At 38.1% G+C, this 249,264-nt stretch overlaps 1 protein-coding gene across 11 annotated transcripts; it reads right to left on the minus strand.

Moving 5' to 3' along the window:
- Positions 1 to 6,828: 6,828 nt before the first annotated feature.
- GRIA4 (glutamate ionotropic receptor AMPA type subunit 4) lies at positions 6,829 to 227,895 on the minus strand. Of its 11 annotated transcripts, XM_027748375.2 has the most exons (17): positions 227,640 to 227,806; positions 226,347 to 226,505; positions 154,288 to 154,527; positions 98,761 to 98,945; positions 81,495 to 81,548; positions 79,316 to 79,474; positions 77,381 to 77,548; positions 75,638 to 75,742; positions 70,304 to 70,414; positions 62,951 to 63,157; positions 56,359 to 56,729; positions 54,803 to 55,001; positions 49,474 to 49,721; positions 16,987 to 17,101; positions 14,620 to 14,754; positions 13,094 to 13,276; positions 7,875 to 7,959 (listed from the first exon to the last, which is right to left on the minus strand). In XM_027748375.2, the coding sequence occupies exons 1-16, from the start codon at positions 227,725 to 227,727 to the stop codon at positions 13,142 to 13,144; spliced, it is 2,679 nt and encodes an 892-aa protein (XP_027604176.1). In that variant the 5' UTR covers positions 227,728 to 227,806; the 3' UTR covers positions 7,875 to 7,959; positions 13,094 to 13,141. The 11 variants fall into 11 exon arrangements, with proteins under 11 accessions (XP_027604174.1, XP_027604175.1, XP_027604180.1 ...); XM_027748373.2 differs by lacking the exon at positions 13,094 to 13,276 and having other exon boundaries at positions 6,829 to 7,959; positions 227,640 to 227,895; XM_027748374.2 differs by lacking the exons at positions 13,094 to 13,276; positions 16,987 to 17,101 and adding an exon at positions 24,038 to 24,152 and having other exon boundaries at positions 6,829 to 7,959; positions 227,640 to 227,733.
- Positions 227,896 to 249,264: the final 21,369 nt, after the last annotated feature.

Here is a 249,264-nt window from a genome sequence, read left to right on the forward strand (position 1 = left end):
TATCAGTGTAACTCAACCTATCTGACAACCTCCTTCCTCAGGGTTGTTACAGCTTCCTTGTACTCAGAAACATCTCTGGAGAAACAGCAAGCATTTCTTTCTAATATTATTCATAATTGCTTGTTTTAAAAGGAAGCACTTTTGTACATTTTCTGTGAGAATGACGCAATTCAGTGTTTCATACAGTGACTTTGTTTTGTTTTGTATTAGAGTGAGTTTTAATATTCCCTAAATTAAGAAGTAAAGTGAACTCATATCTAGTCTTCATATAAATGATGTCGTTTTCATGTATTTTCAATTCATTTGTTACCATCTTAGGCCTGATCCATGGAATAGTTCCAGTGATGAGAATGGAAACCATTCTGCCTCTGGCTGGTCTTTCTTCTGTAGACATTCCACTTGGTGTGAATAATTAAGCATTAATAGACTAATATGAATATGGCAAATTCTATATTACCAATAATTAGTTAACTCACTTGAGCTGTAGGAGATGCAGGTTCAAGTTCAAGCTGTGGTGCAAATGTGCCTAGTTAAATGCACAGTTTCCTAGTACATAGTACCTGCAGAGGTCCTCAGGCTGCACTGACCTGTCTTCAGCCCTCTTGATCCAAAGTGCCATGCCTGAGGTTTGCTGAAGATACATTTATCAACAGGGAAATATGTTCCCACCTTTTCTCACCTCTCCTTTGAGAATTCGGATTTCAGAGCATCCAGCTACTATTGTAACCAGGGTTCCCACCAGCTCACCAGTGGCTTATATTGATTAAATGGTAATTTTAATAAAACATGTGCCCACCAACATAATATTTTGGAGCTGAGGAAATGCAGTCATCTCTAGGGGCTGGTGTTATCTAAATAGCAGCTATGAGAGCAGTAGGGAGTCCATAGTTGTGTGTTTACACATAGAGTGGCAAACAACCAACCTCTAGGCATCAGGTACTCTGTAGCTGAAGGTCATAAACATACAGTTTGGAAGAGATGGTAGCAACTTCTTTCTTGTCTCCCTGTCTCACTGATGCTGTGATCATGCTAGTCTCACTCCATTTCACTATGTGATGGCTGGACTTAGGTCATCATGAGTAGGAGTCATCTGGCCAAATGTAGGCATCTGCAAATGTCAGCATTTCAGTGAGTCATTCTAGGTTGTCTTCTCCAACAAAACTCAGAAAAGATTGTTAGGGCATGACTATCCCACCCACAAATAGTTATCTAAAATCAGTTATACATACTGCACCCTCCAAGTTCCTAGATAGTTAAATTAGAAATGTTTAAAGTCAAGGAGTGTCACCCCAAATATCATCAGATGTTCTCAGAATGCTATCGCATTTACTATAAGCTTTCCAGCAGTTATTTCTTAATCTTTGTGATGGAGCTTTTAATAGATGAATTTTTTGTGGAATATTGATTCTGTCCTTTGGCCAAAAAAGCATTTTTTTCTTATAGTTGTTTTAGAAACGTCAGGGAAATTACAGTAATTCACAGTATTGTAGGTAGCCAGAAAATAAGTGTTCCTTTTACAATACAGGCAAAACATTAAATTTTTCAGTCTTGCAGTCTGCTCACCAAAGAATAGAAAGTATCTCATATATCTTGGCACTGCAGAAGAAGGGAAGACACCATCTCTGTTATATTTTTATGGACTCGATGACTACTGTAATGTGTAGAAAGACTCATTTAATAGAATTACTGGATTTAAACTGCTGAAGCCTTGTGCCTTCCAAATTCTCCACAATTTCTACACAGTTAGACCAAAATGGGTTTAAAAATCTCACAAGATAGATCTTCCCATCCACACTAGTGGTTGTATTTTTACATCCATTATGCATGGATTTAAACAATTAGTGTCAGGCATAAGGCTAGGTAGAATTGGGGCCTTAGCACTGGAATCCTTACAGGAATAGCTAAAACATACAATAACTTGAAAAGTAATATGATTATTTTTCAAGGACTTAACAAAATGTATAACTTATCTTAAAGCACTTTAAAGTCCACTTCAACAGTTTAGCCTTCTTGAAGGTCTTTAGACCTATCAGAGATATATCACTTAAAAAAGACATTCAGGGTATGGCCTTTAAAACTTTTTAATGTTTGGTGCTAATGGAAGGTGATGGAGCTAGGGGCATGAATCCTTGTTTTAGCCATAAGGAAAAGCTGACATCAGTGCACGCTCCTCTGAAGTGTGATGATAGCGTGCCTTAGTCTCCTAACTGACCGGTCGAGTTACACCGAGCTCAGCTACACAAATTTCATTTAAGTAAGCAGCTTGGGATACATGTTACTACTTTTGAATATACTCTCAGTGCAGAACAGCCACAAAAACTTTAGGAAAATTTTGCCTTCAGGAAGAAATTGAGGGTGGTCAGAACTTTTGAAGAGGTTGCCCAGGGAGGTTATGCAATCTCAACACTGGAGATGCCAAAATTTTGATAGACTAACACTGAGAAACCTCTCAAACATTGAAATTGCATTCGACTTCAAAGTTCAATCTACTTTAAATAGAGGTTTGAAGAAGATGACCTCCAGAAATCCCTTCCAATCTAAATTATTCCATGTTTCCTATTTACTAGTTTCAGCTTGCCTGACCTTACATTCAATGCAATTGTTAGGAAATCAATAAGTTATTTGGGATCTGTGACACTCCTCTCATTTAGAAAAGGAAGTGGCCCTAAATTTCTATTTATAATTCCACTGGTGACTTCTTACCCTTAGACGTTGTAGTTGAAGTTAAACTTGCTGTTGCATGCCAATTACACATTTTGTTGTAACAGTGTTAATTAATCCATGCCTACCACAAATCTCTGCAGCTTCTTGCAGTCTGCCCTTCTTTTCTTGCTTTTGGTGTTGGTGTGGTAGGTAAATTCTGCAGGTTGAGAGCTTTAGGAGTTCCCTTCTGATGTAATTTTCTAGTCATGGATGAAGGTCTACTTATACTTTGAATATTAAAGAATATTTGTTCTTCATTTGAACATCCTCTCAGAGCAGAAGGCAGTACAGAATAACTAAGGAACAGAAGTGAACAGGTACCACTCTCCTCCTTCACCACAATGATTACAACCAGTTGTATAAAGTTGTACTCCTTTCCCCAGGCTCTGTTCTCAATTGCACCGAGGCAAATTCAATTCAGAACATGTACATTCAGCTCCTGGGATAGTCTCTAGGTGAAATTCAGCAATAACAATTGGTGGTATAAAACTAATTTTGCATGAGAGGTCCTCAAACAACCCAGCAAGTCCGTACTGATTTTAACTTTAATAGGTGTTTAATAGAATACACGAGTGTGGGAGGGCTGAATGTGTAGAACAAAAAAACTACTAATATAACAGTGAATGTCAAAACAGGTTGGTCTTACAGTGTGATTCACACCAGCTCAGATGACACTTATTTTGCAGATGAGTCTAATATTGTTGTGAGTTTCAATGTTAATAGTTGCTTTTGATTATGATGCCTCAGAGCTTTTTTTTTTTTAATTTTTAGTTTTTATAGATTTTAGAAGTAGATGTGTAGCGCATGTAGATTTTAATGCAGCTGTATTATATCCCTTACCCTGTAGCATAATGTTAACACATACCCAACCCTACTACCCCATTTCATATCAATCCCTCTAAAATTCCATTAGTGTGTTTAGTCTTCTTTTCAAGGTAGAATTGTAGAAAAACATCCTAAGGCCTCGACCAGAAGATATCACACAGACACCGCAACCTTCAAGCCCAGAACTTTGGAGGAACTCCAAGAACTGTACGTGCTGCGAAGAAGATGAAGATGAGGAAGAAGGGGTCCCAAACGCCCCCAGACCCAATTCCCGAAGGGGCGTGTTGGGGGGCAGAACGGGGCAGAACCAGGGGTGGACAAACTGGGATTGGATGGACCTTATTATAAAATCATAGAACCATTATCTGAGGGCAAGTACGTGGTATGTATTCCTCTAGGCCTACAGACTCATTAAAGGACCTGCTCTCTTTATCTTATCTCATACACTAAATTGGCCTGGAGTCTTTTTCTCCATGGTCTTTTAGGCAAAAATTACATTGACACTGAAATTATTTTAGAACATACAAATACAGGTGTTATCCAGTTTATCATTAAGATAGATAAATGAAGAGATCTATAGGAAAATGATGTGACTAAGGTCTTTTCATACTCCATGGAGATCTAGTCAATGGAGGCTTGAAAACAACTCAGCTGAACAGACTAGGGGACACAATTCAGTTACTCTCTCACAGGCACTTGAGACATCTGCCCAGGGCTTTTAGATCTAACCCAGGATTCTTTCCCTTCACCAGGCTGAACAACCCCGACTCTCTCAGCCTGTCTTCACACGAGAGGTGTTCCAGCCCTGGGATCAATTTAGTGGATCTCCTCTGGACTTGCTCTAACAAGTCCACACCTTTCCCATGCTGAGAACTCCAGAGCTAGATGTGGCACTTCAGGTGGGCTCTCACAAGAGTGGACCAGAGAGGCAGAATCACATCCCTTGACCTGCTGGCCATGGTACTTTTGATGCAGCCCAGGATGCAGCTGGCTTTTTGGGATGCAAGCGCATATGACTGAGACATGTTAAGCTTCTCATCCACCAACATCCCCAAGTCCTTCTCCCCAGGGCTGCTCTCTATGGTCACAGCAGTCATGCAACATCTACCCTCTTGGAATAAGACAATAGAGTAAGTTACTGTGGAGACAGCAAACCAATACCCTGAGATTCCTTTTTCAACCATCTGAACTGTAAACTGTAGTCAGCTCCCTCTGCTATAGCATTTTCCCATCTAGTTTCCTTTTTTCTTTTTTTGTCTTTTTTTTTTTTTTAATATATCTAATTATGACAGGCATCAGCAAAGTTGAACTCTCCTCTTCACCTCATCTGACCAAGTTTTCTTTGAGTAAAGCATTCCCTTGGCAAGGAAAAGGCTTGGAAGTTCCATGCTGTGGCTACCGACCCCATGCCCTTGGTGGGTCACACCACTCCATGGACATGATGTTCAGTGGCTGCATTGCTCTCGCTGCTCAATTCTGAATCCTTCTTGGTGGGGATCTTCAGTTGTTACTGGCAATGGACAAGACATCTCAAAGGACTTGGGTGCCTCATTGCCAAGTGGAAACCTGACTTAGGAAATTAATAATGAGCTCTATGGAGTGATATTCCTAACAGCAGTAATGGTCTGTTTACTGAAGGGGAAAAATAAATATAATGTGTTAAAGAGACAGGGGAGCATATAGGAGGAGTAACATTGGAAGACAGTAAAATATCGCAGGACAGCCCTGCTAAAGTCCTGGATAGGGAAAGGATAAAGACAAGCTCCTGGAAAAACAGACAGACACAGTAAAACAAAATAGACAGTATTCTTCATATTCAGTCTCTCAATCTATTCAGCCTCTAATATGTTACTTTGTGAAAAATTGAGGCAAACACTTTCTTTTTCTTAAAAAAAAACAACCACCAAACCCCAAAAAACTCAAACCCAAAATCAACTCACCCAGAAGCTGTTTTTTAAATTTGGCTGTAAAATGGAGTCTAAGAGAGGGCTTCCAGGTTTACTCAAACAAGAGATCATCCAGACAACTCATCTATCAGTCAAAGAAACAGAAAACAGTTCATGGTAACTCATGAATGTGCTAAACATGCTAGTAAAATACAGATATGAAGTAATTTTAGTGACAGTGATTCATTGTAGTGTTACGTGTCTTTTTCTCTAAGACCCCCAGCACACGTTCTAGTCATTGTGCCTTAGGGGTAAGTGTCATCTTATTTTCACATTTGCCTGCACTGTCAAGCTGTGTATAAGAACTGGTCGCCCACAGCCTAGACTAAGGTTAGCTCTTGCTGCTGTGATTAACAGTCTGATGTTCTAAGGTCTATTTTAAGGTGAAGTCATTCACTCTCATCGGTTATTTCCCCCCAGTGACTATAAAGGGTCTCTAGTATTTTAAGCAAGAAGTTTGTATTTATATAGTTGATATCTCAACTGAAACTAATGCCTGCTTTTCTACTTTGTAGCTGTCTGTATCACACAGAAGGAGTATCACCTCAGTAGTGCCTTTGGTCATCCTTTGTGGCAGTTGTTGAGAGTTGGTCACTGCTGGGCAACGTTAGGCTCCATCCAGCGCCCACATTCTGCTTCGTGAGAGCCCTGGGGGCCGAGATAAGCACCAGGACAAGGTTTTGGTGAAATGTAAGCCACTGAAACATGACCCCTCGTGAGCCTGGCAAAATCATGAGAGCACTAGAAGCTATGATTAATCCAAGTTTTCTCTGATTTGCAGACTGGGGTCTGGCATGAAGTTGTTACCTGGTGGCAATATGCTGGATTTGGACACTACTGCCAGGTCTAGTATGATCAAGGAGAATGACCCTCACAGAACAAACCTACTGCAACTTTGCACCTACAGACATGCCTACTCCTGTCGACATTTGGCTTGTATTCAAATGGTGGCTGCTAGTCTTTTCCTGGTGTGCCACTGATAGGCTGGATGATGAAAACTGAGGTTGCTGGGTACCAAGTGGGCCGTATCTATCACATCACTCTGAAGGACTTTCATTTGTACTTTCCTGCTCCCTGGCATTCTGTCCCTTGACCTACCCAGAAGACGCTAAATGGTCCCTAACATCTCAGGTAGGGTTTTAGTGACTAGAACTAAAATATTTAGTGAATAATCATGACAATACTTTGGCTGCTTTGAGTTCCTCCTCCCTATGGACTTTAAGCACTTAAAAAATCTGCAGGGACTTAGACTTTCTCTGATAAGATACTGCATCCTGTTGTAAGTAATAAACCACCTTTTCTTTTTTTCCAAGTGAGATCCCTAATGATCAGAAAACAACTCAAGCTCTGTCAATATTATAAGAACATTTGTTGTTTTATTCTTTTTGGTGGGTACAAAAACCACAGTTTCTTACACAGAACAAGATTATAAATAATATCTGTAACATGAGTGACCCGTAGTCTCTTTTGATTCTACACTGCAGACTGATGAAGTACTCTAAACATTTTATCATTTTGTTTCTTGTATTAGACAGATGCAAATCTTTTGAACACAGAATGATGGAACAGAATGAAGGTAACAGCAAACAAGAGGATGACCAACAACTTTTATAAAAAAAAAATTCTCTGAATTTTATTACAGTGATGGCATTTTATATCAATTATTGCAATGATTTTTCCCTAAGATGGTTAGAAAAAAGAATTGTGTTGTCCTCTACTGAATTTACATCAGTTAAAAAGCAAGCATGTTTCAATATTCCTCTTTTTCCAAAGAAAATGTAAATAATTTCTTTATTTTTTTCACAGGATTTACATATTTATTTTTTTTATCACAGTTTAGTGATTCATTTCTACAGCTGAACAGCTGAGTATTCTTCCATTGTATATATTGATGTTCTGGAGACACAGGTTAGCATGTTCATTGACTTCTATAGCTATTTTTCTCTCTCTCTTAAGACAAAGACCAAAATGGTGTCCCTTCTGAGCATGTTCTTCACAGTTTAATGCGCTAAATTGGCAAGTCTTATTAGTTTTAAGTCCACTCAAGTGAAATTTGTTGCTGTTAATACACCCTTCCCAGCCCCCTCCCCCCAACAAAACTAAATTATGAATTTTCCTGATACAAAATCTGAGTTTGGGTTTCCGAGCTGAGCTCATGCACACATTGTTGCTGATGATGTCTGGCGCATTTGGACGTACTTCCCTTTCTCAGCCAAATTATTGGTTCATCAATGACACTCCCATGTCGTTACAGTCTGTGCTGTGTTCCCATCAGTCACCAACACAGTTTAATTAAGGCACTCAATTATTTTTTTGGTTTTTATGGTAGGTCCGATGCAATTACAGCCAATCCTGAACTTTGTCTAATTGCAGTTCCAGTATGCACGGCCTTCGGGCAGTCGGGAGTCAATACACGTCCGTTTTCTCCCACACTCCCTGTGATGGATAATCTGGCTTTGTTTCTTATGGCTTCAGAAAAGGTAAGCTGGGTTTGAAGAAAAAGCAGAAAAGAGGAAAGTGTTATAATGTTTCCATCCTTCAACTAACCAGAACACAGCAAACACCAAAATATTAAATTTTAGACATCTGCATTTTTTATGTTAACATTAAATATAAAAATAGTAATAATCATAAATAATAATAATAAATAGCATTTAAGTCTACTGAGGAAAAAAGACTAGCAATTCTGAGGGTAAATTTCATTACAATAAATCATTACTAATTTAAATATAAAATCTCAATTTGATAATGAAATTAACTCACGAGGCAATACCTTCATCTAAACTTCTTCAAACTATATTTACATACAGTGAGAAAAGGTCTTTATGAACCTGACAGCATTTGCATCTGAGAATAAAGTCATGCACAGGTGTTTATAGGCTTAGACCTTCAACTAGGAATGTCAACATAAAATCTAACTACCGAAAATAGTTTATAAATTGCAATAGCTGCATCATCTATCTTTGTGGCAATTCCGTGGTTCACATCAAAAGAAATTATTACTTCTTTTCACAATGCACATATTTAGTATCAGGAAATCTGAGAACTGTTCTCAAATCTCTTTCAGATATATATATTTCCCTGCAACTAGAGAGGGTGGGAACTTTCAAAGAAAACATAATGTATTGAAAGAAAATACAGTTTTCTACATTGTCTATATTTTCCACAAGAAAGTTTAAATTTTTTTATTTTAAAATATTTACTTTTAGATAAATCGGAATAAAATATCTTGTTTCGTGACCAAGTTACTCAAGCAAAAAATTTGGATTTGTTTAAAGATTTGTAGTTATGCTATCTAAGTCATCCAAAAATTAGTAACCTAATCTAATAGAGCATTCTGATGCGTTAATAGAAAAAGCCAAGATGTCTAGTTTAGAGTAAATGATTTCCAGATGACTAAAATTATGGAAGGTGTCTCAGCTGAAACAATGCAGCAAGGACACCTGGAACAACAGGCACCCAAATTACGCTACATTGAAAGAGATTTCAGAGATAACTATGTTAAGATATTAGTGGGGAAATCTGACTTCTAGTCAGCAGAAGCTATAGCCTAAGAAACTAACCCATGTACATGGTGTGCAGGGATGCAGTCTGAAATACCAATTGGAAAAAAAACAGAGACAGGAGGGTGCATTCACATAGGAGCAAAGGGATGACAAACATCATAATATCATTTTATTTGCCTTATTACTGATCTCTGCATTTCAAACTTTATCCCTCTGAGCCCAGTTTCTCCTTCTCAGGTAGCAGTGAAATTCTGAGCTGATGTTTGATATGTGAAGTTCATTTTATATATGAGTGCATGTGTATAGGGATAGGGAGAGTCCTTAAAGCTCCCAAACATTTCCACTGCTTCTGGTGCACTTCTATGGAAATGCACCAGTCTAATGTTGTATTGCTCTCAGAAGCTCCTTCAAAAGGAGTTATCAAAAATATAGTGACTGTTGTGGCACATCTGGGGTTTGGATATAAAAGTAATTTTCCAAATCAATTACCCTAAAAGCTTCAGCCCTCACAAGTAATCTGAATTCAGGAAAAGGCCTCAGTTTACAGAGGGTATTATGGCATTCCCCTTATGTAGAAAAACCTTGGCTTTGGTAATTGTCAATTGCAATGCCCAAAGTCACCCTTTGAAAAGATTCCCTGCTGCCACTGTACTTTGTGACAGGAACTGTTAACAAACATATCTTGACCTCAAACAACACCCAGATACAAAAAGGGCAGCAGAGGTAATGAGGGAGTGGGAACCTGGGCCTTTATAGTACCAAAAACTTCAACTACATCCCAGTAGCAAATAAAAATCTCTGCATTTGCTAAGCACAGACACAATGAAGTGTGGTGTAGAACCACACGGTGCGTGTCCAGAGTTGCAAATGGATGTTGAGGACTAATAACTGTCTGTAGAAGTGCACAGAACATGTTTTGGTCAGTGGCAAGAAAAAAACAAAGGGGCTTTAGTTTGGGGGAAGGGTGAGAGTCCAAACCAGATTAGAAAGCAAACTTGGGTGGAAAAGAGACAGCTTACTCTAGATGTGCTAAATTTCCCAGAAAGTCATCATTATGTACCAGAGTCTCTCCACTATGTTGATCAGCTATCTGTTCATGGCCATTCAGAGTTTGCCACTGGGAAATCTAAGTGGGAGCACAGATTTATAGGGGATATATGAGTTGTGTGTAACTGTGGTTTAGTAGCTCAGTCTATATAGCTTTCTGGCCATTGACAACACACTCGGGACAGAAAGACAATAAAAAGGACCCCACAAAAAAAAAAAAAAAAAATTAAACGAGAATAACAGTTTCTCAGCAGCTTTCCACAGAAGAGCAGAAAAACTGCCAGAAAATAACTCTTCTCCTCTCATGGCAGAGATAACAACAGCTCAGCAACACACCACAGAAACAACTCAGACAATTACAAAGCCAGGAAGAGCAGGTCAAACTTGTACTTGGGACAGTGCCATAAAGCCAAGTAACCAGGTAAGATTCTGCTTTGTATTTTAAACTACGCTATAGGTAACAAGCCAGGCTAATACTCTGCTTAATTGTTCTGCTACAATTTCAGATTTATAGTCTGGCTGCAGAAACAGTTTCCAGAGCAGCTGGGATTAGAGGGAAAAGTCCTGGTATGTACTGTGAATATTACCCAAACTGTGAAAGTCTCTTAGCAGTAACTGTATGCAGTTAATAGTGATAATGTATTTTCAAATTTGTCATTAGTTTTGATTAAATTAGTTGTGGAATTAATCATGTGAAAACACTTACTGCCTTGTTCCTAATGGGAGATGGGAATTTAGGAAACTAATATCCTCAGTCTATGCAATACAAATATCCTAGCCTGTGTGGGTTCTTTTGTTGTTTACACTCCTCTACTACTTGGGTCACATGAAGGTGTCTTTGGTACAAATATCTAAGATGAACTTTTAATGGATTTTTCTATCTCGACTATGAAATTAAAAGTATACAAGTCAAAATAAGTGCACTACACATTTACTGAGCCATCCTGTAGCACTTCATCTTTTTTGTAGTTAATTGTAATAATAATGTTTTTCATTGATTTTTGTAGTTTTGTAATTAATTTCAGTCATTAGTTATAAACAATAGCATGGGATAGGAGAGCAAGAGAAGACAGCTGAGCTGGAAGCTGGTTCCTGAGCTTCATGGCCCACTGATGCAGCCACAGAGAGGAGGTGGTGGTGGCTGGCTGGATAATGGGATAATCCCTTCAAAAGTCTGTGGGTTTGGGGTGAGGAACTCAGTATAGGGCTTTGCCCTAGAGCAGCTGGAGAGAGGGATGTTAGGGTCTGCACTGTTCTCGGCATCAGCTCCACTTGTATACTAAGGGCTTACTATGGATACACAAAAACGGAAAACTGCTGACCCAGGGAATAAGAAGGGGTTGTTCCCTCCTTAAGCAAACTTCCTTCTCCGCCTTCAGCAGATGCAACTGCCTATCATCCCTTTTGAATGTCTCTATGCCACACATAGAGATTAGTCCTTTATCATATAGACCAGTCCATACATACAGACTAGCCCTTCATTTTCTGCTGCCTCGCAGGCAGGTGAATTCCCCTGGAGTAACTCATGTTTGACTGGCTGAAACTAAAATAAAAAAAAAACACATGGTAATGAATATTAATAGAGGATTATTTAAGCTATTTTAAATTAGTTTAAAACATATACCATTAAAGCTATTTGATGTTAGCTTAAAAAGTCAGCATGTTGGTTACTCATGCAGGTTAGAACCACCAAGCACCTTTCCATATTAGCAAGTTTTAGTTCTAATACGATCTCTTTACTCCTTGGATAAATAAACATATCGAAAGTTTCAAAATGCAGAAGACAGACATATTTCTGCAGAAATATGTGCAACCAGTTTTGTGGGCTCTGTACTGCTGCCAGCTAAACAGGGGTTTATGACTAGCACATATATGAACAACAGATGGCACAGTCATCCTGTGCAGAGTGCAGCACACAGGTACCCCTCCCTGCCTCCATGGTAAGGGGAGGATGGCTGGACCTTGGCAGTCTTCCACATATGAGCATAAGCATTTTTATAAGAAGTCCACCTGAAATTTTTCAGGTAAATATTACATCAAATAAGCAGAATGAAGAATTTCAGAAGTCTGTAAATATTTGCTCAAAATCCTAGTGATTTGTTTGTGAATTTTAAAAGTCTGCACACTAAAATGTTTTCAAGTGACTATTAGAAGTTTTGACTGACCCAAACATGAATTTTCAATTTAAAAATATGCAACATTCTTGTATCTTTTTCCATTCTTTTAAATGTATTTTTCCTATAAGAATTAATCTCTATGTTGCAAGAAGTCCCATGGAAATCCAAGCTTTAAAGAAAGCTGATCTTTCCTTAAAAATGATCTTTTCTTAAAAAATAAAACTCAGTTAGCTCTATTTTTTTATTATAAGAAAAATTAAGGCTAAAAAAAATTCTACAAATATAATCATAGTGTCGCACTTAAATCACAGATCTGTGTGGGAACTGTGAGGATTGTCAAGTCATGCCATGTTTAATGTGCACAGACAGTTTGGGTCAGGTCGGTATTTGAATGAAAGCTTAATTCTTTTGTTTGCTTTCTTTAAGACTATGTTTTGAATGTATTGCATTCTGTAAACTTGATAAGGAATATATTTTCTATGACTCTTACTTTCATACCAGCCTCGGGACACTCTCAGTTGTGAGCACATCACTAAACAACGTAAAGGAAAAAGCACTCTTCATTTGCATTTTGCACAGTTACTTGCACAGGATTACTTCTTTTTAAGACCGCTATTACTGACAGTAGGGAGTGAACTTGGGAGATTAATATTAGCATCTGGAAGTCTTGATTACCAATTCATAGTAATGAGCACTGGCCTATACCCTTGGAGTCCTTTTGATACCTACTCTGGCTCACATTTTCTCTAGTGAACAAAGTGCACACCTAACACTATTTTTTTTTTTTTTACATGGGAAATTTGGCAGCTCTGTTAGGATTAAAATATACCCAGGGTCATGACTTCTTCTACAACAAGGAACAAAATAAAACTACACAGCAACAGTATGTTTGGGACAACTTCCCGGCCAGCGTACACCAAGCCCCCTCCCTCCCCCCCCGAGAACCCACCTATTCCTCGCAGCGCTCCAGCTATCATGCTCAAACACCATTCTCTGCTCACTCTGTGTTTGCTCTGTACTGTATGGTTCGGTATTGTACCGGCTGTGCCTTTAGGCTGTAAGCTCCTCGGGACAGGGACCTGTTATGTGTTTGGCACACTTCACCTATTGTACAGCGCCGTGTACTCCAGCGCTATATAAATAATAAATAAAAAATGATAATTTTATCTCCAGTTGTTTCCTACAATTTTTTTTTCTAGGTGGCAACATAAGTATTATATTCGTCATCTCGTTTCCCTAAATCTTGTTTCTTACTTCCACTATAAGGATGGCTCAGTGATTTCAGGAAAATGTAGCTCAAGTTTTTTGTTAACAGAGGAGACATGTGGCTTGCTATTCGCAAGGACAAGGGAGTTCTAGGTAGCATAACAGGGTAGGGTCCTAGCTGCACATTCATGTATAAAGCAGCCCATATAGCTTGGGAGCTATGTAAAAGTTATATTTAGAAGCTCAATTTGCTGCTACGTGCCATTTCCAAAGGTCAGAGTGTTGATTTGTCTAATCATTAGTTGGCAAGATACTCACTGTACAGATGAAAGCAAGTACATTAGTAAACCACCCCTGCATGCCTACTCAGGAGAGCTATGCAGGGTGCAGCTTGGTAGCATCAATTGTTCAGCCTCTAAAATGACCGTGTGAATATCTAAAATGCACTAGTCTTGACCTAAGTAAGGGGTATGTTACTGAAAGCTGAGGACAATAATCAAGGTCTATCCACTGGTTAGTGACTTTATGTGACTCTTAAGAATGGGCAAAGGTTGACCTGAAGCAGGATATTGTGAAAAAAAAAGTGCCACACAATTAGCATAAAACACGTATCAAAGGGAGGTTGAAGGGACATGGAGGGGAGGAAGGAGAGAAGGTAAAATAACATTTAGACTTCTTGTAACAGTGCCTTTTCTTCCATTACGTTAACTATGGTTCAGTGACGTTGCCTATCCTAAATCTTGATTATAATGAAGTTCCAGTTAGGGCCAACATCAAATAATACAGGCTTGCAACAATTTGGCACTAGTAGAGTGCAAACCTTCAGCAAAACAGACTACCCAATCAAGCACTTAAACACTGGCCCTCCGGATATATACTTTCTAATTTCAAATAGTTGTCATCTTCCAACTGATTCGACAACTTTGAGCTGTTCAAAATATATTTTTCATGTTAAAAATTCCTTGCAATGCAGATGTCTATTAGCAACATAGAATAATATACTGTACATCTGCAGCCAAAAGAACTGAACCACTTTGCACTGAAGTTTTCCAAAATATAAAGCTCTGTTCAGAAGCAAGCACCACTAGACAGACATGTCACAACACTGCGTTACAAGATGCATCACCCACTCGCTGTAGTAGGCCCTAAATCCTACCCCTAAATTTTAATACTTTCGGTTCCATATACGTTGTAACCTTCTCTATAAGTTGCTAAATTCTGGGTATTCTGCGAGGAAGTTGGGTTAAAAGTCTGTGCACTCTTTGCCACCTTCATTCGTTTCGCCTCTGCCCTGGACTTGTAACAGAACTCTATCAAAGCCACCAGCATTGCCAAGCCCAAGCCTCCAACCAGAATGTAGAAGACTCCAGCAACGTTGCTGAGACTCAAGGCACTCGTCTTGTCCTGGGAAAACAGAAGTGACACAGTTAACCCTGGAAAACAGATACCCAGAAGCACAAGCCACACATTAAAACATTGGAAATGGAAATAAATAACATTGTTTAGCTGAAATTTAACAACAGTTGTCTACACACTTTCCCAAAATTTGACCTATCTGGATCTATAAAATGTATTTTAAGCAACTAGTTTTCCTGGTCGGCATAAAAATATTATAAGTTTATTGCCAACGTATCAGGATGTCATTGCTTGCTTACTGCAAAGCATTGCTTCCATTAAGTGGAGAATTAGGCAATGACATGTCTAGCTCTCTTTAGGGGACATTTCAGCATTGATATGAAACTGCATTTATGTAAAGCTCTTCAGAAGCCTTGGAATCCAGAAATCCATTTATATCAGACAAGACTCTGCTTGATCTTTACAAAAAACAGTAATTGTACTTGTGGCAGGCATTGCTGTTAATTTAAAAGATCCAGACTGAGCTTCTGATACTTAAATGACAGGTGAAAATAACATGTGAGGCTTAATTTCTTTCTTTGAACAAACACTTCCTCTGACAGTGCACACTGTACCATACACATTGTGATATATTTGCCTCTTACCTATTATTGTATTTTGGTTCTGTTTACTATAGATACAGTTCTGGAACATGCCCATGGACTACTAAGGCTCAATAAGAGTATACTTCTAAATAGCAATTTATAAAATTTTACACATTATTGATAATTTAGATAACAGTGAGAGCCTTCTTTAACAAATTATTAAATATATAGAATTTTACAAACAATTGCCTTCTTGGATGTATTTACTACTCTACATTTCTCTATACTTCACTGCTGAGTTATGAATCACATTTTTTTGACTTGAAATCCCTGTGCATTTTTAGCATAGTTCTCAAGGAACTCTCTCAGGATTGACTCCATATGCTACATTGTGTGCCTTAAGATACTTATAAAGCTTTATTCTTATGCCGACTATATAATCTTTAGCTAAAGCATGGAGAGTACTTAAATTCTGATTGTAATCTCTATGAAATTTTAACTTATGAAGAATACAAAAAATTTGGATATTTAATTTAAGGAGGCACTATTTATTGTATAATCAGTAGATTAGCACAGTAACATTTTCCACGGACGTACAGAGGTGATTGGGGCTTATATCTGTGTTCTGCTTTGTCTGTCTTTTTAGCTGGCTAAGAGGAGTCCGAATATCTTGGAGATGGCTGTTCCTCCTCTGGTGGCAATTGCTAACACTGTGCTTGCAAACAAAGAGGAAACAGGACTGAGAAAGATTTGCCCTAATGTAGGTGGTGGGTTGAGGCTTTCTCAGCTGTCATTTATGGATACTCTGTTATCCTCTTAACTGGTTTTCACTCCTTTCTTCAAAGCATTTGGCAGAAAAAGCAAAATGTGTTGAAAGCTTGCTTCCCACGCTACTTTTATCTGAGTAACTCTCAGGATGTGCAGGCAGCAAGCAGCAGGCCCTGTCACTCCTTCATTTTAGCTGTGGCTGCACAGGCTGACACTGAGTCAGTCACTGTGAAAAAATGCCAGATTTTCCAAATTGAGGGCTAGAACTGACTGTGGTGCTTCCCAGCCACCAGAAAATACCTGCTTCTGGGTCTGTTCCCAAACAGAGAGAAATAGAAGAGGCTCCACTCCCTGGAGCTGTCAGTATTACTGTTTGGGAATGGATTAGGATGAACACTGGAAGCTGTAAAAAGTGATTAATTATTGAAGTCTTTCACTACAAAGCTCAAGTCCTCCTTGGCTCCTCAAGCAGCCAGGGCCATTCCCAAAGGCAGCCAGACACCATCTTCCTGGGCAGCAGTGAAAGGCAATGCTTTCTGCTAGCATTTCTCCTTTTCAGAAAAATGCTGAGGTAGGCCACCTCCAAAAGAAGATGTGAAGGGACATTTCCTAAATAGTCAATGGGAAAAGTCCATCCCCTCCAGGTAGGAAGGAAACAACTAATCCAGCCTGCCTCTCCCAAATGCAAAAAACCTGCCTTGTATTTCTCCCAGGAGATGCTCTGAACATGTAGGATGATGTTTATATATCACTGAAGACTTTAAAATGCAATAGTGCTTCCTTAAATTAAAGTGAGACCCCCATCAAGATGGGCCAAAGCTGATTTTTTCTGTCTACAGCTGCTTATTTTATTACTAAGTCATTTTGTTTATTACTTCCTCTACCGCTTTGTGAACACGATAGTAGGTCCCGAACTGTAGCGACTGACCTTACTTCCAGAGTCCTTGGGTCCACATTCACCTTTATCGTACCACCATTTGTTTTTCAGCTTGTCTAAGACGCCTGCCTCACTGAGTTTCAAAACGGCAAGGTTTACAGGAGTTCTTCACGTGGAAAATAACATAAATAACATTATATATGTTATTTTATGTTATTCAAGTAAAACTACATAGAATCGCATTGCAAAGTGACAGAGCAGAGGCCACAGTGGGTGCTATGTCATGTACTGTTGGCCCAGGTTTAGAGACAGACATATGACCGGGACCTGCTCCATCGCTTTAGGTAACAGGCACATACTGCTGGGGAAAATTTGTAAATAAATAGTATGCAATTACTGTGAACCCAAAACTATTGGCTTAGACATATTAACAACATACCCTTCAGAGATATATGTAATACAAGTGGATATACGACTTAAGAAACATTAATTTGTGTTCCTTGCTTTCAATCTATTCTTAGTTTGTATGCATACAAACTAATAATATGATTTGACTATAGGTATTTCATTTACTGCCCTCAAAATTATCCTGGCAAGAAAAGAAGATGCTTCATGCAATTTGCTGCCCATAGACACTTGGCACAGCCTTGTAATAGGTCTGTGTGCAAAGAACTCAGAGGGAGAGCTACAATGATACCCTTATCTTCAGCTAAGAACACGACAGTGAGGCTTTCATTTTCATTTCCTGTTTCAACACTATTTTAAAATTCAAAGTTTTCCCTTAAATCTCACTTATTCACATCAGTGTTCAAAGGGTCCTTGGAATAGCTTCTTTTACTGGTGATATTTGCTGTGGCTGATGTAATAGACTTAAACAATGAAATTAAACATAATTTGATGCCTCAAAGTTATGAACTGCCTGGGATTTACACTGAAGTTACTTAAACTCAGTGAATAATCTCTGAGTATTATGGTAATGCCCCACTTCATGCAGTTCTACCAGTTTATTTTTTAAAAATCTATGAAATTTATTAACAGACTTACTTGATGTACTTTCCACTTTGAATCATTGTCCAATTTTTAATGTGGTAGCCTATGGATATCTATTTATGTGCAGGTGTGCATGCAAATACAATATATATCAGAAAAGCAGGTAGATAAACAGAAATGGCATGTGATAGATAGCCTTCTTGTGATGGTATTTGACATGGGACCTGATCCTGTGTGTGCCAGCAGATTCCTATGGGAAAATTAAGCTCTCATAATATGACATAATCTATTACTAAAATGTTAACTCATGAATTCAAGACTTAATAAATAAATAAACAGTGCAAACATTAATTAGTATAGTGTAACTGAACCTTCTAAGATAGTTACCATTGAAAAGAAAGGGGCTTGTTACACTCTATAACTGCTTTAACTGGAAATCCCCAAGTGTTTATGTATTAATATATTTGTGCACGTTTGTATATATATTTAAAACATAAATAACCGCTTCTGAACCCTGTAACCTATTCTTAGCTTTGGGGATCCTGTCTCTTCATACATTCTGGTTATTCCTTGTGTATGTACCTAAAGGGGGGATTCACCTCCCATGAGTTTTTTCACCTCTAAATTATGCCCCAAGCTTTGTCTGTCTGTACCGGCCTCCCCGTAGTTAAGGGGAAAAGGTAGGTACCTCCAAATGGTGGTCTTAGATTAGTTTTAACAAAGGATGATGTTGAGATGCCTGTCTCCTCATTTACTCTTGAGGAATTTTACTTTTGACAGACACAGTTGTGTGAGAAGATTTCTCAGGTACTCTCAAGTGATCCCTCTAAGCAAAGTAATAGCTTCATCCACTTTCCAAATCCCACACATTTAATTCATATGGAATACTCTGCTTCTAGAACTGAAAATGCCCATTTCTCGCTCTTTTCCAGTATTCAAACTTATATTTTGCCTTCAGGCTTCTTGGCAGCAGGCTGTGCAGGTTGATAGTGGAATATGAGAGTCCCACAGCTGTGAAATGAGTGGGTAGCAGCTTGGGGTGCTGGCAAGTTGCCTGTCAACATGATCCTCTGTTTGCTTCTAGTACAAGTGCAAAATAATATATATTATTTGGCTAGCTATCATCTGTAACATGTCATACACTGGCACTGAGCCACATTTTAGTGCTCCTAAATCCCATCAGCATAAAAGGGCTGGTTATGACAAATACAAGGAGCATACAGGTACTGTTCTCACTTGGAAAATCAGAAGCCTGTAGGGTTGTTGCAGATTAAATGGATTGGAATGATAACTAGGACTAGATATAAACTATCAAGACCGGCAGCAAGGCGGGAACATGTCAGAAAACAGATGCTTGTCCTTTGCTTCTTTTTGTTTCAGCATTAACAGTTTAGGCATATAAAGCCTGAATCAGGCAGGGACTTTTTTCTTCTTTGCAACTGCCGTTCCTTCTGCATTGTTTCTCCAAGGAAGTTCTCAGATTTTCCTTTATGAAAAACAATCAATTTCACACTTAAAATTCCCATGCTATCCTCACTATATAACAGAACTCAATGGCAATGGCCAGCACGGATGAGGCAATTCCCACTTTTCACTGGAATGCAGCCAGTGATGTGACTGAGGCCAGGCCCTTGTTTCTCCTCTCCATGAATTTTGTTGCAAAACTTTCTGAATGAAGGCACTGTAGAAGCTTAGGGAAGCCTGTCCTCTGCCCCTCACTTTCTCACCTCCGCTAGCAAGGCTGTGTGGTGTGTCCTTTGCATCTGCCCTCAGACAGTCCCAGCTGTGATGAGGGAGAAGCACTCCAAGCAAAATTTAAAATTGTGCATTCAAAATATTTTAAAATATTTTACACTTTCAAAACAGGATTTTGTCCTAATTTAAATCAGTCAGCTGTGATGGGAAATGTTGTCCAATATGAGAAGCCTAGACTAAGGGGCTGCAGAGTGGAAAAGGAAGATTTTTGCTTATGCTTTTCAGAATAGCAACATAAATATCTCTTTGCAATCACAGTAAGTGATTGCAGGTGTAGTGAATTTTAATGTACTTCAGGCTTTGTTTCGTTTGTTTTTTTCATTTTAGTAGATTTTCAACAGCTCTCATGGGAGATGCATGCCCAGATCACCTTGGTTCTCAGGGCAAATTGCTTACAGCTTACATTGATTACACAATCAGTTGGTGAATAGTCCCACTGATACTAAAGGGGCCAGAAACTAAAAATCAGTAAGGCTTGCTGTATGTGAACAAGAATAATGTACTGACTGAAGTTATATCCAGCAGATAAATCCAGCATTTTAATTAAATTTCCCATCAAGTTCAGTATTGTATACTTAATATAGCAATAGGAAATTACTATATATTTGGGTTTTGTTCAAGTTATTTAGTGATTCCTGAATTACTAACATTGGGCTAAACTTTCAACTAGAGCTTAACTAGCACAGTTTGTGAAAATCAGTGTAGTTTTTCCAATGTACAGCTGTTGAATTTCTGCTGTTATATATAAAGAGGATCCATCTGCCTGAAATTCATGTAAGGATAATATATGAGAAATAATATCTAAAACTACCCTTTATCTATGGAGAAGAATTTTCCCCCTGTAGCCATAGTGCAAAACTGCTGTGTGACAGCTCAGGAGACCCTGTTCTTCACCCATGTGCTGAACTCGCTGTTGGCACAGCCCAACCTGGGCACAGAGACACTGATTTTCTACCTTTTCATCATGTTCCTAGCCTGTCTACCTCCTCTCTTGGCTTCTTACTCATTTCCTCCTCTCCTATCATCAATCACTTGCTGTTGGAAGGGCTGTTTTTTAAGAGCCTCAGGCTGGATCTTGAGCCAGCAACATCAGCAAAATCACAGAGCTTTAAAACGGCATTAATGAAGTTGTGAGCTAGCTGCATTCAGGACAACAAATGGGTAATTAGAGCATTTAAATCACAATACTGAGTGATTGTGAAACCAATATAGAATTCTAGTAGACAGGGAATTTAAAATGCAATCATGACTATGCTTTAGGAGCATTTTCATTACCCACTCACGGCTGAGCCATTAAGTGTAAGGTCAGTCTCATCCGCTGAAGGAAAAAAAAAATGGCTCCCATGTTCTCCTGAGGGCTGCCAGCAGAGTCTGAAGAAGATCTTCATAGCATAGCTTCCTTCCACTCACACTTATATAAAAAAAATGGAGCAGAGTGGTGAAAACTGTGTTTCAGTACCTTTCCCATGCACTACATGAAATGATGATGGCATACAGTTAGGATCTGAGTAATACTTTCAAAAGCACTCAAATGACTTGGAGACCTCAGTTTTATCTTCAACCGTGAACTGATTAATGAGGTCACTAGACCACAGGTGGTTCACACCCCGCAGTTATCTGAACAGTCTTTCTGAATTTTGGAAGATTGTCCCTTAAAGGGAACAATAAACGAGGAGGCTAGAGATGACCTTTTAAGAGCACAGAATGGAGGTAGGAGCAATCTTGTTTTACAGAGTAATACAAACCTTTGGAGAACTGCTGACCTCTCAATAAACTCCCTCATTTCTGTAGTCCTCTGGTTATTCTGGGTCTAGACTCATATTCTGACTAGTGAATCACAAATACTAACAACATAGTTATCAGTCACGCCTCCAGTGCTGTATTTCAAGAGAAAAGGATGTTCTTATTCTCATTCATGATAGAAGGAAGCCCTGCAATTTGGATTGGAGCTGCTACCAAAGCTCAGGATTTGTTCTTTTTAAATTCATACAGTGAAAAGAAGTATTAGCTACAGATGCTTAAGAACTTAGTTTAGGACTTGTTGGTAGCTGTCAGGTTTACAAAAACAGTGCATAGTGTCCTGATTATTCCACTAATGATCATTTGCTAGCAGAAAAAAATAAAATACTTAGAGCTCCATTAATTCAGTAGAAAGGGTCTTATTGAATTCTATTGACCAAAACTGTTCCTGAACAAGGAAATTGATTTTACAGATGATAAATGGCTAACTAATACTTTGGGGAATCAGACTGGCTATAGTTTATAGCCTAAGAGCAGATGCTGCTGCAATGCAGAATTTGAGAAGCGTGGTAACACCTGCTCATCTGCACGATGTGCCTGGTTCTACCGAACATGGGTGGTGCAGGTGCACGACAAACCTGAATCTTCCCAGGAGCACTAGTACTGCCTACTCACGCAGCTATGCCTTGGAAAACGCGTGGCAAGAAATGTGCCTGAGGTCAGATGAATGCTCACGGCAGGCTGTATACAGCCCTAGAACTACAGGTTGAGCTCCATCGTGTTCTCCATCCTTTGCTAATGCTGTCTTGCCCACTACATTTTCTATTGTATCCTGAACTGCCTGTGTCACATAGCGTTTATTTCCACTGGCAATGTGTTCCTTCCTCCCTCCTGCATTCATGGGTGCCCCCTGTTTCTCCATGGACTGCACTCCTTGCCTTTCCTTTCTACTCTTCCCCCCCACTCCTTTTCCTGTCACTTGCCATCACACCAAACCTGCTCCTTCAGCACTTCTAGACATTTCCCCCGGTGAAGCCCTGTCTGTCCCTCTACCATGAGCTACTCCCCTTTTCCTGCTTCATGACTCAAAGCACCTGTTGCAGGGAAAGTAAGTTAAAAACATCCTTATTTTCCTACTTAGCTTTTATCTCACCTTGGAACCACAGCAGGTTTGTGCGAATCATATTCTAAGAAAATGGAGATATTTTAATGATTTGATTCCCTGCCTCTGACATTTTAGAAAAATTAAATAAATACCCCTCCCCAATAATACAAATAATACAAAAGTTCAGGCTTAGGTAGAGAATTTGATAGTAACAATGTGGTAGATCTATGGTTCACTTATCAACTTTCTTAGTAGAAGTTGGTGTCTGATCCACTTGCAGGTAAGTGCTATCAGATCTAATATATCTAAGAGCTTTGGAAGAGAAAATAGAGACCATTTTTGAAACTGTGACTGCTGGCGAGCAGAGCGGTGTGGGGAAAAATAGGTAGAGTAGCGGGATTAAAGGCCAAGTGAAGAGGATTAGGAGACCAGTTCTGGGTGAGTGCAGAACAGCCCAAGGGATGGTCCCTGAGGCCAGGACACAGCATGAAAGAGCAGGAGGACTAGAGAAGGAGAGAAATAGTAAGAAAAAAATATATGTAGGCAACTGTAAAGAAAGCTACATAAACTGTGTATGAAAAATCAGTCAAATGTAGTCATCTATATCTGACTAGCTCTGTGCCTGCACAGTTTTCTGTGCAGCATTCTCTCATGTATTGTTCACACACAAGCACATAAATAAATATTATTACATACTGCCTGGCATGGAAGGGGTAATTTTAATATCTTCATTCTTCTCCACTTCACCATCTCCCACATTTTTGCTTCTTTTCAGCACCAGACAGTTTCTCAAACAAGGCTGTGAGGAGGAAAGGAAGTACTGGTACTGGCCATATGGAAGATATGGGAATACAGAAAGAATAAGAAGCTGTCAACACCTCAGCCTAAAATTCCTGTCTGATAAATTCTGATAAATTATGCCTAGGGAACCACCATGGATTTCAGTTTGCTGGAAAGATATCAGGAAATCTCAGCATGGAGATATTTTATCTGAAATCTGTCTTCCTATTTTGGGTACTCATGAAAATTGTAATTTGTACCAGTATTATTTGAGTCAATAAAGGATCCCTGAGCCTGCACTGTACATCAAATTATTCCTCGGATGTATTCACACTGATTTTTGCCTTTTTCCTCTACTGTCACTGAAAAATATTTTGGGTAGTACCATATAGTAAGAAAAAAGTCTGAGCTGGTGAGCAGGCTCCTGAAGGTATCACATTGCTTGTTCACAAGTGCAAGCTTGGAAAAGGGTCACCACGATTTCAGAAGATGCAGGTTTCCAAAAACTGGTGATAGATCTCACCCCAGAGACAGTTAATGAGTTCCCCTTGGGGTGCTTAAACAAATGCAAATATTTTTGCTTTGACAGTAATTGCATACACATCGATTTCAGCTGCAGGTACCAGCAGTGCTGTGCTACTGGTGAAGCTGTTTTGTTGCAGGTAAAACCCCAGCAGATGCACCAATTACTTTACATACTGTTTACCCGCTTTTGGTGACATTGAGGCTAACCTTGGAGTCACCTCCCCCGCTGCCACATTCTCCTTTGTCGTACCACCATTTGTTTTTCAATTTGTCCAAGAGGCCTTGTTCATTCAGTTTTAAAACTGCGAGGTTAACAGCATTTCTTGAAACGATAAAACATATTTTGTAAGAAACTGCACAGCTGTTAAGATGTTAGAAGGAATGAGGACTTAAGCTGTTTATAAGCTTGATCCACACACTAAATAAACCTCTCATTTCCATATTTCAAAGCCCTTGGCAGCACAAATAATTGTGGCTACTTTCAAATGTGAAAAATGTGTTTCCAGTGTAGAAATGATTTTCAGAACAGCTTGGATTTTAACATGAAAATTCTATCAACCAACCCAAACTATTTTTGCAAAATGATGATAAAATTCTGCCTGCAATTATAACCGATTTACACAGATTTATTTGAATCTATATTTAAAGTATGTTCAGTGTGGGCCTAGGCTGCTTTTTCAAGCAGATGGGAAAATGTATGCCCATGTACTAAAGAGGCAAGATCCAGACTGCCTATGCTAGACGCTGCCAGTCACTGTGCCACATACAGTTTTGACATGTAGCACTTCAGACTGATCCCACACAAGCTACGGGACAGGGCTCCAGAAACAGGCAGTATGAGGAAGAGCTGAAGAGCAGCGCTAACAGCTCACATGCTGACTAAGATGCTGTCTAGAGCCAGTCAACAGAAAGCACTGGACAAAGGTGCCAAGAGTCCTGTCTATCTGAAGCTCTATCCCCCTGCTGTAGGCACATCTGTACATTTGGGATCCAGGCTCTAGAGTCCTGCTCCCTTTGCACAGTAGAGGCTTGGCTGAAATGCAAGACTTGGGGTCTAGCTTAGTGTTGTGACTCTGCCCTGTTATTCTGGGAGAGCACACTGTCTCACAGCCCAAAGGGCACCTGCAGTATAGAAGAGCAAGATGGCAGTGGAGGGCATCCTCCTCAGGAAATCTGTGAACACTGCAGCCAAACAGAAGCTCAAGCTCTAGGAAGAACAAAGACAGCCAATTAGCTGGATGCTGAGATACAAGAAGGTTGTTGGACATCCTGAGGACTTTTCCACGGAGAGTTTATACATGTTATGCTACCACTGCATGACAGACAAATTCTGCTTTGCTAGCAACATAGTGGCATGGGCACAACAGACTGGAAGGGCTTCCGTGAGCCTGGTGTCCTTTGTATCATGTTTAAATGCTCTTTTTTCAGATGAGAGAAATAGCTGAGCAGAGAGGTGTTGCCAACATGAATGCTAAAGAGCAGAATCACTGCTTCTCTGTGAAATCAAGGCTGCTAGGAGTGGTCTGAAACTCAACTAAGAAATAGGAGACAGCTGGTCCTAGGATGCAGTTGGTTCTCTGCATGCTCAGAGGTTTTCCTTTAGGTGTCTAGAGAGCATTATGACTGGATGGCAGAGGGTAGACAGTATAGATCACCATACAAACTCAAATGTAAGGCATCTGGATTTATGATAGGAACTGTAGTCACTATGTAACGTTTTAAAATCAGTTGACAACTAATCTGCCAAGGTATTTATGCAGCCTTCATTACCTCTAGATGAAACTTTGTCCTTGTTTAAGTGTACAACTTCCTATCTGTATTATTAAGACCCTCAACAGTCACGTATTCTAATGGTACACAACTACATCAATATTTATTCATAATTCATAATAATAAACTTTTATCTTCCTATTTTTTATGTACAGAGGTCCCTAGTGCATCCAAGCCTATCAGACGTGTACACTCTTTCTGATGGGTGTCTGCCAGGCTCGCTTGTGGATCTGCAGAGGCACATAAAGCAGTAGCACTATGCATCTCCAAAGTATCTGTGAGGTGTCAGCATCTTAACTACTGCTCTTTGGGGATGATATGTGGTTGAGAAAGATGAAGTTTCTCTCTCTAAATTTGTTTAATGCTGTCAAGATCTGTCTATCAGTACTGAGTGGGATTTGACAAGAACTATGTCAATGGCATCGTCACCTCAACAATAATGAGAGGATGCAACACCTTCAAAGCACTTGGAAAAGGGCTGGGAAGAGAGATCATCTGGTGACAGGGCTTCATCAGATCATATGGCACCAGAAGACACTGGGGCTCGTGATTCACCCTCTCTAGAGATAGCTGGACTCTGGTCCCTGGGTGTCCCTCCTGGACTTAGAATGAAAATTTTCCTCTCACTTATTAGGTGAGATGTCTTCCTGGAAGACAGGTACTTCACAGCTTATGGAGTGTTCCTTACTACATTGGCTCATCTGTGGGACAAATGTCAGCTTCAGGACTGTCTTCTGGTAACAGTTTTTCATATAGCTCCTGCTGGAAGCAAGATAGATCTTTGCTGGCTGGTCATGAAGTTTGGAAACTGCTTGTGTGTAGATCTGACTTCACCTAGCTTCAGTGTAGTTAGATTTATATGAGATTTCCAGTATAGACAAAGTAATTGCTTGTCTGTCCCTGAAAGTGAAAATGAGAACTGTAGGCTATAGTGGGAGTGATAACAGACTGCTCTTTGTGGATAAATCTTTAAGGGGAATTTAGCAGCCAGGCTGACAAATATGATTTTGTATAAATGCTCTAATTATGGTTCACACTCCAGAGAGAGAGAAGCAATTGCAAAACTGGAATGAAATTGTTCATTTGTCCCTTTTGTTCTTGGAAGCAATTGCTTTTGAACCAGTCATATTTACTACAGATTTTTCATAGTCAGCTTTTAATTACAAAGCCTGTGCTTTTGGTCTGTTTGCCCTATTCAGAAAGGTAACTGTGTGGTCAGCCTTGCCACTTAAGAGACAGAATTCCAATAAGCTAAACATAAATTTTACCTTTGTAAGGACATTGGGACTGAGCCAAAGATGAAAGATGATCCTAGAAACGCTATTTCTTTGATGCTGAGCAACATTAATTATTCTGAAAATGGCTTAGATATGTATCTGGAGCCTGCTGTCTACAAAGTCAATGTCAAAACTCCTCCCTTCAACAGGATCCAAACCAAGGTCTAATTTAGTGATGCTATGTCAAATTGTCACACTGGGTGGCAATAACATAAACAGCTGCTTTGACAGTGCCACAGATGCAGGTAGGAGTGATCACTCCCATGAAAAATGAAATGTATCTCAAGGAATAGCACTAACTCTCAATTCAACAAACCACTTGATCTCAGTCAGATTTTAAAGTAGATGGGAAGCCCTATCAATCTGCCTATCTGTAAAAGTATCCTCATACTATTTCCTCTAACCTGTAGTCTCTCAAGTGTGAACATTAAAGCTCACCAAACTAGACAAAGTCCTTACGCTAAAATTCTTAGAAAGTTCTTTCTTTTCAATCTTTATCTTATCTTGGGTGAAGATGGTACCTGAGAGTTTACAACTTTTTTTTCAAGCTTTCCAAGTTAATGTCTATTTAGACCTTTCATCTGGATATTCTAAGATGAATTAAACCCAACTAGGTGGGTTTTTTTGACAACTAATATAAGTTTTCTTCTTTAATTTTAATGTTGAAGGGAAAGAGCTTTCTCACTTGCCAAATGTTCAATTTTATCTTTCAAAGTGTTAAAGATTATCAAGGAAAATTTTCCCACAGTCATTTAGAGAAGCTGCAGCTGGTTGATAGTAATCCTAGAGTAATAAATAAGTAAATGAAACCCATTCATGAGAGGGTTATTTAGCTGGGTTATTAGCCATATCCATAGACAGTTTCACAGCACAATAGAGAAATGGAAATAAAAAGGATGAAGAAGTAAATGTGGATTTAAGCTGCAATCATTGCTCTGAAATTAAACTGTATTGTTTATAAATATAACACATTATTGTCCTCATCATGTCTAGTAGGCCATGTAAAACCAGGTTAGTTTCACACTGCTTTGTCTGTCGATTTGTTATCCAGGTTCACCTCCACATGTGGAAATAAATAATTTCCTTCTGGTCAGCAAAACACAGAGAACCTTTGCTCAACACTGCTGTATCTCCCACAGATATGTATAACTTGTAACAAATGTGGATAGAGCCTTTCCCAAATCTTCGTTCGCAAAGCCTAGCCATGAAAAATGTTATAACTGAGAGCCTAAAACATGCAGTGATGACTGCATTGAAAATTATATACCAAGACCTCAGAGCCATGCTAGATCACCCTTACTCATCCTAGAAAGTGCATCATTCTGCCACAGAGAAGGCATTTTGAAACTTGAGTATCCATGGCAGAAACTTTTTTTCATTTTAAAAATTAGAATGTATCCTCAATACCACACTTAGTCAAAGCTCCTACTGAAGAACATGTTCCTCAATAAAGAAACTGAAGTCTTGCAAGAGTAGAGGTTTAATAGTAAAAAACAGCCAAGTGCTTTAATATTTGACTCTTTAACCCTTGGTGTCACTGCACAGTCCTGCCTTTTCCATCACTCAGAAGAAAACGTAGTCCTCGGATGTAAGTCAAGCCAGTTCAGACAAAACCGCAGCCCTTCTGTTACATGATACCTCACTTCACAAGTACTTGGGTGCATGGACAGTGATTTTAATGTATGGATCACAGTTATTTTTAGGTTGCTTTAGAATTACAGTATGAAAAAAATGATGATAATGAAATCATTTCTATTTAAAATTACTGTCCATCTCCCCATAAATAAATAGTAGTAAGCAGTTTAAAACATTAAGTAGTATCATTTCCTTTTTTTTTTCTTTAAAGAGCCTACCTGTGCCAATTGCAGATACGTCTTTCACAGTTATCAAAAGATAAAACTGCACAGAGAGATGACAGTCCAGTAGATGACTGTCATAGTCCTGATAGATGACTATCTAGTTCATTGCAAAGTAACATCAATGATTCCAAACAGGGATACCTCACTTGTTACCCAAAAGAATTGCAGCAGGGTGCTTGCCCAAAGCCCAGGGAAGCTGGCAGAGAGGTCTGCTTTGATTTCCAGTGAGTTTAGGTCATAGCAATGGTTAACAGTTAACCCATCTGCTGGACTTCAGTCCATAAGAAGCACAGAGGCAGGCATGCAAAAAACGATCTGAATTCTATGGCACACAACACTGTGATACTCAGCTCATGTACATGCTCAACCACAGGGGGGCATTTCCAAGGCTGACAGAGACACACAAAGGTCCCTGCACCATGAGGGAATGAGACAGAAATCCAGACCAGGGACCACTGCAGCCAACATCACGAGCACTGTTGGAAATCTGAGACACCATAGTGGAACACCATGAAAAGGGGATCACATTTTGCCTAATGCAAGACTTTCAACACCTATTTCAGCACAGCAACTCCGCATTCCTTAGAAACCAGAAATTAAAACATGAAATGCATTCTGCACAGTAAGTTAAGCCTGTTTTCAACAGCCTAATGCCCAGAGCTTGAATACACACAACAGACATAAAAGGCACTCTCCAGCCTGATTAGACTTGAATACATATCCAGTGTCTAGCCACAGCTGCTTTTTGTTTAAGTTATTCAGTTCCCAAAATCTCTGGATGCACAGTGGTTCACAGGATAGTTGAAAAGCATCTCCCATCTGCACTGTTCAGCACCATCTCCAAATGCAATTCCAAGGACTCAGACTTGGCCTGAGCACACATAGTGAAAGAGACCTCCTCTATGAAGTAAGGTCTCAGAATATCTGCTTTTGAATCCTAAATGGCATAAAGACACAGACAGGTCCCTAAGTACTCATTACAACAAAGGCAGAATCTCTGCTGTAAGCATTTATTAACAATATTTTAGGTAGCTGGTAGAGTTTTGTCAGGAAAACTTAAATGTCTTAGCTATTTAAACAGCTTTTACATTTTCCTGAATCCCTTTCCTGAATTAGTCTCATAAATTCTGAGTAACTGGCAATGTCAGATAGCAAAAATACTTTCCTGTATCCTGGGCAGACTCTTAGCACAATTCTGCTGTTACCTTTACAGATGGCGGCACTGTTGTTTCACTGCTTAGTGTTGGGAATCTTGTTCACTTGCAATAATGAATGAGCAAGATGTGCAAAAATAACATGACTCATTAATGAGACTCTACATACACAGAGACAGCTTTGTTTAAGCTGCAGCCATATTGCACAGCTCATCATCCTAGAACCACTGGTGCCACCGCTGCAGCTGTTGAGGCAGAAGCAGAGAAGAAACCCCAATCCTCTATAAGGCTTTTCACGAATTCCCTTCCACAAGGGATTTCAAAGCCTCAGAAATTGCTCAGTCACTTAAAAGTCACATGGTGTGGAGGGATACCATCTCTGCTTAACCTCAGGTTCTCTGAATGTGCAACAAACTTCAGACAAAGGCTACCTGAACGTTAAATGTCAAAGGTCCTTAGGTGGTCCATACATATGTGAGATATGGACCAACTGGCAAAATACAGATATTTCCCTTCTTTTATGATAAAATACATGACTAAATTGTCATATAAGTTTATTGTACATATACTTCTATATAATTAGTGCCTGGAAAGAAGCGGAGATCAATAAACTACAGCACAATGGCAAGTAAAGCCACAGATGTGGTGGTGCATTGGCAGGAGAAGTTCACTGAAGAAACAAGCTTTCCCAAGACCATAATACGACAGCCAACGATGGCAGCTAGTGTTGGCAATTGATGATGAGTGTCAAGCAACTCAAAGCTAATTTTCTTCCTTGCACTTTGCATGTCTCTCCCTGTAGCTACCTGTTGATGCTGTCCATCATGCAGACCAGCCCCTGGGCATTCCTGGTGCAGGCCGGAGGGCATCCTCCCTCAGAACAAGGCAGAGAGAGCTCAGTGAAGCCAAGTTCAGTTATTTCAGTGATGTGAATTGCAGTTATTCTCTTATGATCTAATCTGTATGCAGCCCAGGTGGCTTGGGAAGAGGAGGCCACAGCTGCCAGGGGCCTCCCCTCGACCCCCAACCAGAGCTTCCTGGATGCAGCCGAGGACCTGTCTCAAATGCACTTAGTGAAACACAAGCGAGTGTATTTTTACAGCTTGTATATATCATCCATTCAAATGATTTTTAATGGTAAAAATTAAAATGCAACCTTACCAAGCAAAAAATTAAATGCTGCCCAATTTTTGAGCTGTTTATTTTATCCTTGTTTTGAAAAGCGCTGATGGCAGATTGTAACACGATACAAATGTAGTGCAGTTTAAGGGTGTTTGACAATTCATCAAGAGAAATTAAGTGTAAAGCTGCATGGCACTGGCTGAATATGTTTAATAAATCAGGACTGAAACAAGCACTCTGTTAAAAAGGAGATTTAGCCAAAGCTTACATCACTGTATACTCAGAAGGCTTGAAGGATCGATAATCTAAATATTTAAAAAGACAGCTAAAGCAAGAGCATTTTCACATGAAAAATAACTTAAACTTTCATGACAATGGGCCAACTTTGAAATCATGTTTTTTTTAAACACATTCCAGAACTTACAGGGATAATATTTGTACTGGGATCTATAAAGGTTTGCATGCTTTAAAGTTGCTTGTATGAAAATACTGTATTTAAATAATGAAGCACAGCACATATCCAAAAATTTTCACATGTAGCTGATAGAGTCCTCGGAACTAGCTTTCACAGCTTGTCCAGCATTTATAAACAAATAAAGAAAGAACTACTAGTATTCAAGCTGTGAGTCTTCACAATACTAGCTCTTTAGCAATGAGTCTCTCAGACCTTCCTGCTAAGGCTTATCAAAGATCAGCCATCTCAGCAGAATGTTCAGGCCCAGTTGAGGACTACCAGGATGTTGGATGCCTCTTGAATTTCATCTTGCAAAATTCACATACCCCTGAGGAACTGACTAGCCTGTAGAAAGCCAAAGTACTGCAAAAAAGCTCTGGGTAGGTTGTGTGCTACATTAGAAGCTGATACCATTTAAAAACATTTTTTAAAGATCCCCTGGACAACTGCATTTAAAACGTCTCTTACAGAGCAACATATCAAAATATTCTGCAAACAATAAGAATAAAGTATTTTTACAAGAATTTTTATGTATTATTATTTATTTAGAAATGGGAAATTTAAGGCAATGCTCAAATATTCTTTATATTTGATTTTTTAATTGTGGGATTTTTTAATTGTGGCTTATTAAAGTAAGTAGAGTACTCTTCATTTAGCCATCCTAATAAGATGCTTAATTTCCAGGGGCAGTGAGTATTTACAGCTTCCATGTATATCCTAAGTATACAGTTTAGTTATTCAAGCTGAGCTTTGTAAACAAATATGAGCCAAACTGACACCTTGAGGATCAGCAGGAGTTCCAATTAATGGGAGACCCACTGCTGCTAAAAATTGCCATAGCTACTTTGAATTCAAAGAGGTTCTGACAATTTACACCAGCTAGAGGTCTGATGACTGTAGTTTAAAATATTTATATATATTGAAAGCTGTTTTGCAGCAAGATATTCCAATTACAGTACGCAAACGCTTCTTGGTGCAAGCAATTAAATATGTATTCTGTTTGTGCAAAAACAACAGCAGCTGACCTGGGAATGCAAGTCAGCTTGTTTCTCTGTTTTATACATAGTTTTGCTGTAAATAAAAAACACATAAAATTGTCCCTAGAGTAACTGTTCATATTGGTTCAGTAGATGGTCTTTAGCAGCAGCAGAAATGCTAGTTTCTCCCAACTCTGAGCTATTTTAATTTTTGCTAACAGCTACCTAATCTTGTTCTCATCAAGCAGTACAATATTTTTTTATCAAAGCAAAATTTTTCTTGCTAGTTCCAGCATAAGCAGGATTATGTGAATAGGCTGCTGCAGTCCAACACCTGCAACTCAGAATACAAGTTTTAAAGGCTTAAAATCATAGAATCATAGAATTGTTTGGGTTGGAAGGGACCTTAAAGATCATCTGGTTTTGACCCCCATGCCTTGGGCAGGGAAACCTTCCACTAGACCACTTTGATCAAAGCCCCATCCAGCCTGGACCTGAACACTTCCAGGGATGGGGCATCTACAACGATGCTGGGCAACCTGTGGGAGTGCCTCTCTCCATCCTCAGCAAATTCCTCGTTTGAGTGGGATTTTTCAAAAGCGTCTGAGCACTAGTGTAATGTTGTCTCCACACTGCAGGAATTGCTTTCAAGATAAGCTTGGCCCACTGCCAATTGCCTCAAAACTCTCTCTCACCTCTCAGAATCATTAGGAACACTGAGACCTTTGTGGCTTTTATACATTTGATATTGTGGAAAACACAGTAATATTTTAAAATTTGGAATGTGTAAAATGATAATGTTTAAATATATAAATATAATTCTATATTTTTACAATATAATATATATTTTATAATATATATATTATAATTACTTAATGCTTTCAGATGGGGTAACATTCACCTCTGGCATGGCTGGCATAAAGCCTTTTGCTTTTTACACCTTAGGTGAAGCAGACCTTGACTCACAGTTTCGTTGCAGCAGTGTTTGGATGCTGTTTCACCTGCTTCTCCATTAACTCCTAAGTTTAGGGGCCCCCAGCTGAAAGAAAATGGCAATATTGGCACAGACATGTAGGAGTTTCATGGCAAAGCACAGCATGTGGTTCAGTGCCAGGCAGAGGTTCCATCCATGTTGGATGAGGGAGTAGCAGCTTGAGGTGAGGGCCACTGCAGTGAAGATCTATCAGGTCTCATGCTGTCCCTCTCTTCTCCTACCTAGACTGCATTAGTGCAAGCCTCTTGAAATGACATTATGCTATGTTAGCCAGGCACATGCTGTTCAAACTCCTTATGTCACTCCATCCACAAGAAAGAGCCAAATGCTGCACAAATGATCTAATTGTTTTTCAAATCGGCGGCTTAACAGGACTGAAAACATTATTCACCATTACTGATCTTGGTCAGTAGATTTAAATTTTCCTTTACATAATATCTTAACCATATTTGTAAGGCATTTTAAATTTATGATTCTGAGTGCCACAAAGTGACTATATCCATCCAAAATGAGGCTAAGAAAACTAATCTTTTTCAAATGCAATTCAGTGCTTATTGAATAGAAATATGGTGTGTTTCCTTGTAACTTAAAAAGTTACTCCTTCTTTATATTTATCTCAATCCATTTGACATCTCTGATGGATTACTAGACAGCCTATTGAGATCACAGACTCTGGCCACCCTACGCAGAGGAAGATTTTACTACATCAAAATCTTCCAGCACAAAGCAGGTGGCAGCTGTTTCAGCAGCTTCTAATTTTTCACCCCATTCAACATGTCCCAGCAGTGGCAGAAATATTGTACATTTGACTGAGCGTTTCACAGCTTTCATCCATATGAAGACCCAGCCCTAGGCTGAATCACCTATCCCAGAAGAAATGTTACTGTGACCTCCAAAAGCAGCGAGAACTCATTGCTGAATCTCACTACAAATCATGTAAAGTAAAATATCCTGTTGGACTAACAGCAAAAATTAGGTTTTCTGGTTCCTAAGCAGCCATATATCTCAATGTGCTATATAAATGTGTGCTCTATTCAGTGGGTAGCAGGGCATAATAATAAACCCAAGATTTTAATGCAGTATTGAACATATCCGGTATTTTTGGAGCCTCGTTCAAATTTGGCAATATTTGAAGAGATTTCACAATCAGACTTGTCAAATTTTTCATTTATGCCAGGCTGAATCTCACCTTTATGAACACACAATGATAACACAGGTAAGTGGAGTTATATTTGATGTGATCTTCTCCTATTTTCTATTACTTATGACTTGTTGCTGTATTTTCCTTCTTGCAAGCATCAGGATCTCACAACAGCAACTGATTAGTGCAAGATGTCAGTTTAAGATTCAGAAATGGCAGAAAAACATCAGGAGTCACAATGACTTCTACAAGTAAAGGCACTCAACTGAGCATCTCTGAAAGCCTTTTACATAAACTACCTCAACTGTCAGCTTATGATGCTCCATAAAAGGTGATGGAAGTCCTCTATCTTAGCTAATATTTCTGAAATGTCCTCAGAGAAGGAGAAATTGCACTTTCAGGGTGAATGAGACATAGGTATCTATGGCAAGCATGGTGAGAGAAAAAACAAACTTCTGCCATCTTCCCAGCAGCTGCATTTGGAAAACAAAATTAATACCATTGCTGTTCCCAGGAATTCATGGAATAGCCAAATTCAGTTGAATTCATAAAAAAAAGCATGGCCAGCAGGTCAAAGAAGGTGATTCTGCCCCTCTACTCTGCTCCTGTGAGTACTGCATCCAGTTGTGGGGTCTTCAGCACCAGAGAGACCTGCTGGAGTGGGTCCAGAGGGGGACCAAAAAAATGTTCAGAGGGATGGAGCTGCTCTCCCATGAGGACTGGCTGAGAGAGTTGGATGGAGTTGTTCAGCTTGGAGAAGACTAGGCTCCAGGGAGACCTTACTGAGGCCTTTCAATACTTAAAGGAGGCTAATAAGAAACATGGTGACAAAGGTTTTTAGTATGGCCTGTTGCAACCAGACAAGGAGTAGTGGCTTTTGATTAAAGGAGGGCAGATTTAGACTAGAAGAAGGTAGACTTAGACTAAGCATAAGGAATAAATTTCTTATAATGAGGATGGTGGAACATTGAACAGGTTGTCCAGAGAAGTCCCTCATCCCTGGGAACATTCCAGGTCAGGTTGGACTGAGCTCTGAGCAACCTGCTCAGTCCCTGCACATTGCAGGAGAGTTGGACTAGCTGATTCTTAAAGGTCCCTTTTCCCCAAGCTATTCTATGATTCTACAGTTCTATTAATGTCTATGTTTTTATTTTAGAGACAAGTCCACTATCTTAGGTTCTGTTTCTAATGAGCACCAACCTTTTGCCTGTCTGGTTAGACTTTTCAGCCACCAAATCCTAGTCTCACCTTAGTGAGAACGAAGCATGGAATGACTGCAAAGCAAAATACCATCAGCGTTCTGTACAGTGCTGAAATGGCTGTAATACAAGCAGTCTGCTCGTGCATTAATTTTTTCCTTGTTAGGAAAGGAACTCCACATGAGAAAACTGTAGGGAAACACTGTTGTTTGCTTCTGAGGTTATTCATCCACTGACATCGATGTCCACAAAGTTATTAACGAAACATGGCCACTATGTCAAAAGCTATTGGCAACTAGAAATCAGGATGAATGCTTGATTTTTATGGTTGCCAGAAACAAACTACTAATTCACAAGATCTCCACGGCTGACATACTATTATGAGATCTGAACTTAGACTGAGAAGAGGCATGAGAGATTTCTGTAACATTATATACATGCTTCTTTTTGACTCCATACAGATGTTTTTCATAAAGAAGAACTATAAGGAAGGCAATAAATGGAAAGATTCCAGCTAGCTAAGAGATGGTTTCTTAAGCTTTGGTCTAATTATGATGCAAGCATTTTGAAGTTCATTACTTTAATTAGAACCAGAGATGGAAAGAAAAAAACAGGGGAGCCATTTCTCAGGTGGGAACTGAAGCTCCAACTGCAATGCAATAATAAAGAGCACTGCATAACTTGTGGCTTAGTGAAATGCTGGCTCGTGTTTTGCCTAATGGCAGATCAATACTATACAAATGAAGCAATTACAGTTGTGCCATATAAAGCCTTATTTGGTCAGCAGCCAAAAAGGGGATTAGCTGGAAAAGTTCCTAGGACTTTCTGTCTGAGTATTATTGCAGAAGTTAATGAGGAATATCTGATATGCTTAGACAAACATAAACAGTGCCAGCAACCAGATGAGATGGTCAGTCCAATAGTCAGTGTTCTGATAATTAAAATGCCCCGAAGCCAGCTGAACATCAGCCCAAGATCAGGTGAAATGATCACAAGGGCAATCTAATCCCTCTGGCAACCAGCTACATAATGTTACCACCATTGGTACAGCCATGTACACAGCAGCAAACTCTCCACCTTCCCACAACATGGAAGCATGTTCCCTTCTGTACAGCTCTGTGTCCCTACACTGCAGCTCACGGTGGGGGAGTAAAGGCCACAGTCTGATACAATGGTTCCACCAGAACTTTACTATGCGCTACTCATTCTCATCCATAGACCACCTGGTCTAGTAAAAGGTGTCCCTGCCTATGGCAGGGCAGTTGGAACTAGATAATCTTTAGTATTCCTTTCAACACAAACCGTTCTGTAAAATGCAAATATAGCAGCTCTCAGACCAGTCAGACCAAGCACAGCCATGGCAATATAGTAATACTCATGTTTCAAATACAAGCAACCAGGCTACAAAGAAAACAAGGTAGTGAAAGTACTAATAGATCTCCACAGTGGATATGGAGATCCAAATAACGTAATTGCTGTTATCCTGGACACATGCCCACATGCCACTTTTAATAAAAAAGACCAGATGGAGTAGGGTCCACTGGTGATGGAGATTTCTGCCACTGCTTTCTAAAGGGAACACGAAACAACATGTGGTCATAGACCACAGACTGTTTAAGAAGCCGTTAGTCGAAGTTACAATTTCTGTATCGCTTTCTCTCCAAAACAGTTTCTTTGACCAAAGACACTGAGAAATCTACCATGGTGTTTGTCCTGAGGTACACACCTCCATGGATTTGAAAAATTCATACAAACATCTGAAATAGAAATGGACTTCAGATATTCACAGCACAAATCCACTATGCTATTAATCTTCACTATTCCTCTGAAGCTGACAGGCAATGGTCACTACCTTCGATTTGCAAAGGTGAACCTTGAAGTGAGAAGGTGAACTGATCTCCTCCAAGACTCCCAGAAAATCTGGGCAGGGTCATAATTATGCTCACAAGTATGACATGGCTTCAGCCAACCATACTTCATTGTTTCTCAGAAATCTTGAGGTCTTTTCAGACAACTGTTCATAAAGAATTTATTTTTCTGGTCTTCCAGTCGCAAGCACTTCCTAGAGATGAGCAAAGCTTACATTTCTGTGCATATTTCCTCAACTCAGTCTTTAACCACAAGATACTTCTAATTTTTCCTGCCGAAAGTGGGAGACAGCCAACCTGAGTGCCTTAACTCCCATTACAAACAAATTCTTCCATATTTTGACCCCACTCAGGAGTTCCACAAAGGTCCATGCTCAGAAGCTGTATAAAGCTGCTTAGGAAATTAGGTGCTCCCTTTGCCCTGGCAAAGAAGAGATATGAAGCAATATCACTTAATTCATGTCATGGTTTGAGTTCAGATATTTCACCTTCTTTTGCTTTTCCAGCATGAGAACTTTATTCAGATGAGAACAATCTGCTTGACTTTTAGTTCACAGAAATCACAACTAAAGCTAGGAAAGCCAGGTCAGAAGCAGTTTTTGTACTAGTTGGGGAGATGACCTTCTACCATGCAGAAAACATGAACATCACTCTTCATAAGACACTACAACTTTCCAAATAGTTCTGTAGCTCCAGAAGATTGAATATGATGGCTGAAGATATCCTTTTCATATCCATAATTGTCAAAAAAGCATCATAGCACAGTGAGGTCTGGAAAGCACCTCAGGAGGTGTCTGGTCCAACATCCTGCTCACACAAAGGTCAGTCTTGAGGTCAGATCAAGCTGCTCAGGGTTTCAGCCAGTCATGGTTTGTAAACTTCCAAGAATGAAGCCTGCACAACCTGTCTGGCCAGATAGTGTCACTGTCAGACTGTCCTCAGGCAGTCAGGGGAAACAGTTCCTCCTTACATCCAGTGTGAACTTCTCCCACTTCAGTTTATGTCCATTGTCACTTACCTTCCTTCCCTACACTGCTGTGAAGGGTATGGCTCCATCTGTGTGAAAACCTCCCCCATAGAACCTGTGGGCTGTTGTTAGGACCCCAAAGCCATCTCTCCAGGCTGAACAAGCCCAGATCCCCCAGCCTCTTCTCACCAGAGCAGCTCCAGCTCCACATCCAGCTCCATCTTGATCATCTTCCATGACATTGGTTCAATTTATTGATGTTTTTCTTAAATGAGGAGGCCAAAAAAAAAAAAAAAAAGGATGCAGTGCTCTAGATGTAGTCAGAATGTGTGCAATTACTTTATCTGATGCCACAATATCTTGTGGCCTACAAATTGAATGAACTAAAAGTACTCTAATTGAAAACTGACTTGGATAATTACCCACTATCTAAAAGAGATGCCAAAAATAGCAGCTTGCTTATTTAACTGGATTAGGAAAAATTCCTAAATCCTCAAGAAACCTCTGTGATGCCTCTCTGTTCACTTTCAACTACACTTTCATAGCCTGAATTCGCATTATTTAAACTCTGCAAAATCACAACTAATTGTCAAGTGTTCATGTGGTTTTAAAGGAAAAAATATCATTAGCAGGTATAGAATATAATTAAAATAGTATCATATACTGACTAAAACATGAGGAGATGGATCTTAGTAAGTACAGAGCATTGGAATGTGGGTTGGTCCCCCAGCTTTGCACACAGCTTTTTTATTTAAACCAATAAAGAAATGAGTATTATACTAAAACCTGGCTCTTTATGTTTTCTGTTGCAAGCATAAAGAGGCTTTTGTGAAAACCTTAAAATTCAAAATTTTGGTTGAAAATGTAAAAATCTCAAAAATTGCCTATAATGTTTGCATTTAGGCACATGAAATATAGATGATTTGGGTTACCTAGAAAAGGTTGAGATATTCTGTAGGAAACAATTAGATCCCATGAATTTTTCTGTAGGCTCAAGAAGATCCCAAATAGATCTGAATCACACAAATGACACAGCATAAAATGCTGCTGTGTTCAAAATCAGATGCCTGCATCCGTACCAAGGAAGCCAAACATCTAATTCTAAATGTAAAAGCCTCTCTAAAGACACAGTTACAAATTTGGGCTGCACTAAATGGAACCATATAAGCAACAGATTGGAAAGAGCCTGATGTGTAATTATATACAGAGAAAACCTATTCTGGAGGTAACAGATGGGCTGCCAGATGTTAGGTCTGCTCTCACCTGCAGGCCTCATTCAGCGCTGCTGCTAGTAATGGAAGATGCAAGGGATCTGGATCTTCCTGTGCACATATTATTTTTGCCCATGTGTGGGGGAAAAAGTAATAAAAAAGCTCTATTGTCTTTGAGTGCTGGAGGCAGATTATTATTTTTATGTGTTCTTTTAGAGCAGAAAGAAATAACTGAAGTATAACAATAAAATAGGTCTCTGTATCAGGTCAGCTTGGATAACTTTTATAAAGTTGACTTTTGGCTATAAAAAACTGCAGGGAAAATCGTAGCCAAATCTTGACAGAAAACTGCCAATCCTGCCAAAAACTGTTAAAAGAGAGTCTTACTCAACAAAAGAGCACACAGCATTGTTCAGCATAGAACAATGGTAAAAGATATAGTTAAATAGGAGCTAAATCCTTTTTCATGTTTAAGTTTTCGCTCAGCGACTTAGTTGGAATGAGAAGCAGAGGAAGGCAGGAAGAAAATGGAGTAAAACATTGAATTATAAAAATGCAGAGATTTGAGCTAAGGATAGTTGAGAATAAGAGCATTAGTTTTGACTCTACCTCCTACCACACACAAAGTAGACCAGTTAAGAAGAATAATTACTGATCGACCACAAGTCATCATTTTATCAAACAATACTTTAAACTTGTACTGTTCAGTGAGACGCACATATGGCCATTTTTATCTGGAACCTGAGCACCTTGAGAACATTTTGATGATGGGAAACAGCTGCATTTTACAGTTATTTTGCCAAGACACACAGAAGCTTAAATTATATATTAAAACTTCCGAATCTTGTTTTATGCTGTCAACGTCTTTTCATCTTTCATTCTGGGATGTTCAGTCCATAATGCCTATTCTGTCACACAGTGTGCCAGTCTGAGATACTGTTCTTAGCTCAAAGAAAGTGTGAGAAAGAAAACAAAAACTTTTCTCCCTACTTCTGGATTTCTCACAAGAATCAAGGCTGCCTAAAGACTAAATGGCCATTTTACATCTCTTGGAGTCCATCTAGTACTTACTGTCAGTTGGAAGTGGGCAGTTTGCAGCTACCACACAGATTTACTACAAACTGTTTTTCAGGTGCTATTTGTTCCCCAAATGTCATTTCCACAGGAGGTATTGTTATGAGTTGCTGAGATGCCTTTCAGTGGCCTGCTCCCTTGCTTTAGTCTACCTACAATTTACCTGAACAATTATTATCTTAGTGGGATAGGCCTTTTACTTGTCAGGAACTGCACCATCAACTTCAAAGGGCAGTTTCCTGGGAATTGACACGTAAACAGCCAGAGAGTTGTAATGAAAAGAAAACAGAGAAATAATAACAAGCTCCATTGTTATAATATAAAGGGCTGCATCTCGCCCTCTGCTGAGATGCTTTACAAGGGATTGGGGAAATGGCAGGGAAAAGGGCAGGAGAAAATTATTTGTGAAGTGCCAAGAAGCGGCGTTTGTTTCTCAGAGATTCTATAGATTGGAAACAACCACAACCTTTTTGTATCCCACTGGTATATGCTGGGGATTAATGCTTATCAAATGTTGGCAAATGTCCAGAAAATCAGTAAGACATATGCACAACAATGGTATCAGTACTTTTGAGACATTCTGGCTTTCGCTGATAGTTTGAGGGAAGTTCATTGGTTATACTTAAACATATGACTCTTTTTACTTGTCAGAGAAACAGCCTGACAAATTTCATTTGGATAGTTTTGATATTGTGAAGCTCCTATCCTGTTTGCATTCAAATATTTCTGAAACAGAAAAACAAGAAAAGAACTGTAATTTTTTTTTTTTATGCCTTCATTTCTTTCTGATTGTAGAAAACAAGCCTGTTATTCAACTTTTCCTGGTGCTGACTTCCACAGAGTGGCCCATAGTAAAGCTGAAAAAACAGAATGGTAATTTCACCTTTTATACTGATTATACTGTTAATTTAAAAATACCCATTGCCATTGAAATATTTAGATAAAAAACTGTTGTTCTATGCAATAGTTTAATGCTGTTTTCCCCTGCTCAGAAGCACCTCATTTCAAAACTGTTCTAAAATCCCAGGACCTTCCCTGGAATAAGGAGCAGGATGATACTACCAGAAAGGCACCAGAATGTGACTGAGTGACCAAAATGGGAGCTGATCTTCTTGGAAGAGCTTTGCCTTCCATCAGTTGCTTCTAGTGTCATTTGTAGTGTAGGAAAACAGAAGAAGCAGCAGAACAAATTCCTGTGACTTCTGCTTTCTCCAATCCACAGAGAGCTTTCTTCAATTATGAATCATCCCTGAAGTCTGAGGGTGAAAACTTCCTGCTAGTGGCAATGAAGAAATAGGCTCTGTGAGGCAAGGCAGGTCAGAGATGGCTCTTTGACGTACTTAAAAGACATAGTGATTTATTTCCCCTCAGGCCACAGAAAATTCATCGAGTGCAGCATCATGGACACTAATGGGTTGTTTTCTTCCAAAGATACAAATATCAGAAATTATCTCAACAGCAGTGCTCTTCACTGAAACTTGGTGACTTAAAAATCCTGCAATTTACCTCCTCTATATGTAAAAATTTCAAGGAAGGGTGAAACTTTTTCAAGTAGAAGATTTTACCTGAATACATTTGCTTGCACATCTTGCAATGGATCTCATTAGCCATCAGCAAATTTTCTTCTTTTTCTAAGGCATTTTTTTTCCACGGGAAAGACCCTTATCTTGATTGAAAATTATTAAATTAATCCAATAGATATTACTGGGGAAAAGAGCAAGTTTGGATTCTAATCTCTGTTCTCAAGGTTTTATTTTTACTTTTAAAATAGATACTCCGTTTTCAGATAGAAATAATCCACGTAACCGAAACTAAGTATGCCTCCCAGCCTCAGCTAAAAGAACAACTTGCTAACATTCATTATCAGGCTCTCTCTTCACTGATCTTCTTTTGACTCCTGACTTTTATATTCCTTGGTAAGCAGCGACCCTGTCTCTGCCTTTTTAGCTAGTAAATGTTATTTTTAGCTGATAGAAAACACAACAAGTTCTGAAGGATCTGACCTGCTTGAGAAAAATCTCAGCTATAAGCTCTGACATTGAATGGTAATGAGGTGGTAATTCAAGCCTTGTTATGCCTACAGTGAAGGGAAAAATATTATGCAAAATCATAAAGTATGATCTACACCATCAGTCAAACAGGATAATGTTTACATATGTATAAAATGTTACAGATCCCATTCTAGTTTTCAAATAATTTTGTATCACAGAAAGAAATGACCTTGTAAAATCTTGGTAAGCTGACTCAAATCCTGTTCTTTTAAAGATCAACAGACCACCTCATAACTATGCAGGGATTTTTTTTCTCCTCCAGTGGCCCTTGCTTCAAAAGAGTAAAAGTCAAACTCAGTAATTTTATATCACTCATTTCAATTGTCAAACCTCAATTATTCACCAGTTATCTCTATATCTTCTCTACATCATATATAAATAAGTAGCTTCTAGGTGCTTTGCTGAAATGATTGCCTCTGTGGATAACACACTGATTAAGGGCAAGACCAGCTATTCTGGCAGGAGAAGTGAAACATGAAAAAATCAAACCTGCTTCCTCTGCATCTCTCCTCACTGTGAAGGTTGCTTGTCTTCAGAATGATCTGGGGAGGTCTTTGGACACCAGTGTTGCCAACCAGAGGACAGCTAACCAGCAGAGGAAATACCCATTCTTCTCTGAATTGCCAGAACAATGCTCAAAAGCACATAGGCCACAGACCTCATCATGAAAACCTAAGGATACATTACCTTTGCCCGTTTCTGTACCTTTCTAGAAACAGGAGCACACAACTGAGTGAAGAATGCAGCCCAGATACATAGAAACACAACAAACTAGGATAGATACATCAACAATATTAGCTAAAAATTAAAAAATCTATGAAGACCTTTGAAAACTGAACAACACAGGGTACACCAAAGGGTGGTCCAGGGAAATTCTTCCTTTATGATACAAGGTAACTTGTACAAGGAAGCTTCACTCATGGGAAAAGTCTATTTCTGTGAAGATTCATGGATTTCTGCAGTACAAAACCATTGAAAAACAACAGTGGAAAAAGTCCTCTGTAGTAAATAAATGTTGACTCTAAAAAAATTGGGTGGTCAGCTCAAACATTTTTTCCTAGTTTTTGTTTTACTTAGAGGCAATCTGTGAATATCATAACCATTCTTTTGTACACACAAATCCAGTTTTATAAAAAGCATAAGAGACCAGAGCATGCAAGAAGTTTTGGGGGAAACATTTTTATCTATCCTTATAGATGACTACTGTGTCATGATTCTGTTTTCCTGCAGAGCTTGGTGTGAATTACCAGCTCACTGATCTAAAAATTCAGGGCAAAATGAGAACTGGGGTATATCTGAGAATAATATATTAAATTCACAATAAACAGATTTGTCAGTGAATGATGATCTGGGAATTCCTTCCACAATAAACTCCTTATATTCTGGTCTCCAAAAACATCAAGGACAACACTTGATAAAAAGTTTCACTGTCCCATTGGAAGAAACTATACTATCAGATTTATTGTTATTTCCCCAAGCTTGTTTCAGATCAGAGAAAAAAAGAATAGGGAATATAACTTCCAAACAAACAAACAAAAAAAGGAATATCCCATCCTAGGTAAGATCTGCCAAAATTTTGTATGAATGAGCATGCATTACTGAAATAAGTTTTCTTTTGACTCTACACTTCTAAGGAACCATACTGGATATATCTGTGAAAAGCAAAAGTAACATTGCCAGCTGTAGTACCACATTAAAATGAAGCAATGAAAGAACGGAAATTTTCCTGAGATTTACCTCAGGAAAAAAAGGACTAGATGAAGCCACTGAGATAGAGATGCTAGGTTATAGAGGTTATATGATCAGAAAGTTATATCTGCGACACCTGCTTCACTGATGCACTGCCCACATTGCTCACCTTATGTTAAACACAGTAAAGAATGTATAAAGAACAAGCACCTCAGGCAGCGTAGAGTCAGTTCATGTCACCAGTTGTCACACTGCAAAAACTCAGCCGATATGACCATGTGGACCTTTTTGCTTCCCTTTTCAAAACATAAAAAATTCCTCCTAAAGTCAAACTGGAGTTATCCCTTTACTACATAGAAGGAATAGAGACTTGAATGGAATATAGAACCCCAGATTCATATATATAAAAACATTAAGTGTAGTTCCAATAGAAGGAATTTAATAGAGCTCTGGATTTCATGAGGTTGGTGAACAAACATCACCAATTTCTAAAATACGTTGACGCATCTATTCACAACAGGTTTTTTATTATTTGTCTAGATCTAGTCCTGCCACTCTCATCTGTCTGGGCTCAAAGTGTCTCACTAGACACTTATGACCTGTGCAGGTTTCACTCATCCATGCTGCATACTGTTGGCTGCAGGACAGAGCAGCCAAATGTAAAAACAGTAACAGAATAAAAGACAACTCCTCAGTTTTTAGCCCAACCTGTCATTCACCTTTACATCAAACAGCTTCAAGGTACAAAAAGTTGAAAAAGTTTTTAGTGTACCTTTAAGACAACATTGCCATTAATTCCTTTCTCATTACCTCTTAGAGTGGAGAACTCTTTCGTGTTCTTCACTATTCAAACTTGTTTATGATGCCTACATATCTAACACAGAAAAGCAGAGGCATGCAAGGCACAGGATTTGTGTAGTACAAGATCTCCAGGTGTCGCTCTCTAGAAACACAGATTACTGCAACTGTCAAGGTAGATGACCCAGGGTTGATCCACAATGGCCAGAAGTCTGGCCACAAGAACATCTTCTAATAAACAACACATTTAAAAAAGCAGGTCTTGCTAAGCAGACAAGTAGCACTCTCTTAACCACCTTTGAAAACACCACCTTTGATGAAAAAACTCATTAATTCACACCGAATGCTACACAGTAGCTTTGGAAGGATACCTACCGTTTCAAGAGGAGGAAACAGTAAGAACAGTTGGGTACTGCCATGAAAGAAACTCAGTCTTTTTTGTGATGAGAGCCTTTGCCCTCAATCACAAATTCCTTCTCAAACACATCAGTCTTTTACAAGATATAGAAATGAATATCACTGAAAAGGAAGGAAAGAAGGAGACACACATGATGTGTGAGGTGGTACTGCCCGGTGGGCACAAAAGAAACGCACATCAGGCATTTCCCATTCTCCTCCATCCAGTGATATGCATGAATCCTAATACTGCACCAGCACTGAGAATAAATCATTTCAATTAGCCAATAGGTACTGGTTGAACACTGCAGGAGTGTAGCATGGAAGCCAATAAGGAAGAGTTTCAAATTAAAATCCACGACCCTGCTCATGTGTACAGTCATGAGCAACAGAGAGACCAGTCCCTGGATCGCTCTGACAGGTGGATTTCATCTGTATGAGCGAAGTAATGGGTATGTGTTTCGTAATGAACATGAAATCGGTGATGTGATGGCAGGAACCATCGCTAATCCTATGCTACAGAAAGAATCATCCCACTTTCTGTCAGTTAGATCTGTGAAAATACATGGTCTGGTTCTCAACTCACATGAGTTTTATTCAGCTGTTACTACATTTTCAGGGAAAAAACTCCTAATTTATTATCTTTGTAAGTAGGAGGCGGACTAAGACTAAAATACTTCTAATGAAATAGGTGTTCAAACAGTTTAATGAATAATTCAATATGAACAATTCATTTGGAAAAACTGTTACTTTTCCCTAGTCCTGAACAGACCAAGAATAGACTATGAATGTTTAGCATTTATATGCTACTTGCAATTATTTGTGAACTACATCAAGCAATTTGTGGTCTACATATAACTCAAACAGGAAATTATGATTATTAAATAAAATGTAGAATTTACAACTCCCATAGCAAATTATGTCTTTTGATTAATTTATGTAATGAGCTTAGCTAGCCTGCCCTTCATGGATTTAAAACTGCATGTTCAATATTTGCAATTATCTGCACAGACAGCAGTTACATAAGTCATATGATCAGTGACAGAAACAGTACCATGTGCGACGCAGTCAAAACAGCAAAAGCACCATATTCTAAAATTTAAACATTTCAGAAAATACTGAAACATGCAGTTAAAATTTACAGGTCTTTTCTGTTCAAAAGCACAGGGGGAGGAAGCTTTTCCCCTCTTCAGCAAGTGCTAGTCTATATACACATACATGGAAGAGGCGGTATAAGTGTGAGGTATTGCTTGTTCGCTATGTTTATCCAGAACATTAAGTGTGTTGCTTAATGTTTTTAGTAGGTAAGCATCACTGCTTGTTTGTCACTGGGGCTGGAGAGGGAATGGGGTGCAGCAGGAGAACAAGCAGCTTAGCATATGTGAAAGAAAGGCTCAGGAAAGGCATGGGCATGGACATGGACAGCCAGTCGAGACAGCTTGAAAGAAGATTTGGTCCAATTTTCAATTGGGTAGGATTTTGAATTTTCATAGGATTTCCCCTATTCTCCTTTTTGAACCACATTTGAAGCCAGGATGTAGAAAAATTACATGCTTTTGATCACATCACTCTCATGATAGTTGCTGACTCCGAGTTAGACTGAACTGTGGCCTCACTGAAACATTTGGGAGCTTGGTCTTTAGATGGGATGGAACCAGAATTTCACACTGGATCCTTAAAATCACGGTTGTGCTCTTCCTCTCTGTTCTTATTAAACAGTCCTACTAGGTCCTCTTACTTCTAACTGCTTTATGCCCCATCTCCATTACTCCTAGATATTTTTATCTAGCCAACTGAACAAACCTGAAACAAGCCCAAATCTGACATAAATCAACTTCTGCTGGCTACTAGTGCTCATTATAACAGGCTGTCTCTTGTCATTGGTATTGAACACTGCAGAAAAAGGGATAGGGACTAAAGAACACCATAAGGCATGCTTAAAGCAAACAGCCCACTGCTAAGACATATATGACAGCAGCCACAGTGACTCCTAAAAAAGTCTGCCCTAGCTTTGGCACAGTAAAGCATGACTGTCAGCAATGGGCATTTCCTTACTACGGGAAAGTAGCTCCACTAAACTGCAGTGCTGCCTACCACTCTTATGTTGTCCGAAACACTGAGAAGGAGATAGCAATCTATCAGAACTATAAAATAAAAAACACAAGTGCTTTGAAAATATACCCAGATAATAGGTCAGCCTCTCGTATTATTGCTGCCTTCTACCTTCAACAACTCCATGAGTTCTGGACATGCTTTTCTATATAATTAATATTTTACTGTTGTCATCTTCCCTCTCTCACCTTCTTATGTTCTCTTACTACTTCATTCAGCAGTGAAGACGGCAGTTTTGAAATCTAAGGTGTACTGAATGTTAAGGACCAAAAATTCATATTCAATCACTGAAATAACTGGCCTGATTTTCCCTGCACATACAAATCTTCTTTTGTTGTGGATGTAAATGATTCTGATGATACTCCTATTACCAATCCTGTAATACAGTTACAGCTATTGAGGTTTGTGGTGTTGTGTGCAAGTCAAACTGATGAGTTACGAGTGAGTTATCTGCATAGTGGTGATGATGTCTCCTCTGCAGTCACAGATGTAGACAGATACCTCCTTAGTTATTTCCTCCAGAACTAGGGCTCCATCTGTATTTGCAACTCCTCCCTTAAACCTAATTCCTCCCCTTTGTGAATCTATTTCACATTGTAATCCCTTATCATGAGCACAAATGTGAGAAGTCGGGTGCTGACTGCTTCAGCAGGCCATTCCCTTTCCCCCACCCACATGCACTGTCAGACTCCACAGGCCACACTCCCTTGATTTGCTAGTCATTCTTTTGATCTGAAGAAAATGGGCAAATCTACTAGAGGAAAAAGGCAAGTTTAGTTTGCCTTAAAGACATCAGAGTGGTAAACACTGCCAATTTTAACACAGAGCTAGTACCTTGACTTGTGTCTCCCAACGATCTGAATGAAAAGCAAATGATATTCTATCTCTGAATCAAAACCTCTCCTACTCGACTGAATGCATCTGATACCATGATAAAGAAAATACTGGTGAGTTTGAAGGCAGTACTGAAATGCATAATGCTAGAAACACAAACTTTGTTTTTCTAAATAAGAAGGTGCTTTAACAAAAAGTGCTTTAATGAAGTTACTTTAATGAAGGACTAATTGCCTCCAAGTGAGGACATTTGAAAAAAAAGATGTTACAAGCAGCTTCTTACTCAGAAATTAGCAGCCCAGATCAATAAACAAAACACAAAATGTAGGCATATTATTGATGCAGATACTGATGCAGATAATGTAGGCATAATACTGCTATAAAGGGTTGAATTTGGTGAAAAAAGCGGATGAAATAGAATAACTGATGTTAATTTTATCGAGGCTGACTTCAAGTAGCTAGTGTTCAACCAGTTTGGTTTTTATATGGCCTTGAAAGATATGCCAACTAGAGCTGCTAAATCCATATTGCAATTAGAAATGGTTACCTTTGTTGATCAAAAAAAAAAATGAAATGGAAGAAAAGAAAAATAACATACCATGTTCACACACAAAACAAAAAGAGCTATATCAGGGACATCAGGGAAGGTGGAATACTATAACAACACATTTTATATTGTTATACTATTCCACCCACCTTAATGGAGAACCCTTCGGTGTGGCTACGCCATAGCCTTTCGAATCCAGATTTCCTCCCACTTTCATGGTGTCACACGGCTTTCGTTGCTCAATGTATTCATTCATGGTGGACTCCAGCAGGAAGGCAAACTTGCCCTTGGATTTGCGGACACGAGCTACTCCCTCGGCAGTAGTCCTAGTGAACACTGATGGCTCAGCTGATTTCATGTAGGTCCACATCTTTTCATACACTGCTATTTTTGATCTCTGGAGAAAATCAAAAAGAAGTTAGAACAAAAGAATGTTGTAACATGTCAGAACGGCACTGCTCAAATAAAATCAATCATACTTAATTTTTCAGACAACAAAGGTTGGGGAAATCTTGGACAAGGATTTTATTTTAATTCCATTCTTATTTTAAAAGAAACAAGAAATAACAGTATCAATACTATAATGTGAGATATTATTTTTAAGTTCAGCTAGCCTCTAGCAGTCAAAAAAACCTGCAAAGATGAATTTACTGTTAGATAAAGGCAGTTCACACAGTCAAAGTATTGTAAACTGTGTTTTAGGGCATTACATATGAAATAGATATCCACAATAAGCCTGTATGGTAAAGAGAAACAGTAAAATAATATCCCCATAAATACTGAGCTGAATCTTCAAGCATTTCTTTCACCATCAAATCTGAAATAGTTTAAGTAGGATTTCTGCTTTCGTAATTCAGAGTTCAGAATTCATTCAATTTACATTCAGAAAGGCTACACAATATTTGAAGACATAGTTCACAATAAAAGATGGAAACAGCAAATTGGACCAAATATGCTATTAAAGGCAGTGGAATGCCCTAAGCATTTATCTTAAATAATTTGGTATGATTTTAGAAATGCAGTATCAGTGGATTTATTTTAAACACTCTGATGTAGCCAGTAACTGAGTAAAAAATGCACTTGCTCAAAGAATGAGCAAGAATTCGTGGCTTAGAGTGCATTAGTTGGAAATTTTCCTGTCTGGCAATGCATGGTGTAACTACAGGTGAATACTCAGGAAAAAAAAGTTATTAATAAAAAATAAAAACAAATAAAAATTTACATGGAAAGAAATGAAGGAAATGCTGTCAGAAAAAACTGAGAAGTTTCCCATGCTCATTAGATTCACCCAACAACTCCTTTGCTTCCTCCAGCAATAGGAATATATACATGCAAACCAGAAGTGTGTCAGCTAAACACTACACAGTGTTTTTATAATAACAGATGGCACTTGTCTTCTCTTATGCACGCTGCAAGAAGTACTTTTTAACCTAGTGCTCAAATCAGCTTTTATTTGAGTCAACGGGAGTTTCTAGCTAAGCAAGATTCGGTCTATGAGCTTGTTCCCACACTGCGTGAGCACTCCACGAAAATATCCATTATTATAAAGCCTCAAAACAAAGGGCCCTAGAATACTTAAACAAATCCCAAATCCTGTAATCTAGATATTATTTGAATTGACAATGGCTTTAAAAAGCCTGGAACTGAGCCTTTGTATAGGTGAGAATAATTTCTCTGAAGCATTTCTTTTTACCAATTAGTGAATGATTGCACTGTTGCTTAGAAAATAATTCGCTAAGAACATAAGTTTGTCTTGAAAAGGAGTGGCATTTAACCAGAAATGTTCAATAAGAATACCATATAGCAGAACATCATAAATTTTCCTTGCTTTTTTTAGTTTGTCTATATGCATAATTTTATCTTTCTGTCAAATATAATAAAATTTAAATCAACAACAGCTGTGCATGTCCATAATCATATCCTGCTTTGTCACCATTTCTTTCCACTTTAGTCACAGCTACTTTTCATTTACATAATAGTGGCTGGAAGGAAAGCATAAACTAAGCCACCAATGTATTCTTTTTTTACACTGATGTAATTTCATTGATTTAAACTTACAGAAAGAAAAAATGGAAGAGAGCAGTAATGAATCAGTCATAATTTTAAGAATATTTTCTTGCCTTTGTCTGCCTTCACTTCCAAACATTTCTTGCATCTTAACATCCCTTACATTGAATTCTTTATAAAGTAAACATATAATAGTCACTTTCATTTAAAACTAAAGTCATGCAGCACATAAAACAGGGTATGATTAGTAAGAGGAAACAATATCCTAAATAATTTGAAAAAGGTTGCATTGAAATATTTGAATTTTTTTTTTTAGGATCTAATTTCCTTTACCTATCAAAAGAGAAAAAATATGGAAAGTGTAACAAAGTATCTTTTCTAAGGAAGAAACTTATCTAAGCAAGAACATTTTCCTTTCCCAAAATTTCATTTGTTAACATTCAATTTCTACATGTCAACTCAGAGTGAAAATTGAAGAGTGAACCAACAAATATTTCTTATTATCTTATGAGGAAATATGGCAGCTTTCCCCTGCAGTCAGCCAAGCTGGTACAATTTTCATTTTGGGCTTTGCTAAGTAAGATTGCTAAAACTGACTACTTTCCCTCTTGAGCAAGCTGCTTGAAAAATACAACTCTCATTGCATCTAAACCAGAAAATAAGAGTAAATAGCTAACAGTGTCAAAGTTGTCTTTTTCTTTATGTTGGCTTTAAAATGATTTTCCTTTTTCTGTTTTCAGTCTAGATCAAAGCAGACTGAATAGGTGTTCAGAGTTCTGACATTTTGATCAGAAATCACCAAATGATGAGAAAACATTCTGAAGGTTCATCTTCAGCCAGATAATCACCACTGACACATGATTCTAATACCAAAAAATGAAGATGATTGCTTCCAAAACCATAAAATTTTAGACTTGGCACATAAGTCTTCTTGTGCTATTGTTTCAGGCTAGGTCTTAATTTATGTATTGTGTGAACAATGTTTATGCAAATATTGTCTGTTGATATTTTATCTTTGCCCCTGTTTTGTGAGAAGTATTTTTAAAAATACCACATACAATATCATTAAGAATTGCTATACTGTGATAGAAATTAAAAATCATTTGATAAGAGGGCCTCAACTGCACCATTTAAAAAAAAAAAAGATCAACACAGTTCAAATCTTGATAAAGCTGCAAATTTTGCATATGCAATAATATTTAGTATTTGCAGTTACTTTTAATGTTTCCCTCTGTATTTTGAAAGAAAGGAAAAAATTAAGAGGAGCATTGATTTTCTTTTTTTTTCCCTTAACCTTTTAAGATTGAAGAGAAAAGGCTGTCCTTACAGACATTGTTACTTCATTACCGTGTCTTCTCCTTAAGAAGGGAACTTGCATATTGATTCAAAACAAAAAAGTTTCTGTGTTTACAGGATGATTTAAAAGAATAATGAAATTTTTGTGACCAATATTGTTTCTGCATCAAAATACCTGACCTCACTACTTCAAAACAATGGTTTGTGCAACTGTTCTGAAACTCTTAAGAAAACAACTCCATTCCTTCATTCTTCACTATTTCTTTGGGAATTAATTTTTGCATCATCACCTAAAACAAATTGCAAGCACCGGATACTCTTGAAAATGCAACAAGTTAATAAATCCAGTTACATAAATCTGCCTGGTCATCAGCATCATGTTTTTAAGTATTACCACAGCTTCACTCTAGTTGAAAGTGTTATTTGTACTCATATACTGTGGTTACCACCTCAATTTACGATGGACTGAAACTGGAATGTCCAGAATTAAATAAATTTCCACAAAAAGAACTAAAGAAGAATCTATGGGTTAAACATAGGTGAATATAAATAATGAGTATGAGGGACTATACTATTTTCAAGAAAATAGGAAATCTGGCCATCTCAGTACGAACATATTTCAATTCTCAGAAAAAAATCTCCTATATCTAATATAATACCACCATTTTTGTAGACATGTGGTATGAAATTAGGGCTTCTAGGGACCATGAGCTGAATTTCTACCACTTGCGATATAAAATAAAGCTCCCAGAGAGCATCTGTAGAGTCATATTGTGTATACCAACACCCTGGATATAGAAGAAGGCAGATGTAGTTAGAAACTTGTCAGTGAACTGTACTCATTAAAAATGAGGTACCAAGCACTCTAGCCATTTGAGTGGGATACCTTTAGAGACCACACGAGGCAGATACATTAATGTGTGATTTATTTCACCATAATGCACGTCCCATACAGAATGCATAGGGCTGCTTTTCTTTCTCCAGTGTCTACAGAAGAAAGTCAGAAAACTAGGTTAAACTGAACTCCTTGATCAGTTCCATGATGTGAAGGTCAAACATGTTTGTTAAGTATATCTTGTAAGTCATCTTTTTACAGCTAATAGAACAGATTGGCAAGCTCTTCTATGGGTATATCTATCACAATAAAAAGGTTATTTCACTACAAAGCTTTTGGGGTTCGCTCAGAAGCTGCCCTTGAATTGATATTGTCTGTAGTTCACAAATCCCCCACAAAATTTTGTTAATGGTTCACTGAGTTCAGTTTGGCCAAATTAAAAACAGTTAAGGTGCGTGGGAGTACCTAACACAGAACAGTCTCCTTTCAATTAGGCAATAAGAAATTATCACTCCATCTTCCTGACTTCTAATAATGCCTTAATCTCCACATTTCAGATAAATAAAGACCTTAAACGGTGTAGTTTTCAAGGAAGGATTACTGTCTCACAGCATATATTCAGGGATGTGTTCAAACACTAAACTCACTTCAGTCAGATGACCTTAACTTTCATCTGCTAGACACATGAAATAAAGCAGGAGGGACTGCTTATCATGTACTCCTTGTGATGCCCAGGCTCCCTGTTTTCCAGCTGGCGAATGATGAGTATTACATACAGTAACGCAGGAAAGCAAATGAAAATGAAGTAATCAATAGAGACAGCACAGACAAATGAATGGCTATTTAGGCTATTTCCTAATGGTCCAACCACATCCCCTCGAGTTAAATTTTCTCTTTATTATCCATCTGAAAGTCAGCATATTAAAAAATGCATTTCCTGCCCACCCCCCATAGACCCTAAAGCAAAACTCACACAGGCAAATCCATAAGCAGAAGCAAAACCTGCAAGACTCCATATTACCATCACAGGCTTTCAATGCTGCACATCAGTACTGTAGCTTGAGATGAATCAATAGTACAATGCTGCTTTAATTATCACTGGCTTCAGTATCCCCCCAGGCACCTCTTTTGCCTATGTGACAGGATCAATAAGCTTTCCACAAATTAAAACAACTGAAAACTCCAACAAATGGTCTTGTGGGGATAAAAATACAGCTAAAGTATTGCAGGAATTACAAACTATATTACATATAGTTGCAAAGCAACATTATTTCACACTTCCAAGCATCTTATAAGAGTAATTGGTAGGGAGAGGTGCTCTAATTGATATGCCAACTTACTCTGAAGAACTCTTTGGTTGACCCTGAGTCCAGTGTCCCATAAGCAATCTCAGTTTGTTTGGCAAGGTCTTCTGCACTTTCTATGGGTGAGACCATTCGCTCAACAGTCAAGAAAGCAGCGAGGTTAGCAGTGTAGGATGAAATAATGATGAGCGTGAAGAACCACCAGACACCTCCAACAATGCGACCTGAGAGGGATCTAAACATGAATAAGATAATGCACTTTTTCCTGTCTCTTAAGCCACAAAGAGAGAGAGAGAAAGAGAGAGAGAGAGCAAAGGCACCATTATTGCTGACCATGTGTCAATAAGTAACAGTCAATGGGAGAAAGATCATCTGCATTTGAGATATTAATAAATGCTTTTACTCTCAAATCTTAAGGTCTACAGTACAAAGTTCACTGTACTATTGTGTATCACACATATACAGAAGCTTGAATTCTCTTGAACAGTAATCTCAGTGGGTTCATTATTTCAGGACATGACTAAAATAGGAAAGACAATTGTCAAAAATACTGCATAGGCAATCTCTTCTTGGAGACAAAAATACAGCATGGTATCTGCAAATCAGTAGCATTCTCTGTTTCCTCTTAAAAGAAACCTGCAAAAATCTTTGTACATGGATTATGTTGGCTGTAGAATTAAAATGTTTGTGTCACCTAAACTTTTGAAACATTCTACAAGCTACTGCAATCATTTGAACACTCAGATTTTTCTTATTTAAGAAGCAAGAATCTTGTGGTAACAGAGACATTTCTGTTAAGTAAAAACTTACATTTTCCTTTCCAATACCTGTAATTTGATGAGAAGGCTGTTGAGGAGTAATGTCCATCCACTCTTAATCAGTACCAGTTTTATTGCTAACTTCAATAATAGACGGGTTAGGCCAATGCTGAACACTCAAAATTTCACTGCAAATGGCTAAAATGAAGCATTTAAGTTTGAAAGATTGGATCATAATGTTAAATTAAGAAGCTATAGTTACCGCCTACTAAAGTTCAGAATATCTTAAAAGGTTGAGAAATTCAGGACTTGAATCATGTATTAGATCTGAGGCACGTGCTCTGTAAGGCACAGCTTAGCAAAACAGAGTGGTTTCTCAGATCCAGACAGTCAAATATTGTCTCTCATAGACAGTGATATTTGCAAAGCAGCACTGTAGAACTTGACAAGGACAGAAATGGGAGATTCCTTGATGGAGGGCAAATATTCAGCATGATTTTTTTTTGCATTTCATAGATGTAATACAATGGAATTAAACTAGCAACAACACAGTTACTCTGAATTCAACTCAGTGGAATTTTCCTTGTGTGTACCTGTTGTTCCTGAGAGCTGTTTGTGGTTTATGCACATTGACATTGGTAAAATAATAGTAATGACTGAAATTCAAAGCAGATTATCTGTTGCCCTTATCATGGTTATTAAAAAAAAGAAAACAAAAAAAAAAAAAAGAAAAAAGGCTTCCTGAAGAAAACACTGCCAGGAAAATTAACGAAGGAAGATTTTATGCTTCAGTGTTGAAGATAAAATGCAAATGTAAAAAGATTTGACACAAACCTTGGGGAAATATCACATCCTTGTTGCATAAAGGCACCCAGGGAAAACCAGAGGCTGTTGAATATGCCAAACTCATTGGGAGGCTGGTCACTGGGTCCTTCTTTCCCATCCTCTGGTTCTTCTGTGTGCCACTCATACGGACTAAACCTGCTAACTAGGAACAGGACCACACTGACACCAATGTAGGCAAAGACTATGCACATCCAGATCTCATACGCCAAAGGGTCCAAGAAGGAAAACACTCCTGGTTTAGATTTCTGGGGCTTTTTGATCATAATGGATATCCCCAAACTCATAAAAGGCTTAGAAAAATCAATGACCTCTTCTCGTACCAAAGTGATGGTCAGAGGCGCAACAGCAATCTCTGCTTTCTATAAAGAAAAAAGAAATATAGATGTATAGATTAATTGAAGTTGGTTTATACACTCAGTTAAGCAGCTAATTCCGAAGGTATGTTATTAACATTAGGACACTGTGGCTTAAATGCTCTATAACATTGTTCTGTTTCTTTCTATCACACTCTGTATTTACTCCATATGCGTTTAGTAAAACATATATACTGCAGGTTTTTAGTTTAAAGAACTATACAAATACTTAATGTTTCTGCTAAGCAGAAGACTCTTAAATCTTACAGAGGTGAGCAACAGTGTAGGAAGATCATTTTAGGCATTAATTTAGATTTAAAGTAAAGGAATTCAAGGAAGAATGAAAAATGAGAATGACCCTATAATCACTGAATGTATAGAGATTTTTTTTTTGAGGATCCCAGAAACAGTAATTTATTGTCATATTTTCATAAGACATAATAATTTTTCAAGGGAAACCAGCTCATAGACTCAAGGAAGCTCCAAATAGCATGAAGCCGCAAAGGTGATTAACTATTGCTGTGATTCCACCAAACTGCACATGGTTGTCTTGACAGAAAGATAATTCAATAGGAATGATCACATTTTAAACAGCGAAAAATGCTAAGTATACAGAAAATAAGTGTGCGAAATCACGTGATAAAAGGATAAAAAGTGTGCTGAATCCATTCCCACTCATGTCAGGAATATTTTTAAATGTGTTTCTAACATGTTTTTAGAATTAAAATGCCAATCTTGAATGAATCATTATTGATTATGATTGCTAACAATGATGTCTGCATAAACTATAAGATATTGTAGGTAAGCTAATGGATCATTTTTGTCATTAGGCATGCAACTTAACGTTAAGATTTGCTCCTTGCCTTGTCTTTTATGCTAAAACTGTCATTTTAGCAGCATTTCAGATGGGAACTGCAAGGGGAACTGGGCCAAAAGGTGCACCCGTGGGAGGGGAACAGATGCAAAAGCTGCTGAAACCTTTCTCCTATTCATCACCATGGTGTTGTGTCTAGGTACAGTCACAGAGCCTGTGGACTTTTATACAGCTTATGGGCTAAGAGGGGTAATTGGGCATATTTTGTGAACACTTTGTTTTTCAATGAGATTAAAATGGTGAAAAATAAAGATGGGCTCGAATAGTTTAATCCAAGTGGTATGTAAATAGCTTGGGTGACAAAGGAAAAAAGAAATTGAAATGTAGGCTTTTTTTCTCATCTTAAAACTTTGAAGCAGGTAAATGCATTTAAAATAATATATGTTTTCTATTTTATATACCATTATACTGAGTTATATAAATTTTATGGATTCTAATTTTAAACTAATTTTGTGTAGTCAAAATTTAAACCTATTTTGGCAGTTTTATAATTGTGAATAATTCAAAAGAACTGACTCATTCCAGTGCAATGGTCCAAAAATGCAAATTTGTATTAAAATTGCTATATATTAATCATCAGATTGTATCTGTCATTCTGAAATATTTGCAATGCAAGCACTTATAATGTTATGTAAAGTTATTACAGTTTAAGTAACACATCTAAAATCATAATTTTGCAAAGGTATCAGAAATTATCTCTGGTGCTAATATCTTGGGTAAACATTATGACAACACTGCTAATTCTCTGAATTTTATCTTAAGTTTTATAATATAAGGCATTTTTAAAAATTTAGCTTCTTGATGCCTTGTGATTACATAAGTCTTACTGAAATAGATATTTTATGAAAATAAGTATTATATGAAGAAAGATACTATGTCTAAAATACATTTTTCGGTAGCCTGAAAATTGTAAAGTAAACTTTGTTTCTGTAGTCTAAGGACTGTAGGATGGTTTGGGCTACTGGCTTTCCTGTATATTTTTGTATTTTATCTCACTCAAAACTTCCTTTTTTTCTAGAAGAATGGTTTCCTTCTTTAGAGCCAATGTCTTTTATACTTCTAAATTTTGGTTTCTGAGAATACCTGTTGTGGGGTCCTTGTAATTAATTAAGTGAAAGACTCATGGCAACTGTGATCTATTGCTGCCAACCTTCTCTGTCTTTGTCACGTAGTTGTATCTTCAATAATGCAGGGTAAACGACAGACCTGGTCATTGGTCTTCAAAGGTCTTGGCTAACAGGGTTTTTTGTGTGTCTACAGATTGCCACTGGGATTAAAACAGAGATCCTTGAGGGTTGTTAGTTTTCACAGTGTGAGTTGGAGAAGTGACATTTTAGTGTCAATTGAAGGGATTTTAAAGACCTACTTAGCACATTGCATATCGTATATGAAACACTGGATAAGATTTATCTTACCAAATTTAAATGCTCAAAGAGGATATGCAGAACTTGAACTACAACAGAACTAGCTGCCAACAGTATTTGAAGAAGTTTAAGAGGAGAAATAGGAACTTATCCAATTTCTTTACAATAGAGATCTAGTATCAGATGATTCATAACGTAGATAAATCCATTTCATGCCAATAAATGTAAAAGGACAGTATATAGCGAGGTCACAATTAAATGCCAAAAAACCCTGAAAAAAGTGCAGCTGCCCAAACCTGATAATATTATTTATTGTTTTTATGAGGTTACTGTGTGCCATTGTGAAAGTTAAATGATGACAATAACTGTGCATGATAATTACCAGCAACTGTGCTTTGCCCAGTTAATGTACACCATATAATTATGGATTTAAATGATTAACAATATAAGTATGGTGCAAACAAATAATGATTTTGTTGCCAGTGAAATCTGTTTTGACAAAGACTAATGATACTTCACAGTTGAATCAACTGCATCTGTAACAGCATTTCAATCGAGGCTGTGCCACTACCAAATACAGATGAATTTGGGATCCTTTCATTTGACTCTGATGGTGGGAGACACTTTCTTTGGAATATTTCATTATTGTGAATAAAATCTATGTTTGGTACAAGTTGTGTGAAGTTAGTAAATCTATCTGAGAAAAATGCAGAAGGTGATTTCAATCTCAGAAGCTAATGGCTTCTCAGGTTTTGAACAGAAATGAATTGTGACCTTTTGTGTTAAGCAGTAAAAGGACAATGTTCTGTGTCAGGAGAATGAATATTTAATTGGAACTGACTGTTAGTGCATTTGGAAACACCTGTTGCACATGCTTAATGGTCTTTCATCCCCAGCCAGCATTTTTTCTGTGAGCTAGATATCAAGGCAAGTAGAATTCACATGGACTACTGCATGCATTTGGATATATCAGGGACAAATGACCCAGATTTCCTGGTAGTTTTTAACAGAGTGCTGAAAACAAAACCATCTCCAGCATGACATTCCATACAGTCTTAGCAAAACTTTACAGCGTGGAACTTCATATGCTGTTTCCTCTGGGACCTGATAGAAAAATCAACTACAGAGTTCAGGAAACAACTAAACTGCTCTGTGCAGCACCTGAGTGTCCAGGTACCAGAACAAGCAGTGCTGCATACAGGTCTCAAGGGAACACGGCGTAAAGTTGTCACATGTCTATCCTCAGTAACACGGATAGGGCTAAGGGGCATTTCTGCAAGGGCATTTCTGCAAGCAGAGGAGTCTTTTATGCATAGAAAGGGTCCCATCTCACTGGCCAGCAAAAACTGTCTGTTAATCCTTTAATGTGGTTGGGAATTAAAAGCTGTAAATGTTTCCCAAACAGATCATCTTGTTAACTTGTTAATTAGGTTGGAAATTCTGTCCCAATACTGGCTACACATAAAAAGCCTTGCTTGAAGCATAGCCAACTACTCAGAGTACTTGTATTTGTGATTAGGAGATCTATCAGAGAAAATGAACATACTCTTCTAGCAGAGCTTTGCAGCAAAGTCTCTGGCTAGCTGATTTTTCTGCTTTCTCTATGTTGAATAGGCCTGGGAACCTGATGCTCTGTAAATCTTCTGGCAAGGATTCAAGGAATTTGCAGGGAGGATGCTCTTGAGGGATTCCCTGCAGAAATCTTTAACAGCAAACTTTATAAGTTAACAGAAAGAACAATTTCCTTTCAAGCCGTTCCTGTAAAAGTACATTTAACACACTTGGTGTAGCTCTTGGTGTAGCCCAACCCGCACCTGACAGCCTGTGTCGCTACCATAAAAGTCACCTGACCTCTAAAACAGCATGACTGCATTCAAGCTGCTTATAGGGAATGGTCTCTCCCCCATTCTAGTGTCCAGTTGGGCTCAGGAATTCTTTTGGACAGTAACTATGGGCCAAAAGTATACCAGGGAGCATTGCAATTTAGCAGATTAGTCAGGCAAGTTCCAAAGCACAGGGACACTTGCTGGTGCCACTGCTGCCACTGATACAACTAGGATAGATACAGCGTCAAGGAGCCTTTGGACAGTAGAGCAGTAGGCAACAGCCAAAATTCTTTTAGTTCTTCAATAAAAAAAGCAATTCCAAGAGCCTTGCTGCAGCTTAGTCCCTGAATCACAATGAGACTGAAGCCTTCCTAAACAGAGAATTGGAAAGAGCCTTCACCTCAGTCTCTTCCGTTACAAAAAATGAGGTGTTAGCCATGTATTCTGGGTTATCCTCTTCATGCAGGTAATTTGCAACAGGATCCTCATGCCTGTGAGCTTTATTGCTTTCAGCTATGTTAACAGCCACAGGTGTTGATACATCCGTGTGAGCTTCCTAACAGCACTCTGTATGCCAGTGTAGTACTAGGGCAGTTTGGGTTTGATGAGGTAAATTTTTTAAGATAAAAGGAGGAAAAAAAAAACCCAAACAAACAGAAAATGAAAGTGTAATATCAAGTTTCCTCTATAATTTTCAACTAGATGATAGCTCACTGAAAATTTGCATTTGGGCAAGGGAATTTTCTCATAAAGGGTAAAATTTCTTGGAATATTGAGAAAAACTTCTGTTGTAAAACAGTGCTTGGGCATTGATGTCCATGAGTTTGCTATTGCAGTTAAAAGCCAGACAAGGGGTAACCTCCATACTTGATAAAGTAAGTCTGAAAATCTTTGGTTTTTAATATCCTATGAGTTGAGCTGCTTCCAAGCCACTAAAGTAGATATACGTGCTTGGTGACAGTCAGTTGTTCTACTCTTCAAAGACATACTTGAGGCTGGTTCCTTCATCAAGTTCCAAGAACATAGAGTTTTCTGAAGATGTAACCTTCCCATTCCCATGGCTGGGTGAAATCACCAAGATTCTGGGGCACCATTTCCCACACTCCTACAGCCCACAGAATGTTTCATTCTGCCGAGTCCCTTGAACTGATGCTAATGGAGAAGATGTTGACAAAATTCTATCAGCTATACTTAGCTGACAGAAGGGAATTGAAATGGTGCTGCTAGGAAAGCCACAAGGCCTTTGCCACATATGGCCCAAACCATCACTGGAAATGTGAAAACTGCAACTGTGGATGGATCAACCATTATGCAGGAGTTTTTTATATGGAGGTTGAGGCATATTATGAGTTCATTGGTGGAAATATTCTCACCTGAATAGTCTGAGGATTTTTTTTTATTCCACAACTGAAATGAAAAGTTTCTTTAAGAATACTGATCTGTTCTCAGGGTAGATACTAGCAACCGCAATTATCAGCAAGCTCAGCTCTGAGTTTTGCTACTTTTGGTAACCTCAGATACTGCAAATATTTATTTGGGCTTGCTGGAACTATTTTGATTAAGTATTAGAACTTTATGTGTCAATAGAATTGTTAACTGTTATGCTGTTCTGAAGAATCCTTCTCCAGATCACTGTATAACATAATGCTCTCAGTTGTTAACTTACTAAGTTTGCTCTTAAATTTTATTATTGTTGTTCATCTTAAAAGACTGTCTTCATTCTGAATTGCCTAATTGTGTACTTGCCTGTAGTGGTTTGTTACATATGTTTGATATATAATGGTGGATTCTCCAGTTGTCAAACTAGAGCAAGTTTTTTAAAAGTTCTGTCCACCATTCCATGAAAATGAATTAATGAGTGATATTCTTCCCAACTAAGTTTTACAATGTATCAGGAATAGATGGTCTCTAACATTAATGAATTTTTAAGGGATATGCACACTATGGATGTTCTAACATTACAAGGTACTAGTCGAATAAACAGTAGAACTTGGATGAAACTATTTGCTTTTCTCTTGAAAATAGGTGAAAACATAGAGATCTGAAACAAGATTCTGTTTCTTTTTTTGTGACCCCAAGGTTAAATAAAATGCATATGTACTTCCTATTTTATGAGTTATACTATGATAAATTAAATCCTGCTTCAAAAATTGGTATGCTTACCCCATAAACAAGTTCTCCCACCATCCCATTCCAGATTTTTGTCTCTGGATCCCTTGCTCCATATTTTCCATCAGGAACAATGGCAATTTTGTACTTGATACCAATATGTTTTGCAATTTCTGATGCCAGATCTACACAGTATCCTTCAAACTTGTCATTCCCTTCAAACGTATCATGGTTTTTCTTGAACATAACATATGGGGCTTCCTATAATGAAAGAAGCAGAACTGTAAAGGAGAAGTGCACCGAATATACTCTGAAAAAAACCCCATGTCATGTACTGACTGAACAACACGCACTTTATCAAAAGTTCATGGGTAGTATTAGCACATTTAAATTAAAATGTATGAACAGAAATCCCTCTGGAAAGGTATACTATTTACACTGTAATTTGGCTTATACATTTCACAAGATTTATCAACCTTACTTTGTTTTAAACGAAAGACCTTAGTGCAGTATATGCTAAATTTAAAGCATAGAGTAGGGGTTAAACCTATACAATGCAAAGGACCGTGAGATAATGAAGGTACAATGTACATTTCTGACTTCAGTAAGTAAGCATATCCTCTAACGTAGTGTGGTTACTGTCTGTGTAATTTCAGATGCAGAGCCTGAATGACTTGCTTTCTTGAGGTTTAGAATGCATAACTATTAAGAGGCTACATACATTTTAGTGAGAACATAGACATATATTCCCAAGGAAACATGTATCTTCTGCTTCAAATAAACACTGCAGATTCTGCAAGGTCTTTTAGGATGAACCTAAGCGATATGCATGGACAAGAATGGTATTAAGTTGACAGTGACTCTACATGTGGCATGAAAAAGAAGTACTAAAATATTTTCGAGTGGCGAGTGTCACTGGAAACAAGTAAAACCTGTCTTGAAAAGTGGATCTTGCATTCCCTGTGTAAACCATACCATCACAACAGCGAACATTACATTACTGGGATATCAAGGCTACATTTTTCTTTTTAGCTCTGTGGATTCAGACTTTAGTAATCATTAAGAAAAACTGTACTTTCCAGTGGTATTTTAAATCACTTCACATAAATTCATATTTATATTCATATTAATACATTCATATCCATTCATATAATTCATATTTTTTTAATATAAATGGTGACTAAAGTCACCTTTTGTTCGAATTTACATCTCAAAATACTGGCAACTTAAGTTTTCACTGTGCTGGCCCGGGCTAATTTTGGGTCTTTTGACACTAACATTGGTAGTACTCTGCCCTATTCACTTCTTTTCTACAGATAAAATTAGTACAAAAATAAAAATAAATATAAACGTAGTATGACAATGTCTGCTTCATTGAAACTACAGGAACATCAGTTGCAAGCAACAGCAATTTTGTAACCTCTATTAAGTATTTAACAAGGGAAGATACGTGTCATTATATGAGTGTCTTTTCCCATAGAGGGAGAAAAACAGAGAGAATGCATTCTGCCCTTTCTTTGCAGTAGATGTTGATTTTGGGAACTATTTTGGCCACATGTATCAATTGTTCCTCCCTCATGTAGGCTTTTTGTTCCCATGAGAGGAAAACCCAAAATCAGTGTCTTTCTACATGTGATTGAACAAAAGTGGTTTAAAATAAACAGAGGCAAAAATCCTATGCTTCCCGTCTGTGATTTAGCCAACTGCTAGCTAGAACTACAGTCAAGTCTGTCCAGTGTCCAGAATTTCTGAACTCTCCTTGTAAGCTTCAGCTACATTTGCTTGCTGCACCGCAAAAGCAATTTTATTTTCCAAAGACCGGAGCTGGTGACTGCTAGTTCTTCTGATTCAGCCATAAATCTCAAGCAAAAGGCATACAATTAGAGTCACACCAGGAAATAATAACTCTGGAGATGAACACAAAGAAGACAGACACAGAGGACGCCAGGTCAGCCTTCTCCTTCTTCCAAAACTCAGACACCGTGCATCTGCCTGCACCTCACCACTGACAGGGCTTCTACAGAAAAAGCACTTCAATTGTTTCTGCACAGCAAAGTGACAGATGCGTCATTTTTCCTGTTAAAGGTTAAATGATCTTCAGCCCTCCTCCCCAGGAGTTCTGTGAGGGACCAGTGAGAAGGGAAGTTGGAGGCCCCAATTCTGTCCTTGGTAGGTAAGAGCAGAGGCGATTCCATCCAGTGGAAAGACAACTAAGTGAGGACTCGGAAGGCCTGAGTTCTGACAGGGATCTGACTTGGGTGACTTGGAGGAATTGCATTGGTTCTCTCTCCCCATCCACTTTCTTTTCTTCGCACTGATCATACTGATTTAGAGCAAAATACAGCCAAGAACATTTTTTATAATGCAATTATCTTATAGCGTAAGGTAATACCTCTTGCTGTGACTGCTTTAAAAGAAGCAGCAATTGAGCGTGATCTGTCAGTGTGAAATTATACAAATAAAGATAACAGGAACACCTACTATGGTTTGCTTACTATGTTCTTTCCCTCCTACCTATTTTATACAGAGTAAATAATAGTTTCTTTAATTGTTGTGCCTACGTTACCTGCCAAATAATGAGATATCTATTTTCAAGGCAGAATTTGATGGGGGGATGTGGATGGGACTGAATGTGAGTTTCTGATAAAGACTGTCTTTAAAAAATAAATCAAATAGCAGCACTACTTTTAGGTTCTGTAATTTCAGACTTTGAGGGTGTTTCAAACTGAGGTGTGCAGATGTTATAATAATAAAAGGATACTGAAAGGCAAGCTTTACTGGTTTACTAGCAAGTAACTTACACAGATTACTTTCAAGGTCAAGCTGCAAAGTCATGAAATATCTGAATTGATCAATAGCATGTTCTCAGCCATATCTTGATGCTCTTTTCTAGCTGTGGCATTAAAAAAGACCTTTTTTTCTGTATAATCTATTGCAATAGCATTTTCTAAATTAGTAGTAATGTTAGTGTAGCCATGCTAGTCTAAAGGTAAAAGATATGCAAGACACTTATGGAGAGATGTCTTCTATTAGGTCAGCTGAAATAGCTGAAAACAGTAGGCATACTTTTTCACTGTTTCCAGTTATAGCATCTTGTCTAATATAAAGATTATCTCTCCCAACCATCTTTGTATTTACCACATTTTTGAACTATAAGCTCTTAACCTACTGATGTAAAACACACATCTGACTTACTGCTAAATGAGGTTTAACACGGCAATATTTGCAAGATTTTAGCTGCTTAAGAGTATTCTATAGGGTAGTGAATCAAGGAGAAGTCCACATTGAAATGATCAATGACTAGCACGGAACAGGTATTAGAGATGGTGCAAGCTTTACTTAAATAATTCACAATTTCATAACAATACTTAACATTTGTAAATACAAGTTGATGTCTGCAACAATTACCTTTATAGATGTAAACAAATTATTCCATCACATTGCCACAAATTCATATGTACAGTAAAATGCTCAAAGCTGATGGATGATTCATACTATAAGGGAAGCTGGAGAAAGTAACTAATCCAAATACCAAACATCTATGCTTGGCTTTCCTATTCTAAAGTTGATTTCAAATGTTGCAAAAATAATTTGTAAAAGTGACAAATATTTGTGCAAGGAAATTTCTGCTTTTTACAACAGGACTGGTACACATTATCACACTTTATTCTGAAAGAAATTTTTTTAAATGTCAATGGAAGGTTTTTATAGTGACCTTTTTTTTTTCTGAATAAAGTGTCCAGGATTCGGTTTGACGTCTTTTATTATTGTCATGCAACAAACCTCTTTTTTTACTCTCCAGTGTACTGAAGAATTTAATTAATAAAATTTCTAATGAAAAAATATTTTTCTATTATGAGAAAAAGTTTATAATTAGAATTTTTGAGGTAAGTCTCTATCAAGAATATATCAGTCAAAAAAATTAGGGTGGTTCTCAGTCCTCTAATGAAAGGTACCTGTCATCTGAGATACCCTAATGTATTTGACCCCAAAGTGCCATTCTGCAGGTTCTTTTGTGCTGCCCCTTTACAGATAGGTAAATGGGGGACAGGCTGTGCATCCTACAGCATCTTAAATGTCACTGAATGCAACTGAATCAATATACTTTGTAAAGTCATCTACATTTGGGTGACTCAGTTGAGAACTGGATCCTGCCCTTGAAACTTAATCTGCCAACACCAAGGATATCTCATTAAAATATTGAACTGGAAGCCACAATGCAGATGCAGCTCATATCCATCAAGCTTTGGTTCTAAAGGATTTTTGTGATTTTTAAATTTTGCAGTCTCAGAGTAAGTACAGAGTTGGCTCTATCATGAAATGTATCTGAGAGTTCAGATTAGTCTTCCCAGCCTACTTCCCTATATTCTACCTTAACAACTTGTCACTAATACTTCTCAACTTGCTAAATTAGAGATGATCATTCTTCCTAACTAGACAAGTCACTCACTTTATCTCAGTGTTAGAGCAAGGCTGCAAATGGCATCCCTTCTCTGGTCATACAGGGAGCCTACTGTGCATTTGGAGGTCACACCTCGCATCCTGAAGGGAATGCTTCTGCACACAGGTAGAAAATCCGTCCTTTCCAGATGTGCAGGAGGCTGTGCATCATATAATAATGTGCAGAACAGGAATTATAAAGAGCATGGCAGCTGGTAAAGAACACCAGCTGCCCTTGCTGCCTTCCCTCTCTGGGCTGCTACTTCACCACATGACTAATTGGGGGATAGGCTGAGTGTCTAAACAGAATATGTAAAATAAATTCTACACGCTCTCACTATGTTACAAATGAAGAAAACATTTTGCCAAGTAGAAAATACTGTACTAAGTTCTTTGAGTGCAGAGCTAATTCATTATAATGCACTTTCTATGCAACAGTTTTACAGTCACACTACAGCAAAGTAAGCATAGATTTGTGAAAAGTGAAGAAACTGAGGAAAATCAGTTTCTGCTATTTGGCTTCAGGCAAAAATTAAAGCGAGCCATGCTGAAAACTTGTAAACTTTTCCTATGCTGCCATGCCACCTGTCTTCAAAGACTGAAAAGCCTGACAGCACTGTTTGCAGAAGCTTTTCAGTTTAATGTTGGAAAATATGCATGCAACCAAAATTAAATGTATCATCTACAATGGTTCAACTTCCCTTCAATGTGAAGAGGGCAATGAAGAGGTGAAAAAGTCTCTCTGGCATTTGCAACATGAAAGTTATTCTAGTTAAATATATCTTTTCTTCGAGTGTGTGATCATATGCTTGTGGATGCTAAATACATGGCCGTAGCAGACCAATAGTAAGAATCATGGTTCTATTCTGCCTTTAGCATCATGTGTGCAGCTCCCAGTGGAGTGGATGGGAGACAGGCATGATAAGGCAGAAATCACCATATATTCTTATTCAAACCAAATTCTGATATATTTCTCTTGCACTGTGATTTTGAAACATGGAAAGGGGACACTTTTGGTCAAGAAGCAATGCTGCTTTCAATTATTTGCATTTATCCGAAAATGACATGCTGCATAAACATAGGGCATGCTTTGGAATATTAATTCAGCTTTTTGGTTTTGCAAATGATCCCACCAGTCCTTTCAATACAGGGGCTGGAAAAGTTCTTTTGAAGATAACATTTATTATGCACATCAAAATGCTTCAATGCAAACAGGACAGGCAAGATAACACATTTTAAAAGGTTTCTTGTTTTCCTTGTTTTCCTTTCTGGCAAACAGGAACATTTTATATTACTTTTCATTATTATATTATGCTTCTCCTAAGCTTGGAGCTATTTATAGAAATTACAGTATTCATGTATGATAGCTTCAGTCAAAGATATTAGGATTGGTATGAGAGGAAAATTTCGACTGAAAGCTTGTTATTCACATCGTTCTCTTCTCAGCTTGGCAAAGTTGAAGGTTAACGTCATCTGTTCTACACATTTCAGATTAGTCACAGAACTTTTCTTGGTGGTTCAGTGCCTGGTCATCCAGTCAGAGGAACAGTAATCCATATGGAAAAATAAGCTCAATGCTACTAGACTGGTGGTTAATACTTGAGCCTTAGTTAGGAATGTTCGCAGCATCTTGGGACTCTTTTCTTCCTTGATCAATTTCTTAAAATAGGATTCTTCATCAGAGGCTGAAAAGAGGAGGACTGTACTGAAGTATACTTTTTTCCATCACCAAGTCTTTTTTTTTTTTTTTTTTTAGGAAAAAGATACATATATTTAAAATGTCCCATGCAAAAATAAAATTAAAAGTTACACAATTTGATTAGGAGTTGCATTCTGAATTCCTGTATAGTAGTTTGGTTGGCTTGTGTCCTGGAATGATAACCCTCAACAGATTTGTTAAGACATACTTAATGTATAAATGCTGATACACACTGCTGAAAATGTGGTAATTAACTGCATTTTTACTAAGTAAACGTCTTGATGCTTTCCTTTGGATTATTTTAAACTCCATATTAGCTTAGAAAAATTATTTCTTGACAACACATTCAGAATGTTCCTTCCCATTTGAGACACAGTTTATTGGGTTAACATGTCTAAGTGAAGCAGGTGAAAAGGGCAGTGAACTGAGACGTAAAATCTTAAAAGCGGTCATGTAAAGGTCACCCTTTGCCAGTTAGCTTTGACAAACATCAGCTTTAAAGGGCATGTCTGACTTCAGAGGAAAAATTGTTAAACATTTTGTTTAAAACAGATATTTGTAAGAAACAATTGTTTTGAAAAACTGTGTATTAAAAATGTAAATGAATGAAGCAACTGCATTCTTCTTTGCAAACACTCTTTAAAAACACCATTATCCTGGAAAATCAAACCACAAATCTATTTAATTTTATTAAAATGGAAATTCTATTGTAATGCTGAAGAAACATATTAAGAAATATGTCCAAATGCATAAACAAAATTCATGTTTTCATTCACAATTAAAAGTAGATAATCTAATTCTGATTGGTTGACCGAACTTAGAATTTTAGCTCTTGATAATGTCAGTTATTGAGTTTATAATTTATCGACAAAAAGGGACACTGGTATAGTCATCTCGTTTTATACCCTCTATTCTATTCTGTCATTTGAATGTTTTCGGTTTTTCTTTTCTTCTAGTTTCTTTTGAGTTAAGATTTGTCAATTAGAGGTTATAAGAACTTGTATTTCTGAGACTTACTTCAGTAAAAAATGGAAAAGACTGAATAAAAGAAAAAAATTATCACAACTCAATTTTAAAAGCCTGATTTCAAGTGAATCATTATATTGCATACCAAAAAAACCTCTGTGCAGACATGACAGTCAGTATAATTAAAATACATGGCTCTCACCCTCCCACTAACCTAGGAACCGGCAGACTAAATTAGATCATAACCAGAAATGAGATTGTGTCACACACTAGTATAAGTATTAAAAAAAGAAATACCTTACCAAAATTGTAGTGACAACTACTGTCCTATTCTCAATGGCTGCAGTGTCATTTCCAAGTGTAGGTTCATGCTGAATCAAAACTAATTTATCCATGTCATTCCAATAACCAACCTGAAAAATAAAATTTATATAATTTACAGTAAAACCTGCATTCTGCATAATTACAAACATAAATAACTATAAGAACAGCAGAGTGATCCAAAGATGATTTTGTGCCAAAGAAAGTGCTGTCACATTGGATACAGGGGTACATATCTAACACTTTGAGTGTACCACTTAGCACCACTTCTGCACAGAGAGAGATGTGATGTCACCGCCACTGAGCAGACCCTGAAAGATCTGAGCTACTTACTTCAGAGGCACAAGTTAAATCCCATTTTCACTCATTTGAAGCCTTGCTGGGGCATAAACAAGATATATGAAATTTTGCTCTCCACAAGAATATTTTCATTCACTAATCCTCCAGATCTTCCAGTGTTAGACGGAGGAGTGAAAGACATCTAGATGACAGTTTTGCAACCCCATGGCTAATCTCAATTCCTTGCTCCACCACGGGCCTCTCAGGAGACTCCAACCCAGAGACTTGCACCAGGTTTTTTCCACCCAACTGCTGGCACTGACCTTTTAGTACCTACATTAGAATCCCTGTTATTCAAGCTTTCTTTACACTCATGGGACAGACAGCACCAACAGACAGTGACTCAGCTCATTCAAAATAAGCACCTCTCCTAAAAAACTGCTTGTTTTTCCACTGACTAAAGCATGATGAGAGTGAATTCTCTCTAAATATATCTCTAGGAAGTGCCTACAGGGAGGTGGAACACCACATCCACCTTTTTTTCTCCTTGGCTTCAGCTAGGCTGCCACAACCCTTCCCAGAGCAGTCTTTAGGTGAAACAGCTGCTTTTGTTCATTGCTGGAGATGAACTACTCTAGAATCAGATTTGAATCAGTCATTCTTCTATTCCCATGGAGGAAAACAACTACTCTCTCTTTTCTCCTTCTTGCCCATTTCTCTTTTTTGCAACTAGATCATGGTTGTCTGTGCATCCACTGACAAGGTTGCCACGGAATGGCTCAGTGGCTGTTCCTCTGACCCAGGACTGACAGCACTCAACTTCATGTCAAATGGACAACATGTACACAAATGCATCAGTAGAACAGAGTTCTAATCCTACCTAAAGGGGCTTCCCAGGTTTCTGGGAACCTAACGAACTGAGAGACTTATCCTTCTTCCTAGCATGACATAACAGACACATGATTTAAAAGGTTCCTATCAAAGAGATGCAATTCAACCCGAGACAGCTCAGTTTCCAGAAGCACCTGGGGACCAGTCAGAAGCAACTGCCCCTACCCCACTCCCTTGATTAATTAGGAATTCATGAGACCAAGAGTTGGGAGAGAAGAATGTCTTGTCCATCTTACTAGAAAAGGGAATTTTAGTGGAAAGTGGGCTCCAGGCAGAGCTCCAGTGTAACTGCCAAAGGACATTCTGTGCCTTGGCTGAAAAGATTTCAGTATGATGGAAATTGGCTAAACAATCAAATCAATTATGCAGTCAATATTATTTCTAACATTATTGTAGAGTCCTGACTAAAATTCACCATCACATAGGATTTTGCCTCCATTATGAGGAGAAACGTCTTATTCAGTTCAAGGCAGTGATGTGATATGAGAGTCTAAAAGTGCAGGGGAGAGCTTTTGGTTCCTAGTCTCATATGCATTATATATATCCTCTGTACTCTTAAAAGAGTCAACCTTCCTCTTGATTTTTACATTTACTATTTCACTAATTATGGAGAGACAATTTGGTTTAGCAGTCCCTAGAGCCATATGGTTGAACATGAGCGATTTTTTTTTTTTTCTACAGGAAACATCAGCATTGCTGATATAGTGGAGCGGGAGGTTTTCTTCCTAGTAGGATGCCCTGCTAAGAAATATTCTTTTTTATCCAGAAAAACCATACAGTCACAGATACAATTGATTACTGAAAATTTCAAGCTCTTGTCAAAAACTGTGATCAACTAATGGCAGAATAGGTGCACCAAACCCTGGCAGTCTGGGGAATTCACTACAATAGTGAATAATTGTTTTTCATTGTGCAATTCCTCATGGCTATAAAGTTCAGAAGGAAAGCAGAAAATGAATGATGTACTGCATTATAAAAGTAAGTATCATATGAAAATTCAGACAGAGATAAAGGCATTTTTTGAGAAATTGCAGGCATTTTTTAAAGGAACTTTAGTTTGTGTGCATTGGTGTGAACACATATGTGTTCTGTTCAAACCTGTGCTAAACTAACTTTGGAACTAGATTACTGAATAAATATGAAAGATATGTCATGACACTTGTATATCGATTCACAGTCACTGTGAGCGCACTAAATAACAGTATGCTTTCCTATAAATACTTCAAATCCACAAGGAAAAAACTGTTCAAAGGATAGGATTGAATTCAGCTATTAAAGTACCTCTAATTCTATTTGTATTGCAATTGAATTTCATAGGAGTTGCATCCACTAACATGGAGGCTGAATTTGTCTTATAGGAAACAATATTGCAAAAATATCTGCCTCAAAGTAAATTTGTCATAACAGTTTGGCATTTTATTGAATAGCGTAATTTCTGAAGGCCTGTGCACCTTGTAGCAGCCACTGAAGTGCTCCTGCTGAAGCTCACAAGTCAACTAAGGGCAAGAGAATACTCAAAAATTTTGATAATCAATTTTCATGTTGCCCAAATTGGAATTTAGAAGTCAAATCTTAGACTGGCTTGTGCATGTACATGTAATGCATAATGCTTTGTTTAATTTTTCCTTTCCTTTTTTGTTTTTTTTTTCATTTTGGTGACATGATGCATGGTGAATGACACAATCAAAGAATGATTGAGCTGGGAAGGGACATCTGGAAGTCATTTGGTCAAACCCCACTGTTCAACCTAAAGCCAGTTGCCCAGGACTGTGTCTGGATAGCTTTTGAATATCTCCAAGATGAAGACTTCACAACCTCCCTGCACAACCTGTGCCAGTGCTTGGTCACTCTCAGAGTCAAAAAAGCATTTCCTAATGTTCAGGAGGAACCTCCTGTGTTTCAGTTTGTGCTCATTGCCTCTAGTCCTGTCCCTGAGCATCAATGAAAAGTCTGTATTGCTTTATTGCAACACTCCAGTCACAGGAGCCAGTCCATTCCATCTCTGTGATCCTTGCCCTCACACCCTTCCCCTCACCAGCAGATTTTGATATAGTTCTACAGAGAAGAAGTAAGTAAGAAATGCTGCATAAAAGAAACTAACATAAGCATTGGCTATTTTTTTCCATTTTACTAAACTATATGGAAGTCTGTCTAGCTGTGCCATTTTCTAATGATCTGTTCACATATTTAAAGCTGTGGGCAACAAAAATCACTTCTAAAGATTAGAGCCATGCACTACTCTCTCTGGAAAGGCTAGTTTTGAAAAGATATTGCTGAGTGACTCATAAGTCATGTTATGTAGGACATGAGAAGAAAACATTAAAAGTGAAGGCCTCTTAGTTCAATTAAGTATAGTCATTTCTCACGTATTATATAGGATTTGTCAGGCTGGACCACAGAGTTGGTCCAGTGATCACATATAAAGCACTACCTAATACATGAGAAATAGATTCTTGTGAGTAGCCAGATCTGTCAAAGCTGTTATGACTTGTTATATCAAAGAGAGGTAATGGCTTAAGAGTGGCAGAGAGGCATGGCTGAAAGGTAAGAAAAGCACCTTGGGCCTTCTAGCACAACACAGACATATTTGCAGCCACCTTCCCCTTCAACTGCAGGCAAGAAGAGAGGATGTGGACATCCCTGTAGTGGTGCCAGCCACACGCATCTCCCAAAATAGGTTATAAAGACTGAAACATCAAACCTTTTCAAAAGTTTGCTGACACGCAAATTCCCTAATTAGTTACAGAAGCTGTGACCTAATTAACCACATCCTTTGCACCTTGCCTTTCCTCCTGTACAACTGAGAACAGAGGATGCAAATGGCATATTTCACCATTTGCCTTTGATGTATCCCAGCCACCCATATATCCTCCTAGGTGCCAACAGTGTGGCACAGAACCAGGAAGGAAGCAGGACTGGTAGCAAGGTCAGACATGTTGCCTGGCAGGAGACAGTGGACTTCCCAAGAGAGAGGGAAGACAAACTCCCCTTTCCCAATCTATTTTTCAGCCATCTGTCATACTTTCAAAAGACAAATGCACCAATATGCTTTATACACAGGCACATGCTTTTCTTTGGTATATATTACTCTGTATTGTGAAATATTGGCAATTTTTTCATCTGAGTGTATAATTCTGCTCTGGGTCTGTGGTTTAACACTCTGCCTCCTCAGCACTGTGGCAGGTAACTGTCTCTGGGGACACACAGTTTACCTGTGGCACTATTTACTGCACTTGTCACCTCTGGCCCAACAGCAGAGAGCTGTTTAATTCAATTTTGATTGCTTTGGCCGTACTCAAGCAGCCATGAATCCCCTATTCACTATCACCTCCTCCCTTTTCTTGTTCTGATGACCTCACAAACAAAACATGCCACGGTAACTCCAAAGGAAATAAAATCCATGAGCCTGTGTACATTTTCTGCATTTATTTGTTTAATACTATGACAAGTGGACAAATTTTCAGCACAGATGAGAAAGGGTCAACAAAGTACCCAGACTTATCTTTTTAAAGTGATTGGGCTGAGTGATAATGAGCATTCAGACATGGAGGATCTGCTAAGACATATATTACTGTGCATTTGCCTAAATTGCTTACAAGCAATGAATCAAGCATGCAGGATTAGATACTGAAATTAATTTCAGAAAATGTAAGTATTCAGGGCACTCTCTTTTCCTCCTCTTCTCTCCTTTCACCCTTAAAAACTCTATGTTAGTAACAGCCTGTGATTCATGTTTACACAGAATGTACAAATTAACCTGCTTAAAAATGCCATAACTTTAAAGACAGAAATCTCTGGATAAGATACAAAGAATATCTACTGTTCAGAGTTCTGATCATTTTCCACCACCTAGCTGCCTAGCAACATGCCATCCAGCTGGTTTTCATTAGTATGCTTGACTGACTGACATCCCACCACTCCAAGATGCACACTTGTTTTTGTGTTTCCCAATTTGTTGCATTGAATAATAGCATCTAGCAGAAAATGCAGTTTAAAAATACTTCCACCAGAAATATTCTCCATGTATTCACTGTATTATATCTTTTTAAACCACAGAGTCCACTTTAATAGAAGTCTGCATAACCATTTCATCATACGTAACTCATTTATACAATATGAGGATAGTAAACATTGTCAACATGTACCTTTCGAGGCCCTGTGTTTTTCAGCTCAAAGACATCCATGGTGTAGTTGACTCTACGACCATAGTGGTCAAACTGAACATTTCCTGTCAATCCTTGTATTCGAACCTAAACATGGAGAAAAAAGCATCATGAAGATCCAGTCTTATATTCTTTATTTCAAACGTCACAGAGCAGTGCAAGTTATCCTGGCTACGTCCTTAGAATACCATAACAACACTACTGTAGAACAGTCAGGCATTATAAAGCAATACATTTGGCTACTTTTATTTATATTCCTTTTTCTTGTCAGACCATGCTCAAAACAGGCTTAGGTATGTCAGTATCTAACTGCTAACAAAGACACACAATGGACCTCGTCCTTTTTCATGATGTGCAGCTCACCATCTTCCAACTGCAGGTTCTAAAGAGAAGTACATTTTTTACCATTCTCATCACTCCTACAGAGTATCTAGGGTCATATGAAAAAACCTAAGGGATGTTTTCGCCTGAGCTCATGTATCCTTTAAGCTCCCACTCTGGTGGATTAAATGTACAAATTGAACATACACTGCTCATTAATGTAAACTTGACAACAACCTTAGCCCCAGTAAAGCAACTTACTATCACAGAAGATGGGTGACATGCAAAGGGCTTGAAAAGACTGTTTTAAAAGCATCAGAGTGAAAGATAGATGTAAAACCATAAGATTGGGAATTTTCCACCATGTGTCTCAGCTGAAACCAGAACTCTGTTTTTTCTTTCGGTATTTTACTTAGCCACCAAAGGATGACACTACACTACTACACCAAACTGTTCTCCTCATCCCAAAGAAGTCATGGCCATATTGGTGCTGGCTTTGATTGTATCTGGCCATGCAAACCACTTTGGCTGAATTTGAAGGTTCATGCTGTCTGCCCAAACACAGAAGTCTGACTTAATGCTTCTCTCAATTGTTACAGATGTGTTCATCTGCAAAGAGTATGTGAAGCATACAAAATGCTTTATTTCTCTCCTTAAGAGTCAGGATGCAGACTTAAATCACTTACTCTTTCCCTCTGTCCATTTCTATCTCTACTGATTCTTCTGCAGGGCTGAAACCTTGGCTTCTAGGCACAGAGCTGCCAGCTCTGTCAGCAGTCACTTCTCCTCAGCAGTTTCTCCTGAGTGCAGCCTGCTCATTTGCAATGATTTAAATTCTACTGCAGGATTTTTATTTTCTTACTGTCCCATTCAAAGGAAAGGCTAAATCATCTTGACAGAGATCTGGAACTTTCTAGGCATCCATATTCATCAGGAATTCAAAATCCTGACATCAGAGAACAATGGCTCTGGGTTATTTCTTCTTTAAAGGAAAAAAAAATTACTACCTATGTGATTTCCCTGTGAGAAGTCTACTTTTATTGAAGATGACAGAAACATATTTTAAAGACTATATTATGTAGCTATATCTTTTTCCTTAAATGACAATATTTGTAAAGCCAGGTTATTTGCAATAGTAACAGATGAGTTCACCAGTTCAGTGGAGGAAGTCCCAACTATCTTAAAAGAATTAACAGTAGTTTCAAGTAGTAGTAGTTCCCCTCTGCCTTCATTCCAAGTTACAAACCAGAACAGCCTGAACAGCCTAAGCTGTTTCCAAATGCCAACTAAAAAATAATTTCTCCTTCTCCATTACTACCCTTGTGCATACTATCTTTCAAGTCATACAGCGTGCAACTAGCATCCAATATTCAAAAAGATCACTAGAATAAAGCCTCCCTTTACCTGTTTTAATGTCCTCTCCATATCAATTCCTTGACCCCATGGGGCTGCAGGGTTGGCAAGACAATCACCGGCATTTCCTCTCCTTGAAATATCAATTTTCTGTCTTCTAAGATTACGGAAAGTTTCAGCCATCACAAGTACTCCATCATATGTCAGTGCAGATGTATACTAAATAGATGAACAAACACACTGCATCAGAATTGGCATGTCTTTAAAAAAATCACCTGTCTCAAGTATTTCTATTTTGATTCATTATGCAGCAGTTTCTACACCTTCATTTAGTAAAAAGCTCTCCTCAAAATTAAAAGCAAGTTTGTCTAAGAGACAAATGCAGGACATTTCAGTAGCTCCAGTTTAAAAACTGTATTTCTTAAGGGTAGAAAAATCTGCATCTTAATTAATAAAAGAAAGAAATTGAACTGGAGATACTAAAATCTTTTTTTTCCCATTTGTCTTATATATTAAGGAATAACCCCATCCACTCAACTTACTCAAAACAAAAAGAAAGAAACAGCAACTCATTGCGAAAATATAACTGAAAAAATGCATGGTTAATGAGCAGACATCCAGGCTACTGGAATTGTTAAGAATGATCAAAAGTAGGTTCTTCCTATTGGAAAACCTGTGTTGGCTCTCTACCTGACACATACACTGAATGGTCTGTGTTTCTGCACTAACTACAGTACCTGCTTTAGGGTGATAACATGCCAAATGAAACGTGTACAGCAAGTCTTCGGCAGATGTTAGCCTGGAGCCACATAAACAAAGGGGTGTTTTCTCAGTATAGTTCTCTATAAACATACTGTATCAGAAGTTGTTCACATGCCCAGGGCTGCTACTGATATGCCCTGCAATATACAAAATTTAAATTCCCTTATTCAAGTCTAATTTCCTTCCTTTCCTTTGCCTTGCATATAATAAGCTCTTTGAGACATGGTTTATCCTTATAATCTCAAATTTTGGTTATCTCTGGGTGAATTAGATGTGATTCAAATTAATCATGCTGACTTCTCTGAAGAAGACAGCATCATCCTGTTGATGTGGCAAGAAGTCCTATAAGTTGAATCGTTCCTGTCTTCAGCAATTGGGGATGTCTGCACTCCATGGCCCACAGCATCCTTGTTTTTTGTTTTTGTTTTTTTCTTCAGAACATAAATTTCTGGAATGTTCACTGAATTATGTAGCTATGTTTTGTAATAACCATGTTGATGCCTTCTCCAGACTTTGTCAACCTACCCATTTCCCAGCCAAGGGAGGACTAATTGCTTATCTTTGCATAGTGCCCAGCACAAAGGGGGCCAGTGTCAACTAGGTCTGATATGCCTTTGTGCATATAATAACAGAACTCTTTTGATGAAGTCATATTTAGAGCTATACTGTGATTTGCCTGCCAGGAAAACTATATGTGAGAGAAATATTTTGTTATCAACCTGTGAGGGATTAGGATAGAGGAACACTGGGATGAGATTTCACTTTAAAATCATGCCTGAAGGTGATTACTACACCAGGTTTTGAGGTGGAAAATTTCCAGAGGAAATTCCATAAGAAAAAGTAAAGGTAGTAAATTTATGAGTATTATCTCATACACAGAAGAATTCAGCTGTTGGGAAAGCTCTGTAATCTAGATAATTAGATTAATTAATGTAAATTTTATTGAAATTAAGTTGTCAGTTAAGCATTTGACCCTTAATTGCTGTCGGTAAAGGGGTGAAGTTGGAGAATAAGTGACAAAGGACACTCAAGTACATCAGCAAAATGTGCTGCAGTTTGTGTTTCCATCATACAAATGTAAGGATAGGCATGATTAGTTGCCAATAATAGTAAGATCAATTGCCTTCTCCTCTGCCTAAATATTCATTCATGTATTCAACAATGTTAATTAGAAATTAGAACACCTGAGTGATATCTTTGGTAGTGCTTCAGATCAGCCAGTACCTTTGGTGGGGTCTCAGATCCTGGGTATTCTCTCTGGTCCAGCTTCTTCCAACGCTGCATCAGCTTAGTTACCATCGGGGTACTGAAATCTACTAGCTGAAATCCAGTCACATTGGCTCCTCCATGCATAAATCTCTCCAGAGAAATATCTTTGAATCCCTAGAAAATCAATTTAAGATTTTGTTTGCCCTCCTACACCACTGTGGGTCCAATCTGTTCTAGGTCAGCGCAGTAGCATAAAGAAAGCACAACAGCAGGATTCCATTAGAAGGCAAAATTTAAAACCAGAGTAATGTTGAACCTTCATTGATAATTTCCTTTCGTGTAATAAAGAAACAAAACCAAGAAATAAATTTCCCACATTATTGCTAGGGTGGTCTTGACAGCTAAGCAACACATTGCTGGGAATGGCAGGCACTTTTTGAAGAAATGCCTTTGGCAAATCAACTGAAAACTGCCTGTAGAATATTAAAACCTTAATCCAATTTCCATCAAAGTTGGCAGATTTGAATGAGCACTGTACTAGTGCTTTAAACAATGCATTCCTCTTTCTTTGTATGTTTGAAAAATGAACACTATTCTGTAAATACATATATTCCAGGATCCCAAATCTTTGTTCGTGAAGCCTAGCCATGATATTCCAGGATTCATTGTTTAGGCTGAAAATGTCTGAGATAATGAGATAATGCAGTAGACATTAGAAGGCAAAGACAGCACACGAGGATCTCACTATTAGTGCAAGGAAAACATAACACAGAATCACACTTCTGTGAAATAGGAGTGTAGTAGCTGTCAGATCTGCTATATATTGAAAACCCAGACTGACTCTCAACATTAAAAGAGAAAATAAAGTACATATACCTCCTGACTTATCAGTTTCTCTGGCTAATCTGTTCAGCACATATAAAGACAAATTCTTTACTAAAATATGCTTTTAGGGACAGAACTGAACTTCAAGAAACTGCATAATGCAAACTGCTAAAGTACTTAGAAGCAAGAATAAATCTTTCTGCTCCTTTCCTAGCTGCTATGTTTAAGACTAGCTCAGAGTTATCTTATTTTTATTTTCTTAAATTCCTCTGATTGGTATTTATCAGTGAAAACAGAAGTGTACACTTAACTTAGAAAGATTTAGGAAAAAAATTTGTGGGGTATTGACCCAATATCCCAAGGGAAAAAACCCTGTAAAGATGGAGATTTGATTTATGTCCTAAGGGATACTGACAGTAAATATAAAAGGTGACACATCAGGTCATATTACCCACATTATTGAACAGACAGTCGATAACAAAGTGTGCCCCTGCTGAAGCAGAGGAGTAGATGTGCCTGTCTCCCCTGAATATCCCACTAGCAGTTCACTGCAACATCCAGTTCCTTGTTTACAGCAACTATTTTGCATGAGTAAAATTACCTGAGGAACAACAAAATTGTAATGTTGAAAAATTTAATTTGTAAGACCTAAGAGAATAGACATGTCTCATTTAAAACTTCTGATGCCCTAAAAATAATCTGAAGTGATCTTAAGTTAAGGTACAAGTACAGCAAAGCACAACAAAACACTTCATGTCAACTAAAATTTCTTGAGGGAGAGTGGAAAGAAAACAGTTCAAAGCATACATTAGACTCTGTCCTACATTCACTGTGCTTTGCCAGGTATGTTTTTGGCTTAAAGAAGGAGTTATTTGAATAATAAAATATTGAATTTACTCTTTCTTTGCCCTCTTCTGAACATTATCTGTGTGAATGTCCAGTTTAGACTTAGAGTGGAAATACCAAACCAGTAATTTGACTAGAAATAGCTGAGCTTACATGAAAATGAATGTTCCCTGGAGAATGTATAAAAGTTACCTCTAGAAGTGTTACATTACTAATAATAAAAAGATGAGTCAAAAATCAGTGTAGTTCTGCAAATTCTAATTCAGCCACAAGATACAGTCCTAGCAGTCCTCTATACTACACTGATGATTTTTTTTTAAATTTAGGAGGGTAACATTGTGCCCTTCATATCTAGATGGCTGTAACAACAAATCCAAGTTCTTTTATGCATCATAAAGGATATATTCTGTACAACCACATATTAGAGACAAATGGGAAATGTTGTGTGAAGTGCTATAATTTTTAAGTAAAACTGAGTGTTTCACTTACCGAGCAGGGGTATAATTCTAGAAAAGTATCTTACCAGGTTGGCAACAATATAGTGGTATCCTTTAACATGCTTTCCCACGCTAACAATCTGTGAGGGAAAAAAAAACCAAACACCAAAACAATGTCATATTGTTTTCTCTATCATAAGTTATATAAAGTTGAGAGTCTAATAATGTAACTATAACTTTCCAGGGAAAGTTATATCATGGAAAAAAGTTATATCATGGAAAAAAGTTAACACTGAAGTGAGTAAAGTAATGAACTGGTAATCTCAGTGTCTTCTGTATTGAAAATGTTACTGTGATATACTATTTTATCAAATAAAGCAATTATCTATGGGATACAAATTCAGAAGGAGGACATCACACATTAGCTACAAAGTCTATCCACTGATGTACTTTCTGATTTGAAATAAGTGCAGAATTTATGAATCACACTGAGTTTTCATCTCTTGGGATCAAAGCTGTTCGCCCTTGAGGTGGTCAAGTACTTATGAGTGTTACTCAGCTCTTAGTAAAACAGTAAAGACTTCGGGAATGAGCATGAGCAAGGACAGAGCAATATAGTGAGGCTGTCTTTGAGTGTTTAACCAAAATATAGCAGGAAGTGATGCGAGAAGGCAAAAACCATGATGTGCAGCCGCTACAGTCCTGATAGGACAAGATCAGCCACAGAGTTTAGATAAAAGCTATATCAACCTGCCCCTTGTATCAGTATTATTGCAATTTCTATGATGTAATGACTCTTCTTCAATGTGCTGACAACAAAAAAATGAGATAATATTTTGTCAGTAGAAAATGTTGATAATAGATTCATTGCAGACTAAAGCTGCTTTTACTAAAGAAACTAAGAGCACTACCTGTAAAATGCAGTTTGCATTCAATACCAGTACAGTCCCTTGAACTCTTATTTTTGATAGTCTACCACTCATTTAGAAAAAGCCTGCTTGCAGCCCAAATATTTGGGGTTTTTTTCCTCCTCGTGTACTCATCTCCACAAAGCATTTTAGCTTCCCTCCAAATGAACAAATAAGACACAAGTAAAATTTTTCCATGAAGTGCAGGTTCACTGCAAAGTGGAAGGGAAAATCCAAGGGATGTGGCATAAATATGTTGTCAGAACTGTTTTTAATTTCATTGTTTTAAAGTAATAAAGTAAATAAGCAATTTTTCTTTTATCCTTTAACTAATTTCCCAAACTTTACTTCATAATTATAGTCTGTAGCTAAAGTGTTTGTATTCAAAAAGAAAAACAAACTTAAAAAGCCCCAAAAGACACCACGCCCCCCCAAGCCATGATTGTTACCCTTCATATAAATGAATTTTAGACTCAATAAAACTCCCATTGATGGTTGCTACCATTTTATTAGGGGTGACAGAGAGAGAGAAGATACAATTTTTCCTGTTACTAACTCAACACATGTGAGGATGCTGCTGTTAAGTAATTTTTTTGCATATAATGAAAAAGTTCTAATCCCAACTGGTTTAACAGCTTCAAAAAGGAATGTGATTCCTCACACCAATAACGCTTTTACATCTCTACTCATTCAGCAGTACATGGCAATGAAAGTATTTGCCTCTGCATTACATGGAAACTGATACAGATAAAAAAATTTGCATTTTTAAATAAACAAAGCATCACAGTTTGAAAGTTATTAAGTGGACTGATATGACTTAAGATCATGGAATCATGACAGGGTTTGAATTGGAAGATATCATAAAGATCATCTAGTTCCAACCCCCCTGCCATGGGTAAAGATACCTTCCACTAGATCAGGCTGCTCAAAGCCCCATCCTGCCTGGTCTTGAACACCTTCAAGGATGGGGCATCCACAACTTCTCTGGGCAACCTGTTCCAGTGCCTCACCACCCTCCCAGTGAAGAATTTCTTCCTTGGATCTAAGCTAAATCACTCCACGTCCTAGTAAAAAGTCTTATCTTCAGCTCTCTTGTAGTCTCCCTTCAGGTAAAGGAAGGCTGCAATGAGGTCTTCCCAGAGCCTTCTCTTCTCCAGGCTAAACAACCCCACCTCTCTCAGCCTGTCTTCACAGGAGAAGAAGAGCTCCAGCACTCTGATAATTTTCATAATCCTTTTCTGGACTTGCTCAAACAGGTCCACATCTTCCCGCGCTGAGGTCCCCAGAGCTGGATGCAGCACTCCAGGTGGGGTTTCACCAGAGCAGAGGTACAGAATCACCTGCCCCAGCCCGTTGGCCACACTGCTTCTGATGCGGCCAGATGTGGCCAGCTCTTTGGGCTGCAAGCGCGCATTGCTGGGACACAATGAGCTTCTCATCAACCAACACCTCCAAGTCTTTCTCCTCAGATGTGTTTTTAATCTATCCACCACCCAGCCTGTACTTGTATTTGTACAAACACCTGTCCCTGGTGTAGGAGCTTGCACTTGGTCTTGCTTGAACTTCATGTGGTGCGCACAGGTGATGTATGTGACATGGTAACTGTGTATCAGATCCTCAGCTTAGGCAAATCAGTGCAGCTCCCTTCGAGCTCTGGGAAGTTGACCTAGTTTTAGCAATTAATACCCTTAGTGATCTGTTCCCTGGTTTGGTTTCATAACACAAATTTTGATCATCACTGCTATATATCAGTCAAATAAAACAAGGACACAATTAACCTGTAGGCATTGAGGTACAACAGATAGATGTCCATTGTTACAGTCAAAATGAGTAAGTAATGTAAATGATCAACCAGATTTACTTCTGTCCTTGTTCCTAGGAAATGCATGTAGGTATCACTGCAGAATTCCTGGATTTGATGTGAATAGTACATAACATTTTTGAAAAAAGAAATTTGAAATTTTCATCATATTCTCTCAAAACTTGTTTCTTAGGGTAAGTGATAAAGTACACATTTATGTATCATCTAGTTGTCTTAACTTCCTTTATGGTCTGTGGAAAAAGCAGGCACTTTGAGAAAATGATTCATCTTATTTTAAAGCACATGCGTAAAATTAATTAGACGACCTGTGCCCTGAAAGTACCTGTTTTTCTGCACTCACTAAAAAAAGATTTGATGGTGATTAGCTCTGATGTAGACACCTACATTTTATATCCCTAATGTTAACTGAGATGAATTTCACTCTAAAAATGTTGATTATGCAGACAGAAAAGAGAATAATTGTTTGTATTTTCAACTAAGACTGGATACAATTCTGATTTGGAATTTGAAAATTCTTATAGTTATTGATCACACACAGTTTGAAAACCAGGAATTGGTTATGATTTAGAAAAAAAGTGCCTCTTTAGTGAAACAGCTGTGAATATCTCATAGTTTTGAATATCCAAAATACACATAGTCATTTTTTTTTCTCAGTACTCAAAGCTGCAGATTATGATCTACAAAACAGGATATGAATTCTTGCTACCTGAAGAACCACCTTTCTCTACACTGCACTTCTACCCTGAGATAAATTGAGCCAATGAACTTAAGTCCTTTGTAACAAGGGAAGGAGTTTGACAGCTACTCAGTCTGGAATGCAAACTCTTACAGTTTCCTTATCTATTCTTTAACTGGTTAGCAGTTTCTGGAACTTTGAGAGATGAGACCTCAACCATTCCATATATGTAAGAGTAGATATTACCCAGAACCAAACACAGGCCTGAGATTTTTACAGATGAGATAGTGTTCCAGAAAGCCTTTGCTATAGAAGTTTATTAAGTCTGGAGGTACCTAAAACCCTGGTACTTCCTCGTGCACCCCTAAATTCAGACCAAAAGGCCAAGCTCAGTCACAGGCCAGAGACAGGGTAGAGTAGCATTGTCTAACATCTACATTAGCGAGTAGGGCAGCTGGTACGATAAGATCCATACAGCAAAAGCTGTAGTGTTAAGGAGTTGGCATCCACAAGACACGTTTCAGGAACTTACTGTGGACTCTCTAACCTTGTCACTAGACTGAGCTCACGTTACACTTCTGGGCACATCTTGTTTGGCATCATCCAAACGAAACCTATTTCATGTATTTTGAGTCCAATCTTGATGTGAAACTCAGTAATCTGGAGATTCACTGTAAAAAAAGCACATTCATGACACCAATTAAGATACTCTTGTGTGCCTGTGGGCCGCACTTTCTTAGACAGGCTCTGAGCACCTGTGGGGTAGGTGGCATACTCATGGAGCACAAGGTTGAGCAGTGAGAACTGCCTTAATTTCAAACCATAGGTCCTTGAAGAGAGAGCAGCACTGTCACAGGGACCTTTGGTGGCTCTGTCACGGAGCAGCCTGACGCAGCACTCACTGGGGTTGGCTGCAAAACTTCGCAGGGTGAGGCATCAAAGATGGGCTGTGCCAATTACATAAGCAGTGATACACCATGAAAGTGCTGATATGGTAGGTCAGGGTCATGATAGGTCAGGAATGACCCTTCATATTTATAACTGTGCTTTTCATTGCTTCAGGGTGCTTTGATTCAAAACTGTCCTAGTGCCAGTAACCTAAGGGAGTATGTCGTATTTACATACTATGTGCATACATACCTATGTACCCCTTATGTAGTACTTCTTCATTTATGCATTTGAAACAATTGGTTTTGCCCTATACTCCCACTCTGACTTCTTCTTAAACACCACACCCAGATAGTGCACCAACCTTTTGTCACAGTGAGAGTTCAAGAAGACCTCAGTTTGCTCAGGGAGATATTGGGAAGAAAGTGCTGGGAAAGGTGAACTTTAACTTCTTTGGGGAAAGGCTGCGAGCACGTGAAAGCAGTATGCTGCACTTGCTTCTGTATGTTGATTTGCACGTTTTAATTCAATGACCAAGGTGACTAGCACCTAGAATTGGAGCTTTATTATACTCTTATTTTTAAACCCTGAGAAATTATTAAATAATCATCAGTATTAAGAAGAATGAATAAGAAAATGCAACCTGCTTCCCAAATTACCAGGAAATTAGAGAAATTACAGGAATGACAACAGTTACTCCACGCATTATCCTGTAGTCACACTATTAGTGCATATCTCATTTCTGTAAATGCGACAGAATAGAATAAAAAAAGCGATATATTAAGGCCATTGGGCTATTAAGCTTATTTCAGAATCTAACACAACTCTTTTTCCCCCCCCAAATATTATTGTTTATGTAAGTGTCTGTAGAAAGGTGAACTTAAAAAAAACCAAATCAGCCTTAGGCTCTAATTGCATTACCAAATGCATTTACATATAAGAAACTAAAAAGAACAGTGTGAGAATTTTTAGTTGCTGATCTAACATACTGCAATTATGAAAATACCTTATTCTGATTTCAGGATTCCAGTGGTAATCAAAAGTAACTAGAACTACACCACTGATTGTTAAAGTGCAGTAAAACCAGGGCCAGTGAGATGTGAATCCAACTCAGGCTTTAGGCACAACTCTGAACTTTGTGTCTTTATCATACGACGCTGTTCTTTCCATTTAGATGAACAACAGCCTAGCCTAGGAAATTCAGAAACTATTCTACTACTGAAAAGAAGGGCTACCAGTGTCTGCTTTGATTATTTTCTCTCTTTTTTCCCTCTAAGTGGCAAGTTCACTGACTTTGATAAAACTATTTGCAGACTTACATCAGCATCAGAACACAGAATCTGACCCAAAGTCATCCTCTGTTCTCTACTACTGTGAAATGGATATTGTATATCACTCATTTTAAAAGAATGCTTAACTTCTGTAGCATGAAATGTCCCTCGTTATGATTTCCAGAAGATGGAGGTCAGTACAGCTGGAGTGCAAAGGACTTATTTTCAGTTAAAATCTTCAAAGGGTGATAGCTGTGCATTACCAATTGGACTTTAACAAAGGTTTTCCTCTTTGCTATTGTGTCACAATCCACTGCCTTAAGAAAAAGAACACCTGCAATAAAATGAAGTCTGTCTAACACAATATAAAAAGTGTGGAGACTTGTTAAAGAGGGAAGATTGAGACCTGACCTGAAATATTGCAGCAGAAATGGCAATGATACAAACCACAACTGAAATGGGATTTTTATACAATATCTGAAGCCAGGATGAATCTTTTACAAAGCCATAAAAAAGCAACTGAGAAACAAGCTTAATTTTATCAGCTAGGACTCAAAAAAGGACATTGTTGTTGGGGAAAGGGTGAACAAGTATCAGAGAGGATGTCAAAGGCAACAAATAAAGCAGAAGTGGCTCTTTCTTTCTTGTGAAGGCAGGTGCTGAGCCGGAACAGGGGTGTGCACACCTGCCCCTTGCACAGTTGAGCAAAGAAGGATGCTTCCCACACAGCCCCCTTGTCCACCACCAGCTGGACCAGCAGAGTCCTGTGCAGTGCAGGAAGTTGCTGGGAAAGAAAACCTGTAGAGGAGACTCAAAAGTCATTAACCAGTGCCCTGAGCATGGCTAGTTGCTTCCTCCTGCTGTTAAAGTTGTTTGCATTCAAAGTCTACTCCCATGAAAGGCTCACTCAGAGCTAAATAGGATATGCAGAGTTGTAGGGAAAAAGGAGGCAAGGAAAGAGAGGAAGGGTGTAAGAAGAAAGCTCAGTTCACCGATCCTTTAAAACATTTGTATTTGTCCTTTGTCTCCTACTGCCTATTTGTTCTTTCAGTAACTGAAATAACATATTTCTCATGCCCAAACCTCATCAGTTGTGTGCTGCAGTGACAAAATGTGTTCTTATTACTGTGCAGTGTGGGACTAATACTGTGTGCAAAATCCCATCTGCTTTACAGAAATGAGGCTATGCAGAGCCTCTCCTGGCTCTGCGGGGTGAGGAAACTGCTGGGGGCAGTGCTGGCAGCTGGCTCCTTCAAGGAGAAGAACTATCAGTTTGCATTGACATTATTGTGTTGCATAGAAGCAACTCTATAGACCTAAAGAGGAAAAAAAAGCATGAAGAGAAAAGAATGATGAAGAAAAGGCACTTTATGAATCTTCCAATCCCTCTGGGATTAAGAAGAGATACACACAGAGCTGCTACTAAGTCCCTGAAATAGTACGAAGCCCAAAAATGCTGCCACCAGCCCGAATTCCTGTGTGCCATGCACATACCAAATTCTTTGCCTAATGATTTGCTCCTATGGCTCTGTGGAAGCAGAACTAAATGTCCATTTTATTCATGCAAATCTAACAGACACAGAAAAAAAACTGCAGACATGCTATTTCTGACTCAAGAGATAAAAAAATCTTCATTATGCCACTAAACTACATGCAAAAGCAGTGCCATCTCTTGATGAATACCTATCTGTGTTGTGCTACTGATTGTTTGCGCCAACATGCCTCTGTGCTCATGAAAAACAGGGAAGCAGAAGAAACTGTGCAGGAATGCCTTTTTAATCCATATGTTTGGTTAATTTTGGCCTTCCTGTAAGTATCATGTTGCAATTTATTAAAATATGCATTTATTATTATCTTAAATTAAGTATGCTAGTGATCTAAATATGATTTGCAAAAATGTCAGTTGTTATCTTCAGCTAGTGGACACACTGGAAACTGAGATGAAAAAAAATGTTTTTAAAGCCATCCACCTTTACAATTTGATCTATTTAGAGAAATTCAGCAGTGAAATTCAGCATTAACTTTTCAAGTTTAGCATTCCTATGACAAAATATTAAGGGCAGATGGAGAATGAGTGGAATATGTCAGCTTCTGTACTTTTCTCCGTACAAACATTCATTTACTTTCATTTTGATGGTAGTAATAATAATAATAATTCTTGGTGTGACAGCTCACTCCATTTTACCCATCAGAGACATTTGGTTTTCAGTGCAAACACATACATGATACTTTCAGCAACATATCTCAAGGCTCTTCCTCAGAGTTAAGAAAGCTGAGGATCAGCGATGTCAAACAACATATCCACAGAATCAGAGAATTTGCTGAGTTGGAAGGGACCCCCAAGGGTCATTGAGTTCATCCCTTAGCCCCACAGGACCATCCCCAAGAGTCACACCATGTGCCTGAGAGTATCATCTTCTCCTGGAGAGTCTGTTCCAGTGCCCAACCACCCTCTGGGTGAAGAAACACTTCCTAATATCCAACCTAAACCTCCCCTGACACAACTTCAGGCCATTCCCTTGGGTCCTGTCACTGGTCACCACAGAGAAGAAATCAGCGCCTGCCCTTCCTCTTCCTCTCACAAAGAAGTTGTAGACTGCAATGAGGTCTTCCCTCAGCCTCTGCTTCTCCAGGCTGAACAGACCAAGTGACCTCAGCTGCTCCTCATACAGCTTCCCCTCAAGGCCCTTCACCATCTTTGTTGCCCTCCTTTGTACTCCCTCCAACAGCTTAATATCTTTCCTATATTGAACAACTAAATTAAGAGAACTAGGAACATCATTGAAGATACTGTGCAGCTACTTTCTTACCATGCTTATTAATAACAATTGTTAGCTGTTATTAATTAGAGGTTATTGGTTTGTAATTTTTACAAGATAAGATTAATGATACTAGTACTTTACCACATGAAAACTTCACATCCATGTTTAATTTTTAATATTACACAGTACAATGTGCATTCTTTTTATTATTATGTATCAGTTAAGCTGTGTACATTGAAGCATTAAATCTGTGCCAGATGCTGCGTAACTATTTTCACCTCTGTGTTTAAAGGCAAATACAGCCCTGGATGAGCAGCAAGGCTTGATCTTGCTGATACAGAGCACTGACAGAGATGAGAAAAGTGCCCATCGACTGAGAAACATCCCATTTAATTCTTATGGGCTGGGGAGGGTAGAGAGCAGGAAAAAAATACTGAAATTAGCCTGTCTGGTAGATCAGGAGCTAAACTGATGATGTCTGACAGAAAAACTGATTCACTATGCAGAATTCAGAAGAAAATGCTGCTCACAGTGAACACGTTGGAAGGCTTTGAACACACGGAGTGCTGAGGTTTGAACTTTCTCAGATGGAAACGGGTGGGAGAGGATAGAGCTGCTACAAATGGAAGAAGAAAGGAAATCCACTGCCATTCGTGCAGAAAGGAGAAACATTTTTTTCTGAATATAGTCCTCTTTATGTCCAGTGGATATATTTATGCACATATCTGTGTGTACGAATATAGAAACAAACACTGTAAATGTAAATGTTACTGTATATGAAAAGCCTGAGAAAACAGAAATTAGGAGTACCAACATTCTCTTTCAGAAAGAAGTAAACATAAAGGTCCTAGGCAAATGCAATTACACTTAGCTTGTGTTTCCAGTTTGCTCTGCTGAGTTATGCATTATGGAGACACAATTAAACTAAATTTCTGGTAAAAATTTGCCCAAGAGGGTTATTGGAAATAAGGAAGAAATACTTAATAGCAGAGAATGAGGAACCAAAATGCTGGAGAAGCATGTTGCCTGGCTTAGTGAAGGATTTTTTTAGATGTGGTCACATAATGTATCACAGAGATTGGTCTGATCACCCTGGTATTCCTTCTAGCTGTTTCTGATGCAAGCACATTACAGGTTTGCAAGATTCAATGCAAGATGATACACAGGTCACTCACTCATAAGGTATTTCTATCTCAAAAGCTGCCTATAGGTGTGAAAACAGAGTACTGGGAATCAAAGGAGCTCATCTGTGCACATCTGTGCCTTATTTCATGGCCTGACTCTCAACCTGACTCAACAAACACAGCAGGACAGGCTAGGTACACACTGGATAGGAATAGGCTTTGCAGGAAAGCTCTTGAAGTTCTGGTAAACGACTTTACCACAAGTTGTTCATGCACCCTCATGGCAAAGTAAGCCAACAGCCTCTTGGACTGCACTGCCAGCTGGTCGAGGGAGCTGATCCTTTCTCTCTGCTCAGCTCTGGTGAGGCCCACCTTCAGTGCTGTGTCCAGTGTCAGGTTCCTCAGTACAAGAGAGACATGGACATACTGAAGCATGTCCACAGAAGTGCCACAAAGGTGATTGAAGCATCTGTCATGTGAGGAGAAGCTGAGAGAGCACACTGTAGAAGAAAGATCTCAGGCAGATCTTAGCAATATGTAAAAATACCCAATGGGATGGTGTAGGGAAGAGGGTACCTGACTCTTCCTGGATGGGAGGAATAGGACAAAAGGCAAAGGATAAAGGTTGCAACACAAGAAATTCCAGCTAGTTATGAGGAGTTTATTTTTTAATATGAGATAGTCGAGTACTGAAAGAGGGAATAAAGTGCTTGTGTGATCTCCATCCTTGGAAGCATTCAAAATTTGACTGAATGAAAAACCTGATCTAAGCTTGCCCCCTCGAACAGCGAGAATGTCTAGATAACCTTGAGAGGTGACTTCCAATCCCAATTCTGTTATTTTGTTTTTAGAATTGAAGTGTTCATGTCAGCACTTCACAGCCTGAATTTCAAAAATCATTCCAAAATCTGTCTAAAAACAAATCTCAGAGCTCTAAGAATCCAGCTCCTTTTTTTCTGGTACCTTATTTTCTCTGCAGTGCTTAATATGTGCTGACAATGAGAATTCTGGCAGAAAAAGAAATGGGGGAACAAAACTTTTTACTTCCAATTTCAACACTTCATGCTTTTGAAAGCTTCCTTACATAATTTTACATGCCCTTTTCATATAGATTAACAGCAAAAAGAAAAAATATTGAAAGACTAAAAGAAAAGGGCTAAGTATTTATAGTTAATAACATCATCCCTCATGATCTAAAGGATTCTTACACTTTTCAGTTTTATTATCAAATCTATTTGGAGTACTGACTGTATTGTACACCTGAATACATTTCTGAGCATTGCACAAACTGAAAGAAACAGCTGTTAGATCAGCGATGGCTGAGCAAATGACAGTCTGCTTCTCCAGTAATAAGTGTTATTAGTGTCTGAAGAAGTAAAATGAACAAATACAATAGCTGAAAAAATAAAATATGTTTTCACTGAAGTATTCAAAATTATTTTCTGTGATATTCTCCAAATCTGACCACAGTTTCATTGTTTTATTACACTTCAGTATTGCCTATAAAACAGCAAAGAAATAATGAAAGAAATCTATGACATGTATTTACTGAAAGCAAACTATCCCAAATAACTAAATGCAAGTACAACTTAGGAGACAGCGACATGACATTTCCTTAAATGTGTGTTTTGCTATACATTGCTACACATTTTCAGTCATCTTTCCTAAGGAAATCCCTTTTGTGCTACTGAGCTCTCTGTGGGTCTGTCTACCAATTTTTTAAAACATTTGGCAATTGCAGCTATATTTGAAAGGAGGACAATGCCTCTAAGACATTGTCTAAGACATTAAGTCTGTACAGTCCTTATTAATACTGGCTGCTAGGACCCATATGTTTTGGCCACCAAAAGCATAGGAAGCACCCTGGACACTACACCTCCTGTCTGACAGCTGCTAGTCAGCACATGGGTATTGATGACTTCCACGTATTTCGTGATTAGCCATAGGAATTGCTATTTCTTTCTTGCTCAGTATACTTCTGGGAAGAAAGAATTTATGGTGCTTGTGGAAGTGGTGGTCTAGGAGAAAAACAAACCCACATAAACCAAAGGGGTACATTTCTTTTGTCAGTATATTTGTTTTGAAACATGGATTCTGTATTTCAGATAGATATTTAGTAAACACAGTTTGAAGTAATGATTTTCTAATTTTAGTAGACACACCCTTAAGCCTTAGGCTGACTCGACTTGTGATTTTCGGTAAATAAGCAAAAACATACACTATTTGGAAATGCAGGAAGAAAAAAAATTAAAAGAAGGAGTAAGAAAATAAGCAAAACTCCCAATGAAAAGTGAGAGAAACACACATACTGTGCCATATGTAGCAAATGAGTACTTTGGCCTGGATAGTTCAGATGCTGTACAGTTTGCTGCTGGTGTTAGTGGATTAGTTGGAAGGAAATAGAAATTGTGTTACTATGGGTTTTAAACATTTGTTTTGTCTTAAACAGAAAGTTCTTCGTATTAAATTGAGGGGAGCACTTTAGAAACACGACTTGGAAAGAAGAAACACAGAAGCAGAGAATTTTCCATGTCTCTCACTGACTTGCATCCTGTGATTCAAACAGAATATTTTTGTGCTTTTAAAAGACCACCTGCTGAAAGCATCACGAAAAAAGGGATGTTGATAAACAAGGACATAACGGTCCTTGAAAGAATATGAATCACCAGAAATGTATTCTGCTATATAAGCAATAACTGTTGCATAAAACTCTGGAGATGTCATTTTATCTTGCTGTGTCTTTGTTTTAACTCCGTTTTTCTATCTTGTCCCAGTAAACTGCAAAGGTAACGGTAAAAACAATTCCTAATTTTATGCCTTCAGGAAAATTGAACTTCATCTCTGCTTCCACTCACTTATGCAATACAAATAAAGGGCTACTATAGTTTACTTTTTGAATTAAAAACTTGTAGCACATTTTTTATTATGGCTGTGTCTGAACAGATGAAACAAAAGGCCAGGTAAGTAAACTGGGGACACCCTTAATCAGATTTGGTGAGATTACATACAAGGTTCTAGAAAACTTTCTGTTAAGTATCAGAAGTTGTCTGTAACTGTTAAGTATGGATGTGCTTTCTCCAAAATGGAAACACACCTTCTGGAAGCCATGCAGAAAGCTTCATAATGGGTCAGGGCATGCTTGCCCTTCCCAAAGACAAGTCATGTGTATATCACTTAAAATAGGCAAGTAAAGAAAACACTTTTGGCAAAACTCTTGATGATTGTGTGCTTCCTTTTGGAGCCTGGAATTGCAGGATTATAAGGTCTGCCAGGGGAATGTAAAGGAGTTTCACTCCCAGGTAACAAAAAGGTTTTCCCGGTTATGGCTGCTGTAAGATGTTAAGGAGGTAGGGTGTTCTTTTACCACCCTGAGAATAATGGATAAAAAGGAGCTAAAATTATCCTGGTATGCTTAAGTTAGAGCAGATTCTTGAAAGCAGGTGGAGAACTGCTGACTCAGACAGGCTGAAGACACTGTCTGTCTTACTGATGAACCAAAACAATAACTCTGACCAGTGCAGAAATGAATGTCTTGTTCCAGAGTTGCATTTAAACAGGGATTTGAGCTGTTTAAACAGGGATGAGTGCAGTGCCAACTAGCCAACTAACACTAATACCGGAACCAAGCAAAATGTTTCCAGTAACCCCCAGATATCTCCAGTTGCTACAGGAGACTGTATAGTCTTGTGTGAGTGAGCATGACCAAAGTAATGGAGCATAGCTTTAGTAAGAAAACCATCACAGTCTTGGCATATCCTCGAGAAGTAAGATTGAAAACCTTTGCTGAGACTAAGACGAGATGGTGCAATCCAAGCAAATCAGGTACAAACACTTGTGTGCAGCCTGAATACATCTCCTGGATTTAATGTAATGCCGGCCCTACTGCACCTCTCTAAAATTGAAATCGGAAAATGAAACTCCCATCTCTCTATACTTCACCACAAAAAGAAATACAGTCTTGGCCTTGCCCAAAACATCAGTCTCACCATAGCAACATAAAACCTAAAAGGAAGATCGCATGATGAAAATGTACAAGCAGGGTTGTGCACTGAGGGGGGGGCGGGGAGGGGAGTCTGGAATGCCTATACATCATTGGGTTCCAGAAGAGAAGTTTTCTCTGAAGACAGATCTCAGGTACAGAGTGTGGAGGCAGCTACTATATACACCAGGGCACACAGAGAGGAGAAAATAAATGAGAAAAGATAATGAACTAAGAAAAATATAGGAGACAAAAAGAAAGAGGAAGTGGTGACATTAAAGTCGCACAAGAAGTGAGGAAACAACAAGGTGCTGATTTTCTCAGCTGGGCAGCTGAAGTGGACAGAGAGGAGAAGACATCAGGTCAAATAATTGGGCCCCCAGTATGGTCAGGGAAGGAGCACATGAACTTCTTGATTCAGCAAGTGAAAAAGTCTCCAGTCTTCATTGCTTGAGGTACACAGTCATGAGAAGTGCGAGTGCGTATATACATGGGCAGTCACTTGAGAAGAAACTCACAAGCCCAGAAGCCAGTTTCCCTCCCTTCATTAGCATAGATTTAAGGGCAAAGCGCTTTGAGTTACAGTCTCATTACTGAGATTTAATTACTTTTCCTAAATGTTCTGCAGAACATTTACTTGTACATTGCAAAGTATTACAGTATAGTCACAACTTAGGCTCTCAATTACAGGAAAACTAGGCAGGAAAGAAGTTGAGTTAATTAGACTCACTGAACTTAATCAATTCCTCTGTGTATGTAGGAAAGAACATTCCAACTTTTAGTCCATCTGTGAAGTCACCTTCCCTGTCTGCTACAGGTTAGTAAAGCCTTCATGCAAAAGGAAAAAAATCGATGGCTGATATCTGAAAAAGGGTGTCATTTTGCATTTTCTACATTAGGCTAGTTCATTTTTGCTTCATTTATGTTTTTGGCAAACCAAATGCTTTTGTGTCTGAAACTGCTTCTGACTGCCCATCCTTAAACCAGCACTTGGTCTTTGAAGGTCATATTGGAGCCCCAAACCAGCACTCCAGGCCCACTTGTATGTAGCAGTGGATCTGATGAGAAACTTGTTTAAACATGTCTTAGAGTGGCTTTTGGTGGTCTCTTAGCAAACAGGTGCTTCTTCTTCCCAACACCCCCCAGCAACTGTTATCTCCCATGCAGGAATGTCCTGGGAAGATGTCCTAAGGTGTTCTCATTGGACCTTGTTAACCCCTTCCTGTGATTGGGTGTTCCTGTAAGACCCTTGAGACTTCTAATTGGTTACTCTGTGATTCCTCCTAACCCTGTAAATGTAACCCCCCCAACAATAAACTCTCTCTTGCCTCCTCTCCACTCCGGTGTGCTGTCTCTATGCCAGCCATGAGACCACGTGGGTGGAAGGAGGGGAGGGCACCTCTCCCCTCCAGGCTCAGGGCCTAAAGAAACCCCTGATGCTGGAGTTCCCTTTCCCTATCCTTCAAGACGTCGGAATGGTTCCTCAGATGGAAATGGAACTAGAACTGGACCGCCCCACGCCATGGGTGGGGAAAGGGATCCAGACTTGTAGGACAGCCTTTCTCGGAAGACCAGGACCTTTACAATGGACAGTAAAGCTGCAGCTCTTCTGCATACTTTGTCTAGCTCGGCTATAATGCGATTCCTGCTTGACTGTCCTTTGGAAGGATGGAGGGAATCTCCAGGCACAGTGGGGAAGAAGGGAATTCACATGATACATGAATTCCAATGTAATTAGGTCATGTTAAAAAAATTAAAATTTATACATATATATAATTATAATACATAGAATATATATATGGGCAGTCACTACTGAGAAAAGAAAAAGTCCACAAGTCCACAAGCCAGTTTCTTTCACTTCATTAGCACAGATTTAAGGCCAAAGGTTTTACACTTAGGCACAAATAAATGCAAGTACAAAAAAGGTTATTTCCTAGGTAAAATTTATCCCACCCCAAATTAGGCAGTAGCCAGATAAATCACTTCCTAAAAGTGATATAAGTATATTGCATGTTAGGTGTTAACTCCTACCCCCAACCCTCCCTGTGCAGTTAATTAAAAGAGGACTCAACTAGCTTTCAGGTTTGCCCTGTAGAGGCGTGAGACAAATTCTGATTCAGTCTGTTGTGGCCATGCACTTGATTTTTATAACTTAGCATGCCTGCATTAACTCCCTGTCTTAGGCATGCAAAATCTAGACCTATATGAACTGACCATGCAGGTGCCAATCTAGAAGGAAAATGACTAGCAGCTTCTGGGTGCAAATAAAATGTACATGTGAGATCAGTGAGATCCAAACATGTACTCAATGATTTCATTTTCCTTTGAAATGGAGAGGATAATTAGTAGATACACCTACACAGGATGGTGGGTGTACTTCAAGACTTATGGTAATAGAACATACTTTTTTTATGTCACATTTGCATGCCATGTGAAAGAAATCAAGTACATCATGTACACACACACAGAGCTGAGAGAGAAACCGTTTTTCTGAATGTATTTTACAAGACCCTCACATGGGTGTTCTGTTTTACTATAATATAGGATGAACTCAGGGAGGATTTAATTATAAGCTATAGAAAGTATGTGTCAAAACATAATGCCATTCAGAATATAAAACAATATAATGGCCAAATGAATGTCTGTAGCAATATAGCATTGTCTGTTCTTCTCTTCGCAACAGTCACAGAAAAAGTTATTGTTATATCAGCCACGCTATTAATTCTCAGTTTCCCTATTTACCTTTTGCCAGTGAAAGAAAAATTGATGTATATATGTCAATGAGTACTATTTTATGCATTTATGAGTACTATTTTATGAATTTCTGTATTGAAAATGACATTTTATTTTTCAGTAACTTCAGAGGCAGATGCATCATGAATGTTTTTGCTAAAAAATCTTCAAAATTCTCTAATCCACTAGCCAAGAGTAGCAGCGTGGTGGTGGAGGGTGCAGCACCAGTAGATGGCATTCATTCCCTTCAATTCCTGCAGCAGCAGTATGTACTGAACGGTGAACCTGCACCACAGCAATGTAATATCTGGGATCAATCGAGAAGCAGATAGTTAACCATAAGTTGTTTTCCTGTCATTTGACAAAATTTTCCTTTCAAGGCACTACTTTATTTTTCCATCATTCGAGGAAGAGCTTATACATAAACACTATATAGAGATAGATTTGCTGCATCTGAGTGGTAGGGTTTGATATTCACTTTGCACACTGGTATAGATACAATCCAGCGCAAGCCAGTCTGTCTGGTCCAGTATTTTCTTTATCTAATAGCAGCTTTCCATGATGGAAGAACCTGACCTCCCTTCCCAGTTCAATAGCACCTTTATTCTATCATTCTTCATGTTCCTAAATACTGTGCTAAGGTAATAAAACTATCAGTTTAAATATTTGTAACAATAATTTTAAAGCATGTTATGGCTAGAAATACGCAACCTATGCTATTGGCAAACAGAAAGAATACAGAATTTAACCAAGCTTTTTTTCTCCCTCTAACAAAACTGAGCTTTACCCCCATGAAGGTACAGACTGATAGCATCCTGGCAATTCAGCAACACAATGTTGTTCCACCAGCCCTATGACTGATGCAAAATGTATCAGTCACGGAGGTTGCTGGGAAGCGGGGCCAAATATGCAGCTACCCTGATTTCTGGCACCCTTTGCCCACAGACCTCCAGAGCAGGAAAGGAAGGGCTCACTGCACTGACATGCTGGCTCCTAAGACAAGTATTAAATATGAAAAGAAAATGGAGCAGGCAAGTAGACATACAAATATAGGCCCATGAAGAAAAACAAAAAAGAAAGAACAATCAATTTAATTTCCATTGAGAAAATAAATGAAATGTTATGCATAATGGTGTCTCATATGGAGTTTCAGTAATGTGCTTACAGTGACATTAAAACCAGGTATTACCTGTTCTAAGAGATTCTGAAGCCTCTCTATCTCACAGTCTATTACAAATTTCTTTTCTTGCCTTCGGTCCAGATCTTCTAAAAGCCGCCTGTAGCTGGCATCATTAAAATTCTCCACACAGATAGCACTGACTTGCCAGCTATTTTGTCCTGCTTTTTCCATAATAGCTTGAAGTATTGAATAACCTAAAAGAAAAGGATAAGACACACTAGTAACACAATCATTGCATTTTTTGAACAGAAATTTTCCTTAATCAATATTATGCCTCTTAATATTTCCTCTTACAGAGAAGGGAATAAAAGAATATATGTATTCCTACCTTTGTTGCTAGTCATGATCAGAACACAGTATGCAATTAACAAAGTTTACAACTGATGTGATCAGAATGCTGGGAGTGACTAACACCATGATGGATAATCTTCGTATGATTTATAAACACCAAAGTCTTTCAGTCAAGCATTCAGCTTCTCAGATTGGTTTTGTACAGTTTCTGTATCTGGGCATTTCACAGCACAGCAAAGAAAAAATTTGAGCCTACTCATCCAGTGGAAGTATTTGCATACCACAAAAGTATTCAAATGTTTTGCTTTTTTTTTTTCTTTTAACAACATTTAATACAAGCAGTTTTTAATGCTTCTTAGTAACAATTCTTTGTTTCATTTAATTATACATATATATGCCAGTATAGACATATGAATAGAAATCATATTGATGTGTTTCAGAGATTCTACATAGTTTGAATCAATGTATGCAAAGAGATTAGAGGTTAATGAATGAAGGGCACCATGGAAGCATTAATTGTTACTAATGGTAGGACTATTACTCTTTATCAGTAGCACTATTTGTTGCCCCCTTTGTCATCTTTGAGCCCATTCACAGAATGGAAAGGTAGTGTCCTGTCAGGGGTCACCACCTGAACCTGCAGGGCAGGCTCTCTGCCTTCAGTCTCAGGGTATCTTGGCCCACCAGCCCTTCACCTTCTTCCATCTCTTGTTTTTGTGTTGGTTTTTTTTTTTCCTCACTGGGGATGTGCAGCACAGAGGTAGCAGAGGAGCTTATGACATAACTTAAGACAGCTTGCAAGCCCCGTATTGACTTGCTCAACCAATTCCCCAAGCAGGAAGCACATATTATTCTATCTTTTATCCAGAGTAACTTGTTTAAAGCAATGAAGATTGTACACCTCAGATGCAAGTTAATGTTTGAAAAAGACAAAAAGGACAGAAGGACAGATATGTTTCCCAATAATATGTTCATACAAATGACACAATTCAGAGAAGGTTCCCCTGTCTAGAATCACAACAAAAAGTATTGTGGCTTTTTACTCATTATCTGGCAGAATTTTTTTCCACTAGCTTTAAACAAAAGATTGCACCTCTTAAAAATTTTCTTTAGTGATGTGGCTACTCAGTGGTAGCCTCTTTCCCTCTTCAACAAGAGGGTCCCATCCATGAGTGCAGTGACCCCCAGATGTCATTTTAATGCACTTGAAAATGCCATTGCATGACAGATTCCCTGTAAAAGAACTGTGAGATATTCTCACAGATTTCAAGAGGAATCTTCATAAGTTACATTTCAGAAAGAGCACTTTCCAGTGTGCAGTTGCAAAACAATATCAGAAGACCTACAACATAACTGAAATCTGAGTTTGCCTCCAGTCAAGTAATAAGTCAACAACAGTTTTATCAGAATATGAAGATTTTAGGACACATGAGAAACAAATTCTCTTGCAAATCTAGGAGTAGCTATTTTTCTATTGGATCCTGTGATATTTTCAGTCTTTGAAATATTAACTTAAAATCTGTATTTTCTCATCATTATGGCATTATGCACCAGCACTCAAAAAGAACATTTATTATGTTTTTGTCATCCAATTCAGACCACACATTTTAGATAAAGATACAAATAAATTATAATAAATACATAAAATGCAGAACATATTTTATCTCATAAATGAGACATTTACTTTATGAAACAGTATTTTATCTCAGGAAATGAATTCAAATACTTGATGTATTGAGTATTAAAACATTTCTGTATTCAGCATATATTTTTAACCCAATGACTGTTTTTTTTTCAAAGAACTATACAGCTTTCCTGTTAATTGCTACATAATTATTCTGCTTTTCCTGTTGTTATATCCAGTTTCCTTTTTGCCTGTAATTATCTCTCCAAATCATGTCGAGATTCTTTCCCAAACGTTGTATTTCTTGCTTCGTTTCCTATTCATTTCCATGTACAGACATACATTAAAACCATTCCAATGTTACAGAAGTTCCTGCTTCACTTACATGGTAACTTTGATTTGATCTTTGCTACAAAGGCAGTCAACATTTACTTAATTCAGCTTCCTGACACTAATTAACATTTTCTTTGATTCAGAATGAATAGTGTTTGAAACAGCAATTGATATCCCCTCCTTCCTTTCTTATTTCACTTGGACAACTTTACTAAGATGTGTTTTGATCAAACTGGTAATTTATCCCAGCATAAAGCACGGGATATCAGACAAACACATAGGAAACCTTTTCTTCTACCTTGGATCAAGGTTTGACTTGCCACATTTCATTAGCAACTGCCTTCATTCATGCATTTGAAGCTTCTGTAGCTTCTTGTTAGTAGCTGGCACTTAGATAAGGGGTTTCACGTATAGCATAACACAGCTAAACAGTAGTAAGTGGATGTAGTGCAATATTCTCCATCAGAATAGTTCAGAATCCCTACACAAGTAATCAGTGGTATGGTCATCTATTCATTGTGCAGGAACAATTTTTAATATAACAGACTGACAACGATGGAGTTTACACAGAATGAATAAAGGCATTCACAGGCTCAGTTGGCATAAAAATTAGACATGCTGTGGAGAATGCTTATTTGTCCAAAATAATTGGCTACAGCTGACAGGGAAAAAAAATTAGTTACTGCAAACATTTTATAAGGCAACCCCCCCCTGAAACTAACCTGGTATAATACTCAGAAACAGAATGCTACATTTCCATTCAGACAAAATTCTTAATCTTTAGAAATATGTTTCCCAAGTAAAGACAGCAGACATGAATATTACAGCTGTCATCTAAAAGGTATTTATTTTCTAGTTATCTGCTGTTTATTCTCAGTTATGCTACAGACAGATGAATGATTCATTTTTGGTAATACATTATGTACCATGTATTGTGGAATACTATTTATTGCATAAAAGCCAACTAAAAAAGCCCTAGGCTAACTCATATCATCTGAGCTGCACAATCCATGCTTTTCAAAACAACATTATTTAAAAATTGTTTAGGACTATGTCAATACATAAAAGTAAGCTAAGTTCTTACAAATTTTTATAGTAACCCTTCCTCATCAACTAATTCAACTTTGAAATGCAGAGAGCTCATTTACGAAAAAAATCAAATGGCTGTGCACAAGCATAATTTGTTGAAGCCTGGAAATCTGTGTCAACAAGGTCCTGGTCCTTCATGGAGTTTCTTCATCTTTTCTTTTTTTAATTATCAAATCTATGAACACAAAACACCAATGCAACTGCCTGGAAGGTGAAGTCCTTCCCAAATGCAAGGACGTTATATGCAAGAGTGGCTTCTTTTTTCCCCTTTGTGTGACTAGATTCTGGGGAATTTTCCTCAAATCACCTGTGTTGAGAAGTCTGCAAACTGCTTTTTGTAGGTCATTGATTAAATGTAGATACTACTAACAACTGCTTAAGGACCAGTAATACCAATTTCACCTCAATATACTGGAGCCAAGGCAGAGACAGGGCAAACCTACAAAGATTTTATTTTCCTGATCCCTTCTCTCCTTGCTCTTCTGTTCTCTAGTCAGGTGGAATTGTGATGATCTTGTGATACTGCTTTCCCCCCCCCCAAAAAAAAAGCACACATTCATAATGTTTGCAAAAAAAACCAGACATGAAAAGGAGAAGGCACTTCATCTATTTAATATAAAATCAGAGTTGGAGGTGCCTACTGCAAAAAACCTACATATTCAGGTTGATACTACAGCTAAATACCTCAGAAAAAAAATCCCATATTTTTTTAAGCCTTCTTCCCTCATTCCACACTCCATAGGCATTTTTTCATCACAAAACACATCAGCCAAACAAAAATAATACCAGATGTGCACCTGGTGCTGTATCTGTTTAGAGTGAGATTAGTACTTCTTCAGAGTCAGATATCTTCTGGAGGCCAAAGTGTGTAAAATGAGCAATTTTGTAGTTCAGGATTCTTCCTACTCACTGCAACAGTGCCATAATTGGAGCCTATACACAACCTTCCTCCACCCAAGTAGTTGAAATCGTGAGTAATATTTTTGATTTTAAAATTTCAGTTGCCTTTCAGGGTTTTTTATTTGTTCTCTGCTATACCAGCTAGGCTTTACCTTATCCAATTTCATTTCAGCAGTCAATCATTTATGTTCATTTATTTACATTTAAATGAAAAGTAAAATCTGATATCTAAATCTCTTCAGCATGTTTGAAATAAACTAAAGAGATAAAGGAGCATTGTCTTGAGTTATTTTTCTGCTGAAATGCACATTTTTGGCTCGTTTCCTTATCTTGTTTGTTTGTTTGTTTTTCCCTTCCTTGCCTGCTTTGACCAGAAAATATTTCAGTGGTCAATTACATGATATAATTAAATTTCAATAATTTTCATCTTTCAGCTGCCTTTTCATGCTCGGAAAACATTTCCCCAACCCTCTAAGCACATTCCTGATGGTCTTGCCAGGAGATAGAAAGCAAAGTGGCTACTTGCTCCAAACAGAAGTGCCCTCAAAAAAAATTCTCATTTTGAAATTTTTGCAAAGTTACTTATTATTAATTTTCTACAATGAAGAGGATGCAATATTTACATATTATGACTATTTTACTCTCGCTACCAGGCTGACAATACTGAATCACCAAGTTAACAGGTTAATATGGTTGGAAGCCGCATATGCAATACATTTGTTATGGCACCAGGAACAGAAGACATCTCTAATGAAGATAGGTCTTTTCCAAAGATGGGCATCCCATACTGCATGTTACTGAAATGCAAATTCATTTGCTTCTCTTTCTAGTCCAATTAATTTTCAAACAGGAACAGATCCCATTCCCAAGATTAGCTGTGATCCCCAAAGCCCCAGATACTGCTGGTTCTACTTTACGAAAGCTACTTCCAGCTACAAGAATTCATATCAGGATGAGTAGAAGAACTAAATTTTTTATAAATCCAACATACCACAGAAGTGAAGAATAAATGATCGAGTCATTTGGTAAGGATAAGTCAATATACTTGATAGTCAGGATTGGATTAATGTTGCTTAGCTCTAGCTATGGAGTAGTTGTCTAAGTTAATCACCCAAGATTTCAAAGGAGAGATATGTATCCCATTAAAAAAAGGTAATTTTTTGGTCTGAGGTATCTATCTGTCTATCTATCTCAGAGGTACTTTTCTCTCTCTTCAATGAATACTGAAGGAGTCTAGACGTGAGGCTTAGTGAAACCTACCACTTATCTAGCCAAATCTTGTCGAGATGAATCCAGACAGCACAGTGATGAAAACCATAAAAGAAATTTACAGTATGAGTGATTCATGACTGTACATTCCAACAATAACTAGAACCACTCAAACTCTAAATCTATTTTAGTTTCCTCTTTGTGATTAATACCTTTTTATTAACATATAGTTTTGTTTCAAATTTTTGGTGAGCATACAGCTTCCAGAACTCAAACACAATCAGTAAGATTTATAAACTCTGTCATTTAAATTTTATCATATGATAACTAACTTATTTGCATCCCCAGTTTTCTCTGCATTTTCAGTTGGAGTCAGAACATTCAACAAAAAGTACATACAAACAGGTCAATTCAGATGACAGAGTGAAAGCTAGAACTACAGGTGTGTTCTGAGTCCTTCTTGTGTTTAATTCATAGAAATTATACATCGACTGGAAAATGACAGGGAACTCAAGAAATAATTCCATCTATTCCTCTCTATTCCTCCATCCCCCAGGACATATGAATTATATTTAAAACATTCTAGACAGATATCTTTCTTTGTCCTTAAAAATCTCTAAAGAGGATTCTGTAACATCCTAGGTAATATATTCATTGCTTAATAATACTTATCATTAGGAGATGCTTCCTAAAGTCTAACCTAAGTCTCCCCTGGCATAATTTAATGCCACTCATTCTTGTCCTATCTCCAGTAGGCCTGGAGAACAGTTTGTTCCCCTCTTCTTTAAAGCAATCGTTTATGTAACTGAACACTGCTGTTACATTTCTTTTCTGTCTGCACTTTCTGAAACATGACTCTTTCAGGTTTTCCTTGTGGAAAATGTTTTAGTCTAGATTCTGGACAATTTTCCTTGCTTTCCTCTGGATATGTTGCAATTGATCCAAGTCTTTCCTGAAGTGCATTGGTGAAAATGAGAGGATTTTTAAAAATTTATTCCAGAGTACACATAGTTCTCTTAAATTTTTATCATCTGCAAGATTAACAAATGTATTTTATATTTCTCATACAAATCCCTAACAAATATATTGGACAAAAAACCTGGAACAGATCAATACTTAATACCTCCTTATTTGACAGTGAACCTGATATACTTTTTTCTGAGTGTGACCAGTTTTTTATAGATCTTCTAGAAATTTCATCAGGACAAAATTTCTTTAGCTCATTGCTGTGGGTTTACCTTGGTAGGCTGCTGAGTGCCCACAAGGCTGCTCTATCACACTCCCTCCTCAACCAGATGGGGTAAGGGAAAATACGATGAAAGGTTTGTGGGTCAAGAGAACGACAGGGAGAGATCAATCACCAATTGCTGTCACGGGCCAAACAGTCTCAACTCAGGGAAATTAATTTAATTTATTGCCAATCAAATCAGAGTAAAATAATAAGGGAAAAAAAGGCTTGAAACACCTTCCCTCCACCTCTTCATTCTTCAATCAGCCATATGGTTGTAGAAAGCCATTCTTGCCCAGAGGAGTTGCGGACTCCCCATCCCTGGAGACATTCAAGGCCAGGCTGGATGGGACTCTGAGCAACCTGGTCTAGTGGCATGGCAGGGGTGTTGGAATTAGATGATGTTTAGGGTCCCTTCCAACCCACACCATCTATGATTCTATGATCTGCTCCAGTGTGGACCTCCATGGGCTGCAGGGGAATATCAGCCCTGGACCCTGGAGCATCTCCTCTCCCTCCTTCACTGACCTTGGTGTCTGCAGGGCTGTTTCTCTCACATAATCTCACTCCTCTCTCTGTTGCACAGGGTTTTTTCCCTTCTTAAATACTTTATGCACGAGGTGTTGCCACTGTCGCTGATGATCTTGGCTTTAGTCTGTGGCAGGTTTATCTTGGAGCTGGCTGGCATTGGCTCTGTTGGACGGGAGGAAGCTTCTGGCAGCTTCTCACAGAAGCCAAACCTGTAGCCCCCTGCTACCAAAACCTTGCCATGCAAACTCAATACACTCATTTAGCAAAATTTCATGGAAGCTGTGTAAAAACTTGTACTAGAATGAGACACTGATTTTTTTTTCAATATCTACAAAACCCATTAGTTTGTAATAGAATGAGAATTACTTTATCTCACATAAACTAAAAAATCCATGTTTGGGTTTACTTAGCTTTCCAAATTCTATGTACTTTCAGGTGTATCTATTGTGATGTATGTTGTGAATTAAGCCACCTATACTGTCAATGATCAGAACAATTTAATTACAGATGGTTCTGAGACAAAACTGAGGAAATAACGGATCCAGTTTAGCCATCTCCTCTATTGCATTTTTGCTTCAAATATTTCAGAATACTTGATGATAAGGGAAACTATCTTTATGATTTATGTTTCTTGCCTCCCTAAGAACTGTGATATTGAATATTTTCTGGGTGTTGAAACACACCTCCAAACCAAGCTCTAGGTTTACAGTCAGACTTTCTGCCCTTCTCTCCCTTAGTCCTGTAGAGACTGATACCCATGCAACTTCATCTGCAGTCTTTAATAATCCTTCTTTCCTGAGGACAACATAAAGCTACAAGAAAATGCTGTCAATATATAACAACCATGACTTCTTTTAAAAAAAAAGTTTAAAGGGAAACAACAACATCCAAGTTATGTGCTTTCAGGGAGCAAATGGGAGGAGGTTTGGCTTACACCACAATGCGAATTCATGATCAAAGATTCAAGCTATGTCAGGTCCCATTTGTGCTACATCTACTCAGCAGCAAGATTTTCCCCTTTCTTTGCATTTCAGAGTCTGCAGCCTTCATACAAAATACACTGTAAAGGTAGTCTCATCAAAGTGCCAAGTGATAGAGCTAAGTGGGAACTCGAGAGGGACTGAAGAAAAGCCTTGTTTTTGAAGCCAGTCTGATAGTTTCGTTTGTACTTTCACAGTTTCCAGATACCATTACCCTTACCATTTCACTAAATGCCTTCAAAATAATGTCAAATTCCCATAATCTTTCTTATGACAAGCATGCACAGAGATGAAAACATCCAAGCATATTTACATCAAAAGCAAGTTTTTGTACCTTGTTAGCATTTTATATATTATTGGCTTTTATTTGTCTATTTTTAGCTATGTCACAACTGGCTCAGGCGAGAGTACTTTGGCTTCTCTGTAGTTTACAAGCAATGAGGAAGCCACATTCTTAGCAAATTTTAGCAAATTCTTACTACAGAACCCTGAATGCTAAATCAGAAACTGTATGTAATTACAGTGTTATCAGAACTTCACAAACTATTACCTAAAAACCCCCAGCTATTAAGCCAACAAGTGGAAAAACAGGGAGGTGAAAAAAAAAGCCTGTGCTACGCTTGCTCTCTGTCAAATCAGCTACAAAGTCTCTCTAAATAACCAGTTATCTGATATGTCATCTTGGAACTATCATTAGGGCTAATGTGCATCAGTATTTTTAATGAAAGGGCAGAAAACAGGAAAAAGTGAACTTATTTTGGAAGAAAATACAGTATGTTCAAATATTTAACTTATTACCTTTTTTCTTTATTATCATTATTACTATTTATTTGACAAATATCCATTTTAGTTGTAAATGTTCCTTGCTTTTATACATTATAGCTTCAACTTTTCTTCTTTAGTGCAATGCCTTAAAGACAAAATTATTAATTTGACAAAAACCTAGTCTGTAACACTATAGGTTAAGAAATTATCTTTCTTAGTAAGAAATTGTCTTTCTTGCACAATATCTTCATTGTCGTATAGCTATTTTCCAGAAACTGCTAGCTTCCCAACAATGTACCTTTCTAGTCTCAGTTTAATAGGATTTAGTTTGCCCTGTGATGATATACAAATGTACATAGACATTTGTGCAAATAACATCTGCAAAAAACACATCATAGAATATTAAGGCTGCAAGATAAAGCTCTCAAGAGCTGATATATCTTAAAATTATCAGCACCCTAATGTATTCTAGTATTGGTGCCATCTTTAATTATATTGTCACATATTACTTTTCCCCACAAAGCATCTGTCTCAGTAAGATACCTGTGCCCTAGGACAGAACTGACTGTGGGTACTAAACGAAGATCTTGATGTCATCTTGATGCCGACACTATCAGCAGTGTCATTTCTAATACATACATGAGAGAAAAAAAGAAAGAAGAATCTTCAGACTGAAGTAACAGGCATTCACATTAATAAGCATTGATATAAAGACATCAACCTTAATTCTATCTCTATGCACTTGTGGCCATGTCCGTATTTACTGGTGGCTACAGAGCAGGTAATAATGTAAGACTTTGCTCCTTCTGTAAGTTCTATTTGTAGGTCACAGACACACTATTTCTGATTTTAAATTTCAGTTATTTTAAGATATTTTTGATATTTTGATATTTCAAGTATTTAACTTTTTTCAGAAAAATGTTACATATCCTGAGAAAACAGGACTTAAAATTTGGATGCTATGATTACAATACGAGTACTGTTTGTTTGAAGTGAGTCTGAAATAAGTCTTATCATTTCTTTTAGACTGACACATGGACCACAAATTTATTAAAAGTTGATTGCCTCCCCCGTCAAAAATCATCCAGCAATTTGGAAATAAGCCTAAATATCTTTGATTTTCTTCCAGTTCCTAAAATTGCTCTTCTGATGTAGACCAGAATTAAGATGAGGCTCTTTCTTTTTGGGCTGGAGCAGCAATTTGTGAAACATTGAAAATTTCATATAGTGGCTTTTATTGAAGTGTAATGACAGTGATCATTCCCTTGTACCTGACACTTGTGAGACTGCACTTCAAATTCAGTTTTGGGCCCCTCACTACAAGAAAGACTTTGAGGTGCTGGAGTTTGTCCAGAGAAGGGCAATGGAGCTGATGAAGGGTCTGGAGCACAAGTCTGATGAGGAGCAGTTGAGGGAGCTGGCAAAAAGGAGGCTCAGAGGAGACTTTCTTGTTCTCTACAACTACCTGAAAGGAGGTTGTAGTGAGGAGGGGGTTGGTCTCTTCTCCCAAGTGACAAGTGACAGAACAAGAGGAAACGGCCCCAAGTTGCACCAAGGGAGGGTTAGATTAGATATTAGGAAACATTTCTTCATGGAAAGGGTTGTCAAGCATTGGAACTGCCCAGAGAAGCAGCTGAGTCACTATTCCAGAAGGTATTTGAAAGACGTGTAGATGTGGCACTGGGGTACAGGGCTTGGTGGTGAGCACAGCAGTGCTGGGTTAATGTTTGTACTTGATCTTAAAAGTGTTTTCCGACTGAAATGATTCCATGATTCTATGATGTTGAATAATCTTGCACCTCCCAGGCACTTCCTCTGATGGACTGCAAATATCACTCTCAGCAAAATCCTGAAAAATGCTTAGAATCTGAGTTTCTTAAAAAGAACCAAATCCTATAAGTAAAAACAGAGAAACGGGGAAGAGAATAATATGATCTTCATAGAGGACACTGGACTACTCCTACATGACTAAATCTCTTTTTGGTGTCCACATTTAAAAAATTAATGTTAAAATATTTGACAGAGGTCAAAGAAGCAAATCAAAATGATTTGAGGACAATACATAAAACATGCCTCAAAGTAAGAGACTTATGAGAGAATTTATCTCAACTGAAAGTTTGCTGGCTAACTCTGAGCTAGTTACTCCAGTATCCTTCTACAGGCAGTGGAAGGAAATAGGCACCTTCTGAAGGCAATTCACCAAACCTTCCATCATCTGCCTCATGTATTTTCAGAGGAGAAGAAATTCCTCCATGTTTAAAATAAAAAATCCCAATATTACTATTTCTCAGGTTCAATGCCATGAACACTATTAATATAGTATCGTGCATATCTAAAAAGCAGGACCAAAAGCAACCAGCAATGTTATCCAAATATCTGCTACTCGCATGCGTTTTAATTTCATTTTTCTATTTTGTATCTATATTTTGCATATAAAGATACAACATTTCATTTAAGTAGACTTAAAAGTTTTTAATTTAAAAAGTTAAAAGCTAAAAGGTTACTTTTATGCTTCTCTTGTGGAGGATGGGCAGTTACACATAGGCTTCCTTTGATTATTCTGGTGAAGGGATTTGCATACAATTACAGACACAATTTCACTTCCTAGCAGGAACAAACACAGGATGAAGTAAGTACTCACCATATGATTAGACTAATTTATTACATCCCACTGAGGAAAGCTATATGCCAAGAAGTAATCATAAACTCATGTTCAAAGCTCCAGTAGAATGAATATATTTAACAATTCAAATTAAACCTCAGCTGTAGGAACTGACACTTAGTGGGAAACATGAAAATGGGAAAGGTATAATGAAAAGATAACAGGTAAAAGAATACAGACATTAAAAGCTGTGATTGGCCTGTCTGAAAACAGACCATGACAGTAAATTGTGACTAAAATCTTGGGAAGTTTTTAGTATGTTGACCTGGACTTCAGTTAGTTTTAACTGACCTTAGCATTAATGTCTGAAAATGAACACAGTGACCAGTCAATAACTGCTCCATAAAAATTAAGTGCCTGTGACGTTTCATTATACAATGGTACTTGCAGTGACCGTTTTGAAAGCAAATGATCTTAAGAAGTTTGTTCATTTTAGAACTGGGTATTTTTCTTCCCCTGAACAGCTGTTTATTCACAGAAAAGCGCACTCTGGTAACATCCCAAGTCTTAATGAACAGGAATGAGCATTTCTGCCTTGGACTCACCAGAAGAAAAAATTATAAGGGTTTCAAAAAATGGAAACAGCACCTAATAAAAACGGATGTTTCCAAAATACTTCCATTTAGGGTATCTTCATAAATAGAAACAAAAGGCACAATTTGGTATCTGTAAAACTGTTACCCAGGAGAGCAGTGGTAGCAAGATACCCCCTTCCCCGCTGAGAAAGCATTGGACTGTGCATGTGTCACTGGATGCCCCTGAGTCCACTGTGTCATGATCATTAGGACTGAGAGTGTCCTGCGTGATCTCGTCTAAACCTCTCCATCTGGAGCAGCCTCACAGTATAAAAACAACGCTAAAATATTCACCAAGGAAGAGAAAAACGGAGAAAATTACTCTGCAGAATGGTACAAAGAATATTTATCAGAGAGGTGGGAAACTTTTATTGCAATCTTTTTCTTCATTAGCTAAGTAGTTTATAAAGGAATATTTGAAAAAGCTGCAGAAGATGTGGGAATTGGCTGCAAAAACTTAAGGAGGTGAAAAATAAGATGCAACAAAGGGATTTTCTGAGAGGGATGAGAAGTGAGAATTCAGTAAGTGCTGAATAGATCTAAAATACTTTTTAAATCTAGAACATATGTCTGGCATTTTAGACTTGATTTTAGGTTGAAAATAAGATTGTAAATAGGGTCTGATTTCAGTTGTACTAGTGCAAACCCAGAAAAATCCCACTTTCACCAATTTTTTTGAGGTTTCCACTGCTGCATTTGGAAATTAACATTTATTTCTGAAAAAGCTATAGGAGATGATAATCCATCTAATTATATAATGTTATTTAATTTTTCTGACACACTTCTGCCTGGAACGAAACTCTCTATGCTTATTGCTTAAAAAACACTGGGAAAAAACCTACCGCCCACTAATACTTCTTTATATATTTTGGCTTCTGCTTCCACTATCCTTTTCGATGTGACTGATAATTTATTACTTAATAGAGTATCTTAAATACTAGAAATTCTCTCAACTGTCTTATTTTCCTAAAGAGATACAATGTAGATTTGAATTTTCCAGCCTGCTTAAAGTAGTGGTGTCCAGCCTTTTCAACCTGAGCACTGAAACATTATTCCAAAAAGATCAGTGGGCCACAATTAATACTTGAGGGCATTTTCTCTGGAAGCAGAGTGGAAGGGAGCAGGCAGCACACCCGGCTCCCTTGATGGGGATCCTTAAGGGTCTCTAGGAGACCAGGCTGCAGCTGTAAAATTGAACAGAATTCCTTAAGCACAACATGTTTAGCCCATAATACTGAATTATGCCGAGTGGCACCCCGAAGGAACACTCACGTGGCAGCTTTGTGCTGTGACTCCAGGCTGGGATGTATGTGGTACAATGTCCCAAAGTACAAAAGACAGGGTGACCTCATTCCTCTTGCTGAAGTTACCTGCTAAGTCAGGTTCCAAATCATTGAGCCAAATCTCAGGCTAATTAATTGCAAATAAACAAACATCACCATTGCAGAAACTGGACATTTGCCTATATCCCTTATGAGAGGGTTTCATAAGAGACAATTTGCACAGATATAAGCAGAAACAGGAGTTTCCCTGCTGAGCTGTTAACACTGGAGATGATACGAGGACAAAAATCTCAATACTGACATGCTGCAGGACATTTACACCAAACAACCTTGGAAGGACGGCGTAAATTTGCAAAGTCCTCACATGTGTGGTGGTGGTGTCCATCCCCCCCCTCCAATGACCTGTCTTGGGGCCAGGCTGATTCCATGGGCTGGAGCTACTCTGAAGCACCATGTTGTGTCTTCCACGGTTGTTTGTGACAGACACAAAGAAGAGATTTTTCCTTAATATAACAAAGCAGACATAAAACATCAATTCATGGAAGAATACACTATACCAATTTTACTTACATTTAGCATTCTACTGATGATGAAACCTTGACTTGTGTATCACCAAATGAACACTTTAAAAAAACTTAATGGTTTAATTTAGGATGTATTTGTGCAAGAAAAAGAGTTGTAATTACTTGATAGATATTTCTTTAATGTTTTAAAACTATCATGAAATATAAGATAGGTCTGTACAATACAACGTACAGTAAAGAATGTGGTTAAAATTTTCGGCACGTTGATAGGAATAACTTCATTTTCATACATAATGTTGTGCTCAAAGGCCTCATTGTCCCAGGTACTGTCCAAAGTATGTGGGCAGAAAAAGTCTTGAAAAAGATGACAATGGAAACCACATAGACTCGGAGGTAGGAAAGTTGTTTATTACTACTTTTATTTTTAATTGGGTCAACAAGATATTTTGAAAGCATTTTTCATTCTTATTAGTCTGAAAATAAAACAACTTGCTTACACACAGATATCCAGTAATTAATTTTAAAATAGGATGATCAAAAATATACAAATATAAATTAGATATATATTTGAATACATATATATTTTTATTTCTATTAATATTTGTTTCTTTCGAAATATGCTTAGGAGCAAATTATTTAGATAATTTACTTGGCATTTTCCCTTCTGTCATTTTTCTTCAGCATAACAGGTAAGTTAGTACATGGTCCATATTCTAACTTGAATTTTCTCAGAATATGAACTGGACAAATACTGGAGGGGGTGTTAGGGTTTCTTATAAAAGGCAGGAAAAATCCTGTTGCATAACTCATAAAATACTCTTATTGACTTTAGTTGGAACCACTCATGGGAGAAGAAGTTGGTCCAATATTTGAAATCTGATGTAATTAAAATTTGAGAGCATTTAATTCCAAACCTCATTTAATACATTCACTGAATTTTAACTGTACAACAACTAATTCTGTGCCAGGTGAAAATGTAAGTGACAAAAAGAAGGTAAAGTAAAAGAACCAGATAAAAAAGAACCAGATACATAAATGAGACCCCAGTATGCAAGCAACAACTTTGCAGCTGAAAGGAAGGCAGGCAGGAAGGGAACACTTCTTTTTGGATTAGTACTATACACTAAAACGGCTGTCCTGTCCCAAAGCATATTAAATGTTGTAGGTGAATTTGGGTAAAACACATCACAAATCACAGTCTGGACTGGAACTGATGTTTTGTCCTTATGTTAAATCTTGTCTTGATAAACTTTTTTCCAAGAAATAGATCTTTTCACTTTTTCACCTGTTCTGTGCAATGTTCTTTAATATATCTTTCATATACATGCAGTTTCACAATTTTGGGGTGATCACAATATGTATGGCATAGTTTTGGCACATCAAAAGTATGGTTTAAAAAGCTACTGCATATGTCTGATGATCATTTCAAAAAGATATGAAGTGACAGATTTTGATTTTTAAATGACACGCCTTATTTGCAAACTGAACACTTAAAACATGGCCAAACATGTCTACCATAGATAAGCATAGGTTTTTCTCTTTAGAATTCATGACATTTCTCACAGTTCATCATCAGCATGCCAGTATGCCAGTATTAGCTATTTCCTAGCTGAGGAGAACTAGGAGGGTGAAGTGTATGACACACTCAATGGACTGCAACAGCAAAAGCGCTTTTCCTGCCTGGAACCAAGTCAGTCACTTAATATCCAAGATAGTTAATAGCTGGCTAGGAAAGAAACTTTAAAAAAACCCCAACCTACCATGCTAACAAACACTACAAAATATTTACCAGGGAGATAACTCGCAGGAAACTGATATTTCACCATTCAGTTCGAAAAGCAACTTCCATTGTTTGGTATTTGCTCCAGGCACGCTTCAGGCTTGCATGTCAACTGAAACCCCCGAGGAACTGAACACCTGGTCTTGTGCCACTCAAAACTGGTACCAGAAAAGGTCTTTATGTTGCAATGCAGTAATATTCAAATCTCAAAGCTACACTGTTTTAAAATAACTCTTCATATCTGTTACACTCTGTCTTCGGCACTCCACAGGTTTTCGGTCCTGTAGATTTATTACAATTAAAGTTTTACAACTCAGCTATAGATATTTTGACTTGATGCATCTAAGATATATAATTAAAATGGGGCAAAATACCTAACTTCCCTATATTAAGAAGGCCTGTGCCAATGCCTATGTCATCCCTGGGAACTCCCATTTATGTCCTGGTAAGATTCCTGAGAATCTGCTTTTGTACAGTAAGTCAAACAGCAGCAGACATGTCCAAACGATAGTTCTTATAAATGTCATAGGTCAAATTCCAAAATAATACAACTTGCAGTACCAACTGCCTGTATGGGATAAACTCATAAAGTGTGACTTATAAAGAATGAACTTAGAAAGTACTGTCAATCACTTGGGATTCCTGAATACACTTAAAAATTAAATTTTATACTAGCTTGGCACTCTCTGAGTTTGTAAAATGTCTGGATTTGCTAACAAAGTGGAAAAGAAAATTTACCAGGAAACACAAACAAAGACTTAATCTACAAACGTAATGTATTGACATCAAAAGGTAAAAAATTGTTGGAAAGTGTCCAATAGCTTGGGAAATAACCCTACATTCTATTTTTGTGCAATAGCATTAAAGACAAAAATCACATTCAGTCACTTCTTCCTCATTTTTTAGAAAACAGAGTGCCAAGCTACTCCAAGTGTCTAGCTGCTCCAAGGCTGAGATTAAGAATTAGCTAAGAACTGAAGTAATCAAGTTCAAAGATAGTGATGATAATCATATAAAAATGGTGACTGTTCCTTATTATGTGGCGCAAGTATACTTCCTTGAGTTAAAACCTCCTCCAATTCTCTAGAGCATTCATTGTTGTTATCCTTGCCCACACTCAAACATGCTGAATTAAACCTTTCTATGCTGTTTGGTCCCACCTAATCTCTAACAATTCAATACAGAATTTCATCTGGTACTTTTGCTTGCAATCTAATAAACACAGATGGCTTGTTCCTGGCATTAGTAAGCAGCTGGGCCTAATCCTGTATGCCTTCTGAATCGTCTTTGTCATTTCCCCACAAGCAGGTCTTTGTACCCATCACTATCCCAATAGGATATGGATCCCGTGCCCACTATAGATGAAAAAAAATAACCTAAATCCAGACTATTTTTTTAACACATAGTCCCGATGAAACCCAAAGTGCTTCCAGTAATCTACTGGGGGTATTCAGTCCATTATATGGCAATACAGGCAGAATACACAGTCAGTAAGACAGAAAATGCTTTTTAAAGTAGCTTTTGCCAACTAACAGTTCAATCTTTTTTTATTCAAGAGGCTGGTTCATTTGATAGGTTCAAAATTTCTGGTTTTGTGTGTTTTTTTTGTTTTGTTTGTTTTTTTTGTTTGTTTGGTTTTGTTTGTTTGTTTGTTTTTTGTTTTTTTGTTTTTAAATCTGACAAGTAGAACATAACACCCCAAAAGAACAGCAAGAGACGAAAAGGTCTTCCTGAAAATATTGGTTAGGTATTGGACATGTGATGAAATCCAAAAGGAAACTAATTCATTTTCTAAAAGCCCTGTCAAAGACAGGTGTAGCTAATAAAGGAGAGAAGTTACTTGACCCGAACAGTCAGAAGAATTCCACTCCAGACAGTGAGACACAACTAAAAACATGACACTTCTTGTTTTTTATCTTCTCAACAGCCTGATCTTTCTTTTACCTTAGTGGTCTTTCCAGACAGGCAATATTACTGACCCTTGATTTACAAAACTAAATCCTAGATATTCATGGAGAATTTGAACAGGATCACTTTCTATTTATTGTGGAGTCTTCTTGGATTATTCAGATAATGTTGATTTTTCCTAATGGCAGTGACATTTGCAAAAGACAATTCAAAGCCTAGGACTGGGGGAAAAAAGTTTACAGCAAGTAAAACAGTAGAAGTTCTTATTTTGTACTATCAGTACTATGAAGCACATGATATTAGAACAAAACTTATTACCTTTTTCAAACACTAAAAGTAAAATTCATTTGTCACATTCAGATATGACAAAACATCTGAACAAAATCTAACCATAAGACAAGAATTATCACTTTACTTTTAAAAGTATGTCACATTCTTTTCTACACAAAGTTCATGTGATGACTGTTCCACAACCTTCTTCCACTTTTGCTTAATAATTTTCTGATTTCCAATACAGATTTGCTTTTTTTTTGCCATTTCTACACTGCTTCCTGTTTGACTCAACACTGTCCTTTAGCTTAAAAAGTTTTACTTCTTCGATTACTTTTATTCTCCTAATATATCTATGAAAAACAATAATTTTTCATTTACAGAAGAGCCTCCTCCCTCCTATGACATGAGCTGTGCATAGTGAAGATCATCCTAGCTGATCTTCTCAGAATCCCTTTCTCGAAGAGAAGCCACAAGAATTGCCATGGTTGAAAGTCTTCTGCACCTTATGTATATTTCAGTTTTTCATGTAACCCGTGCTCTAGATAATAATAAAAAACCTTTATTTATCATGATTAGCATTATGCACGTGAACATCAACAATCTCCTTTTCAAAGCACATACTACTTATATCTTGTAAGTTTGCATAGAAATACAAAACCACTAAAAAGTGTTAGGAAATGTGCAAGCTATTTAACATAACTGAGCATGAAATCTCAGGAGATAATCGTATCCTACAGCACCTTGAAGAGTGGTAGCCAACTAAATTCAATTCTCCAGAGGTACGATAATCTAATTTCCCTGACACTTGTCTCAGGGCTGTTTGAAGAATCTTTAATATGTAAAAAAACCCCTTAAATTTAAGAAGAAGATAGAAGAAATATGGAGCTCAGAGAGAAGAACAGTAGTTTCCAACAAATCAATGAACATCATAAGTTACGAACAGTAATTTACCACTCTTTAGAATGTTTACTAATAATGACATTTAGACAGCATTTTTGGTGGGGGTAGGGAAAGTCGTGAGTCATGCATGAGAAATACTTTCACATGCCTGTCAGATCTTCAATATTGCTTTTTAAGAAACCATTATGATACCTACTGTAAACACTAGAGACAAAGAAATACAATTTTTTTCTCCTCTTAGCAATGCATACAGACTTGAACGTGGAAGATTTTATACAGGTTCAAAATAAACCTTGTTGCCAAACAAATTACTCCTCCATTAATGTTTTGAGGAAAAATAACAAAAGGCATGAAAAGGAGAGTAAGGTGTAAAAACAATTATTAAAGAGACTCGAAAATGAAAATGTGCACATTTGTAAATTAAGAGATTAATTAAAACACAGGAAAATATTCTAATGGGCTTAATATAAACTACTCCAGTCTTTCTAACACAGTTCGCTGAGGAAGAAGAGGAGTGAAAACAGTGACACTTACAGTACACAACCTCATAACCAGTCCTTAATATGTCCCTTTCTCTGTCTCCCAAGTTCTAAAGGCTCAAAAAGGTAAAAATTACATGGAATTCTCTAAGGCCTTTGATACCATCCCCCACAACATTCTTATTTCTAAATTTGAGAGATACAGATTTGATACATTAACTGTTAGAAGGATGAGGAATTGGCTGGATGGCTGCACTGGACAAAGATTTACTGTCAATGGCTTAATGTCTAAATGGAAACCAGTATTGAGCAGTGTTCATCAAGGGTTCATGTAGGGACCAGTAATATTTAATATATTCACTAGTGACACAGGCAATAAGATTGAGTACATGCTTAGCAAGTCTGTATATGACACCAAGCTGAGTGAGTGGTCCAGTTGGTGTGATAGATGGATAGGATGCCATCCAGAGGGGCCTTGACAGGCTTGAGAAGTGGGCCCATGTAAAACTCACAAAGCTCAACAAGGTCAAGTGCATGGTCCTGCATCTCGGTCAATCCCAGTCTCAGTACAGACTGAGGGATGAATGGATTGAGAGTAGTCCTGTTGAGAAGGACTTGGGAGTACTGGTGGAGGAAAAAATTGGACATGAGTTGTCAATGTGCGTTTGCAGCCCAGAAAGCCAGATGTATCCTGGGCCACATCAAAAGAAGTGTGGCCGGTGGGTTGAGGGAGGTTATTTTGCCCCTCTACTCTCTCTGCTCTCCTGAGACCTCACCTAGAGTACATGTCCCATTCTGGGGACTCCAGCACAAGAAAGACATGGACCTATTAGAACAGGTCTAGAGGAGTCCCACAAAAATGCTCAGAGAGCTAGAACAGAGTCAGAGCCTAGACAAGAAAAGACTCTGGGTAGACCTTATTGCAACCTTTTAATATATAAAGGGGGCTACTAAGAAAGATGCAATGAGACCTCTTGCAAGGCCCTGTAGTGGCAGGACAAAGGGCAAAGGGTAGTTTTAAACAGAAAGAGGGTAGATTTACATTGGATATTGGAAAGAAATTCTTTACAATGAGGCTGGTGAGGCACTGGAACAGATTGCCCAGAGAAGCTGTGGATGCCCCATCACTGGAAGTGTTCAAGATCAGGCTGGATGGGGCTTTGAGCAAGCCGGTCTAGTGAAAGAGGTCCCTACCCATGGCAGGCAGGTAGGTTGGACTAGATGATCTTTAGAGGTTCTTTCCAATCCAAATCATGCTTTGATTCTATGATTTGGTGAAAATATAAGTGTTCAAACTACAGGCAACAAGACCCACTAGGAAACAAATAATATTTATTTCTCAAAAGGACCTCCGAGAATGTAAAGACCAGGATCAAAAAATATCAGAAAAATCCTACAGAAAACAGTGGAAATTATGCATCTGCTTTTGCAGACATACTCTTTCATGTTGAACGTGCTGTTGGGGGATGGGCTGAGCATTGTTCAGTGGGTGGCAAGCAATTGCATTGTGCATCATTCTTTTCTCTTGGTTTTATTTCCCCTCTCTCTCCTTTCATTACTATTACTATTGTTAATATCATCACTATTATTAGATTTTGGGTTGTTTCAAGTAATAAACTGTTCTTAAACAACAAGACATACTTTTTCTTTCTGATTTTTGTCCCCATTGATAGGTGGGCAGGTAGGTAGTGAGCGAGTGGCTGTGTTGTACTCAGTTACTGGCTTGGGTTAAACCACAACAACCCCCGAGGCACACCACCAACCACCAACTCTTGGCTGAAAATTGGGTTTTGTACTGATAATCGCAACCCTTTCAGCATAAGGATGCAGCCAATAGCACATCCACCTTATCACTCATGCATCCAAACTGTATCTCAGCTGTTGATAGCACAGGAGATAACATCAAAAGCCCAGTTAAGGTCCAACTAAACTCATCTACTCACAATATCTGTTTTTTCCTTTGTCAATGAAGCCAATATTTTGACCACAGAAAGCCATCAAATTGGTCAGGCACGGTCTTACCCTGATAAATCCATGCTGGCTATTCTAAGTCATCTCCTTGTCCTTCATATATGCAGAAATGAATTTGCTACATAACCCTCTAGGAGACTAAACTGAGATGAGCCTCTACTTCCTTAAATCCTCTTTTTTCCCCTGCTTGAAGATGGGCAAGTTTTCCTTTTCCCAGTCATCATGAACCACTCTTGAACAAGATCTTTCAAAGACCATAGAGAACAGACTTTAAATGATGTCAGCTGGTTCCCTCAGCACCCGTAGATAGATCCCATCTGGTACAATGGGATCTGTATAAAAACAATTGGCTTAAAAGGTCTTCACACAGTCCTTCTTCACTCCAATCCTGCCACGAAGCTCAGTGATTTAGAAGGCCTGAGGGTAGATCTTCCCACTAAAAATCAAGATAAAAAAGGCATTGAGATTTTTGTGCCCTTGGCCACTACTTTCACTGCTTACCGACCAGTGGACTCACAAGGGTTTTTTCCCTCCTTCTTCTGCCAATAAACTTTCAGATGTTCTTCATACCCCTTTGCTGACTTTCATTTTACTCCACAGCTCCATTCCTGAGTCATGTTTCCATAATCGTTCAGAGAATATGTCCCTATTTCCATCTTCAGTGGACCTCCTTTTTGCCTTGGAGCTCTGTCAGGAGTTCCCCATTCACTCATGCTGACTTTTTGCCATGCTTGCTTGACTTGCTGCGTATCAGACTGGACAGTCTTGGTGCTTTGAGGAAACTGTCCTGGAAGGTCAACTGCCTTCCTGGACCCCTTCCACTGCAGAGTGGAAATCTGCTGGATTATGCCAAGAAGATCCCTAAATGAGCTGCTTGTCTTAAGACCAGGGCTGTGACTCTTTTATTTGTCTTCCTTACTTCTCCGTGTTTAACTTCAGAATCACATAGTTCCTGCTTATGAGGCTGCCATTGCCTTGTACATCTCCAGCCTTGCTCTTCCTTGCTTGTAACTGCAGCTGCAACAAATCTACCCTAGTTATTACCTTCAAGAAATTATCTGGATGCACTTCAGAAATCTCCTACGTTGCTTGCACTCTGCCTTACTGCATTTTGGCCACATATCAAGGCAGCTGCAGTCCCCTGTAGATACCAGAGCCTGCACTTTTGAGGCTTCCTCCAGCTGCCTAAAGGTTTCCTCTGCTTTCATGTCCTGACTAGCCACCATTTAGCAGAGGTACCATCACACCTTCTTAACTGTTCTCTGCTCCTGACACCCATGCTCTGGGCCAGCTTGCCCCATAGGGAACTTCCTGCACACTGCAGCCACCCCTTTGCACAGAGCACAGCTCCTGCTGCTGTCCATCTCCTCCACGCCCTGTAACATTCACACCCTTCTGGTCATCCTGCTGATTTCTGTAATCCCACATAATGTCCTGACTTGTTGGCTGTACAGGGACACCTAATCCCACTTGTTTGTTCCCTACACTCTCTGAATTCAGGTACAGATAACTGAGATGGGACTACAGTGACAATTTTTTCACCAGGTGAGAGCATGAGAGCCTCTCCCACTATTCAGTTCCCCTGGTTCATGGCCTTTCAATCCCCACTGGGTCAAGCCCTCTGACCTTATCTTAAATAAACAGATAGGCCTAAAAATCAAAATTATATGCATAAGCGCAACAGTTCAGACTAGGAGTCAAATTAAGTTTTATGTTATCAGAACATAAAGGTGCCTCAAATTGTTACCATTTCTCCTTATTATCTTTTTCCTCTTTCCTTTACTTAAAATAAGCTGAGCTGATTTAGCTTACATTTTAGAAGTCAATTTTTAGACTAAAGTAAGGCCTCATAAGCAAATTTTAGACTTCTAATAATAGTATTATGAAAAAAATTCTGACACAATATTAACTGTTGTAGTATAAACAACAAATAATCATGGTATCTTGAAGCATCATTGCTAGGGAAACCATATTTGTGTTGGTCTCCATTCATTGTCCACTTTAGATCCTTATCAGAAATACATTATTTTGCAACACTTCTTTGAGTATAATCCCTGGATAAAGCAGAAAACCTGAATACTTGTCTGATTTGACTGGATTTTTTTCCCATATGAAAAAATTAATAATAGGGTGAAATTCAAAGTATCAAAAAAATATCTTATGTATGTTCCATTTTCTCTCTTTATTTCCCTATTAATTTCTTTCTTTTCATTTCTAGGCATTAAAAATGGTATAAAATGATCAGCAGTCAATGCAGTATGTCTCTAGTCTTGTATTAGCTCACATAGCAGGTCTGATAAATTGGCTATGATTTCAGGACTTTATATAGCTCTCATTATCTTTTTCTGAAACAAAGGAGGTTTAGAAAAGCAACATCCGTCCTCTTGCATATTGTACTCTAAATGTAATATAAACCAGTTATATTTGCTCTTACCTATATAATTAGTGGAACAAAGCTCTTAATAAAACAATTTAATACAGACTCTTCACACATTAAGTCAGTGTTATGCCCTTTTTACTCTCAAGGAATTGCTGAATTCTAAAAACAACCCACATACTTACTATAAAAATAAAGCAGCAATGCGGCTACCGTGAAAAAAAAAAAGTAATTGTGTTTGCCTTTGGAGTACAGCCCTTTTTTTATAAGCTTTTAAATATGCATATACCCTTAATACACATCAGTTATCATCCTCTCCTCCCAATCAGAACTTGAATTTGTACCAATACTATATCCATTTGCCTTTACATTTACTACTTCAATCTCCTTTCTCTCTAAGCTTTCTGAATCCATTACTTATAACCCCTTTAAATATATTTGTCTGCCAGGTCCCTCTCAGATCATCTCATCTACCTTCCCACCTACCCATCTGTATCAGTTAAAATTTCTGCTTAGGCGTTCAAATTTGCACTCAGTCCTTACTTTCCTATATAGCCATACGTATCAAATGGATAACCTATACATTTGCTAGCCTAGCCTGTGTTTTTGAAGACTAAACTTGTCCTCTGCCTTTCTACTGTGTCCTCATGAGCTCAGGACCAACATGAATGATTTTCTTTCTTGAGCTGCGTCTTTACTTTCTTAGACAGTATAAACACCACCTCTTATTTATAAGGCAGGCTCTTAACCTAAATATCAGAACTCTAAAAATTTATCATATTAAACATGCTAATGTACAATCTTATCTGTGCAGTTTAAATTCCTTAATATTTGCATATTGTATCCAGTGTGCAGTGCAAACTCACCATAGATTCCATCCTTTTTCTCAGCTACTCCAACATTATTTTATTAATTTCTGACAGACATAATTTTTCCTCCCTCATATCCATCCATAATGTTACTCAATTTCTCTTAGCTCACTGTTGTGGTGACAATGTCCATTTCTTTGTATTCATTTACTCTGCTGTTCTTTCCTTATTGCATCAAATTTAAATATTTCTCCCCACTTTCAAGGCCCTTTCTGACCAGTTCCACCATATTCTCATTTACTTTTGACACTAACCTCATGTCCACTGACTAGATTTTCCAGCATTCAACTTTCTCCTTTGCAGCTCTGTAGGCTGAGCAGATTCCCTGTGAGCATTTGCTTAGTCACCTCATTATCCTCCCTCAATTACCACTTTTCCATAACACCTGTAAGAAGGCTTAGCAATGATAAGACTGCCATGATGTTAAGAATACTTTTCATGGTTCCCTATATGACTGAATTCTCCATCTTTTGCTCTCTTTTTGCTGTCCTGCTTAATATGTAGATGTAATCACTTCAGGTAATGGTGATGTCTTTCTTTTGTGCTTCTATGTGTAAGTAATTTACTATAGTTCTCAAGTGCTATGATGATAGCAACAAATAATACTCAAATGAACGTACTACTTCCACTTTGTTGGTACAGTTTGTCTTTGGGTTGTTTTGTTTCAATTCTGTTCTAAAATTGTCATGCAATTAATCCATTAAGTTTGTTGAGGAAGACTCATTTTTGGAATGTTTCTTAAGCAGTCAGGAAACCTGCATGCAATATGATAAAAATGGTAATTTTGTTCTGGAAACTGTGGATCAAGAAGCCCAAAAAGCAATCTCCCAATCAAAGCATAACATGAAGTGTAGGCATAGCCCACATTGTCTTGACTCATTTCTTATTATGTTTAATGAATCACTTGTCAGCTAGCTATGTGAACCAATGAGTCTATATCTGAAAAGTTGAAATCTTAAAATCAAAGGTTTTGAATAATACTAGCTGAAACAATCACTTGGATATTTTGTTAGCAGCTATTCCATCCTACCGGAGGCAAAAAATAGTCTTGACTATGTCACACTCCCACATGAATTTCTTTCAGCAAATCTGCCATTTGTAAGTGAACACCATTTTGGGGACTGAATGCATTTCTACAGAGTAAAAAAGCCAGAGCACTGTGCAGTGGTTCTCAGCCATTTTGTACCTGGGCCTTGTTGCCACCTTCTTCAATTTTGCCAGGACTCTCTTGGACATCTCTGCAGCTATATGAAGCTAAAAGAAACCAAGCTCTATGCCGGAGTATACCAAGAATCAGAAGGAAAGGTTGGAAAAGCAAAGAAAATGAGAAATAAATCCATTCTTGTTCATTTGCTAATGCATAGAACTAGTAAATGTGTTTACCACTTAACAATGGTGTTTTAGTATTATCAGTATTTGTACTTTTTGTAAGTGCAAGAGAAGCCAGAAAGCCAAACAATGACTGCAAGGAAAACAAAGCAGGATGCCTCTGTGTTCTCCTCTCTATATATTCTTGCACGTCATTTATGGAATATATTTCATAAGAGGAGATAGAAGGTCATGGAGGAAGTTGCCTTTCCCATGCTTTGGAAAATTATACTTGATAGATAATGAAGTGAAATCATCCACATTTAGTGGTTTAGGCCTTTTACCTGTAGCTGACATCACTTTATTATTTTGGGGTGGTTTAAAAATAAAAACATGAGCACTTGTAGCATAATGAATAGTTCAAAAAAGCAAAAAAGGTGTGTCAGTTTATAGGATAAATTGGCTGCTGTCTGCTCCACTGGCTTCTGCCAGCTCCAAGGATGTGACTGATGGCATATAGACTTTATTCTCTCCATAAACAAAAAGTCATTGGCCATGTGAGTTGACAAATCACAAAACAGATGAAGTGAGAAATAAACCCTCTATTTTATATTAATTATCACTTCTTTTTGTAACCTTCAGATTCCTTTTTCATAGCCTTCAATAGTTTCTGTATCTCCACATCTCAAAATGTACTTTATTGCGCATGTTTTTGCAACGGAGAGCAGACATTAACTCCATATTACAGGCAAAGAACTTGGCCTTATTCACTTCATGTAATATTAACCTTAATACACAGCTAGATGCCAAGGCCTGATCCTCCATAGGTACCTAAGGAAGATGTATTTCAGTGATCCAATGGTAGGTATAATGTAGAATCACAGAACACTTGTGTGTTATTAATGTAACATCATTCTGTTTTCAAAACAGTATAAAGTTACTAATAAATAGAAATAATGAATACAAAATGATAAATAAACTGTTACTATTGAGTTATACAGGACAAATTTTGTTACTTTTATTCTGTGAAGACTATGAAGGCTTCCAATGATTGCTCAGAAATATATCTCTATGGGACAGGGATAATTTGACCACTGCTAAAAACCACCGAAATTCTCTATAAATGATTTTATTAACATGATTATTTTTCCTGTTTATACTTTTATGATTCTTTTTTTCTAAATCCATGAAAAACTTTTTGCTTTCTGATTTTTTAAATTTTCTTAAGATCTTAATTAATTTTATTATTTTTAAAAATTTAATAATATCTATCCAATTCTGATAGTGCAGCATCATCATTTGCATTTCCAAAGTACCTGTGAGTTTGCATTTCCAAAAGACCTGTCAGTCTAGACTAGACTGACATACTTCAGTATGCTCGTGAGGCAGCCTATTTCCAAAAAGGAGTCAGGATGATATTATTACTTCTGAATCTCCCTCCCTTTCAGGTTTTAACTTTGTCCTGGCACAATGACTCAAAATCTGATCTAGAACAAATACATCTATTCTAAAATTGTAGGCTGGCTGTTGTTGACAACGTATTGTTGAATAAATGTAGTTGTTTTTCCTTTCCCTTTAGTGCTTTCATCCTGAGTTCACAGAATTGTCAGTCTTTACATACAACAGCTGCACACAAGAAGCAGTGACAAGAAGAGACTTCAGTGGCTACAAGTGCTTCTGCTTCTTATTATACTATCTCATCATAATGTGCATTTTTGCAAAGTCACAATACAAATACATCCAAATCAGATGTTGACTCAGTTACAGAATGGGGCCTGATAGAAGCATCAGTTTCAGGGATAGGCTTCTGACATAATTACATAGCATCTTTCAGAAATGTACACTGTTATTTATCCAATTATCATCCCTTCTTTCCTTACTTTGCTCTGATTCTCCCTACCCCCCCCCCCTTCAAATCATGACCCACAACACTTCTCCATATACAGCACACTGGAAAAATTTATGATGTGACCATACAAAACATGGAAAATCTAAATTAACAACACGCAGTTGTTGTTTTTATTAAGTACAATAAAGCATCACTGAGAAGTGCTAAGTTCTGCAAATACCCAGCAAAAAGAAATTACAATCTGTGAGAAACAATAACTTCAAATTTTCTGGCACACAGACATCTATAATTGTCTGATGTTGGATGTTCTGCTTTAATATATTTATGGTTCAGAGGAGTTGTATTAAGATCAAAAATGTCCATTCTGCATAGTAATTCCTTCAGGAACAAAGATAGTAAAAGGTATTTCTGTTGGAGTTTATAAAAACATTAAGTTTGGTTATGAAGCTTTATGCTGTATAAGAGATGCTCAGCTTTTCAAAGAAAAATAAAGAGCTGTCTCTGTTGGAGGAAAGTTAAAATTATACAAGCAACCTATCAGGAACAATTATGCTGATTCATGTTGTAAACACTGCTACAATGTATGCCCACCAGAAAATGTGGAAGTATGACATTTAATGCATCCAATTTAGCTTTGTCATTGCCTTATCTATGAGGTAGAGAGCTTTGCACGCATCTCCCAGGAGAGAAAAACATCCAGTTAAACCCCTTCCAAAAATACCCCTCATTTATAAATTGAAAACCAAATTTCAGTTGAAGAAAGAATTATTTCAGAATTTTCTTTTCAGCATTTCTCTACACTCTGCTAAGACAGAGACAGAGTGCACTGCAGTTCTATAAAAACAGCCATTGTGCCACCTTATCTAATCACAGCTACATGAAAAGAAGCTTTGAAATTTATTTAGATCACATAGTCAGCATGATCCCTGAATAAGGAAAACGTGTAATTGCATAGCTCAGGGGCAGATTCGAGTGTGCACAGTGACCCAGAAAGTCATATTTCAGTCCCCTGCTTCCTCCTTGCAGTGGAGGCAGGGCAGGGAGCGGAGCCAGGCATGCACCAGGTGTACTGAGATGCCCTCCTGGTAGTTCAGCTGCTGTGAGAAGAGTGCTGTGGGTCAGAGGCACGGTGCTCTCTTATTTCTGCCTTCTTTGTACTTCCTCCATTAGCTCACATACGTGCAGCAGACCAGGGAAACAGACCCCATCTACAAAGGCAGTGAAGCAAAAAAAATTAGCCCTTAGCATTGTGTGTTTGCATATCTAAGAAGAAGGGGGACATTTCTATGCCATAAGATTATCCCTACTCCTTGTGTGACCAATTCTTCATGTGCTACCCACTGAAGCCAGGAACAATTTCAATCCTGACGCTCACTGGTTTTTCAAGAACTGTTACTTCATCAAGTGTCTCAGAAAAGAATGGGCTGAGGTGGAGGGGAGATGATAATCTACAGAATACATAGTGGAGCAGTGTCACAGGTTGTTTTTTCCCCTTCTAAGAGGGCATATAACCAGCAAAGTATAACCTACGATGCGCATTTGCTGTCTCTCCAGTTAGTTTTATCTCAAGGCAGACAAAAAAAAGCTTCTTATAATATTATACTATTGACATCATAATTAAGATTGAAAAAGTCTATTACTGCTGTGACTCCAAATAACATCCTTTACTCTTTTTGAATATCTATTCAAAATGAAGTGTCAGAAAGATACTAACTCTTTGGGGAATAACTGCTTCACCAACCTGAGGCTAAATGTATTGGGCTAAAGTCTTTCCTGGTTCACAAAGCTCAATTTAAATTGAGATAACTACGTCCTTCATAGTCCTCACACAAGACAGAAGGCAAAAACAGGAAGGGAAGGCTAACAGGATCTTACTGGTCTCTCCAGCTCCCTAATGGGAAAGTATAAAGGATATGGAGCCAGACTCTTCCAGTGGTGCACAGTAAAAGGAAGAGAGGCCCAACAGATGCAAGTTCCAAAACCAAAATTTCCAATTCTCATAACTAAGGTGATCAAAAGAGAAGATTTCTCCAAGAAGATTTGGTATCTTTATCCCTGGAGATACTAAAAACTGATTAGAGAATGGTTTGAGCAACCAGTCTAAGATGCAGTTGGCCCATATATTTGGGTGGGAGATTGGTCATATGACATCCAGAGGTCCCTTCCAACACAAATTATTATGTGTATCTGTGACTTTAGAAGGGCTATTGGTCTGTTTTGCTATTGACTCAGATGTGTGTTTCAGCGTTGTGCTGCCCTTAGTTGAAACCTGCTCTTTGGCCCTTCCATAGCCTTTCAGATCATGCCAGCTATGCCTCTGGGACTCCAGACTACACTTCCCTATGGAGTTTGGGTCAGCTGCCTTCACAAAAGCCATCTAAACATGGACAGACCTTTATTTATCATTGTTGAGATGATACCCTATATGTACAGTCTAAAATCTGGCTTTAGTGAAAGTTTTTGAGAAAACAGAAATCTGTTGGAGAAAATTACTGCTGTTTTATTTCTTTTACCTAAATTTATGTTCTGTGCCTGGGAAGCCATGCATTTGTTCAATATGCATGACTGACAAGAGGTATTTAACTAGAAGTATTCTTGGCTATGTGCAAAAATCAGAAAATCTTTGCCTCATGTATGACAGAATGCCCAGGTGACGAACACAGTCAACTAACTCATCTTTATAACCCCTCAGTTCTCATTGAGTCAGACTGATAGGAATGCTAAGACATGTTGCATTTCTTCATCATTTATGCGCTGTCTGTCAGAAACATGCTGCTTTACAAAACAACATAATCTCTCTCCCTCTTTTCATCTGTGGTCCCATTTTAAAACTGCATCAGATGTAATGAAGTAAAAAACTCATATACAGACAGAATACGTAAATGTAATCCAAGGTGAACAAACAATCCAAGACTTAGCAGGGGTGTTGATCAAAACTGCAGAAGCTATGGTATTCTCTCAATGAAGAAGACACAAGTTTCTCTTCTATGCTAACTGAAGGCTTAGAAGGAATTTACTTCTAATAGGGCTTTTTGTTCATTCATTTTTGCTTTTTTTTTCAGTTTAGCAGACAAATTAAGCCTTCAAAGGGGATATTCCAGTTTTTCCTTTTAAAACCACAGCTGAGGCAGAGCTCTCTCAACTTAAAAATCAGCCAAAAGCAAAATTGCATTTTCTTTAACTTAGATACAGGTTCTTTGATTTACTCTCACAAAGTAATTTGTACATGAGCATGTTCTCAAATGAATGTCTGTTTCTAGCCAAGGAGGTAAAAAATTAATAGGAACATATCATAGCATCAGCTTTCTAGTTAATATTCTTCCACTCATTAACAATAAATAGCATTTTTTTTGCAGACTCTTGATGTGAACTACTGCTTGGGCTGTTCTGATTATTTATACTTGCACTACTTATTATTAGGATGTTGTTACAAAGCACTTTGTTGTGACATTGAAAATCTGCAAATATGTATCTACATTATGTGAAAAAAGAATTCCAGAGGGCAGACTTTGGTCTATTTAGAAGCCTGAATGACAGAGTTCCTTGGGAAGGAGTCCTGAAGGGCAAAGGAGTCTGGGAAGGTTGGAAATTCTTCAAGAAGGAAATCTTAAGGGCACAAGAGCAGGTTGTCCAAATGTGCTGAAAGATGAGCTCTCTGGAAGACCAGCTTGGCTGAGCAGAGAGATTTGGCTTGAACTCAGGGTAAAAAGGAGAGTTTATGACCTTTGGAAGAAGTGGTAGGCAACTCAGAAGGGCTACAAGAATGCTGTGAGGTTATGCAAGGAGAAAATTAGAAGGGCCAAGGCCCAACTAGAACTTAACCTGGCTACTGCTGCAAAAGACAATAAGAAATGTTTCTATAAATGCATTAGCAACAAAAGGAGGGATAAGGAGAATGTCCATCTTATATTGGATGCAGGGGAAAACACAATGACAAAGGCTGAGGCACTTAATGCCATCTTTGTCTGTTTTTATTAGTAAGACCAGTTGTTCACCAGGAATCCATTTCCTGAGCTGGAAGACAGGGATGGGGAGCAGAGTGAAGTCCTCATAATACAAGGGGAAATGGTCAGAGACCTGCCACACCACACAGACACACACAAGTCTATGGGATGAGATGGGATGCTCCCAAGGGTACTGAGAGTGCTGGTGTAAAAGCTCACTGAGCCACTTTCCATCATTTACCAGCAGTCTGGGCTAACTGGGGAGGTCCCAGCTGACTGGAGGTAGAGTACTAATCCCATAGTCTTCTGCTCTATGCAAGCCAGCCCACTTGCTCCCAACGCAATGGGCCCTAACTCGGAGAGTAGCCCAGCACCAATGTCCTGCTGCTGACAATGGCTCAGCAACTTTTTGAGCAAGAAATGAACCTGAGCCATGAAACAAATACTGATATGTATACAATTTACACAGTAATAAGCATGATTTTGCTGTTACTAAGAAAAGATTAAAGGCTTTTTATTGCCCTAACAGTGTAGGTATCTAGACTTGCCTAGACTTGGCCTGAGACAGTTTTAGCTTGTTTCAGATAATATTTAGCAGTCAGTTGACTATTGTCTAAATACATTAGCTTCAGTTCAGCTGTGTATAGCTGTATGGGACAGCACCTATTCCTAATAGTGATAGTGATAACATGGTGCTTCAGTATAGGGTGAACAGTCCATGAGTTAGAATAAAAGTGTAATGTAGAGAAGTACAGGTAGAGGTGAAGTGCAGATGCCTGACACTGTAATCAAAAATCACAGTGGTCAGTGGCTGGTCACTTAGTGAGGTGAAATGGCTGTCAAGGATATCAAAGAGAACAGAAAAAATGGATAAGACAGAATTGGAAACCAATGAAGAAAGACCAAGTGAGACAATCTGTGTCATAGCAGTTTGGTAATTAGCCAGTTTATCACAAGTATTACTTTTAGAGAAGTGCACAAATACTCTTTGCTAAGCAATGTGCATGTGTAAGATCTGATAAAGACATCAGAGATCTGTGAAAAAACTTGTTTTAAAACTTCACTGAAAGTGATTTTAGATATATATCTATGCCTTGTTACATTTGATGTATGGCATTTTTGAAGTACTAGAAAACAGAAGAATTTTTCTGCCTGTTTTATGATTTTTTTTTCCATTAGACACTAATTATTTGCTACAGTATTCACAGAACTTTTATTTCTGTAGTTCCAAAAATAAGATTCTATTTTTTTGTGGGTTTGGGGGTGATGGCCATCCTAATCATGGAAGACCCCTTATCATGGAAGAAGCCCCAAAATTTTCTATTATATGGATACTCTTTTTTTTCTTCTTCTTCTTCTACATATTTGAATAAGTTTTTCACTCTACAGTAAAAGAATTTGCAGCAACTTTGACTGTCACAGCACCAGATATACAAGTATCTTTCACACTGCTTAGGCAACATAATGACAAATGATACAGAAACACACACATCCTTCTTTCTACTATTTCTTCATTTACATTTATGATTTTATTGCTCCCAAACCCAATAATTTTAGATGTACAAAAAGTACCTTGATATCTGGTTTGAAGCCTTTGAATTTTCCAGTTTTCCACACAAACATTAGCTAGCTGTACTACCTCAATGGCATCACCTGAAAGTGAGTTTTACAAGCTAACAGCAAGAAACATGGGAGCTGCTCCCTTCAAGGAAACTTTATATGATTCAGCTTGAGAATCAGAATGAAATGTTGCTTCCCTGCAAAAACTAGATTTTCACTTTATGTTGTCATTAGTTTTAAAGACAATTTATTAGCTTTATGGTAGTTTTTCACTCAGGAGTTAAAGGTTCATTATTTCTTAGCATTTGTTTTGCTGAAATCTCTTCTCTTATGTAGCTTATCTTAGAGCTTTAAGACCTACTGTCAGCTGGGATAAATTACCACAGTCCTACCACACTGCATACAATTGGACAAATTATCCAAGAGGAATTTTAGCCAGAGAATTTTGAAAGACAGGCTTTGTATCACTGTATTTGAGAGACATTGCCATAATTTTTACTTTACAGCATATAATATTTGACACTGAACAAAACAAAGCCCAATCCATCCAGGATCCTACCCCTTACACTACACAGCACCTGCTGCTTCACAAAATGGCCAGAAAGCAGTTGCTATGCATACACTGTCTGTCACTTTTATTATACTCACTTTCAGATGCCATGACTTAAAATCTGACATTGTCAGATTGTCTTCCTGGTAACTGTTCTTCTTTGGCTCTACTAGTATAACTCAAGACATTGTTACTCATTGCAATCTCCAATTGATAACTGAAGTATGCTGCAGTTTTGCCTTCAGCAGTATCTTGTATAATTTTCATAATGTAATTTTAAAACTGTGTCCAAAATTTTTCAAAAGTTTTGAAATTATGACCTCTCCATGGCCATTTCAATCTACAGTATTTACAGATCTATAAATCTACCATTATCTTTGTTCATATGCACTCAAATGGAGAAAGAGAACACCTGGCCTCTTGTAACAATGGCTTTATTTATTCTCTTTCTTAGATTGCTTCTGTATTTCCTCTGATTCATTTCAAAGGCAATGAATAAAATCCAAAGCCATCTGTCCCTGGGTATTCTCTTGGTAGTTTCTTTCCCTCTAGTGAAACTTTGATAGTCCCACAGTTACCACATTTTACATTTGCCAATGTTTGGATTCATCCCACTAGGCATTTTCTGAGCCTAGGTCTCTGCTCCCTGAAGTTCTTCTTTGGATACTTTAAAACAGTCTTCTAAGTAATTTTCCATAGGAGTTTTTGATGCTTAAAATCCTCATTCTGTTGGCAGTTCTTTTGTAATCTTACCAAACCAAAATAATAGTTTGATATCCTTCTTTTGCTTTCTTTTCACTAAATTTATTGAAGTCTTATTGGCTATTAAAATTCTGTTATTGAGTGAATCTTTTGCTTTCTGCATTTTAAGCACTCAGAATTAAGTGTCAGTTTGCACTTTGTATCAGATTCTTTAGAATAGAAATGTAACGGTACTTTTTTGCTAAAGATCAGAACCAAGCATTAGATCTAATTTGCCAAGGACAAGGGACAGCAAGAAAAAGATAAATTAAATGTATTATTAAATTTTATTAGCATCAGATAGTAACTTGCAGTGTTCACTATTAACCAAATATAATAATTATACCAACTTTTATGCACGTAAAGTTGAGGGCAGATAGAACAGTTTGAAAGAAATACCAGAAATTAAAGTCAACATTGATGTGTTTAACCCAAAGTCATCCATACTTCATTAACTAAAGAATTAAATATGTCACTAGTTATTGAAATTTGCAATATCTTGATCTGCAAATAAAGAAAATTTCAGGCAGTCTCTGGCATACATTTCTCCAATTTGTCTTCTACCAGGCAGACTTTGTCAGCATTTTCAGAGACATACACTTTCCTTTACAAAAAGGCAAAATACTGTGTTCCAATCATTTAACTGAAAATATCTTTGCAAAAGATCTTCACATCCAGTAAGATTTTTTTTTACTTTTCCAGTTTTTTCTCTGCATAAGAGCAGTGGCTAACAATGGCTCTACCTTCCTTCAGCATTAAAAAAAGAATAAAAATCAATTGCTTATAGGCCACTACTATTTTTATTTCATTCAAGCAGTGTCATAGTCCATAAAGAAATAATCCGTCACTGCTATATATTTTCTTCACAGCTATGACAATAAATTCCTCATTTTGTGCTCATCTTACCCCAGGTAGCTCCACTGACTTTGCTGGAGTTACTCCTGATTTTCATCACTGTCAGTGAAAGCTGAATCAAGCTGAAAAGGCACAGTGTGTGCACTCTATGAAGTGCATCTCTGAATCACAAAGTATTTTAAAAGATTTCTTCCTCTTATTGTATTAATTGAAAAACAATTCAGCTAGGACTTAATTTTCAGCCCTAAATGGTCATTTTAATTTAGAAGGACAAGACATGCACATATATTAGTCATGCATTGAAAAGCTTTCACATTTGTAGTGTTGCTATTAACTCATTGCTTACTGTGTCTTGTTTTGATTGATAGGAGCTGCTCTAAATTTCTTGTCCCAAAAACCAGTGGCAGACCAAACCTAATCCTAAAATGGAAAGATTATGCTCCATAAAATATAAACAGGAATAAGAAAATTCACCATAAATATTTATGTGTTTGTACTCGCAGTTTGCTGTTTTTACAAATCCATTATGTCTCACTAGAGTTCTTTAATATATTATTTTACTCTCAAATATCCTATTTGAAAATTTAAGTATATGTACGATTCAAAGTAAAGCCAAGCTAAATTCATAGATTGTCATTTACAATACAATAATTCATGTGGAAAAAGGAGAGGTAATAAGAAGATATATACTTCTATTTAGATGAGACTAGAATTTCAGTGTTTTAAGAGGTAACATTGACCATCACCATATGAAGGTCAATACTCACCAAATGTATTGTAAACCTCAATAGGCTGAAGAATGAGGAATTAATATATAAGGCCTTGTATTTTCATAATCATTTATGATAAATAATTAAATGCAAAACCAGTGTAGTGTTTTAATTCAGACCAATAATATTTCACTTTCCATTTGCACTCATTCTAATAGATATCATTACTATTCAAGTCTATGGAGATAAAACAGATGTGAAGCATCACACAGAAAAGAGGCCTGTTCTCAGCTTGAGTTAGACAAGTCACACTAAGCCGATGTGAAATTCTAAGGAGTACTTCTGTTTGCAGATACAGGGCACAATAAAATTTAAAGCACAGATATGCATGTGTAGATATGCATGTGCACACTTACGTAGGCACACACCTACTCGTGCACACATATGTATACGTGTACTTTTGTAATGGTAAGTGAAAGAATCCGTGGGCTATATCCTAAGTCTGTGAAACCAGCCCTCCCTCAGTGGGGATTCCCTTACTTAAGGTTAGCAAAACCTGCAAGCTCCTGGCACACTAGTCATGTCTGAAGGGAGCCTTGGGAACCATCCTTCCGAGGATAAATGCATAAACGCCTCTTTTGTTGCTTTTGATGACAGTTGTGAATCTAGTCCTCTTATAGAGTTACAATCATTTTTAAAAGCTAAAGGATGGAAACAGTTTATTGATGTGGCCACCACGTATTTATTACTATAGATTTTTAAAATATAAGTATATAAATCTATCTTCTTTGTCAAAGACTCCCCGTCAGCTCTCATATAAAGAAGACAGGAAATAACAATGCTGAATTGAAATACTTATTTCAATTATTACCTGGACAGTAAGCTACTCCGCCTTGTAACGCACACTGTACCATTTTTGCTCACAGCCAGTAAGAGCTCAGTGTGCCCAACACAGTAATGTCCTCTCCTTGTGCTTAGACTGTAGGATGCCAGAGGGAAAGATGTTTGCTCAGGGCGCAGAAATGCCATCCCAAACATCTCACCAAGTTTTGCCAAGGGTGACTCTGAGTACCTCTTGCTGGAAATGCAAAAGGCAAATTCACCAGTTATTCCAAGCTGGTACAGGCATTTGCTTCTTCTGTCCAGGTTATAAAAATTCTGACAGCTAGGCAAAGAAGGCACCAAGGTTCTGACAAAAATATCTCTCATTTACAGGAATATTATTATCTAAAAGATAAGAAGAAGTCAAAGAGAATAAGGGAGTAGGGGATAATCACAATGAATTAAAATATTAGCAATTGTAGATTTCATAGGATCTTTTGCAGGGGTTTTATTTTTGGGGTTCATTTGTTGGGGGTTTTTTGGTAGGATCTTGTTAACCAAAGTTTAGATAAGCAAAACAAGATCTAAAAATAATTGTTTGTTAGTAAAAAAAATGTATGAAACTAATAATAAAAAAAAAGGGATTTAAAGATAACAATATATACTTGGATTTCTGTTTTGTCCCCTAATTTCTGAGCCACTGTAGTGTTTGGGGTCACAAACATTTTTCTACAATGGAGGATAGAAATTTCCTTTTTTATATTTCCTTTTCAGACAGAAAGGAGTGCTGAGAGCTTCACAAAACCACCTGGCTCTTCGAGCAAGAGACTCAAGGTAGAAAACACTCATTATTGTTAGCTTTGCAATAAAGTCACATGGTTTTGCAGTATGGGGTGAGATGAAGGGCTATGAAGTCAAGAAAAAATAGGTTTGACTACAGCAAGCTAAAATGAGAACTGACTGTTTAAGAGCTCACGACAGCCTCCAAGGAAATCCATCTTGCCATGCCATGTAACTAGTTGTGGCAAAAAAAAAGATCAATTTTTTTTTCTTGTTTATAGCAATGTTTATCAAATTGTAATGTTACAGATTTAGTCATTGGACACTATATGGATCAGACACTAGTTTGCATTGTTTTTAACACCACGATCCGAAAGAAGCAAGGAACAGTAACCTGGAAAAAATACCTGACAGCATTAAACAGCTTTAAGGCTTCAGGTCCCATTAAAAGGCCTCAGGTCGTATTCTTCATATTGGACAACCTGATTTCAGGGAGCTATGTGTAAATCCATCTAATAGGATTTTTAGTTAAGTAGGTCAAATTTTATAACTTCAGTCTCTGCCAGAGAGTGGATTTTTCTTTACAAGTCAGATAACTTTTAGGCCTTCAGAAACTGTCTCTTCACTACAAATGGAGCAGAGAACCAGAAGGAATTTAGTGGCTTGTCCCAGGCAGCTCTTTCAGACATATCAATTTGTCGTATTAAGGTATTAACAGTGAAATAGATGGAAGACGGTCCTGCGGAACCAGGTGCCTCAAACTACGCGACCCTTTCTGGCCAGGACAAAGACGACATGTGGGACTTCACCTAAAAAGATGTTTTCTTTCTCTCACACTTCCACATCAGGGCTTTAAGCAGCACCTGAAGTCAGTTCATTACCAATGAGCACTGTTATCATCAAAGCCAATGCGGTATAACCCCTTACTAATAAAAGCAGTGGTTATATGATGTGGTAAAAAGGGAATGTGATGTGGTATATATATGCAGCTCACATGGTGAGGGCAGAATAAGGCCAAGGTACAGCCACTGACAGGTGAATGACAAAGTATTAGAGCATGTTTGCACTTCTATAAAGAAGTTTGCTTTTTACCACACTACCAGTAAAAGCTGTCTCAGAATTGCCACGCTGGTGTTTAGGGATGCCCTCGCAAACAGTTAGTGTTGTCCTTCCCAAACAGTAGATAGAAGATGTAGACTGCAGAAATGCAAACAAAAAGCTTCAGGACTGTTGCCTCAAAGCCTTCATGCCCAGGGGAAAACCAAAAGCACTGCAGAGAGCTGGAGATAAGCAGAGGATGCCATCCAAATATGAAATAAAGTTTATGATTGACATGTGTGATAGAAAGACAGGAGAGAAGGGAGGGGAGAAGATTACAGTGTACCAGGTTATGCTTGTTCCCCAGAGCACTGGGAAAGTATAACACTCAGCCAAAGCAAGCCACCAGTAGCTGCAACAGGAATGAAAGGTGCTAGGAAATAGGTGCCACAGCTGACTGGAGCATGATCCACTCCTTTGCTCCTGCTTTGCACACCACCATGCAGCTTGCAGAGCTCTCTGGAGACTAAAGGCCAAGTTTTCCTACTGACACAAAAATGAAACACTTTTTTGAAACCTAAAAGGAATGCTTGTCAGCACTTCTTGAAGGTGTGGTACTAACTAAGCACAGCTATCCCAAAGCATCTTCCATTTTTGACAGTTCATCTTGATGCTCTAAGATCTTTGATTCTGCTTCCAAATGGAGCAAAAAGGATGAAACAAGATGAAAGAAAGAGACAGGAGTTAAGCCCACATTGCAGTGGAAAATTACTGCTGAAGATACAGTACCCATGTACACTGCAGATATTATCAGGTATGATTCAGGTTTAGTAGTTTCTCCCTCTTAGTTTAACCCCCACTCAAACCCTTCAGTTATTTCAACTCCTCTGTTTTCAAGTCTGAAAATCAAAAGCTCTACTCCAAAACATGGATGTTCACAGAGGAGACAATGCCAACTATGGCCCGATGTGCTGCCCAGCACATGCACACACAGGGCTGAGCCCAGCCCAGGGCTCCCCTCCAAGGGTGGTGTGGGCCTGAGGCTGCACTGCCTCACATGCAACACCATGGAGAAGCTGTGAGGACACGAACCACGCTGCCCTTTCCCAGCTGCCTTCACGGGCACAAGGGGAAGGCTGTGGCCACTCGCCAGGTTTGGCTGGAGTCCATCCACTTTGCACCAGCTGAGCAGCATGACATGGACTGTAAAATCTGGCCTAAAGGTTTTTAAACGTTTAGAGCTGCAAAGGTAAAAGGGTAGTCTGAATAAATGGTGTGGCCCACCCTGACACACTTCTCAGCTCTGAGGGTATAAGAGATACTTCTTATTATCCGAGACGGGAGCTGAAAAATGACATCATACTGGAGGAATAGGACACAGGGGTTACTTTAGAGATGATTCAGATCTTGTTATTAATTCTTTCTACTTGGCAGAATGTTTAAAAACTGGCAAGGGAGCATTAGCATTGCTGGCAGAGCATCTTTACAGCTGCACAGGTAGAGAGAAGGCAGAAAGAAGCTCTTTCCAGCCTGATGAGGGGGGATAGGGAGCAGGAAAGAGTACTGGCCTCACATCCTAACGACAAAATCATGTGACAAAAATCAACAGAGGGTCGGTTAAAAAACAAACAAGAGTTTTATCCTAGAAGGTTGGCACAAGGTAACTGAAGCATGTCATATTTTGGTATTTGGCCTTTCTACAAAGCAGATGTCTTTTTCACAGGTCAGCCAGAGAGGGTGAACAATTGCTTCAATGGCTAGAAAAATGCTGAGAGAAAGAGAAAACAACTGGAGATGATCCAATGTATAGTAAGTATTTCATAAGTGTATGTGTAAGAAGGAGAAATAATCTTCTTCACAGTTTTTTTAGCAGGTGTTTAGCCTTTTTGGCATTGCCAGCAATATTTTGTAGCTACACAGCAGACATGCAGAATAAAATTCCCTTTCACACTTGCAAAAAATAATTACCCCTTATGTGACTTACAGCTGCTCCAGTCATTCATTGCTGATGTCCTTCTTCTCCAAATCAACACTAGGAAAGTATTGCTGCTTCTGGAATTTACTAAGAAAACTGAATAATCTCCAAGTTGTCTCTTTAAGAGAGTGACCAGGGTGCTACATTTGCTTTCTTTAAAAGGAAGATACTTTCCTACGAACACAAATAGAAAAATCTTGGAGGAAACAGTATGTCGTGTTTTGATGCTAAGGTGACAGGCACAGTTTAAAAAGCCCAAAAAAGACAAGAATCAGTGCACAAGTAAAATTAAAACACTCCCTTTGCTCCCTAACAAATTTTACTCCTGCAAAGGATTTTGTTTCCCTTTTGATAGGCAGAGAGGTGTGAGGACATCTGCAAGGACAAGGTCAAAGCCACTGGAAGCCAATGTTTTCTCACTGCAGCTGAGGTGAACCCCTCCCTGAAGTAACTGAAGTAGCTCAGGTCAGTATCCACCTTCGAGATAACCAATTCCCTGCGTAATAGCTTGAAAGTAGCTCCACAAAGATACCAACTGCTGAAAAAAAGGGTATCTGAGCTCTTACTGTGGACAAAACTGACATTAGACCTGCCCCAGTACTACAACTTCCTGTGAGGACACATGGATTCATAAATCCTGAATGAGCACAGAGTATAGGATATTTCCCGGGGAACAGAAAAACTACATAACATTAGACATTTAAACTCAGTGGCCCAATTCCCTGGCAGTGCAGGATGCTGTCAGTAGGTTATGTTCAGCTGCTCTGTCTAAGGATCTGAGCCCACATTTCCTTACACGTGAAAATGTTTCTCACATCTATGATGAATCCACTAACTGCACTTTCTGTTATCCTGATTTCCACATTTACTAGAACCATTTTATCTTCAAAAGAAATTAAAATATTCTTTAAAATATTGTACCCTTTTTTAGTTAGCTTGGATTTGATGTGAACTGTGTTTTTTAATAAAATCATATCACTTTATGCTAAAATAAATAATAAAATGGCAGAGAAATACACTGTATTTCATTTGGGTCCATTAGGCCAGCAATCCTGCAAGTGGAATGGACACTTCACACCAGCAATATTTTCTAGTGATCTCTAACCTCATTAGGCATTCTCACTACACCCAGAAGAGTAGTGTAAATAAAATACACTGTTTTCTGATGAGCTTTGATGAGCAGATGTTCAGAGTTTTTGTTGATTCATGTCTGGGATGTTTTTAAAACTTTTCTGCTTGTGTTCCATTTCCTGTTGAGGGAATTCAGAATGACCCAGATGAAAAGAGACAATTGTGACTGTGTCTGCCTGGATGTCGCCCAGGCCAGCAGCTGTGTGGTGGCCACCACAACGTGCCTGACTTGCGGGAGAAGAAATTATGTAATTCGGCATTTAGGCTACTTGTGAATTCATCTTTTGGTACAGACAAAATACTGCACCTCTATGCATTTCCTATTATCACTCGTCTGGTAGCCTGGAAGTGCATTTGAGGATACAAGATAATGCACTTGGTGAACCTCTCTTTTTGCCGCTTGGTGATTCATGCATTTTTAGCAGCGATAAAGAAAGTAAATCAAAACTGTAATTCTTTCTCTTTCTGAAATGATTTAAATTTAAAAAAAACCCAGTCAATATCTGGTTGTTGGGGCTTTTTTCATTTTTTCATGTCATTCAAACTGGAATACTGATGTATTAAAAGGATTGATAGTTATTTGTTCATCCTGGAGACAAAACTGCAATTTTTTTCTCTATGGCAGCCACAGACATAGACTATTACATAGGGTAAGTCTTATTACATAGGGTTTTTTTAAATTTTCAAGCTAAAAATCTTGATCTGTGATAACTGTGAATAGCAGAGATAAAAACAGGTGGCAGTGGGATGCTCCCAGATTCTCAAATAATGTATAAGAACTGAAAATTAATCAAGCTTACTGGACTGTACTGATAGAAACAGGAAAGTGTGGCAAAGGGAGTAGAAGAAGTTGTAGAAAAAAGCCAATGTTAAGCGATCAAGGAGGAAAAGCAAAGCAGAATCAAGTCAATAAATCTGGGCAAATATGTGAAAGCAGGAATGCAGAGGTCGATCCAGAGGTGATTCACAAGATAATGCAGTTGAAAATAGTTTAACTTCCCTGCAGCGTGGAAATGTGAGCAACAAAATAGCTGAGTTGAGTTTTGGAAGGCCCTACCAAACAGGGTTTTCAGCAGCAACCAAAGATAAAGTTGCTTCAGTTCTATACAGAGTGTATGATGCAGACATGGGATTCAGAACCCATAAGTGGATATTCTGATACAGAGGAGAAAGAAAGTTTCTCTTCTCACAAGGGGAAATGAACAGATCATGAAGAAGAAGGATGCATCAAGTGGGGGTTTTTGAGGGATGTTTCACAGGACAATAGAAGTCCTGTGCAGAAAGGCACACTGTGAACGTCACTCTTGGCTTCGAAACAGAGATTTTCATTCTGCCTCAAGATCAAGAGCATGTAGTTGCATTAGGAAATACCTGGCAGAATGCTTTGCTTATTTAAGCAGAATTTGGATGTGAAATCAATCTAGCACAAGGCAAAAACAAAAAGATATATACAATGACTTGCTGGTATTTTAAAACTTTTTTTAAGAAAAACTTCAGAAGAAGGATATTCTTTTCTCAGTAAAACAATTATTTGATATAATTAGCTGGGACATTTTCCCTCAAACTGTTTCTTTCAAAAATAAATATCAAAACACTTTCCATGGAAAAACGCTGGTTTAGATGAGTTTCTTGTTTTGAATAGTTTTGAAACAAAATAATGGAGACATTGAGACATACTAGCTGAAGATTGTAAAAGCAGTCTGGTTTTAATATAATGTTTAATAAGAATGAAAATATAAATTAAAAAGAAAATATAATCTAAAATTACTGCTAGAAGATTTTTCAGTGGTATTATCTGAACTTGTCAGACAAGATTTTTGATATTTAAATGACTTCAGCTGTTCTGCATCCAGAAGAAGCTAGGAGATATAAATATTATTAGACATATATATTTATATATATATACACATATGTATATATATAAACAAAATGACAAAAAGCCATCCACACCCTCAATACAAACAAAAGGAGATCCCCCACAAAAATAATTTAAAGGTCTGCGATTTGGGTAGTCATTTGTTTTTAAGGGTAAGGTTCATGACCTGTTTTGTACTCTAAATGCAAACTCTGTTTATAAGGTAATTTTGGCAAAGCAGCCTTATTTCACTATCAATAGTTAAAGATTCTTAAGAGTACTTTGAGTAATTTAGACCTATTTGAAACTATCCTTATCCTATTACATAAAGGACAGTACTTTGTTTTTTACAGGAAGGATTTATTTGAATACAGAGATAGCATAATATTTTGTTTTTACCAAGTTACTAACAAAGCAAACTGCTTCGTTTCCACTTGATTTAATTCATATATATAAAATCATTTTATAAAAGCATCTGCAAACACATTTCTCTGGTATGAGGGACTTTTTTAAAATATTGATCATTATCTTTCTGTATTTAAGACTTGTTTATTATGTGTATGTACACTCAAAATTTTTTATTTAGTTTTCTTATTCTGAACTCTTTACAGAGGAGAATTAGCTCCAATACCTTTTATGAAATGAAAGCATCTACACAGGATCTTCCAAAGCTAACTGTCCCATGCTGATTTGACTCTTCCTTAGGGGAGGGATGGTTTAGGATAGAAGTCCTTACTCCCAGGACAGTTTCTTTCTTTTTTTTCCCAGTGATGGATTAACATAAAATGCGTATTTGTTATAAGGACCTAGACTAGCAGCCAGTTTTGCATTCACAACCCTTCTCTTTGGTGACACTTTCATCCTTTATGCACAGACCTGAAAACTACATTAAATGTTCTGCTTGCCATTTGTAGCACAAGTCACACTGGAACAAAATGTATGTCCCTCGTCCAAAGGAAAACTTCCTGCTGCATCCAGGTGTGCATTAATATTAAAACCCACCAAGGTAGTAGTACAAAAGAGGGATTTTAAGACCTCAGGATTAAAGGACCCTTTGGTAAATCTCTTTCCAATTTCAAAATTCTAAATACCTCAAACATGCATTGCAATTTTGGTAGCTGTAAATGCTATTATCTGTAAATACTAGTGCAGGAAATTCCCTGTACAGAGGCAGAAATAGCAGCTGTAGTACTGTGATAAGTAGTCAATCATTTTAAAAGGATCTCTATAATTCAACTACTCCTTTTGGAATTGACCAAAGATAAATTATTTGTATAAATATGTATGCAAATAGGATTCAGCTGTAATTTACGAGGGAAACGCCTAAAATACATTTCACTTACAAGCAAAATGCATCTCAGAATAGTGAATATCTGAATATGTTGAAATATGCATTCTTTACAGAAGCAGAAAATGATAGAATGACAGTTCAATCAACCAAATCAAGAATGTGCAACTCCAGAAATGCCTCTGAATATAAACAGAGATTTATTCTTATGCAGAATTACCTTGACTTCATGCTCCAGCTCTGGAGAAGTAAGTCACACTACATAAGGGATAAATGTCTCACAAAATATGTCAGAGGGATCATGAAGAATAAAATCAGTCTTATACATTTTGATTCTTTTTTTAAACAAGGGTATAAATAACAGAATAGTAGGTTTTGATATTTGTAAGTCTATATTTTGTTTATTTTTATTTTTAAAAAGCCTTCTTTATAGTTGGAACATTCATCTACACATAGATAACGTTCTCAAAAGACAAGCTAATTTTTCTAACTAAAAACGCATTTAAAAACAAATTGGCACAAGTATTTGTTTTACATTCAGTATTAAACTGGCACTATGTCTGGTCTCTGGCAGCATTGACTATACTCCCCTTTGTTTGCTACCACTCTGTGCTCCAGCACTGAAGCCAACACCTGTGGCCATATAAAAGGCTATGTACAGCAGCTGCAGGACTCGGATGTCCATACTGAAAGAAATTTCTAAAGCATAAGCATTTGGATGTGTGGCTGGCTTCCTTGTCTGAGTCTTTTCAAGGCCTTCTTTGGAGGTCCACGCTGCTGGATGTTGTATCTATCAAATGTCTGCAGTGTTACTACTGACCAATGAGTAGTGGTGACATAGGAAAGCCTCAGACTTAGAAAAGATGCTCTTGGTTATGCTGATGTAAGGCTGCCACAGTCCCTTCACTGAAAATAGCTTTTAGAAGGTTCTGTCAATTACGATACCACTGATGTAGATATATGTAAGGAAGGACAGAGTCTACCCTTAAGATTAATATGAAAGCTAAATATCAGTGAATCACAACACAAATTTCTGCGTAATAACTTGTTCTCTGGAAGTAACTTGTTTAATTCACGGAAAAGATGAATACAAGGCCAATTAGTATGCGTATAAACCACCTCCTCTTATTTGGGACCAAATAATAATAAAATCAATTTTTAAAGCATGCAGTTCCTAACACGCAGTATTCAGACCTTTCATTATGGCTCACCTGTATGTGGCAAGTAACTAAAATTGCTACTCATTACATACTCAATATGTACTCACATACTCAGGTACAGCACATACACAGAAATGTGCTCAGAGTTGCTTTCTGTAAAGCAGAAAGCAACTGAACTTAACTGTGCTATGCAGACAATCTAGAGGAAAAAAACCAACACAGCGGCTTTTTTTTCAGAAAAAATGGTATAAAGTTACTTCCTTTCTTAACAGCAGTATAATGTCCTTGTATGGAAAACCTCTTAAATAAATGGGAAGAGATATTCAGAATTACGGACCACACTGCCCTGCTCTCAAGTAAATAGAGCTAAAAAACAGCTAAAAATATGTTTCCATTTAAAGGAATACGTTACATATGCAGGTAACAACAAATTAGCTATTTGTGCCAGGTTCTGTAAATGCAATTCTCTGATATTATTAGAACAAGCCAATGGAAGTAGTAATGTTATTTACATTAGAATGTTGGAATATAAAAGCATATAGAAGTTAAAAGCATACTCTTGAGTTACACATGTGCAAAACTGAGATAAATGCTACTAAGAAAAGAATTTAGTTCTAAGGATTCTACAACACTCTCACAAACAAATCATTTAAAGGGCAAAGCTGATTCACTGTCATGGCAACTTAAAAAGCAATATTTAAAATATCATGAGTCTCTTGTCTTCTCCATGGTATCCACTAACTCAGAGTAAGGAAAGCAAATTCTTCAGATCAGGAATATAATGAGCAGCAGCTTATTTAAGGTTTTCTGATTTATATATTTCTATGACATTCACATATTAGGCTGCACTCCATATTCTGAGTGTTTAGCTAGATGACCAAACACACAGAAAAGTTCTGATGCAGCTTAGTTTGATCCACATCTTACATGGACTATCAAAGTCAAGCGACTCATCTGTATACTTGATGATCAGCTTTTGATTTCAAAACCCATGTTTTCTGTTAATTTCAACCTTGATCTAATGTTCAATCATTTCAACCAAGAAGAAGAGCGCTTCTACTTAATAAAGCAATCCAAAAGCTCTTGGAAGATTTTTCACATATAGTGAATTAAATGATGACCCTTCTGGTTTACCATTACTGCTTCTCTTTGGTGGTAAGAAAAGGGGAAGGTGGAAAGTCACGGTATCATTACTGATGCTGATGTTAGGATTCAGTCATATTTTAGTTTCACGTGTGCGTTTACTACCTATATTTTCAAGCTGCTACCACCTGCTGAGAAGATGAGGACAGCTGGCATGTTGCTGGTATAATTATTAATGATCTAACACTGGCAAAACAAAATCTGCTTCAAACCAATTACTGATGAATAACGTATATTACTCTATTTCATTAAAAACATGGAATTTACTGTTATGGAGTACAGACAGCAGCAGATCATATGTCAGAATTAGTACAGTTTTCTAACCTCACTGATATTTGATAAAGCATTTTTTTCTCTATGTTTTGTGTATCAGTTCAGATTGGCCTGTGCAAAATTACAATATGACTTTGGTAAATAACAAACACAGTGGTAATGGGATCCTAATATGTATGACATGATTCACTGCCCATGTAGAGTGTTCGTTGAAGACAAACAGCTTTTTATCAAATCTAGTGAGTATTTTTTCCTACAACACAAGTGCCATCCTACTCCTGGGATGTATCTGGGCTACTGCAACTCCAAACCAGTTTGACCACTGTACTTAATCGATCTACTCTGAAATAGGTTAACAGCTGATATAGTGAAAGAACATGATTTTGACCTCAAGAATTGTAAAGACATAAAATATGAAAAAGTTCAAACTTATGGACCAGATGTTACAGAAGTCTAATAAACACTATGAGACCAGGTATTGGATGCTGTTTGTTTTCTGGAATACAAAATATCAATATTTCTGCAATGTCATGATAGCACTGATCTTTATTTCATAAAGATTTGGGACATAACTGCATGATGCAGGTAAAAACCTTTCATTTTTAGTGGGCACAGTCATGAACTTATGTTTCTCTTTTATTGTCTGACATTTTGCCAAAGGTCAGTAGGACAAAAAATCCTTATTGTGGGAATCCTTCCAAATTCTTCCCAGTGATTGTAATGAAAAGGAGACCAAGACCAACTGGATGACTGCGACTGAACAAAGCCAGATTCCCAACATAATCTTTACAACTCAGCACATAGCTTGTTTCTCAGGATTACCTGAAACACCCTGTGACATTCTAGCAGTTTAAGGCAAGAGCAATGCAAGTTTGGGCTTAACATTGCTATGCAGAAAACAATAACTAAAGAGTACTTGGTGTCAAAATAATTTTTTTCAGTATTATGTTGTACATTCACCTGCAATTTGCTTTTTTATTAGAAACACTTTGTCCTTGTAAATTATTTCACAAATAAGAGGCTTGAATCAGTATTTTTATGCAGATAAATGTGGAGGTTATATATTTATATTACTACTGGTTTTAGTAAGATTAGTTCTTTCAACTGAGGTATTGAAATAACTGTACAACTTGCTATTTTATTACCACTTTTTTCATTATTGAGACATTGACAAATTTGTTCAAAAGTGTAGTAAAAATGTCAAATAAAGCTTGATCTAGGGCCAATTCTTTCATTGCCTAAATGCTCAGCTAATGGTAACTTAACTTACTGAGTGTAAAATCAGGTTGAAGGACTATGACTACCATATTACACTTATAGTCCTTCAACCTGATTTTACAGTGTTTATACCTAGATCACTTAGAATGTTTTTGATCTGGGTTTTGAATAACAGAACCTACTAAATGTTTTACAAAGGCTATATAATTGAATAGCAATAATATATTATTGAAAGTCGCTCAATAGTAGAAAATTATTTTTTCAGTTTCCCAACTACTGTAAAGAAGCCATTCCAAATTTCCCAGAGAAATCATGAAAATTACATGAATATAAATCCTGAGGGGATGGACATAAGAGATCATCTGGGGTGGATGTAGCAAAGCAGATTGCCACTGCAGATATTTACTAACCTCTCCTTTAATACCTCTAGTGGTAACAATCTTACTCTAGTGGTAAGAATATCATCAGCTTATTCAAACCTTATTGAAACATTTTTTCCTAGTAACACTTTAAATATGTCTATATAATTCTATTTCTTGCCTTGATCTCAGTGGGTACAAAGAGTTGATCTTTGCTCCTTAATTGTCCCAGAATTAAAAAAAAAAACACCAATAAATCTCAATTTGTAAAGCTTTTTCTTACAGGCCATGTTTGGGTTTTTTTAAAAACATTCTTCCTCTCCTCTGGACCCTTGAAACATATCTGTATGTGGTGGTCAGTGACTACAGTGCCATGCCAGCAATGGATATCTGATCCTTGTGTCGTGCTTATACCAAAGGCCGTTGATATAACTGAGAACAGTACCTGGTGCTTTCTAAGGGCTAGGGAAAAGTGGTGGGACACACTGCTGCCATCAAGTTGTCCTCTATGTGTCTTGTTCACTTGATCACATTCTATTTATTCAGCTTACTGAAAATTTTTGATGTTTTCTTTCGCAGTGGAAATCTCAACATGTGACAAAGCAGCATAGCCAGCAATATGAAGAGAGAGCTTTCTTTTCAGCTTTCATTTCTCACATGAACATTCTTTTTCTATATTTCAAAGTAACAGCTACTTTATTGGAAACAATATAGCTTTCTGTACCTACATTATTCTTATGGATCACCAGCTCCTGAAACATTTCCCACCATACTAGTGCTGAGACAGTTACTCCGCACTTTGTATTTGTACCTTTGACTCTTCCCTACTTTGTTTATCCTTTGTACCACCTTCATCACATTTCACCTTCTTGATCTATCTATTTAACAGGATCACTTTGAACCCTTAACCAGTCTTATATCATACCTTGGCCAGGTTGGGTCCCCACCAAAGCCATTCTCTGTGCTGTCATGCAAATTCAAAGACAAATCCCTTGCACCTCACCAGAGACCAGTTCTTACTTTTGAAATGTGTAATTAGTAAAAAATTTGGGGTTATGGTTTCTGCTTTTAAAATTGCCATGCTATAGTTGAACCTCTATTTTCTTTTTTTTTTTTTTTTTTCTTTCTGTGAGAATGTCAGTCCTGAGGCAATATCACTGGAGTTACTAATCATGGATACAACCAAACCTAATGCTTACTGCTGGGCCAGCTACTCTTCCAAATGAGAAAATTAGATTAGCCTGATAAACTGATTATAAATAAACAACTCCATAATATCCCTCAATATAAGAGGGAGAGCTTTACATTTCCTGCACCATTTTTTGCCTTCTCCAGACATTTCCTGTTCTCACCTGGGACTGATCTATCCTCCACAGGTCCTTAGAGACAACCTAGAGATTGTTACACTGGGTACTGTAGGATTAATTCTAACAGGCCACCAGGACTTGCCAGGTTTAGATTGTCATAGAACAGAACAGTTTCAACTTTAAAGGAGTTGCTATAAAAACACTATCCAGAAATATGGGAAAATTAAATTTACCTTTTGCACAGGAGGTGAATTTTTCTCACCTGCAACCAGGACTGAGTTGGTTTTATGAACATGTAATTACAACAAGCAACAGAAAAAAAAAAGCATTAACAAGGCACATAGACAGGGTCACATGTGATCCCTAATTTCTAGAGAATATAACTATTTTACAGTCCTTGCCTCTAGTGAACCAACTGTTAGGCCAGCTGGTAGTTCTACTCTTTGTGCTACCGCTCTTTATCACAGTCAGGGGTTGAAAACCCTTGCTGGGAAACACAGCTGAGTTCAAATGGATGCTGAAATCTTGTGAAAACAGTTTCCAGCTTGCTGGCTGCCATCCTCCCTCATCTTCCATGTGTCCCATGCTGCTCTACAGCCCCTGTAGCACTCCACTCTGGGATCCCTTAGCTCTGGGTAATCTCTGCAGTTTTACTAGCAACTTCAGCCATTTCAGGTCTCACTAAAGTTGCACACAGTGTGGAAAACTAACACTGACCTCTTGTAGGCTTGATTCTTGCACCTCTCAATTCTATATTTCATATTGGCAATGGTAGGGTAATGTTTGGACTTGATGACCTTAAGGGTTTTTTCAATCTAAATGATTCTATGATTTTATTCTTTAAAAGCTTCTCACACCTCTCCAGCCTTCTGTGGTTTCAGGGTCCAAATTTTTCTTTCTGGTGCCAGAAAATGTTGTTGTCAACTATCAAAATCATACAGTAGGCACACTTGTGCCAGGTCAAAAATCCCATGGATTTGTAGATACACAGCTTCCTTTAATTGTATGCCTCTTTTTAAACTAAATACCTCTCAAACACAATAAAGCAACGTATATAAACTGAATGTTCTTCTGGTGTACTCATTTGTTTCTTTCACTTAATTCCCTTTAGAGGTCACATCAAATATTAACTGAACACTTCTCCCACCCTGGACTTCCCTTTCCTCTGGGTATCTCAAGGAGGCATAGTTTTCATTTCAGCCCTTTCCTACTATGCTTTGCATAACTCGGTGTTCTACAGTGTGCTTTTTCCCTGTTCTGTCTGTGTTCCTGGCACTTTGCTGTTAATATTAATTGTATTAAGCACCGGGTCATAATTAAACCTTTTTATGGAAGGAGGGCAAGAGAAAGAGGAATGTATTGAAATAAAAGTACCCTTCAGGCTTTAGCTTCCGGTGTCACTCTCTCCTTGCTCACTTTCCCCTGTTAAATAATGAGCTGAATTTTCCTTCATCTTTCTCTTAGGTCTAATGCCTTTTGAAAAACCTGTTCTCCTTTTCTGTAATGTCCCCTGCTAGATCCAATTAATTTTGTATTTTTGCCATTCTTCCTAGTATCTGCATCCTGTCACAGGACAGTGATTTTCCAGACTGTGAGTTTGGCAGAACATCAGAAAGGAAGGTTTAACATAATAGCTGAAGTCACCACCTCATCAGAGTTTGTGAGGTCCAAGACTACTATATGGTGTAAATTCCAGTGCAGTAAGTGGGAACAACGTGGAGAGATGTGACAAAAGTGCATTCCTGACCTGAAATGAAATGTTAACATACATGCTCCCAGTGGTAAAGAGTTGAATGGAATGATACAGCAGAGAAACCTAACTCAGTAATAGTACTTAATTCTTCAACCCCTAAGAGCAAGCAGTAATTGTATGCAACCAAACCAAGAAACAAGGAGGATGGAAAAGCTCCAGGAGAGCAGGTCTGAAAACAACATGCACTTGCCCACCACTGCTGATGAAGGTTTGCCTAAGTTAATTTCATCATACTGCCTTCTGCCAAGGATTTCTGCCTTTTACAGTACTGATAGCTGCTAAATACTGCCTTCTTCACAGACACCTACTGTGTTGGGCTGGAATCTATGCATATTGCTTACCTTCCCCCATAAGAGCTTATTCATAGCTTCCCAGTCAAGCTGCAGGCCCAGTAACAAAACCAAAAGCCTGAGGGGATTCACCTTCCTTCAATTTGCTTTGAGGGGGCTGCTCAGAGAGACAGGGAGACTGTCATCTGGCATGTAAAGGAAGGATCTCTGGCAAAAATCTGGACAAGGTTAATTTCAGGCCTCACTGACAAAGACCCTATGACTCAACATAATGATTTTTTTTTCTTTTTCTAGTTACTCTGAGAGTAAGAGATGATGCTTACTTTTTTTATCATATCTCAAGTCCACATTTAAATTTTCTCGTGTAAATGTAGTGAAAATTTATTCAGCAGTTATGTGTCTTTATATTAATCTTAATACCAAAAGATGCATTGAATCTTTTCTCCTGCATTAAACTGCATCACAAGACCTATTTAGAATTTGAGAGACTATCCAATGTAGCACCCTGTGGGATGATGGATAGAGTTAAACCTAGAGGAAATTCAGAATTTTAAGGTAAAAAGCAGCTGCAGCTCCCTGATGGACTGAGGTTGACATGCTCCCCAGTACAATGATAAACATCTGCTCACAGAAACAGAACGGAATGTGGAACAAAGTGGAGGCTATGTGGCCCCCCTCCATTCTAATCCCAACAGAATGGGAGAACACTGTGGTACTGAGACCATACAGTATCTGTCTGATAAGGGAGAATCAAGATGTTCTGCTGTTGAAAGCAAAAATCATGTCGAACCCCCTCCTCAGGTATCAAACCACGACCACTGCTCCCCCATTAAATACACCAATCAGAAATAAGTTATTTACGACTAGAGACACTCAAACTCCACCCAAACATAAAGAAAATAGTATAAAAGTAAGTTGGGGATAGGGGGAAAGTGTGAGAAGACCTCCACCAAAACTGCTGGGATCAGTCAATAGGCTGAGCCCATCTTCTCTCCCCTAAGAAGGACATCTTGGGTGAGAAATATACTCTATGCGTGTTAAATGCTGCTTTTTGGAGTAGAGCTTTTGCTTGTGCTCACCCCACAGCATATTAGTTAGATTGCTTCATATCAGAGCTTGTGCTTGCTTTATGTATGTATCAGTAGATTGCTTTAAAACGTATTTTTGCAGTAGACACTATCACCGACAACCTTCGAACCTCATTAATCTGTTACAATTTGTATTAATAAGAAGTGTTACTCTGTAAACTGTTCCTTGCAGTTGCCAGCAGTGGAAAACACCAGTTGCAGGACGCCCTGAGGGGTCTTGGCTCTGTTGAGTTCCCCCTAACAAGGAAGGTTGAGGTACCCTCTGATCTTGCAAATCTGTTGGCAAAGGGTCTCATTACGAGATGCTGACAGACTGTTGGGCACCAGGGTCTCGACTCTACCGAGGATACTGACAGACAAAAATCTAAACTCCCACTTTTCACATGACACACCTCCTGCATCCAAGCTGGCAAATGTCATCTCTTTATCAAAGACACGCTGATGAGTTCAGAGTTGCTGAGTTCAGTGCCATAAGAATCATTTATTAACCATGCTGCTATAGACTGCATTTTGAAACTGTCCTTGGTGTGATATCTCATGCTTAAAAATGATGTCTCAATTTAATTAGGGGTGTGAATTTGGATGAGAAAGGTTGTGCACTCCTTCTCCTAACAATTTCCTGAACTTGTAGGACCACATCTGTAATTATGTGCTTGTTTTCTTTTTACCAATAACTATATCTTGAGTAGAAATACTTTTAGATTCCACTACATTTTTCTCTTTCCAGTTATCTAATCCCAGAACTTCCTTTATAGGTCCAGCAAGAATTAAAAAAATATTTAGTTTAAAAACAACAAACAATTATGGAACAATATAAACTTCTTCCTTCCATATTAATTTTGTTTTAAATTCAGGTATTTAGGCAGTATATCAAGCTAAAAACTTGCTAAAATTTAGTGCTTGTAGATATGAGAAAATTGACTTCTATAGCCGTACTCAAATAATTAAACAGATTGAGTTAGGTTAACGTAATTCCCTCTTTCTACTGTAGAGTAATTATACTGGAATAAAGCCACTTTAATTCCAGAATATACTGTCCACATGGGAAACTATATTGAAACAGCTGTAGTAAAATAATTATTTGACTACAGCTATGCCGCTTGCTTCCCCCCTGAAAGCAAGTCATCAACATAAAAATCTTGCCTCTTTCACAGAAGCTCAGCTATGTTGGCTCAATCCTATTCCATAAACAAAGGCAGAAGGCTTTGCCAGCAGAACAAACACACAACTTGGAGTACAGATTTTACCTCTCAATTCCTCACTGAGTGGTGAGGTGTAGTAACGCACTTGTAGTTTTTTACCATTTTACCAGTTCTGAGATGCTCTGGGATGTGGAATGGAGACTGTGGATAGAGAGTGTACCCTTTTCTGTAATGAACTATGTATTTTATAAAAGTGTAGTCCAGCACAGAGAGAACTCCAGATGAAAGGAGTAGAAGATAGGCTACTGCAGCACTCTCTCCCTCTGCTGGCCTGTGGATACCTCATGCCTGGCAGGTATTGCCTCTTGCCCCCACTACTCTGACACAGCATGAGGGTAGACCCTTTCTGTGCCTTGACCTTCCAAAGTTTGGAAGTCCCACAGGCTCACTCGCATCTCAGCTTACACCAGATGCAGAGAAGTGGTTGTTCCTCTCTATTTCTTTGTACTGCTGTCACTTACAAAGTGAGTTGAAGAGTGAACAGTGCTGTAAAATTCTGCTTATTGAACTGTGTCTTTGTTTCACTAACATTAGTTAAGATGTTTTAGTATTCTAGACTTAAAGCACAGGCTTTGGCTGGTCGATTACATACTGTGTACATGCAATATCTAATTTTTGCAGAGAAAGGAATTCTAGCTTCAGCCACACAGCTACACAGTCAGAGGTATTTCACCTCAAAGGCCCCTTAAAATTTGACTCCCCAAGCTCTCAATGGGACATAAAAATTCACAGCTCTTGCAAAAGCCATTTGAACAATAAAGATAAGAAAGCTGGGTCACAACTTACCTCGGTCCGTGTCATACAGGAAAACAAAGCGGTTCCATTCATAATGATCCAGCAAGCTCAGGAGGGCTCCCCGCAGGGACGGCCGCAGCTGCAGCACAAACTGACTCTCACCCTCTGTGGGGAAACTTGGCGTGATGAGGGAGATGTGCAAGGCGCTGCAGAATGAGGTCAAGGTATGTACTGATCTCTTATCATATAGTCCAAAAATGGCAAAAACTCCTCTAGAATACTGGGAGCAAACTGAAAGAAATGAAAAACCAAACAAACAAGAGTTTAAGTCGTGACAGAATACGTTAACCTGTACTTACACATTCCAACATCCCCAAATTTTTAATTTGAAGATTTCCAGTTCTGCCTGTATAGCTAAATTCAATTTTCACATGTGTTTTGTTCTGGAAACCAATAAATGAATAGCTAAGTAACACTCTGTGTGTGACCTTTGGGTCCCATTCATAGAATGTTACAGTATCTAGAATTTTTGTTCTAAAATAAAATATAAATATGATGTATTTTTGCATTCAACATATGCCGTTTTAACCACAGCTCTGCATATTATCAGACATTAAGCATTTCCATTGGCTTAAACCAAAAAGTGTTTACATTCTAAAATCATAAAAAAAAGTTACTGACCTTGTAAGTGAAATTTGGACATTTCGAATTGTAAAAATGTAGAACCTTTGCTCCCTTTTAAGCAGGAAGCCCTTGTGGTACATTAAAACTTCTAGAGACATTGAGTAAAAACCTAGTTCATTAATAATCTCCTTGACTTTAAGAGGGCAGTTGAAGTAATAGTAAGTTAGTGTGAGCAGAATTTTGCCCCAAACCTTTTATTTCTGCTCTGTGTTAATCTCAAAACCAGAAAACAATTTACCTGAATATATATTCTGAGTTTTGATTTGCTCTTGGAGTCATTTAAGACATGGAGAAAGACTTTTATTGATCTCATCAGACTGGATAAGGACTTTACTGATCTATGCACATAAAAGAAGGCATAAAATCCTGCCTTTCTAATTCATGAAGGGTCTAATGAAAAACATCCCATTTTTTTTGAAGCACAAAAGAAGTTATTAAAAACTGTGTGATCATTAATAGTGTTACCTATTCCAGAATCACAGAAAATGGAGAAAGGAATAATCCATCTCGGGATCATTGTATCCATTTTCTCCTAAGTATGTATTTCCTATGCTCTCCTCTTCCAGATCCTCTCTTCTCACAATGCATTCTTTCACATACCCTAACCATGGGAAAACTTAAGACACACCCTTTTAACTAGATGATGGCCTCCTCTCTTCTAGCCTGGAGGTCACAGCCATCCTGTGATTGCAGCACAGTGAGGGTACAGTGCACACACCATTAGCAAATTCAAATCAGTTCAGCTTTAATTCTTTCATTTTACATTTACTGCATAAAGAGTTAAAAATACAATTGGTGCACTTCTCTCCTAAGATTTGGGTGATTTACCCAGTTCCGATGCCAGAACGGGAGCAAGTGGTTTGATGGTAGTTTTGGATTTTATATGCTGCTCCAGTGTTATGGGCCCCATCCTAAGGATTTTCATAGCCAGATTACATATAAATAAAGCTTTTTCAAAAGCTTTCCTTTCCCTAAGTTCACCTTTAATATATTGAAACACACCTCTTACAAATCCTCTTAGTATTTTCTTTGTTGGACCATACAACACACATTCCCTTAGACCCATCAAATAATTGGCTTGCCATTCCACTAATCATCTCAGGAAGCATTGTTCTGTCTTTCCCAGCTTCATCTCATCTTGCTTGAATACAGATGACTGACATATTGAGAGTTTCAGTTGAAGGTTTTCTGCTTCTTTATACATTACTTCCCCATCTCTACCATATTTCTGCTGACTTATCCTACTAGGACATTGCGTTTTTCTAAAGCTGCACCTCGGTGTGGCTGATGATCATATTGGGATCAAAATCTGCTCCTTTTTCCTTCTGGGTCATTGGCAAATGATGACTTTCTGCTTATAGCATAATATTTTTATTAGTCACTATTATTCATTTTCCATTATGTCACATCTATTACTGTACTCCTCAATATTATTTACTTCCACAGTTACATTCTTAGCCTGCTTATATCTATGTATTTATCTGCTTCTTCAGAAAATTCCATAATGGTACTCTGACTTTTTATCTCTGTGTCTACCGTAAAATTAGCCAACCAATATCTTCCTGCTGTAGGTGTGCTTCTCCAGCCTGGTACCTCCTCTTCTACCACCATTTGTTGCCGTCTTCTCCTTAGTTTCATTCCTGCCTTTTAACTCTCCTGTTTGTCTCTATTTTCATAAATCACTTTTTTAAAGAGCATGTCTATTTGATTTCATTCTCTTGGCAACTGGAAGATATGGATTAATCCTATACCTTCTACCTTAATAACTTCTGGTTGCATTTTATGACATTTTCTGTCAATAACCATATTTTAAAGCTTTCTTTCCATAAAACCTGTTCTATAACTTCACTGATCATACATATCACAACTCATTTAACAGCTCTACTAAGAAGCATCATTATATATTGTTATTTTATCTGTCCTTCAGCAAACCAATTCTTGAAGAAGCAGAGAAGAAAGAGGTCATTCCCCTATTCTCATTAGTCATCACACCTCTTTTAAGGTCAACATTCTCCTTGAGTGAAAATCAATGTGAAGTATCTATTAGTTTTAAGTCTCCAACTAGATTTTCCTGCTTTTCTGTCCCATCATCAATATAGAACAGCTTCAATTATTTTCCTATTTCCTGTATTTTTATTTAAATATGTAAATGACCTTCTGCTGTCATTGAAAAGTCCTCTAGAAGTTTCATTTTTCAGTGAAAATCCTAACTTAGGCTCTCATTTCTGTAGCAAATGTCCTTTATACTCTCTCTTTTTTTCAACACAATCTTTCTTATTAATAATCCTTTTTAAATACTTATTTCTTATATCTTCCTTGTATAATCATTCATTCAGTTCTGGAGTCACATCCTCCATGCTAGTTTCCTCTGCAAAGGAATTTCTCAGTGTTTTAAAAGTGTTTCCGTGAGGATATGGTAGGCCTCCTCTATTTTCAAACACAGTGCAGTTAACTTTGCCAACTGAAATAACTGAACACAAATCTCACATATGTAAGTGGTAGTTACTTAATGTGTTTTCTGTTTAGAGAAATTCCTTCCTAAGGCTCTATATTGTCTTACTTCTTTGAAGCTTTACAGGGGCACAGGGGCACTTTTGTAACACATGGTCCATATAGTAAAATTCCACATAATGAAAAATTCAAGAAATCAATGTCAAGCTGCAAAATTGTACACGTAGTGGAGTTAAAGCTCAAATTCATTCTCAGGATGAAGAAAAAAGTAAAACTTGAAATTTCATTAAATAACATTATATGACCTTACAGTACTTTTAACTAAAAGTATGAGAATAATAGTTCTTCATGTTCGAAGCAAACTATCCTTGCTACAGTCTAGATCCAAATTGATAAAACATTATCTGAATACCATTAAAGTCCTGAAATAGCCAACCCAAGAAAACTTGTGCTATTATACTTGAGATCAAGACTCGGAAGTAACTGAATATTGTCTTTCTTTGTTCCTTGATAAGAAAAAAAATGCTAAGATGAAGGTTATTTTTTCCTACTCAGTACAAAACCCACAGAGAGGAAAAATGCCTGTGACACTACAGAGATGAGGTTTAAACATATGCAGAGATCCTGCAACACTCCTGAATCAATTTTACAGTAATCAGCAGCGACCACAAAAATCAGCAAAGCCATGAGGATTTGCATTCTGACTCACTACGGTTCTCAGAAAATGCCTCCAGGCAAACATGACTACCTGGATTTCCTAATTCTTTATCCATTTCTCTTACACTTTTAAAGACATTTTACTTATTATGAATGCACTAAATTATGCTTGGTAAAACAGTCACATTTTAGCATTCTAAGAAAATTTTGTTCAAGACTTTTTCCCTCACAAATATAAAACAATGACAAATACAATTTCATGAGCATACTTTGAAATATATTAATAATTTAAACCAGACATCTCTTCATAGCTGACAACTTACTGCCCGTACCACACATGATTTTCTCTTGCAAACTTTGCAATGCCATTGGTTTCACCACAGACAAGATGAATGTGGAGGTCAGACTCATAGAATCATAGAATGGTTTGGGTTGTGAGGGAGCTTATAGATCAACTAGCTCCAACACTCCCTGCCATGGGCACAGACACCTTCCACTAGACCAAGTTACTCAGAGCCCTGTTCAGTCTGGTCTTGAACATCTCCAGGGATGTCCAGAACCTCTCTGGGCAAACTGTTCCAGTGACTCACCACTCTCACAATAAAGAAGTTCTTCCTAGTATCTAATCTAAATCTACTCTAAGTTTAAAGTCATTACCCCTTGTCCTGTCACTACATGTCCTTGTAAATAGTCTCTCCATCTTTCTTTCTTGTAGGCTACCTGTTTCTCTAAGGTCTCCCCAGAGCCTTCTCTTCTCCAGGCTGAACCCCAGCTCTTGCAGGTTGTCTTCATAGGAGTGGTGCACCAGCCCTGGGATAACTAAGTGGCCTCCTCTGGACTTTCTCCATGTCCTTCTTGTTTTGGAGGCCCCAGAGCTGGATGCAGTACTCCAGGTGGGGTCTCATGAAAGCAAACTAGAGGGGCAGAATCACCTCTCTGATCCTGCTGGTCACAATTCTTTTGATGTAGCCCAGGGCATGGCTGGCTTTCTGTGCAGTGAGTGCACATTGCCGAAACATGATGAGCTTCTTGTCCACCAACACCTCCAAGGCTTTCTTCTCAGGGCTAGTCTTGATCCATTCTCCGCCCAGTCTGTTCCACTTGGAACAGACTCCAGAGAAGATATTGCAATGCACCTTAAATAGCCAAGAAAATCTTATTTCAGTAGTTGTAATATGAATTAAGTATGTTCTATTCTAGCAGATCGAACTACGTGATAGTACCATCACTTTAAAAGAACAGGCGACTCACAGGAAAAGACATCATAATGTCAAAATGGTAAAAATTGTATACTGCAGGGTTCACTGAGACACAGTCAAGTCACATGTGGTCTTCTTTCTCTATGACAGAAGTACTTCCTAAAGCCCCTATTATTGTTCTAAAGACATGTCCCTCACTTTAAACAGAAATCTATCTTGAAAAACAAAAAAATTCCAACTTCTTCTTATTCCCAAGTTATACCCATAAAGTTTTAATCCTCTAAACAATATATTTACAAAGTGAAGTCTGATAAATAGAGTACAGCTGGTCTGCCAACAATGTTAGTTCTGCTCAGCAGCAAATAGGTACCAGATATGGGTACCATACAGGTAGGAATCTGGAAGACCTGCAGTCTAACATGGTAAATCCTGCTTCAGAGCATGACTCACAAATCCTTTGGGACACAGGTTCTGGAATGAGCATCTTAAAATGCTTTTCCCTATGTTTTCAGCTCCTACATAGGAAGCCCTGGCACAGTTGGCTGTTACGGAGATATTGACAGACCCACTGATCTGCCATAAACACACAAACTGTGGAAGCACCAAAACTGAAAGACTCAGAGAAGTTTGCATTCTGAAGTTTTTCAGATATGAAGACAGTCTCTTCCCTTCCTCCTATGCTTTCAAGATCCAAAGGGGGAGTGGGGAGTGTGATCTGTCAATAACAACTTGCCTCTTGACTCTTCTAACTGCTCTCTCTGCTCCCCTAAACCAGCGCTGGATCTCCCCAAGGGGTACAGTCCTTCGCTAACTTCTCAGAATGGGTCTTTGCCATGGGCTGCAGATTTTCAAGAACTGCTACACTGCAGGTGCTCCCCATGAGCTACAATCTTTTAGGAAAAGACTGCTTCAGCATGGGTCCCCCACAGGCCACCATTCCTGTCAGAAAACCTGCTCCACCATGGGCTCCTCTCTCCACAGGGTCACAGCTCTTGTCAGGAGCCTCCTCCAGCCTGGGCTCTCCACAGGCTGCAGCTTCCTTCAGGGCACATCCACCTGCTCCAGTGTGAGGTCCTTCATGGGCTGCAGGTGGATCTCTGCTCCCCTTTTGACTTTCATGGAGTGCAGACAGACAGCCTGCCTCACCAGGGTCTTAACCACAGGCTGCAGGGGAATCTCTGCTCTGGTTCATGGTTAACCTCCTCCTCCTTTTTCTCTAAACTTGGTGTCTGCAGGGATGTTTCTCTCACATTTTCTCACTCCTCTCTCTCACTGTTCTTATGCAGTGTTTTTTTTTCCTTTACTAAATGTGTTATCATGGAGGCACCACAGCGTCACTGATAAGCTCAGTTTTGACCAGTGGCGGGTCCATTTTGAAGCTGGCTGAAAACTGGCTCTGTCCAACATGGGAGTGGCTCCTGGTGTCTTCTCATGAAGGCTGCCCCTGAAGCCCTTCCTCCCAACCAAAATCTGTCCACAGAAAGCCAATAAGCCTGGTAAACTCCGGGCAGCAACAAACTTCAAAAATGCATTTAGGGAGTCACACTTCCTTGTCACCACAATAGTATATGAAGGTTTTAATTTGAGGTGTTTCTGCAATGCTGTCAGTGGTCCATGTCCTCGTGGACAGTCATCTACTCTCTATTTTGTTCAACTGCTGTGCACCCGTGTATGCCAGCACTGATATAAAAAATACTTTGTGAATTTTCTCAGCCTAAAGAACTCCTTCCAAGAGGAACAGCCTAGACATGGAGAGATGCAAGCTTTACGTGTGAGATGAGGCACAGAAGGGAGAATCATTTAATGCAAATACGAACCCACCTCCCAAGGTCAAATGATTTATCAACTTAGATCTGTGAAAGCTCTGACACCTGAGACGAGATTAGGCAGTATTTCTAAAACAGCTTTGAGATTAGAGTTTCCTGTTAAAATAGCAAAAGATGTTTCAGTTCATTTTGCACAGATCCTCCCAACCGTCTCTTCCTCCTCTGAGATCTCCAATCCACCTCCTCCTGATCCCTCCACCGACCCCCACCTCCTGGAAGAGGACACAAGGCTAGTCAGGGCTCTAAAATTAAAAGATGAGTGATCTAAATTTACCTCTCTGTAGTTTTAAACTATCTTGTACTTAAATCCAGTACAGATTTGATACACAAATGCTCTTCCTCGGTTGCGTTTGAGACTACTGAGTTAATATTAAATTATGTTGTTGCATTAAGAAAAATTCCCAGCACTGAGATCAACCTAATGAGATACCTTCATGAATTAAATCAGTGATATGGGATGACAGATAGGATTATAAAAGAGAAAACAGTGTTATGTAAAGTGGGTAGACGAAAAACATTACAGATGTATTAGGACCAGTTTACTACTACTTTAAGAATAGTCTGGAATAGAATAAGATACTTTTAAATACTGTTATTCAAAATAGGGCAAAAGGGACACAAAGAGTTTCTTACAAATTATATGGTTAATACATCCAACAACATCCTACAAACCCCTATTCATGTTCTATTTATGGACCCTGCACCCTCTAAATCATCATGTACCTTTGCCTTTTGATCACAAACTTCTTCAAGCAAAATAATTATCTTGTGTTTAAGAGGCATAAATCACACATCAGGTAGCAACATACCTAAAGCATTATAACGAGAAATAATATCACCTCGTTACTTTAACTAAAATCAATTTATTGCTTTACAAGTTAATATATCATTAATGATTGAGGTGAACAAAAAGAGACTAAATTAACATCTTTCCAGATTAAAAAAAAATAGAAAAAAGAAAAAAAAAAGGAATAACAAACATTACCCTCTCAAGCATTTATTCCTCTCAAACGTTTGCCCTCCTATAATAGGATATTGCATAATGAAAAGTCTGGTATGTTGGATACTGAACCTCTGAAACTAAATTCATGCTCTGGAGCAAGTCATTTTGCATTCCCATGTCTAGGTTCTCAACATCTCAACTGTCTGTTCTGTTGAGGACTATACACATTTGACAGGAAGGCCGGTCTCCTATTAGGTATTTTTAAAAAGTTTAGCACCCCAATGTGTATGAATGTTATATCTAGTGCACCTTTATCTTGAAATTCCATAGTAAATTCAACAGCAGATCCATCAAACTTGGGCACAGATAACTCATTAATGTTTTTTACTCACAGTAATGGGTTACTTCTAGTACTCTCTTTTAAGTGACTTGCCAGCTTATTTAAAAATACTCTCCTAAGATCAATGAAAATCTTGGCTTAATGTGCTAGATCAAATGGTAATTTGGGAAATGCAGTTCTGTTTGTTCAGCTGTAGATGTGAGAACATACTGCAAAACAAGATACAAACTTATTACATTTTTTAAGTAATTGTTACATTTCCCGAAACCATTGTTGAGAATTCTCTCTAAAAGACTATTTCTGCTCAAAGTCAATTCCTGAAAAAATGGCAGAAAGTGATAGCGCATTTCTTGCCTATTGAATGGAAAATGGAATTGAATTAGCTTAACTAACATGCATGGTATTTTCTTCTTTTAAAATAAATTTGAACTTTGTAATATAGTATTTTGTGTGCAATATCTTTTATCAGATTACTAAGCTACAGAACATTAACTTTAGAAGGTTACCGTGAGAGATGCCCAAAATAACAGAGAAAACCATCGAGACCAGGGCAAGACTGACTTGTAGATCTGACTACTGAACTCTTCTCTGTGTTTCATATGGAGTAAGATTTTCTCTCCACAAATGAATACATTGATTAAAGCTTCCTCAAAGTCAATTCCAAAAGAATTTGTGAAACAAGCATGTGTCTCTTTGTACGTCTATAGGCACACAGGGAGAGTGGCGGGGACTGTCTCAGCTGGTTCTTACCACCCAAAATCAGGGATTTAATTTCTGAGGGTTTTTTTTCTGTCTCTAAACCAGAAAAAAGTACATTCAGAAGGCAGATCATCCCTGCTTAAAATGGGTGATAAATTAAGTGTATTGATTCATCCACTAGAAGTACCTATCTCTTTTTGGATACAAAAGGAGACTACATAACTATGAAAAGTTTGGCACCCACATTTAGATAAATACATTTAAAATTGTTTAAAAAATAATCACTGTAGGAAAAAGTCTTTTTCTCCCCTTTCCATCCCTAGATTCCATGTGTTTTGGAGCTGCCATTCTCTGAGGCCCTTCTCATATGACCAGCACAGATCCCTTACAGGCAAGAGAGCTGCAAGTATTTCTCAGATACAGACCATGCACCTCTATTTTCCTAAAAAGTGATGACAACTCTCATTTCTTGATGAAGAACGCAAAGTAGCTTGGCCTTTCATAAATTTCTAGGAGTGAAACTGCTTTAAGTACTTTCTGTCTGAAAACTTCGGCACCACTAAAGTATTTTACTTTCATTAATATATAATTCCACATAATTTAAATCCAATGGAACGTTTTCGCAGAACGAGATAAAAACTTCCACTGGGTTTATTTACAAAATTTCTCTTTCCGCTGTGCCTTGGCTAATCTCTTTGATAGAACACTCCTCATGAATTTCACATTTGCTGAATGCTAACAAATCTTTTCTCATTTTTTAAAAACACTTTACATCTCTGTCTGTAATAAATTATCCACTCTTTGTGCCTTTGTCCTCTAGTCCTGCACACTCCATGGATCTGATATTTATAGGTTTCTGGCAATGCACATACACGTGCATATCCCCAACCCTGCCAAAACTTTCTTTTTGAAAGCTGTCCCACAGAGAATCCACATGCAGCATTTACCTTTCATAGTCACATGAATGAGAATCCACATTAGTACAAAGTTCTTTTCTGTCTGTTTTTAAAAGCTGATAAAAATATCAGTAACATGTGAGACTGCCAGGCTTTTCAAAACCATAGTAGTTTTTAAAAAAGTTAAACATGAAGCTTTTGGTAGGAAGCTACTATGACACTGGCAGGTTTTCTCAAGGACAAAATGTCTACAGCTATCTCTTAATTTTTTTTTTCCTCCTTTAGGACAAAAGCTTAGAGAGGCATAACAGATTACATGGAAATTAGACTGGACTTCAGTAAAAAAGTGGCTTATGGAATCGATGGTAAAACTTCCAGGTGCTTAATTGAGGTGAATATTTCAACTCAGATGCCTGTGGTGATTAGAGATCTTCTTGAAAAATCATATCATCTCTTCAGTTTGCCAGTTGAGGAAAAACTCATCTTCATTAAATGAATATCTAGAGAAATCATGTTTTATAACTTATCTAGATTGTCCGTACAATTAAACATTTTTTGCTGTTCACAGATCGATTCATTTCCTTACGAGATGTACTATTTCTTTCAATTCATATTTGAACTTCATCCAAACATTTCTTCGTAGAGAAAACAAATTACTTTGCAGTTTGTATTCCCTCCCCAAATGTAAGATTTTATAAAACCTGCCCCCATATCCCACTGTAATGAAACAGAAAAAAAAGTATGAATTTTTTTTAAGAAGTAATCCTTTGATGGCCCACTTCTCTACAACATTAGCTTTCTTTTTTCCTTTTATCTTGAAAAGGGAGAAAATAGGCATATTTAAACAGATATTTTTCTTTCCAGAAGAAAAAGAACTGGAAAAAAAAAAATCAGTTTAATCAATTTTAAATGGGAGGGTATCTTACGAAGCTTGTAGTTGATTACATAAAAATAGCTTTTTATACATAGCTATGTAATCACAGATTTTTTTTTACACATAAGAAGAACTATTTGTAGTTTACAGAAAAAAACAGTGATAATTTTTTCTTCCTTTTGGAGAAATACATGTTAATTTTGCAGTACTCCCGCCAGCAAAACTGTCATTGACAGGAATTAACTGAATTACATTTGAGATGTGAGAGGTGAAGCCATACGACATGGCTCCTGACCTAAACTGTTTTGATGAATGCATTACCATCATTTGCACCTCAAATACTGTTTTCAATTCTGGGCCCCTCACTACAAGACAAACATTGAGGCACCGTAAGGAGTCCAGATAAGGGCGACAAAGCTGGTGAAGATTCTGGAACACAAGTCCTATGAGAAGCAGCTGAGGGAGCTGGGGTTCTTTAGTTTGGAGAAAAGGAGGCTCAGGGGTCACCTTATCACTCTCTACAAGGTCTTTTCCAACATTAATTGTTCTACAATTCTGTAACTCACACTTTGCTTCTTTATGTTAAACATTGTGTTCTAATTTCACTGAACTGAAACAAAACATGAACTCTGCTGTAATTTGAGGAAGCATAAGAAAAGTATTTTTTTAAAGCATTGTGGAAGTTTGGTACTACGCTTCCATATGACTTCAAAAGGACACTAACCATTTAACCACTCTCTCTGACTTAAGAAATATCTCTCCAGATCGCTGGAACATCTAGAAAAAGGAAGAAATAGAAGGCAGGTAATCATGAAAGATGTGAGTAACTTCGTCCAGTGTGAAGGTGAACGTGCTTAGCTGTCTGTCATTCAAACTTGAAAAAAGATGGGGGTTTTCTGTCTGGTTTGTAGTTTTATATATAGAATTAAAGCCTGTTCTTAAGAGGGGTTGCCCACTGAAGTGCAATGATCTTTGTCCAGTCCAAACTTTTGACTGTGTCAGCTCAAGTGAGGCTGGGATTCTACCTTCTTCCCTCAGTAGCAGATTTCACACCATCAAGAGTCCCCTCACAAGCAATTTAAATCATTGCTTACTTTGATTCATGCTATTGCACAAGGATATAATCTTAAATGATTCCTCCTACTTTGCTGTTTACCATGAATGAATGAAGCCATGGATTCCTCTTGGCCTCAACAAGATCAAAAGACATTCATCATATAATGTTGATTAAATAACACTAAATAAAACACTGCTTTCTTGGCCACCCTTAGATCTAAGTATCTTTTAAAGAGCCAGAAAACATGGTTTCTAATTTCTGAAAACAATGTTCATGTTAAGAGGATATATGTGATGAAAATGTTACCTATTTTTCCCAATTTCCCATGGTTTAATATAAACTATTATCTTATTTACATAAAGTCTAACTTGGAAAAAAAAAAGCCTTTTTGGTAATTTTTTTTTGCTCCTAACTGAACTTTACATAAGAAGAGTTTCTGAATACTTTTGATAAAATCTGTTGTTTGTCCTTCCTTCTTTCCTTCCTTCCTTCCTTCCTTCTTTCCTTCCTCCTTCCTTCTGATGGTAGGAAGCAGAAGTTGAAACTAGAGTTACTGTTGGATAAATAGAACATGGTATCACACCATGAGATTATATACAACTTGATCAGAGAGAAAAACCTCTTCACCAGATCTAGAAATAAAATTCTGCTGCTGCCTTCTGCAGCCCATGACTGCATATTGGCAGAATAACAGCTGCTGACAAAATGCACAAGGTTCTGCTGAAGCTAGTCCCCAGTCAAGGTGTACCTTCTGAGCTGACATTTCAGAGATCACGATATATGAAGTGCCAATTGTTCTATTAGTCTTGCCACATTTCAGGACCTTGGTTTTATTTAGAGTGGATAAGAGACTTCCATGCTTCCAAGAGTTTTATTCTGTGATAGTGCAAGAGTGTTCTGAAAACTAAATAAATTTAAAAAATAATGTGAAATTTACTATGGTATGTACATCCAAAATGTACTTCATGATTATTTGGGTTGTTTCTTCTTACACATGATGATTGGCAATGATGGTTTCCCCAGAACACTTAGGTGCTTCTGACAGCCTAGAATTACACTATAAATTGTACCATCTTACTGTTTTTACTGCTTTTCCTAGCCTTGATCTAATGAACTGGCTAATGGCATCTGGAAGGACAGACAAGTGAAAGCCAAGGAGTTGGTAAGTTTTCACTCTAATTCACATTTAATTTCCAACAGACATGTCGCTTAGCTATCCTGAGTTTTTCAATCTGAAAACCAAAGATTCTAACATTTAAGTTAGAATATAACTTCCTATAGTTAGAGTAATGAATAAAACATTTTTTCAAAGAATCACTGAGTATAAATACCCTTATTATCCATCAGTGGCCTGCTCAGTGAGGATTCTCTGAGATTTCTTTCATCATTCTGTACTTCATATTTCATCCCTCCCTCAAAAATCCTAGGCACTATTACTCTTAACTTCACAAAACCAAAACCATCTAAAGAGATTTTCTCTCCTGCTCTTCCCAGAAACGTGGGTCTTAGCCTGTTTGGGTGACTATAGATATCTGGGAATCTTAGTTACTTATGATGTCTCATGCTGAACTCTCAAAGAGATCGTGTTTTTCATACTTGTACTTGTTCCTTTGTGTTGCCTTGTTGTTTTGACCACCTCACTGCACAGAAGTTTTTCCAGCATCTTGTAGCTTGCCCGTTTTTCCCAGATGATGAAGTGATCATAGCTAAAGGATTTTTTCAGATGTAGATTCTGTTTACTACAGACATGTAATACTAAAATAACATTAGGGAACTACTGTCTGTGGAGTACCAGAAGTCCAAAATTTAAGAAATCCTAAGCTAGACTCCTACCCTCTGCCCATTTTTCCCATGTGCCTTGCAGTTTCTTCTCTACTCATTTTATGAGAGCTTCTTCTTAGCCTGCCATGACTGTGCCAGTGGGAATCAATAACAGTACAGTTGGGTGGTTTAAAAATCATATATTTGGCATGGATGAGTGGACTCTCTAACTTCTTGATCTGAAGGCCAGGTTTCAGTGAAAGCAGCTGAAACTGGCACACAGTGTCGAATGCTGTATTTAAATGGAGTATGCTTCCTAAATATCTCTTTTCAGCTAACATAAGACAAGAAAAGAAGCTTAATACATGCCTAGACACACTTGTCTATACTTCGTAAGAATATGTATGCATGTTTTCTATTCCTGTGAATCACAAATTCTTCTATTCCAATGCAAACTGTACAGCTGTTTGTTTTAAACACATAAATCTCTACTATAAAAAGATAGATGTTGGTTTAGATGTCTTTAAAAGAAATATGCAGATAAGCTAAATAAAGTACATCACTTTGTAACTGCATCTAACATATTTGTTTTACATACTTCTCTGTGTTTAGTTTAACAAGGAGAGTTTATTTCATTTCAATTCTGGGACAAGAGATACTTATGGAAATGAATGTGCTATTGTCTGAGCGCCTAACAGTTGATAAGAAGAGAATGTTTATGTAGTCTCATAAAGCATAGTTACCACACACAAAACAATGTTTCACATGAAATAATTATGTCGTACATTTTGTTATGAATGAACACCTCTTTTGTAACTCTGTATTTATAAAACATTTAACAAAATGGTGTCTTTATCCAGAACTGAAGCTCTTAAGGGCTTCCAGACAAAAGCAGACTGCAGAACACAGGTAAAGGTTTTCAGTGCTTGGCATGACCTGTCTTCCCTTGACTCAAGTAGCCATTCTTAAACACAACACAATCTTTAAATAGGCAGAATTTGTTTAGCATACCTCATATTCTCCTCTAAGAGCAAAATTGCCAACTTGCATTAAAATCAATTGATGTCACAAAATTGAATTATTATATTCTTGACTACAGTAATGACAGCACCTTTCTTCCAACCACTGTTGTCTTTCATGCTATTCCCCAAGACATAAAAATATGGTAGCACAACTCACTGACTTAAAATCATAAACTGAAAGAAATCAAACTGCTTCTCGAAAGCTACCTGCCCATTGCTCCCCTTTGGCATGCTGTGATACAGATATTTGGGTTCCTATCCTGTGCTTGGCACAACAATCAAAAATGCTGTTTCCATCTGTCTTCCTATCACATTGTCAGTTTGTGAGCTTATAAATGAGAACAGTAATCTGTAACGCATAACAAAAAGACGGCAAAACGTATTCAGACCATTTAAGCGAGAGGGTATTGCTGGTCAAAGCCTAAAACAGCTGTCAATATTCAAGTTTTATGCACCACTTCACATCTTTCTACGTGCAATGGGTTTTCTTCATTTCACAAGAAATATACCTTCTGAAGGCAGAGAGCATGACTTCTGTAGTTGGAAACCGCTCAACAAAAAGACAGGAGTGACAGAAATATGTTTTTCAGTTATCTTCATTTCTTCCTGAGTTTTCAGCTAATCCTACTTTCTCTCTGCCATGTTTTCAGGCACTGTCTTAAGTATTTCCATAATTTCACTAATTTAAAATAGGAGCACAAGCCCTCTCATTTTGTTCTCTCATATCTTTGGCAGGAATGGGGCTTCATCCATAAGGCATTTTGAAATGGACTATCTATAATTGGGATTTCTACAAAGCTGAGAAATGTGCTGGTGATAGTTTTAGAAAAGACAGATAAGAAGGGAGCTGAGATTGTTTGGCTGGCACCCTGTTATCTCTGTGAATGGACCAGAGGCAGGTGAACTGTGGGATCTGGGGGAAAAGGAGGCAGATTATCAAACAGGCTTTCCCATTACAAAATATTTTTCTTTATCGCAGTTATCACAAGACATTTAAAATAGCTGTCAGGTTATGTAAACTTCTTTTGCTGTTCCAAGAGCAGCCTTTCCAATTGAAATCTATGTTTTTTCATTTTATTTTTGGACTTTAGGCTTACCAAAGGTAAGGGTCCTTCACTTCACTGAACTATCTGATCAACAAAGTGAGCAACATCCTCCCTGTTCTTTTGTATATCAATCTTAGCCTGCAAAACAGACCACTGAAATTTAATAAAACATTTAACAGCTTGATATAAATAATGCAAGAACACATCTTTGTGGATGTACTGAAATTAATTTGCTGTAAAGACTGCTTTAAGAATAACAAAATATTTTATATATTACCTTAGGCATTATTTAAGGCTAGTAGCTTCTATGCCAGCATTTGCAGGAGTAAGCAAAATTAGTTCAGCACAGTTCACAGCTGTGATCACTGGAATAAAGCTCAGGGTCTAGGGGCTGCTAGCTCTGATATTCTACTAAAAAGGAAACTGTATTTTACTACTGGTCCAATGGGCCTGATGCTAATAATTTTTAAATGGCCTGTTAGTGGCCTCAAGCTACTTTTTATTTCAAATCCTATTAACATTTGTGTATCTTTAAACTATTTTATTGTCTTAATTAGTATATATCCATTCATAATTCCTTGTCAGTCTGTTGCAATATACAAAAAAGAAAAATGAGAAAAAATCATTAACAGTGGCCAAAGAGTTGTTGGATGAAATGTGACTGTGGTAATGTGCAACCAAACCAATCACACAAACAGCAAAGTGCAGTAATGCTTCTGTAGAAATGTTGCTTTTCTCTACAGTGCCTCTGCATGATCAAACCTACTGCCTTAGGATAATGCATTGGTATTCCTTATGGGTATATTGAAGAAAAGAAAACCATTGTAGGTATAGATTTTAAGAAAACCAGGTTCAATCTTTTTAGCTATAAAATTAGATTAAAAAAATTGAAAAGTTTTTCACAGTTTTACTGATCCCAGCAACATGTACTCAAAACAATTGTTATAAACCCAGTTCTTCCTTTTTCTCTGAGACTATCTGTGTTCTGTTTCAGACAAAATTTCATTAACAGAAACAGAAATTTTCCTTGAATAAGGCTTGCAATATATTTTTTAATGCATATATGCTAACATGTAAAAATACTTCTGTTATTAACACCTATTAATTTCCTGTAGTCCAAAGCTACCATAACATGTATTTTATTAAAGAAGTCCCATTATATTTTTTTGGTTTATGATTTATCTTTGTTTTATGATCTTTACATTTCTAACACACAGAAAACTCATTAGCAATTAGGTACCACTATAATTTTATTGCATAAATATGCAATTACTGGCCCAAATCAACTGCTTCAACTCTATAAAACTCTGACCATGCTGAACATGACTTTTTAATCAGACAAAGTTTTAAATGAAATGCTGACATATACCTAACTCAGTCAGTCAGGAACAAAGAATTTTTCTCTCCTACACAGTTATGCAGAATCTTACCAACTACCCCGCACCTGACTAATTTGTTTATAGGTACACAAATGAACACAAATGCTACTAAACCTAAGGAATCAAAATACAGAATATATATCACTGCTTGATTTGAAGCAAAAGAGGTGCTGTGAAAAAGAAATAATACACAGAAGCATAGAAAACTTGTCTTTTTAAAACCTTTCTCTACAATCTCAGGCTATTTTTATAGCGTTTCCACAATAGTTATGCTTCTATACCTACTCACAAAAGAAAGAGAGGCACCAACTACTCTTTTGCCTGAGATAAAATATAATCTAGGTAGGGTCATTTCTTCCAGGTTCTGTTATGTTTAAGGTGTGTCTTGTTGAAATCACACTGAAGAGATTAAAAAAAATTAAAAATCCAGTCCTTGTATTTTCTTGATTTTTAATGTCTGAATCATCTACACATCCACACTTTGCTGGATAATTCTTCCTCTATGTACAAGTATGATACCATCAAGACATAGTTCAACCAAACTAGCTGCTTAATTTGCTTGTTTCCTTTACTCTAGACCGAAGAAAAGAGCGATGGCCTGCTAGCTGGTGATCTGTGAGAATAGAGAAGACTGCATTGGAGGCTCAAAGGAACCTCCTCCAGCACCACGTTCCTTGGCATAATGTTCTGATCTCAGTGTTGACAACCTCAGCACAATCTCACGGGATTTCCTTACCATGGTACTTTTTATTCTTGAGTTTAACTGAGATCAAAATTCAGCAAAAGCAAGTAAGAGATTTCAAGTAACCTGTCTGGAGGACAGGAACAGGATCACAAGACGGTTCAGACTGGGAGGCATCTCAGGAGGACAGCTCACAGGAGGTCAGCTCTCAGGTCAGACAATGCTGCTCAGTGTATCACCTGGTCAAGGTTGAAAATCTCCCAAGGACGAAACTGCACAACATATCTGCTCATTCTATGCCACTGCCTGACTGTTTTCATAGAGGCATTTCTTAAAAATATTCAGTCTGAATCTCTTTTGATTCACTTTACTTTCACTATCTCTCATCTTCTCATCCTGCCTCACTTCACTGAGCCCAGTTCCATCTCCTAGATGATCTCCCATAGGCACTGGGGGCTGCTGTCAGGTCCTCCACAAAGCCGTCTCTGCTAGAGTCTGAACAAGACCAGCTCCCTTAGCCTTTCTTCACATGGCTGGTGCTCAGTGTGAGTAATAACTTCCCATGATCTACTGGCTCTGCTCCTGTTCATACAGCTCAGGATACTGTTGGCAAACAATCAAATATTGGTTAATAGGCCCTCTTCTAGATACTGCCTGAAAGATGTGACAATTTTCATTTCCTATTTCAAGTAGTAATTAAGTACTATGATCAAAGTCAGCATACCTACTAGAAGAAGACCCACCCCAAAACATTAAAAACCTAGGTTATCAATGGTACCTTCAATGAACACAAATGCACACATACTTTTGAAAATATGGACTTAAAAGTACATCATATTGGCACTTGATAATCATATTGTTCTATCTCAATACACATTTGGACCATGAGTAAGGCAACTGTAGAAACACAAAGAAAGTCACACCCATTTATGCATGGATGAGCCCGTGACAAAATGTTATTAACACACCGAGGAATATGTTTTATTCTGAATCACTTACTAAACCCAAAAATCCAGACTGATCATTTATTATGGATTAGGTGCACTATGAGGTGTCGCAAAAACACAGCTCCAATTGATTAAATAATTGCATCGCCATAAAGGCTGAGGGACAATATCCCACTTCTGTGTGGAGTCACCTTGTTTCAAAGTCAGTGGAAACTGCTTCTGCACACACAAGGGCAAAATCTAGCCTGAAGTCATCCTGCAGCATCAGAAAATAAAACAACATATATCAATGAGTATTTTAAACAACACAATTTGATTATTTGACACGGTACACAGCCTAAGGCATAGGTCTAGACATGTGAGAATAGGGCAAAAGCCTTGCTCTAGAGGTTATATTTCATCCTGTCACACTATTCTCTATTTATTGTCATACCTTCGTATTACCCCAAAGAAGTAAATGGCAAAACAGAGCTGCAACAGAACACTTGTGGAAATCAGTTCCTATACAGGTATAGCAGATTCACCTCACTAACAAAACTAGGAGGCTATGTAGACATAGGATCACATCTCTAAGTGATCTACACACTGAAGTTAATGGACAGATTGTGAAAAAATAGATGCAGATCTTTGATTGCAGATCCCTTCAATTTAGCATTTAAGGAATATTACACAGATGTACATACGCTTAAGAGAATCTGTTGGTTCTTCCCATTTCTTCCCTCATCATCCCCTGCAACTGGATGGATAGGGAATACTACTTGTGCTTCTCATCCCTCAACCCATCATCCCAAGACCCCAAAGTCAATTGATTGCCCTTGCACTTCTTGGTGCAACTTCAACAGTATCTACCTGATAAATAAATAGCAGAAAAGAATCTGAGGGTTGTACCCAAGGTAGGAGGATTTGTCTTCATCTCTTCACATCTTTAACCTGGGCCCGCGGGAGGCAGCAGGCTTCCCTAAGAAGTAGGCCCGGTCTGCATATTGGGCCTTCTGTTCCCTTCAGGAGTGGGTCTCCTATTGCAATGACACTTTTTTTTCTCTTTATGAAAGCGGTTTTGATGCAGGGTGCAGGATGACTTAACCTCCATGGCACCTCCAAGCTAGATGAACCATCGTCCTCATCATTGCTTGGTTCCACTTGCAGAGCCTCGCACCTATTTATGCCAGGGTATCTGGGAAGGTGAGGCAGTCACAAAGGAGATGTGGCTGCTGTGCCAGGCAGGAATTTATAGCCATTGTTCCCTGTCCCTTAAACCACTCTCTTTGGCTAGATAGAGAGAGGATAAGGAATCCTCCAAATGATGCATCCCATCTGCCTGTTTGGGCCCGTCTCAAGGAAGGCAGGGTATGATTGCACCAGTCTCTCTCTCCCTCTCTCATGTTCCTCATCCTATCTTCTACTAGAAGGTACAGAAGGAGCAGAACAGTTCCTCTACCTGGGCACACCTCCCACAGGGGTGCTCATAGCAGCACAAGAGAGTGCCCATCCTGCAGCTGACACCAGGGTGGCACTGTATTCCAACTGGATCTCTGTCTGGGCAGTTGCATCAGTCATGGAGGGTGCAGAGCTCAGAGAGGCCATGACTTTCTGCTGGGTAGACACCACTGCTTCACGAACAAACTGGCAGGGCCTCAGCACCTCCCGTGCCAGCTGCCACATCACGCCCCTGCTGATGCTCCATACCCTGTTTGCCCACCCTGTTGCTGGTGTTACTGGTCGCTAGTGGTCCCTAAGGGCTTCTTTTATACGTGCATGGGGGAACTGGGGGCGGAATTGGGTGACACTGCTCTTGGCTCAGACCAGGTCTTGTCAGTCACCATCGCACGAGCTGTAGGCTCCTGGTGGCTCTCTCAACTTCCCCCAGAGTTCCCTTGGTTTGGGAACCCCTGGTTTGGGAACCCCCTGTGCACCACACTGGAGTGCTCCACTGCTGATCGTGCCACCGCTGTAACTGCTCCCCTCGGCAACTCAGGTATTTCCATGAAGAATAACACTCCACCAGCACTTCAACACAAGGTGCGTAATAGATAGGGATGCTTTTCCTTAGAAATAAAGAAATGAACTGACTGTTACTGAGGAAAAGACCAGCAGTTCAGACTCCTCCTGATGCTTATGTTTTGCCTGACACTGCGTGCTGTGACACTTCAGCACCGAGCACAGTGTTTCGGTTTACACTCATCTGGCTGGGTGAAGTGAGGTTATAGCCTTGCTTCACCTAAAAGCTCCTCTGTGAAAAACAAGGAAAGTGCAAGCTGTTTTCTGTGCTAGCCTTGCAGCAAGGAAATAGTGAATAATTTGTAGAAAACACGTAACCTTGCTTTTAGTGTAATTCCAATCTTCTGCAAAATGCTGAGTAATCAGGAAATCAAGCAGCTAGTGAGATATGCCTTAAGCGGTCTCTGATAGAGGGCTCTCTCTTAACCAAAATGCTGCCAATTTTTCTCCTTGCTGTACTGCATCACATAGACAATGAAAAAATATCTTTTATCTGAGGCTGCTGTGGTTAAATTACATTTACTACATTATGCGCATTTTTAGACATATAACAGGCACAAAACATGGAATGATACTGTATAAAAATAATGAAGTAAAAAGGTAGATATACACACACATTTGCTAGAATTATTTTTGTTCTGCATATTTAACACACAATTTATTAGAAATTGTGACGTTTCCTAAAAAACATGAATCTTTTTCAATTGCGCAGATGATTACTTACTGACCTTATTTTCTGTAATTTTGCCCTATTCGTCTCATGAGCTCCCACATATCAAAAAACAAGGACTACTAAAAAATTTCAAAACAATAAAAGTATCTGATAAGAACTAATGGTTCTAATTTCAATAAAAGAGGCACAAGGGTAATGTCACAGTGTACAGTGTGATCAAAAAAGCTCTCCTTTTCCAACATCTCCTAAATAAGAATATATTTGGAACATAAAACTTCTATAAATTTAGAGGTGTCTGCCATCTACTTAGAACTACCTGAAGATTCCCATCTTTCATCACCAAAATCTAAACACTTACATTTCAAATAAAATTAAAATATTTCATTTTTTTAAACAAACTTCGAAAATTTTGTTTCAGAACTGTTCATCTTGAGTCATTTCCTTCTTCAGACAATTTTTTATTTTCACTTGAAACAGAGCTCTCTGGGCAGACTACAATTCCCACGATGGAACACAGCATTTCTCCTGGCCTCCTGACCAGGGTGCAGCTAGGGTAGAAGGGAGAAGGAGTAGTGAAGGAACAGTCTCTGATGACTCAGGTTTTGAACTTTTTAAGCAGAGACCTGAAGTGATCATATTTTTAGACTTCAGAAGACAACATTTCACTAAGCTAAAATCAGGTGTTCACAGCTCAGTGTATGTTTGGCTCACAAGCTGTCCAGAGATGGATTCGGCAAAGACATAGTAGCATCTTTTAATTGTTAAGCTTTCCTTAGATCAGGAATGTTTAATTAGCTCCTCAAAAAAACTCAGCTTCGGAGTCTAAATATTCCCATTTTCAATCTCAAGTTATCCTATCAACAGAAGACGCAAGTAGTTAAATCATATATGGCTGTGAAAGAGGAAAATAGGATATTATAGGACAATATAGGATAGCTCATGTAGTAAGGAAAACATAATTTTCAATCAAGAGTACAGTGACAGAGTCTGGGACAGACATTTTATGCTGTTAAACCATTTATAATGGTGGTTAACACTGAAGGAGAGGAAATGTTAATATAACATATATAGTAACGTTCAAAATATATATAATAAATGTTACACATATAAATATGGCAAAAGATAACAATATACATCTAAAAGAAGTGTAAAATGTAAAGCAGGTAGTATGGCTATGCCAGTATAGAACCAAGTGTCTGAGGCTTACAGAAACAACTTTGCCCATGGAAAACAACAAAAGAAGCCCAAGATGAAAAGAAAGTTTACTCCTGAAGGCAATGGACAAGCACAGTAAGAAAAAAGCTGGAATTGCTAATGCTGGCCAAAAGAGTAAAAGAGGCTCCAACAGACAAGGACTCAGGCATCAACCGGTTTCATGCCCAAAGCATGCGGGAAGAGGAAGAAGTGAATGGACTCAGTGACACAGACTGTCCCTCTTATAACAACAGCTATGGGGAAGCTCTAACAGGTTAGCAAAAGGCACAGTAATTCTGACAGACACAGAGCAGTAAACATTATTTAGAAGTTGATTGTGGGAGAGTAAAAAAATGGCAGGAACAACCAGTGGAGCAGGGGAGAGAAACTTATGCAAGCAGCAGCAGTTTAAGAATTAAATAATATAATATGAAAAACATAAAATTTATATATATATATATATAACAAGATAGTAAGTTTTCATACACACACCCACACAGGAAAAAGCTTTAGCCAAAAAGTGCTGGAAAACAGAATGTACCTGGGGTTGGGAATAAAAACATTCCTTTGGATGAAACATGAGAAGTATGTACAGTGAAAAGTACAGAGACACTCAATTGTGTCTCTGTATGGGGTGTCAGCACCCAGGTGCTGCCAGGGAGGGCTACAGGGACCACAGTGAGGGGAGGCCAGGGCTGCCCCAAGCTAGGCACAGCCAGTCCCACCCAGTGCCAGTTGGCTCTGAAGGCCCCACCACAGGGCGTGACTGAGCCCTGCGGCCAAGGTGATGGCTGTGCCACACAGGATGGGGGGAAGGACTCAGGAGGGAAAACCTGCTTAATTAATTTTCTCAAAATCATGTCTGTTTTGTTCATGACAGTAACTGGGAAGGCCGCCCTTAGCCAAGATCAGCCAACCACACTCTTCCTGAGATTTTTTTTAATTCTTTTAAAATAACAATACAAATATACAAAGCTGAGAAGAAAAGGGAAGAAAGAAAATTCCAAAGAAAAATTAATTTTAAATTTGTTTCCTCCAACCAATTAGAAAAAGAAATTTCTAAAGGATGGAAAAGTAATAGCCGTGAGTCTGCACACACTTAAATAACAGAAGGATAGAAAAGATACTTTGGCTTGCACAAATTGCACACTCAAGCAGGACTGAATAAATGTAATTCATGACTTAAGATGAGTATGAAGGATCTACCTGGCCATTGCAATGTGTAGATGAACTGCCCCATAAGCAGAGGCAGAAGCTCTGCTGCCTCAGACACACTGAGCTGCAAACTAAACACTAGGAAGTTTTTTTGAGGTGGGGAAGAACAACACCAAGAGGACATCATAGAATCATTAAGGTTGGAAAAAAACCCCAAGATCATCAAGTTCAATCTTCCAAAATGCACTGGAAGATCAAAGGTGTGCACTGTTAAAGACTGATTTCTAAGGGAAGTTCAACCGACTTATTTCAGTAGATGCAGAATTCATGAAGACAAAAAAAATGTTAAGATTTGAAAGAAAAATGACACACCTTTAAGTCATTTGTATAAAAAACAGAATTTTGATAGGAAATCCAGGTAATACCCAACAGACACAACTTTCTGCATCAGCAAAACTTATAGTATGAGCAATTAATTCTCTGCCACTCTCAAAAAGGCCAAATACAGCCTATAGCTGAATACTGCCTTCTTCCACTAGTAGAAATTTGCATCAGCCTGTCTAAGAGATGAGCTACTGTTGATCCAGCCAACATTTAAAAGTAAGAGACTTTGCTATCAATCAGCCTACCACAGCGTCCTGAACAGAAAGATTTTTAGATCAGAAGAAACCACACTAAGATCTCGTCTAAGCACCCACATGACTTAAACTAGAGTATTTTATTTGCCCTTTCTAAATTGATTAATTCAAAGTTTGATAAAATTTTTTATAGATTTTTGAAATTTAACTTTTTTGGCTTTTTTATTTGTTTGGTTTTTAATTATAACAAAAATTCAGCCTAATCAGATCTGAGAAAGGCAAGCAGGTATATTTGTAAAATAAGAGTTGTAATTTCAGAGAAAGAATGGGCTACAAAACTATAAAGGTCTTTCTGGTTTCCAAAACTGAATTTAAAATTGCACATGCTAGAGTCATAGCTTCTGGTACCAGATGCTTTGATCGATCCAAAGTACAGTCTCCAGCACTCAACCCATTACACTTTGGGGAACCTGTACATAAACAACCCAGTACAGAATCCTTTGAATCCTGACTGTGACTGTAAACCCTTTTTATATGATGAACTGCACAACTGCAGCAGCTTCCACTTGCTCTTGCTCATTAGTGTGAATGTGGTACATTATACAAATAATTGTGGCACATTGCATAAATAATTTTCCTAGAGGATCCATTCTCAGGTAACACCCTTCCATAAGCCAGAACTTCAGGTTCATCAGCCTTAAAGTAATGGAGTGTCTTTTTTTAATCTTACAAAGTCTTAAACATAAACCATATTTAAATAAATCTGTAGTAGAGGACTTCAATGTTGTTTTTTTTTTTGCTTACTTTATTTTGCCACCAGTTCCATACAGGCCAACTTACTTTTTGCATTGATTTATTTAAAATCTTCTTTTGGGTATCACCAGAAAGCTGGTTCATGTCAATAAGGCAACAGAAGACACCATATCCTACTGCCTGAGGCAAACCCCCTGATTAACCTGGCTTCCTTCCATGCTAGACTGAAGTAATGCTTTTATGGGTATCTGCTGCAGGCTGGTTATTGAAAATGGAAGATGCTTAGTGCTTTGCATGCACAGCCCTTTATAAATAATATATAAAGGTCAAATAAGTTATTTATTGGGCCTCTCTGCCCATTTTACGTATGCTACCTTGTTTCAGTATTGAAGGCTGTTGTAAATTTAAACCGATTGACATATGTTAATTTATCATGTGCTGAGAAACTGGAAAACAGTGAGAACAGTCGTTCTATATTTTTGGCTCAGTCAAATGTAGTTGTCTACCCATATTCACTGATACCTTCTCTTCTGCAACACCCAAGGTTCACATGATTTTTTCTTACATTTTTCTCTTGAAGCTGCCTTTTTCCTTTTTTTTTTTTTTAAATTTTGCATGTTACCTAAACACTGTTAGGTAAACATCTTGTATAGATGACTCACAACAAACTGTTTCTTCAGTGATGGCCTGTCTGAATTTATACAGTTTTATAAATCAACCTAATTCCTAACTTCACAGTATTTGCTCAAACCCACCAAACAGAGCTCTTCTGTTTCCTCCAGGATGTGCTTCACCATGCAGTTCTGATAGAGCCCAATATAATTTTCATGCCTTTTCTTGCCTACAACCCCCCCACAAGTCATGTCCAATACTTGCATCACTTTTTTTTCTCGCATTGCATATAACATGTTTTCTTTTCTTTGTTCTCCTATTGCACCTTCACCAACTCAATTCACAGAGATGCCTACACAACAGCCTGACAGAAATCACACTTGTTATTTTCTGGTCCATGTCAGAGTCATCTCTGACAGAGTCCCCCTTGCTGCTTCTCATCACGGCCTCACCTCTGTGCTCTCACCAGCCTTACTTCTGAGATCTCTAGCTGCAGCAAACTGAAAGTAAATTGTCACAAAGGCATTATTCATGCCTCATTTGTTACATTTCTCACAGTTATGCCCTCACTTCCCTCCATAGTTCAACTCCAAAGGGATCACCTGCTCTGAAAAGTTTGGAAAAGCTCCCCACTCCCTGCCAGGTGTCTCAAGTCACTCTTTTTCCATATGGAAGCTCTCAGATATCCATTATAGGGGCCAAAGGTAAAAAGCCCACACTCACCTAGCCAGAATCATTGGAGGAAAAAAGGGTAGAAACAACCCAACATCCTAATGCTACTATATGCTGAGTATTCAGAGCTTCATGGGAGTGAAAGCAAAAGACAGCACATCCCCAGATGGGGCTAGGAGGCAGTGGAGCATGGAAGCAAGTGCAAAGCTCTGAAGAATTTCATATACAAAGGACGACATGGGAGCATTTCCCAACCCAGACCAGCCGGGGCTGGGTGTGAGCATGGCCCTAGAGTGCCTGTCTGGCCTCGGCAGCATCCTCTAGCTCCTGTGGCTGCAGGGTTTATTTATCCAGTGATGCCTGTGATGGGCAGGCTCATTCTGGTACTGCAAACAGCCCTGGCAGGGGGCTGTGTGTCGGCTACTCAAGAGCCACAGGCTGGTCACTCCTGACTTAGATGGATCAGTGAAGACAGCAACGGCTTAAATACCACAAATGTGTAAAATTTAGACACAGACAAGAGCAAACCTGTAAATAATGAGACATTTGCCTAGCATCAATCTGACTCTCGGCATATTACATCTGTTCTCACTGCTTTATGCACTTTTTTAGATACAGACCATGCTGTCCTCTGCATTTCTAAAGCGCTCAGTAAATTTTGGATAGAACTGGAATACTAATAGTAACCATAATTATTGCCCTACTCTTGTCTAAACAACCTACTTATTAATAATTTTCCACAGTACCGACATTCTGTAATAATGAAATTGATAACTTTTTTATAAATCATTAGCAACTAAAATTTATTTGTACACTATAATTTGAATATCTGAGAAATAACATAGTACTAAGTAGTGTATGCAGAACCTCTGACTAATGACTAAAGGATATTCATTTGTCTTCTCTTTAATAAAGCCATATTTCTTCAAAATGACAAAAACAGTCCAACAAGAAATTAAATTCTACTGAAATTTTCACCACTAACCATTTTTTTCAACAGCACACCCAAACTCAAAAAGCAAGACATTACCCTCTGCCTTAAGAATACTAAACAGCATTCTTCATCTAAAGGTTAAACCAGAAAAATCAGTCTCTCTGCCTATATTTTTATGAGAATTGTGTAGTATTTTATGTGCATTGCTCTTTTTAAGTGGAGCCCAAACCTATATTGCATGTCAGCAAACTTTAATTTAGCATATTGGTTTTCCATAAAAACATAACATTATAAATAATGTTCAAAACACAATCACATGTTTTCAATTTGTTAGAACAGTTAATTCAAAAATACCTCTACCCTACTTTATCTTATTAAGGAAATCCACAAATGCATTGCATGTCTTCAGAAAGACTGCCTATACATAAATATTTTGGGAGTCTTACATGTTCTTAAAAGGGCCCCTTTCACAAAAGGGACAGCAGTCACAAAGTATGACTATGGCAACAGAATTTGATTTATTCTGATCAGAGTTAAAATGACATAAAAAGACAATTATGAAGCTGAAAGATTTCCTAACAACTGGAGTCAATGGGTTGCATTACCCAACACCTAAGTTAGGGATGAGCAATGCCTGGCTAGAGCACAGTGGCCCAGCTCTGAGCTGGAGTACCAGCTCTGGTTTTCTGGCACATATATTTGAGGGTTTCAACCAAAAGCAGTGCACACATTAACTTATTTACGCCAGGGGTTTCCTGTTGTATACTCTGTTCTCAGAGCTGAACACAGGAGTGTTCTCCCTTCCTTCAAGTCAACGTGGGCAAACCACTGCAAGCCTGCCAAGTGTTCCTGCTTTCAAATACCATCAGCCTTCAAGATCAACATAATAAACCAGCTTAGTTACAGATATTAGCATTTTACCAAATCTCTTGATGAAAATATGTGTCTTGGGGGAGGATGCTGACAGAATTTTGCCAACATATGTAAGACAAGGAAACAAAATTTCTGTATTGTAATTCAGTTTGTTCCAAACACAAACACCCAGCAGTAAGAGCTGATGCATCACCAGCCAATACATGTTGCAACTCTTTCAAGTAGTACAGCACTAGCTGTAGTGCTATAGGGAGTTATCTCTAGTGTGGTATAACCATACTAAGCTTTTTTAAAGCAAAGAAAGATGCGAATTCATGGCAGTTAGAAGCCCCGAGTTATCCTCGGAGAATGCACGTGAAAAAAGATAATCAAAAATATTTTTCATTTGCTGATGGTAAACTACAATTTCTGGGTGGTAATTAATTCATTGATTCATGAAAATAAAGTTCTCTGGGGAGCATCATCAGTCCAGACTGACTTTCCAAGAATGCTGAATTCTATATCTGGATCTCTGCTTTACTAAAAATTGAGAGAAAAAATGCAAAGCAAAAGTACAGGTGATCGGGTCTCTTTGTGGGAGAGTATACATGAAGGTTCAAAACTATATCTATTTGAGCAAATAAAATGCATTCACATGTTACATATACAATAATATCTATGGAGACCATCAGGACGAAAGACTGAAATTCTGCAGGCTGGCTCTACTTCCTGCCATTACCTCATTCTAGAAAAAAAAACAAATACATCTTTCCAATCTATCACATTTTAGGAGACAGGAGGAAAGCAGAGTAACTATTTTGGACAGAGACTGCTATTAGCATTTCTAATACAGAGTTTATTCCAAATTTGGTGCTATGCCTCTGCAGATCTCAGATCAGAATCAAGCCTTTAGGCATTAACTGAGATAAATAAAGTACAATATGTCAAATCTAATTATGCCATAAATATCCAAATAATATCTAGATCTCTAAGATAATTCTAAAGAGCCTCAGTGATGGAAAGACAAATATGATTAAGTTTAAACTGCAAAAAGCTTGTGAAATATGGGAAATAGCATTACATGTGAAAATATCTGTAGGGAAATATTTTCCTTTAACTAATAAGGCAGGAAACTTTGTGACATAGTAAATAGTTTTTCCAGTAGCTTAAGGCATCTTAGAGAAAAAAGCAAGAGATGCTAAAAAACTACTACACATTCCTGCTTTAAAGCCATCATCAATAAAACTTATAACTACCAAGTTACAAAAAGTTGTGAAAAGCAAAACAGTTACAAAAAAATAGTGGGGTAAAAACCCCCTTGTATGTTTGCATCAGTCATTACTATGAAAAAAGCAGTTAAATTGATTAGTGTTTCAGTTTTATTTGGGAAAAGTAAAAAGAAAGCTTTCCTCTCCTCCCCTTTCACTTTCACACAGTAAGAATAAAATGTCAGCAGATTATTCAAATACAATGCTTTGCCCAGGAAGGGTTTGAAGAAAAAGAAACTTTGTTAAATGACAGACCTCTGTCATCCCATTTACTACTCACAGAGGCACTGATGTACGGTTAAGTGCACCTAGCTACAACTTTATTTTAAGGTCAGACAGAAACTGAGCTTCTAAACGCATACCAAAAATCTGTCTGACTCTGCTCTCTAGTCCTCCTCTGTGAGTTCAAGTCATACAAGCCCAAGACGCTTCATGGTTTTCTCAATCAAATGACAGAAATTCCAAAACTGCTCAGTGCAGATTTCAGGAACAAATTTACATTCTTGTAAGGGACCTAGAGCTATGTGCCTTAATTAAATCTATTTCCTTTTGCATTATCCTAAAGCACTTCCATCATCTTTTTTCCTCTTTGAGCTATGTGTAGCAAAACTGGCTCATTGGATATCTGGCCAGGTCCACACTCACATACACTATGGGAAACCTTTCAGGAGAACCTCAGGAACATCTCCTATCAAGACACCCCACACACTGCACTCATCAAACCTGCACCTTTCCCATGCAAACACTATGTATACCGAGTGCCTCCATCCTACATTCAAATCCAACGACAGCAGCTATGCTATATCCTCCCTTATAACCTTCTGTCAATGACTTAAGTTGTCTCAGTTCCTATGGCAAGTGATAAAATATCAGATCACTCACATATATGCATGAGTATAGCTAAAATCTACTTAATCTCGACTGTACACTAAGTTTTGTACATAAATGTTCTACTCAGTAATCACTAACTAGAACTTGTTTCAGCGTGCGAGCATTATAGATAGGACATGCATCTAGCTAAGACTTGGATACAGCTTGGGCAAGAAAAGCCTTGAATAGTCCAGAATTGTCCTGAGCTTCCAGGTCCAAAGTACGAAACTGTGATCACAGACTCATATAATTCTAAGACCTAGCTTCCAATTTTGGACATGTGAATAGAGAAATGTATGGAGAAATGAAACATCAGCTTTGACAGATATAGATTTAACTGCTAGGACAGTTCTGCAGCGGTCAGCCTGCCACATTCCCATAGTCTGAATTGAGGTCAATGACAGATACATTTGTAGGTCTTCTTCCAGTGCTGAAGGAATTTATTTCATGGTCTAAGAAGACTGAAGTCATGTAAGAAAAGCTAAAGACAGAAACATCATCTAAAGGAAGGATTATTCTGAGTGTCAAGAAGAGACTTTTTTGAGCTGCAGAGTGATAAGGCAGTGCAATGTGGAATGACAGACGGAATCCCAGATCCCAGTGGATGTTGCCACAAGTCATCTTGCTAGCTATGCCCATTCTCAGGTCAATTCACATGCCTAAAGTAGCAACATAAGTAGGCCCAAACGAAATCTGGGGCCTGCTGGAAGAGTCCCTATTGTCTTGGTACTCAGGTAGCAATAGAACATTCTTCACAGAGCCTTTGAGCATGGCTTTCAAACAGAAGAGACCTTAGCAAACATTCCATTTTCTTCATTCTCCTTTAAAGCATTGCAAAAGAAACTGGAGGCCTTGGACACACTACATTATTCTATTATCATTCACAGTTTCCTCACAAAAACCTCAGAAAAAGCAAAGACTGAAAAAAGCTCTCTAGTCCCTCCCTCCAGCAATGCACTTTTTTCTCCCCATTCCATTCACCTTGTAATCAGATAGCTTCACCAGGCCTTACTGGATAAAAAACATCTGGTAAGTTATGATTTTGGTCAATAATAAGACATCTTTAAGTATCACCACAGATACAAGCGGACAGAGAAATTACAGCCCTGATCTGAAGACTTAATCTAAATTAGACTCATTGAATAGTGAAACGTTATATTTGCAAGAGTAAGTGCCAAACAAAGTGACAGAGGGCTAATTGCATAGATTTATCTTGCAAGGACAGTTTTATAGAGGAAACTCTTATGTTTACAAGACTGTCTCTACTGTTTTTCCAGGGAGGATTACAGGATCTTAGAGTCTGCCTGGGGAAAGCTAAGAACCAAGATATATATTCTCAAAGCAATGACATGCAGTCACATTCCATACTATTAACTATTAAAATATGATTTTACAGACTTGAAAAAAAACAAATAAATATACATTTCAAACAGTTCATTTTTAAAAATTAAATTTATTTTAAGGACAGAAATTCAGCACTTATAAAAAACCTATATCCTAGAATTTAAGGTCACAGACACATATTTACTTTGCAGGCAGCTGGAAGAGCTGCAAATGTTATTACCTCAGGCCATTTTTTCCACCTCCATGTTGGAATTCACCATGACAACAGCAAAGCAAACTAAATGGAGCCCACGAGTGCTTCCTAAACTCAGTGCCCCAGTGCAAAATCTTTTTTTTTTTTTTAATCTTAAATCAACAGTGAAGGCATTTCAATCTAACATGCTTGACTCCACACTCAAACAAGGAAAGGTCAGGGGAATAAAGAAGGCAACAGTCACCCACGCACTGAGTTGTACAACAGCAGTAACATGGAGCTACATGGAGTTGATTTACCAGCATTAAAAGCATCAGCAGCCAGCTCCAGCAAAGAACAGCTGCCACTGCCAGGGAATTCACTTAACAACAATCTGAGGCCAAAACATCACAATGAGCAATGTTCTACCGGAGTCTGTTGATTCCTATCAGGACCTCCTTTGCAGTTTCTTGTCCTTAAAGGATATCAACTTACACTTGTGACTTAACTTACAGTTAAGGTACCAAATAGGTATGGACAATTCTTTAAGAAAAGATAGTAAATTATGGTATTTTTCGACTATTTTATTCGCTTCTAATTACATACATGCATGTAAATTATAATGAATACCAGTTGATTTATAGTTTAGCTTTTGTTTCATTTCTGAGATGAGATGCAGATCCCTAGACTTTGAAGTCTGAACATAAACTCCAAAAGTATGTTTCTTCATTTTGTGTAATGCTATCTTCTTTGTAAGTTAACTGTAGATACCATAGGTTCTTACAAAACTATCTTCTCTCTATAGAACAGTAATCAAAACGTCCCAGGTTCATAAAGATTTTTACAGACTTGCCCTCCACCCCCATTACCTGGATTTATGCACACACTTAACTGTTCTGATATTTTGTCTCACGTTATCAGCCTTTAGAATTAACGCATAAAGCTTTTTCTTGTAAGATCTGTTATTCAAATAACGAATGTGTTAAACTTCAGGAAGTTGACAAAATTGAATGTGATTTCTTTAATCAGAAATACCAGGCGGGTCTTGCTGTGTTTCCATATTATGAATGAAAAGAAGCACTTAATGGTACAGGAAATTTCTCCATAAGTATCTGCAAGTACAGTGGATTTTTATTTGCATTTTTTCATTGTATTTCTATTTCTATTTCTACAAATACAGGCAATATTTACTTCATGGAATTCTGTTAACAGTACTTGTTTCTTACATTCTACATGGTGAAGTAGGCACTTAGTGGATAGGCGAACATTTTATTCAAAATCAAGGTGCAATAGTTATGAGAATAAGATCCAGTAATATTGCAAAAAAAATTCAATGTTATTTATCATTTTAAAACTCCAAAATTGGCTGCAATATGGTCATACACAATTGAATGTAGTTTCCTTCTTTCAGGAAGTAACACGTGAATAGTACCTGAAAAAAACCTTTTTTGAACGCTAAGAACAAGCTTCTGGTTTTTGAAGCACCCTGAGTAATGACTAACATGCAGAATGGTTTTATATAACTACAAAGAAAAAATATTAAGTGATACAAATATAAGGGCATTATTTTACAGAAATTATTTATCAAGCAAGAGATATTAGAAATTTACTGAGAGCCAAATATCAGAACACCCATCAACATTTGTAAGCTTTTCAAGACACCATTACTCATTTTTATTAACTGAATTAAATACTTCCTATGTATCAGCCTTCTTATTCCACTGTACTTTTTCCTATTACTCATCATATCGCCTGTACCTAATTGTCTGAAAGTACGTTGATTTTAAATTATCAGCAGGAACAACATCTCTGCTCTTTATTACTAAATTGTTTGTTAGGCTACATCTTTCAATACATTTGCAAACATTATTCAGACATTTGAACCATTTGAACTGCATTGGAAGGGTAACATAATTATTTGTGGGTTGAAGTGATTTTTCATTTAATTAAGGCTGGCCCACAAATGTGGATTCCAAATGTGCTCATCCCAGCACCATACAACAAACCTGCATTTCTATTATCTATGATTTGACAATAGCATATTACATAAATCTGATGTTACACAATGATACTGTTATTCAACACGTATTGGCAGTTAGCTGTTTGGACAGCTGCTATTTGAATTAAGATGCCTATTGAACCTTACTTGTCTCAAGTAATCAAAATATAAAAGTGATCAAGTGCAGATGCTCCTACTACTTTTTCATAGCAAAGGAAATCTATCTGAACTGTCTCCATGTTACTGAGCAATGTTGAATGTATTCAAACAGTTTTGTTAGCTTTCAGATGTAAAGTCAACCTTAATATTTTGAGCTTCTCCCTGTCTGCTGTGGGAGGATACCCTGAGGATCTACCCTTTAAAGGGTCTCCAAACGCTAGCGATTTACTGTTATGTAGACACCCATATCTCCAATTCTCTACATTATACCAGTCTCCGAGGATTAGCATGAAAAGGGTAATACTTTGAATCAGCTGACAGCTGAGGAGGGACTAGCACTGCTGAATTTTCAGTTTTACTCCCAAACCTCTATGTAAGCTGAGTCAGCAGTTCCTTTATTTTAAAGACTCTCCTTATTCACCTGCACTGCTGCAAATTGATAAGACCTATAAATTCCAGTTACCTCTTAGAGGGCTGCTTTAGAGATTAAAAGTATATACTTACTTTGATACCACACTGTAACTCCCAAAAGGATTAACAGGAGTTAAGTGCGTGTGTGCTAAGCAGGAGATATTCTACACCTCCCCCCTCACAGAAGGCAACAGAGGAAACAGACCCTGTAAATCCTTCGGGGAAATGTAAAGGTCATGCAGGTGAACTGCTGACTAGACCACCCTTTGCTCCCTCAAGCAAGTGTGCAGCACACCGACTACATCGTTCAGGTTAGGAGTTCAAATCAGAGCAAGAAACAGTGCCATTAATTAGATACTAAAATCCTCTCACGAGAAACGGCTTAACTGCACATTTATGCCAAACTGGTAACACAATTTCAGCTTTCCTGGTGTACATAAAAATCACATTTCTTTCTTCTACACTATAATTGCTTCTGATTTCATTGCTGTATTGCATATGTTCATAAATCAGCACAGGGTATTGAACTGTTCTGCTATTTACTTAGTACTTTTTACTTCATAGTGGATAATATAAAGTAGAAATAAGACAGTGACTAGTGCTATATAAATCTGGTGATCCATCTGGTGACAACTGACAGAAAAATTAACGTCAGATCAATTCATATGCTCATTAATTCCACACAGGTTATAACGCAACTCAATAGTATTTCTGTCTATTGCAGAACTACTGCTCCCTGTTTAGGTGTGCAGGATGTCATTTTTTCTTTTAGATTGCACACACTAAAAATAAGCAAAAAAAAAGCCATTCAAGAGAGAAAATATCTTCACGGAAGGCTATGGAATTGAGCTCATGAAGTAGGGTCCGTGTTCAGGATTTAGAGTTTATAATTAATGCAGTCCAAAATGGACACTGGATTTTTTTTTTTTTGCGTCCTAACAATACCTTTACTATTTCTCTTCTATGTCAGAAACTTGTGTAGGCAGGATTATGACAAAACTTTTTCTTCAGCAGCTGCACATAAAGTAAGTAATAAAAAACTGAACTAACACTTTTAGTAACTTGTATATATGGGATATTGTAAATGTTAAAGCAAATAATATGCACTTATGCTTCAAATGAGCATAGGTTTCAGGGCAAGCATCTTCTAAATTAACAATTGGTAAAACAGTAACTGTGCCACAAAAAATGAAAACAGTAAATTCTTTTATTCTCTAAAAGCTCTTTCTTAAATATGTTGTGAACTATCTGAGTACAGGGAACATTCTTGCAGCTGCCTTCAGAGAAATAGCTTCTCCAGACACAGAAGTGACAGGATGCCAAACATGCAAGGCTGAGGATCTGCCAGGATCTCTTTATGCCACAAGTGCTGTATAATGCTGCCCATTAAGGTGAAGATCTAGTGATGCAGGTGAAAAGGATAAGAGAGCTCAGAAGAGGACATGAAGACATAGTAGATATAAAAAATCAAGGACCTCTGCAAACAACTCAGAATTTTCAAACTGCCAAGCAAGAGGATACAGAAGAAAGGACGTTCCTGGGTGGAGAATGACCTAAGGAAGCACATAATCCAGACACCTCAGGAGCTTGAGATGATTTCAGGGCACTGGCATGGGAAAAAGTATGGTGCACAGAAGGCACTCCAGAAGAGTGTCTGTTCCTGTTCTCTACTGAATCCCAAGTCTTATTAGCTGATTTACCTTCCAAAATGTTGTTGTTAGCAAAGACCTGCTAAGGAATACGCAAAATTCTCAACATGTTCACACCATTCAGAGTGAGTTTTATCTATCTAGCTGCCCTGTATCCTACCTGCAATTAGGGTTAGAAATCAAATTCAAGAACAAGTAAGCATACAATTTCACATACAAATTTGTGTTGGAGTGTGGATGTGAGGCACAGGTGGGACATCCAGCCAGATCTTAGAACTATGAAACACCTTTAGGTCCAACAACCCAGGCACAGTCATTGCAGTTGAGACAAACCACAGCCACAGTATAAGAAACCACCTGAGGAGATTCCAGATCAATGCTACCACGCAGTCAGCGTCAGTACATATAAGCCATAAAACTTCTTTGTAAATGAGGTCTTCTAGCTGTTTTTCAGCAAGTTCCAATGAAGATAACTTGCCAAAATGATCTCTTCAGGAGGCTGATCACAAAACCTAGGGTAAAGTAACTACTGCAAACTGAAGCCCTCTGTCACTTTTTTCCTTTCACTAATTCAGCATGGCTGTGCAGCACCCTTCTCAATCCCTGCAGGCACTCATGAAGTGCATAAGGTAGCTAGGTTAGACCCGCAAACATATATTTGAGCTTGAAACATTACTTATTAATATTATTTACAGTTATCTTTCAATTATGGAGATAGTTTACACCCTCCAAAGGTGACTTACTTAAGAAGGCAGAAAGAACAAGTGATTTCATTTTATTAGTCTATTGTTTATTATGATATTTGTGTAAAAAACGTCAATTTTCTAGAGCTTTTATGTCAATGAGGCAAATTCAGTACAGACTTACACGGCAGAAGTGAATATAAGTACACTATATCTGTACTAGTGTTTTGATGTAATTCTTTACTGATTTTGCAAAGCTCAAAGCATAAAATCAGATGAATGTTTCCCATAATTTAATAGAATAGATTATCATATAATTAATATTTAATAAATGCATGAAAGAAAGCTCTGTTGAGAGGCAGAAAGGAATACAGAGAAAATGAGAAGGGTGCAGCTTTTCTAATAGTACTGAAAGCAATTTATATTGAAGAATACTTATGTTTGTCTTGATTTTCCTTCTCCATAGGTGCTAAAGAGCAATTCCCAGAGCATCCTTCAGAAAAATGGACAGCCTTCAAGTTTTCATTCTTATAAGCATCAAGTCATGAACACTGCTAGACCAGAAATACCAGAAAACCCTTCTGAGTTCATTTCCTAGAAGCCAGGGTTTTGCCCTTAAATAGGAAGAGAATAACAGAGTGTGTTGCAGATACATAGGCTTTACTGGCAGAACTGCACTCTTTAATTAAATTGCAGAGACACCTGTCTGTATGCACAAACGAAGTTAATCTGGTTCTGCCTTTCTACTATACTCTTAGAAACATGAGAAATTGCTAAAAATATAATTATGTAGTAAATAAACAACCTTTACAAGAAATTCCTGGATGCAAACTACGAAAGAATACACTTACATATGAGAGGAATATAAAGGCCAACACCTCCAAATTCATAAAGTCAGGTCTGATTGTGAGAGCTGCTCTCAGGCATATTCACCAGTTAATTTCAGTGGGAATGGTAAGACATTCTCAATTCACCCAAGTACTTAAGTACTTGATATTAGACATCTGTAGTTGAAACTTTTGGCTAAAATATCCATTTTCTTCCTTTCTTATATCAGTATGACCGTTGCAATATTGTACAGTTTGGTACCAGTACTACCTTACCAATGCCTGCCCATATGAGCACTGCTTGATTTTTTTTTTGGAGGTGGGGCACTCCTAATCTCTCCATTGATCATCTCATGTCTTAGAGGCGACTGATCCCCTATACTGCTATAGTGCCTAGCATAGCATGTCTTAGATGTTACCAATTTCACATTATAAACACAGACAATAGTAATATACAGTACACATGGTGACCACAATCTGTGACTCGTTGAAATGAAATGCTTCAATCAGACTGGTTGTGAACTTCAACTCCTGGTTGTGAACAACTGAACTAGAAAATCAGTGTGACACATTCTTGATATGACACCTCACAGTCTAAACCTTTGTTGATGACTCATGTAAGCAGCTCTCAGCTATCTACTTTTCTGTATATTTCACATTCTGAATTCAATATTTTATATAATCAATAGTCAATATTTTTATACTAAATCAACACTTAGCATTACACGTCTGTTAGACTGAAAAGTCATGAAAAATGTTATACTTTCAAAATACAATTTATGCTTGAATAATAATCATGTATTTATACACTGATTCAGGTATAAAAAGTATCTACCAAGTCCACTTAAAATAGATGGCAAATGGGTACATAAAAAACTTGTTGAGCTGCTCTAAGTCCTCCAAGTAAGTCATAAATCTATGTGATGGTTTCAGTACTTTGGTGTTCAAAGAGAAAATACACAAGACAGCCATATTATGCAGAAGTAAAGCCTCCTTACATATGTTACTGGTTTTTTAGGATGATTTAGACAGTGCATCTGCTACCAAAACTCCAAAGCACATACAAACTAAGAACTACCAAGTACAATCTCAGTCATACTCACAAACACAGTATAAACAAAACAGAAATCTCAGTATAAAAAGTACAGTCCTGGTTCAATACCACACAGGTTTCATTTCTAAAGATTAATCCTTTAACTCCCAAGAATCTATTGGGATCTAGCAAAAAAAAAAATAAATCAAAGCATCAGTTCCCCAAGCCAAAAAAACCTCCACAATACAATCTTGCCTGTTGCATATAAGTGTTAATGGTATGTAGCTACTATTACAAAAAAGATAACTAATCGCCCTAGAAATAGTTATCTAACAATTTGAACCACATGAACTTAACTCTACCAGCACCGTCTCAGACTTTTCCTATCAAAACAGTAAAAACCCAGCTCTCTTCAAAGACTGACACACCCTGCCTCCCAATTCCTACATTTGGCAAAAAACCTCACCAAAATGATACCAGAAAGAGTTGCATATCCCTGATGTGGCTCTGCCAGTGTTTTACACCCACCTTGTACAAAGTAGGGCAGAAGCTTGTCCTTCACGTCTCTGTATGGCAATGAAAAGCAGTACAGCCTGATGAGGATTTGAGGTGACAAGCCAAGACGGCACATCAGGATATTTTAGGTCTTCAACTGGGAACAAACATTTCTGGCTCACACTGCAGCCAGATAGCGCACCCTGGCAAGGCTTGGGGCTGGCGCCTGCAACCATAAGTGGTTCCTACAAGGAAACCTGGGAGCATATCAGGTATTGAAAAGATTTCATAACACTCCTAATTGCTAAGTGAACCATTGCTGACAAAGATCTGTAAAGCTAAAATATTGAGTTCTTGCTCATCTGCATTTCATCAGAAACCATTTCATTTGGCTTTTAATTAGATTAAATCAAATCAATAGTGGACACAAAGATCATGTGTTTTGTATCATTCCTCCAAAACTACTGCCTAGTGTTAGTTTTATAATATATTCTTCCAAGGAGATAATATTCCATTTTTAATATTATAACTAGAATTTCTGTAAGTAAATAATGGATGTTTTCCTAACACTAAATAATACATCGTATCTATTCAAAATACAGAAGAGCACAAAAGACACTGAAAAGCCTAGGCATACAGCTGAATAATGTGCCCAGGTATGCCAGATTATCTCTTTACAGAGCATATATAATAGAAATTTCAAAAGGCAAAGTAACATTAAGAGTAACTTGGTTTTACACAACTCATAAAGACATTTTGTCTGACAATGCATTTGTTTCTCCACACTGAACATGGTTTTGTGGTTTTGTTTTATTTGTTTGTTTATTTGTTTTATTGCACATATAATTACCTTTCCTTGGCACACAAAAATTTTCATCCTGATACTGAGAAAGTTGTTAATTATAGAGTGTATCTGTGCTGTCTTAGTGTGCTTCTCACTACTAGGACACATACACCATAAAGCAGGTTAGAAATGGCAGGTATTTTGGTAAAATTTTTTGGAATAACCTCTTTCTTTGTTCATTTCATTTCCCCTCTTTCTTTGAAGTAGTATTTTAAAACAGCTTACAGTACAAATTTCAATTTCTCATCTGCAAAGGATGAACATAAACATATAAAAACTTCTTAATCCAATGTAAAAATCATCAGTTTTGGTTGAAGATTTTAATTTTGCTCTTTTTTTTAAACAATCTACAGAAATCCTTTGGGAAAAAAATGCATTTTGTTCAAAATGTCTGTTGAAAAAAATAAGATATCTGGAAAAGTATCTCCCTTTTCTAGAAACCTCTAGCACAAAAAACACCCTAACTATGATTGGCATATATAAATATATGTATTATGCTACTTTAAAAACTCCGTCTCAAAGATAATTATGTAAATGCACCTTTTTTCAATTTGACACACAGAGCAGCAACACTAGAACCACTGCTATAACCCTGAATTTGTAGATCACATTTTGACTTCCATCTGGTTTAAACAGTAGTTGTATTAATAAAAATAATTTTCAAGCAAGACAGAGCACATATTTCTTCATTCAAGATTATACTTATGCATGGTAAATATAAGGACTAAGAATTATGCCCTCTCTTATATATATGTGTAAAAATAACTTTACATCCATCATCCTAAGTGAAGGAACTACACTTGGAACTAAAGACACTTGGAAACCTCAAGGTTGTTGAGAGTTTATTTTAGCTTCAAAAAGAAGTCACCTCTAGTTATGGCAAGTGCTAGGACATTTGAAATCATAAAATATTTACTATTAATTATAAAATTAATGCTAATGAATCTGTCTGTTAATTACTTCGAACACTGCCTGAATAAAAACATGACTAGCATTTCAGCATTATTACTTTGCTATAATATTTTATGAGTCTGAATCTGGCAGTGCAACCTTAAGCACAGTTTATCACCACAATACTATCATGAATTTAGGTTTAGACAGTGATTTATTTCAATTATCCTTTGTCAAGTCCACCATGTGTTTTACTGAACTGAGGAAACATTGTCAGGTAGTTCCACCTTGGAACTGAATAAATGTTGTTATACTTTGTTAGTGAGATTTTGTCCCTGTTCTAGCACACTGATAGAAACATGCAATTTGTTTTTTTTTCCTTAAATACTGTCAGCTAAGTTATTATTTTATTCACTTTAGCCAATTTTATGCTTTTTAAGTCCATAATCAATTTTAATTTTGAAGTATGGCTTCTCTTCAGCAGTGAAATCCTGCTGTTATTCAATGGCAACACTACACTTACTGTCAGCTCCACTGATTAACATTGCTGCATATGTCTTTACCTCGTATTGCAAATCTAACCCAAGATCTTGAAGTAACAGATTCCTTTCAAAAGTCCACAAGGTCTGAGCCTGAGGTAGCAGCACTGAGATGACCCATAATCTGAATTTCCACATCCAGCATCCCAACCCAAGCTGCTCTCACTATTCCTGGTACTAGAAAGCTATTGTTAGTCACAGTCCTCTTGTAAAAATGGTACATCTGGATAGTCTGAATTATTGCCCAGAGCTACTTATACTGCCCTCATTTAAGAACTGTATGTATGCTTTTCTAATTTCTATGGCAAGAACAAGTACTAACAGCGTTTGGCAGCATATTTATTTGATAGCTGTTTTCAGTTACAGTAGTCACCACTGTAGAGAAATGACATTACCATGGGTCCATGTTTAATTTTTTTTTTAGAAAATGAAAGACTGTGTATTTGCAGCGCAGTAAATATTGACTTCCAATGAATGATAGCTTTACGTAAATGGTATTTTTTGGCTGTAAGCCTCCTTACTGATTATTCTATCTCTTCATTAATTTGAGGTACAAAGAAGATTGAGTAATGTTTAATTGCCGCTGAATCCCAGGGAAATCTGGTGGAGCCCCACTGTCATTTTTTATTTAAATATATATTATCTTGTCAGTCAACCTAGAACAGTACAAGCTTGTTAATGTTTTAGTCTACAGACACTGTGATGTATATTTTAAAGGTTTAACTTGTAATTTTTAGTCAATAGAGCGCAAAAAGATAAAATCTTTAATAGCATATGATGACTGCCCTTCTAGAGAGCCCCCATATGAGTTACAGAGCAATTCTCTGAATTTCCAGCCCTGCTTAGTACTGACTCCAGTGCAATGTTAGGAGCCCACAGCAGCCACAGTCATTGCACTCACGGGATCCAACAGCATGAATCTGGGCTGTGCTGGCAGGGACACAGGCAGACACATGGCTCCACCACATCTTCCTCTGCCTCTTCTGCAAGCACGGGGTGATAGCTTGGTAGAGGCATTTACCAGGTATGATGTTTACAGTTCAACACTGCCCTTCTTTGGTTTGTTTTATTCCTGTGAGTTTTACTCAACTTGAATTTCTTCCTCTACATCTCTAACCATATGAACCTAATCAATATGATTAAGTATGCCCCTCATGGCTTAATTTGGAGTGTGCTGGTGGGCACTGGTCCCAGTATATGAAAATCTATTATTTGATTTGTCAGGCATGACAAAACCTCAGTGTACAACCACCGTGACTCTAACAAAACATCAGGTAAAGCTTTATAATGACCATTCTACAAAATTCATGATGCATAATGGTAAAGTACATGAAACTGCATGTGGGATAGTAGAGCACTCTGATGATTGGAACTTATGAACAGGCAGCAAATATGAACTTCAGTGGTACAGTTGAGGAATGCATTCAGTGCAGCTGCAGTGCAAGCTCCAGGTTGTGCCCTGGGTGGCAGGAAATGGCGGGAGCCCAGTCAAGTGGCCGTAAACTGGTGCCAAACCTTTGCACAGCAAAGAGACCTCTGGGACCAGCCAAGAGAATAGACACTCAGAGACACAGCAGGAGCCAGTGATTCAGCAGAAAGACCCCAGACTATCACGTGCTTAAAACCCAGAGTGTCCTTTCTTCGGCGTCCCTCCTCAGAGGAACCCAGCTTAAGCTGGTTTTCTGTTCTGCACCATGATTAAATTACTTAAAGGATTCAGATGTCTGAGACTCTGACATGGAAAACATAGGGTCGAGCCAATAAGGAAGCCTTGTCTGGCAGTGAGAGCCTTGCTGTAAAGGGGCTTCAGCCCCGGCGGTGAAAGTCTCAGGTGGTGGAAGTGTGACTGCCCGAGTGCCTCCTGAATGATCAGACAGGAGAGTTTCTTTAACAGTCTGAAAGACACTCTTTATGTTTCTCAGTTAGTAAAATGAAAGTATAAGACACTACATTTTTAATGTTTTACTTGCTCTTTTTAAAGCAATGCTTATTAATTAATCACTTGTCTAGATTACTGCCACAATCACAAAATAAAAATATCTTAGTTACCTGTTACACTAGAACACAAGGAATTGTTTAGAAAGCAAATTATATTAGCATTATTTTTCTACTGTGAGCAGATATGTTTTACAAATGTATTTCATGACCCTGAATTGGTTTAAGCTCATGAATACTTATTAAAAATAGCACGACTGGCAACTCACTCAGCTGCTACAGGTAGGACTGGTTACTATGGCAGGGTCACAGTAACAGCTATGATAAATTTCTCACCAGGAAAGCTTTAAGGTTATCCCATCAGTTTTCCTTGCAAAAGCCAACTTTTCCAGAGAAAAACTTCCACTGCCCTTAGTAGCTATGTTATGGGGTTCAAGCAGCAATCATCCAGAAGCCAGGGGGTTTCAAAGCAGCAGCAAACCCGTGTGTCTAAGGGACATGTCCTGGAGTATGTCAGATGTATCTGTGTTAAACATGATTAATCTAAAGTAAGGAAAAGTATATATGAAACAAGCAGTGGGGTTGCACCACTCTGGTCCCATTTTGCTGTGAGGGGGATGTTTCTCGAATGACACCAGGCATTAAAGGTCCAGAAAGTACAGGGGGGAGTGTAGTTTCATCCTGTGATGTCCCAGATTTTGAACATTGCATATCTCAAAGCCAGTCCAGGAGTGCCATCAGGACTCTTCCTAGTGTGAAAATTTGCATTCACAAACAATAGCAAAAGGCTTTCGCTTCCCACAGGCTCCTTCGTCCTGGCCCCTCTGTGAGATGGGGAGTTCAGGAATAAGCCTTTAATCTCCACACACACTTTAGGAGTGGAGAATACTTTCATGTGTGTATCTGAAAGGGCAATCCATTTAGAGCAATGGAGCTACTTCTTTCTTTCTTCTGTTCTATCTTTCCAGTTTGGTTCAAACCACAGATTATTTCCTCCAGTGCCCAGAACTGGACCTACAATCCCACAGCACTCCACGCCAGTCCTAGCACATCTACACAGCAGCCAGTAGTAAATGGTTTAAAGGCAAAGAAAATTCATGCGTGGCTAATTTGGTTGGTGCAAAAATTCTCATAAACATGTTAATCTTTGTAAGCATAAACAAAAGGAGCACAATGTGCACATTGCCTTTATTAACCTTAAGAGTGCTTATTTTCCCAAAGTATTTACAGTTACTCCACTGGAGGTGTCAAACTTGCATCAGAACTGACAACTAGGGAATTTAAGTGTAACATACACACATGCACGCCCGCATCTGTACGTATACATATGTATATGTATATATGTATATGTATATATGTAAATATGTATATGCACATATTTGCTGTCATTTTTTTCTAGAGGAACCTGCAAAATAGATAAACAGAAACAAAATAATCATACTTTAAAATATCTAGTATAAATACAAACCAAAAAGAGAAACAAAATTCAGTCTCTTGCATTTCCCTGCTCTAAAATTTACAGACTCACTTTGCAAAATCCTTCAACATAGAAGTACTAAAACGGCATTAATTTTGCAAATAAAGGTGCACCACGCAGGACACTAACTGAGCTGATCTCCAACACACGGAGAGGGATGTTACCTAGAAGAGTCATTGCCAAACTGGTAAAAAACAGTATCCAGTTTTTCTGGGTTAGATGGCTTTTCATATATTGTGCATTCTCTTCACTGCAGTGGTTTAAATGAAAAATTCCTCTAAAAATCTGAAGACAATACAGAAATATCTGGAAGTTTTCTCTTGAATCATCAAATCAAAGCCTGTAAAAATACAGGCAACTACATGAAATTTGCCCTTCCATCAAATGAAAAAGACATCAACACAGTCTTCAGCACCAGTCTTGCTGGAGTATAATAATAAATGGTCAACCAAATTCTCACTGAAACCAAAGTAAGCAAAATTAAGAGAACAGCTACAAAAAGAATGTCTTACCTCCTCCATTTCCTCAGCTTCACAGGATTCAGAATACACATTAGGGGCTAACTTTTAGCTTTAATGAAAGCAAAGACATTTTGAAAGACTACTTTTGACGTAAGGATTAGAATTGCATTTGCTTTGCTTCCAAATAAGAGCAAGCCTTGAGCTTCCTTACATAGCTGTGTAACCTGAACATAACCACTGAGGCACTCTGGTAGACCAAGCTGCTACCATTTTCAATGAAACAAATCACTTTGGACTGTACTGGACTTGGCAGACTGCTTGTCTTTCAAGCACTTTTTCTTGGCTTCCTCAGTCATCTGTGGGACATGCAGACCACAGACCAGATGTTTCCTCGAATTAGCTGGTCAACTGAAACTGATTGATGATTTCATGCTCTGTTAATAACTAGGTGTTCCTTACCCTAAACATATATTATTCAATAACAATGAAAAACATCCCTTATACTATTATTCTCATCTATCTATAATTTAAAAGTTGAGAGGAATACATTTTTTTCCACAGTAGCATGGCTTATGAAATATTTTGCAATCTCTTCAGATGTCTTTGGAGCTATCTTTGAATAGGGATAAAGACTCCTTGAGTGAATACAGCACCAGATACTCCTCTTGCCACACACCACTTCCAACAAGCCGTTCATCACATCTCTCCTTTCTCATCCATTCTCCTGGTGAACATCTAGTGAAAACCTCTGTTCACACAGCTGAAATATGAAGGAGAGGAAAAAAATTCCTCAAAAAATTGGGTTTTAGCAATGTGGACTAAACACCATGTATCACTGTGGACAAACCAGAGCAACATGCTATTGTGACTTGAATCCATGGACCTGTCACAACTTCCCATGACTATCATCTTACTGGAATGACCACCTATGGATTGCAGTATTCTTGAGAAGAAATCTTATCCCATAATATCTTCTTTTCTCTCTCCCTATGGAACTGATTCCATCTTCAGTTAATTGCAGTCTGAAGTAGACAAAAATGGATGTTGTCATAGTAAGTATTGTTGCCCAATATCACCAAAGCACAAAAAAGGAAGCAAAATATAAGGTCTGCTAGCGTGTTAGAGAAGAAGAAAGAAAACAGCTGATCTGTTTGACTATTAATTCTGGATGAAAAAACCCAAAAAAATGTATTTGCTTTTTTAAGTAAAGTGTTCGTTAACTGAACGTGACTGTTCATTTTTCAAGCATTTATCTGTTCGTCCATATCCAATTTAAATGGAAGTATTTTTATAGGTCAGATAGTCTGCTTTTTTGACTGTAAAGCTAGGAACAGTAATTTCTTGAAGCTTTCTACATTTTTCTTGAAAAAACCCACTAATTCCTTAAAAAACAAAAAAAGTAGTTACCCAGGTCTAGCACAGAAGTCCCATTTCTTTTCTGTTCCATAAAGTTACAGTACCTAGAACATTAGATATGTAAGCAGCACCCTAAATTGCATTTCTTTGTTCCAATTCTGCTATGTACTATCAACTAATAATGCACATCCCTGTTCGTTAGCGTTCAGCAGAAGGGTCACATTGGAAAGACCTCTTCATTACTCATGCACTGCTTGTCAGCACACAGACTAGAGGAAGATTACTAATACATCTGTCTAATTTTACTGAGAATATTGATGTAAAATCAGTCTCATTCACTGTCTGCACAACTAAAAGCCTGCCTCCAACTGGAAAAAAATAAATCTCTTTTTTCTTATGAAATATTCTAGGTGGAAATGCGGAGAAGATGCATGTGGTCTATTGTGCTGTATTTGTAGTCTGCAATAGGTACACAATACCTTTATTTCACAGATTACCACATGTAAATCTGAAAACTAAAATTCCACTCAGGGACGTGTGCTAGTTTTGTAGAGGAAAAAAAGAAGGTAAAAATGGAAAAAGAAATGCACATCTTAGTAGATTTTCTTATATGACTTATATCACTTTTAAAACCTAAGACTGAGCCCTGGCTTTGTACCAATTTATATTAGCAGAAATCCTCCTCAAAAAATTTTGCCCTTTTTTTTTTTTTTAAAATGGCTTTTACAGAATAAATTACTGTTAAATTTTAATTAGGTTGATATTTAGCACTGAATATGAACGTTTGTGGTGATTCTAGTTGTTTTCTGCTGCTTCACAATACACCAGCAAAAGGCCCCCAGTATCAAGCAATTTTCTCACCTATCGCGAGTATCTTCCTAATTAGGAAGAGGGAGATAAAATACAAGAAGACAAAACTATGGGGAAAATCTAGTTACACCGATTGTCACAAGGATTATTTCTTGTTCTCTATTAAGTAGCATATACGGCTGAGAGTAAAGTAAGCAAATGGATTTCTACTCTTTCTTAAGAAAAGCAGAGTTCTAATAACTCTGGCAGAGAACAGCTATCTGTAACATTACAGGGTTAGACTCCTATATTTCAGCTCTGTCCCTGCTTGCTGTGCTGTCTTGCTTCACTGACCAAACATTAAAAATTGTACCCACTTATTAAATCATTTGCATTTTTTGATCATTCCTACAGACATTGCAATAGACTTTAAAATTGTTCTGGACTTACTTATCATAAAAGTACAGTTTCCAAAATGAAATCTTCAAACACATTCTAGGTTTTAAAATTTTAGTGCAGTGGTTTCAGGAAAAGAAGTCACAGATACTACAGATAATTTTACCCTGTCATTTTGATCTTTTTAATCAAATACCATCTCTTCAAAGGACTCTGACAAACTCAGTGTCCTAAAGAACTAGTTGTTTCATTTGGACTTTGATTGACAGAGTAGTCACAAGAATCTTAAGGACACAGAGAATACTGTAGCATATTCATAGCCATGTAAAGAGTCTAATATTTAAAAGTTAACTGTTTATTTTGGGATTTAAGTGTGACTTGGTCTTGTAGTGCTACTGCTTCAGATATTACATGCCATGTACCAATGGCATACAGGGTTTTTTTGTTATCTGAAAGACTGGAGTACACCAGTGAGTAAAATACAAATGTCGTCATCCAAGACTTCTAATATAAAATTAAACTTTATGTGACTTCTCTGAAGATGCAGGAGGAAAACTGTCTGAATAAATTATTTTTCAGTTTGCTTGAAATTCTGAAAATTAAATCAACATCTGCTGTAGATGGGGATTTTTTTTTTTTTTTGGACAGTGAAACAGAAGCATACATGAAAGTAAAAAAATTACCTTCTGGGTTTGAGAAATTTTGGAATTGCATTGTTTTACATTGAATTCAAAGTAGATTTCAAAACTAAAATGTCAAATACTAAACCTAGAAATTGATATTTAGGGATATAATTTGGATATAGTAATTCCTAAGGGGATGAGAAAAATGAGACAGGGAGAGACCATGCTGCCAAACATACTCGGAAAATCTAAATGGATTAATTAAATATATCAATATCAACAGATCTGCATGTTTGGCTAAATGTTATTTTGGAGGAAACATTTTATATAGTTTAATCACTTAGCTTAATGCAGCTTTCTGTATAAACTGTGGAAAAGCAACTGCCAGTAGCCGAACAATTGTCTCCCCATTCATCTCATATCTTAAAGAAGGAAAGACTGTAGGTCACGAATATGATATGCCCCCAGCCTCCTTTCCACCCCAGGATGCTGTGAATTTCAGGAGGATACACAAATTAAGAAAGGGGTTAGGCAAAGTCATGAAGGATAGATAAACTGATGGAATAAGTTACCATAACATGGATAAACACACTGGCTCCAATAATCTCTATATTCTGGCAGAAATGGCACAGGTCACAGCACATTCTCACGTTGCGCTGCTCTGGAATTGCTTTTCCTACTTTCCTGTTTAACTTATGGCAGTAAATCTTTTCCATCTGTGTTTTGCTCTCTTTCATTATTTTGATGGAAAGAGACTACATTAACAACAACTTTTTCACCCTCTCCCGCATTTGCTGGTCCTTTACTTTTAATCATTATTCATCTCCCAGTTCTGGTGCCCCCTCCCGAAAATAATGATTTTTTTTTTGTTTGGGTCTTTTTGTTTGGTTGGTTTTTTGGTTTTGTTTGTTTGTTTGTTTGTATTTTAACTAAGCAAAGCAAATGTCTTCCTGATTGAGAAGCCTGTTTTCATTTTGGTTTTGACACAGTTTTCTCTAAATGAAACTAAAATTTTATTTGATTCTAAGACCTGCTTCACAAGTCTCCAACTCTAGGTATGGAGAATACTTTTCAAAATGAAACCCAAACTACTGAAAATGAAAATTTGATAAAAGAGTTAAGAGCCAATGTAAATTTGGGTAAATGCCAATGAACTCAGTTTAATTACATTTGTGTAAAACCATTTTCATTAAAAAAAATTCAGTCTAACAAAGAGGAGTCTTACATCAAGGGACAGCAGCGTCTTGTTTTGTCTCTTTGTCTCTTTTTGGTTTTTTGGGGCTTTTTAAAAAAATTAAATTAGCTACTGCCTCCACCCTGCAATGCAGACAGAATATTAGTATTCCAGGACTGTGAGTGTAGTTCAGGTGGCAAATAATCTGAATTATGTTTCTGGGGTTGCAAGGTACCAGACATTCCTAAGAATTCTGTGTTACTGAAAAGTAATAAAATAGAGAGGAAAATGGGCTGACACAATTCCAGAACTACAGAAATGCAGCTGACAGACCTAGGCTCTTATCAGTCTTTGACAGGTGTATTTAGGTATTCTTGGGTTATTGCTCTTGGACCTATTAACCTCTACTGAGCCCAGATTTTGCCTCTTACATTCAAGATCATACAGGAATACCTGGAGCATGTAATTTAATAGAAACTTCCAGAAAATACACTATTTCTCACATCTCCAATCTTTCTGCCACCCCCAAAAATCTCCTCACAAAATAAAGTAAAAGTTTTGTTTTATCTCCTAAGCATAAAGAAGCAGACCATGGATGTTGGGATGGCAACAGAACTGCTGTAGATTGTATTTCCCCTATTAGTTGTTTTCTTTGCAGGCTGCTTCTTTTTCAGGGTTCCCTGACAATCACAGTATATAGCTGTGGACTTGGAAACATCTGCATTAAGGGTAATTCTACTGCAAAAAGTAACAACAGATAGCACCATGGATTTTATTTTTTGACTTTGTATATTCCTAACCTCAAAAAGTACAGTTTTCAGCTGCCACCTGTATAAATATCTTTTCTTGCACCATCACTATTATCAAGAAGCTCAGAAGATGAAAAACAACTCTTCGTTGTATTTATGCACCACAGAACTTTCAATTATATTCTTGAGTTGTACCTTGGCATTGCCCATCGCCTTCAATAGAAGCACTACAGTAATGCATGGAGAAGTAGCAAAGAACTCCAGAGATGCACACTAACATTCAGAAATGAGATGTCAAAGCTTTTTCTCTCCAAAGTTTTGAATATATAGGATGATAAGGTTTTGGCCAAGATCCAAACCAGGGAAGTTCGTAAAAGAATTGAAAAGAGCTTCTGGTATTCAGCCAGAGCCTCTAGTTAATACTAGTTTTGAGGCTGGCTTCCTTATCTTAATATTTAATGCATATTTTTCATTTCTTGCATTGTACTCCAGAGTACAACACAGTTGCTTTGGCCTCTAGGGAGAAAAGTACCTCATCAAAAAGAAACTGAGCAAAACTACATAGAATCACAGAAATCATAGAATCCTTTAGGTTGGAAAAGAAATTAGTTCAACCATTAACCAAAATTTGTCTTGGAACAAAAAGGACTGTACCAGACATCCAAACAAATAGAAGAAAACCACCCCTAAATGTGTAGTAATGTCTTTAAGCATTCTTATGCTTTTTATAAAGGTCTGCTTTACATGGAAATATCAGACAAATAAGTAAGTTTACTCATTCTGGGACATATCCCCACCTGGGAGGGGGAAACCCATAATACCGTCTTGCCCACTTAAATATCTAGCATGTCAGCAAGTTTGCAAAAATTGCCTTGGCACACGTAGAGTGCAAAACAGAAGTTTTGGGGAGGTGAGGACATGCAGGTAATTATTGCCATTTTGGGAGGGTGACAATGCATCAAATCTTTTCACTAGTTCCTGTGATAGAACACTGTCACTGCTCCATCCTGCTGTGTGGTACTATCACAACGTGTCTACTGATGCTAATAGGCAATGCCAAACTATGGTCTTGCTTCATGACAGTGGGCTGTGGCACTCGTGGTTATCAACTCAAGTTGACAGTAAAAACAGGACCTCCACAGCACCACAAAATTAGAACTGTACCTGAAGATCTATATTGGACACAGTGAAGTAACTCTGTCCTGCCCTGCCTGCTATATATAGTGTCTGGAGTATGTACTTTATTACCTATTGAGGGTAATGGGCCGTTAGCTAAGTAGAACAGTGCTATTAATTGGTTCTGTTACAATATAATGCTTCGTTAACAGAGCTCTCAAAGAAATCAACAACTTCAAAACTCCCATAATCAATCCAATTTAATCTGATATACGCTCTGTCAAATTGCATTTCAAAAGGCTTTTATAAAACCAAAATTCAGTTATCTAGTAACAGCATTAGCAATGTTAATTTCCTAATCAGAACGCAAAATCATTAATTAACCATGCCTTCTTCAAGTAAAAGAAGCTGCAGGTCCTACTCAGTAACTCTACAGATCCTTTGATGTTTACGAGTAGAAAGGGTACATTCTCCTCTGGAAACACCTGTGAGGCTTTCCTTAATGCTGGTGCGTGCCTTGGACACATAATTGTTTCACTGATTCCGAGCCTCTCCTGTTTTTCCATCTTGTGCCATTACCTACAGCCACACAAGGCTGATGCTCAGTAGTATGAGTAACACTTTCTGGTGGTCCCTGATTCCAGGAAACAATGCTTAGGGGTCAGTCTCAGCAGTCCAAACACATTGGTTTGCCATCACGTCTAGCCTGTCCTTATATTAGCACAGTAGCACAAAAAAGAGTTTATAATTGTAAAAGGATTGGAAAGATCTCCCAAAACAAGAATGGTAATTTTGCCGGAACTAAAGGATCCACCTATCTCCAGTAGTGGCCAGAAGTGAATAGTTCCCCAGAATATTCTCCTAGCACTCAACTATTTATATTTACAGCTTCTGGGTCTTTCTGAGTGGTTTGGCCTCATGGATTTCTGCCAGTACACAGCTAATCTGAACTTGAATCCACGCAAACTGTTTGCATCCCCCATTTTCTTAGAAAACAGTCCCACAGGACTACCACTCATCATGCAAAAATCCACATCTGTTTGTTGTTTCATCATTTGTTTGTTTTTAATCTGTTGCTTACAAACTTTGTTGAGGAAATGCAACAGAAGTATAAGAAATTAATAACTTTAATTTACACCATTATTACTTAAAATCTTGTTCATTTCATTCTCTGGAAACAATTGTTTCCATACTTCAAGTGTTATTAAGAAGTCACATAAATTTTCCTTTAACAAAAGCCCAACAAACAGAGGAATTATTTTGAGAATTTTTTTTCAGGCAAAGATTAATGTGTGAGAAGCTTACACTACATATTTAATAAACTGTTAAAACAAAAATTAAAAACAGAATTGTAAAACAATAGCTTAGCAACTGTTCTTGCCCTTTAAAATCAGGGACTTAATTTTCCTGGGAAAAATTGTGCTCCATGCTCCAGGAATATACCACTTAAACTTTATGATAAACCAACAAGCAATTGTATATCAAACACTAAAATTATATTACAGCTTTAATGTTACTAGGCAAAACGAAGAATATTGCTAAGGCTATAAACTTTTTCATGACAACACTATAAGACAAAACCAAGAAAGTACGCATAACTCTTTATTTATTTTTAGAATAATAGATTGTCATGTAATTTATTTGCTCTTTAAAAAAATTCCTATTTTTCAGATAGAGCATTTACAGGGAATAACAACAACCATAAAACATAGCCATCATGAAGTTTCTTACATCTATATCTGAATAAGGAAATGGCTCTCAAATTGTGCTCCATCTGTCAAGAAGCTAGTCAGGGAATTTAATCCCTTCCAAACCTGCTGGCAACTGGTTCCTTAGCCTCAAGCAAGTATTTCACTTTCTTTTTCCATTTGTAAAATATTTGTGCTTTGGCCTGAAGAACAGTGAAATGCTCTGAAGGCCTTGTTCAGCCAAGCCTTTAGAAGTAATTACGCTTAACTTTATACATACATGTAATTGCAATGACTTTGACATAACAGGTTTTTTTGAAAAACCACAAAAAAGAAATTTTCTCTGAGATGGCCCTTGAAGAACTATATGTAACTTGTTTCTTAAAGTAGAATCACTAAATGCACATTGGATGGATCATACAGTAATGATTATTTTCACTTGTAGCTTGGCTGTCGAGTGCATTTGCTTTTTAATTTATAGAGGATGATTTCTTTCTAAAGTATAGAAGTGCCCCCTTAAACTCTCAGAAATGGAAAATAAGAACATGCCCCGAAATAATTATTGGTAGTGAATAGTTTACGCTGTTGTTTTCTTCAATTTTTTGTGTATTTTCAGTTTTAAAATAACAGATTGTTGCTGATGAGAACATCTAAATAAAATGAAATTTCTGTGTTTGACACACAGATGATTAAACTGTTGGAAATTGGACCTAGAGTCACTTCGCCATGGTATTTACCTAGGAGATGCTATTGCATACACAGCATATATAGCTGTGCATTGAATCTTTTTGAAATTCACAGCTGTCCTAGAAACTATAAAAGAAGGTGGTTTGAGCTGGTTTATTTATTTTACAAACTAAAATTGAAACAGAAGTTGATGGTTAAAGTCACTTCACAAAATTACTGATTCTGTAATTGGGTAAAATTGCAAATATGCTTCAGCAGAAAGCTTACTGACTCTTTTTTTCCTGACAAAATAAACTGCCTTTGACATTCAGTGATTCAATTTCAAAAACTGAGCCCTATTTTTTTGAAAAGTGAGAAGAGCATCTCCCATTAGCTTTCTGGCTGATGGAACAGTATGTGTCTTCAGCACACCATTCCTGGAAATCAGGCCCCAAATGCCTGATCAGTAGAAAATCAAGACTCATAGAATGGGTTGAGTTGGAAGGAACCTGAAAGTTCATCTATTTCCAACACCTCTGCCATGGACACTTTCCACTAGACCGAATTGCTCAAAGCCCCATCAAACGTGGCCTTGAAGACTTCCAGGGATGAGGCATCCACAACTTCTCTGGGCAACCTGTTCCAGTGCTGCACTACCCTCACAGAAAAGAATGTCTTCCTAATAGCTAATCTAAATCTTAGCATTGTTTCCAGGAGGATCTGCTCCATGACCTTGCCAGCCACCAAAGTGAGACCACTTCCCTATGTCTTCCTTTCTTTTCCTTTTTAAAAATGGGGGTTATGTTTCTCCTTTTCTGGTTGGTAGGAACTTCACCTGACTGTCACAACTTCTTAAGCAGGATGGATAATGGTTTATTCACTTCACCTGCCAGTTCCCATAGGATCTCATCAGGTCCCATGGCCTTGCAGTCCCAGTAAGGGCCCACATTTTCCCTAGTCTTTCTTTAATTGCTGACATACCTTAAGAAGCTTTTTTGTTGCCCTTGACATCCCTAGCTATATTTCATTCTGGTGGGGCTTTAGCTTTCTAACCTGATTCCTGGCTGCTCAAACCATTTCTCTGTATTCCGCTTGGGCTACCTGTCCTTGATTCCACATGCTGTAGGCTTTCTTTTTGTGTCTGCATTTGTCCAGGAGCTCCTTGTTCATCTACACAGGCCTTTTGGTGTTTTTGCCTGACTTCCTCTTTGCTGAGATGCATTGTTCCTGAGCTTGGAGGAGGTGATTCCGTGAATATTAACCAGCTCTCCCAGGCCCCTCTTTCCACTATAGCTTCATACCATGCCACTCTACCAAGCAGATCCTCAAAGATGCAAAACTCTATCCTGAAGTCCAGGGTAGTGAGCTTGCCATGCACCCTCCTCACTGTTCTAAGAACCTCAAATTTCACCACTTCACAGTCACTGCAGCCAAGGCTGTCCTTTAGCTTCACACTCCCCACCAGCCCCTCTTTCTTGGTGAGAACAAGGGCCAGGATGGCACCTCTCCTCATTGGCTCCTTGATCACTTGGAGAAGGAAGTTATCAGCAATGCACTCCAGGAGCCTCCTGGATTGCCTGTGCCCTGTTATGTCAGAAACTTAGTTAAGGGATAATAAAAAACACCTCTATAATCTCTATGTGAAAGAAACTGAGAAAGCCAAAAGCTTTTTTTTTTTTTTTTTTTTTTTGGGTAAAAATATCAGCTGTGAAGAAAAGCCTAAGGAATGATTCTAAATATCATTTTATAAGTAGGTATTTCCACAGTAGGCTAGGGGGTGTTTCCACTGGGAAATAGGTATCTCATGACCTTGACTTTCTTTGATATTTAAAATTACAAGAACCTTTTTCATTCAAAAATGCCCCCCTCCCATCTATGAATTAGGTTCCCAATTATATTGCATGATGTAGAGTAAAATAAATTCATGGGCCTGGAGGCTTTTTAAGTTCCCCAATGGAGGTTTGTGCTCCTCCAGGCCCTCCCAACAGGTGCAGGGACTGGTGGAAGCCAAGGAGCCTCTAAGTCAAGCCCTGGTCCAGACACTCAAAGAACCACTACATTTAGGAACAATATAACACTAAGCCTACACACAACTAGTACATTGTATTAAATGCTATTTTAATAGTAAGTGTCCAAAGACACCTCTACAGGAAAAAAAGGATATTTCAAACAAACTAAGAATTTCCACTTTCTATTTTCCACTAAATCTTTCATTTAAACTGGTATTTCAAACCATGGACAAATATATTGCACAGGTGCCATTTATTCACCTTTAGGTTAAAAGCATTGCCAGTTATAACAATTATCCCTAATCATATAAAATTCAGTACCCATCATTTTCTTATTGCTAAGTAGACCTCCAAAGCCAGTCTGATGGTTAGGTAATAGTGTACTCTTCTGTCTAGACTCAAGTTACAGCTGACTATGTGATATATTGAATATACACTACATTCCTCACACGCTACTTTTAATTTAGCCTGAAAAAGAATTGTTGAAGCAGATGATTGCATGTTTACCAGAGAAAGATTGTGAGAAGTTCATTATCCACATATGGTTTTATGTCATTAAATCAACGACATATCATCTATCATACTACCCAAATTGATAGGAAGTTCTCAGAATATTTATCCTGAAGTCAGTTAAACTTATGTATTCATGAACAAATGGAAGGGACATGGTCAAGACGTGTTTTATTCAATACATCCAAAAGTTAAAATGGGTGCTGTTAAATAACTGGAGAAACATTTGTCACAGAACATACAAAACATTACAGCTGCTCTTGTGGCTTTTGCATTCAGCGGCTCACAGCGTACTTGAAGCTCAGTTTCAGAATTCTGAACATCTGTGATGGATGTACATTTGTCCTATTTCCAGCCCCTTTTCCTGGAGTGACTTTGAGAATTCAAGAAAAATAGCTGCAGCAAGACAAAATGGAAGAAAGAAAAATTCCACACATTCTACTCCAGCATCCATTATCTATGCACCATTTTCCATTTATCTTTCTTGCGCTGCAAAGCCATCTCAGGCTATTTGTCTCCTATTAATGAATTATGAATATACCTGATAATTAAAATTTGGTATTTACATTCCTGGCTATGCACTGGCACAGAGCTGTCTCTCTGTGTTAAAAGCAAGGTATGCAGCTCTCCAGGTCTCTGGCAGCATTTCAAGAAGTCTTGCTAGAAACACTTAGCAGACACGCTCTTATGACACAGCCACAATGTATTAACCCTAAAGAGCGAGCAAAAAGCTCTACATAATTTCAAGGCATACAAACAAGCTCTGGTTATTTTGCTTATTAAGTGGTCTGAAACTTTCTCTCTGAAATCACCTATTTTTGGAGTCACTTATATTCATCTTAGTGGTCGCAATTGAGCTTTTAATGACAGTACTCTGCAGTAAGTCTGAGGCTGATAATCAGTGTTTACAGGCTCTTACCTCTGTGGAAGAAATGCTGATGCCCTCTCCAGTCCTGCTGCCTTACCCTCCCTCCTGTGAGGATGCAGGTGGACAGGCACCAGGCAGCTTCTTGTTCAGACCTCGGCCCCTGGCAGCCAGCCACTGAGGTGGGCACTGCTCAGCACAGCTGGAGCTCAATCCAGGTTTGTTCCATTACTTCCAAATAGCTGCAGTCTCCCTATGGCTTTTGTACAATTCTACCAGCTTAACCTCAGCCCCATCCCATAATGAGCCCTGCCTGTTACCCGTGCGTGTACACATCCCTTCCTGAGGCTAAGCTGGGATGGGATAGTGGCCAGAGACACCAGCATCCTGCAGTGAGGGGTGCCTCCAGCCCTGCCTGGGAGTGCTGGCACATCTCTGAGTGGCGGTGAGGCAGCAGCTTCTCAACAGGTGAAATAGCATTAATCCAACACAACACCCGCCCTTGGTGTGTCTCACTGAAATGGAAAGTATCAGCTTTGCCTACATTCACCCACTGTGTTTTAAATTTTTTTATTTAAAAAGCTTTAGACAGGCAATTCTTCTTTATTGGTTTTGAACGTGCAAAAAAAAACTAAACAAAAAAACACAAACAAAAAAACCAAATCAAACAAAACAAAACCACCACCAACAAAGCAAAACCATCATCCCAAGCGTATCCAAAAGATTACACCTGAATGCTTGTATCTCTTGCTCACACCTGAACACATCACTAACCCTTTTCTCAGAAAGACATGAATGTTAGAAGGACATTTTCTGCCCCCACTGCAGAAGGACTTTCCTTCAGGTTACAGTTGGTCTATTTGACTACAGAATATGGAAAGCACAGATGGCAGGTATGACGAAAAAAATATAAAATACATATATATATATATAAATAATCCCTGATAGTTGGCAGGCCCCTTTCATAAACCTTGGATGTGATGGTCCAGGAGGGAAAGGAGAAGGCAGGACAACACCATATCAGGCAGTTCACTGAGACTTGACTCCACTCATCTCCAGATGCCTGTTTTTGTTTTTCCAGGGTGCCCTCTTTACTGCCTAGACCCAAGAGATCTGCTGCAACCTCTCCGAGATCCAGAGTGTGCTCTGGGCAGCACCACTGACAATGACAGAGTAGCAAGAGGGGCAGAAAAAGCTGCTGAAAATCACCATCATCCTGTGATGGGGAGTGGGACAGAGATGACTCGCTAAATGCCTCTACAGTGCATGTGCACATCCCTGAATATCAGAAAACAGTAATTAAGTTGAAATAGATAAGTACAGCACCTAAAATACCATTAAATTACTAATACTGGTTGCTGCTCCAGGCCAAATTTCACTTTGGTTTTACATCTCTGTAAATTCTGAAAATTGCCTTAAGTCTCTGAAATGTCTCTGGCTTCCCCACCCTGAGAGGGACAGCAGAGCACTGAGCCAAAGCTTTGCCCTGGGAATTTCTAGCTGCTCATTTTTCTGTTCTCACACTGAGTGCTCTAAATAAGCAATCAGATGAATATTATCACAGAGTTATTACTTCTGTCATAAATTTTAAAAACTACCTATATGAGTAACTGTAAGGCAAAGTCCTTCAGGGACTGTCATAAATCTAAAAGCTGTCTGAGTGCTAGATTTAGTATTTTGATCATTGGTTTAGCTGAAAGTAGTATAAAACTATATGTACAGAAAGACAGCTCTCTGTTATAACATTTACAGACATTTCGGGGCAACAGTTTCAACCAGAAATTAACAACTTGGTCTAAGTAAATTAACTCCCATCCATGCTTCCAAAAGAGTATTGGAATTTGCCCTGCCAGGATGTGCAATGCATTAAGTACCTTAAAGTGTCTTCCTGAAAAGCATCTCCTAAAGGTTTACAGTTCTTCACATAAAGCCAAAATAGAGCATTTTAAACATATTTAAGTGTTTTATAAAGCTTTCTCTAAATACAGAAGAAACCAAATAAGATGTCTTTGCATGTGTCTGCCTCCGAAACCAAACCTAAGACACCATCCAAAAATGCTGTAGCGTAGCCTCACTGACCTGTCCCTATCGTCCCAAATCTCCTTTCTTGGGGACAAATACTGTCAGCCAAGTGTATAAGTTCATACTTTTAAAACTTAAGTAAAAATCCTAAAAAAACCAAACAGTCTGAGCTCCAAAAATTAATCTGGGTAGGGGCTTTCCTGGATGAAACACAGATGCAGGAGAAAAAAGAAGGACAGGGTTACCAGCCACTTCTGCTCTCTTCATGTCCTTGGCAAAGCCAAATGGAGATGGAACTACCAGGATAGTAGTGTAAGTAGTGTAAGAAACAAAATAACCCAGCAAACCTCTACTGTAATCCTTTCGGACCACTGTCATATGTTATAATTTCCAGGGGATTAGATCCAAAGAGACATCAGGGACCAAAATATCTTCTGTTTGGAGAGGATGACCACAGAAGAGAGTGAGAAGTACTACAGTATAACATCTGACGTTTGCCTTCTCATACAATGATGAGTGGTTGGCTGTGGGTAAAGATATTTCAAAAAAGATTTTAAAAATAAAGATATTTGCAATTCTGGGAATGGTCACATCCAGGCTGCCCTCCGTGGAGGTCTACTGTGGGTTACAACTTGCTGTACAGAGAGCCAGAATTGTGGTACATCCCGGATTTTAGGAAGTCTGAACCATTATTTTCTCTCTTGAAGTCAAGCATCAAGATACCCACATTAATGGAAGTGACAAACCCAGTTCTTTCAGTAGCCCATGCTACAGATGCAGGGAAGTAGTCAGCTGTGTTCCTGTCTTCTGACAGGTTTTGAATGCTTCCATCTCTGTCTACTGAGAGAGGTGAGAAAAAGGGACAGGTTCCCAATAAAAGCTAGAGTTGTTCTGTATTCTCAACATGGAAAGTTACAGTCTGCATCACACACACACAAAAAAAAAGTCTAGGATTTTTAATCACTTTGCTATTTTTGTCTTGGTGATAAAAATACAGCACCAGCTTAATATGGTTACACATATCCTTAAGGAACTTACCATCACCACAGCACTAACAATAGGTACATGAATGTGAAAACTTGACATTGAACTTCATAATTTTAATTAAATGCAAAACACTTTTTTGGAGGGGTAGGAAAAGGCCCCATAGGATTTTATTTCAGTAGATAGAAACTGCTAACCTATTTCGCCAATAATCCAACAGTTTGCAGACAACACTTACACAGACAGGACCAGACAGGAAGATAGTGCATTATCTGAATGTACATCTTAAGAAACCAACAGGCTTAAAGCTATACTTCCGTGTTGCATTTTTGGTTGCACACACCTAACTCTCACTAGTACTTCTAAGATCTACATGATGTGCAGTCAAGAACAGAAAATGTCTTATGTAAGCATGCTCCCTCTGAACTGGAGAGATTACCCTTTAACGTCCTCCTGTCTTTTATAGGCACACGGAGGAAAAAAACCTTCTCCATGGTGCTGATTCCCCTCATTCACATTATCTTTCACGACTTCATTTGTGCAGTTAATTGCTCACAGACATGAATAGGAAGGTGGCAGTACAGCCCTGCCTTACCATATAAAATATAAGGGAGCTGGAAGGTGAGGCCCTGGAGAGCAGTTTCTCAAGGTGATGCTGCTGGCAGGGGATATCCACACCTTTTCAAAGGGGTAACATTATGCTGATTTCATTTTAATCTCACAGAGACTAAATAAGTGCAAGGAACTGCAATAATTATTATTATCCTATTATTGTAATTGCTCAAAGGATTTTCTGGTAGTCTCCCATTTAGTATAGTATGTGAAAGGCTGACAAAGAAAATGTGATTAAGGTGTGAAGCTCTGGTGCCTGCCAGCTGTTCTGAAGCGCACAAGATTCCCATCATAAACAGTAACTGAAAGAATGATGGGCTTTCTGGGGTTTTCATCAGGAAACAAAAATACAAGAGTCCTTCAACATCTGCCAGAGACCCAGAGGAGAACAGAGGGAAGCAATCCAATTCACCTGTATAAACTGTTTTTTGTGGTACAGCATCACCACTTCCTCTTTCCATTCATTCCCTCAAAATATTAAAGTATTGACCATGATGGAGTCTAAAGCAGACTGGGTCAAATAAGACAAGACATGGAAACAAGCACAGTTTTTCTGAGGTTGTATAAGGATTTAATTTCTTTTCTGTTCATAAGCAAGAAACAAATGTTTTATACCCTTTCCCTTTCCTTCCTTTCCCTACAGTAGTTAAGCTGATGGTTATTTGTAATCAATACATTACAGGAGCTAATAAGATACTGTGGCTTCTGGATGCCTAACCCAGAAGCCACAACAGCCTGTCCCTAGCTGTGGGGTAGCTATGGGACATGTGACTTAGCTTCTGGAAGGCTGGGATGTTCTTCAGTGGTGCAGAGCTTGGGAAGCAGCCTGTCCACTGCTTCCACTGATGGCACTTCTTGAACCCTGTTCCCATTTTGTCATGAAAAGCTAGAGTATGTTACAATAAAAAGCAGGGAGAGGAGAATGGCTGATGGAAGAGAACAGAATTTTCTCTGTGTCTCTTTGAACAGTATTTTTTGTCTAAAGCTCTTCCATATCTATTAACTCTTCCTGTGCTCCACTGGACATGTGGACTAGGTGTTAATTCCCCATCCATACTAAGTTGTCAGCTTGGCACAACCACATGTTCACCTTAAAGTTTTTCAGAATCACGTCAGCTCACCCCAGCTGTAATCCCTGGTTCACATGCACCAGCCACACCTTCCTACTCTGTTTTCAGAAGCGGAAAATTCCCCATGCAGCAAGCAGTGCTGCACTTCAGTCCTTTCTCCGCTCTCTGAAACCTCTTACCCAAACACTGAATAATGGTGTTTCTTAAATACACAACTCCTGCTGTGTCTTGAACCCCTTCTCCCTCTTAACTGAGGGTCAATGGAGGACAAAGAACAACTGCAGGTGCAAGGCCCCAAACTTGTTCACGTCCTTACTCCACATAATCTGTCAGTTCTGGGTCTGCAAAGGTCCCCGAAGAACTAGGGCACACCCACCTCCTACCTGGGCTCAAAATCATCTCACACAACACCTGGCTGAACTTTGCCAATTATATGCCACACACATGCATTTCCATTAACTGTGCCTGTTCTTCTTCTGAGTTATCTGAAAATACCTCATGATTTTCCAACTGATTTTAATAATAACTGAATAATAAATCATTTAAGTAAACCATTTAATGGATGGAGTGATAGCAAACAAGATGCTGTAAGTACAGCTATTAGTATACAATAATTAATTGCTAAGGTCTTCTGTTACTATTTCTCCCTGGTTTAGTGACTTCTGGTATAAGGAAAGAAAGGATTTGTCCTTTTTTCCTCTTTCCGTATGCATTTCCTATTCAGAATAGCACAACAGATCATCAAAGACAGCTATGGGAGCAATTCTGCTATTCATTTATCCAGTCTTTTGCTTTCTGCAAATATTCTTTTGCATTAAATCTTATTCATCATCATGTTTGTGTTCAGGCTGCCATCTCCTCCAACACAAAAAGCAGATGAAACCAGGGATTTTCAAAGCTAAATTCATAACTCTTGGTAGCTTAACCTAACAGCCCAAACTCTCCAGGTGAAAGCAGTAATAGATTCACATCCTCTGTGGCTCATAGAAAGTGAAATATATGGAACATGTATGACCACTAAGTTGTATTTTTAGGTAGAGTCTGTGAATACACATAATGGGGATTAGTATACATTTGTTAGAAAAAATGTACTTGATGGTCTTTGAACATATCTACCAAGCTTATATTACTGTTGCTACAAGCCACAGTCCCTTCTGTGGGGTTAGATGTTCTTCCTCAGGAGAGGGACCCCCTACACCCCTCCATTTGTGTCCACCTGAAGTATTTTTCAAGGGAACTTGAAAAAGGCCCCAGTAAGTCCTTACATGTCTTGCCATGGCATAAGCCATGCTACTAAGGGTGTCCCACACCATCCTTCTGTGCAGGCAAGACACAATACCAACCAGCCAGAACAAATCAAGGGCTCTGGGAGCTGCACAACTGTGACAACTGTATGCAAATCATGTTGATTATGGTATCTCTCTAAATTAAAGACCAACAACAAACGCAGTAGGCATTTTTTTTCTGCTTGCCTACTCTGCATGACTCCTACATTCAGCATAAATAAAGACAGTGAGTGACATATCCAAATGATGTGTTGATGATATGACGATTTACCTGTAATTTTTTTCAGTCTTCAATTCAACACTGGATTTATTTGGAAAGAGAAATTATGGGTTGGATAAAGGAATTAATTGAGGCTGGCTGACTACCATCTTGATGGTCAGACTGGGTGATCAAAATGGTCCCATCTAGCCTTAGAACACAATAATCTGTGAACGTTATTACATGCTATCCATTCTCCCATTTATTTTTTTGACCTTTACTTTTTCTTCTTTGAAGCAAGGTGCTCATAGCCATCAGACAACATTTCATCCCCCAGACTGCTTTCATATCTTTCCTGTATCATCTGTAAGAACTTGGATCACTTCCATATGCCATTACTCCTGACCTTCCAGACACACACTTTCAGGGGGCATATATAATCCCGCAACTAATGCAGATGTAGGTCCTGTCAATACACCCCTCATGTTCTTTTCCTTGGACATTTGCTTGTGCCTCCAGACAGCAACTCCAATTCTTATCTACATAATAACACATCACAAATATACTGATTTTTAAAAAAAGAACATGAGAAAGAAAAAACTCTGACCAGCTCACAACAGGAGGGCACACAAACAGCTAGATACAAGACAGCATTAACAAGGTATGCAAACAGCCCCAAAAGCCAGCTTCTTACCTGGCTTGTGCTTTGTATTTGGAAAAGTGAGAAAAACTCCTGAGTCAGCCAAGAGCCCGTGACTATTGATTTTTAAAGGAAATTATCTTCCCAGCTGCAGTGTTTCTGAAACGTCCACTCTTAAACACTCTTCTCAGTTTAAACAAATGGAAACGATCAAGGCTGGAGGCCTTTATTAGCAAGCCTCTCCAGGACACAGAAAAACTGGAGAAAAATCACTAATATAGGATCCTACATTACTCTGCTGAGACCATGGTCCTGTAAAATATTGTTCCTTTTCCCCCCACATCAGTTTCGGTGAGGAAACACAGGGTTCAGTGTACTGATAGGCATATGCTTTTAAAAATTAAAAATTGCAGCTTTTTCTCCTGAATTTTACATGAATGTATCTGTGCTTGATAAAGTCTTTCTCACTTATACTTAATGTTTTCCAGACCTTAACACAGCACCATCCAGACCCATATTTCACATTAACTAGTAACGAGAAATACTTCCACTGTGCATCAGGAATATTAAAGCAGAACGGGAAGCTTTTGAGGACAAATAATATGCTACATTTTGTACGGTCTTTGGTCTACAAGCATTTATTCTCTTTCCCCTGTCTCTGCCTTGAATATGTATTACACGAATCACTTTACCCACTGGGGAAACACATCTGACCCTGACATTGAAAAATGAAGCCATGTGATATCAGTGAAATCTCTAACAAAAAGAAATCACAAAATCATAGAACGGTTTGGGTTGGAAGGGGACCTTGAAGATCATCTAGTTCCAACAACAAAGCATAATGTATAGCTGTGAAAGAAATGAGCAAAACCAGAATATTTTGTATAATAATTCCTAATTATTTTGTATAATATTTTCTAATACTAACATATGCATCACCTTTTGCAGCACAGTGTGAAAAAGTAAATTCCATATCATGTAGAGCTGTGGCAAGTAAAGCCTAAAAGCCTCAATTCTTTTAAGCAATTAACTTTTCCTACCTGTGAACTTTCCTAAACCACCTTTTTGATGGATATTCACTAGGCATACCTGAACTGTATGAAAAGACAATGTGCAAATAAAAATGAAGTTCAAATTTTATGGGTTTAAGAGTGTATTATGGAAAGACACCATAAAAGCAACTGGAAGAGCATGCACACAGAAGTGGCACAGAAGCTACCTCACATTGGGTCTGAATGTGAGAAACAGAGAAACTGTTAAGAGTAGTTATATTTATATATTTCAGTATGTCTTCAAAATGTGTTTAAAGCCTTTCCCCACAAATAATCTAATAAATAAGCCAGTGAAAAGTGTAAGTACTTTTTGTTTCTTTTGTGCTGTATTTATATTTACAATAAAAAACACCTGCAGTCATGCTCATGTTGCCCATGAATATAGTGAAAGGTACAGCACAAACCTGCATTTTTCAGGAGCAATTGCTGCATACAAGTACAACACTGAAATAGCCTGTGGAACATGAGAAGACAGTAGCCCAAATGACATTCTTTGAAAACAGGCAATTATTGGACCAGGGGTCCAATTTCTAAAGATTTTGTTTTTTAAAAATAATAGGAGTTAAGTAATTTCATACTTTTAAAAAATGTGACTTACGAGATGAAAGAATGAGAACATATTCACCCTGCAAAAAAGCTAATTCATTCTACTCCCTCTTTATAACAGGTTCCAATCTGCAATCACTGCTCAGTTAGAGCCTGTATTTAAATCAGAAGCAGCTCTGTCTGGGGAAATAACTGTGGGACAAAGGCCAGTATTGGTACTGGAATTCGTTAATATTAGCATAGCTGGCCAAAACCCAGTCAGTACAGTACTACAGCGTGGTAGTAAGTGTCCTGGTATTCCCTCTTGAGTCCAACATAAAGCTTATCTATAACCAGTTTTGGAGTTTTGGAGGAACTGGTGAAGAGGAAGGGTAAGTGGTGCCTTTCCAATGCATTGCCAAGACAATGGTGATGGGTATGTGCCACTCTGGTTCCATCTTCTTACCACAAGGAACCAAAAACCTAATAGCTGCAATTATTTGAACAAGTCAGGCAGACACTTCATCAGGATTATGGGAAAAAGAATTAGAAGATCAGAAGATCAGGGAAGAAACAGAGTGCTCACCGGGAAGTAGCACTACTGAGGGAAGAGAGTTGACCGATGTGTTATCGCCCAGAGGACAGATTTTCCAAAGTGTTCAGCAGTAAGCAGGTCTCACAGGAAAGGCAGCTGCTGCTGAGGACTCTGGAAAATGCTACCATGTCTCTGAGTGCCAAAATGTAGGATAGCCTTTCTATTCAAACTTGGGTTCCTGACAGCAGACATCACTAATACAGAATTTTTGAGAGTACTCAACCCATATCTGCATTGATAAACAAGGGAATACACATCAACACTGTTAAAAGCCAGTAAGACCTTTAAAATAATAATAATAAATAAAGATATGTAGGAACCCAAACTAGACAGAGGAAGATAATAAAAATTCTTAGAAAATTATTAAAAGTAAAGCAACACCAAAATTTCCAAATAAGATACTTTTGAGTAAATTTGTTTTCCAAAATTCAGAACAATTCTTGACTTGCACAGAAATAAATTATCTAATTTGACTTTGTGTCCCATCACATAATTTTGGTATGCCCACTTCAGTTGCAGAAGCAGACTGTGCTGTATTAGTCCAAAATCTTTGCCTCAAGCTAACTACTCAGAGGAACGTAAATCCAGAGCGGAGGCCAATTTTTCCTATAAATTACACTGGTGCAATCATATGGACTTCTCAACTTTTGCACTATCACAAATTTCATACCCTTTAAATCAGTCATATACTAAGGAATAAGAACTTTCGGAAATGATTCTTTGGTCCAACATGTTTAAATCCAAAGAACTTCACCTGCTCACAATCTGAATTTGAACAATTCACAGTAGGATCTAAAACCATTAAAAAAATCAAAGCAGATGTCTTCTCTCATGAACAAGCAAATCTCAAAACAATCAAGACCTAAAAATGACATGCATGAGTTATTTTGACTAGCATACAAACTTAGATTACAATTATAAAGCTGAAGTTAATCAATTTAATTTACTTGTTAAAGTGCTTTGTCCTATACAAGGAGTACTGCACTGCATTGGAGGAATGAAGGAACACAATCTTTGTTGTTAGTCCTCTGAAACGAAGACTAAATTATTTCTATAGGCTACAATAAAGCTTTTGAGTACACTTTTAGAGAGTCCAGTAACATGCTAGGACAAAAGTCTTGTTTCATGGCAGGAAAATAGATGTTCAGAATATTCAGTGTAGAAATCTGACTATATTTCAGCAAAGGCCCATCATTTCTTTTCCAAACAATAACCTTGAAAATTAGACCCAGACTCTGATGTATTGGAGCTAATGATAGTTGACCTATTCTCTGTTGTATGGCTATTTACAAGTATCACATCTAGAGCAATGAAACTCTTTGAATATGGATCTTATATCTTAAGAATATACAGAATCCTTATGGCAGATGACACCAAAATACACATACATTATTTGATTCCATCAGCAAATGCTAATAACAAAAATTTTAAGAGAAACTGTTTTCAATTATTGCTTGAGATAAACTCCATGTATTTAAGCAAAACACTCAGTTCAAACAGAGTTTTGTAACCAATCCTATTTTAGGAGGGTACAATTTAATGCAGTTCCATTTTTCTAGCCAACTTGCACACTATTTGCTTTTGCAGTTCAAACCTGACTGTATGGTGTGCCTTTATGGTAACCCTCAATATGCTCCAAACTGCATCCTTGGGAATACCGCTCAGCTCTTGATAGCAAAATACCGTTCAGCTGTACGAAACCTCACTTTCTAAATAAAGAACACCATGGTTTTAAATGACACTGATTATTCAACTAAGGTTACGCTTCTATTGCTAAATTGAGTTGTAATTATAAAGCAGAATTAATAACCAAATTTAATGAAAATCCCATTATGATGCAGCTTAGTAAATCAAAGCTAAAACTGCTGTAAGTCAAATGACAGATAGTCACAATATAAGGGCAATATTACATTTGAGTCTATTTCCTCAGCTTTCTGGAGGTCTCAGCAGAAAGTTAACTCCAAGATGACATTGCCTTTCCCCTCACTAGCAAGCACAAGCCCAGAGACAGACCCACAGAGACGTGAGGCTCCTGTCTGTCCTCAGGGCTGCCTCTAACCTCAGTGGATCTCCCCTAGACACTGCATTCCCACCGGTGAGGCAGAATTAGGCCCTCTGATTTCAGGTCATCAACCCCACAAAAATCCAGAGGGCATAAGAGTTAAAGAGACTAATTCTTGGAAAAAGAGGAAAGTTATTCAAAGATACAAAATTTTTAATTCCAGTGGGCTTTTCTTCTGATCCATGTAGCACAAAATAAACAAAGTTATATTTTGAGGGGTTTGTATCTACTGAGATTAAAAGCTACTAAGAATGGAACTGTGCAAAAGAGGAAAGGAGTGTCTGATTTACCCTAAATTACACTTATTAGGTATATATTCAACTCAGAACACACATGAATTCAAACAGACTCAAAGAGAAAGGCTTTATTTTTAGTATGAAATAATAATAAAAGACTTGAATCGATCTCTTTTTTCCTCATTTAAACCAATTCTGTACAAGAACTGCAAACTGGTTATATATTTTTGAAACTTCAACAGAAAAATTCTCAACTACAAGACAGGAGCTAGAAGGCAATTGGTTCTTTGTAAAATTATAGCATTACCTCTCATAAGTGTTCAAGCACATTAACTGTGTTGCTGAGGTATACTAACGTACTATATAGAAGGTGTATGGAGGGGAGAAAATTATTTTGCATTCAGCAAAAGAATAAATATATATAATCCTCTCCAAAATCAATGCATTGCTCCAACATGTGAAATCAAGCTGAAGGTAGGTAGATTTCTAATCACAAGCAGAATTTCCTGCTTATAAAGTGCAAACCAATGTATGCCAATAGACAAATGTTTCAGCTCTGGTGTATTGTGTTCTGATGGGTAAGAATCTTGTACTATTCATGTTTTGCAATAATTTTAGCTTTGTCAGTAAGAGGGATTCTCTGAATAATGTATGTAGTGCAAAAGAAACGAACAGAGTTTAAATAAAACACACAAATGCAAAGGGGAAAGAAAGATGACTATCTCCAAACCGATATAGATCAGATCAATTTTGCTAATTTACAACAGATTTTATCTGCTAAAGCAAGCCATTTCATATGCATTCATGATTTAGAATAAAAACACTAATGTTCTGGACCTGTTTGAAGAAAAGAAAAATGTGTAAAATAACCATTAGAAACTAGCTTTTACAGTGAATATACAAAATTATTCCAGTTCCAAAAGCACTCCTGAGTGAGCCTTTGGATATATATTTTTTATCTAGTGAATAGAAAAGAAAAATTAAAGTTTTTAGAATGTTGCAGTGAGTTATCTGCTGCTAATATGCCATTCATAATCCTTTGGAATAATCTGTCTACTGTCCCTAACACATGCAAGGGGCCAGGCCCTCAATCTTTACAAATAATCGCTGAAGAAAATGGAAACAGAAGCAAAGGGAACTGGTCATGTCTCAGAGTTTTATGCTTGAACTCACATGAATATTCATCTCATACCAGCAGCTCTAAGGCTTTTGTACTGTATATTTAGGGACATGTGCTCTGAGTAATTTTTACACAAACAGCAAGATCCAAAGCCACTGTTTCACAGAGGTTCAGCAAAGAGTTATCATTTCACATTGCCATGAAATCACTTAATTCAGAGCTGATGGTGGGGGTTCTTTAATTAGGTTAGAAAATCTCACACATCTGCGCTTTAGAAGCCTCTGTCAAGCCAGCAAATTCAATCACATTGAAGCCAGTGTCCTCCAGCTATCAGACAATTGATTTTTGCAGTATTCTGCCCATATTTAGTTTAAGGAACATGAGATATGTTCATTCAGTTGTCAGTCAGTTTGCCTGCATTTCATTAGGGGATTTGTTTAAAAAGTATTCTTCAGCATTTAAAATGTTTTTAAAAAGAAGAAGTAGTCAGATTATTGGCACAAGGCTGCTAAACATGAAATAAATACAAATTCGGACTAATGCAAAAATACGAGTGGGTTTAAGGGGCAAGTACAAACATAAATAAGGCCTGTAGGATTATGTCTATTTAATACAGACATTTACATAATTATATGAGCGTACACAAACATATAAATTTACTTTTCGCTTTCTTCCCTGCCTCCCCCTATATTGTAAGGACTTGTCATTTCTAAAGTCATTAAACTCTTTGGAACTCAAACTGGGTTCAGTTAAAAAGAAAAAAGGATCAGGTTATGAATCACTATTGCTACAAATGACAGCAAACATAACAGAACAGGTTTTCCTCAGTTCAAACAATGTAAGGTAAACACAACCTAAGGTGGTTGGAATGAGAGAATAATCAGGTGCAAATAGTCTAATTAAGCAAAGTTTTGGGCAAACTCCTTTTGAATCTATGGTGTTAGTCTTACATAGAGAAGTGGTCCAATTTTAGACAATATAAAATTTATGCAAATTAGAATTAATTCATTAACATTCAAATAGGCATACCGAGGAATATCCGTAATCCAAAAAGTAACAATAGCCTCGGAAGTTATTTGTCAGAACTAGATTTGTAGGCAGAATCTAAAATAATTGACTTCACCTAAAATTACTGATTTTGGTATACAAAATTTTAGTCCCCTCCTCTTTTGCTAAAAATGAAAGTTTAAAAAAGCTAGTGTCATTTATTTTCATGGAATATATTATCAGTGCCTACAGAAGTTGACACCTATTGTAAAATATTCTCAATGAACTGCACCTGCATAGATCTGATACCTTCCAGTTTCAAAGCACCTTTTGAAATGTTTTCACCTTATAAAATTTGATACTGATTTTCACACTAAACACAACTAATACATTGGTTAATATAGAATTCACACTTTATGGGACATCAGTCTTTCCTGAATAAAACGAATGGAGCCATTTTTGCAGCTCATAAGCTTTTCCTCTTAAATAAGGTGGCAAGGTCATCTGAAACTTGGGAGTACTGAAAACTTATATAAATAAATTTAGCAGTCATGAAATAAATTATACATGAGAACTGCACAGTACATTGTATGTTTACATATTAAGAAGTGCCACAGAGATGGCAGTGAGAAAGTGAAGAGGAACACAGCACGTATTTTAAAGGCATGATGAACACTAAGACATTCTCCAGTATGTTTCTATTTTAAACTTGCTCAGCAATGTTGCTTAGGGCATCTACTTCCAGAGGCAATTCACTCTTGAATGAAGAGGAGGGATTTGAAAACTTAACAGCCACAGAGAAAAACCTATAGAGTCCTGAAATATGAACATCAAAGTAGTAACGCTACTACACCCTTCAGCTTTGCCACACTTTATACCACTGTCTTACATAATAGCATGAATTCCTTTTAAGAACCCAGACATACATGATGATACTTTGCCACTCTCAGAGATTAAACAGTATCCAGCATGTGTTTTAACCGCTGACAAAGACCCTGAGGTGATTGAAATGTATGAAGTTCACCTAATTATACTTTGCTTTTTTAAAAAAAATAAATTAATTAAATGTTATCTCATTTGGTAAGGGCATTTCTTATTCTGTTTTCCTCTCATTGTGTATGTGCATCTGTGTGTATGCGGGTGTGTGTGTGTATTTATAAAATATATAGTAGGAAGAGAATTTGTTCCAGTTGAGGTGGTCTGTGAAATCAAGTAGATCAGATACTAACTTGATTTGGCACCGATGTATGGATGCATAGAGACATATCCACAGGATGTATGCATTACGAAATGATAAGAGACATTTACAACCTAGAATATAAGAGCAGGGCTGCCTCAAGTGACATCACCAGATCAACTGCAGCGTCAAGCAACTCAGATATATTATCCTGCACACCACTGCTTCCCTGCCTCCTTTCCAGCCATTAGAAAACCATTTGTAAGTACAAATATTATCATATATTTTCAAATACACTCAAGGCACACCATGCACAAAAGCAAACAACAGTAACTGAGGGGGTTTATGGACTGATTGTGACATTCATAATTTTTCTTTACAACAACAAAATTCATCTCCATAGAAACCCGGAAGCAAGAAACTACAGTAATAACACTAAAGTAAATGTCACATCAGGTTAGTCAGCAGAAGGCAGGAGAGGGGATTTTGCTCCAGTTAGGAACTAACAAGGACTGCTGCCCCTTTTGCTCTCCTGCAAAGGGTATCCGTACTGAAAAGAGACCTACTGATGTATTTAAAATGCAAGATAAGAATGTGGTTTCCTGTTCTTTCCACTGCAATTTACCCATAAGGTGGTTGGATCAGTGGCATGTTTACTTACAGGCATTTGTCACAGCGAAGCTGTTAGCTGTTTCAATGTTGTCTACATGAGGAACCAAATTAAAAGGTGCTTCAGATGCATTGGGGCTGGTGTTATGAAGAAAGATTGCTAATCGAAAAGCAGTATATTCCTGATCTGTGTTCCTGATGAAGAGACCACCTACAAAAAACACAAAAAAAAGCAAAAAGCAAAAGAAGCAGGGTAAATCATTTGCAAGCTACTTACTATCTTTGTTTGCAAGCAACTGTCTCTCCCAAAGCCGCACAGTAAGGCAAGTCCTAAGACTTTAATGGATAAGGAACTAATCGTATTCATTATCACAACCACTGCCTTTAAATCACTGTCTTCAATCGATTTTAACCTCCCTGATGCCTTCATGCTTCTTTTCTGACTTCTCCATTTCCACCCTTTCATACATAAATACCCAGATTTGTCATGATTACAGTGACCTTTTAAAGTGCTTAGCCTCCATCTCCCTGATACCGAACACACTGCTAAATCAGCTGCTCAACAACCTCTCACATTAAGTGGCAGGCTGATTAAGGGGAACGATGCTTTCTGGATTAAAAACAAGAAAATACCAACTCAGTGTAGGATAATCTGCATTGAAGAGGAATATAATGAACTTTGCTCCTCTGCAGCCATGTGCAGGCAGGAAGCAGCTCAGCCCTATTAGCAGCATCTTCACAAGTCCACGAGAAATGATGCAGTGATGGAGCTGAGCTGGAAAGAATTCAGATAGCTGCGTCCCATCTGAAACACGTCCGAAAGGAAGGAAGCCGGAGGCGATGGGAAAGGGGTGAGGATGGGGCACAGGACTACAGAGAGACACCTACAAAAGACACCTACAAAATCCTAAACTTTACAACTACAGAAGGGAACGAAGGACAGCGTTGCCTTTTATCCCCCATCCGTGCCGGCTACCGCAACCTCTCGTGCACAGGACTCGCCATCCCTCCGGGAGTCAGGCAAAAGCGGGAGGGGGCTGAAGCATCCAAGGGGCATCAAGCCCCGAGCCCCTTTCTGCCCTGCTGATATCGCACACCCGGAGCTGGAATGAGTTCTGCAAAAGACAAGCATCCTCCCTCCCGCACGCGAACGCACACATGTATTTACACACACAGGCACTCGGAGGCACATATACACAAATACACGCGGATGGTTCGTGAAGGCACGGAAATCGCATGGTGCTGGAGGAGAAATCTGCAAACTGCCTTCAGAGCCGCCTTTCCAACTCACTTCGCAAAAGATTGAGCCCCTGAACACACGCACGCAGCCCAATGCAGCGCTTACCTATTTGCACGCTGCTAGGAAAAGCTCCCATTGCTAGTCCCCAAAAGCCAGAAAACAACAAGACAAGCTGTCTGCAAATTATCCTCATCTTCTCTTCTGCCTCTCTGTCTCGCCTTCTCCCGCTCGCTCGCTGGATGCTGCTCAAAGAGGCATCGAGGGCGAGAAGGCTACACACAAAATCAGGAACAAAAAAAAAATTAATAAAAAAATAAAAAAAAAAAAAAAGGAAGGGGGAGAAAAAGAGAGGTTCCCCCCTTTTTCTTTTCTTTTTTTTTTTTTTTTGTGTGGTTTTGCTTTAGTATTTGTTTGCTATCCTCTCCCGCTCGCTCTCTGGCTCTCTCCCGGCGGCCGCTGCCGCTTCAGCAAGCCACCCCGCCGCGGCGGATTTTTCCCGCAGTCTCCATCGCCGGGGAGCGGTTTCTGTCCGGCTGCGAATGTTGCACATGCAGAAGATGGTGGTGAGTTTGGCGGCGGGGGGGCAGGAGCGCCTGCTGGAGGCGCGGCGCGGCGCGGCCGGACATGCGCCGTGCGCCCCCCCCCCCGCCGCCCGCACTGCCGCCGCGCGCGCCCCGCTCCGCCTCGCTCCGCGCGGCCCCCGCCGCCGACAGAGCCGCGGGGGTTGGTGTTTGGCTTTACTTTTGTGTGTCTGTGGGGGGGTGTTTTTTGGTTCTGGGGTTTTTTTTGTTTTTGTTTTTTTGGTTTGTTTTTTTCCGCCCCCCCTTTTTTCCTGCCGCTCGCTCATCCGCGGGCGCGCAGCGGCGCGGAAGTTCGTGCGGCGGGCGCGGGGCCAGGCAAGGTCAGCGCCCCGGGCTCGGGCGCTGCAGCCCATCCCTGCGCGTCCGGGGCTGGTGCCATTAAGTATCAATTATTATTAATGAAGGTGGCTGGGCGGATCTGCATGTGCTGAGCGGCTGCGGAGCGGCGGGACGCGGCTGGGCAGGCCTGGCCCCCCCTCCCCCGGGGGGCGCTCGGCTCCGCGCGGGAGCAGCGGGACCCCCTCCGCGCCGCCGGGCTTTGCGGCGGAGGATGGAGCGCGGGGACGGGAGCAGGGAAGCGCTCAGCGCTTGTGGGCACTCATGCCAAAGGGAAGGAGAGCAAATGAAAGGAAAACTTCGCTGCTCCTATGCCGCCGCCTTTTCTCTCGCTCCTTCTCTCCTTTTTTTTTTTTTTTTCTCCTTTTTTTTTAATATTTTTAGCTGGGGAAAAAATTAATGGAGCCTTTTTTGTGTCTAGACCCTTTTTCTTTTGGTGCCTTTAGATTTTTCTTTTCAAGCCTTAGAAGTTTCCCCGAGGAGCTGCCAGAAGTCTGGGACTGTTGCAGTTAATAATTAAAAGATATATTTAATAAATGATAGGTAATGAAATCACCTAACAATAGCTGTATGTCAGAGAAGGGAGCTTCTAGTTTCATATGTGGCTTTGCAGAGAGATTTCTGTCAGTCTCAGGGAATGACTGGAGTTCCAATAGCATAATTTTAAAATGTTAATTGGTAATGTGAAAGAATACTGATTTTTAACTTGAACCTTGTGGCTCTGTTTTGAAACACATATTTGCTCTAAGATCAGACTTTTGCCTCCTTTCACTGAGGCTTACTTTCTTAGTTTTTTACTATACCCTGTATCCTCAAGCTCTCCTGCTTTTATGGTGAAAGACAACCCCTTTAATTGCTGCGGAGGGTGACTGATCTGTGACGAATGATTGTGAGCTCCTTAGCATCTACCACATACTCAGAAAAGTAAGCAAAGAGCATTGAAAGCAGATAGACAGATAGACTGTCTTATCACTATGGACACGTGTAACTGTGTGCATGACTGTGTGTATGCGTGTGTTTGGCAGAGTGTGGAGTTCCTGTAAATAAATTACATTCTGAGAGATTTCTTTGACGATCAATGGCAAACAGACTTCATCTGCATTTTAGAATACTTATTCCTTTATGTTTCAGTAAATCATCTACTTCTGTTTACTTTCCCTCCATGTATTCCAGTCTTTCCTCTGAATCCGCAAGCTTGTGCTTCACATTATTTACCCATAGCATTTTCTGACCTCTGCTTTTGCTCTTGCTTGATTTTCTTTTTTTCTTGTTTGCTTTTCCTCCTTTGTCTCCCTAAATTCTCCCCAAAATTTGGTTCCTTTTTTCCTCCATCCTTCAGCATTTAACTTTCTGACTGCGTAAATCCAAGTAATAAGTAATGAAAACTGGATAACAATTCTGTGGTTGGCTGGTTCTTCGCCACTAGGAGCAAGTGTACTTGGGAACAGGTAGAACATTTAGTTAATTTGATGGCACATATTCATGTGAATTCATGCCAATTATGTATTAAATATTAGGATTTTAGACATATGTCTATTATGGTGGAACAGCAAGTTTCTGCCTACAACCTGAGCTGAGAAATATGCTTTCATCTTCTGCAAATACAATGGTAGCATGTTAATTTAAATTTAATTTGAGAGTCCACAAGGAACATACAGTGGTCTTAACTGATCTGACCAAGAGTCTCACCCAGTGGTTCCTACACTGAATCTGTAATTTCTGTTGGAGTTGGAACATATATTTTAGTGAAATATCCAATCTTGATTTAAAGACTTCAAGAGACAGGAAATCCATCACTTCCTTGGGTAAGTTGTTCTAGTTGATATCTACTGTCATTTGTTAAAACCTGCATTTGTCTAGCTTTGCTTTCTAATGTTGACTGTCGGAGGTGAACCCAGTATTCCTGTAATGGTATCACTCAGTTTTATTCCTGGAAATTATCCTGTTCTCCACCTGACACTCGCTTGCTCAGACAGCTCAGGATCATTTTTGCAGCTGTGGAAAGCAGAGGATAGAAAGGGGATGAGGCCATACTATAGCAATTTTGTTTAAAAGACACAACCAAAAAAAAAAAAAAAAAAAGAATTGTAGCATCAAAGGGGAAAAATCCTATTTCAGTAAGTTTTGAGAAGTGAATGGCAAATGATCAAGTAATTGATCACAATGTTTATCTTACAGAAAAGCTGAAACAAAAGAGGTAACAGGGATGTAATCAAGATTAAGACTGGAGGGGAAGAAAGGTAAGATTTTAGACTCACTGCTACTCTGGTGGGTTAACATTGTCTGGGTGCCAAGTGCCCACCAAGCTACTTTCATTCCCAAAAACACAGGGAGAAAAGTAAGGTCAAAAAGCTCATGGGTCATGATAAAGACAGGGAGATCAATCACCGGTTACTATCACACGCAAAACAGACTCAAATTAGGGAAAATTAATTTATTGCCAATTAGGAATTGAGTAGGAGTGTGAGAAACAAGGACAAAACTATAACCCCCCACACGTACCTCTTACCAGGCTCAACGTCACTCCTTATTTCACGACTTTTCTCCCTCCTCCTCCTGAACAGTGCAGAGGGATGACGAATAGGGTTTCTGGTCAATCCATAATGCTTTGCTCCTGCTTTCTCCTCATGCTTTTTCCCTCTCCAGTGTGGGTCACTCCCACTGGGGACAGTTCTTCAGGAAGACTGCTCCAGTGTAGGCTCTCCATGGCATGCAGTTCCTGGGAGAAAACCTTGTCCAGCACGGGCTCTCCATGGGCTGCAGCTTCCTTCAGGCATCTCTACCTTCTGCAGCATGGGGTCATCCAGCAGTTTTGATATCTGCTCCATCTGGGTCTTTACCACAGGATGAAGGGGAATCTCTGCTCCAGCACCCAAAACACCTCCTCCCCCTTCTTCTTCACTATCTTTGGTGTCCACAGGGACACCTTTCTCATGCAGCTACTGTGCGGTGGTTTTTGCCCCTTTTTTAAGTATGTTGTCCCAGAGGTGCATCCTATGCAAAGAAAGTAGTTTTTTTAGTTTTTTAAACATTATTTTATATTGACCACTCCTTGGCACTTCTCTAAGGAAAAAAAAAGACCTACAAATATTTTACCTTGCTATATTAACCATAGTTTTATATACAATGTCACCCTTCAGTCACCTCTTTCTTTTTCCTGTATCCTATAATCTATGCTATATATCAATCCTCCTTGCCACTATTCTCTCTGCTGCTTCTTATGGCTTTGTGAAAAATAGGACACATGGAATAGGACACATTTTTTCAGGTGTAAAACTGGTTTCTGTTTCACTAATTTCTTTTCCTAATCATTCCTAAAATGTCATTTTCCTCTGAGCATGCAGACAATGTTTTCAGGAAACTATTCATAAGGACTTCCATATCTCTTTACTGAGTTCTAATAGCTAATTTAGAGCCTATCATTCTATATGTGTAGTTAAGGTTATTTTTCCCATGTGCACTGCTTTGTATTTTTTTGATACGGAATTTCATCTGCCATTTCATTGCTCAGTCAGTTAGTATTGCAATACTTCCCAGGCAGCTTCAGTCCCTGAGAACTTGATACAAGAACAAAATTGGAATCTATGCCCATTACATTTGATCTCATATTTGTTCCATTTTTAATGGTGTAATAGGTTTCTTCTGCCCATATTTATATACTGGGCTGCATCGTGGGATGTACCTGAGAAAGCACAAAAGTTTGAAACAATGTTTCTCTCCTAAGTACACCTTATTGCAGTAGTAAATGCCAGACAATTCTGAAGGATAGGGCAATTTCCTCATCAATTAGAGGTGTGTGTGTGGGGAAAATGCGCGAATTTAAATTCATTCCACCTAAGCCCATCTGGTATTGTTTATAGAGGGAAAAAGGATCAACTTTTGCTAATGCCAGCTTCTACCCATCGCTTACAATAATTCCTGAATTCAAAATGAATTCTTGCTAGTCTTTTGGGTACTGTACAAGTTAGACCAATTGTCAGTAATTTACATGAAATAGTGTTTAAAATAAGGGTATTTCATTCTCATTTTTTATACTTATTCATACTTATTTTTATACTTATTCATAAAGTACCCAAGAAAGGTTTCCCCTGCATATATTTGAGGAGCCTGGCTAGTAATGACCCATACTGAAAAATCTGGTACTTCTCTGAAAGGGAGGGTACAGGTTAAGAAATGTCATTCACCAACATGTTCCTCTACCATGGACTGGATGCATGCATATGGCCCTTCTGAATCATGCAGTGCTTAAAAATTGCCTTTTTTTATCTGAGAGTAGGACGTTGGTTCTAAATCTTCTGTGTAAACAATAGCCATAGTAACAATGACACCCCACCTGCAGTTGAACAGTTTGTAGTGAAACTGAATTCAGTGTGGAAGGAGATGGGAAGAAACCAGAAGAAAATCAGGAGACAGAAACTCAACTTAGAGAATTACAGATATTTGAAATGTTAATTCTTATGAATAAAAATTGCTTTTCCCTAAATAAAGAAAAAGACTTTTTCAGTTATATTAAAAAAAAAAAAGGAAAAGAAAAAAACAAAACCAAACCCAAACCCCAAAACCAAAACCATCATATGAAAACAACATACTATTTCCAGGAAAAAAATTTTTCCCCCCTAAACTGTTGTGTATTTTGGGTTTTTTTCACCAACAATTGACAGAAAATATTTTTCATTTTATTACCACTTCTCATTAAAATGTTTTACCATAACCTCTGTGACATAATCTACACAGCAGAGTGAGGAAATTGTCAGAACAGTATAAATGTTCACTACCCAGAGCATTTTGCTGTATTGACCTAATTGTCATTTCCTGTAAATAACACCCCAGAGTTCACCTTTGTTTGAAGGTGATAGTTTTTAGCTCATTTCTCTTGTTCACCTCCCAAGTGCTGTCATCCATGTGAAAGGGTGAGCTGGTTTCTGTGTGGCTTGTGCCACCACTGTCAGAGAATCACCACATTAGCTCAGTATTAGCCTCAGTATTGATGATGCTAGGTGAGCAAAAAAGATGCTTCCAGATCCAGGGTGAGAAAGAGAATGGACAAATTGCTTAAAAAAAGCCTCTGCCCTGTCTTTTTAACTCATGAAGTGAAGCAAATTTGATAAAAAATATTTCAAGCATGATAATCAGGAAACCTTCAATGGTGTTTCTGCAAAATCACACTTAAATAATGTAACTACAGTGTGATACACTAAATTGCTAGTAAAAATTAGTTTTAGTGAGGTTCATTGCCAATAAAAATAATACTTTTCACCTACCACCTGTGATATTGTCTTAGCCTTCCCAGTTCCAACAGAGCTGTATCTGCATAAGAAATAAGTATACTACCATCATACCATATATACTTTTATACCAAAGCATTAGTTACTTACATGAAGCTATTTCTCAGCTTCTGAAAAAAAAATCATGTAATGTAATGCTTTTCTTAAAACACACACACACATACACACAATTTTCTGCTTAATTTTCACATCAATTAGAGCTCATACAATATTGCCTGGATTAGGAGATGCATTTTCAGCCCACAGGTTTGGCCTTTCTGTATTCAAACTTGTGTTATTCTCTCTATGGTAGGGTTAAAGTTTACCTCAAATAAATCTGTCTGTTTGGCTCAGCTCTAGCTGGCTTCCAGCCCTTGTCCCCCACACCACAGAAGCTGCAGACTAGATAATTGCTGTCATTCAGCTATAGCCATGTGCTGTGTTTGCAGAACTAGAATCTGTTTTCCTGGAAAATCAGAACAGTCTTTGATACCCTAAATGCTGTAAGCATACCTGGTATTTATTCAAAAGTATAAGTCCCTACATGAATTCTGATAGTCAAGACGTGTCCATTTTTATCTGCTTATTTCTTCTTAAAAATATGTATAATGCAAATGCATTATTCTAGCCAACATCAATGTGGGTATGTCTGTTGCAGTACTAGGTAAAGTTGTATGAAGCATATCAGTGCTGTAGTGATCTCATCTAGCACTAAAATCCCTCAAAAAAAATTTTTTTAAACTGTTGGTTTATTTAATATTTGTTACACAATGATTCATACTTTTTAAAGCTAGGGATTATTGGTAAACAGTTTATTCATGGAACATCTTTTAAAACAGGTCAGATTTTGTCCTAATAATTGATGTATACATACTTACAAAAATTACCCAACCTGTATTTTATGTTAACTTTCTCAGTCTTTTGCTGTGCTAAATAGCACTGTAATCTGTAAGTAAGCACAAGGGAAACAGGGGTGCCTTTAGGGGAAGAAAATGCTGCCTTGTGAAAGGGTGAAATTATCTAACCTTATGTCACTTAGAGCACTCTTTTAAAAAATCTATAAGTGGTCCTTACTAAAGCACATCATGTGGTCATTGAATTAGAAGTGCAGGGATGGAATAGATTCCAAAGGTTATATAGTCCAGTCCTCTGGCTCTAGGGAAGGATCAAATATGCTACAGCTTCCTACAGAGGTTTTTATCTGGTACTCTTTTTTAAAATTTCTGCCAAAAGGCTCTCTGAGGGTGTCCTGTTCAAGCTTTTTCCTCTCAGTTTTTTTTTAATATATGACCTATATAGTCTTTACTGCAGGTTATACTAAGTTCTTTTTTTCTTTCTTTCACATGAACAATGGGTTACAATTGATCATTGTCTTTCCTATTAATGTGGCAATCTTCCATATCCTGAAAGATCTATCAAGTCTTTGCCTGCCTAGACTAAAAGAAACCCTTTTTCTACAGTCTTCTCTCATGCTAATACATTCTGAGCCCTCTTCTGTTTTTTTGCTGTTTTATGCTGTATTCTTTCCAGAGTGACTATATGTGTTTTGGAGTATGGCACTGAAAGCACTGCTTCAGCTGCATTCTCCTGGAAACAAGTAGAAGAAAATTATCTTCACCCGTATCTTACCTGCAAAATTCTTGACAACAGATTTTCCCTTTCCTTCTTTTTCAGTAGTACTGCACTGTTGACTCACAAGTCATTTTTAATACATTTTAACTTCCAGGTTCTTTTTCCTCATTTGGCATTTTAAGTGTTCATTTCTCCTTACTAGTTATTGTGCTCCGAACTGTCTAGTTTTAATATTTATTTATTTTTAATTCTAGATTATGTCTTTATTACAACAGTCCTGAATTCTTAGGTTGTTCTCCAGAATTCTGTAACTCTAACGTACCCTGGCTTCATCTACAATTTTTTTTATATTTTAATCCATACTTTTTAATCAAAACACTGAACAGAGCTGGGCATGGAATCTCTAGGGCAACCAGCTTGAAAGAAAATCCTTATTTGGTACTGATAGCTATTCTTTGAGAAGAGCTTTCCAAGAAGTCACAGTCTTTACATTTTTTTTTTCATCTAGATGACATTTCCCTTATTTTCCTAAGAGAATTTAATATGGAAAAATTATTAAATTTCTTACTGTACTCAAGATACATCACATTTATTCTTCTTCCCTTTCATGTTTAACCCCAACTGGAAACTCAGCACCATGCAGCTGCTTGCTCACTCCCCCACTACTGGGATCAGGGAGAGAACTGGAAGAGTAAAAATGAGAAAACTCATGGGTTGAGATAAAGACAGTTCAATAAGGAAAGCAAAAACCACACATACAAGCAAAGCAAAGAATTCATTCACCACTTCCCATGGGCAGACAAGTGTGTTCAGCCACCCCCAGTAAAGCAGGGATCCATCACGCATAATGACGACTTGGGAAGACAAATGCTATTGCTCTGAAAGTGCTCCCCTCCCTTCTTCTTCCCCCAGCTTTATATGCTGAGCATGGCACCATATCATCTGGGATATCCCTTGAGTCACTTGGGTCAGTTGTCCTGGCTGTGTCCCCTCCCAGCTCCTTGTGCGCTCCCAGCCCAGTTGCTGGTGGAGTGGGGTGGGAGGCAGAAAAAACCTTGGCTCTGTGTAAGGCCTGCTCAGCAGTAACTTAAACATCCCTGTGTTATCGACATTGTTTCCAGCACAAATTCAAAGCACAGCCCCATACCAACTCCTATGAAAAAAATTAACTGGGCCACAGCCAAAAACAGCACACCCGGTATTGTGCTTATCCTGTCCCAAGAGATTAACTTGGCTTGACATAGTTCTTGAAAAATCCACATGGTTTGATTTTATTATTCTTCAGGTGTTTGTAAGTTTTCGGTGTACACATCTATTCCATTTTAATGCAGTCTGTAGTTAGACAAAGTGTCCTGTTTTCTTTGGAGTCCCCATAATACCTCTTTTAAAGATACGTAGTTTCTTCTTTTCTGAGGCTACCCCTCTCTAATATTACTTCTCACATGTAATCACTGATATTTGAAATACAGTGTCAGTTATTTCTTTATGCACTTGGAGGTAAATTTAACCAAGTAGTATACACTTTAATATAAAAAACTCATTTAGAAATATTAGCTATTGTGTCCTAACTACTGTAATTTAGATGTTGTCCTTCAAATAGTTTAAAAGGTTCAAAAGCAGCTTGAAAGAATCATCATTACAAAACTGTGCTTCAAACTATGCTAGTGGTGTTTGTAATATCAAAGCCTGTTTTACACAAGTAGCCATGAACCTTTTAAAGCTGGGTTTTTTTGCAGTTCTTTGGAAGTATTTAACTTTTTGTTCCTTGAAACGTTTTCTTACCGTGTTATCTTGTAAGGTAAGGAGCTAAAGCAATAGTTCAATAAAGCAGTATTTCAGGAAGAATCTTGAGTGGCGGGAAGAAGACAGTGTAATGCCCGAGGTGAACAGATTATTTCTTTAGAGGTCTTTTGAACACGTTCATGTTGTACATGCACCTGATGCACTTAGCACATGTAAACTTTGCAGAGGGATTTTACATTCAGATCAGGTAAACTTCCAGCCAAAGACACTCATGAATACAGAAGTAATTACTGAGCTCTAAGGACACATTGCAATGACATTATCATTTGTCAGCGGGATACCGGTGACTGCTGTCATTGAAAATTTACATTAGCATCATTGTTAAATAGTCTGTTTACTAGTTTCTTAATGACCTGCAGCAAACAATAATTTGAACTACTTTATGAAGTTCTGTGTTGAAGGCTGCAGTTATGTTGAATGTATTTTCATAGGTTTATGATATTAAGATGGAATCAACAGCAGCTGTCAAGTCATATGCAACCAAGTCATCTGTGAATAGGTCTAGGCAGTTGTTTCTGTGATGCCAGTGTGGGTTAGAGTTATAAAGTTAGTTTTAAAATATGTACTTGGAATGCAAGAAACCAGATACCTGTGCTAGCATGAAGCACAGGGAGGATTCTGGAAATCCATCCCACAGGTTAGGAAAAGCAGGACTTACTTAGCCAAATCTGCCACGAGTTGTTTGCTCTAGCACCCTGCCCAGATCAGAAGTTTCTAGGATAGCAGTATAGACAAATTGAAACATATGTGGGGTTTTTTTTATTGCACTTTAAGAGTTTTTCAGGAAACACAGAAAAGTGCTAATAGGTTTAAAATTATTTTCCTAGTTTTCACGTGTCTGCTACTCAACAGCTGAGAATTTGGAAATTTCTTTTTAGCTTTTACAGCCGATTATTTGATCTATAATCAGATATTTCTGGAAGGATTTAATTAAAACCTATTAATTGAAAAAATACACACAGTTTCTGATGATGCGTGACAAACTTTACATGTATTAAGTATTTGCAAGAATTATTTGTCTGAGCTGTTTAAGAAGTTTCATGGAGCAAAAATAAGACTTAAGACTGTTATTGAGTACACCTGATAAAAAGGAAATGTTCTTGTAAAGGTCAGTGTGCAGTATATTATTTTATTTTTCTTTATCAAATATAATAAAAAATATTGATCTATTTACCTTGAGAGTAAACAAACTTCATAAAGAGACTTCTTAGAATAATGGGCCTTTTGGTTAGTCCACGCTTTTCCCTTGCTCCAGAGACGGCTCTCCGTGGTGGCAACTTTATTCAGGAAAGATCCACTTGCTGTGGTATAGGGTCCTCCACAGTTGTGGGTGTCACCTTCACAGTGGTCACCAAAGGGGAATCTCAGCTCCAGTTCCTGGGACACTGCTTCCTTCTCCTTTTCCACTGACCTTGGTGTCTGCAAGGCTATTTCCTTCCTTTTCCTCACTCCTTTCTAATGTAGCTGATGTAGCTGTTGTGCACTGTTTTTTGCCTCTTTCTTAAATATGTTATCAGAGAGATGCCACCAGCATCACCGATGGGCTCAGCTTTGGGCAGCAATGGGTCTGTTTTGGAGCTGGATGAAAGTGGCTCTGTTTGACACAGTGGTGGCTTCTGGTGTCTTCTTGCACAGGCCACCCCTTCAGCACACCCTTCCCCCAGCTTTGCCACATTGACCCAATACCCAGTACCCTGCCAAGCAAGAGGAGACCAGAAGGCTCAGTCCATGACAGAAACCACAGTAGCATGGACCATCCTGGAAACAGCTGTCTGTAATTCCTCTGTGAATATCTGTGTATGTCTGTGTGTTTGTCTGGGACAGCTTGATAATTTTCAGCTGATCATTTAATGATATGCAGAGAATGTTCAAAAGGAAACTCAACAGAAAACTTGTGAAGTGATGTGTGCTTTGGCATGAGTTTGAATATTAACAGAACACATTAAATAGTTTTATGAAGCAATATATGTATGATGTTATTAATGTGAGAATCTGTTATTTTGTCTTACTCGAAAGACTGTTGAGGAATTTTGAGAACTGTAATTCACTTCTTTCATTTTCAAACTAAGGATTTGTGTGTGTCTGTGTGTAGGTTGTGTTAACTCTGCAGTCAATAAAATGTCTGAATCCCTCTCATATCTTTGTCATTACATTCAGTAGGCTTTCTACCCTTTTTTAAATTCTTTTATATATTTTATGAGATTATACAGAACAACTGAAGGAAATTGAAGGAAGCTGATTCTCAAGGAAAATGTTTTTGCATTTATTATGAATAATTACTGCTATTCCAGGTGCACAGGAAGAAATGTCTCCCCCTTTCCATCTTTCATAGACTGCCTTGCAGTACTGAGAGGTAGCAGGAGCATCAAGCAGTGCGGATTTCCACATTCAACATTTTTGGACATTTTTAGGATTTAGGCTATAGTATAGTCCCAGAAGAAGAAATGACAACCCTATAAAAATTGAGCTTGTTTAATTGTATAAATAAATGTTACATATATTCAAGGGAACTTAATGTGGGAAAATATTTCAAATTTAGTGTTTGCTAATGTTATTGGCCAATGCATCATTGTAGCATATTCATCAGATCTCCCCGTATCCATAAAGGCTCTTGTAAGTCTTTTCTAAGGTAAACTGTTCTATGACTCTATGATTGTAGATAGAGATGGGTTGAAGTTTGCCACTAAATATTTACTCAGTTGAATAAGGACTACACTCTGAGTCAGAATTATGCGGAAAATGTTCAAAGTAATCGTGTAATGACAGTTTATAATACATTATGTCTTAAAAGGAACATATTTAAAATCACAAATGCAGCTTCAATTCCTTGATTTTCACAGTTCTAACTTCTTGGTTTTACTATTTTAACTGCGTATATTGTAGGGCTTTTCTTCCTGTATAGCATGATACTAAGAAGGAACTTAAAAAGCTGCTCCAATCTGGTACTTACTCTCTGCCAAACTGAGAAAAAGTTATTTCTCAAGCTTCACTATTGCATTCTTCAAATGCATATTGGAAAATGTGCTTGTCTTTTCTTAAATTTTCCTCTTAATGGTCAGTGTCTTTTAAACAGATTTATTACGGAATCACAGAATTTGCTGAGTTGGAAGGGAGCCACAACGATCATCAAGTCCAGCTCTTAGCCCTGCACAGGACCCTCCCCAAGAGTCACATCATGTGCCTGAGAGTATCACCCAAACTTCTTGAACTCCATCAGACTTGGTGGTATGATCACTTCCCTGGGGAGCATCTACTCTATTTATGATAAGTTAGAAAATTCTAACTTTGTTTTAGCCCAAATGGAGAAAAATAAGATAAAATGAATGCTGATTTTAGTGTTTTCCCTGGATTTGGTACATCTTGCCCTGGAAGAAATCTAAGTTGCATCAGGAAAGCCAGTCACAGTTTGAGAGCTCATGCAAGTGAAAATACTGACATATATTGTGTCTACAGTGAAGAAACAAACATATCAAGCTAATTCTGAACCTAAAGACATGGCCAAATTGCAACACAAAAAAGTCTTTTAATGTACCAAACATACCATAAAAACAATGAAAAATGGGCTGGAAGTATATCAATGTTTAGCTGTTTTGCATGAAAACAAAATTGCTGTATTTCTTCCTTGGTGGTCCAAAAAATGTTCAGTACGGCCAGAGGTGGAGGGAATGTTAATGTATAGCCATCTTCATATAAGCAAAACTGCTGAAAACTATAGCAAATTGAAAATGAGACTGGTTTTCCAATAAAATTTCATGGAAATCGGTTGTGACTTTTTCTCTCTAACAGTGTCAGTTTTCATAGTTATTCTTTGGCTCTTAAACTTACACTGAGTTGGTGAACTTTTTAGTAAAAATGTTCTCAAGAGTTTAGATCTATTTTCTCAGGCAGAGAAAGAAATAAATCTTGTAGAAATTTAGATGCTCTTGTTACTAATGTTAAAGTGTTCTGAGAGTCCTTCAGGTATCATGCACATAAGGAAATAAAGTTTACTGCTTTGGATGGACCACCAAAAAAGTTCTTAGAGAAGTGGGAGCTGGCTGAGAAGGATGTCAGGTAACAGTAAAAACAGTGATAGCTGAGGGAGACTTAGACATGCTCAAATGCTTTCCATGTGGTCAAGGCTTACTGCCGTCACTTTAGTTTTCTTCTTGACACAAGCTGAATCCCAATGTGTCAGCACATCAAAGCAACCTATCAACAACCTAAAACCAACTATTAAGTGGTAAGAAATATGTAAACCTTGAAAGTTTGACTATTTGTATATTATGTTAACAAATGTGGGACCAAGTTCAACCATACAATTTAAATATACCTTAGACATAGTGCATGTCCCAAATATTTACACAATATGGTCTTGATCCTGTAAAATTGATCACATATATGACTTAACATGTAAATAACCCTTTTATCTCTGAGGACTTACTCAAAGTTAATGCAATGCGGAATGATTTGTCATGTTGCAAGGATGAGATAGTAATATGATATGTGAGGTAGAAAGCTGAAGTATGGGGAAGGATCATTGTGATGCTTCATAACTTGCAGCAGAAAATGGTTTAAATCCTACATCTGTGCATTCAAAGAGCAATCTGTGAAAATCAATGCAAAGAGTTGCTTGAGTGATTGACTGACTGATATTATATACTTTGACCTTTAAGTCTCAGTGAACATTTACAGACATTCATCATGTGGTTCATGGTTCATGCTTTTTGAACACAGATGTAGAAATAGGTTTTAAAAGAAGACTGCATTTGTATTCATTGTGTATTATTATAAAAGACTCTTTTCATGAAGCCCAACGCTGTCTCTCATCTCTGTTTCTGCCTTCTTAACTGGGCTCTTGTTTCAGTTCAGGATTGTAACTTAAGTTTGCAGAAATGGAATACCATCTTCCTGCCCAAGAGCTGTTGTTTTCAGTGAGTTAGTGAATTTGAAATTAAATTCTCCACTGAACATTTACTGCCACATCACCAGTTTTTCGGATCTTCAGCATTCAGATTCTTCGACAGTAGGGAAGATCCTCAAAAAGTGAGCAGACTTTTTAAGAAAGAGACATATTTGCAAAAATTACTGTCTTCTTTTTCTTCTTGTACTGCAGAATATCCAGGCATCATTTGAAGTTGCTTCAGTCATAATGTCTGTTTTACTTATAAAATTCTTGTTGAGGAGATACAGATACAAAATTAAGCATTCAGATTTATGGTTTACACCTAAATATTTTCAAGAAAATATGGATATATTATAATTATTTATAAACGTAAGCTTGTCACAAGTGGTAGATTTAGTGTTGATGATATTGTTCATCTGAAATGGTGTTATGCTTGATAACACAACAAAACTGAAATTGAAGCAGAGGTAGGCTAATATTTGGATCTCCAACTGAAACAAAAGCATCTCATAGTCTGGCATGTTCTTTCATTGCTCTTTTCTTTCTTTTTTTCCCGTGCCAATGGATTTTTCTTCAAGCTTAAGGTAAAGTAATCGACTCATATAGATAGTTTCAAAGTCGAAGGATTTTAGTCAGCAACCGTGACATTTATTAGCATTACTAAAATTTCAGAAAAATTGTAGTAAGGGCTGTCTTTTGATTGCTAATACATATCTTGTTGTGAGGCACAGAGCTACTGTAATTTGGAAAATCTCTAAGAAAGTGAGGCGTATGAAATTATGTAATGGAAAATCACCTTTAACATGTGAAAAAAGATAAGCTGGTTTCTACAGTGATACAGGAAAATGACTGCTGAGTGGTACTTCTTAAAAAGTTAATTGTTGCCCATAGATTACTCCGTCTTTAGTCCTGAAAATTTATTTATATTACCACAGGGTCACAAGTCCTGCCAGCAAACCTGTTCCAGTGTGGGCTCCTCTCTTCACGGGGCTGCAGGTCCTGCCAGGAGTCTCCTCCAGCACAGGCTTCCCATGGGGTCACAGCCTCCTTTAGGCTTCAATGTGGGGCTCCTCCATGGGCTATAGGTGGAATTTTGCTCCTCCATGGACCTCCATGGACTGCAAGAGGACACCTGCCTCACCATGGTCTTCCCCATGGTCTGCAGGGGAATCTTCTCTGGCACCTGGACCACCTCCTCTCCCTCATTCTTTGCTGTTAGTTGTTGCTCTCCCATATTCTCACGCCTCTCTTCTCTGGCCATGATTACTTCTGCTCACTAATTTTTTTTCCCTTCTTAACTATGTTATCCCAGAGGCACTACCACTATTGCTGATGAACTCAGCCTTGGTCAGTGGTGGGTCTGTCTTGGAGCTGTCTGGCATTGACTCTGCTGGACGTGGAGGAAGCTTCTGCTACTTCTCAAAGCAGCCACCCCTGTAGCCCCTCCTGGTAACATAACCTGGCCATGCAAACCCAATACAGTGGGATTTAGTAGACTTTTTTTTTTACCAAGTCATATCAGTTACAGAAGGTTTTCTGTATAGTTCCCTTTGCCTGAACAGTAAAGAAGTTTTTTCCCTGTTGTGAACACTGCCCAGAAATGATGAAGCAACCATTTGAAGTTAATGTCAAATGCTACTATAAATTTGCTGTTATGATACAAAGTTATTGTATTGACTTTTTCCATCTAGTACATATTCTTTTTATAAACAAACTTGATCATGTGCCTATTGATATATCGTAGATGTAAATTTTATTAGAAAATGGACTGGAAAGTAATAAAAGCTTTAAACAAGCAATCACTATCAGCAAATTCCATTAGTAAACAGATAAATTTTCAAACAAGCTTATTGTTTTTTAAAGAGACTTTGATTATTCCAGGAGGCTAAAATCGACTGATGCAAGATGGTCCCCAATCATTTGAAAAAACAAAGAAAAACCTTTTTCAGTGACCGGTGGAGAACAGAAAGGTTTCCATACATGTTGATTTTACATATATCCTGATTCACAAGCAAAGCAATAAGAGCAAGATACGATAAGCAAGCACATTCTGTGGCAAGTGTCAGTCTTTGTTTGAAGCTGGATCATGCATTCACCCTCAACAACACTGTTGGAAAATGTCACACTGTGATGATGCCAGCTGGTAGACTGCCAGGACTTCTTAGTCTTTTTTAGGGAAATGAACTTATTGAGCCCTACTGTAGGATAACTGGTTTCTGAAAAGAGACAACCAGTGAGACAAGAAGGAAACAGGGTACTGCTGAGGTAAATTCCCAGTACAGACTGGGTGAGTGAGAATTATAATCAGTGACAGCATCACTGTCTCATCTGTGCTACCACTGCAGCTCACAGTAGTTACTGAGGTAATGTATTCTGGAGATGCAAAACAGGATAAAAGCATTATTGCTGAATTTTCCTTAAGGCTCAGGCACCTGTTTCTGCTCTGTGTTTTCTGCACAGTGCTACCAACAGCACACATTATAGAAGCACCATTGTTTTGATGAATTGCTTTTTGTAGTAATAAGGGTGCATACAACCTCCATTTTGTGAGAGTACTAGAAAATGATCATTTTTTTTAAATCCAACACATTTCTATTTTAAAAGCTTTTGTAAATCAATTTAGCTATGTCATAGAGTTTCATTGGAAATGTGAAAATAACTCTTTTACAGTGAGCTAAGCTTGCAAAGGGCAATATGCTATGATTTTACAGCCCAGTACTTTCCATTTTCCATTTCTGAGATGTGCATCTCAGTTTGAATGACAAATATTTTTGCACATGATTGTTAGAGACAGGAGAGTTCACCTTACATAGAAAGAGGGGGCCTGAGGGCACAGATAGTCCTTGACACTGACTAGCCTTGCCTGAGACCTCTTCACATCTCCTGGCTGAGGGTCAGAGTCCATTTAAGCCTAGTCCTGGATGACTAGTCCCTGTCTAAGTTCTGCTGTAGGGGTGTCTGGCTCTACTCTTGTTCCTAGAAAATGGCATGGATTTCCTGGCTTGACCTGGGTGCTGACTTGCTGCCTTGATATTTCCTGATGATCATTGGGCTGTTGACAGGACCCTGTACTTTCTTCTTCTCTGCCCTCCTCTGCCTCTCCTCTGCACAGAAAATGTATTGCTAGCCAGGGATTTGTGGTTATCCCCACCTCCCTTTAATGGACACCTGGTAATCTGCAGTAGCCATGTTGCTAAATCACAGAGAGATTTGAAAGCAGAGGAAAGGACCTAAGGCTTCAGAAGCAGAATTGAACTCACCAAGTAGTTATTTTTTAGTAGAAAGTACGAGTACTTGAGTGCTTAAATCCTGTGTTGAAGATTACAAATTTCTGTCCCTTCCTGCCCATTTTGGGCAATAAGCAGGATTCCCTTCTGCAAATTGATGACCTTTGTTTCTGTAGTTTTCATAACATAGAAGAATGCCTTAATTCATATGTGGTACTCTGTTGTGGGAGACTCTGATATCTTCTGATGGCAGTGCACCATTGTATAAATAACTGATTTATTTGTAAACCAAAGACAGGGATCCAGTTGAGTTATTTCCTAGTATGACAGCTCAAATAATAATCTGAAAGATGGAATAATGACAATCAAGAGCTATTTTGGGCCTGTTAGAAAGAAAAACCCTGAACTAATTACTAAAAAATGCTGTTCTTTGTGTTCCACACTCCCATCCTGTTCTCCATTCCCTGTATCTTCATCTAGAGAGGAGAGAACCTGGAGAAGGGGAACTTGCTAACTAATTTTGATTTTCATGTCCTGAGAAAATGGTCCCTGTTACTTTTTGTAGTCCTGTGGAAGGTGAGCTACACTCCAGTGTATTTCCTATACAGTACATGTTTTAGTAGGACCTTCTTTAGAAGGATTTTCTTTCTTTCTTTCTATATGACAGTCCATGACAATACAGGTTATAGCTTTCCTGTTGTATTTACTAGTATTTTCACCAATGTGTTAATCATTTTTATAGAATCATAGAATCAGCCAGGTTGGAAAGGACCTCTGAGATATCAAGTCCAACCCTCGATCCAACACCGCTGTGGTTACTAGACCATGGCACTAAGTGCCACATCCAGTCTCATCTTAAAAGCCTCCAGAGATGGAGAATCCACCACTTCCCTGGGCAGCCCATTCCAATGTCTGATTACCCTCTCTGTAAAAAATTTCTTCCGAGTATCCAACCTAAACCTCCCCTGGCACAGCTTAAGACTGTGCCCTCTTGTCTTACTGATAGCTGCCTGGGAGAAGAGATCAACCCCCGCCTGGCTACAACCTCCTTTCAGGGAGTTGTAGAGAGTGATGAGGTCTCCCCTGAGCCTCCTCTTCTCCAGGCTGAACAACCCCAGCTCCCTCAGCTTCTCCTCATAGGACTTGTGCTCAAGTCTCTTCACCAGCCTCGTTGCTCTTCTCTGGACCTACTCCAGCACCTCAATATCCTTCCTGAACTGAGGGGCCCAGAACTGGACACAGTACTCCAGGTGTGGCCTCACCAGTGCTGACTCCAGGGGAAGAATCACTTCCCTGGTCCTGCTGGCCACATAGTTCCTGATCCAGGCCAGGATGCCATTGGCCTTCTTGGCCACCTGGGCAGACTGCTGGCTCATGTTGAGCTTCCTGTCAATCCAGACTCCCAGGTCCCTTTCTGCCTGGCTGCTCTCCAGCCACTCTGTGCCCAGCCTGTAGCGCTGCAGGGGGTTGTTGTGGCCAAAGTGGAGGACCCGGCACTTGGCCTTGTTGCACCTCATCCTGTTGGAATCAACCCAACTCTCCAGTCTGTCCAGGTCCCTCTGCAGAGCCCTCCCGCCTTCCAGCTGATCGACACTCCCCCCTAACTTGGTGTCATCTGCAAATTTGCTGATGGTACACTCAATTCCCTCATCTAAATCATCAATAAAGATATTAAACAGGACTGGGCCCAACACTGATCCCTGGGGGACACCACTAGTGACCGGCCGCCAACTGGATGCAGCCCCGTTCACCACCACTCTCTGGGCCCGGCCCTCCAGCCAGTTCCTAACCCAGCACAGAGGGCCCCTGTCCAAACCATGGGCTGCCAGATTTTTCAGGAGTATGCTGTGGGAGACAGTGTCAAAGCCTTTGCTGACGTCCAGGTAGACACATCCACAGCCTTCCCCTCATCCACCAGGTGGTCACCTGGTCATAAAAGGAGATCAGGTTGGTCAGGTTTTCCTTCTGTACTTCTGCTTATGTCTGTGTTACTGGTAGAAGTTTGTAGGTGTTGACAAAACCATGGTATCACTGAGGGTACAAGGCTGGAAGGGACCTTGCAAGGTCACCTGGTCCAATCTCTTAAACCAGGCAGGGTGACCTAAAGCCCAAGACAGAACTAAGTGTAGATGGTTGTTTTATATCTACAGGGATGGTGTATCACAACCTATCTCAACAGCGTGTTCCAGTTTGATGTCACTGCCTGGTTTGGAGACAAATTACAATTGCACAAATATTCATATTTCTTCCTCTACAAATAGATAAAATAAGACATGGTCAAGTAGTAGTTCTCTCAGTAGCTCAGACTTTCTGTGTTATTTCTTGTCAGATAGTCTGCCAGTCCATTTTCAGGCTGAATAAGGCCACTCTGACCTCAGGACATGTACATTGAACTATCATTGCAGATACTCTAAAACAAAGAATTTTAATTGCTTCTACTGCCCAAATACATTTCATATTCAGACAGTGCAGCATTTTTTATTTACATTTTCTCTTTATTACACTGAAACTTTTAGCAAATATGGGGGGAATGTCTCCTTTTAATTTTTTTATTATTATTTTACATATTATGCCTAAAAAAATTCATTTTTCTTCTAGATTATCCATGTTACTAGAGCAACACTGTGCGAGATGAATTTTTCTTTTAACATTTTTCTTTCAAGAGGATACTGATACAAACACTTGCTCTTACAAACTTTTGCCTTTGTGAACTAGACAGTCTTATTGTTACATCTGCAATAGTTAAGGTTACTGCTGAGTATGCAGCATTTCTTAGTTTCCAGGCTTTTAAAGGAGGATTAGGTTGTTACTGCTTCTTGACGTATCTGTCAAGATCTCTATAACATCATATTCATTTCTCTTTGCTTAATTAATCAGATACCCAGAAATGTCTAATATCTCTGGAATTTTTAAGTCAAAATGCAGGATACTAACAATTCTGAGGTAGAAGGACAGCTGAAATCTTTAGGACAATCATGCTTTGGAAATGTTAGAATCCACTTGCTCGCTTGGGATTTTTTTGCTTTTTTTTTTCATTGTGGCTTCCTGAAGTATTAGAAGGTACTGTGGAATTCTGAGATATTTCACAGTGTTTGTTGAGGTTTGAAATTACTACTGTACTCAGGATTAATTTTTTCCCTTCTTAGAAATGCTATTCACTTTGATGTTTCCTCAGTAACCCAAAAGAGCGGGTGAATTCCCTTCAGCTGAGGGGCAAGCAACTAATCAATCTGATGATCTAGAAATAGCTGTGTCATTATTTAAGTTTTGTTAAATGTATTAAGGATTTAGCTGATGACATGCAAGAAAATATTGTTTTGCAAAATCCCCATTAAAAAGAAAACCGAAACATACAAAGGTACTGTTTCTCGTGCAGATGTAAGATTACACGGTGGCAATAATAACATTGAAAACCCATTCTGACTCCCTTTCAAACTCAGTGATTTCGTGAATAAACACTTTCTAACTTTAATAGTTCAGACTTATATTTTAAAAGAAAATAAAGTATTTCAACAAGTCTTCAGAGTTATGTAGCCTCTAGCAGAAACAAAAGACTGACATTATTTGTCTCAAGTTATGGCTATATAGTTACAGAGGTGCACATATTTTGGGCATATTTTGTACCCTAACGGCTTAACATATTCTATGACATAGCCTATCTATATATTTCTGATATAGAAAGTACACAGAGACCAACACTGTGGCCAGTTTCAAAATGTCTTTCAAAGTGGTATCAAGAAGACTGAGAAATTCTGCTGGAAGAAGGGGAAGAGTCAAACAATTAAATTTGGTGATAGACTTGCTGTTGATATGATGAATGTAATCACACCCAACTGTATTTTCTCTGTGTTCAGGGCATTAAATTTATAAGAGTGCGTTTGAAATTAACCTCCCTATTGGCTTTCTTTGCTGCATGGGTGCATTGCTGGCTCCTGGTCAAATTGGTGTCCACCAGGAGACACTCGGCTTCCAGAATGTCCTGGTGGCAGAATTATTCCACAGTAGCTGGAGGAGTTTGCAGTTCCCATTGTTGAGCTTCATGAGGTTCCTGTCAGTCCCTTT

This window comes from Pipra filicauda, unplaced genomic scaffold, assembly GCF_003945595.2.
Source record: "Pipra filicauda isolate LSUMZ 115617 unplaced genomic scaffold, ASM394559v2 scaffold30_size5312502_pilon, whole genome shotgun sequence".
NCBI classification, from domain to species: domain Eukaryota; kingdom Metazoa; phylum Chordata; class Aves; order Passeriformes; family Pipridae; genus Pipra; species Pipra filicauda.

Excerpts from the sequence above, each read along its gene's own strand:
- GRIA4 (XM_027748373.2), bottom strand. The coding sequence starts at position 227,727 with ATGAGGATAATTTGCAGACAGCTTGTCTTGTTGTTTTCTGGCTTTTGG. Across the intron at positions 77,549-79,315 it reads GATCTGAGACCCCACCAAAG|TATACATCTGCACTGACATA; the intron begins GTACTGGCTGAT and ends TCATCTATTTAG. Across the intron at positions 55,002-56,358 it reads GGATGTGATATTTCCCCAAG|ATCCCTCTCAGGTCGCATTG; the intron begins GTTTGTGTCAAA and ends ATTCATGTTTAG.